The sequence below is a fragment of the Mytilus californianus genome, unplaced genomic scaffold (assembly GCF_021869535.1).
Source record: "Mytilus californianus isolate M0D057914Y unplaced genomic scaffold, xbMytCali1.0.p SCAF_5, whole genome shotgun sequence".
Lineage (NCBI taxonomy): Eukaryota > Metazoa > Mollusca > Bivalvia > Mytilida > Mytilidae > Mytilus > Mytilus californianus.
The window spans coordinates 69289572-69508220 of record NW_026262701.1 but is presented as its reverse complement, the minus strand read 5'-3'; the positions used below and the strand labels follow the sequence as shown (position 1 = coordinate 69508220).

Sequence of the window (218649 nt, the reverse complement as noted above, 5' to 3'; positions counted from 1 at the left end):
AACCCCAAAATTTTTTTGTTGTCGTATAAAAATGTGAACTAAGAGCTGATGCCTCTAAATAAATCAAAATCCCTAAACCAATTACCAACCTAACAAAACAAGATGTACTTTTACCTATTTATGACTAATTAAAACCAGATTCAACATGCTCAATAAAATATGTGACAAAAACTTAAAATATGTGCATAACATTTTAAAAGATGTTAATGTAAGCAACCAGGAAGTAGATCATAAAAGGACATTGAACATCTGTCACAAGGGAAGGCATTACCACAGGAAGCTTAGTGCCATATATCAAGAAGCTATGACTTGCTGAGAAAAATGTGACAGAAATGTGTTACAAACTTAAAGGCCCATAAAAGACAGACAGACAGGTAGCTCAGCAAGCCTTCTTTAGAGCTATAGTATAAAAATACCGGCATTTGGTTTTGGTATCTCAATCATGTTTTAACACAGTGTTGCTGAGAGCAGTATATACCTGCCTGACTCTTTAAATTTTAACAAGTAATGGCCCAGGGCATCACTGATGTTTCTGTAAAATTTTGACCTCACAACTCACACGGGAAAGTAGTTGATGGTACAAGTCAAAACTGATTGTTGAGCCACAAAACACGATATCTGGTCCAAGTGTCACCGAATCACCAATAACAATAAAGTCTATTGTCTTCCCTATTGCCACTGGTCAAATTGAATTAAGAGTAAAGTGGTGTATTTTACAGTGACAACCTTAATTTGCAACACAGTGTTTCTAACAAGTGAAGTACTAGTATATAGTTCATTGTGACCATCTTCTGTAATACATGTGCCTACAGAATATGTAGGTCACAGTGATCATATTGTGAAATAATTTGTCCTAAAAATATCTATCTACCTGTAGGTTAAAATAATCAAATTGTGATGTAGTATTACTACTACCTGAGGATTATCCTTATTTACAGTTACTATACAATGTCATGAATGAATAAAAAAAATGTAGTATAATAATTCTCAGGTCTAATGAAATAGGCAATTTCAAATGCAAGCTTGATATTTTTCTTAACATATAAAATTAAACATACTCACAATTGCCTTAGAGCCTGTCATTAACCAATCTCAACATTGTCGTAGAAAATTGGTTTGTCTTATACTATGATAATGACCTTGACATTAGGACCCACTGTGACATCATGATCGTTAGAATGATAGAGTAATAACCGCAGTTATGATGTTAACTAGTAAATTGCCCTGTGTTTATACTTCATAGGTTTCTAGCTTTCAGTGATGAAAAAAAATCAATATCCCCATGTTTGTAACACAAGCATCATTTGGACATCTGACAATGTAAGGAAGTTGATCAGATTTCTCTGAAAGGTTTCTTTGACGAACAAAACATCTTTATTTGAAAATTAATAAGATCATGCGGAGTATATGTTATTAGGTCAATTAGTCCGTTTGCTTGAAGTCTTATCAAATCTAACTAGGTCGTCTACAATTTCTGTAAAGATGTTGGATGAATATTAGTAAACTGTATGAATTTGATCTTGAAATATTTAGGTTCTTTTAATCTGAATTTCAGTCATCATATAAACAAATTACTGCCTGTCATGGTAGTAACATCTAATCAATGATTATAACATAGAACAATTAATTTAAGTTTGAAAAAAGTTATTAATCTCATTTCAAATTCATTGGTATTCTAACATTAAACTATCTTGTTAATATATTTTAACTTGAAAGAAAAAACCTCTTTGATTTTGACCTACTAGACACATAGATCAATATAGTTTTCATAAATTTGTTCAATGCATAATTTTATAAGTATAAGACGACCCGACCCTGTCAACTTTCTAAAAAATTATATCTACTTGTCCCTTGGGATTTACGGTAGATATTTGATAAAAAGGTTTTGTTTAAAGAAATCTGCAATAAGACCAGCAGCCGTCTTGACATTTTTCAAAGCATAGATACATGTGACTCTGAACCGCTATGGTACTCAGAGCCACGATGATCACGATGAAATGCACTGGACTACATAAACTATTTTTCATGTCAATGAAGAAGTCAATTTGTTTGTTGGAAGCAGTTTTTCAGGTTTTTAAGTTAATAAGGAGCTTACATTATAAACTTTTAATACTATGGGAAACTTTGAGTGGTTGATGGAGATGGGAAAGTTAACCTTCTGTAGCGGAATTTTTTTTTATATCTACAAAAGGTTCTTTTTTAAGTAAGATGGAGCCTGGCATTCTCTTAATACACATGGGTCCTGAGAGAGACTATTCGTATTATAATATCACGGTAAACAAGGAACTCATGAGAAGAACAAAGACAAGATAAAATGTTAATGCAGCATTATGCAGAAAATCAAAGAGGACGATCTCTCATTTAGTATGCAACTGTAACTAAGGACATACATAGACAATAACGAATGCAAATTTATCTACAGACTTTTAAAAAAATCTACATCTCATAATAATTGCACATCTGCAGATTTTAACTAACCATCACATTTTATATAGACCATCGCACATCAGCTAACAAAACAGACCACTACACTTCAGTGCAGACCATCGCATTTCAGCGTGACCATCGCACCTCCGAGTCATACACATGTATTCAACAAAATTACATGCAATATCTTTTTTTGCTAGCACTTGTAGGCAAAATCATATGATGGTTGAATAATAGACCCTGACATCCATAACTGGGCCAAACAGATTTCTTTCTGAACTAAAACAAAATGTTTCTGTATGGTTGTCTTAATTTTACTAGAAATTTGGTCCATAGAAAAATTCCTGGACCAAACCAATTTTGAGTGGACTTTTGCACTAACATCTCTGGGGGAAATCTAGTAAACGAAAACAAAAGAAAATTCACTCTTCTTATGAAAGAGTAGAGAAAGTCAATAATAAAACAATGCCGGTGACGATACTGATCAAAAATTATTTCTAAATAATAATTATAAATTTTAAAGAAGTTATTTGTTAAACGGTGTTATTTGAATATACATGCAAATACACAATGTTTTATGTTCAGTATTAATCGAGATAATTGCATTAGAAGCTTGTGAAACTGAAATCTAACAAGAATGTGTCCATAGTACACCCCATAGATGCCCCATTCGCACTATCATTTTCTATGTTCATTGGACCATGAAATTGGGGTCAAAACTCTAATTTGGCAATAAAATTAGAAAGATCATATCATAGGGAACATGTGTACTAAGTTTCAAGTTGACTGGACTTCAACTTCATCAAAAACTACCTTGACCAAAAACTTTAACCTGAAGTGTGACAGACGGACGGACGGACGAACGAACAGACGAACGAACATTCAATGTTTACATTGGGATAAGGTCCTTTGAAATTGCCTAGTGACTTAATTTAAAAAATGCAGCCTTAGATATGTACTATCTAATAGTAGTATCTACCTAACACAATTGATGGTTAATATATTTTCCAGATTAAAGGTGTATATTTGAACCAAAATTCAAAGAACCATTTCTGACCATGTACTTAGTGTAAAGGAAGAATACAATTAGAAAATTTCAAATTTCCATGGCTAGTTTCTAACATGGTTTAGTTCTTAGTTGAAATTACATTTTAAACAAGCTCTCAGAAACTGCAAGTATTCTTTCCGACATTTGTTTAACCCCACCACATTCTTCATGTGCCTGTCCTAAACCAGGAGGAGGAAATCCACTGGTTGTCTTGGTTGCTGTCTGCTATAATTGTCTTTGTTAATTTTTTTATCTTTTGAATCCTATGGCCATTTTATAGCTTATTATACAATATGGGTTTCGCTCATTTCCATTGCTGAAGGTCATACAGTGACCTGTAGTTGTTTAAATTTTTTTCCTTTGGTCTGGGGCATACACATTAGTACAGTAAAGTGTTTTATTTTAGCACAGTTTTAATTCCTTACAGATAAAATGTATATGACGGGTTATATTCACAATGTTTTCTTAATCAGGATACTAGCAAAAAATGAAACCCTAACAAAAATAACCCACTTTCCCGTACTTTATAGCGAAAGTGAAATAATGCGAAGATGTTTAAGATAGCATTGTGTAATATAAATTACGCAAAAGATTCTCTCAACTCCACTTGTTAATGTTGGAGAAGTTCAAGATCTTGTTACTAAATATTTGCTTCAATACTTGAAAAAAGACGAATAGCTACAAGTCCTTTTTTTTACAATAATTAAATCAAAAACAACTTCTACATCTCCGGTAAATTTGTGTATTTCGCTCACAATTTTTGTGAAGATTTAATTATCTTTATTATAGAAACACAGAATTTTTTATCAAGATAAGTAATGGGAATTAATGCACTGAATTCACAATTACATAAAAAGTTTGAACACAGATGTTATAGTTTTTTTTTAAACAAATAAGAATTAGGTTTTTAGTGTCAATCTTGGTCTGAAAATTGTTTCTCAATATAAACGATTTGTGTCTATGCAAAACAAAAATCAATGGGGGGCTTTAATTTAGATGTTTGATTGATTGATTGTTGTTGTTTAACGTCACTGCAGCCCCTTTTCCTTGGTGAAGGAAGCTGAGTGCCCTGAAATAACCATGACCTCTAGCAGGAAAATATACAATCGTAGTCAAATAATATTGGATTCAAGTGCACCTGCCACATGCGGGGTTGGAACTCACAATCTCATTGTTGACAGGTTAGTGGTACAGTAGATAAACTGCTTGGCCATCCAGACCCCTAATTTTGATGAAGTAGAACTACAATTGTCAGTCATGTGTTTATATAGGTATGATATGATTAATAGTCATTTTTTGGTCCCTGAAATTGCAAAAGTAGTCACATTATTCAACTCATTCAAAAATATGTTAATTCTATTGATAAATGAACAGGCTGATATAATGTGTGACACTTTAGTGCAGAAGGTCACTTACTTGTGATGTCGCTATGACATCAAAAACATGTCAAAATTGACATATTAATTTTGGTCGAAATAGATATGAGCAATACCCAAATAGATATTGTACACATATTTGAATCTTTGTAAAATAAATTTTGTGGCAAAATATCTTCTTGGGTTAAAAAACCTTGGCTCATATCTAAATAAGAAAGACACGATCAGAAAATGCTATTTTGGCAATTTTGGCAATTTTGCACAAAATGCAAGAACTTTGAAGCCCTAATTCACAGATGTAAGGAATATACACAACATAAATACTGATGATTGACAGTCTCGTGTCTGATGAACATTTGAAGTATGTTATTTGGCAGATTTATAATAAAATTTTCAAATTCAGTGGGCCAAAAAACTGGCCTATTATCATGTCAGTAACTGCTAGTAATCCTTTGTTAATTTATGTATCATTGTCATTTTCCTTAGTTTCTTTTGTTACCTATATATTCCGACATCGGACTCGGACTTCTTTTAAACTGAGTTTTACTGTGCGTATTGCTGTGGGTTTGTTTTTTCTACATTGGCTAGAGGTATAGGGGAGGGTTGAGATCTCACTAAACATGTTTAACCCCGCCGCATTTTTGCGCCTGTCCCAAGTCAGAAGCCTCTGGCCTTTGTTAGTCTTGCATGTTTTTTAATTTTAGTTCATTTATATGTTTTGGAGTTTAGTATGACGTCCATTTTCACTGAACTAGTACACATATTTGTTTAGGGGCCAGCTGAAGCCCGCCTCTGGGTGCAGGATTTTCTCCCTGTGTTGAAGACCTATTGGTGGCCTTCGGCTGTTTTCTGCTCTTTGGTCGGGCTGTTATCTCTTTGACATATTCCCCATTTCCATTCTCAATTTTATCCATACCTTTTTCCTTTAATGAAACATGGCTACATGAAGAATGCTCTATTTCTTTTTTTATTTTTGTCTTTCAACTACATGTATATGTGCAAAATCATCAAATAATTGCTGTTTTGAAAACCAAAATCCTACCTACCTTAGTTTCAAATAAGTAAATAAACTTTGATTTCACATCTGAATTGCATTTACTTCCGACATGGAAACTATATATTCTTAAATTGGAACATAGTAGAAAAGATGAGTTATCCTAATTCAGACCAAAAATAGATGGGGAAAACTCCACATCGAAAGTTCTGAAAAGTAACAGTTAACTGCAACTAGAACCAATATCTATATTAGGTAATGTCTAATTGAATATTCATGAGTATTAATTTTTGTCAATAGAAACTAGATCAGAATAGATTCATCCATAAAAGCATGAGTAAACCCTGAAGAGCCGGTCATAGACCTTTCATATAAGTAATCTTCAAGAAAACAGCATAATAAACGACTCAGAATTCAATCTTGATAAAGACCTTTATCTGCTGTATTTTCCTTAGATCCAAAAGATCAAAGTAAAAAATGTAATTTAACATTGAGGACAAATAGCCACATTAACTAAGTGTTCACCCTGACCGACAGCGTGTAAACTCATCTTTCCAAGAAATTAACTACAGACAAATTATCACCGGAAAGGAAATCGGTAAAGGTCTACATTATCACGATCCTAATAAGATCATCAAGTCAATAAAAATACAATGTTACAATGGTTAAGCATGATACCAAGATAATCATACTTAACTAATTCTTAATGTTTCCTATTACCAAAGTATGTTAATGTAGTTAATTCAAACTTGAGTCTCAAAGCAGCTTGTATGTATCCAATGCAGAGTGGTTATATTGATTCAATATCAGAAAAAAGTCATGTAAACCATGTCATGTATGTTTTAGATTGGATAGCTATATCATTTTGAAACAAAACACCTCTGTGATCATGATCATTCAAATTATATTTAAGATGGCCAATTTGTTTCAGAGAAAAATTTCTAGTGCACTATTTCAAATTATATTCTACAGTGGTTACCATATTGGATAAGGGGTAGGGGTCATCAGCCTTAAATTTGAGAATCTAAGCAACATTCCTGGAAAACACAATCCATTAGGTCAGACCAATTTTTAAAGAATTTATTTTTTCTTGCAATGTTTATTTATAGTATTACAGGAATTTTAATATAATGCCAGGATCATCTAATACAATTTTGAATGGGAATATAAAAGGACTAATAGATGGTAATTCCCATAAATTTTGTACTTGTACACAACAAAACTACAGAAAACTAGAACGGTAAAAGTGACGCCACCAAAATTCAAACTTGATCTGTGTTTTGTGGTAATGAGTATTGTGTATCAGTTTCATAACATTAGGTTGAGGCAAACTAAAGTTAGAGAACGGAAACGAAAAATTCATCAATTTTTCCATTTGTAAAGGGGCATAACTCTAGAATGGTAAAAGTGACACCACCAAAATTCAAACTTGATCTGTGTTTTGTGGTAATATGCATTGTGTATAAGTTTCATAACATTTGGTTGAGGCAAACTAGTTAGAGAACGGAAACTAATTTTGGGAAGTACGGACGGATGTATGGACAGATGGATAAGGGTAAAACTTTATGCCCCCTCCGCTACGGTGGGGGCATAAAAATGATAAATACCTTTGTTACTTCTATTTACTGTCTGTTGGTAGACCATATCATCAGATGATAAAATTTTGAAAAAATAAAACCTAGGGATGATTGTGATCAAGTTAAATTAAACTAGTACAATAACACTGTTTCAGCAAAAGACAATGTTTAAATAGTTTACAAATGGTGACAGATGGATACTGCACATCATATAAGGCAACAGCATACAATGGCTCTTTCAGTCAATTAATAAACAAATAAAAAATAATAAGCTAACTATGAAGTACACAACTTGTCTATCTCAACACCTTTCATATGAAATTTACCCATATCTTATAAATCTTATCTTTATGAATTAAAATTTTTACAAGAAAAAAAATATAAACATAATAAAAGCAAATCAAAATTCTGTGAATAGATTAGTAGTAAAAATCTCCATCTGTTCATGAACAAAAAAGTTATATCATATAATATATTTATCATTTAGGAAATTTGGTGTTGATTAAAAATTTGAGATAAAGTCTGTTAACATTTTTCTCAACTTTAATAGACTTAGAGTGATTTTTTAAGTATTGATTTTCAACTTTTATAGACTTAGGGTGATTTCGTACGTATTGATTAGTCACTTGCATTGTCAGTACATTCTTTGTTTTTTGTGTATCTTCAGTTGCTGACAAATTGAAATTGACACTTAACCCACATCTTCTTGTAGTCATTACAATAATACTTGAAAAATAAAGTGAAAAGACATTAAAAGAAAAAAGACTACAACTTTTCTCCATATGTGTTCTTTTGAGTATGAAACTATTTTTCTATAGAAATAGGAACACAAGAGATTTTCTGTAGTCTATAGAATATCTCTTACTTGTAATGTTTGAACTCCAATCAATTGTAACATGTATAAAATGTTTATCGGCTTAAAATGTTCTTAACTTTTAAAAAACTTCATTGAAAAAGCAAAGGACTGAACTTAAACGCTACAACTACATTGTTTACATTTACTCTTTTTTGAAACATTTTTGTTTACAATTACTATTTTTGAAAAATTTCTTTTTACATGTTGTATTTGTTTCCGTACAAAATATAATTTATATGTTAAAAAAATGTTGCATTACAGCATTTGACAACTTCTCTGTCCGTAAATCACAGTGAGAACTTGCTAATTCTATAGATATATTCAAAACGGAGAAGTCTCGCTGATGTTTGTTTATTGCTGTCACTACAGCATGCTAAGGTTGTCCAAGAAAATCAATCACAAATGTACTTTCCTCGACAACCTTACATCTTTGCACCATGTAAATTAGTTTGAATGAATATCTGATGTCTATTAAACTAGTTCTATATGATCTAAAACTCCAAGGACGTGTAAAATCCAATAATTAAGTCAAATGGAAACCCGTTTGGTTAAAAACACGTTTTAAAATAGTGAATTTTCAAGAGTTAAAATCCATCAAGTGCTTATAAAATTCAGTGACAATTATAGTAATAATAGTAAAATAATAAATTTAATTAACACTGGAACTAGATTTCCTGCTGAAATATAATTCCAGTTAAGATCATAGGGAGAATGTAACAGAATTTGGATTCTTGTAGCAAAATTTAATAATTTAATCATGGTTATGGACGGACTGTAGTAACTGGGTGGGGGGAGGGTTTATCCTTTGGAGGGTTCATTCAGTTCCAGTTTCATTTGCATAGCAATTTCTAGATCACTAAAAATTCACCTATATAGTGATGATCTATTAAGGAAGGGGATAATCATTTTACCGTAACGGACCCATCTAGGTTTATTTTGGTTAAAGGGTTTGCAAGGGAGCTTTATATACCTTATGTCTTATATCTTTACCTAAAGATATGGTAAGGCTGGGTTAAGTGCTTAAATTTAGTGAGAAATAAATACTAAGAAAGTAACTTAATACTCCCATTTCATGATTTGACCCAGGTCCCTTATAGTAAAAGAAAGCCTTTCCAATATGGATTCAGATCAGTAGTCCTCCAAAGGGATTTAACTCTTCCAACCACTTTTTTAGAAAGAAAAAAAATCTGCAAATTAAATCAAATAAGGTTTGGTCAATCAATTCAATGGACAATTAATATTTTTACAATTCATGATTGTAAAGGAGAGTAATTTATTGCAAAAGTGTTGGGTGTGCAGTTATTGAAATCTGCGTCTGACTGATGGATTCTGCAAGCAGCTGAAAATCCATAAAAAATATAATAAACAAATGACTCTACAGTTTCCTGACCCAAATCAGGAGCCTGTCATTCAGTGGTTGTTTTTTGTTGCTGTTTAGCATATTTTATTTATGATTATTGTTTTGTACAGTTTGTTCTTGTGTTGTGCTGTTGCACCACTGTCCAAGGTAAGGGGAGGGTTGGGGACCCTCTAGCATGTTAAACCCTGCCACATTCTGTGTGTGCCTGTACCAAGTCAGGAGCCTGTAATTCAGTGGGTTGCTGCTGTATATAATAATTGTATTTTGTTTGTTGTTTTGTACATATATCAGGTGGTTGATTTTCATGTTTGAATTGTATGAACTAATAAACGTCATTTCAGGGCCTTTCATAGCTTTATATGCAGTACAAGTTTTGCTCATTGAAAAAGGCCGTTCAGTGACTGATAGTTGCTTACTTCATTTTCTCTGGTGGAAAATTGTCTCATTGGCAATCATACCATACCTTCTTATCTTAAAATCAAAATGATAATATTTTAAATATTCGTTTTTTTCACAACTTTCAAATATCAAATATAACTTGGGTCTTTCAATCTCTATCAAGGAAATCTCTATCTTTCCTATCAAGGAAATGACCTTCTGCTCACAGACAACTTTAACCAGGAAGCAGACATACGGAACAATTTGCTGACTATATAACAATTTTTTATAGTGCAGGGAACTATTTTCACAGTTTGAAGACACAGAGCTCATCTCCACAAGTAATCTTTTAACAATATGATGGGGAGTAAATGCCAATTGCCAAAGACTAAAAATGCTATTATTTTTCAATGACCTTTTAAAGGACAGAAAAAAACAATATTCATTTTCTAATAAGACAAGATTCAACAAATATTTTCTCTGATCAATCTAATAGCTTCTTAAGAAGCAGGGTTATTTGCACTGCTACTACATTTTAGCATTCTTCCAATAAACCGTTTTCGGTCAATAAATTCCTCAATAATCTTGTAAATGATTGCCTGTAAGATTGAAAGTGCTGTCATAACCTTATTTTGTCTAGATTACTGTCGCTATAATGTACTTCTTACAATGATTTCCATAAATTTATTGGTAGTGTCTTTTGATTTTACAGTATTGAGATACTGAGTTAGTATTTTATAGTATTCCGCTACACAGTTACAATTTAAATGCATTCATTTACATATTTACAGCCTTACATAATTACATGAGATATATATACAGTTTTAGTGTAGTCATTTACATAATTACCATGATTACAGTTTTAAATATTAATAAAAAAAGAGGTTTGGGTGTGAAGGAACATTAGCTGTCAAATTAGTGTTCATTGATTTGACTCAAATTCTGATATTTGACTTATAACATACTAAAAACTTATTTTCACATTACAAAAAGTCCAAAAGAAACCATTATCAATGCATGGACTTGTAATGATGTATCAGCATTTTGCGTGTATTTCAGACTAGATGACATCTAAATCAACCATCGAAATGACCTCATTAGACTGACAATGGTCATATGACCATATACAAACATAAATATAAATACAAATAGACAGACAAGCACATGCAATTGTATAATGACAATTTTCCTAGGTCTGTTTGATCTCATTTCATAGAATAAGATTATAGATCAACAATTGTTAATCATCATTTTACTAGTATCATTATCAATATAATTTTTTTTGTGGGGTGAATCAGTAAAAAAAATAGTTCTTCTTGGTGGCTCCCTTGTTCCACTTTTCAATGTTGATATTCTTTATTTTTTAATAACTAAGCATCCTTACAACATGTTCAACCCATCTATACCCAAGGGGAAAATTAAAGGTGGACTGAATACAGATTCAAATGAGGTTATTCATTAACTTGCAAACCAATACATGTACTAAATCAGTGCTGTTTTGTAGCTTATTTTGATGAAATTGAACCAAACAGACTGCTAATAGCTTAATATCAATTCCATATTACACTTTTATAAATGTTTTAATCATAGCTAAAGCTCCTTTAAGGTTAATGAGGCAGTATATATGTACACTGTTCAAGTTTTACAGTATTCATGTTCACAGCTATTTCTACAGTATGGATGTACAAGTTCATTTACAGTACTAGTATTCATATATGAAGTAACAGTTATATATACACTTACAGTTCTTGAATGCTCTTTTAAGAAGCTGATATTAAAATGAATACATGCATGACAAGATTATTTTATGTTTCCTAATTAGAATTACATAAGTATAATCACTGAGGGTAGATTCCCAATTTCTGTCATTTAGAATTAATTTAAAAAACAAATGGTTAAAACCTTAATACAAATTGCATGTGACACTATTCGACAGATCAAAGCAGTTTCCAGTATGTAATACTTTCTTTATGGTGTGAAAATTTAGTCAGAAGTCATGGGAATACTTTATTTATCATCTGCATAACTATAAAGAATGATTAATTGATTGTTGTATGCTTAACTTCCAGTGGCAAATATGTCAATCATAGTCTGGATGAGAACAAATTAACAATAAGTCTGCCAGCAAGAGGCCACCTATGGACCCCTTAAAGAGTTCTTGAACATTTAGGAAACATGGTACTCTAAACCATACACTTGATAGAACTTCCCTCTTTCAACCAGAGGTGGCTGTGTATTTATAAAAGGCAAATGAACGTGTGGGTTTTACTGCTGGATTGGAGCAGTCCATAGATGACTATATTTCTATACCCCAGTCAAGCCTTGGGCTCATTATAAAGAAAATCATGCAAATGGGTGTAGCAATTAGTAAGGAATCATCAATAAAAAGGGACAGCATTAGGTAGCATGATAATTTCCTGGTCAATGGTGGATTAAGACTGAAAATGATTAATATTGTATACTACAACTTCCAGCCAATCATTTTGTTTAATAAACAGTTAAAGGGAAACAACTCTAACCAGTTACTGCAAAATCTTTACCATTTGATACTAAACAATCAATATCCATTTAACCTTACAGTCCAAAATAATTTTTACACTTAACAGTTCTCTGTACATTCCAGATACACTAATCTATTTTTGCCCATTCAGAATAGAAGATGAAGTCTGACACATGACACCTGTCTATTGTTGAAGATTGTGTGTTGTGGCTCACTCATTGATATACTGTAATAAGTAACTGTATATTTACTTTGTCGTTTGTAATTAATAGTTTTAAAAAAAATCAAAAAAACTTCAAATAAATCCAAATGTACCTACAACAACGCTTATTAGGTTCCAGACTTGGGATAAGCACATTAACATCTGGCAGGGTAGGTCTGAATGTATGCATAGATATTTAAGACAACAGAATCACTTACCTTTTGTCATTTCTTTACTTGTTTATACATATTTTATGTGTTATACTAGCTGCCAATGGATTTTAAATTCTTTTGTCAAACAACTCCTAATTAATCCTGCAATATAATAATTCTGACATTTCTAGCTATTTCCAATACTTTATTTTCTCTCTGGAAAATCCTATATAATAGATTTGTAACATAAAATGTAGATTTAAACTTTCAACTTATAGTACATTTGTGTGCAGTTATAAATACAGAACTTCTGCATATAGATATAAGAAGATGTGGTATGAGTGCCAATGAGACAACTCTCCATCCAAGTCAAAATTTATAAAAGTAATCCATTATAGGTCAAAGTACGGTCTTCAAAACGGAGCCTTGGCTCACACCGAATAGCAAGCTATAAAGGGCCCCAAAATTTACTAGTGTAAAACCATTCAAACGGGAAAACCAACAGTCTAATCTAAATAGAAAACGAGAAACGAGAAACACTTATGAGCCACATCAACAAACAACAACTACTGAACATCATGGACATATTTTATATTGATAAAAATTTACAGTCCACATCAATGGCTGTGACAGTATCCATATCTATCCGAGTCATAGCTGAAATTCTGTATCACACCCCTAGTAAATCACATAATCATATTATCATGTGATAACTATTTTTAGCCGTCACAGCTGTTAAATAGATGACTTTTGCTCTGATTGACCTACTTGTAACCAAATACTGGTCAACAGACTTGTGTGTGAAAGAAAAACAATTTTATACTAGGTATGGGCCAGGTCCGATCTACTTTTCAGATACCATGTGAGCAACTACAGGTTAATGAAGCCTCAAGTTTTTTTTCTCTGATATTATTTTGTTTCTCAATTGTCATGGAATAATACATTAATTTACATCAAACGAGTTCAAAGTAGTACCTTTCTGTTAACAAATTCCATAGTCACTGGACCAATATTGTACAGATTCCGAAAAAAATTAGGATATATTTTGAAATGAGTAGATTCTATTTTTGTCCCTAATAGTCTATTTGCTTTTATAGCTGACCTTATGATATGGTTTTTTTTTTGTCTTTGTTGAAGGCTGTAACCTATAATTGCATGTCATTTGGACTCAGGTGGATTGTACATGTTGTCTCATTAGCAATCATACCCCATCTACTAATTCTATATTGTTTGAATGTTTCATCATGCGGTTCTGTGATGAATTCAAGTACCTATGCCTTATTTTTAGCCTGGATTTTTGGTATTCTTGTTGTCGTCTGATAAAGTCGTGCTGATTGTCAGGTGCACAGTTTTCTTTTGCTATCAAAATCTTTCTGTTTGAACCTGCCCTGGTTTTCTTACTACAATAAACTTACTATAAAACTATAATTAACCAAAATTAATTTTGGTATTGAGGTTGAAGAAAACAGACTTGTTAAATAGTCATGATAGTGTACTATAGTGTAACATAGATATTAAACAACTACTGGAAGAATACCAGGTTCTCCTGATAGAGGAGGAAATTAAAGGTAACTGGTAACTACAACTGGGAACTACATGTGACATATACAATAAGTATGGGTATCGGATTCGACCTGGAACTTGTTAAGTATTGATAATATCAATTATGTGGAAAACAAAAGGGCATGGAATAGTGTAATTTCTAAACCACACCACTGTCCTATACTAGTTATATATAAAGTTGAATTCTTTCATTTGTTGTTTTTACGTTATGTCGGCTATCAAATTGGACCTCTTTGTTTTAATAGTATAGATACAACTTTTTTTTTGATACTGTAGATCTGTTTTAGTTTAATGTTTTTGTTCTTCCTTCCTAAAAATTGTAGGGCTTGTAGGACAGAAATATCTATATATATGTATACATATATTTTTCCAACATGGCTTTATCTTGTACATTTCCTCAATACTAACAAATTGTGGATATTTTATAGTGAAAATAAGTTTAAAATTAAATTTGTTGATGCTAACTAGTTTTTCAATAGGATTTTTGCGAATTGTGATTTAAAATAAATGGGGAATGTGTCCATAGGACACAGATGATGCCCCGCTTGCATATAACATTATAAAGGGACGTAACTCTAGAACTGTAAAAGTGACGCTACCCAAATTCTAACTTGATCTGTGTTTTGTGGTAATAAGCATTGTGTATAAGTTTCATAACATTTGGTTGAGGCAAACTAAAGTTAGAGAACGGAAACGAAAAATTCAGCAATTTTTCCATTTGTAAAGGGACGTAACTCTAGAACTGTAAAAGTGACGCTACCCAAATTCTAACTTGATCTGTGTTTTGTGGTAATAAGCATTGTGTATAAGTTTCATAACATTTGGTAGAGGCAAACTAAAGTTAGAGAACGGAAACGAAAAATTCAGCAATTTTTCCATTTGTAAAGGGGCATAACTCTAGAACAGTAAAAGTGACACCACCAAAATTCAAACTTGATCTGTGTTTTGTGGTAATAAGCATTGTGTATAAGTTTCATAACATTTGGTTGAGGCAAACTAAAGTTAGAGAATGGAAACCAATTTTGGGACGTACAGACGGACAAGGGTAAAACTTAATGCCCCCTCCGATACGGCGGGGGCATAAAAAAATCCCAGTTATTGACATCTTACTGCTATGCTGGTGAAGTTTTTGATGAAATCCTCATACCAATAGTAAGAGACGAGTTCAAAATTAGAGCAGATTGACAGGTTTTTGTTGAAAATTAAGTAGTAAATATAATATAAAATTCCTAAAACAGGACTAACATCAGATTCTTCTTCATATTTCATTTACCTTTTCAAAAGAAATCATGCTGCCAGGGAGAAGTGAAAAACAGTGTTCAAGTTCAACCATATGAACACTTTAAGAATAAGCTTATTACATTTACCTTGTATGCTGCAAGCCTATGTTAAAATAGTAATATAATTTTCTTTTCTTCAGTTTATTCATTTATTTATTTCATGATAATTTGTTACACACTTATTTTTTGGGGGTCCATTCTCCAGCATGTTACTATTCCCTTAGGTTTCTTTTTGATGTAATCAGTATTTATTTAGGTTTTGTTTCAAGCAGAAATGGAATTTCCTGAAGTTTTTTGTGTTTTCTTAGGTATGAAATTTCACAAATAAAATATATTCAGAGTAAAATTTATCAATTCAATTCAATTCAAATGTTATTGCCACGTACACTTTAAAAAATAAGTTTGTGACAAAGTACAAAATAAGTATACATGAACACAGGCACTTGTCTCTGAAAAAAAATTACCTATATACTTTAATATAATTTAACCTTGTGTTATATTCAAGTATATAGGCAACTTTTTTCTCAGAGACAAGTGCATGTGTACATGAACTAAAAATTCACATATATATATGATAAGATTTTCTCACTGTGTTTAAGACTCATTGGTGGCCTTTGGCTGTTTTCTGCTCTTTGGTCTGTTGTCTCTTTGACACATTCCCCATTTCCATTCTCAATTTCACAATCTTTTAATTACAGTTAATATTACAAAGTCTAGTCCCCTGTCCTCAGTTCGTATGACTTTTTAATGTAGGGCCCCAATTTATTTACTCGTAAAATCAGTTTTTCTTCAGCTCATGAATCTTGAATTGGAGCCTGTAATTCAGTGGTTGTTGTTTGTTGCTATGTTACATATTTGTTTTTCGTTCATTATTTTGTACATAAATTAGGCCGTTAGTTTTCTCGTTTGAATTGTCATGATTGTTTTACATTTGTCATTTCGGGGCCTTTTATAGCTGACTATGCGGTATAGGCTTTGCTCATTGTTGAAGGCCTTACAGTGACCTGCAGTTGTTAATTTTTGTGTCATTTGGTCTCTTGTGGAGAGTTGTCTCATTGGCAATCTTACCACATCTTCTTTTTTATATAACATTCTAAAAACATATACAGGTTTCCTTTAGTGTTTTGTTAATCATTTTGATGAAATCAATAATGAATATTGTCATGATGGTCAATGGCCATGTTCATTCATCTAAGACTTGTAAAAGTAAGGGGGAATATACCAAACGGTTATCAAACATGTCACGACATTGCCAAGACATTCAAAAAATTTATTTGTATTCATGAAAATATAAATATTTTGATGCATACATCTAATAATTCAACCTCTATTTGAATAAAAAATAGGGTACTTATGTGTATGGTGCAAACGTGAGGAATGCGAACATGTAGGGGGCCAAAGTGTTGTGGGAGAGAACGGACACAGTATTTTCTAGCGAGCCTTAGAGGGATACATCTCCCCTCAAAAATGATAAAATTGTCCCTTTTCAGATAAAAACAGTGCTTATGACGTTATGTGCCTTTCGCCTTAAATTAATAAAACTGTATCCATGGTCTCATAAATTGTATAAAAAACCTGATATGCACCCCTTTTTTCAATTCAGTGCTCAAATTTATTAGAGATGATATTGTCAACGTATATTTATTCCGCCTAACAGAAGTTCCCCAAGAAACTTTGTTATAAACAGTCATAATATCTGTTCCTGTTGGAACAAATATTCTATACCCTTTATTCCGTAAGGAACAAATACTGTAATATGTGTTCCAGTGGAAATAATATTACAGAATATTTCTTCTACTTGGAACTTATATTAAGGTTCATCTATACACTTTAACAAAAATGGCTGTGTTTACACTATGAAATTTTCTCTGAGTACAAACAAAACTATGTAATTTTAAAAGTTTTAATGCCTGGCAGCACCTAGATAAATTGAATCCGGGTCCGTTCGCGCCCATTCACGTTCGCCCCCTTTCACGTTCGCACTACGGGTCCGTTCGCACCCTACACGTTCGCACCCTTTTTATTGATTTTGTTTTAAATAATTTTTCAATCGTATTTTGGTTAGTGTATTGCTATAAATATTTTTTTTGTTCATTGTTTTAAAATGAAGTGACTTTCTAAAAACGATTTTTGTGTTGAATAATTTTTTAATCGTGTTTTGGTTATTGTATTGCTATAAATAAGTTTTTTTTCATTGTTTCAAAACATGCAAAATAAAGTGACGTTTTTTGTGTTGAATATCTTTTTAATCGTGTTTTGGTTAGTGTATTGCTATATTTTTTTTTTCATTGTTTCAAAATAAAGTGACTTTCTAATAAGGTTTTTTGTGTTGAATATTATTTAAATGTTAAGATACCAAACCGCTTTAAATTCAACAACAATAACATTTTGAATCTTAATTGTTTTTACTCATACCAAGTTAAATACATGCTAATATAACTACATGCAGAATTTACATCAAGTTTAGCTGTGTAAACACCATATATAATTAACAGTAATCATAAATAATTAATCATCAAATCGATTTAAAACAATATTTCATTTAAAAAATTCAAAAATTGCCGAATTTTTCTTTATTTTGAGATAAACATCTTTTAAAAAAAACATCTTATAATTCATCGGGTTTTTGAATAAAAAAAAGGGTGCGAACGGACCCAGGGGGCAAACGTGTGGGGTGCGAACGTGTATTGGGCGCGAACGGACCCGATACCAGATAAATTAATATTACATCCAATTTATGTTCTAAAAAGTTAAAACACTTTATGGATTTTGATGAACATTTTCTTTCCTTGCCACAGAAGATGGTGAAATAAACAAACACCTGGGTTTTCTTTGATACAGTCCACTCGTTTACACTATTTAAATCACCTTTGTTGTGAGTAGATTTCTATTGTCCCTCTATTGTCCATATCAATCAATATGATACAAGTCAATCATTACCTGAGGGGGACCATCTCAAAGATTTCACATGACTTTGTTTATTTTTACACCACCTGTGGCAAGGAAAGAAAATGTTTAGCAAAATCCACAAAAGGTTTTTTCTTTTTAAAACACAAAATGAATACAAGTTGTATATATCTAGGTGCTGCCAGGATTTAAAACTATTAGAATTACACAGTTTGGTCTGTATTCAGAGAAAATTTCATTGTGTAAACACAGCCATTTTTGTGGAAGTGTATAGATGAACCTTAAGTTCGTAAAAAGTACGAGTTGTCTTGGTACGAGTTGACATAGTACGAGTGAACAATGGTACGCGTTAACTTGTTAACGTATTTACTTAGGTATAAAAAGTGGAATTATGCTTTCATAAAAGGCATAGAATATAATGTCAAATCGTAAATTTAGTGACACGTTATTATTACATGTTTTTGTAAAGAATACAGATGTAGTTTTCAGAAATTTCCCGCAGGGCACTTCAATTTTACATGTTGCTTCCGGTTATATTTTTTGTTACAACATATCCAATTGGTGCAGATTTTGTAAAAATTTTGCAACGACCAATCAAAATAATCATTACAACTGCGTCCATTAACTTCACCGGTAGCCGTAGAAATTAAAGAAGGGGTTGTGGAAAATCAGTAATCATCCATCTTACTGTTTATAATCGTGAAAAAATTTACAATGAAAAGTTTTCTTGGAAAGTTTTTATTTCTTTTGTTGTTGGTTTTACCAACAACCCTGATGATATTTGAAACTGGTAAGTACTTTCTCTTTCAGGATACCAAACTACACTCCTGATACGTGGCACTTTTGTGCCACACAAATGTACATGAACCCCCACTTAAACTCACCAACATGATGCAGTCTTAAATTATATCATGTTGCAGAAATATTTTATTTACCTGTTTTGTAGGCTTTTTGTTTTACAATTGACTACCATGGGTTACAACTTGCAAGCAGTCCATACGTGGCAACTGAAAAACGCAAGCAGTTGTGTTTATCTATGCTCTTTGTGAGCCCATTTGATGGAAAATAACACATGCTCTTCCATAAATTTAAAGAGTAATTCCATAAGTTAACTTGTCAGATTTAATACATTTAAAGACAATATTGCTCAAAGGTTCATCATAACAAATGACAAAATGGTTGTTTACAGTCGGGTTAGACAACTGGTGCAGCTGGAAAAGTTGCAATATCTAGAAATTGCATATGTAAATTTGAATGCATTTTGTGTTGTAAAAATATAAAATCTTTTTTTGTTTGATATTTTTGCACAAGTTTCAAAAGATTATAAAGTATACAAACGTGTTCTGAATTCCAGTCATTCCCAAGGTCCGTCAGACATGTGGCAATGTCCAGTAATAAATGGTTTGGTCCAGTAAAATTTCATCAATTACTGGACCAAATGACCAGTGTAGATGTAAGAATTTTGTAAATAAAGTTTTGTCCACTCTCGGTGAAATTACGTTAGTTTTATTTTATAATACCAGAGACTAACCAAATTTTTTTAATTTACTTTTTAGAGATCACAGTAAAATAACGATGTCAAACACCAGCTCATTTTTTGGTGAAATTTATACTGGTAAAGGTTAAACTTTTTATTTAGCACAGAAAGATATGCATTGGATATTAATCTTACTATTTATTTATCAGCTAACTGGCAACTTCTATTATGTAACCGAAGTCTAGATGTACAAATGTATAACCAACTAATCAAGAAGGTTGTAAAATCCTGGCACGCACGACGTGATGCATCCAATTATCAGTCGGATGAGTTTAAAACACCTGTGGAGTGTTGTTACTTGTCACTTCACTTTCAAAATATCGATAATAAATATTTTACACAATTATAATTTTCACACATAGCGGGATGCATTGCGGCAATGATGAAAGCATGGCGGTCGAAATTTATGCGTAGCGGTACCGCAATGCTTGAATAGCCTAGGAAAAATACTGCTTCAGAAACACAAAATGCAATTAAATTTTGCATATCTTGCTGTTAGGCTTTAAAACTTTTCTGAAAACACCTTTGTCCATTTCTTGTATTTTTACTGAGATGTTAGTCATGGAAGGGAAGACATAGGTGTTGCTTGGCGGCAGCCACAACAGTGACAACAATTGTTAATTTTTCTACTTGCATTACTACCCAGTGTTCCAGCTTGAATCTCACGGCAGAAGGGTGCTAGTTGTCTGAAAGGGCACTATAGTGTTATAACCCAGATTTTAAGGGCAATGTTGGACAGTGTATAAATTACCTTGAATATTGCTAGGCTCAGCTGGAGAACATTAGTTGTATTTAAACCATATTCAGAAATTAATGTGTTCTTGATGTTAGTTCCAGTAAGAATTTTTTTATCAAATTATCATACCATGAAGCAAAGCATATCATTTTGATGTTAATATAAACAAACTTGTACTTTTACCAATTAAGTCTAAACTATGTATGCCTTTAAAATTGTTTAAGATTTTATTTTTTATGTTATGCCTACTGAAATAATTTTTTTATGGTGTACATGCTGTACATAAACATTACAAATGGATAACATGGACATTTCATTCTGTATTAAATATCTAGTATTTGTTCAATTATCTTAAATCCAGTAATAAGCAGTAAACAATCATTACTGCCAAAGCATTAGGTATTTAATTTAATCCCATTGTCAGTTAATTAGTGGTACACAATAAGGTAACAATTTGACCGGAAATTTCGGTAGGCATGAAATTTTGAAATTTTATTTTTTTGAAAAGGCAGAGGGGGGCATTCTTTTACTTTGGAGGGCAGAAGGGTGGGGGTAAGGGCACCAAGGGTGGGCCACCCTTCTATTTAGGGCAGGCGGGAACACTGCTACCAATAAATATCAGTTTGACAACTATTTCAAGGCCTTAGGTCATGGTCCAGCAATTTTCAATGTAAAGTTTTCTGCTTAAGTTTGATAGGAACAACTTGTGATAGCTGAATGATATTTTCTATAAAGTTGCATTACTACCGATAAGGCCTAAAAAAAAATCTGTGTTTCCGGTAACATCATTTTGAAAAATAGGGTCGGTAGGTCGGATTTTTTTTTTTTTTGACATTGTAAACGTAATCCGGAAAATTTTCATGGTTTTTCCAAGACCGGGTCCGTAATTAGTTTCAAATACCGGAAGTGCTGCCATTTGCAATGCAAATTTCTTGGATTTTAACCTATTTGGAATACCTTTTGACATAAATAAAATGTGTTACTGGCTTTCTGTGCCAGGAGAAGCAAGTTAGATAAATAATTATGTCGATTAACAGAAGCCTGTGTCAAAAACACGGTCGGTTGATACCAATTTTTTTTTTTTTTTTGAAGATGCAATAAAAAAATTAGGGTCGGGGCTAAAAAAACAGGGTCGGTCGGGTTACCGGAAACACAGATTTTTTTTTTCTCTGCCTAAATATCAGTTTGACAACTCAGGGCTCGACAATAACGCTTGTCCGATTGTCCGGTACCAGAGGGAAAAAGGGTCGGACAAGTAAAAACTATATCAAGCTTGTCCGACGGGACAAGTAAAATTATTCTGCAGAAAATAAATTTAATCCAACTTTGATGAACAAAGTAATTATAAACAAAAACAAGAAAAGATGATGAAAACAAGACATGTTTACTTGCAATCGATAATTTAAAACTAGTTCTTTGTCAGGTACTTTTTAACAGGTAAAATGCATACTATTCTCGGAAACCAGTCTTACTGATCCGAATCAGCGATGCGATGCGATGCGCTTTGTAGATAAGGTAACTTTTTAAGACAGTTCGTCACAAGCTCAGAAACGATTCGGCTCCAAGTTTAACATGTTTTATAGACAGTTTGGCACCATAGGAGACATATTTAATAGACATGATTAATAGACAGTTTGGCAACACAGGAGACATTTCGGGACCAAGACAAACCAGTACCTCGTTTCCCTACCTTATTCTGTTGCTTTATAATAAATAACATACCGGTAATTTTTTTAACAAAAATATTTTTTAGATAAAAATGAAAAATTATTTACCATTAAATTCACAAAATCATATTTGATCATATGTAGAAAAAACAATACTTGCAATACGGTGACCTATAGTTGTTAATTTCTGTGTCATTTGGTCTTTTGCAGAGAGTTGTCTCATTGGCAATCATACCAGGGCTTCCAAAATTTCCTGACGACAGCCGGACATTTTTCAAAGAAATATTTATGACGGTCAATGATCAGCTGGATACTTAAATGTAACTGAGAGGATGCATAAATTGATATATGTGTCTAAATAATTAGTAGTGTTATATGCAATAAAATTATTTATAACTGTTTTGTTTTCTTCATTCTAAAAATAAATAAAATATTATCCTCGGTATTGTGTCATTTTTCTGTGTATCGTAATACAGTAACCATCATTGCATCAATCAGCTTCAGTACCTGACTGTTCTCATGTTTTTGTTTCTGTTTATATAATCTATCTTCTCTCTGTGAGTACTTAACACTTTGTAAATTAAGGCCATCTTATTTGAAACTGTTGATGTTGGCTTTAATTGCAGTATAACTTGATCATCAATACACGTGATACTTTTCTTTTTGTGTATTGATTACCTGACCACGTGACTTTTACAACTGATGCGGTATTTATAGATAACATTGAGGAGGCCCGATGAAGGATATTGTTTTAAACCGTGTAAAATCTACTGAACAGTGATAACATTTTTCTTTGTACAATTTCCCAACCTGATTTAGAAAATAAGGAATAAATAAAAACATACTCAGTTGATAAATAATTTAATGAATAACAACATGATATTTTATGTAAGCATATAACAACAATAAAATGTCAGAAGAGCACAATGCTGAAAAACACACGCAATAAATATTACAATGAGCACATTGAAAAGAAGCACAGATCACAGCACAAGATTAGAGTTCATTTAGACTAATTAAAGATTTTACATTCATGAGCTTGCTAAATGCATTGTTCTGATAAACATGGCGGTTACGAACGGATTGCCATTTGCGGATAGCAGGAACAGGGTCAAAGTCTTTAACATCTACACCTTCTAAGCTTATCCTCATAAGTTGATCTAAAGCGTCAATACCTAGACTACACCTTAGTCGATCATAATTCCCACGGCGGGACTTAACTTTACGTCGGACATCAACTCTTTCTCTATAACATCGGAAATTGTCTGAATAAATTCGGAGCAGGCATTGTTCTCTTGATATAATTTAGAAGTGATCACGGCACCATTTAACTTAGTTGAATCATTTATTGACTGAAATTTGTCCATTGGTTTTTCCTATATGTTTTAGTAAATTTTCCCCTTGAGAGTACCCCAGTATTTAACACGATGTACAGTGTTAAATAAAATAATATATATCATACTTATTCATTTATAAATATCCTTATTTGAAGAATAACTTTTAAATATCAGGATACTTTTAAAACTGAATGCTCATTTAAAATAATATCTATAAAGCGTAATTAAATAGGATGTTGTTCCATACACGCTTACATGTTTGACCTCGTTTACCGGATTACCTTTATGTACATTGTTATGCATCATTAATTCTATTGATAAAGATAAGCTAAGGACACCTCATCAAAGGTAACAAACCTGTAATCAGTGAATGATTTATGGCTTCAATATAACTTATTCAAGGGATAATTGTTTGACAGCTTGTTGTTATTTAAATAAAAGAAAACGTGTTTTTTCTACTTTTTATTGATGTACACAAGCTAAAGACCAAGCCGTACATTTATGTACCCAGAGGATTAGACTAACTGAGACACTTCAAAGTATCTGAAATATGCTGCTTCTGTTTTATTAAACCCAATTATGACCGAAATATCTTTGTGAAATAGATTGCCACAATTATAAACTAAAATGCCCAAACGGACATGCCCAAAGCCCCAAACGGACATTTTTATCGATCGATAGTTGGTAAAAATTGAAATGACCGTTTCATGAAAATGCCTTGAATAACAAAATGTGGCACACCAATTCTATTTGACCGTTTGAGGCTGAGAGCAGCCGGTCTTTTTATGAAAGTTTCGGTCAAGTCCGGAATATATGACCGTTTTGGAAGCCCTGAATCATACCTCATCTTTTTTTTATTGATTGCATTTGAATAAACTTTTTTCAACTTTAAAAAACCAGGATACAAATCCAATTAGTGTACATTGACAGCCCTATCAGACGGTGCCTCATGTGCAGAATCTGATGAGACTTTAGCATTGATGAACTACATGTAGAACCTAAGTTCTGTGACATGATTAGATTCAGTTGTATTCGACTCATATTTTTGAATAGTATTTCAAAAGATATAAATCAAGTTCTGTTCTATTTTTTTAATTCATTTTGTTCCTTGAATCAACTTAAAATGCAAAAAAGGTTATTATTAAGATTTTTTTGGACAAGTTACAATTTCATTCGGACAAGTAAGTTTTGGTGTGTCTTGTCCTACTGGACAAGTTGAAAAAAAAGTTATTGTAGAGGCCTGCAACTATTTCAAGGCGCTGCCCCCTAGGTCATGGTTCAGCAATTTTCAATGTTAAGTTTTCTGCTTAAGTTGTTTTTGATAGCTATAGGAACTACTTGTAATAGAACAATGCTATTTTCTATAGAGTTGCATTACCATCAGTACATCTCAGTTCATCGACCATTTCAAGGCCCTGTCCCCATTTGCATGGTCCAGCAACTTTTAATTAATTAGCAGTGATGCTGTCAAACAGATTATCTTATTCTGGATTTTCTAGACGCTCAAAACATACATCTACAGGTATTTCTGTGTCAACAGTTTATATAATGAATAGAAAATGCAGGGAGAAAATTAGTCGTGTTGAGTACATGTATTATCGATAATCAGTAACAGTACATGGCAAATTAGGATTTTTGACCCTGATTTTGTGGTTCACTGATCTTGATAATATAATAGTTTGATTAATATGTCTTGTTTAATTCATATAATACATGATTATATGTTTTTCTTTTCAGGAAAGTCAATAGCTTTAGCTGCAGAAGATGGAGGGGGTGATGCTATGGAAGGTGAAGATGAAGATGTTAATGTAGAGACTGAGGATGGAGCCGAAGAACCTGAAGCTGCTGTAACAGAAACAGAAAAGGTATGGGCTCTTAAATATATATAGTTAGGAAGGTTTTCTAAGTTATAATGTACACAAGTACATGTATATTGCTTTATGGAAAACAAAATGAAACCTACCCTAGTGGAGGTTTTCATTATTTGTTCTCACTGCTCTAATTTGGCTATCAGATTAAAATTTTGTTATGATGGACTGCCTCTAAAAACTTTACCAAATATACAGCAAAAACTAGGAAAGGTTTGATTAAACTGGTTAAGACCACGTTTTGTGACAATAGAATACATTTGCATACTAATTATTGCCCCGGAAATGTAAATTTTGTACATGTACAAAGAATTGATTGATCACATGAAAGAACTACAGCAAATAATACATTATGGGTTAAATATGTTTACTACTTAATTCTGACAAACATTGATACGATTGATCTTCTCCCAGAATCTAAATAAACAATTTATTTGATTTACAGTAATGAGTGAATTTCAAAATCTATCCAATAATTTAAATTAATGCCAAAAATACTGTCAGTGGACCTCAGACTAAATATTTTTGTATCAGTGTTCCAGCTAGGATTTCAAAAGGGCAGGGTGCCAATCCTGAAAAGGGCATTTAATGCGTGATATGATAATATGAAAAGGGCATGTTTTAATAAAGATTATAATCAAACATTGTTTGTTCATTGAATCACTGGTTATATATATACAAGAACAACATCATTAGCCCAGAGAAAAACTATCTTTCGACTTTTTAGGCTGAAAACTTATCAAGCAGCTTGTCACACAAGTTTTAAATCATTGCTTGGCACAGTTAAGCTTTATATGCAGTATTTTTTGAAAAATGTCCTGCTTCATTCTGTTTCTATGGTCTGACACACTTTACAAGTTTCACCTTTCTACCTTTTCTGTGCTTAATGGCAATACCGCACAAAACAGCTGTAAATACACAATGTTAGGATATAGTGAACAGTGAAAATTTGGATTGAAAATAAAAAATACAGAAAAAGATGACCAAGGCACCCTACCAACCCTGCTACTAAGACCCTCTTTAACTTTTCCCATAACTCAAAACACCTAAACATGTAAATTCTAAAGCCAGAAGTATGAAGACATATTTTATAATATCTTAGTAGGTTACTCAATGCTAGGAAAAAATAAGATTGAGTTATCTTTCTTTATTTGGGTGTGCTCCTTCTTTGGAGGATAATAAACAGTACGTAGAAGATGTAAATATGATCAACAATATGGCGGCCGATTTTGTTATTTTCGTATAAAAAATGAAGGAAGTCAATGAAAAATACGTCTTAATTTGCTATTTATTTCACGGAAAACAAATGTTTTTAACGAGTTGATTATGGTTTTCGACTTTCTGTCAATTACGTTTTCTCCATAAAACTACGGTAAACATTGCTAATTGTGCCCAAGTTGTATGAACATTTCTTCAAGTTCAAAGACAAATGCCGACTGACCGATTCTATTTGAATGAATTAATGTTGATGATCATTAAATGACCCATCCGATAAACGGATTACCTATAACAACAGATTATGACACCTGTTGTAACCGTTGATTAGCTTGGGGTCGTAAACAAAGTCATATACTTGTCGCCAGGTAAATTTTCGTAATTGGCTGATCATATCAATACGAACAAAATAATATACCAATCGATCTTCAAAAAAGGCAGGGCGCCCTGCAAACTGTAAAAAGGGCACAGGGCGGCACTCGGGAAAGGGCAGGCGGACCGCCCTGTGAAAACGACCTAGCTGGAACACTGTATAACATGTAGACAAAATAAATTATAAACAAGCGTGTAAAGTTTATATCAATTATGCAATATTGAATGTGTTGTTAACAGGGAGAGGAAGAGGAAGAAGAGACACTACAATTAAAACCTTCAGAAGATGCAGATGTTATAACACTTTTTACCAAGCCCACTGGAACAACAGGTACTTAAAGTGGTATTTTATAATATGATATTATTTAGCCAAATTTATGTAAAATGACAAAAAAATGTATATTACAGTTACAGGGTGATCAAGAAATGAGGAATTCATAGTTTTCCTTAATTTTTTCCAAAGGACAACAATTGTGCTTCCAACTCTGCTTTGAAAATTGGAAAAAGCCTAAATTTTATGTTCCAGCTCTGAACTGCATCTGAATCTACACTTTACTATACTTTCTGCACAAGGAGGCTTTGTCCCTAATCACTAAGTCAAAAATACTGACACCATATTTGAAAAAAACCGAATGTCCTAGAGAAATTGTTAAAATATATTGTTGCAAAAAGAGTTTGAAACCTGTGTACCTTTTCTTGAACATTGAATACAAAATTGTAGGAAGTTTTCTTTTTACACAATTGAAGTTTGAATCAGTATGTAGTTGACTGTTTATCACAACTTTCGGTTTGCTTTATTTCAGATTTGCCAGCTGGTAAACTAGTGAGATTCCTGGTAGGATTTACAAACAAAGGAGACAAAAAGTTCACTCTAGAATCATTAGGAGCATCATTCCGTTATCCACAAGACTACAACTTCTTCATCCAAAATGTATGTCATCTGATATGTAAATAATGTTTATTGTTTGTAGAATGATTATTTCATAATTTACAGCAAACTATTAGTAAAAAAATGAACTGCATTCATAATTTGTGTCTCGGTGTTTTATCTGTTGTGCAATAGTTTGTGTGCTAAACCTTAGTATTGAGAGTAGTGTGTTGGGTCTTTTTGAGATCACAACAGTGGCTTTGGTATTGATTGCTTTTTCCCTATATAAAATGGAACTGAGTGTCTCGACAAACAACTATTCACTGATGCTAGATGTGATGTATCTGTAGAGTTTTACCTTCATCCTATCTTTGTCTTTAAAATGTTGTTTTGTGAGATACCAGATACTTCTGTTTTTAGTTTGTATAAAATGTACCTGTTTTGTTTGTCTTCTTGAAATTTAGATAACTGGTAAAAGGCATTTTTAAATGAACATAATGATAATGGTACTGTATCTGAACATTGCACATGAGAAATAGCTTTGAATTTGGAAAAGAAAGGTATTAAGGTTTCCTTTTTTCTTCTTTCAGTTCACTGCAGCCACTTACAACATGGAAGTTGAAGCCAAGCGTCAGGCTACTGTCGAATATGCATTCAGTCCACCAGAATCATTCGCTGCAAGACCATTTGGATTGACAATCCTTCTCGACTACAAAGATGAGGTAAGGATTTTATCATAAAAAAACAGAATGAAATGTCCCATGTCTACAATATGTTTCTTTAAAGAAAACAGTTTTCAATAAGTGCACTTACGACAAAAAATATAAATTGTTGGAGAGTTTAAAATACAAAATTTATTCTAATTAATTTATCACCAACTTTTAAGAACATCTTCATGAATATAAAAAGAAAGATTTTAAGGCTTTGTTCTTGAAAAAATTATTCTACAGAGTAATGTTTTGTCTTTTCGAAGATGCACAAATCAAAACAATCCTTGAATCTTCATTCAGCTTCATAGACACAATCAGTGCTAATATCCGATAAAAGAAATAACCTGCTTCAAGTTATAATTTTAGAATAAAATTCATGATTTCGGATTTATCTGTAAAATGCACTTGTCAATAATTACATTGAGATGTTAGATAATTTTGTGTGATATTTGTATGTTACTTTTTAGGATGGCAATGCATTCCAGAATGCTGTGTTTAACGAGACAGTGAATATAATAGAACCTGATGAAGGATTAGATGGTGAAACGTAAGTTTAAGCAGGTTTATCAAAACGCAGAAAAATTGATTTCAGTGATCAATATGGAAATTGAAAACCTTATTAAAGGCATACCAAATAAAATTAAACAAACACAGATGTTGGTATGATCACTGTCTTAGGCATAAACACAGCTTTCAACAGAAAATTTAACATAGTTACAATAATTTGTCAACTTTAAAAGGCTTTTTATCTTTGATTAATATGCAGCAATTTTGGACATTATTTGTAAAATTTATCAATTTTATTTTGTAAAATATTTAAATTTTTACATGCCTATAAGAGTGATCTGAATTTTCCATTCAAACAGCAAATAAATTGTTTCCACTTCTTGATGGTAAAATAACATTAAATTCAAATTCTACTCTGCTATGTATGTTTTAGTCTTGTTAACAAGCCTTCCTAAATAATAAATGGCTTTTTTCTTCAGATTTTTCCTGTATGTATTTTTGGCAGCATTAGCCGTATTACTTATGGTAGGAGCACAACAATTCCTTGGAACTTTCAGTGTAAGTAATGCATCTTTCTATAACCATATTGCACTTACATCCAGCTGCTTACATCATCATCCCAACATGTAATACATGTATATTCTTGAATTCAAATTACTTTTGTAATAGTATTATTTTTTTGTCATTGTCAGTAAGGACTGAACTGCTCAATTTACCTTGCAACAAACCCATAAAGGAGATTTTAAAGTGCCTTCCTTGGGTTCTTTGTATTTTTTTATGGAACAGCTCTTAAAAAATATTTGTTTATGTAAACCAACGCATGTAATTGTTAACAGTCCATTTCAGAGTGAATTTATATCTCCTGGTACAGAAATTTCTATCAATAAAACTTTATACTGATAAAGATGAGATGATGTTTTGAAAGTTTAAAGATAAAAAAGTCAAAATATGTATAAAATGTTACAACTTGTTTTCACAATTATGGAAAATAATTTTATGTACAGGTATATTATTTGGGGGAATGTGTAATCTCCTTCTGAATATAATTGTATTTGTTGTATTTTTCTTTTTTTAATTATAGAGAAAGCATCTATCAAAACCAAAACCAAAGGTAGAAATGGGAACACAGAACTCAGATATTGATTATGACTGGATCCCAAAGGAAGCCCTTCAAAGTAAGAATTAGTAATATGCATGCAATAAATGAGTTGATAATGTTGGGGTTTTTTTTAGCGTAAATGCAGACTGAATAAAAAATTACCTGTGTTATAACTCCGTTTTTTTCTAGGAATTTACACATTTAGGTAAACTGGAGTTGAAACACCTGTAAAGTTTAATTGGGTCTGATGTAATAGGCTCAGTCTTCATGCTTAATCACAGGCCCAACAACCCAGGCTTGTAAAATTGCTGTCAGGCCTGTTAAAATCAGGCCTACAGGTCCATAGAATCTAACTAAAATTATAGTAAAAAGTTAGCTTTTAGTCTGTGGATTTGAATGTTTGTCTTGAAGACTGTAAAGCTTAGTTGGATAATAATTAGTGACAAGTATAAAGCATTTAACTCAATTGTTTTTAAACAAAATTTGTCACTTTTCTCAGGTACTAATAAATAGAATGACTTCATATTTGGTCAGCAGCTTGACAGTGATGAGATGTAACTTGTGAGCATTTTTAACTGTCACACATCTACCTCCTGCTTGCTGATACTTTGAATTTTCAAATGGGTTGAATAATGTGTGAGCTCTTTTTTGAACTCAGAATTATGAGTTTGGGTTTGCTAAGCACAACAACACATGCTTTCTGGTTTTCAATTCATAACTATTGTAATACTAATATGAGAACAAATGCTTCCAGTGCAAGTTCCAGCAAGTGATAGATTTTACAATATCTTTCAACTTTCTTGAGACTTGCTAAAATAAGATCGAGGATGTTTGACCTTCATAATCTCTTGGTGGGTTATGGAGGGTTAGGAATTCTCTAACATGCTTAAAATTCTATTTCACAACTGATCAGATTGTACAGTGTTCATCTGAGTCTTTTTCATGAATCATTGATAATGTTAAGTTAATGCGATAACTGTAGTAGGCACTTTATCTTAAAGACTTTCAGCATAAAATTCATAATGATCAGGAAATCAAGAGAGCCATTTCAGTGTGTGTGCTCTTGTTACCCTTTATTACCTTTGGGTATGATGAGTTTTTCAAAAAAAATTGTCTTTCATACGCTTTTTCAAAAATCATTTCTGAAACTACTAAACCCAAACAAATTAAAAGTTAGATGATTTATCCTTAGAGTTTCTAGATTATAGCTTGTAGTTGAGGATTGAATTAAGGTCCATCAACAAACATGGCTCCACAGCTAAAAACAGAACATTGAGGGTATAATGCGAGCACATATATTTGTCTAATATCTTGAAAACCATAGCCGTTAGAGAAAATCTTACCTGGGGGAATATAGTCTGTCATTCCCAAGGTCACTGGACATTGGGGAAAAGCCAGTTAAAATTGGTTTGGTCCAGTTAAGTGATCTGCATTACTGGACCAAATGACCAGTGAAATTTTGAATTTTGTCCAAATCATGTGTAAATGTCCTGTAAAAAAAAGTCTGGTCCTGTTCAGAAGAATGGTTTACTGGACCAAATGTCCAGTTGATTTCTCAAAACCTAGCTAGGGAACCACTGAATTGTAGTATGTCAATGTTGATAGAAAAAAAAATTCTGAGCATTACAGAAGACTGAATACAAAAAGGTCAGAATGTACTTCTTTAAACATTTGATTGGTGGTGATTTTCAAAAAAAAAAGAAAGCCTGAAATGAAAAAATCAATTAAGATTTTATGCTTTGCAGATAGAATATAAAGTGCCTTCCCAGCCTTGGACACATTTATGTCTGGAACAGCCCTTGGTCAGAGTTAAAACATCTGCAAAGATTAATTTTGGTCTGCTGTAACAGGCATAAATAAATAATACTTTCCAAGCAAACATACCGAAATACTGACATGAAAAAAATTCTTTGGGTGCAAGTTCCAGCAAGTGATAGATTTTACAATATCTTTCAACTTTCTTGAGACTTGCTAAAATAAGATCGAGGATGTTTGACCTTCATAATCTCTTAGTGGGTTATGGAGGGTTAGGAATTCTCAAACAAAAGCTTGAAAATCTATTTCACAACTGATAATATTTTAAGGTGTTCATCTGGGTCTGCCAGGGTTTAACTGACCTTGACCTCTTTTTTCATGGATCATTGATAATGTTAAACGGATAGTAGCTACGATTTCATTTAAATTATTTTATTAATCTATATGCCGGATTTTGTACAAAAGGTTTATTTAGAATGAATAAAACCATCACTGTTTACTTTCCAATTAGCATTTAGAAGCCTTTTAACATTTTACACCTGAATTTAATTTTTGTCTATAGACAAAAATTCTATGTTAAGCCAACCCTTATTCATATGACCTATGTTGACCTTAACTCCGCAGTTCCCAATGCGCAATCGCAAGTTGTCCCTCTAAGGGAAAATGTCGAACAGAGGAATGTTATCGCAGAAATGGAACGTGTGCTTACAGTTTCTGCGAGAAAAAGAAACAGTAAAGAGGTGCAGACAAGTTATTGTAAATTGAAAATAAATAACTGCGATGAGATCGGTCATTAGAATCATTTAGAAACATCCGACACGCAGATAAAGTCATTATATAAGCAGTCAACATTACGACGGTTTGCGAAATGTAAAAAAACATTTCTGAACTTTTTGAATCCAGATCACATGAAAATAAATCGCGACGTGTTCAAATCATTATTGTCCAAAATATCTTTATAAATTTAAAAGCAGTGATCTCACAACTTAGAAGACATTCAAAATCAACTTCTTACAATTTAATATTATTCTTCCGGTGTACCCTGCATGAAGGCCCCAATTCAATTCACTAACACCTGTATACGTTATCGGCATTGTTTTGTCATACAAATATAAAACAAGTGTATAATATCGCCATTGTTGGAGAACCTTGGGTTCGAATAATATGCAGGCATTTGGTATATTTTGTTGTTTACATAATTTGATAAATGGTTTCAAATATGTACGTTTAATCTAAAGAAATTGTCAAATACGTAAGAAAACAAAAGCACATGTTCATATTTATTTATATCTTGGTCATCTCACTAGCTGTGTGGGCAAAGTTCGGGAAGTAAACCCCATGCATAATTAATGAGATGAAAAGGCACGATACACGATATTAATTATCAATAATTAACACTTCTGTACTTTATATAAACATTCCACCAATCTTATTGTTAATTTAAAGTACATATCTTTGATTTTAGCAGCTTTAAAACTTGGTCATAATTTTGTCAAAATCGTAGCTACTATCCCTTTAAGTTTCTGTGACAACTATAGGAGACACACTATCTTAAAGACTTTCAACATAAAATTCATTATGAATGATCAGTAAATCGGGAAAGACATTTCAGTGTGTTCACTCTTTTTACCTAAGGGCACGAGGAGTTTTTGCAAAAACTTGTTGGTCATACTCTTTTTCAAAAATTCTTTCTGAAACTACTGAACCCATATAAACCAAAGTTTGTTGCTTGATCCCCTTAGGTGTTCTAGATTGTAGCTTGTGGATTATATTAAGGCCCATCAACCAACATGGCCCCACAGCTAAAAAAAGAATATAGAGGTACAATGCGAGCACATATAGTTGTCTAATATCTTGAAAACCATAGCAGTTAAGAGAAAATCTGACCTGGGGGAATGTAGTATGTCAATGTTGATATTTTTTTCAAAGTATTACAGAAGACTTAATAAAAAAAATAACATGTTTAAACCTCCATTTTTCTAGTATTTATATATACATCTAGATAAGGGCTGTTCCAGAATTGATTGTATGCTGTCAGAAGGTTCTATTACGTTTGATGGATGGTGATTACTATAAAAGATAGCCTGAAATATATAGAAATAATCCATTAAAATTTTAAAATGGCAGATAAAATATAAATTGCCTTCCCGTTCCTTGATGTCTGGAACACCCCTTAGCTGTAGTTGAAACAGCACAAAGTTTAATTTTGGTCTGCTGTAATTTGCATAAATAAATTATGTTTTACAAGCATATCGAAATTCTGTAATGAACAAATGCTTGTGGTGCAAGTTCCAGCAAGTGATAGATTCTACTATATCTTTTAACTTTCTTGAGACTTGCTAAAATAAGATCGAGGATGTTTGACCTTCATAATCTCTTGGTGGGTTATGGAGGGTTAGGAATTCTCTAACATGCTTAAAATTCTATTTCACAACTGATCTGATTGTACAGTGTTCATCTGAGTCTTTTTCATGAATCATTGATAATGTTAAGTTAATGCGATAACTGTAGTAGGCACTTTATCTTAAAGACTTTCAGCATAAAATTCATAATGATCAGGAAATCAGGAGAGCCATTTCAGTGTGTGTGCTCTTGTTACCCTTTATTACCTTTGGGTATGATGAGTTTTTCAAAAAAAATTGTCTTTCATACGCTTTTTCAAAAATCATTTCTGAAACTACTAAACCCAAACAAATTAAAAGTTAGATGATTTATCCTTAGAGTTTCTAGATTATAGCTTGTAGTTGAGGATTGAATTAAGGTCCATCAACAAACATGGCCCCACAGCTAAAAACAGAACATTGAGGGTATAATGCGAGCACATATATTTGTCTAATATCTTGAAAACCATAGCCGTTAGAGAAAATCTTACCTGGGGGAATATAGTCTGTCATTCCCAAGGTCACTGGACATTGGGGAAAAGCCAGTTAAAATTGGTTTGGTCCAGTTAAGTGATCTGCATTACTGGACCAAATGACCAGTGAAATTTTGAATTTTGTCCAAATCATGTGTAAATGTCCTGTAAAAAAAAGTCTGGTCCTGTTCAGAAGAATGGTTTACTGGACCAAATGTCCAGTTGATTTCTCAAAACCTAGCTAGGGAACCACTGAATTGTAGTATGTCAATGTTGATAGAAAAAAAAATTTCTGAGCATTACAGAAGACTGAATACAAAATGGTCAGAATGTACTTCTTTCAACATTTGATTGGTGGTAATTTTCAAAAAAAAGAAAGCCTAAAATGAAAAAATCAATTAAAATTTTATGCTTTGCAGATTGAATATAAAGTGCCTTCCCAGCCCTAGACACATTTATGTCTGGAACAGCCCTTGGTCAGAGTTAAAACATCTGCAAAGATTAATTTTGGTCTGATGTAATAGGCATAAATAAATAATACTTTCCAAGCAATCATACCGAAATACTCACATGAACAAAAATTCTTTGGGTGCAAGTTCCAGCAAGTGATAGATTATACAATATCTTTCAACTTTCTTGAGACTTGCTAAAATAAGATCGAGGATGTTTGACCTTCATAATCTCTTGGTGGGTTATGGAGGGTTAGGAATTCTCAAACAAAAGCTTGAAAATCTATTTCACAACTGATTTTAAGGTGTTCATCGGGGTCTGCCAGGGTTTAACTGACCTTGACCTCTTTTTTCATGGATCATTGATGATGTTAAGTTTCTGTGACAGCTATAGTAGACACTTTATCTTAAAGACTTTCAACATAAAATTCATAATGAATGATCAGTAAATCAGGAAAGACATTTCAGTGTGTTCACTCTTTTTACCCGTTGTTACCTAAGTCACGAGGAGTTTTTGCAAAAACTTGTTGGTCATACTCTTTTTCAAAAGTTCTTTCTGAAACTACTGAGCCCATATAAACCAAAGTTTGTTGCTTGATCCTTAAGTGTTCTAGATTGTAGCTTGTGGATTATATTAAGGCCCATCAACCAACATGGCCCCACAGCTAAAAAAAGAACATAGAGGTACAATGCGAGCACATATAGTTGTCTAATATCTTGAAAACCATAGCAGTTAAGAGAAAATCTGACCTGGGGGAATGTAGTATGTCAATGTTGATATTTTTTTCAAAATATTACAAAAGACTTAATAAAAAAATAACCTGTTTAAACCTCCATTTTTCTAGTATTTATATATACATCTAGATAAGGGCTGTTCCAGAATTGATTGTATGCTGTCAGAAGGTTCTATTACGTTTGATGGATGGTGATTACTATAAAAGATAGCCTGAAATATATAGAAATAATCCATTAAAATTTTAAAATGGCAGATCAAATATAAATTGCCTTCCCGTCCCTTGATGTCTGGAACACCCCTTAGCTGTAGTTGAAACAGCACAAAGTTTAATTTTGGTCTGCTGTAATTTGCATAAATAAATTATGTTTTACAAGCATATCGAAATTCTGTAATGAACAAATGCTTGTGGTGCAAGTTCCAGCAAGTGATAGATTCTACTATATCTTTTAACTTTCTTGAGACTTGCTAAAATAAGATCGAGGATGTTTGACCTTCATAATATCCTGTCGAGTTGTGGAGGGTTAGGAATTCTCTAACATATGCTTAAAAATCAATTTTGCAACTGTTCAAATTTCAATTTATGAAACATCTCAACACAAAAGTTAACAATTTTAAGTATATACAATATATTGCTTGTTTATTTTCAGATTTTCTTTTAAATGAACTATAACAAACACAGGCAATAGATAGTTAATTATTGTCTTTCATTTATTTTCAGAAAACTCCCCTGGCCGCTCTCCGAAACAATCGCCGAGACAGAGGAGGAGCAAGAGAGCCACAAGTTCAGGCGAAGAATAATTCGAGAGTTGCTGTGTATCATAGAAATGTCACTTAAGCTCAAACTATTAATCCCTTTTCAGCGAAAGTATAGTAGTTACATAGACTGCAAGGCTATTATTAAATTGTTCACAAGAAATCATGTTATTCTCTAACTCGACTTGCTGTTATTAAGTTTGTTTTTAAATTATTCCGCAACTCAGAAAGATATTGTATATAAAAATATTTGTTTTGATAAAATAGGTTGTTTAAATCATTTTCATTTAAATTTTACAGCCAACTTATTGTATTACATTTTATTGTTGCATGTCATGATCAGAAAATTGACCAATCATATTATTAAGAAAATGCTAGCTTTACATGTTTTTAATTTTTGACACCTTTTAGATTTATGTCAGGAAAATGTTTTCTACATCAGGTCATAAGTTTGGCTATATTCAAAGAGCTAATCTATCATTAAACCATTGTTGGAAGATTGTATAAAAATTGTTGAAAGTTTTAAAATTTTATCAAAACAAGTACTTTGAGAGTGAGAGATTGATTGAAAGTATTATGCAATTGTGATTTTGTAAATTGTGATAGTTATTTTGAGCATGACAACATTTGACTTGGAAAAACCACCTTTTCTGTATGATGATATACTTATTGTGAATGTAGTCTATTTAGCGCCAGTATTAAGAAAGTAATTTTCCTGGGAGTTTCTGTGGGCAGTTCCAAAATAAAATGCATGGGAGGCACTTTTCTAGACCCCAACCACCCTTAAGATAAGATTTTTATATTACTTATAATTCTTACCAAATTATAAGGAAAATGCAACCACCCATAATTTATTTATTTGAGTACCTCCCATCACTCCCACCACAATTAATTTTGGAACAGCCCTGTAGGAAAATTTTTGTACCAAAAATTACCGAAGTAAAATAAAAATATATTATATCCTCTACAAAGCTTTTTTGCATTTATAAAGTGAGAATGTGAAAGACTTTCATATGTACATTAAAAAAAATCATGGACCCTTAATACCATTTACTAAGGGTTTAAGGAAGTTAAATCTGCATCTTAATTCCATGCATAATTTAAAAAGTGCTGTATTTCCTGAACTGTTAAGATTTATTCCATATATGGCAGCATAGAAATGAATAAATGATTTTAAGTGTTTAGAGTTAAATGTTCTTATTTACAGTAGAATACATCAACATTTCATACTTGTTGAACCAGTACAAGTTCCAAATGATGAAAATACATATTGTGTGGTCTAACATATCATGCATTAAATGAATTGATTACAGGTTATTGTATGAATGCTGTATGATTGAGTTGAGGTTGTGAATATGTTCTGGGTGATGGTACATTCCAAACTTCTTTTTTCTAGTCATGCCTTCCTGTTAAATAATTAGTTCTGGTATCTGTTTAATGAATGGTAGTAATAAAATTATTCTGTGCCAACTTCTGTTAAAGTTGAGCATTTACCGAAAAGGAATTATCAAAATGCACTAGCTTTAATTTAATTCTTGCTTATTTGTGTTTATATATAACTTGTCTTTTAGAAAATTTGCAGTTATGTGAATTTATGTATAGGTTGACCAATTTGAAATTTGTCTGAACCTAAAGTTATCTGAAGTGTGTCATATGAGACATTACAACCATTTCTTACAGTGCATGTATCTGAAATCTATATGACTTAAATGCTAGTTTATATCGTCAAACTTGAGAAAAGGGGTGCTTTTTGTTCATTAAATTTTCTTTCAAATTGATTACAATCATGCTACAAAATGTGTACCAACTTAGATTTCAACCAAACTAGCCTATGCAACATTTTTTTTTTAATTGGCATTGAAGATGTATATGATGACATGTATCAAATTTATTAGGACTGGAAAGGAGTCTTGTCCAACTAAGGATCTACTGTTTTAAACTGATATTTGGTGCTGAGCTTCACCAGTTAATCATGTGATATTTTACTGAAAGGAAGTTCAAAATGAATGCTCTGTAATCTTATGACTCTGCAAGTTTAATGACAGTTGTCAATTGTGAGATTGTTACACAGTATCATTTGTATACATGACGAGTTATTATGGTCTCAAAAAGAATTTTACATTAAAACAATAAAATTATCTGTACAAGATTTGATTGTGTTGGTTTTCATTCTGACAATATGTTTATTGCATTCAACTACTTATTTGTTTCTTGTCACTTTGTTCATATGTAAACTCATTGTGTGAGGTATTGGTGTCAATCCTTGTAAACCTTTTTATACGCCCGTTTACGGGACGTATTATGGTAAACCGTTGACGTCTGTCCGTCCGTCGTCAACATGTCAGACATTAACTCAAAAACGCTTTAACCAATATGCATGAAACTTTGGTGAATTGTTTATATCTATTGACGTGAGCTCCCTTTTGTTTTTTATAAATTTTGGAATTACCGTTTTCGAGTTTTTAGGGGTTTTATTCATTAAAAAAGGGGGGGATTTTCCAGTTTGTGGACAATAACTCGAAAACAATTTCACCAATTTGCAAGAAACTTTGGTGAATTGTTTATTTCTATCGACATGAGCTCCCTTTTGATTTTTATAAATTTTAGACCATACTTTTCCGATTTATGGGGTTTTATTCATTACAAAAAGGGGGATTTTCCAGTTTTCGGAAAATAACTCAAAAATGCTTTCAGCATTTTTTATGAAACTTTGGTAAATTGTTTATATCTATTGTTGTAATCTCCCTTTTGATTTTTATTAATTTAAGATTTTACATTTCCGAGTTATAAGATTTTATTCATAAAAAAGGGTTGATTTTCAAGTTTTTGGACAATATCCTTCAAGTGCTTAGAGCAGTTTTCATTAAACTTTGATGACTGATTTATATCTATTAAGATAACCTCCCTTTAGGTTTTTTATAAATTTCTGATATAACATTGAGAAGTTATTGTTTGTCTATAGTCTGACAACAGATTTACTAAGTTTTGCACAACAGCAAGAAATCTTTTAATTGAATATGAATTCAATTCATATAACCAATTTCAAGTTCTTTGACTACATTTATTCAGAAACCTATAATATGTCAAATATTTAATTACAATCCAAATTCAGACTTGTATCAAGCTTGAATATTGTGTCCATTTTTGCCCCAACTGTTCAGGGTTGGACCTCTGCGGGCATATCCAGCTGCGCTCAGCGAAGCAGTTTATTAAGTCAATAAGTAATAATTAATGGGTATCTAATATAAAGTTTGGTTTTTATTGATCCTGTCAATAAACCAACATGGATTTCATTGCTTCAATTTGGTACATAATGGTAAATTGCAAGTACTTGTATTATATCTTGAAAACCTTATAGGAGGGTCTGGATGGGGTTTACAGAAAAGAGAGAAAAAAATGGTAAAAACAGTGACGGTGAATAATTGGGTGCACAAAATATAAAGGGAAAAATGCCCTAAAAATTTAAAGAATACAGAAATGGCAACAACCCCTTCAAGACTCCATTTTAAAAGAGAAAATCAGAACTAAAATTCTTAGTTAAAAAATACTATTTCCACCAATAAAATTGAGAATGGAAATGGGGAATATGTCAAAGAGACAACGACCCGACCAAAGAGCAGACAACAGCCGAAGGCCACCAATGGGTTTTCAATGCAGTGAGTAAATCCCGCACCTGCAGGTGGTCCTCAGCTGGCCCCTAACTAAAATTGTGTGCTAGTTCAGTGAAAATGGACGTCACACTAAACTCCAAAACATATAAATGAACTAAAATTAAAAAACATACTAGACTAACAAAGGCCAGAGGCTCCTAACTTTGGACAGGCAGGCGCAAAAATGCGGCGGGGTTAAACGTGTTTTGTGAGATCTCAACCCTCCCCCTATACCTCTAGCCAGTGTAGAATAAACTTATTAAACTACATGTAGGAGTAATTGTCCTTATATAAAAATAAGATGTGGTATGATTGCAAATGAGACAACTACAGGTCACACTACAGCCTTCAACAATGAGTAAAACTCGTACTGCATACTTGGCTATAAAAGGCCCTTGAAATGACAAATGTTAAACAATTAACACGATAAAACCAACAACCTGATATACATGTACAAAACAACGAAAAACAAATATGATATACAGCAACAAATTAAAAACACATACAGTATGCTGTGGGATTAAACATGATTGCAGGCGCCAAATCCTCCTCTTACCTGGGACAGAGGTGTAACAGTACAACACAAGAACATGCTATAAAAATCCGTTGAAAAAGTCTAAATTTGTAAGATCAATACAAAGCACATAAAACCCTAACAAAGGCAATGTACAGATCTCAGAGTATTATTAGTTGCTGAAAGCTAGTTCAAAGCAAATAACAACTAATAATAAAAGAAGCTCAAGCTTCAAACAAACAAAAATGGGACTGACGGTCAAGGATATCACTCAATGTCCCTGTAGCCTATATTGGGGGCATAAAAAAAATCATGCATCTAAGACTAGGGGACTATTTTTGTGTTTTTGGAAACTAGAACGTAGAGAGAAACTGCAAACAATGAAAATTTTCAGCAAACCAAGATCTACAAATATTTCAACATGACTGAAAAGAAATAAAATTGTCAATCAATATCTTGTAGTAGTTCTAGCCCATTAACCATGACTTGTTTCTCAGCCAAACAAACAACATAGAATAAAATAAGAATGCCAATCCTGAAGCAAAAACATAAACTGTTTGACTAAAGCTTGATTCTCGCAGAAAAAAGTTAGATACTTCATATTTTTTATACAGATGTCTTATGTTGTGAAGTTTCTGTCTGTTGTCCCTGATCACGGTTCATCCACTGCTTTCAATAGATATAAGAAGATGTGGTATGAGTGCCAATGAGACAACTCTCCATCCAAATAAAAATTTATAAAAGTAAACCATTATAGGTCAAAGTACGGTCTTCAACACGGAGCCTTGGCTCACACCGAACAGCAAACTATAAAGGGCCCCAAAAATTACTAGTGTAAACCATTAAACGGGAAAACCAACGGTCTAATCTATAAAAAAAACGAGAAACCAGAAACACTTATGAACCACATCAACAAACGACAATTACTGAACATCAGATTCCTGATACAAAACTATTTTTAATCACATAATTTTCTCACTTTCATAAGTGATAGTACAATTATATTTGGTATATAGAATCGATACAAGGTCTACATGTCCTTCTGGCAGGGTCACCTGACCTTAACATCTTTTCGTGAATCTGATCACTATTGATTTTTTTTAAAGTTTTGTACCACCAGCAACTTTCAACCTGTTTCAGCTTGCAGATTTTTAAGTTTATTGTTTAGATAGTCTGGAATATTGTAGGATGAAACAGGGTGGGAGTTATTTGAAAGACGCAACCAACACAAAATGATCAAAGTTCATGAAATTTTTTATAGTAAAATTCTTTAATGCTTAAGCGATATCATCCCCCAGCAACTTATCCATGTTCATATTCATAACTATACGACAAGAACAAACAATTCACAATATTTATATAAAGACTACTGAAGAGCAAATATTAGGTCAGTACAGGACTTGTTAACAACATATCTTAATTCCATTTAATTTCTCTTTTGTAAGTGTATCTTCGATTCTAATATATCAGGGTTTGTTTCAATATATTGATTTCATTAAAAGGATGCATACAATTTTTAGATCTAACAATGGAATCCAAAACATTGTCCCCTCATAACTTATTACTATTTTATTTCCATGTAGTATGTTTAAATTTATGAAACATGAAATTTCAATTTTGATTTTTGTGGTGTTAGTATGTTTAACTTTATGAAACATGAAATTTCAATTTGATTTCTGTGGTGATAGTATGTTTAACTTTATTAAACATGAAATTTCAATTTTGATTTCTGTGGTGTTAGTATGTTTTTATTGAAGGGGGTTTCCACCTTGTGACTCTCCATGTGTAACATTTGGCTGGGTGGGAAGTCATTTGATATTTCACAACCATTCAGATCTTGTAGTTGTTACCTGTCCTCACTGCTTGGTGGATCTTTAGTATAGCAGGGAGTCATCTGCAAATTTTTGCACTTTTGCACGTCTGCGAAACTATTAGTTGACCCAACAGTATATACCCTGTTATTTAGTTCATTATGATAAAACAATTATGTCATTCGTCAATAGTAGATATCCAAAAATTATTAAATCTTATGGGAACTGAAATGAGGGAACAGCAAATGTTGTCACATTGAACAAGCTATATATTTATTTTAAATCCGTTTCAAAGAATAAGAAGTATTGGACGACCTATCTTGTTTGAAGCACCCCCACATGATGCCGATCCAGGTTCCCGAATGTGGCATTGGACACGATGTTCTTTTGGTGTGATGTACAATAAACTCATCATAGATACCAGGATTGAAATTTTATATGAACGCCAGACGCGCGTTTCGTCTACAAAAGACTGATCAGCGACGCTCGAAATAAAAAATATTCATTTATGACACCCTTACTGAGAAAATCCACATCCTGCAAAAAGCTACTGTAAATCTACAGCAATGCATCTGCAGCAATCTTGGAGTAAAGCAAAAAAAATAATTTGAAATAGAATCTATATATGTTGCATGTTTGCTGCAAATATTCTGCAAGTTTGGCAAACATATTTGATTTTGCAAACTTGCCGTAAGCTTGCAGCAAAAAGCTATTGTGTTTGCAGGAAGTTTGCGGCCAGATGCTAACATTATTTTCAAGTTTCCTGCAAGTTTCTGCAGCAAGCATTTCTGTTTGATAAGGGCACGTAGATATACAAAACAAACTGATTCGTTGTAAAATTCCTTAGGTATTTGCTGTGACATGTGAATACACAAGGACATGAAGTCTAAGATACTCCAATACTACAACAAACTTTATAGAAAACTACTAGTACATATACTTATAAGAACAATTTCCATTTTTACGAAGGTTTTTTATCCTTTCTTTGCACCTTAGATCAACTGAAAGTTGTGTAAAATTAAAAGAATAGACCATCAAAACTTGCTTAGAAATGTGTGCTTTTATTCATGAAAAAGTATGACCTAATTCAACGACTGTCAAATTTTCGTAAACTTGGTTTCATATCAAATGTGAAATAACAATAACTACAGATTTACATGAACCTGTAGCATTCTGTTGGATTGCAGATCTTAAGCTATATGTATTAGCAATTTAACACATTTTCAAAACATAAATCCTGACAGTTCGAGATTTTTTTTAATTTACCTGTCAATCAAAGACTCAATGTAGCAGCCATTCGTTTCAGCTCAATATGGACGGCATTCGAAAGATTATTCCTGCTAAATTTGAACAAAAAAAAACACTAGAGACTCATGGGAGCTCACATGACCTTTAGGAAAAAAATGATACAATGCACTAAAGTATTTGTTTTTAATGGAAACTGTGTGCGTATTTAGTAGACTCGCTTTCACTCATTTTTAGATATAATTTTGCTGATCAGTTTTGCTTTTTACAGTTTCTTTCAATCATATTTTCCGTAAAAAAATGCAACACAATGGGTAAAAATCACCATCCAAGGGCAACAACCCTTCTAAGGAATCCGAAGATGATTTTGGCTATGTTGACTCACTGTAGATTTTGTCTAGCTGATTATATTTGCTGTTCAAAATATATCTCTATTCATTATAGTTTTCAAGAGTATAGCCAAAACACAAAAACGTGTTAACATTCTCATTCAAGGGCAATAACTCATACAAGGAATCCCTCGGAACGTAGTAACAAGGAGCTCATAAGAGAGTTATCTAATGGTTTTGTATATTTGGCATTTTATAGATCTTGTATAGCTAATCATTTGTGCTATTCATAGTTTCTACTTATCTTTTATAGTTTTGAAGATAGAATTTTAAGGCAAAAACTCGTAAATTAGTCAAAAATCGTCATTTATTGGAATTTTTGAAGATCTTATATTGTTGATCATTTTTGCTGTTTGCAGTTTCTACCAATCTGTTATTGTTTTCACTGATTTAGGCAAAAAAAATTTAAAAAATAGTCAAAAATGGTAATTTAAGGGCAATTAGTCCTAAAAGGAGTCATCTAATCTATTTTGGTACAAAAAGGAAGAGGGAAGATCTTTTAGCATGTTTGTCAATGTCAGATTTTCTCTATTTTCAATAAAGGTTTTCAAGATATTTAATAGACGATATAAATGCAATTTACCCTGGTGTAGTATTTTTAGCCATGGAGGCCATGTTGATTGATTGGCAGGAACGAAAAACACATACCGTTAGGGTTATTCATTTAAAGTTTGGTTGATATTGGTTCAGTGATTTCAGAGAAGATTTTTGTAAAAGTTTACAATAACGACGGACGACAATTGATGACAATAACTCACTTGGCCCTTTACACTATTACATGGCCCTTTAGACTAGGTAAGCTGAAAGGACACCACAGATAAACATGCACATGTCGGCTTCATATTTTGACTTGCAGCTAGAAACTGACCATCATGGGCAACATTCCAAAAGCACATGTACATTGAGATTATATATCTCCCTGTTTATACTTTATAGGGCTTGCGTTTTCTATGTTGATTGCCTTGATAGAGGATTGAAGCTCACAAGGAAGCTATTGAACTAAGGGTTCCTAATGGTAAAGCTGTTGTTATCCCTTCAAACAAATTATTGACTCCATCATGATTTGCTTAATTGAATATCTGTTACAAATAGCCCAGGATATCACTATCAATTAATTTTGATCTGAAACAGACAGTTTGATCTGGACAGATCTTAAAAGACTAATTGAATAAATCATTATGTCATTTTCAGTCTTTCAGATAATTCTTAGATTTGTCCACTGCAGTAAATTCAGTACTGTTCAGACAATTCGCTTACAGTCCATTAAGATATGTTCAGACTGGTTAGTAGTTGCTATATTTATCTGCACACATGAATTGTCTGAAAAGCTACCGAACATTACTAAATTGACTGCAAGCGATTTGTTTGAACAGTACTGAATTAACCGGAGTAGACAAGTCTGAAAATTGACCGAAAGACTTAACATTACTTGAAAATTTGTTGTTCCGACATTTCAGATTATGTTAAGACTAAAATGACCGTTTCAGACTGAAAATCGTTTACTAGTGAATTTCCCCCTCAAGGTAGACATAAGCAACTGTTACACTAGATGTGTTGAAAGGGAACTCCTTATCTATCTGGAGCACTTTAATTCACTTCCTCTTTTGGTATGGTTTGTGTTGCTCAATCGCAAGTTTTCTATGTAGTGTTATTTTGACTGATGTTTGTTTTTTTGCCTTTTTGACGTTTTTCTTTTGGCCTTGGTGTTTTTCTTCAAATTAGTTAAGGTATAGTACTATTACGATGTCTACTTTAATGATTTAATGATGAAACTTTTTCTTAAATCTGCATGGATCGTACAGAAAATTCCTAAGGAATGAACCTTCAACACATACACACCCCAACACCATAGTCTAATGTCCTACAAAGTTTCAAGTAATTCCTGTAAATTATGTAGGAATTGCAGACAGACTGAGTAATTCCTATATAACCAAAACCCTTTGGGGATATGTTGAAAGCATTAGCTTCTCGGTGTTTTATTCAATGAATAATCAAGTGTACAGCGAGAAATGCGTTTACTTCTGGAGCACTTGAATTCACCCCTTCTTGATGTAATCTCAGGTTTTCTGAGACTCTGAGTATTATTTTGTGGAATGCATTTTGTCATCTTCTTTTGGCCTTGGTGTTATCTGTTTTTCTTCGACGTAGTGTTTTACGATGTCTACTTTTAGATAAAGCATAAAAAAAAACACGTAGTAAATCAGTGCCAACAGTTTGCCTTAGAAATGAGGATATTTTTCTGCCGAGATTTTAAAGAAGATTTCTATAAGGAACAAACCTTCAAAAAACATAAACATCCTAACTCGATAGTCTAATATCAAACAAAGTTTCAAGTAATTCGTGCCAATTATATAGGAGTCGTGGACAGACCGATTAACTCCCATATAACCAAAACCCATTGTTGATGGGGATGCGGTGAAAGCCATTAACTCTTCAATGTTTTAATCAATGAATAGTCAAATATAGAGCGAGAGCTACTTATCCTTCCGAGCACTCGAATTCACCCCCTCTTTAGGTGTGGTTTCTGTTGCTCGATCTCAATTTTTTTAAGTAATGTTTTGTGAACTGTATTGTTCGTCTTTTTTTTAGAATCAGAATTAATAAAATGTTATTCTCGCTGCATTGAAGACCCATTGGTGGCCTTCGGCTGTTGTCTGCTCTTTGGTCGGGTTGTTGTCTCTTTGACATATTCCCCATTTCCATTCTCAATTTTATTCGCTGAGCGCAGCCTGATACGACCACAGAGGTTGAACCTTGAACAGTTGGGGTAAGTTTGGACACAATATTCAAGCTTGATATACTGTCTGAAATTCAATTTGGATTGTGATCAAATTTTTGACGTAATATAGGTTTCCGACACAAAATAAATGTGGTCAAAGATCTTAAAAATTTGAAATGGGACATTTAATTTACCTAGTAGAATGGTCTGATATCCAAAATCTAACAACATGGTTAGATTCAGCATATAAAATAAAATACTCCGCTGGGCGCAGCTTGATACGACCGCAGAGGTCGAACCCTGAACAGTTGGGGCAAGTATGGACACAACATTCAAGCTTGATACAGCACTGAATTTGGATTGTGATTAAATATTTGACACAGCATAGGTTTCTGACACAGAATGAATGTGGTCTAAGAACTTAAAAAATTCTAATTTACCTATTCAAACCATATCATTATTATTTGCTTTTATATAAAAACCAGAAATAACCAATTTAAAATGGAAAATTTTAAAGAAAAAAAAATGAAATAAAAAATCCCCCCCCCCCCAATGTTTTGAACCCCCTTATGATTCATCACCCCCTAAACTCAATCCCAGTCAATTTTAGACCTTTCAAACCTTAATATGAACTAATTTGAAAACAGGGCTCGAAATAAAAAATCTTAATGCATAATAAGATTCAGCATATCATACAGCCGCAACAATCCAGTTTTATATGAAATCAAATAAAGTTTAATTTTGGACCCTTTTGACCTCAATGTAGACCAATTTTAAAAATACTCAAAAAAGTAATACAAGGTTAGAACCCCCAAAAATTAAAGACTTTAAATTAATCCCATTGAATTGGTTAAAAGATTTGTATTTATTTTCAATTGAAGATTTCTTGCTATTGTGCAATACTGTGCAATGAAGATTTCTTGCTATTGCGCAATACTGTGCTACTGCTCAATACTGTGCAATTGAAGATTTCTTACTATTGCGCAATACAGTGTTGTTGCACAATGCTGTGCAATACTGTGCAGTTGAAGATTTCTTGCTGTTGTGCAATACTGCTCAATTGAAGATTTCTTGCTGTTGCGCAATACTGTGCAATTGAAGATTTTTTGCTATTGCTCCATACTATGCATTTGTTCAATACTGTGCAATTGAAGATTTTTTGCTATTGCGCAATACTGTGCTATTGTGCAATACTGTAATATTGCTCAATACTGTGTAATTGAAGATTTCTTGCTATTGCGCAATACTATGCTATTGTGCAATACTGTAATATTGCTCAATACTGTGCAATTGAAGATTTCTTGCTATTGCGCAAAACTGTGCAATTGAAGATTTCTTTTTATTACGCAATACTGTGCAATTGAAGATTTCGTGCTATTGTGCAATACTGTGCAATTATTTGAAATTTCAAAAATTTCGAAGAAAAAAAATATGAACGCCCTAAAAAATTGGAAAAAAAATCCCCCCAAACTTTTTGAACCCCCTCTTGGAGTAATTACCCCCTAACTCAATCCTAGTCTGGAACCTTGTAGTACAATTTAAGAGAGGTTCATACACTTAAACACAAGTTATTGTCTGGAAACTAGAAAAATGCTTGTTTTTGGCCCCTTTTTTGCCCCTTAATTTCTGAACACTTGGGGCAATTGCCCCCTAACTCAAACCCAGCCTTTTATTTGTGATATGGAACATTGTGGTACAATTTCAGAGAGATCCATACATTTACACACCAGTTATTGTCCTGAAACTACAAAAATGCTTGTTTTTGGCCCCTAATTCCTAAACTGTTGGTACGATAACCCCCAAAATCAATCCCAACCTTTCTTTTGTGGTATTGAACCTTCTGGTAAAATTTCTTTGAGATGCATTCACTTAAACTAAAGTTAATGTCCGGAAACCAAATGTGTCTTCGGACGACGACGCCGACGACGACAACATCATAGCATTATACGACGCAAAATTTTTTTTGAGGTCGTATAAAAACTGAATGGGTCTATGAATACCCATGCTACATCTTTAAAGACCCAAATGTTGCAAAACACCTGTCTTACCTCCATGACAAATATATTGTTGTCCCCGCAGATAAATCCCCTAAAAAAATCGTTTTTGTGTGTAGACACATTACATAAAGTGCTTGATAAATGAATAAGGTACTGACAATTAATTTAACATAGACCCAATGATACTTACCAAGGAGGAAATCCTGGAAAATCATAGGTCTGTCTGTTTTTTGTTCCTTTGGAATTTCAACTAAAGACGAAGAACTGGATTTTCCTTCACTGTATTGGATATACCTAAACTACATAAGTGTCCTTACAAACAACGTTATATTGATGGGTCTTCCAAGTGCTCCACGAAACCTCTGTCTAAATTATTAAAATCAATTTTATCAGCAATCAAAGCCGGGCTTCAAAGTTATTGTGAAACTACCTATTCTAGAGGTGGCATGAATCAGATGTGGATACATGTACTAAAAAATTCCAAAGATCTTTTAGAGTACATACAATCTAAGACTCTTTCATCTTGCAATAGTATTAAAACACTTGACTTTTCTACTCTTTACACAAGTATATCCAATTCCAAAATAAAAGACAAATTAAAAGAGTTGGTCCTGCTTTGCTTCATAAAAAAGAATGGCCAACGTAGAAACAAATATCTTGTCATACAGAGGGATACATCGTACTTTGTAAAGAATCACACTGTTACAAACAAAAAATTCACTGAAACTGACATTATCAAGATGCTTGATTTCTTGATTGACAACATATTCGGTACGTGTATATAGAGGACGTATTTTTCACCAAACAATTGGCATTCCCATGGGAACCAACTGTGCCCTCTTCTTGTCGACTTTTTTCTTTATTCATATGAGGCTGACATCGTACAGGAACTTCTTAGGGAGAAAGAAAAGAAGTTAGCAGTATCCTTTAACTTCACTTGCTCTATATAGATGATGTTCTCTCACTAAATGGTTTAAAAATAAATGGGGAATGTGTCCATGGGACACAGGTGATGCCCCCGCTTGCATATCATATAAAGTTATAAAGGGACATAACTAAAGAATAGTAAAAGTGACGCTACCCAAATTTGAATTCATCCTAGTTTTGTGGTAATAAGTATTGTGTATAAGTTTCATAACATTTGGTGAGGCAAACTTAAGTTAGAGAACAAAAACGAAAAATTCAGCAATTGTTCTATTTATTAAGGGACATAACTCTAGAACGGTTCAAGTGACGCTACTGAAAAACAAACTTGATCTGTGTTTTGTGGTAATAAGTAATGTGTAAGAGTTTCATAACATTTGGTTGAGGCAAACTTAAGTAAGAGACAGAAACCAAAAATTCAGCAAATTTTCCATTCGTAAAGGGGCATAACTCTAAAACGGTTCGAGTGACGCTACTGAAATTAGAACTTAATCTGTGTTTTGTGGTAATAAGCATTGTGTTTAAGTTTCATAATAAAATGCTCCGCTGGGCGCAGCTTGATACGACCGCAGAGGTCGAACCCTGAACAGTTGGGGCAAGTATGGACACAATATTCAAGCTTGAACTTAAAATTTTTTAATTTACCTATTCAAACCATATCATTATTATTTGCTTTATATATAAATCAGAAATAACCAATTTAAAATGGAAAATTTTAAAGAAAAAAAAATTTAAAAAAAATCCCCCCAATTTTTTGAACCCCCTTATGATTCATCACCCCCAAACTCAATTCCAGCCTTCCCTTTGTGATATGGTACCTTGCAGTACAATTTCAGAGAGATCCATACACTTGAAAACAAGTTATTGTCTGGAAACTAGAAAAATGCTTGTTTTTTGGCCCCAAATTCCTAAACGTTTAAGGCAATTACCCCAAAACTCAAACCCAGCTTTCCCTTTGTAATATGGAACCTTGTAGTACAATTTCAGAAAGATCCATACACTTACACACAAGTTATTGTCCTGAAACTAGAAAAATGCTTGTTTTTTTGCCCCTTTTTGGCCCCTAATTCCTAAAATTTTGAGGCAATTACCCCCAAAATCAATCCCAGTATTCCCTTTGTGATATGGAACCTTGTGGTACAATGTCAGAGAGATCCATACACTAACACACAAGTTATGTCTGGAAGTTACAATAAAATGCTCCGCTGGGCACAGCTTGATACGACCGCAGAGGTAGAACCCTGTTCAGTTGGGGCAAGTATGGACACAACATTAAAGCTTGATACAGCACTGAATTTGGATTGTGATTAAATATTTGACACAGCATAGGTTTCTGACACAGAATGAATGTGGTCTAAGAACTTAAAAAATTTTAATTTACCTATTCAAACCATATCATTATTATTTGCTTTTATATATAAATCAGAAATAACAAATTTAAAATGGAAAATTTTAAAGAAAAAAAAAATCCCTCCCCCAAATTTTTGTGAACCCCCTTATGATTCATCACCCCCAAACTCAATCCCAGCCTTCCTTTTGTGGTATGGTACCTTGCAGTACAATTTCAGAGAGATCCATACACTTGAACAAAAGTAATTGTCTGGAAACTAGAAAAATGCTTGTTTTTTGGCCCCAAATTCCTAAACGTTTAGGGCAATTACCCCCAAACTCAAACCCAGCTTTCCATTTGTGATATGGAACCTTGTAGTACAATTTCATAAAGATCCATACACTTACACACAAGTTATTGTCCTGAAACTAGAAAAATGCTTGTTTTTTGCCCCTTTTTGGCCCCTAATTCCTAAAATTTTGATGCAATTACCCCCAAAATCAATCCCAACCTTCCCTTTGTGATATGGAACCTTGCAGTACAATTCAGAGAGATCCTTACACTTGAACACAAGTTATTGTCTGGAAACTAGAAAAATGCTTATTTTTGACCCCTTATACCTAAACGTTTTGGACAATTACCCCCAAACTCAATTCCAGCTTTCCCTTTGTGATATGGAACCTTGTAGTACAATTTCAGAAAGATCCATATGCTTACACACAAGTTATTATCATGAAACTAGAAAAATGCTTGTTTTTTGTCCCTTTTTTGTCCCCTAATTCCTAAAATTTTGAGGCAATTACCCCCAAAATCAATCCCAGCATTCCCTTTGTGATATGGAACCTTGTGGTACAATGTCAGAGAGATCCATACACTAACACACAAGTTATGTCTGGAAGTTACAAAAATGCTTATTTTGGCCCCTTTTTGGCCCCTAATTCCTTAACTGTTGGTACCATAACCCCCAAAATCAATCCCAACCTTCCTTTTGTGGTATTGAACCTTATGGTAAAATTTCTTAGAGATCCATTCACTTAAACTAAGGTTAGAGTGCGAAAACCAATGTGTCTTCGGACGACGCCAACGTCATACCAATATACGACCACAAAATTTTTTTGCAGTCGTATAAAAATGCTTATTTTTGGCCCCTAATTCCTTAACTGTTGGTACCATAACCCCCAAAGTCAATCCCAACCTTCCTTTTGTGGTATTGAACCTTATGGTAAAGTTTCATAGAGATCCATTCACTTAAACTAAAGTTAGAGTGCGAAAAACCAATGTGTCTTCAGACGACATCAATGATGCCAACGTAATACCAATATACGACCGCAAAATTTTTTTTGCAGCCGTATAACAATTATTTGAGGCAAACGAAAGTTAGAGAACGGAAACTAAAATTCAGCAGTTTTTCCATTTTTAAAGGGACATAACTCTAGAACAGTTAAAGTGACGCCACCAAAATTCTGCTTGATCTGTGTTTTGTGGTAATAAGTATTGTGTATAAGTTTCATAACATTGGTTGAGGCAAACTAAAGTTAGAGAACAGAAACTAAAAATTCAGCAATTTTTCCATTTATACAGGAGCATAACTCTAGAACAGTTAAAATGACGCCACCTAAATTCAAACTTGATCTGTGTTTTTTGGTAATAAGCATTGTGTATAAGTTTCATAATAATTGGTTGAAGCAAACTAAAGTTAAGAGAATGGAAACTAAAAATTCAGCAATTTTTCCATTTATAAAGGAGCATAACTCTAGAACAGTTAAAGTGACGTCACCATAATTCAAACTGGATCTGTGTTTTGTGGTAATAAGCATTGTGTATAAGTTTCATAATATTTGGTTAAGGCAAACTAACGTTAGAGAACGGAAACTAAAAAATTCAACAATTTTTCCACTTATAAAGGGGCATAACTCTAGAACGGTTTAAGTGACGCCACCAAAATTCAAACTTGATCTGTGTTATGTGGTAATTAGCATTGTGTATAAGTTTCATAACATCTCGTTGAGGCAAACTACCGGTAAAGTGAGAGAATGGAAACCAACTTTGGAACGTACGTACAGACGGACAAGGGTAAAACTTAATGCCCCCTCCGCTACGTCGTGGGCATAAAAATTGTTGACTATAGTGAATGCATCTATCCCATCGAACGTGGAGATAAAGGATACAACGGATACAGTTAAGTCTGTCTCATATCTTGACTTACAACTAGAAATTGACAATGAGGGTCGGTTGAAAACAAAACTTTACGACAAAAGGGATGCTTTTAGCTTCCCAATTGTGAACTTTCCATTTCTATGTAGCAACATTCCAGCAGCACCTGCATACAAAGTATATATATCCCAGTTGATATGATATTCAAGGACTTGTACTTCCTATCATGATTTCCTTGATAAAGGGTTGCTGCTCACAAGGAAACTATTAAACCAAGAGTTTCAAGTGGTGAAGTTGAAATCATCTTTTCATAAATTTTACGGACGCCATCACAAGTTGGTTGACCTTTACAGAATATCTGATTTACAGATGACAACGGATATGTTCAAATTGTGGTAACTACAATCCCATCTCCCTTTTCCCTGAATGTGACCTACCAAATTAGAATACCACCAGGTTTTTACATACATGACAAGGTGCCACATGCACAGCAGGATCTGCTTACCCTTCCTGAGCACCAGAGATCACTCCCAGTTTTTGGAGGGGTTCATGTTGCTCAGTCTCTAGTTTTCTATGTTGTGTTTTGGTTTTGTGTACTGTTGTTTGTCTGTTGATCTTTTTCTTTTTTAGCCATGGCATTGTCAGTTTATTTTCAAAGACTTATGAATTTGAATGTCCCTTTGATATCTTTCGCCTTGCTTTTGTCATTTTTCTTTTGGCCACGGTGTTAATCGTTTTTCTTCAAATGAAGTGTTGTTTACAATATCTACTTTTAGATAAAATACAAAAGCTAATTGTTATTGAATTTTATTGGACTTCAACATCCATTTTTTCTATCCTTTAACCTACTAGGATTATATATACATGTGATGGCAAGTTACAGTTAAAAATGTACAGCACTGTCTTACACATTAAAAAGAAGAAATAATATATTCCCTCATTATGTAGCTGATAAACATTTATGGAAGTTGATTTTATAAAGATGAAAAACTAATATTTAACTTCATTACTCACTTATTTTGTTGGAGTTTTTGTAAGTATATTGAAAATTATTTCTAAAATAATATTGACTTTTATAAGTTAAAAATTCAATGCTGATATCAATTCAAAATTCCATTAAATTTTTCAATTTTTTAAAATATATTGCAATCATTTGATTGGTGTAAAATGCATAATTACTCATAAAATTAGATTTTTTAGAGGGAAAAGAAAAAGAAAAATCTAAACACAATTTTAAGCAAGAAATCTTCATTCAGTGTACAAATCCGGTTTTTTTTTAATTCAAGTTGATCTTATTCACAAGTTTAATTATATTTTAATGGTATGCCAGAAATTAAGCATTATGAAATTAAATGAAATAAATTTGCAGTTTCATAAATTTACATTTACAGTATTATTGACTCATTTTAACTATTTCTGTTGTAATTAAATTTATGAATTTTTGCAATGATTTACAGTGTAATATACAATAATGTTTCGAAGAAATATTTCTCGGCCAATGAATTATGAAACGGTATATACAAGCAATAGGGTATGTATCATATATATAAAATATTAAACAGCTGAAAATATTAAAAATAAATACCAAAATATTAAACAAAATACAAATGTTTGAATACAAAAGATTACATATGTAAGATAAAAATGCAGATGACAGCTGCTGCAATATGTAATTAAGCAACTTTAAAAAAATACTTCCCCTTTGCTAAAAATTTCCTCCTTTCTTATGTTAAATGAGAGTGGTGTTTACCTTGTATACAACATCCTTTTAATAAATAGTAAATATTCCATCCTTTAGTTGAACTATAATAGTTTCTCAATCTTGTGTGCGATACTTTTTAACTAAACATTATCAAATTTGAGACTAAAATTGATGTTAATAGGAAAACTACTCTTGCCCTTATGTTGCATACAAGTATATACCAATCATTGTTTAATATAGATGAATATGATATACAAATAATGTTACAATCAAGCTTTGATGTTTGAGTAAAAGGTAAATTGGGGTATATGTCAATAGAACAGTATCCCAATTATACAAATAACCTAAAAAAAAAAGACATCTAGAGGTCAACATAGTCTCCAACAACAGACAAGTATACTCACTTGAAGTTACACTTTTTTTTAAAAAGTAAAAGCATTTTCAGCTAGTTATGTGTGAACTATGAATAGATGAAATACAAAAAAGTTAAAAACTTATAGTCATCTTCAGATAAAGAAATCTTTATGGAATTTGCATTTATATATTTTATTCCAAATAAAAAAAAAATCAAATGGAATCACTTAAAATACCCAAAAAAAAAAAACCAACAAAACAAATGGAAATAATTTAAATAAAAAAAAAACTGTGTTTGCCTGCAATTTTTTTTTACATAATGTAACAAAATAACAATACAAAATACAAAACACAAATCACGAAAAAACAATTGTTTGTCGGTAATTTTCTTTTAACATGATGTAACAACATAACAACACAAAACGAAACAAATTGAAACAAGTATGTAATTAAATGTATTTCTAGATATCTAAAATAGCTGTTCTAAAATATTTACAGATCATAACTAATCGGATAAAAAATCTAAGCTGTTATGAGATCACTGAAAATTGTATTTTAAAGGTCAATTGAAAAAAGAATTAAGTTTCTCAGATCATTTCAGAATAGTAGATGCAACATGCATTCTTTCTGTACATTAAAAGTAAAACTCAATCTCACAAATATCCCAACCAAAACAAATACCTTGAATATCTAGAGGCTCACTATTTGGAATTTAAAAAATACATTTCATCTGATGATATTTTTGATGGACATCAAATACAAACCTCAAAACACGCAAATTAATTAAGTTAAAACGAACTTCTCTATGTAGCCTGATGCTTTATTTGTATATTGAAAATCTGACCCCATTTACAAGTACTTTTTTTTAAGAAGCTTCAAATTATAAAATATCATAGAACATCATTTTCTGTACAAGAACAGGCCTCAAAGAACCTCAGTATCTTCAATGATCTAATGTTAATTCATTTTTCAAAAGCCTACTTTCTATACCCTTGACCTGTATCTACTGAATGCCGGCGATTCCCTTTATATGAAATCTCTTTTTAACCCGTAATTATTATGTATTAAAATAAACCCCAACTGAGCTAAAATCAGCTTTCACAACATACCAACACTGACTGGAGAATCAAATTACTGAATTAAAAAAAAACATTAACAGTTAACAAAATATTTATGAAATAACTTCTTCTTGAGTTTATAACTTGCTTAGCATTTCTGAATTATCAAGCAAAGTATATGAGCACATATTTCTATATTGCTGATGTTTATTTATTCTTTCAAGGTATTTAAGTTCATTTTGAAAAAAAAGACAAAAAGAAGAATTTATTTTGTAGCAAATTGGAAATCACATAACTTTTAGTTGATGTGATAAAATTAAAATATTGCAGGATTTCAATTTATTGCTCTTTTTATTATACCTGACTGGGTTTGTTTCAACAAGGTATAATTGACATTGAACACAGCTACAGAGTACAGGAATAAAGCCCAAAATTCCATTAATTGTGGGTCAATAAGAACAAAGAAAAGGTCTAGTAACAAATTTGGAACATGTAAGGTCAACCAAACCATAATTTTAGTCTTTAATTGAATCATCTGATTGTAATAACATACCAAAATCCTGTCAATTTCTTTATGTATGACAATAAATGTCTGAACAAATATCGACATTGTTTTAATAATTTTGAACTACCCAGATCCTACAAAATGGCATTAATTTATGTGGTATGTCATTTGTTTGTAACAATACTTTAGTTTTTTTTTTAAATTGACTTCAAAGAGAATCCCAACATTGATTCAAACTGGTGCATATGTACTTAAGTATTTTATATTTTACAAATTTCCCAAACAAGAAACTTATTATTCATGTTTTGTATACTTTCCTATATACATATAAAAAATTTAAAACTTAATAAGAGAATCCTATTGTCATTTTCATCTAAATATCTATAAAGATAATCTTAGATTAAATAAATATATACCAGTAATAAATAAATAAATAAATTTAATTTTATAATTACATGTATAATCTCAGTTACACAAGAGTAAAATATCAGTCAGTCTTGGTATGTTTTCCTATGAAATTTTTTTAAAATATCCTAAAAGTGTACCTAATTCATCATGACCATTATAAGTCGTAAATTAATGGTTCGACCAGCTAATAATTTATTACATTCTACAGAGTTAATGATTGGTAAATCATTGTATGCTGTTTCCACATTGTCTTGTACAAAGTCATGTGTGTAAATGAAGGGGTTGACCTTCATCTCACCGTATGGGCCTTTCAACACAATGAATGACAGACTAATTGGTGTTGTAAATTTAGATTTCAACACCAGTTGATAAGACAGTGTACGATCTGTTGTAAGAGCTGGATTTTTCTGATCATTGTTGATTCTTGCTTTGATGACCCATTGAAAATTAAATGCGGAGAAACGACTTGTTTCATAGAATAGCTTGGTGGTGAAGTCGTCTGTTCTGTAGGGTTTCATCTGTAAATCTGCAAGTAATATTATTTAACTATCAAATTTATACATAATCATCACTGAAATTAGTGGAATAACTATACAAACCTGGTTGTGGATAATACAATACACACAAGGTGATCTAATATAAAGTTAAAAGTCATGCTTCCTGGATTTGATAGTATCACTGTGAAACCGGACAATCACACGATTAACAGGAGCCTCAGAGGGTGAGTAGTCTTAGTTTTTCATCTATGATAGATCATCACAGATGTCAATTTTTCCTGATGAGGGTTGATGGTTCTCTTGGTGAATTCGGCTGCCTTTGTTTAAACACAATGGCCACCGGGGTAAAGCCAAGGTTTCTGAAAGCAGAGCTTAACAACAACAAACAAACACTGATTTACAACTCATTTAATGTCTAAGGCATATGCAGATATTTCACAGTAAAGCATGCATAATCACCAGCTTTCACTTACATTTATCACCTCAAAAGATAGATTTTAAACTGAAGCACCTTGTGTGTACTGTACATTCCATAGCTGAACAACGTAAGATCTGATCAATATTGGTTTCTTCAAATACAAATGTTAGAATTTCTTGAACTACATTTTTTTTTCAACCTCATCATAATTTTACCTATCACAATGGCTGTATTTTATATGAGGGGCAGAAAACCTTTTTGGGGACGTCACTGTTTAGCCTTTATTTTTGCAAGAATTCTGGATTTATACACGTCAGGACTCTGGAATTCATGATTATTTTTTTGTTATCTGGGAAAGAATGCTTTATTTTTTGGGGAATTTGAGATTCAGTGTTTGTTTTTCCAGGAATTTTGGGATGACACCTTCTCCTACCTACCCTTTTATATGTAAATTAAATGTCAATCTGTCTCATCTTAGGGACAAGAAGATATTATTTTCTTCAAAATGCTGAAATAATTTATCCGAATATATTCACCATGAAAATCACCATATGAGACTAAAAGGTGTGAATAAAATAAACAGTAACTATCAAAGATCTTATACATAGGGGGGCCTCCATGTCCATTTAGGGAGTTACCATTTGATTTTTAGGGGGGGGGGGGCTAGGATGAAAAATTGTGTCCTGCCTTTTTTTTTAGTAGTAATCTCTGTCCTGCCTTTTTATTTTTCACTCTATTCGGTCCTGCCTTTTTTTTATTAGTTTATCCTGTTTTTTTTTACATAAATTGTCATCCTGCCTTTTTTTTTTTGCAAAGTTGCTCATCCTGCCTTTTTTTTTTAACTCAAAACTCCTGTCCTGCCTTTTTTTGCAAATTTCATCCTAGCCCCCCCCCCCCCCCGACAAAAATCAAATGGTAGCTCCCTTATGCTGGTAACCTCACAGACTATAAAAAATTACCTATAGGATAAGGCCACAAAGCTTTATAAGACTTAACATTAAATAAATCTACTGATAATAATATGATACCAAAATTTCACACTAACCATTAAAAGTGACTTTTTCACATGAAAAAAGTGAGACAATGTCTTTGTACAATTTGAGTTGGGTTTCATTGTACTTGTCCACCTCTGCCAGAGATTCCATTATTTCTGCTCCTGGCTTCATGAGATGTCCACAGCCTATCTCATGTTCAGCCAGTTCATGAAATGGTCCACACCAACAACAACCAATGCGGGAATACTTGCATAACGAAGGCCTGAATATAGAAAAACAAAACACATTCTAACAATAAAAGATATTATAAGATTTCAGAGATTGCCTGAAAGGTCAATGGATCACTTACCTCCATTCTTCATCTTTGTAAGCTACAATACAATTAAATTAGCCATATGCCACAACAAAAATAAATGGGAAAATTTTTTGAATTTCTGTTCTTTTTTGTAGGCTCTAATTTTGAAAGCAAAATGTTCCCATTTATACTGTGTATGAAATAAAATATAAAAGTTAAAATCTCTGTAGTCCACTGTAAATCTGTTCATATTTCTGAAAGTAATTAAGAGTAATCCATTGTCATAACATAAATCCTTTTTTAAGTCACTCAGTATCTCTATCCATGTTATAATCTTGGTGAACATCCACATTTCATAAAATTTCCATTGTAATTCCACAAGATAAGGTAAAAAGTTTTCCACATAGTTCCAATCTTTAATGAATGTTGAATCCACCAGCTGATGTCTGCCATCCATGTTATCCACTTTTCACAATTTATTTTTACAAAATCAATGTCAGGAGTCCTACATTTTCACAATACTGACAATAAAGGTACAATTGTACATCCAAAAAAATTATTAAAAAAAAAGATAAATGAATAAATTAGAAAAAATAAACAAAGCAATCAACATATGAGAATATACATTGCAATTTTGTTTCATTTTTCATTGAGAAGCGATCATTCAAAAAGTTTTAAAGCTTAAATGTGTGTTTGTGTGTGTTTTATTGACCTTTTATTTAATTAACAATGAACTTTTTTTTAATTCAGGGAAGAGATCTGTAGTAATACGAACTATATTACCGCTATATTTAACTACTTAATTTTGATATGGAATAACACAAGTAAAATTACAATCCTTTTCACTCTTTCTGTTTCCTTTTCCCGAATCTCCTTAGTAAATTTGTGCTACATGTATATCTACTAATTTCCAAATGAGATTTTTATGAGTATTCAAATTTTGTCAAAATTAAGCACTTTACATTTTTGGATCAGCACAAAATCTTATTTTCATTGGAAAACCTCTAAATGTATTTTACTTTTACCAAAAGATACTGTTTACGGATGCATGTATGCAGGCATGTGAAGTACATATTTTTCCTAACAAAATCTAAAACGTTTATTAAAAAACGGGCGTATAAAAAAGAAAGAAAAACAAAATAGAACTCCGTGTTGACATTTCGATTCCAAAGCATGCTTGTTGCTGCCTTTATTTCATCTTTGAAAGATGTTTAAAATACTTGCCGCCTAATTTATGTTGATCTGTTGACAAACTTCTGGCACGTCCAAGTCACATGATAGGCACAGGGTCTCCATTTAATCCTGGTCAGGAACAAAAGATAAAAGTGTGTTTCCAATTATTAACAAGTATAAATACAAAGTGGAGAAGCACCCGAACGGATGATCCAGCATCCATGCGCGTGCTTGCTCCTAGAGCAATGATAGTTTCTTAACTAATAAACTTAATTAAGTTAACGATGACTATGCACCGTCTTACCTCTCCTCACATAGTTCACGTTCATGATAATCAACCTGGTTACGTGGTAGATGGCAGTAGCAGTACTGGCACTCTGTCGGCAGTTCTGACACTGCTTTCTCCACAGCCAAGTTTCTGGAACAAAGGTTTTTGCTGATTTCACATCTGCAGTTGGGACAGGTTGCTGTCTCATCTTTGAGTCTTGAGTCAGCGAGTACGTGATTAAAACAGCCAGCACACATCAAATGACCATTGGTACACTGAAATGAGAAATAATTTATCGGAATTCATAGCTAAATTTAATTAAATTCATCAATGACAATGCTGGAAATTTTCCTTTATTGACAACTTCATAAATGGATACATTTTATTACTTATGAAGATATTTCTTTTCTGATTTATCTGTTCATGAAAAACAGTAAAGCTTATGTGATACTAACTTAATTTTCAATCAATGCAAATAATATACATTTGTAAATGGATGCCGACTTCCAGTGTACAAGATTTTATGAGACAAGTTTTTGCATCAATCATGTCTTAACTTTTGGAAGATTTCTCTAACCATGAACAAAAAAAAAGTTAGCAAGATTTTTAACACATATATTTTATTACTATATGTTTTTAATATTGTGTATTAAACTTGCAATTTTTATCACACAGATACAACTGGGAACATTATATGCAGTTTCAAGAGTATTATCAGTGGTACATTGTAATATGTGTTATCTGACTTCACTGTCATGTTATGAGTGTGAACTTCATGCATCACTGAATTACATATGTATAATTTGCTCCCCTGTTATTTCATTCATATGATGTGAAACCATATGTAATAAACATGCATAATAAATGAGGTGGCAGTCTGCCAACTGGACAACTGATTATGTTGATCATGTGATCATGCTATCCGTCAATGTCAAAGATAATTTGGGTCAACATGAAGGTCACAGCTGGTTTTGACAGATGTGTTTGGGCAGATCCCCGATGAGATCCTCCCATATTGTATTCCATTCTTAAGCACTAAAACTATATTTCAATAAACCAGAATTTCTCTTCCATGCCATTGTTGCTAAGGTATAAAATGTTCCGTTCTAGGTAAATTGTATCTGCATTTGTTTGCAGACATTACCATATATGGCAATGATGCAATATCCGATCAGTGAAAGACATATTTCTTGAGTTGATAAATGTGATCCAAACCAAATTTAGCAAATTCAGACGAAAATTAACAATTCGAATAAAATAAAAAAATGCATACCTGGTAACAGGTTTTGGGCAGGTCCAAGCAAACTGCGCAACACAAGATTCCAGAAAGGCGATATTCCAGGGCATTTTTTTCTTTTTCTTTCTCCTCTACTTTTACTTTCTTCTTCTCTGGTTCATAAAATATGTCCATGTTTTCCTTATTTGAATTTTCATCCATTGTAGCAAGGGCTGATGGTCCTGGTATTTCAGACATTTCGTATCAGCTGTCACTGGGTCACTGGTTTGTTTACGATTGAGGTTTGTTGATGTTGACGTTTTCCTGTTTTGATCATGTGATTTAGATCCGTCAAAACATGACGTCAGCGCTAACCAATGAAACGAAATCTTGTTCATCGGGAAAATTCGTTACTTTCCGGTTATCATTATCAGATCAAAGCACTCGTACAATACCTTCAAGGTTTCACAACCTGTTACTTGACAACGGATTTGTATAGTGCTACAAGTACTAATCCTTGAGGTTTAACAAAACAAAAAAAAAAAAACAAAAATAAAAACAAACAAAGAAAGAAAAAACCAAACATCAAGAACCTAAACACTAATCTGTAAAAAAGTGTATCTTGTATTGCTGATCATTTTTGCCAGTACTGCCCATCATTTTAAGTTTTCAAGGAAAAGGGCAAACACTTGAAATTTAGCCAACAACTGTAATTTGAGAGAAGTTACTCCAATAAGGAGACATCCAATCGTTTTGGTCATATTACAATTACGTTACATGTATAGTGCGTGGCCAAAAGTATTCAGGTCACCTACATTTTTTTTGGCTATATATTTCATATAAAAACACATCATAGTTTCCCAAAATTATTGTTATGGCATCTTTTGTATGATTTTTACAAACTAGGTGTTAAAAGACACATAAGTGACTAAATTATATTTTTTATTTGGTCATAGTTTTGTCCTCTATTTTTTTTCTCTCCTGATATGAACACGTTTAATATTTTTTTTACAACTTAATTTGGTTGAAAGTCGATAGCAAATTTCTGAACGAAAAAATAATACCCAGTTTGTTTATATCAGGAAATAAAAACGCCCCACAACAACTTGAAAATAAAACCAAATAAACAAATAAGCCTGTGACGATTCTCTATTGGTACCACGTTTATTAAAATTCGACCTAAAATGACCACATAATGATTTTGTTTTTAGCAAATGATAGTTTTTTTAAAATAAATAGCGAAAAATCACAAGTGACGAATACTTATGCACTGTAGTTCTTGTATTGATGATATGTTTTTTTGCTGTTTACAATTTTTATTATTATAGTTTTCCAGATAATAAGCAAAAACTTTTTTGAAAAGTTATATTTCGCCGTTTTAGAGCAAACACTCCTGAAAGGATTCATCCAATACAAGGATATACATAGTGAAACTATATAAGTCCTTGTCCAATATTAACATTTTTTAGAACTTGCATAGCTGGTCACTTATGCTGTTTACGGTTTCTTTTTGTATATTATTATAGTTTTTGAGATGATAGGCAAAAACTGGAATGGTAATCAAAAATGTCATTTAAGGGCAATAATAACTCCTACATATAAGGTGTCATCCAATGGGTTGAGTATTATTCACATTTTTTTTATACATCTTATATTTCTATTGGCGATTTGCTTAATCATTTTTGTCGAGCCTGCGACTTTTGTCGCAAAAGCGAGACATAGCGATCCTACATTCCGTCGGCGTCGTCGTCGTTGTCGGCGGCGGTGTCCACAAACATTCACTCTATGGTTAAAGTTTTCAAATTTGAATAATTTTCTTAAACTATCCTGGATTTCTACCAAACTTGGACAGAAACTTGTTTATGATCATAAGATAGTATCCAGAAGTAAATTTTGTAAAAAAAAAATCCTGTTTATCCGTATTTTACTCATAAATGGACTTAGTTTTTCTGCCAGTTAACATTACATTCACTCTGTGGTTAAAGTTTTTCAAATTTTAATAACTTTCTTAAACTATCCTAGATTTGTACCAACCTTGGACAGAAGCTTGTTTATGATCATAAGATAGTATCCAGAAATAAATTTTGTAAAAAAAAAATCCTGTTTATCCGTATTTTACTCATAAATGGACTTAGTTTTTCTGCCAGTTAACATAACATTCACTCTGTGGTTAAAGTTTTTCAAATTTTAATAACTTTCTTAAATTATCCTGGATTTGTACCAAACTTGGACAGAAGCTTGTTTATGGTCAAAAGCTGGTATCTAGAGGGAAATTTTGTAAAAAAAAATTCTTGTTTTTTCGTATATTACTTATAAATGGACTTAGTTTTTCTTCCAGTTAACATTACATACAGTCTGCAGTTAAAGTTTTTAAAACATTTATTAGATTCATAAACCATCCTGGATTCTTACCAAACTTGAACAGAAGCTTCTTTCAATCAAAAGATAGTATCTAGAGGAAAATTTTTAATAATTATTTCCCAATTTTTGTTGAGCCTGCGGAACCCTTTCAAATTTTTCCTGTTAGTTTGAGCAATAACTTTGTAAATATTTTGTTAGATTTTGGAACACAAAACCAGATACAAAAAGTATAGTAAATTAGATACTTATTTCAAACTAATAACATGTTTTACTAAACAAATTTATCTATCGTTAAACAGTTTTCGACTGAGAAGTGCCATATGTAAACCGAGAATCAGTGTCCATAACTCCAAAATAGAATAGGTCTTCCAAATGCCAACATTTTTTCTAAATTATTGTCATCAATTTTATCAGAAATCAAAGCCTGGTCTCAAAGTTATTGTGAAACTACCTACTCTATGAGGGGCGTAAATCAGATGTGGATACTTAAAAATTGGAAAGATCTGTAAAAGTACATACAATCAAAGTCTCTTCCCTCTTGCAGTAGAATTAAACCATTGACTTTTCTACCCTTTTCACTGGTATTCGCCATTCCAAACTAAAAGTCAAATTGAAAGAATTGGTTCTGCTTTGTTTCATAAAAAAGAAGAACCAACCGGTAGTATCTTGTCTTACTATGATCATAGATATAATGGCTATTATATCTATGCTATGATGTAGGGATAAATCATACTTTGTAAAAAATTACTCTGATTCAAACAAAAAATTCTGTGAAACTGACATTATCAAGATGCTTGATTTCTTGATTGACAACATATTTGTTACGTTTGAAGCACGTGTTTTTCAACAAACAATCAGCATTCCCATGTGAACCAATTGTGCTTCTGTTCTTGTCGACTTGTTACTTTATTCATATGAGGCTGATTACATACAGGAGCTTCTTAGAAAGAATGGAAAGAAGATAGCATTTTCCTTTAACTTCACGTTCCGCTATATAGATGATGTCCTCTCACTAAATAATTCAAAGTTTGGTGACTGTTGAACGCATCTATCCAATCGAACTTGAAATAACGGATACAACAGATACAGTTGAGTCTGCCTCATATCTTGACTTACATCTAGAAATCATGAAAATGTAGCAACAATCTATCCCATCTCCCATGCAGTTGATACGATATTCCGAGCTTGCATTTCTTATCACGATTTCCTTGATAGAGGGTTGCAGCTTGCTGCTTACAAGAATGGTCCAAGAGTTTCAAGTGGTGGAGTTGAAATCACCCCTTCGATATTTTACGGACGCCATCACGTGTTGGCTGACCGATATGGAATCGGCATGCCTATGGAATATCTGTTTCACAGATGACGACGGGTATGTTCCAAAAGAGAGGCGAAAGATCGATACAAAAGGGACATTCAAGCTCAAGTCGAAAATAGACTGAAAACGACATGGCTACAACAGAAAAGGACCAACAGACAAACAACAGTACACAAAACACAACATAGAAAACTAAACTAAAAACTGAGCAACACGAACTCCACAAAAAAACTGGGGGTGATTTCTGGTGCTCAGGAAGGGTAAGCATGCAGATCCTGCTCCACATGCGTTGCTCATGTCGGTAGGTCACATTCGGGAAAAAGGGGACAGGATTGTAGTTACGACAATTGGAACATATCCGCTCTCATCCGTAAAACGTATATTCCATAACGGTCAACAAACTTGTGTTGGCGTCCATAAAATTTACGAAGGGATGATTTTAACTCCACCACTTGGAACTCTTGGTTTAATAGCTTCCTTATGAGCAGCAACCTTCTATCAAGGAAATCATGATAGGAAATACAAGCCCAGGACTATCGTATCTATTAGGAGATATATACTCCGTATGCAGGCGCTGTTGGAATTTTGCTACATAGAAATGGAAAGTTCACAATTGGGAAGCTGAAATCATCTCTTTTGTCGTATACAGGCGCTGCTGGAATGTTACTACATAGAAATTCCAATTGCTGTAGCCAGAATATCGTCCCCTTTTCCTAGAATGTGACCTACCGAATTAGACTTATCACCGGGTTTGTACTTACATGCATGAGCAAAATGATGCCGATACCAAATGTGGAGCAGGATCTGCTTACCCTTCCGGAGCATCTGCTATCACCCCCGGTTTTTCGTGGGGTTCGTCGGTTGCTCAGTCTTTAGTTTTCTATGTTGTGTTTTGTGTACGGTTGTTTGTCTTTTCGTCATTTTTCTTTGTTTGCCATATCATTGTCAGTTTGCTTTCTAATATGAGTTTGAAGATCCCTTTAATTGGTATAATCCGGCTCTTTTTATTCTGTTTGCAGTTTCTTCTAATCTATTAGCTTTTTTGAGATAAAAGCCAATAACACCAGTAATGATAATTTGGCAGATATGGGGAAAAGGTAGATCTGGACTTTCTGAGTATTCTTTATGTAGATTTTCTCTATCTATTGTGGTTTTCAAGATATTACACAAATCATGTTTTTACCCTTATTCTCTATTTTAATCTATGGCGGTCTTGTTTATAGATTAGCAGGAACCAAAAACACATTTTATAAAATTAGATACCATAAGGATCATGTTAAAATTTGGTTGAAATTGGTGAAGATGTTTCCGTGTCAGGAGATGATTTTTGAAAGCTGATGGTAACTGAACTTTATGACTATGACAAAAACGAAGACAGATGATGAATACAGACACCAAGTGATGGCAAAAGCTTACGTGGCTAGGTGACCCCCTGGCTTTATAAGTCTATGCTTACACTAACATGAATGTAAGTCACTTGAAATCAAATAGTCACATTGCTTCACTGCATTGAAGAGCATCATACAAAATATTGATGGATTCAGTCGAGGATTATGCCAGGCAATGGGTTAAACGCGAGAAAGAAGACACTTAGTGGTTTGACATTCAAAACTGTAGCACAGCAGAATGTGGTATTTTCGTTAAAACATAGATAGACTTGAACCACATCATATATTATATAACTATGTGTGCAAATAAAAACCTTCAAACTTGTCAATAGACCAAGTGCTCCCTCCTCTACCCTTGTATTAAAAGCAGAATAGGTATCTATATAATACGGTATAGATAGATACTCAAGAACATGTTTAATTGTTGTAGTAATTAAGTCTACAACTTTCCTCCCCAACATAAAAATCGTCAAGCCCAAACTGCAACAATCCACCATTTTCTACATAAGGACCAAGTCAGTAATATGACAGTTGTTGTCCTTTGCCATTTGATAAAGGACTTTCAGTTTTGAATTTTCCTTGGAGTTCGATATTTTTGTTATTTTACTTTTTGACTTTTCTGTCCTGAAATACCCAGTAAAATATCTTGCAGCAAAGGTTTCCACCTTTATTTCTTAAGTTGCTTTTTAAATAATAAAACTGTTTTGGTTTTTTAAAAGCCCATTAAAGGATTAAACATCTATTGTAACTTATTAAAAAGGACATGCAGTATAGTTATTTTAAATATACTTTATGAAAATATATACATCCTTGTGATTTATAAAATTAATAACTTTTGATTGATGTCTTTAATTTAATCCTAATTTTCTAGTGTCTTTAACTAGAAAATTAGCTTTCTATTTTCATTTATTTATTTGATATTGTCTCTGTTGTATTTTGTAAATGAATTAATTATGTGCTCATCATTTCAAAATAGAACAACAATTGTAAATTTGTTTGATAACTTGTTAAGGTGTCAGAACATGAATGGTAATTTTTCCTTTGATCTTCGAGTAAGTTAATAAAAATATTCTGTTATTTTAGAGGAGTTCGTCAACTATGAGGCGCCGTTTTACTATTTATTCCTTATTTTCTGATATCAAAAAGTATTTCTTGATATAAAAAAATTGAATTCCTGATATAAAAAATAGATTTTTTGATATCAAAAAATATTTCGTGATATCAGGAATTCAATTTTTTGATATCAAAAATTTCCTTTTTTGATATCAAGAATTCGATTTCTTGATATCAGAAAATTGTCTATATTTCTTGATATCAGAAATTTGAATTGTTTATATCAAAAAAACATTTTTTTATATCAAGAAATTCATTTTATGATATAAAAAAATAGATTTTCTGATATCAGAAAATAGGAAATGATGGCTCCCTGTGTGTCGATAAAGGCATCCATGAATTTTTGATTGATATCAGAAAATATTCTTTATTGATTTTTTTGATATCAAGAAATCGATTTCCTGATATCAAGAAATTGAATTTTTGATATCAGTTAATCATTTTTTGATATCAGAAAAAAAGGAATAAATAGTAAAACGGCGTCTCATAGTTAACTGAAAGATTTTTTTAGTTATTGCACTCTCCAATCCCGCCGTTGATCGCTTGTCATAGGAAAAGCAAAGATTAGGGGAGCTTAAACCAGTGCTCTAACTTCCATCTCAGAAGTTGTTATTTCACTGTCTAGCTCCGCCTCCTTGGCCTAATAAACAATGAAATCAATGACCATAAATTGTCCTAATAGATTTAAATAAATTATCAACAAAATGCTCCGCTGGGAGCAGCTTGATACGACAGCAGAGGTCGAACCCTGAACAGTTGGGGCAAGTATGGACACAACATTCAAGCTTGATACAGCACTGAATTTGAATTGTGATTAAATATTTGACACAGAATGAATGTGGTCTAAGAACTTAAAAATTTTTAATTTACCTATTCAAACCATATCATTATTATTTGCTTTTATATATAAATCAGAAATAACCAATTTAAAATGGAAAATTTTAAAGAACAAAAAAGGAAAAAAAAGGAAAAAGAAATCCCCCACCCCCAATTTTATGAACCCCCTTATGATTCATCACCCCCAAACTCAATCCCAGCCTTCCCTTTGTGATATGGTACCTTGTAGTACAATTTCATAAAGATCAATACACTTACACACAAGTTATTGTCCTGAAATTAGAAAAAGGCTTGTTTTTTCCCCTTTTTGGCCCCTAATTCCTAAAATTTTGAGGCAAATACCCCCAAAATCAAATCCCAGCCTTCCTTTTAAGGTATGGTACCTTGCAGTACAATTTCAGAGAGATCCATACACTTGAACACAAGGTATTGTCTGGAAACTAGAAAAATGTTTATTTTTGGCCCCTTTTTGGCCCTTTATTCCTAAACGTTCAGGGCAATTACCCCCAAACTCAATTCCAGCTTTCCCTTTGTGATATGGAACCTTGTAGTACAATTTCAGAAATATCCATACACTTACACACAAGTTATTGTCATGAAACTAGAAAAATGCTTGTTTTTCCCCCTTTTTTGGCCCCTAATTCCTAAAATTTTGAGGCAATTACCCCCAAAATCAATCCCTGCATTCCCTTTGTGATATGGAACCTTGTGGTACAATGTCAGAGAGATCCATACACTAACACACAAGTTATGTCTGGAAGTTAAAAAAATGCTTATTTTTGGCCCCTAATTCCTTAACTGTTGGTACCATAACCCCAAAAATCAATCCCAACCTTCTTTTTGTTGTATTGAACCTTATGGTAAAATTTCATAGAGATCTATTCACTTAAACTAAAGTTAGAGTGCGAAAACCAATGTGTCTTCGGACGACGACGACGGTGACGCCAACGTCATACCAAATTTTTTTGCGGTCGTATAAAAACTAAATTCGAGAAGAGGGAAGGGGGCGGGGTCTTACCCTAACATTAGCCAAACTTGAAAACCTAACCCTAATCAGCTAATTAAAAATGGTTCCATAAACTTGAAGCAAATAAACGCCAGAGGAGAGCTACAAAATGAGAAAAAGTGGTCTATAAACAAAGAGGCGATAATAAGTTTTAACAAGAGTGCACACGCTGAAATGTCTCACCTGCTTTATTAACCATTATTGATTTTATGTCGATAGTCCTAAAGATAAAGTTTTAGTACAATTATCACATAAAATTTAAATTATCAATGATCCATGAAAAGGAGGTCAAGGTCAGATAAACCAAGCCAGACAGACATGTACACCTTACAACAATTCCATGCATTAAATGTAGTCGACCTTATTGCTTATAGTATCTAAGAAGCAGACTTTAACAGGAAAACTTAACATTGACCACAGAACCATGAAAATGAGGTAAAGGTCAGATGAACCCTGCCAGACAGACATGTAAACCTTACAATCATTCCATACACCAAACATAGGTGACCTATTGCTTATAGTATACAAGAAACAGACCAAACCATGAAAACTTAACATTGACAAATGAACCATGAAAATGAGGTCAAGGTCAAACGACACAACCAGACAGACATGTACAACTTACAATTATTCCATACGCCTAATATAGTTGACCTATTGCTTATAAAATTAGAAAAACATACTAGTACCAAAACACAAAAACTTAACATTGACCAATGAACCATGAAAATGAGGTCAAGGACAAATGACACCTGCCAGACAGACATGTACACCTTACAATCATTCCATATACCAAATATAGTTGACCTATGGCTTTTAGTATTAGAAAAACAGACATAAACACAAAAACATAACACTGACCAATGAATCGTGAAAATGAGGTCAAGGTCAGATGAAATCTACCAGACTGATTTGTACCCATTACAATCATTCCATACACCACATATAGTTGACCTATTGCTTATAGTATCTGAGAAACTGACATAATCACGTAACTTTAACCTTGATCACTAATCCATGAAATGAGGTGGAGGTCAGGTGACCCCTTTCTGACGGACATGTAAACGTTGCAAGGAACCCATATACCAAATAAAGTTATCCTATTACTCATAATAAGTGAGAAATTCACATGACAAAAAAGATAAAATTTTTGCTTTTCGTGAATTAAATAAGGCGTGCTATATATATTATCAGATGTCCATTACTAGAGCTCTAGTAATAGACTTCTGATATTATATAATTTAGAACATATGTAAAAGTAGTCCTTCCATGACAAAAATAGTGCTGTTGATGTCATTGTTTACTTAAACTAACCAACAAATTTGCAGAACTGAAAATTTTGGTGAAAGAGAAATATATTTTGAGCTAAAATTTACTTGTTCATGATCACCATGACTGCATTAAAAATTGACGGTTAATGCACTCCATAGTATACTTATTTAAGATTTCCAGAAAACCAAGAGTTATTCTTAGAGGTAGTTGCCTTCCGAACAGTCTTTTTAGCTCACTGGGCCCGAAGGGCCCCATGTGAGCTTATGCCATCACTTGGCGTCCGTCGTCGTCCGTCGTCTGTCGTCGTAAACTATTTCAAAAATCTTCTCCTCTGAAACTACTGGGCCAATTACCTTCAAACTTTAACTATATGTTCCTTAGGGTATCTAGTTTATAAATTGTATCCGAAGTTTTGATCCATCGCCAAACATGGCCGCCATGGCTAAAAATAGAACATAGGGGTCAAATGCCGTTTTTGGCTTATATCTCAAAAACTAAAGCTTTTAGAGCAAATCTGACATGGGATAAAATTGTTAAATTGGTCAAGATCTATCAGCTCTGAAATTTTCAGATGAATCGAACAACCCATTGTTGGGTTGCTGCTTCCAAATTGGTAGTTTTAACAAAATTTTGCAGTTTTTTGTTATTATTTTGAATATTATTATAGATATATATAAACTGTAAGCAGCAATAATGTTCAGCAAAGTAAGATCTACAAAAAAGTTAATATGACCATAATTGTCAATTGACTCCTTAAGGAGTTATTGCCCTTTTAAAGACAATTTTACACAATTTGTTCATCAAGTTTGCTAACATTTAAAAATCTTCTCCTCTGAAACTACTGGACCAATTACCTTCAAACTTTAACTAAATGTTCCTTAGGGTATCTTGTTAATAAATTATATCCGAAGTTTGTATCCATCGACAAACATGGCCGCCATGGCTAAAAATAGAACATAAGGGTCAAATGCAGTTTTTGGCTTATATCTCAAAAACTAAATCTTTTAGAGCAAATGTGACATGGGGTAAAATTGTTTAATTGGTCAAGATCTATCGTTCCTGAAATTTTCAGACGAATCGAACAACCCATTGTTGGGTTGCTGCCACCGAATTGGTAGTTTTAACAAAATTTTGCAGTTTTTTTTTATATTATTTTGAATATTATTATAGATATATATAAACTGTAAGCAGCAATAATGTTCAGCAAAGTAAGATCTACAAAAAAGTTAATATGACCATAATTGTCAATTGACTCCTTAAGGAGTTATTGCCCTTTTAAAGACAATTTTACACAATTTGTTCATCAAGTTTGCTAACATTTAAAAATCTTCTCCTCTGAAACTACTGGACCAATTACCTTCAAACTTTAACTAAATGTTCCTTAGGGTATCTTGTTAATAAATTATATCCGAAGTTTGTATCCATCGACAAACATGGCCGCCATGGCTAAAAATAGAACATAAGGGTCAAATGCAGTTTTTGGCTTATATCTCAAAAACTAAATCTTTTAGAGCAAATGTGACATGGGGTAAAATTGTTTAATTGGTCAAGATCTATCGTTCCTGAAATTTTCAGACGAATCGAACAACCCATTGTTGGGTTGCTGCCACCGAATTGGTAGTTTTAACAAAATTTTGCAGTTTTTTTTTATATTATTTTGAATATTATTATAGATATATATAAACTGTAAGCAGCAATAATGTTCAGCAAAGTAAGATCTACAAAAAAGTTAATATGACCATAATTGTCAATTGACTCCTTAAGGAGTTATTGCCCTTTTAAAGACAATTTTACACAATTTGTTCATCAAGTTTGCTAACATTTAAAAATCTTCTCCTCTGAAACTACTGGACCAATTACCTTCAAACTTTAACTAAATGTTCCTTAGGGTATCTTGTTAATAAATTATATCCGAAGTTTGTATCCATCGACAAACATGGCCGCCATGGCTAAAAATAGAACATAAGGGTCAAATGCAGTTTTTGGCTTATATCTCAAAAACTAAATCTTTTAGAGCAAATGTGACATGGGGTAAAATTGTTTAATTGGTCAAGATCTATCGTTCCTGAAATTTTCAGACGAATCGAACAACCCATTGTTGGGTTGCTGCCACCGAATTGGTAGTTTTAACAAAATTTTGCAGTTTTTTTTTATATTATTTTGAATATTATTATAGATATATATAAACTGTAAGCAGCAATAATGTTCAGCAAAGTAAGATCTACAAAAAAGTTAATATGACCATAATTGTCAATTGACTCCTTAAGGAGTTATTGCCCTTTTAAAGACAATTTTACACAATTTGTTCATCAAGTTTGCTAACATTTAAAAATCTTCTCCTCTGAAACTACTGGGCCAATTACCTTCAAACTTTAACTAAATGTTCCTTAGGGTATCTTGTTTATAAATTGTATCCGAAGTTTGTTTCCATCGACAAACATGGCCGCCATGGCTAAAAATAGAACATAAGGGTCAAATGCAGTTTTTGGCTTATATCTCAAAAACTAAATCTTTTAGAGCAAATGTGACATGGGGTAAAATTGTTTAATTGGTCAAGATCTATCGGCCCTGAAATTATCAGACGAATCTAACAACCCATTGCTGGGTTGCTGCCACCGAATTGGTAGTTTTAACAAAATTTTGCAGTTTTTTGTTATTATTTTGAATATAATTATAGATATACATAAACTGTAAGCAGCAATAATGTTCAGCAAAGTAAGATCTACAAAAAAGTTAATATGACCAAAATTGTCAATTGACCCCTTAAGGAGTTATTGCCCTTTAAAGACAATTTTACACAATTTGTTCATCAAGTTTGCTAACATTTAAAAATCTTCTCTGAAATACAGGTGAGCGATTCAGGCTCTTGAGAGCCTCTTGTTTTTATTACAAGACCTTAAACATAAGTTGAAAATTGGCATGTAGAAAGGTGATACATGAACAATTCAGGCTATACCTGTTTCTATGAAGTTACACTTAAGGTAAAATATTTAGAAAGCTATGGAAATTGAAAAAAAAAAATGGTTGAATAGATAGGGATTTTGAATTGATGGTTAATAATTCAATAGAAAATTACTGCAAATCAGCAAATAGCAAGAAAATTAGATTCAGTATCCACATTTTTACTATAGAACCTCCGGTAAAAAATTATTTTTGCCAGAAAAATAATCATAGCATTGTTCAGGGTTAATATCAATTCACTTAATATTTCCATTTTAAAAGAGACCAAAATGTTTCCTTTATTTTCTTTTCTGCATCGATTTTCTGTACACAACTTTACTCTGAACATTATACATAAGATCGTGTTCTTCAGCACTGTTACTTACTGTATTATATCTATACTAAATCTACTACCAGTCTTGAAGTACAGGCACTAATATCAGAGTGTAAATCGGGGTTTACACAGCATGTAACCCCCCCCCCCCCCTCTTAAGAAGTTGAGATGCATATATCCAGATTAAATACTTTGAGCTAACTTCAGTAACTGTGAGCTTTCCTTGATGTACAATTTAGTACTGCTTCTTCTGTCTTCCGTAAGACATTGTTTATGAGACAGAGTAAAGTGCTGTTTCTAGACTGATTTTTATTGTACAAACTTCTGTTATTTTTGTCTTTTCTTATTTTCACTGATTGAAATTGAATAAAATGCTTCGCTGAGCGCAGCTTGATACGACCGCAGAGGTCGAACCCTGAACAGTTGGGGCAAATTTGGACACAGTATTCAAGCTTGATGTTTATACTGTTTGAATTTGGATTGTGATCAAATTTTTGACATAATATAGGTTTCTGACACAAAATAAATGTGGTCAAAGATCTTACAAATCTATTGCGCAATACTGTGCAATTGAAGATTTCTTCTTGAAACTTTTAAAAAAATAGAAATTTGAAAAATTTTGAAAAAAAAATATGAATCCTTTAAAAAAATTGTAAACAAAAAATCCACCCCCCCCCCTCCCAACTTATTGAAATCCCCCTTGGAGCAATAACCCCAAAACTCAATCCCAGCCTTTCCTTTGTAGTATGGAATCTTGTAGTATAATTTCAGAGAGATCCATACACTTAAACACAAGTTATTGTCTCGAAACTAGAAAAATGCCTCTTTTTGGCCCCTAATTCCTACATGTTTAGGACAATTAACCCCAAATTCAATCCCAGCCTTCCCTTTGTTATATGAAACCTTGTGGTACAATGTCTGAGAGATCCATACACTTACACACAAGTTATTGTCCGGAAACTAGCAAAATGCTTGTTTTTGGCCCTTAATTCCTAAACTGTTTTCCCCATAACCCTTAAAATAAATCCCAACCTTCTACTTGTGGTATTAAACATTGTGGTACAATTTCAGAGCAATTGAAATACTTATACACAAGTTATTGTCCTGAAACTAGATAAATGCTTGTTTTGGGCCCCTTTTGGGTCCCTAATTCCTAAACAGGTGGGACCATCATCCCTAAAATCAATCCCAACCTTCCTTTTGTGGTATTGAACCTCCTAAAAAAAAATTTCATAGAGATCCATAAATGTGTCTTTGGATGACGACGCAGACGATGCAGATGACGAAGATAACGCAGACAACGACATCATACCATTATACGATCCCAAAATTTTTTTTGTGGTCGTATGAAAATGAAGGGGTTGAAAAATGGTTTAACACTGCCACCTGTCAATGTATTAGTCCGGAGTCAGGAACATTGTCAGAGGTTGTCTTATATATAATATTTAAGGTTTTTTCTTGGTCCTTGAAGATAACAAAAATTGTAAAAAGCAGTTATCAAGTAGTCTGTTAAATTCATTCCCAACTTTCTAGACTTTGTAATGAAGAGCATGAGACATGGAATAGAACTGTATACCCTACTGCATTCACCCCAAATTTTTGGTGGAGAGCTTAAGACATGGAATAGAACTGTATAACATGCTGCATTCACCCCAAGATTTTGGTGGAGAGCTTGATACATAGAATAGAACTGAACACCCTGCTGCATTCACCCCAAGTTTTTGGTGGAGAGCTTAAGACATGGAATAGAACTGTATAACCTGCTGCATTCACCCCAAGATTTTGGTGGAGAGCTTGATACATGGAATAGAACTGTACACCCTACTGCATTCACCCCAAATTTTTGGTGGAGAGCTTAAGACATGGAATAGAACTGTATAACCTGTTGCATTCACCCCAAGATTTTGGTGGAGAGATTGATACATGGAATACAACTGTACACCCTGCTGCATTCACCCCAAGGTTTTGATGGAGAGCTTGAGACATGGAATAGAACTGTATAACCTGCTGCATTCACCACAAGTTTTTGGTGGAGAGCTTGAGACATGGAATAGAACTGTATAACCTGCTGCATTCATCACAAGTTTTTGGTGTAGAGCTTGAGACATGAATAGAACTGTATACCCTAATGCATTCACCCCAATTTTTTGGTGGAGAGCTTAAGACATGGAATAGAACTGTATAACCTGCTGCATTCACCCCAAGATTTTGGTGGAGAGCTTGATACATGGAATAGAACTGTACACCCTGCTGCATTCACCCCAAGTTTTTGGTGGAGAGCTTAAGACATCGAATAGAACTGTATAACCTGCTGCATTCACCCCAAGATTTTGGTGGAGAGCTTGAGACATGGAATAGAACTGTATAACCTGCTGCATTCACCACATGTTTTTGGTGGAGAGCTTGAGACATGGAATAGAACTGTATAACCTGCTGCATTCACCACAAGTTTTTGGTGGAGAGCTTGAGACATGGAATAGAACTGTATAACCTGCTGCATTCACCCCAAGATTTTGGTGGAGAGTTTGATACATGGAATAGAACTGTATAACCTGCTGCATTCACCCCAAGCTTTTGGTGGAGAGCTTGAGACATGGAATAGAACTGTATAACCTGCTGCATTCACCACAAGTTTTTGGTGGGGTTCATGTTGCTCAATCTTAAATGTATGTCCTTAATAATATAATGTCCTGTTGAGTTTGATTTCTCATGGCATTACAGATAACAGGAAGTTGATAATAAGAGACCACAAAGACAATCTACTAATGTTGACCTTTTATCAGTTACATTTTCAAGGGTATATTTATACTGCATGTAAGGCTTAATTATTAGGTCTGTTGCACAAACTTTTACCAATCTTTGCCTTTCAATGACTAATACTGTGTCTGGATCTTGGAACGTGGTTGTACCATCCTGTTTTGAAAAACAATTTTCAGTGATAAAGATTGAAAATTCTCAAATGTAAGATTTCATCAATTGTAATACTGTAGATGTACCGGTAACCAATTCATGAAATTGTGGTACACGTAGTTCCAATGGTAATATATAAGCCTACGAATGGTTTTCTTTATAGATTTTCAGCCAGATATAACTAATAATTGCGAGGTTGTATGGTGTGTACGGTTTTTTGCAAATTGATTTGCATAAAGTTTATATATACCTCTAACTTAATAAAAAATAAATGGAGAATGTGTCCCTATGGACACAGATGATGCCCCCGCTTGCATACAACATTATAAAGGGACATAACTCAAGAACGATAAAAGTGACACTTCCCAAATTTGTACTTGATCTGAGTTTTAAGGTAATAAGTATTGTGTATAGGTTTCATAATGTTTGGTTGGGGCAAACTTAAGTTACAGAACAGAAACTAAAAATTTTGCAATTTTTCAATTTATAAAGGGGCATAGCTCGATAATGATTAAAGTGATGCCACCAAAATTCAAATTTGATCTGTGTTTTATGGTAATAAGCATTGTGTATAAGTTTCATAACATTTGGTTGAGTCAAACTTAAGTTAGAGAACAGAAACTAAAAATTTGTAATTTTTCCATTTATAAAGGGGCATAACTCTAGAACGGTTAGAGCGACCCTACCAAAATTCAGTAATGATCTGTATTTGGTGGTAATAAGCATTGTGTATAAGTTTCATAACATTTGGTTGAGGCAAACTCAAGTTAGAGAACAGAAACTAATAAAATGCTCCGCTGGGCGCAGCTTGATACGACCGCAGAGGTCGAACCCTGAACAGTTGGGGCAAGTATGGACACAACATTCAAGCTTGATACAGCTCTGAATTTGGATTGTGATTAAATATTTGACACAGCATAGGTTTCTGACACAGAATGAATGTGGTCTAAGAACTTTAATTTTTTTAATTTACCTATAATGGTCCAATATCCAAAATCTAAATACATGGTAAGATTCAGCATCTCAAAGAATCCAAAGCATTCAATTTTTGATGAAATCAAACAAAGTTTAATTTTGGACCCTTTTGACCTCAATGTGGACAGATTTGATAACGGGGCCCAAAAATCAAAATACATAAAATTGAGAATGGAAATGGGGAATGTGTCAAAGAGACAACAACCTGACCATAGTACAGACAACAGCAGAAGGTCACCAATAGGTCTTCAATGCAGCGATAAATTCCCGCACCCGGAGGCGTCCTTCAGCTGGCCCCTAAACAAATATATATACTAGTTCAGTGATAATGAACGCCATACTTAACTCCAAATTGTACACAAGAAACTAAAATTAAAAATAATACAAGACTAACAAAGGCTAGACGCTCCTGACTTGGGACAGGCGCAAAAATGCGGCAGGGTTAAACATGTTTATGAGATCTCAACCCTCCCCCTATACCTCTAGCCAATGTAGAAAATTAAACGCATAACAATACGCACATTAAAATTCAGTTCAAGAGAAGTCCGAGTCTGATGTCAGAAGTTGTAACCAAAGAAAATAAACAAAATGACAATAATACATAAATAACAACAGACTACTAGCAGTTAACTGACATGCCAGCTCCAGACTTCAATTAAACTGATTGAAAGATTATGTCTTCATCATATGAATATCAGGCACAATCCTTCCCGTTAGGGGTTTAGTATCATACCATCATAACATATATGAGAAGAACATAACCCGTGTCATGCCAACAACTGGTTTTTAAATAAATGTGTTTAGTGCCGATGCAAAGACCCTATAAGTGAATCAATATTAACGCCAAAATATGCAATCTTTAATGACCTGACAACAGTATTGTAACTATATCCCTTCTTAATAAGTCTATTTAAAGGTTTTTTTAGCTTCAGAGGTGAATACTGACATTTTTGTGCTTTATAAAGAATATTTCCATAAAAAATTGGATGTGAAATACCTGAACGTATAAGAAGTCTGCATGTTGAGCTATATTTACGAATGATGTCCTTATACCGATGATAAAATTTAGTAAATGTTTTGACTAGTTTGTGATATCGAAAACCCTGGTGTAATAATTTTTCCGTAATACATAAATTTCTCTCGTTAAAATCTAAAACATTGTTATATACACGAGCGAATCGTACAAGTTGAGATATATAAACACCGTAAGATGGTGACAAGGGAACGTCACCATCTAAAAATGGATAATTAACGATAGGAAATGAAAAATCATCTCTTTTATCATATATTTTAGTATTAAGCTAACATGGTTAGATTCAGCATATCAAAGAACCCCATATATTCAATTTTTGTTGAAATCAAACAAAGTTTAATTTTGGACCCCAATTTGGACCAACTTGAAAACTGGGCCCATAAACAAAAATCTAAACACATGTTTAGATTCAGCATATCAAAGAACCCAAAGAATTCAATTTTTGTTAAAATCAAACTAAGTTTAATTTTGGACCCTTTGGACCTTAATGTAGACCAATTTAAAAAACTGGACCCAAAATTAAAAATCTATATACACGGTTAGATTTGGCATATCAAAGAACCCCAATAATTCAATGTTTGATGAAATAAAACAAAGTTTAATTTTGGACCCTTTTGACCTCAATGTGGACCAATTTGATAAAGGGGCCCAAAAATCAAAATACATGGTTAGATTCAGCATATCAAAGAACCCCATATATTCAATTTTTGTTGAAATCAAACAAAGTTTAATTTTGGACCCCAATTTGGACCAACTTGAAAACTGGGCCCGAAATCAAAAATCTAAATCTATATACACGGTTAGATTTGGCATATCAAAGAACCCCAATAATTCAATGTTTGATGAAATAAAACAAAGTTTAATTTTGGACCCTTTTGACCTCAATGTGGACCAATTTGATAAAGGGGCCCAAAAATCAAAATACATGGTTAGATTCAGCATATCAAAGAACCCCATATATTCAATTTTTGTTAAAATCAAACTAAGTTTAATTTTGGACCCTTTGGACCTTAATGTAGACCAATTTGAAAACTGGACCCAAAATGAAAAATCTAAATACATGGTTAGATTCAGCATATCAAAGAACCCCATATATTCAATTTATGTTGAAATCAAACAAAGTTTAATTTTGGACCCCAATTTGGACCAACTTGAAAACTGGGCCTGAAATCAAAAATGTAAATACATGTTTAGATTCAGCATATCAAAGAACCCCAAGAATTCAATTTTTGTTAAAATCAAACTAAGTTTAATTTTGGACCCTTTGGACCTTAATGTAGACCAATTTGAAAACTGGACCACTGGACCCCAAAATTAAAAATCTAAATACACAGTCAGATTTAGCATAACAAATAAATAAATGTGGTCAAAGATTTTACAAATCTAATGCGCCGTACTGTGCAATTAAAGATTACTTCTTGAAATTTTTCAATATTTGAAATTTGAAAAAAAAATAATATTTGAAGAATAATTCTTTTTAATTTCTGAAATCTGAAATGAGAAAAAAATAACCCCCCACAATTTCTTTTTACCCCCCCCCCCCCCTCGCCTTTTCCCCCCAAAAATTCTTTCCCTCAAGATATGGTCATAATCTCAATTAAAATTTCCAATGGAATTTGCAACCATAATTACCCATTTAAATTTACCATAGTGCTATCTTAATCTATTTTATAATAGAATTTAAAATATGGTGTCAAATCTTTCATATGGTTTTTTTTGTAAAAAAAAAAAGATGCAACATTTGCAGATATTTTTACTGGTCTTCCTTTATAAATATGCATTTCTTTAAACATAATTTAAAAGCAGTGTAAGGGAAGTAATCAAAATGTTGTACATGGATTTCCTCCTTTACACTGTTTTAAATTGTCTTAATTGTTCATTAACCATTACTTTATACATAATTTAAAAGCAGTGTAAGGGAGGTAATTCTAATGAATTTGATTTATCTCCCTTACACTGCTTTAAATTATGTTTTGTACTAAAGTATTTGTCCATATAAAAATGCTTGTTTTTTTGCCCTTTTTTGGCCCCTAATTCCTAAAATTTTGAGGCAATTACCCCCAAAATCAATCACAGCATTCCCTTTGTGATATGGAACCTTGTGGTACAATGTCAGAGAGATCCATACACTAACACACAAGTTATGTCTGGAAGTTACAAAAATGCTTATTTTTGGCCCCTTTTGGCCCCTAATTCCTTAACTGTTGGTACCATTACCCCCAAAATCATTCCCCACCTTCCTTTTGTGGTATTGAACCTTATGGTAAAATTTCATTGAGATCCATTCACTTAAACAAAAGTTAGAGTGCGAAAACTAATGTGTCTTCGGACGACGACGCCAATGTCATACCAATATACGACCACAAAAATTTTTTTGCGGTCGTATAAAAATTTTGCAATTTTTCCATTTATAAAGGGGCATAACTCTAGATTGGTTAAAGTGACGCCACCAAAATTCAAATTTGATCTGTGTTTTGTGGTAATTAGCATTGTGTATAAGTTTCATAACATTTGGTTGAGGCAAACTCAAGTTAGAGAACGGAAACCAATTTTGGGATGTACGTACATACAGACGGACAAGGGTAAAACTTAATAACCCCTCCGCTACAGCGGGGGCATAAAAAAGTGACTCAATAGGAAGACTAGCAGACCTCCATCACTTTTCACTTAATAAGTTTTAGTGCAATTAATTATCCAATAAGTCTTAAACTATTCTGAAGGTTCTGAATAAAAATTATCATTTTGGTCCCTTGCACAAAGTTATAAAAAATGTTGCTGGAAAACTATTGGACACATGCCACAAACTGGGTACCCACTATATTATTTAATAATTAAACAAAGATTAAGTTCCACAAAACGGAAAACCTTAGAAATTATAATTTAAGTCTGTCCAAATTAGAAGGAAACATATTCAATATGCATGCAATCACAGTGGAAAGTTTGAATAATGTTCATTGAAATCTGTTGAGTTAGGTATTACACAAAAACTAGGTGCCCTCTGACAAAAATGACATTGTTCCACTCATGAGGAACCTGAGAGAAATTAATTCAAATCTGTCCAAAAATTGAATTAGAGGTACACATCAGGTGCAGATGCAGGAATTTAAAAAATGGGGACCCCCTGACAAGGCAACATTTGGAGTGATACAATGTACGGGTACAGGAAAAATTCTAGGCATTTATCATTTATGAAGCTCCATTAGGGGGCTGAACCCCTGGGTTCTCCCCCCATCTCTGCCACTGCACATATTCAATATGTGTTCAATCACTGTGCAAAAGTTTGAATAATGTTTATTGAAATCTATTGAGTTAGCCATTACATAAAAAAAGGTGCCCTCTATAGTATTCAATGACAAAAAAAGTTCCGCCCATGGAAAACCTGAGAAAAATATATTCAAAATTGGAGATACACATCTTCAATATGTTTGCAAGAACTGAGCAAAGTTGAATAAAATTGAAGGAAAACTGTTTTGAGTTGGGCATGACACAAACTATATCTTTGATCAGACGGATATACTGATGAGGGTCTGGATGGGGCTTATTTTGTAAAATTCTCATGAAAATGATTGTATTATTAAATTTTCATGTAAGTTGATGAATTCTTTATTCTGTTCATTGTTCATTTCTGTAATCAGTATTGTTTTCCTAATTCTTTTATTTTCCAAAGTTATTCTTTATACTTTTGCACCCATTATTTTCTATTATTATATTTTTTACTCATTTTCTCTATTCATTATTTTTTTTTGCTATTATTCTCTATTTGGTAAACCCCATCCAGACACTCACTGATGGATTTGAGTGGTTACTTAAAGAAGCAGAGCTTGAGCAGGAAAATATCCAATCTAAAAAGTTTACATGTTCATCTAATAACAATCTAAATAAAAAAGAAGCACAAAATATCTCTCACTACATTTATTTGCCACAATAATTGGATTTGGTTGTGTCAAGGTCATACTCTGAGATCTGAGAGGTTAATGATCTGACACAACTATATCCCTTCAATTTGTTCACTACATTCAAAAATAACAAAATATCAACATATTATATATCAAAATTATGAGTGCCACAAATGCCATTTTACAAATTATAAAAAAAAAATGATATGAGGCATAAACAAATGATTTATAATGAATATGAAAATGACACTTAATAAAATTTTATGAGTTAGAAACACCTATTCTGGATTTACCTTCATCAGGAACGCTTAAAGCCAAAAATTTGTAGCAAAGGATTTATAAGACCAGAAAAAGGGTATCGGTAATAACAAAGCATTTGCCTATTAAATATAAAATCTGCATTGGTTTTATCTGCTTTCAGTGCATCTAACTGGGAAGAACCTGTAGGAAAAAATAATTCCCCATGCATTTTTGTGGTCAGCAAATTCATAATTTTGGAATGTGTTTTCTTAGCAGGCTGTTTGTGAACAACTGTTGTAGGTACTATGGCAGTGACATTTGACCATGCAGAAAATAGTTAAGAATTTTTTTCATTAAATATTGATTTTTCGGATACATTAAGACTAAAGTATGATATTCTTTGAACAATATACAAAATATACCTGGATAATGGTTGTACAAAATAAAAATTATAAGGGAGGCACCTCATATTACATGAAAATTTCCAGTGCATATTGAAAACTATATGATCAAATCTAAAAGGTATCATTGGCATGAATCATTTCATTAGTCTAGTTAAACATTTCAACTTTTTTGCAAACATTACAAAAAAGATGGTTGAGGAAAGTCAGATAATCTATTGCTTATAGTATCTTAGGAAATGACCACACCATAAAAACAACATTTACCAATGAACCATGAAAATGAAGTTGAGATCAGATGAACCCTGCCAGACAGACATGTCTACACCATACGATTATATTTATTCCAGACACCACATATAGCTGACCTTTTGCTTATAGTATCAGAGAAGCTGTCGGATTTAACTACCAGAGTAGAAAATCTATAGATAATTAAAATGAGTTCCTTGGTTTAAATTAGAGAAACTTATGACAATATATAATAACAAGGGCATGAATTAAATCACACATTCACTTTGCAGAGTTGAGCGGTAAAAAAAAGATGTTGATGATGAAACTCTGACGAAGAATGTATTTGTGATATGACATACATGTATTTTTGTGTTTCAAATGAGTAAAAAATTCTATTGCAATTTGATGACTAGAATAAATCTCATGTATATATGTCTTATTTAGACTTGAAAATTTACTTAACATGCAAGTAAAACTTCAATTCATCAACCAGATTGTCAAAGACAGTGAGCATTAACTTTAACAGAACAAAACTTTAGATGCTGAATTATTTTCTTTTCTTTATAGATCTAATTTGTAATCATTTTTTTTAACAATTGCATTTTTATGGATATTTGTAAAAAAAATCATATTCTTAAGTTTTGTTCTTGTAAAATCTGGGGCTGAGAATTTTAGATACCTCTATTATAAACTGGCAAATACTGATTCTACAACAATTCATATAGGGTTCCATGTAACCCTGTTTCTTGCCTGTGATTGCTGCTGTCAGTTTAAAAGTATTATTTTGCATGCCACAAACTAAATTCATCTGTTAAAAAGAGAAAAAATTGCTACATGTGTATTTTTAGATCTTGGAAGCTTCTGGTTTAGTTTCATAACATTCAATGAAAGTTTCATAAAGTTTTGATGTAAAAAATACTTAATCCTAGACTGAAAGTAAATGTTAATTGCAAAACATATATCCATTTATTAGTAAAATACTGAAAAATGAAAAAAAAAATATTTCAAAAACTTAGATTCAGACATTATCTCTTAGTCATAAAAAAAGCTTCTGCCAAAGTTTCATTGATTGTTTGACAAAATAATTGATATCTTAAATACTTAAATCCACACTTATTTAAATGTCAACTGCCAACTACATGTATAAAGTCCTTTCATCAGTAAAATTCAAAAAAATCCAAATTTTGCTGTGGATACAGTATTTTGATCATAAAAAAGCTTCTGTCCATATTTTGTAAAATTTCATTGAGTTTTGACAAAGTTATTGATGTCTTAAAAAACATTAACAAACGACCAGAACCTAAATGTTGGATCGACAAATACTGAATAAAATACCTTTCACTCTAAATCCTTTTTTCAATCACATGCAAATCTATTGGAAAAAGTATAGTCACATCCTGAATTACAAAATTGTAGAAAAAATAGTTTATATAAAATTCATTTTTAAATCTTATAATTGAACTCAGCATAAGTATCCATGATATATCTGAAAAAAAAAATACTTATATTTTTCATTGGATTAAGTATCAATACAATGCATACCATTCTCAATTAGTATATAAAAGCTTGAATAACAAAATTAATGGTAAAAAAAAAATCAAAAACAATTGGAAATAAGGCTGTAAAATTATAGTATGAACTTCAAAAATTTTGCAAATAATGTTTTGTATTGCTACTGGGTGGTGGATCTACTGTTGGAAATGAGTACCAAAACATAAAATTTCCAATAACAAGACCATAGTGAAGGATATCTACTTTGTAACATGGTCCTATCTGTCCTTCTGAACCGCCAATCAATCCAGAAACAACATACAATACTGCAGCACCGAGACCATACCAATTTCTATACATAAAACACAGCAGGAGGATTGTCAACATTGCGAATCCACTGACGGCTTGAGTTGTAAGCTGTCTCATATTTGTTGGTAGGAAGAAGGAAGATACTGCAACAATGGCAACAAATATTATTATCTTGTTTGCTAGGACAGCTGATCCGTAAATGCCACAAAATCCTAAAGCTATTGCCGGAATGCCAAATGTGGCTGCTAACCATGAAAAGAATTTGTGACCCTTGAAAATTAGTGATCCCTCTGGGTTCTCCATACTGAATCTAAGGATGCCTATGGACGCTGCTATTCCTTGGATAATTAGTCCAACAGATGGCTTAAGATGGTGGCGATATAACTGGTTTGCAACATAAAATGCTGAAATTGCTAGGATGAGATCACTCAGTGAGGTACTAAGTTGCCGAGGCATTATCAATTCTACAAAAGAAAAAAGTAAACTCATTATTTACATTTTCTCATAGGTACTTGAGGACAGGAAATTTTTTTTAGCCCTCCCCCTTTTTACCAAAATCTGTTATTTTTTTGTTTTCTATTAGTTTCAATTATTTTCATGTTTTACTGTATTATATAAACATAAATATACTAGAAATAACTTGTATTTGCTATTTACTATCACATACCTGCAAACTTTTGAAAATCCCCATGGAGGATTTTAGTGCACGACAACAATTTCAAAGGTTACAATTCTTTGTAGCATTTTTTTGCGCGTGCTGTTTTGTGGTATAGAAAAAGTGTCATATTTGTATTATGAGCTTACAAGCCTTTTTCTTCTGTTTATCTGCATGATTCTAGTTATTATATCAGTAGAAAAGATGAACATGTAGCTAGAATAACAGGATTTATTTTCTTGTGTAAGAATATTAAATGATTGTTCACTTTTCCAATATAAAATTTTGTACAAAGAAGGACATTTATTTGGTCCTTGTGAAAAATAAAGAATAGTACATTGTACTTTAAATGATTTGGAAATTTAATTTAATACAAAAATGACAACTGTAGTGTATGATATTTTACAGCAAGTGTAATGTCAATAAGTTAGTGAATAAACTACTATTTATTATCTTTATGGTAGTACTGCATCATTGAATTTTGTCAATCAGCCATGCTTTTATTCTTAAGCTGTGTAAGAACCTCCTTGCAGATGAAAATTCACCTGCCATGTTCACGATTTTACAATTCTAACTAACACACAGAGGAATACAACACAAGTTCAAAATTTAGCATGTCCCAATAATCATGAGAGAAAACGTTTTTGATTGGCTTATTAATTTGATCATGAGAAACACAGACTTTGATTGGCTGATCACGATTGTCTTCCCATGGGAACAGTTCAAAATCAGGAACAATCTTTTTTTTTCGTGTAGATTTTTCACAAAATTGTGTTTTAGAGCTTTTTTCAGGATCAAGATCGTGCAATCGTGACAAGGTGTCAAAATCGTGTAGTAAACGCCTAAATCGTAAAAGTTGGCAGGTATGCTATCAATTCTACGTTTACTATCCACAGCGGTCACTGATATATTATTATATAGAGAGAAGGTATCTCACTTCGTACATAATATTTCCTATTTTACTACGTGAATTCTAGGAGGAATCCCAAGTCTAATTCATAAAAATATTTAATTTCCTTCTGGTCGGTGGGCATGATTTGTTTCTGCTATTATTTCTCTTTTGAAGCAGTCAGCACTTTTAATGAAATTCGACGTCTGTCGTCAGAATGAATCAATTTTTCTCATCTTGTCGTTGTATTTCGATTCTTAAATGACGGAAGAATTGTATGGAAGAGAACTCTAATTCCACGCCAAATCCTACAAATTCGCAAGTAGGAGAGATCGATTACAGGGAGGGACTGAATTATTCGGGTTAGGCCATCCCTAGCTAAATTATCAGCAGTTAGTGGATCTGTCTCAAGCAGGTTTCGGTTTATTTATACTTTATACTGTTATGATGAACTTTGGTATCTTATCATGCTGTACATTTGTTTCAGGAACCAGATTTCGTGCGGAATTTAAAGTTGTCGCCCATACAATACTTCCGTCATTTAAGAATCAAAATACGACAAGTTAAAGGTTAACTGTCCCTATTGTTGTTTTCATGTGTTCAGATAGGTACACAATAGATTGCAAGTTCTGTCACTTCAGCAGAAAACTGGGCATCCCAACTTTTAGTAAAGTGCAGTAATTAATACATATAATGCTATTGATTATAGCCTGTATAACTAGAAAATGCACTTTCACGTCTTTTGCCATCTTCCTACTTTAAATCCAGTCTAAACAAATATTTCTCTCTCTACAAAGGGATAATGTTATCCCTCTATAGAAGGGTGATCACTCTATGCAGGTATTATCAACATATACCTGATATAGGGTGTTTGGTCCCAACCTGATAATGAGGAGAGTTTTTCGAAATAAGTAATTGGTTTTGGTAGCTGTACTAATGCGACCAGAAATGTTGGACTTGATTCTTCTTAAAAGATGAACTTTTTTGATGTGTCATTACCTTTAAATGTGCAAATTTGAACCTAAATTTTTAATGTTTAACAGGATCTGCAGTTTGGAATATCCGGAAATGTAAACAATCATTCGTTTCCGGTGGAATAAGAGTCTTGATGATAACAGAGGGCGCTCACGTGAGCATCTGTCATGCTGATGATGTGAGCATTGTGGCGTTAAAACAGACGCTTCTTATTCATGACAAAAAGATTGCAACCCAGGTGAAAAAGGTAAAATATTAATGCTTTATCTCAAAGTAATTCTTTATCGTCAATGAATAATATTGTCAACGTATAATGCATTTTTGTTCTGCTATGTCAACAATGTGCTTTGCACAGATTCATTTTCAATTTCATATGAATCACAGTTACTATATTCTATAGAAGTATGTTTTCATTTATTTTTTTAGATAAACAATATTTTCGACGTTTACGTACATTTATTGTTTAATGTTTACAGCAATGAACAGGTCCCAGTAAATAACATATGTAGATATTTTACATGTAATAATAAACGTGATAAAACACGAGTTTCCTTCTAAAATATAACATATTTACAAATGTACCATTGGGGATTGAACTTGGGACCCCAGGCAGGTACAGTTAGTCAACTTTATACCAAATGACATAAATTAATACCCCACTGGCACAGATAATGTAGGGTCCTTAAAGACATATTAGACCAAAGTAAACAAAGGCTGTTCTAAACTTCCTAAATCTTAACCAATTTCTTTTTCCAGTTAGGGTGCTATTTTAAATTGTTATTGTCCTTTGGCTTAGTTATTACTTGGTTAGTATAGTAATGTCTTACTCTGTCAGGGTAAATATGGCACATTGGAAAGGGAAATAATGCTCTACTATGTTATGAATGAAAGAGGGTGACACAGTATATTTGATTATTACTCATTAACACAAAGATTTTAAAACATGTTTTAAAATTGTTATGGATGCACTGTCTTTGATCATGGCTTTGGGAGCTTCAGCTCAATTACTATTTTATAACAATTTAATCAATACATTCTTGAATAAGCACATTGTAAGTTAATTAAATTCAATTTACTCAAATGCTGAAATAATTAGTTTTATAGCTAAAACAAGATTAATATGAAACTTGCATGACACTTGTCAATTTATGTGTTTTGTTCATTTGTTTTATTTGTCTATGTATATATTTGTGTGCATCCTATTTGGGATTTCTACATTTATCTTTTGGTCCCACATCATATTGATATAAAAATACATAAATGAAAATAAAAAATGGACATTTGACCAATTTTCTGATTTTGACATTTTTCTTTTTGTATACATTTGTGCTCCTCTTGGCAGGTAGAATATTTTTAAATTTAAGTTTAAGGAAATTTTTGAAGAAAGCTGCAACTGCATTACCAAAACAACATTAAACTGAAACAGGCTGGTTTAAATGACACAAACTGTCCTTGTACATTGGAAATTTTTTAAAATCTTGTCTTTTGACAAAAATGGATTAAAACCAGTCAAAACAGAAAAATTAAGGCACTTCCATTTCAAGCTATTTAGTTTTTCCTGTAGATCATATAAGCTGACATGAAGTCATAATAGAGAATAGGTAGACTTGGATTATTCATACACCCACATGGTGCAAAAAATAAGACAGTCTAATAAAAGCATATACGCTTGTGAAATGATCCTATGGCGGTTTTCTGATGGATTCATAACATGTTATATAACCAACGTGTCAGCTGAGTACTCCCTCACTTTTCAAAAAAGTCAAAAGTTGTGTCTTTTTCCTGATGATCTAGCATGTAATCACTCATAGGCCTCATAAACGTTCCTATATATGATATTCACAAAAAAAAAAGATTTGTTTTTATGTTAAACTTGCTGATACCGGTACATGTCTAATTCCATTTTATGAACTACATGTACATGTGCATTTTATTATGCACCTCAAATTTGGAATGTAAGTTTTGAAAAGGATCTAAATATTCTGAAAGTAGCAGCTATTTATATCTTTTGAACAATACATGTATGTCCAACATTTATCAGGCTTATTTTGAGGGTAACCCTTGGAAAGAAAAAAAACTCTTTTGGTCAGTAGGTCCAATATCAATGTATTGCCTCTTTTTAACGTAAATTGTCAGCAGACGAGTTTTCATCACCAATATAAAAAAATATATAGTTTTTGATTCAAAATTCTGTTTCATCCATCTACTTTAAATCAATAATGATTGCAACTCAGCTCATGGTGCGTCTGGAATTTTATTAATTGCTAATTTGTTCTGGTCCTGAATATGCATGAAATATTTACCACTAGCAACAATCAATTTAATTCTAGTTTAAGATTTAGATCTTTTGATTTGAATACCAAATTATTGACAGGTGATATTCATGAATGTTTTTGATGTAAAGGCATTTAAACCAAAAATTCAAACCAAAAATTCAAAACATGTCAGAAAGTGATGGTGTTCAACATTCTTGACAGACAGTTACAGTTGTACCTGTTAAAAAGTACAATAATATAATTGCTCTACCTCTAATGTACAGTGTACATGTACATCACATGTATTTTTTGGTGATCACAGTTTTTTGTATTATTACATCACTTCTTTTTCAAAAATATTTGGTACTTTAAATGCCAAACAATTGTGATGTACATCACACATTATCTATCGCTATCGCATCCCCATCTCTATGTAAATGTAATTCATTGTTGTTTTTGTTTAATCAGAATCAAATCATTGGAATGGGTTGACACATTGTAAACAGATTATACATTTCCCTGAAGTATTACCTACAACATACAGTTATGAAATCTGTATAAAATTTGTGTTTATTAAAAGGATTTAATTTGAAGTTCCCAGTGATTGTCTAGTATTGATTGTTTTTTTTTTGTAGTGAATTAGAAAAATGGTTTTGAGTGGGTGAAAAAGATAGAAAATGACAACACGAGTGAAGAGTTTGGTATGCTGGTCATTATTCAGGGTACTGGTACCTCTGATCCTGTTAGCAGGTAAATATTTATAATCATTATATATTTAGCAACATTGAATAGTACTATAAGTATTTATATTATTTTAATTATAACAGCATATTCATAGTTTTATTGTCCCAAGGGATATGGAAATGCAGGGCTTCATAGTCAGTCCTTCAAATAGTGTAAGAAATGATTACATGCTATTTATTTTTGAGGCATCCAGTTTTCAAGATTTAATTTGGATTTTTGAGGCAATCAGTTCTCACATTGTCAAACCGATTAATAGGGTGAATATATATACATGTATATATGAAGAGCTTCAGTCCTTCCTTCTATCATTCGTAAACCCTCTATTGCTAACAATTATTGAGTTAATTGATTTTCATTACCAAAATCTGGAAGTGAGTATTGCATAATAATTTTCAAAGGTGTAACAAGTGTTTTGCCCTTGGAAGTAGAAAAAAAGAATAACTTGTATGCATTCTCATAATAACATTTCTTATGCATAATGGATTTCAATGAAATTTGTATCAAAGATTTATATAACCAATTGTTGTAGGAATTGTGCCATTTCGTAATGAAAATCAAACATTGCAAGCACTACCATGATTTTTCTGTTTTCCAATGACAATTAGATTTTGTATATCATGTATATGAAAGTTTGATATCACCAATAGTTGCAGTTTAAATTGAAATTGAGTGCTGCTCAATAATTTTCCTATGAGTTAATGGTCTTTGTAAATATAAAATACAGGAAAAATATTCTTTTAAGCATTCACTTTACTCACATTTGATGATGGATTTAGCTGACATTTACATGAAAGATTTGCATTTACGAATATCTGAGTCCAGTTCAAAAGAAGTGCTGATGAAAATTTTGTTCGTATGAGTTATAAATGAAAGGTAATGTGGGATAAAGGTCAATGAGACAGCAACTTAACAACAAAAAACATTTATGACTTAACTTGCAATAATAGCTCTAGAGTCCATACCATACATTGTATGTCAAGCTCTGATATTAAACAGATAGTAGCTACGATTTTCATTAAAATTATTTTTCTAATCTACAAAAATGTATATGCCGGATTTTGTACAAAAGGTTTATTTAGAATGAATAAAACCATCACTGTTTACTTTCCAATTAGCATTTAGAAGCTTTTTAACGTTTTACACCTAAATTTAATTCTTGTCTATAGACAAAAATTCGATGTTAAGCCAACCCTTATTCATATGACCTATGTTGACCTTAACTCCGCAGTTCCCAATGCACAATCGCAAGTTGTCCCTCGAAGGGAAAATGTCGAACAGAGGAATGTTATCGCGGAAATGGAACGTGTGTTTACAGTTTTTGCGAGAAAAAGAAACAGTAAAGAGGTGCAGACAAGTTATTGTAAATTGAAAATAAATAACGGCGATGAGATTGGTCATTAGAATCATTTACAAACACCCGTCACACAGATAAAGTCATTATATAAGCAGTCGACATTACAACGGTTTGCGAAATGTAAAAAACATTTCTGAACTTTTTGAATCCAGATCACATGAAAATAAATCGCGACGTGTTCAAATCATTATTGTCCAAAATATTTTTATAAATTTAAGAGCAGTGATCTCACAACTTAGAAGACATTAAAAATCAACTTCTTACAATTTAATATTATTCTTTCGGTGTACCCTGCATGAAGGCCCCAATTCAATTCACAAACACGTGTATACGTTATCGGCATTGTTTTGTCATACAAATATAAAACAAGTGTATAATATCGCCATTGTTGGAGAACCTTGGGTTCGAATAATATGCAGGCATTTGGTATATTTTGTTGTTTACATAATTTGATAAATGGTTTCAAATATGTACGTTTAATCTAAAGAAATTGTCAAATACGTAAGAAAACAAAAGCACATGTTCATATTTATTTATATCTTGGTCATCTCACTTGCTGTGTCGGCAAAGTTCGGGAAGTAAACCCAATGCATAATTTATGAGATGAAAATGCACGCTACACGATATTAATTATCAATTATTAACACTTCTGTACTTTATATAAACATTCAGCGATCTTATTGTTAATTTAAAGTACATATCTTTGATTTTAGCAGCTTTAAAACTTGGTCATAATTTTGTCAAAATCGTAGCTACTATCCCTTTAACCAAGTGTGGACAACTTGTATACATGCAATGCTACATTGTACTTATGTACAGAATAAATTGGTATCTTTGTACTACATGTATAACATCAATGGCTTGTACACATACCACTCCTTTCAATATATCAGTCTTATTAGTCTAGAGGACAAGATACATTGCAAATGACTACCCAGTAATGTAAGACATATTCTATTTTTAAAGAATTTTTGGGGGTTGGGGATTCCCTGAACTAATAGACTATATTCTAAAGTTCAAACATACAACAATTTTTGCTTTAGATATGGTTTTTCATGAAGGTGGTGGATTTCAGAAGTTTGTTCAAGTACAAAAATTATTTTCATATTTGTTATAATAAATTTCTCTTGTCCTTGAAAATTAATATCCTTACGTTTACCTTGCTTGACTTGAATACTTTAAGTTACAAATTCAAAAGAATTTAGAAAATGGCTAGCTGCCGCAAATTTATTTGACACATTTGAGTAGTTGCACTACTTATTGATGATGAATGGGGCTGTACATGTATATGATTTCTACATAGGTGTATTTAATGGTATGTTTAAGATGCCAATGTGTCACCATTCCATTTGGCTCCTAAGACCATGGCGTTGACCAGATGTTATCATTATCTGCTTCTTTTTAAATGAAAATGTGTATTTAATGGTATGTTTAAGATACCAATGTGCCTCCTAAGACCATGGCGTTGACCAGATGTTTTCATTTTCTGCTTTTCTACACATGAGAAGATTATAAGACTGGGATTTTATATATGAATGAAAGTTTATAACATGGATCAATGATAAACATGATATTGGATTTTAATTATTATTGGACTATCAAGCAGATTCATAAGATTTACCTAAATTGCTTTTTCCTTAGTATGATTGATACTTAATATATGTACATAGTCAAAAAAAGGAATTCAAAATATTTTAGTATTTTGATATATAATGTGATTTATTCTAACTTAAGTAATTTAATGTAAACCACCAACAAGGTATTCCACAGGGGGCTTTAAGAATGATTTTTTATTTTTATATATAGACATGATAGACAGTCTTATATTTATGTAGAATAATATAGTTAAATACCAAATATTGTTTTTATTCAATGTTTGTACAATATATTACATTTATTTGGTATTAACACTTGTGTAAATAGCACCTAGTAAAAGTACTATCCATATGATTGCTAGGGGGAGTGTATTTTTACTTGTATGTCCTTCACATTTAGTGAATTTAAAATTTCGTATGACATACTGGACGTCTAAATAAACTAATTTCAGCAGGGATTGGATGAAAGGGATGTGAAATATGTGACATTGTCCATTTCAAAATATTTCAACTAACAAAAAATTTGAAATCAGTTTCAATACATGCACAATAGTAATATATATACAAGTATGTACATAGACTTTATTAATTTCTTGGGGAGGGGGGAGGGAATTATTTTTTTTTCAGAAGGGAGGTGAAAAATTGTTTGTTTCTATTGAAATTAGTTTAAAAAAAATTTTGACTTAAAAAATTCTTGTTCATGTATGTTATAGAAAAAAAAGAAGTTTTTTACTAAACCTGAAATATTGTTATTTCAAGAAAGTACCCATGCCTCTGTTCACTTAGAGGTGAAGGGCCGTTGATAACATATTTAGATGATTGAAAGCCACTGTAAAATTATTTTTTTAACTGGTAATGACAGTGCTTAATAAGCTATTCAACTTATTTAATTCAAATATTTCTGACTTTATTACCTATGGTGTCAAGTGTGTAGATCTAGAATATAAATTAAAATTCATGTGCCAGAAACATCAATGTTATAATAACGTCAACAGAATGGAGTGGGAGTTATATTATTCTATACCTGTGTAAATATTGCATACTTGCTGTAGGGCCAATGTACTAGTTAGCATCTGTGTGTGTTATGCATGACTGAATATGTTGTATAGGAAAAATATGCAGTTGTAAAGTATTAATGTTGTAACATTTACCGAAGAAATGTTACATTTGTCCAGGGCTTCCAAAATTTCCTGACGACAGCCGGACATTTTTCAAAGAAATATTTTTGACGGTCAATGATCAGCTGGATACTTAAATGTAACTGAGAGGATGCATAAATTGATATAAGTGTCTAAATAATTAGTAGTGTTATATGCAATAAAATTATTTATAACTGTTTTGTTTTCTTCATTCTAAAAATAAATAAAATATTATCCTCGGTATTGTGTCATTTTTCTGTGTATCGTAATACAGTAACCATCATTGCATCAATCAGCTTCAGTACCTGACTGTTCTAATGTTTTTGTTTCTGTTTATATAATCTATCTTCTCTCTGTGAGTACTTAACACTTTGTAAATTAAGGCCATCTTATTTGAAACTGTTGATGTTGGCTTTAATTGCAGTACAACTTGATCATCAATACACGTGATACTTTTCTTTTTGTGTATTGATTACCTGACCACGTGACTTTTACAACTGATGCGGTATTTATAGATAACATTGAGGAGGCCCAATGAAGGATATTGTTTTAAACCGTGTAAAATCTACCGAACAGTGATAACATTTTTCTTTGTACAATTTCCCAACCTCCATGCTTTCCTATCATAACCGACGCACCGTCAGACCCCATGCCGAATTTTTTAGACAAGTCTACACCAAATGACTTTAAATAGGCAATTAAATGTGCAGTAATTGACACGGCGGTACCAGAAGACAAGTTCAAAAGTTTTGTAAAACTAATTTTCAGTTCACCAGCTTTGAGGTATGATAAGTACAAAATTAAATGTTTTTGCGTAGCCAGATCAGTTGACTCGTCGATCATATTTCCCACGGCGGGACTTAACTTTACGTCGGACATCACCTCTTTCTCTATAACATCGGAAATTGTCTGAATAAATTCGGAGCAGGCATTGTTCTCTTGATATAATTTAGAAGTGATCACGGCACCATTTAACTTAGTTAAATCATTTATTGACTGAAATTGTCCATTGGTAAGTTTTCTTTAGCAATAAAGTAAGCATTACGGAACAAGGTGCACATTGCGTTGTCAGTCTTTTCATGAACTTTCTCAAATACTGATACAATTGGATTACTTTTGGAAGCTGTCTCTAATTTAAGAGCTTGAATGTGGTCATTGCTATTAGCATGCTCTACAACGGCTGACTTTCGAAAATTTGTCGAACCAGGCTTTACAAAGTTATTTTTAAGTTTATGTTTTTGACAAATGTCACAAAACATGGCATTTAGCATACTGTCAAATCTTAACCATAAAAACAGTTGTAACCATTTATGAATAAAGCTTCTAGCATTTTTAGCAGATTTCGAATTTTGATCGGAATCGTCACGTTTACGTTTGCCCATGATGGCAGATTTGTAAAGTTCAATTTGAGACAAAGTCTTTATAACAGTCGGAGATTGTCATGATTGGATATTATTCTTTATGATTTTAATTATAAAAACAGTTTTTAATATGAAAACAAGAATAGAGAACGCCCCCTTATTTATTGGACAACTCAGCTTGGTATACCCAAGCGAAGCTATTCTCGGTGTTTTTCCTATATATTTTTGTAAATTTTCCCCTTGGGAGTACCCCAGTATTTAACACGATGTACAGTGTTAAATAAAATAATATATATCATACTTATTCATTTATAAATATCCTTATTTGAAGAATAACTTTTAAATATCAGGATACTTTTTTAAACTGAATGCTCATTTAAAATAATATCTATAAAGCGTAATTAAATAGGATGTTGTTCCATACACGCTTACATGTTTGACCTCGTTTACCTGATTACCTTTATGTCCATTGTTATGCATCATTAATTCTATTGATAAAGACAAGCTAAGGACACCTCATCAAAGGTAACAAACCTGTAATCAGTGAATGATTTATGGCTTCAATATAACTTATTGAAGGGATAATTGTTTGACAGCTTGTTGTTATTTAAATAAAGAAAACGTGTTTTTTCTACTTTTTATTGATGTACACAAGCTAAAGACCAATTAAGCCATACATTTATGTACCCAGAGGATTAGACTAACTGAGACACTTCAAAGTATCTGAAATATGCTGCTTCTGTTTTATTAAACCCAATTATGACCGAAATATCTTTGTGAAATAGATTGCCACAATTATAAACTAAAATGCCCAAACGGACATGCCCAAAGCCCCAAACGGACATTTTTATCGATCGATAGTTGGTAAAAATTAAAATGACCGTTTCATGAAAATGCCTTGAATAACAAAATGTGGCACACCAATTCTATTTGACCGTTTGAGGCTGAGAGCAGCCGGTCTTTTTATGAAAGTTTCGGTCAAGTCCGGAATATATGACCGTTTTGGAAGCCCTGCATTTGTCACATTTTTGAAAGCAAACTCCTAATATTTGAAAAAAATTCATTCAGTGCATATATATATATATATATATATATATATATATATATACTAGTATACACAATGTATATAATTTTGGAGTGTTCTTAAGTTACAGAAACTGATTCGGAAATTACAGAATGAACCATTTCGTTTTTTGGTTTGGTTTAGATTAATACTGAGATTAAGTTTAAGTTAAAGGTATGGCTAGGGTAAGAGTAAAGATGGACTCATGTTAGGAACTAATACAGTGTAATAACATGTGTTCAAAACATTTACAGTGTAGTAACAATAGTATACCCATACACAGACAAGAATTTTAAAGTAAATAAAAGCATCAACTATGTTATAAAGGTCTGCTTAAAATGCACAGGAAATATATTTCAAGAAGAAATTGGTTTTATAACTCTTTATGAGTGATTGTATCTGTCTTTTTGCAAATTTAGCATTACAGATAATTAGGGTGACTAAGAAAAAATTTCTTAATTATAAAAATTGAGATGTGATCATCCATTCAGGCATTCTATGATCTCTGAACCAACATTAAGAGTTGACAGCCACACTATGTGTAATTATCACTTACAGTAACTGGCAAGATGAAGAATAAAAAAATGGTGTTGTTCCTCTCATATATATATAGTATGTTGTTTTCCCAAGATATCCTGGAAATAACTAAAAATCAAGAGGAACTACTTTCCCAAAGAGGGGCGAAAGATACCAGAGGGACAGTGAAAATCATAGATCGAAAACAAACCGACAACGCCATGGCTAAAAAGACAAAACAGACAAATAATAGTACACAAGACACAACATAGAAAACTAAAAACTAAGCAATACGAACCCCACCAAAAACTGGGGATGATCTCAGGTGCTCCGGAAGGGTAAGCAGATCCTGCTCCCAAGATATCCTGGAAATGGCCATATATCAGAGAAAAAATTTACCTAAGATATCATGAAAATAACCGTGCTAGGGGCCGTCTTAAACTTGCAGTGAGGTGAGAGTTTTTTTGCTACGTGTTGAAGGCCTCACTGTGACTTTGAGATGAAGAACAGCAATGAAAGTGTTGTTCCTTTGCTTTTTGTGTGTTTTTTTGCTGTGCATGAACTGATTTTGTGTCATAGATGGATACCCCATATCCTTTGTTTTTCCATTATACCAGAGAAACAACTCTCCCAAGATACTCTAGTATCATGGGGATGACCATATGTTCGAGGAATAACTTTTCCAAGATATTCTGAAACAAACATATATATATCAGAGAAAAAAGTTTCCCAAATCCCAAGATATCCTTGAAATAACCATATATATCAGAGAAACAAGTTTCCCAGATAACTTACTACCAGTTTAAAAGAAACAGATGTAGGACAGTGATTTCATCAGCTAGAAAATTTCTTAAGCATTTTGCTCCTTGCTACCTACATTGTATGAATAAAGGAACGTCTTGCTAGGCTTATATATTGCTATGATTTGTTTCTTAACTTAGAAAAGTGATACTGATATATTCTTTATTTTCAGCATGTGTGGTGAGGTACAATGCCTTGTCCTTCCTGTATGTGATATTTCTGTTAGTATGTCCTCTGCTCAGGTCACCAACAGAGCTCACCATAAAAGGTAAGATGTGACCTCAAATAGGATTTTAGATAAAAGTCAGTATAAAAGGTAAGGTTTGACCTTAAATAGGGTTGCAATCAAAGATCACTTTAAAAGGTCAAGTTTTGCAAACAGAGTCCTATATAAAAGGTATATGTCCTTGAATAAGGTTACTTAGAACCTTACAGAAGATCAACAACTTCTCTATAGAGATATTGAGCATATGACACAAGTAAGTAATGCATACATTGATATACCTATCCACCCCAGGCTTCTCTATAGAGATATATAAATTGAGCATATCAAACAAGTAAGTAATGCATACATTGATATACCTATCTACCCTAGGCTTCTCTATAGAGATATTGAGCATATCACACAAGTAAGTAATGCATACATTGATATACCTATCTACCCTAGGCTTCTCTGTAGAGATATTGAGCATATGACACAAGTAAGTAATGCATACATTGATATACCTATCCACCCTAGGCTTCTCTATAGAGATATATATATTGAGCATATCAAACAAGTAAGTAATGCATACATTGATATACCTATCTACCCTAGGCTTCTCTGTAGAGATATTGAGCATATCACACAAGTAAGTAATGCATACATTGATATACCTATCTACCCTAGGCTTCTTTATAGAGATATTGAGCATATCACACAAGTAAGTAATGTATACATTGATATACCTATCTACCCTAGGCTTCTCTCTAGGGATATTGAGCATATGACACAAGTAAGCAATGCATACATTGATATACCTAACTACCCTAGGTTTCTCTATAGAGATTTTGAGCATATGACACAAGTAAGCAATGCATACATTGATATACCAATCTACCCTAGGCTTCTCTCTAGAGATATTGAGCATATGACACAAGTAAGTTATGCATAAATTGATATATCTATCTACCCTAGGCAAAGTTAGTAGCAGTGCTAGCTAGCATTATTCTCATGTCTCAAATCTACAATTCAAACTAAACAAGGAAATGGTTAGAAAATCCTTGATTGCCAAATGGCATTATGTACCTGCCATTTTATTTTTTGTTCGTCATATATCACTGTTTGAGCACTACTAACAGTCTGCACCAAAATCTTTTCCAATTACTAGTCTGAAGACCAATATTCCAACAACTTTCTTATGTGTCTAAACAAATATTTGCAAATAGTTACTAGTTTAAATAAAATTCTACTAGTTTGGGGCATCGGACTAGTGGCTAATGGTGCAGACTATGCTTACAGTACATCAGTCTAGAAAAAGATTTAGCTTGATTCAAATTTGCTACAACATCGTGGCTAAATATACCAGTCAGAATACAGATTGTCTAGTAGTATTGCATTCCATAGTATTCAAATAGGATAAGAATTGGAATGATTTGCTAATAAGCATAATAGGATTTGAGTTAAATTACTGTTAAACGTTTGTGTCGCCAGTAATATATCTTCTAATCTTTTACGTTAGTTATCATATACATGTATTTATGACCATTTACAAAAATTGGTATACAATAGTATTCCGTGGTTAAATTTGTGTACAATACAAGATATTTTTATGTAGGAAAATAGCATGATTTTCTTTTCTAGCTCCCTTGACACATGAAAAATGTATATGTATTTATATGTTTTATGATGTTAATAATTGGAAGAAAGGCGTAACATCTGCAGATATTTTACACACTATATTTACAGTACAATTATTGACTGCTATTTGATGTCATTTTTATTGTTAGATGGGATTAAGCTCTATAGATCTATGATACAATGGTATTCAAAATAAAAAAAATATTTTAAATCGTTTTGCTGGTTTTCTTTAAAAACAATTTTGGTGTGCTGTCTCATTGACATTAACTTGACATCTCCTTTATTCATGTTTGAAATCTGTACGCTTTGTCCTATGGACATTTATCTGTTCATATTGCTACAAATAATAAGATAAAAAAAAAGTTAACTTTAACTAAAAGGAAATATATTGATTTCTACAAAGTGAAAAGAAGAATTAGATATGTTATGATCCACTCTCAGAGATCAAAGAGATAATTTCCTATGAATCAAGTACAGGATGAATAATAATTTTATTATTAGTCTTTTATTGGGATAAAATTGAAGGACTTAGCAATTAACTTATTGATTGTTACACATTTTTGAAACTCATTGTTAGCTTTTAAAGTGATCTTTATAAATGATTTAATTAAATAGATTTTTTTTGTATGAAGACCTTGTATAACATTAAATATGTCCTTTGGAGGAGCTCCCTTTTGAAGTACAATTTTTTTAACCATCATTTAAGAATTATCGATACTTCCTTGATATTTTGCATTGAAATTTAACATAGGTGATCTGTTTGTAGCTTTTCAGACACATCTTTTACTTCTTTTTTTTTAAACACCAGTTTCCATGAGTAGATGCATAAAAATCCATGTAACAATTAATTTTTGTGGCAGGCTTCTTTTTGACAATTTTCATACATTTTGTGGTACAAGCAAATTGTGAAATTTAGAACCTAATGATATACACATTTTCCATCGTGGTTCATCTGTACACCTTAAACCAGCTCTACAGGCAATTACTTTCAACCTCTTCTTGCTTTTATACAAGAACAGCAAACATGTAAAATAGCATTATTCCATCAGCAAAAGATTGGCATAGAAATGTTTCTCAAAATTAGTGATTTATTAAACAAAACCTAATTTTTACCACAAATTCTCCCCACATTATCACTGTGAATTAAATGAACATCTAACATAACAACTGTTCAAATTGTTTTCCAGTCCTACTCATAATATATTTTTGGAGATTTGGAATAAAAAGAATTTTTTTAAATTTCTGATTTAAAAACAAATTTATTGTTTACACCGAAATTAATTTTCCAATTTCAAGAAAAAAATTATTTGAATATCAACAACTTAACATATTTTTATCTGTGTCCTAACCATACTTTTGAAGTCTTTGTGGTTACAAAAATTGTTGATGTACGACAAACGTACAAAGTATGCTGATGGAATAATGCTATTTTACATGTTTGCTGTTCTTGTATAAAAGCAAGAAGAGGTTGAAAGTAATTGCCTGTAGAGCTGGTTTAAGGTGTACAGATGAACCTTGATGGAAAATGTGTATATCGTTAGGTTCTAAATTTCACGATTTGCATGTACCACAAAATGTGTGAAAATTGACACCCCATAAATGTTTATACCCTGTTTGGATCAGTATGAATTATTTATTTCTTTGCCATAGATGAAAATGTACAAGCGTGTCTCTTGCTGACACTTCAGTTTTCTAGTTATCGCAAAGGCATCAAATAAACACTTGACCACCAGATGGCAGTATATTTCAAGCTTAAAATCATCCCAAGAATATGTCAGCTGCAATGATTATGTAAGGAGTAGAGATTGTAGTAATATTAACTTGTATTGAAATTTTTTTTTCAGGGGGAACAGGACTGTATTTGAAGCTTCTTATTGTGCTTGGAGCTCTTGGTACTCTGGCTCACATTATCTTCCACATCACGTTAGCAGCTCTGGATAAACCATATGGATTTGATTTTGCTAACTGTAAGTAATGCCATTTGATAAACTTTTATGTTTCATCACTAATGGAGGACCCATGTTATGGACCCATGGTATTCAATGTAATGTGTTTAGTAGAAATAGTTCTAGTTTCTAAATTATTGAAAAAGTAATGTTTTTCAACTCAAATAGATCAATCTAGAGTTCTTTTTTTTTATGAACTACATTGGTTCACCAAATGTCAAATGACGTAAACGACTTCAATGATTAATTGTTCTCACTGTGACGTAATAACATAAGCATTGTGCAATTGTAAGGGAAAATGCGTGAATTTGAAATACACAATTTTATATATTTATAAAATGTTTGATTGTGTTCTTTAATTCCCAAACAAAACATGAACCAAAATTTACTTTTTAAAATTATACAAGTTCATGTATACGACTAGATTTTCTATGATACACTTTTCTCACTTTGGAACTTTAACAAGGATTATCTTTGATTAGCACAGAATGACTTACTGATGCCTTAAAAGTATCACTTTTAATCCTCAACTTGAAATATTGTCTATTATAATTGAAAAGTTTGTAAGAAAGCACTTTGTTTCTTGTTCATGTTGTTATAGCAATCTAGAAATTCAATATGATATTGATATTACCAATTCAAACTGTGGCAATAAAAACAAGTTAGAAAACGTGGCTTTGTTTTTGCATTACATTGAAATAGCAACCTATGAAAGATTTTTTTTATTTCATTTGAATCTCTCAACATTTTAATTTTTTGCTGTCGGGTATCCAAAGTTTTTGAATATGTTTATCTCAATGCATTTGTTTCAAGTCAGTCAATCAGAAGATATTCTTCCAGTATTTTTGTCTTCCTGTTATTATTTCCTAGTCAAGGTGGTTCCATGGGGGCTGTTTTTCTGCCCTACTTAAAGTCTTGGCACACAAACTCAAAGTGTGCATATTTGTTTTTGAAATAGAAACGTTTGTCTCGCTTAATGTGACTTATTTTGAATTATTCATTATGGTGTTTATTGATGAATAATGTCCATGATATTTCACATCATTGCCAGCTACAGTCGTCTTTAAAAAGCAAACATTTGAAATAGTTCAAATTCAGACATTCCTGCAAGAAGCATAACAGGAACCATTTTAGTATGTATTGTAGTAGTACATATTCTTCTTTTCGTCTCCAGATGTTGGTTATCTTCATTTTTCTAAGCCGTCCATAACTTGTCTGACAGGAGGTGTCTCTACAAGTTCAGCAATTTCCTCTCGTTTAGGAAATTTTTCAAATAGTGGTAAGGTGCATGATAATCTTTGGCATGAATAGTTGCTGTGATTTTGAATGCATGTATTCATAGAACTGAAGAGTATTCACTGATTACAAGTGTACTCAGACTTTTAAAATGTGTAAATACATTAAAGATGACTGTACACAAATGTTGAGAGATTGTATGTTGCAGACTGTATGCTGGCCTGTAGATAGGAAATTTTTGTTAACCAATGTTACTGGGTTGCTGTTTTATTAATATTTATGCACATTTCTTGTTTTCTTTTAATGAATTTAGAAAAATGAAATTTTAGAAGTGAATTACCTCAAAAAATGATTTTATGCTTTTTAAGGAGTTTTTTAGGGTGTTTTCAGAATACAAAAATATGAATTACTACTCACTTGCTTGCCTATTATTTAAGAAAAAGTTTACATGTGCTAAATTGGCCTGGGGAAGCACACTGCTTTGTACATGATTTATAGCAGGTGATTTTATCTTGGTCTCTGTGTCAGACATATGTAAATTTGTAAAAGTCAATGGATCAAGAGAGTAAAACTTAATTTGAATCCCTTCCAGGTCATTATTCTATGGAACACTTTAAATATATAGATGCTTAAAACTTTTGTGTCAATTGTTTGTGAATAAATAAACACACATGTCATGTTAGTGTCAATTAAAGCTTAATACATGGAATGAGCTTTGCTTATTGTTGAAGGTCGTACAGTGCACTATAGTTGTTTATTTCCTCATCCTTTGGTCTCTGGTGGATAACTATTTGTCTCATAGCAATCAAACCATGTCTCCTTATTTTAAACACAAACATATTTTATCCGATTCTTGATTCTGTAGAAATTGAAAACCAATTTAGTAACATAGTGAGGGGATTTCAATTCTTGAGGATTAAATCTGAAGCATTGGCAAGAAGGTAGTATGAAACATGGTTAAACCAGTTTCATCCAGAATATAGTTGAGAGTTACATGCTGTACCCTTGAGACTTCCATTTGTTATATTTCATTACATCTAGGCACATCAATATATTGCAAGAACCTCAGTCACTAACAATAATAGTACTATACTGATTACATTTTTTATGTCCCAGCCATAGCGGAGGGGGCATTAAGTTTTACCGTTGTCAGTCTGTACATCCTTCCGTACATCCATACGTCCCGAAATTGGTTTCCATTCTCTAACTTTAGTTTGCCTCAACCAAATGTTATGAAACTTATACACAATGCTTGTTATCACAGGACACAGTTCAAGTTTGAATTTGGGTGGTGTCACTTTTACCTTTCTAGAGTTATGCTCCTTTACAAATGGAAAAAATTGCTGAATTTTTCGTTACCATTTTATAACTTAAGTTTGCCTGAACCAAATATACACAATGCTTATTACCACAAAACAAAGATCAAATTTATATTTTGGTGGCGTCACTTTTACCGTTCTAGAGTTATGCCCCTTTACAAATGGAAAAATTGTTGAATTTTTCGTTTCCGTTCTCTAACTGAAGTTTGCCTCCACCAAATGTTATGCAACTTTACTTATACACAATGCTTATTTCACAAAACTCAGATTAAGTATGAATTTGGCTATACACTTTTACTGTTCTTGAGTTATGTCCCTTTATAACGTTATATGCAAGTGGTGGGGGGCATCATCTGTGTCCCATGGACACATTCCCCATTTATTTTTATATAATGAGTATTAGTCATTAGCCTACATGCAAAATTTTCAATTGGACACAGACATTAATTAAATGTATTTTGGATGTTTAACATTGAACAGAGCATTTTGTTAAATGCATGCTTTTTGGTTGCTTGCAAGCAGTTTTTACGGTTTAACTGTCTTTACTTAAAAATATTGAGCACATGTTATTAAAATATTAATGCACATTTCCATGGTTTCATTTGCTTGTAATACCATGAAATGCTGCTGATTTTGAAAATATATCAATACAAGTGGTGCTAAAAATGATAGCATTTATAGTGCTTTTTGGTGTTTTGAATGCTGTAAAAGAAAATTGGGAATGAAGTTATGTGTCATTCAGTCAGCTAAGTTTTTCTTTGTTGAATGAAAATCATGGTTTGGTGTTGAAATTATTGTCAGAACTAGTGCATTTGTTAGTTGCTGTTCATTGGGGTTTTATTGTCAGAACTTGTGCATTTGTTAGTCTCTGCTCATTGGGATTTTATTGTCAGAACTTGTGCATTTGTTAGTCTCTGCTCATTGGGGTTTTATTGTCAAAAGCATAAATTTTTGTGGTACTTTTCTCAATGTTCTCCTTTGATAGATTACCTTTTAAGTTTTTGGAATTACTGAAAGAGAAAATGGTTGTTATGAAGGCATGAAGATTCTTCAATTCATGTCATCTTTGTGTTAAAGTAAAATATGAAAAAAATATCCTGTGCAATAGTTGACAGAACTATGTACTTGAAATAGTAAAGAAATTGTTAGCCAAAACATGATTTAAGCTTCTATTTTGCTGTACCTAATAAAGGTTATTTTCTGAACATGGATAAATGTTATCCCTTGACAATTATAAAGGGCACATATAATTTTTGTTTTCCTCAAAACAAAATTGTTTTTTGCAATATCGCTGTATTACTAAACTATTTCTTAGTTCCTAGTACATAATTGATATTTGAACAAATGTTATGTGGTTAATTGACTTTTGCAAAAACCTGGCAGTAAAGTGCATTCTTTCCATGGACCATTAAAGAGATTATAAAATTTTATCTCCAAATTATAGCCCAAACTTGGTTAATAAAAGTATTTAAGTAGTTATGTGAAATTCATTTGTTTGCTCTAGGTCACAGAACTCTGTTTTTTTAGTATTTAGTAGCACATGTAACTTAAAGGAAAGTTCAGGAAAGGAACTGGGAAGTTTTACATGTATTTCATTTTTTCTTCGGAAAATGAATTTAGCTAACACGAAGTATTACAAAACATTGTGATGATGAAAATATTTTAAAAATATTTTATTGTTTATTTTCTTTAGGTTCAACAAATGATAATATTTCAAGACAGATTGCTGTAGAAAGGTAAAATTTACAGTCTGGTATGATTAGGTTCTACTGTAAATTCAGAAATTATTGCGTGCATTTATTATTGTGATTTTGTCATTTTAGACTAAAATGCAATTTTAATTTTTGCGATATTGAGAAAAATCCTGTTTAATTCATATAAAAAAATTTCAAAATACGAGTTTAAATTATTGCCATTATAACCCTGTCGCATTTTTCGCAATAATAAAAACATCGCAATAATTTCTGAATTTACAGTATATTGCAATCACCTTGTTCTTCAGTCTGTCCCTGTCCGTCTGTCCATCTGTCTATCCAAAAAATATTTTGTAATTTTTCTGAGAAACTGCTGAATAAAAGGACATCATATTAGGTCAGCTGCTGGACGGTGATGAGTTGTAAGTTATGAGGACTTCTTGGAACTTTCAAAGACCTGCTTCATATTTGGCCCCGCCACCTCAGTCATGGTCTATTGACTTTGAAACTTTTGCTTAGTTTACATGTATTAGTTTATGATTAGGTCAGTTTATAGGGAACCACTAGTGGTAGGTCAATGATATTTGGTATTAAATTGTATTAGCATTGGCACATCTCATTTCCATGGAGATTGTATGGCCTCACCCCCCTCAGTCGTGGTTTATTGACTTTGAAACTTTTGCTTAGTTTACATATATTAGTTTGTGGTAGGTCAATGATATTTGGTATGCATATGTATAAGCATAAGCACATCTCATTTCCATAGATATTTTTGCCCTGGACCTTCAGTCATGGTTCATTGACTTTGAATATTTTGCATAATTAACTTACATGTTAAAAGTATTGCTATTTTAATTTCAACCTTTGCATTTTAATATCAAAATAACAAAAAGGCAAGACATATCTCTGTTAACAGTTTATTTAAATTAAGAATGGTGATATGCCTGGCACGACAACACATGCATTCTTGTTCACTATTATATAAAGTGCTATTTGAATTAATAGGACACAACTCTTTGACTATATTCAGTAAGAAAAAATCAGGTGTCAGAAAGAGATTATTTTTGCTGCAAACTAACATTGATTGATTGATTGGTGTTTAACACCACTATCAGCACTATTGGCTATTTCGTGGCAATAATTTTTATTAGTGGATGAAGCCAGAGTGCTCTGAGAGTACCAAGACCTTCAGCAGGAAAACTGACAATCCTAAGTCAATTAGGCAAAGTTACATAGAACACTTAGTGCTAATTCATTACAACCTGCATACTTAGATATGGTGTTTGTTGACCTCTTGATGTTGTTTGGTTATATGTGTAGTTTGGGAGTTGTCTCCCTTTATTCATATCAATGAAAAAGTGCTTTCTTGATCTTACTGTGAGGTACTTGGACTTGAATACATGATTGAAGACCTTCACATAAGTGCACTTCTCAAAATATTATTATCCTTTTGATAAATCCTTTTGTAATATTTCATAAGAGTGTAATCTCGTGTACATCTAACCCATATCCCTTGAAGATAAGTAAATTAGCAGACAGAGGATGCTTAAAAGGCTTTTAGAAAACTTGTAACTGTGATGATTTTGAGGTCACCATGGTACATTATTATAAAAACTAATTTTAGAAAATGATCGTTAGCATTTTAGGTGGAGCTTATGTCTTACTTCAGGTGGAGCTAATGTCTTACTTCAAGGCCGTTGAATATGATATTTTACACAATAATTACCTTACCACACATTGCTATGAATTATTCAACAAGCAAATATATTTCCAGGCAAACTAAACAATAATGAAACACACTTTCTGATTAAGTGAGAGAAAAAGCAATTATCAGGATACCAAAAAATTGTGATTAGCTTCCATGCATAAGAAGATGATTAAATTTATTATTGATAATGTTGAACTATGCTTGGTGTGACTAAAAGTTGATTACTTTGATATTGCAAAATCTGATAAGTACTTTTTGATACTTAAATTTAACCTTGATTTTATAAGTGTACATTACAGTACTAATTTCAAATAAATAGCTGAATTCATCATCCATGAGATCATTTTGACTCCCACTTGCAAACTTGCATCAGTTGAAGTATCTGAAAAAGAAGAAAAATGTTTAAGAATGAATTTGCTTTCATATATTTTAGGCCTTAATAAATGAATTCAATGAAGCTTATTGTTTAAAGGGATATATTGGAAAACTCTTGATGTTTGTTGTGCCTCTCTCTAATTTTTTATGCAGCTTTCCCTCTTCCCTTGTCAAGCTGTTAACCCTTCTGCCTTTATTTTTTAATGAATGGTCATAAAGATTTAATTAAGAAAGCATGAAAGTTTTAGTAGGAGTATAAAATCTTTAGTGCAACTTCGTAGCCCTGCTGTGATTTGTAATTATACCATTAATTTGAACCAGACTTGCAGAATTCTTTATGTGGTCTAACATGTTTTGTTATTAAGTTCTATGCAGTCAAAAGTATATATCTTTGTACTACCGGTTTATACACTTGACATTAATAAAATTGGAAATGTTGACAAAGAAGAAAGAATGTAGTAGTATACTTAGATAGAAAAACATTTTCTTCTGTCACAATCATACATCAAGTATTGCATAATCTCTTACTTTCATAGACAGTAAGTGTTCGGAAATTTGCCATAACTTTTTTGTATTTAATCTTTTTACAATACCAGGCCAGAGGGTGATTTTATTTTCTACTGACACGTCATTGTATATGATATTGATGACTATATTGATTTGTGAGAATTTTTTGTCCTCCTGTCTTCCACTTTAAACACATTTTATAGCTTACTATGTTGTATGAGTTTTGCTCATTGTTGAAGGCTGTACAGTGACCTATAGTTGTTGAATTATACGTCATTTGGTCTCTGGTGGAGATTTGTCTCATTTGCACTCATACCACATCTTATTATTATTATATTATCAATACTGTTGTCAAACATGAATGTTACCAGTACCTGAAATAAAAAATCCACAAAACTCGGATGAAATTTATGTTTCCATAGTCTAGATATTTATATCTTTTGAAAATTTATTGATTTGTATAAAATTTTACCTTGCCAGATAAAAAGTCTTAATTAAGTCTTATGCCCAGAGGTTTTATTGACAAACATTCTGCAGTACAGATTTTGATTGATCAAATAAGCCATGATATTGTAGAAATATCATAAACATATCTATTACTGCTCGTCCTATTTTTACCTTTGATTTTCTGCTTTGAAGTTTTTGATGCAGCCACCTTCAAATGATTCACCAAATTAAAAAAAGTTTTTTAAAAATTAATTACTGGTACAAGGTTTTTTTTTTAGATAAACCTTATACAGTACTTGGAAAGGAACAAAAAGAACAGTACTGAGGATTCATTATTACTGTAAACCAACTTATTTTCGTGTTTATCCCTTTCTAGACCACTTCGTGACGATTTAATTTCGCGATTTTCAAATTTACTTGATGTATTTTAATCAGGGTAGATCCAAGTTTTTCATATTCGCGACGATTTATATTCGCGTTATTTTTCTACTTGCGAAAGTCGCGAAAATAAGTTGGTTTACAGTATTTGTGGGGTACCAATTTTCATGGGTAAAGGAACAAAAAGAACAGTACTGTGGATTCATTATTATTTGTTGGGTACCAATTTTCATGGATAAAAGTGAACCATGAATTTCAATGTTCAAGGAAGTATACATTTTCAATAGGCTTGTATGCGAGAATTTGGCAAAACCATGAAATGAAATATCAGCAGAAATACAATTATTCCTGATGCCACGAAAACTGGTACCCACAAACATCTTTATTGCTGTGTTTAAAATTTAGCAAAAAGTTCTTTAAAAATCTTCTCTCCAGGGCTCTCAGTCATAAAACCTTACTCAGTACTTGGAGTACAAAATTTGTGCTCGAAACAACAAATCCAGAGTTTTGATTGGTTGATTTCTGAGTCTGAGTACAATTATCGTACTCATAAGTTTTATGACCGCAAGGCCAGTAGGCCATTTTGTAATATTGATACAAAGAGATATCCTTGTGTACCCAGTGCTACCCACTTACTTACTTGCAAATATATTCAGGTTTTGTGTTCCATTGAAATGAACAAAAAAATCATCATGTTTTCAAACACATCTTTGTAACTCAGTGAATGTTTTTAATTCTATTTCAGGTTGGATGGTGTACCAGTGATTAATATAATTCGACTAGTAGTTCCTGACCTTGCTGTTCTGATAACGGCCATCTTGGTCTTTGTGATCTGTTACGTACTTCTCAAGGTTCCTGAAGGACAAGACACAGAATTACCAACCACAGCCAGCAGAACCCGCAGAAAACGAACTGAAAGATTTTTACATTTCTTTGGGACATTCTTGGTGTTATTATTTTTGGCAGCTAGCGGTATTATAGTGCCTTCAATTTTGGGAGCTTTTTACTTCCTGTCGTTCCTGTACATATCAACATGGTGGGCTTTTTATAACTCTCTCGGATATAAATTTGCAGTGTATAGATTTGTCGTACTTGTGTGGAGTGGTCTTCACCTATGTGTCTTACATTTGTACCAGTTCCCGTTTTTCCAGGAATTGGTTGATCCTCAATCTCTCGAAGCAAGGTAGGTAACATTAGAACATGTATATAATGTAGGATAAGCCTTATGTTCAGAAAGGGCTGTTTTTGGACCCAGCCATGTAGGTCTATTTCTCTTAAAATTAAGTTGAACAGAGGAAGCATTTTATTAGTATCCTGCTTGATTACAGTGAAAAGAGCAATTTGATGATTTTAACAGAATTTTACATGACATGATAGGAAAACATGATTTTGCAATTACATATAAATAAAGAAGATGTTGGTTTCTCTAATTTTTGTGCTATTTTCACATTTCTTGAGCAGTGTGAGAAACATGTTTCTCCTCACTAGTGAAATATCTGTTCTCGGCAAATGATTGGTCGAAATTCAGTTATGACGTCAAACTTTCTTGGTTTCTTCTGAATTTTCCTATAATTATGTCATGAAAAAAGGCGACCATGCCTGATGACGTCTTATAAAGAGAACACAACTTTCTGCAAATCTTTGAAAAGGAAGGATAAAAATCATTAGAGAAACAGATTCCACCACTATAACTCGTGTATTACGATATTTCTCCACTGTCAACAGTTAAATTTTAATTATTTACAAAGCTCGGCAAGCCTCACGCTTTAAATATTAAAATTTAACTGTCTGGAGTGGAGAAATATCTTAACACACTTATTGCAGTGGTGGAATACACAACTGAGAAAGCAACATCTAGGGGTTAAACATAGACAAGTGTCTTTATAATATATCAAGCACTAGATTGCACCGACTCTAGAAAAGTTGTATATGAATATAAAAGAGATGATCAAAGATCTGCTATCAATACCAGATACCTTAAATGACAAAAATGTTAAGATTGAATACAAGACGATCAGTGACATGGTTTCCTGACTTGGAGCAGGCACTTGATCATAGTTTGGTTGCTAGAGAAATCATGTACACCTCTCATTTTGAAACATTTCACATCATCAAGAAGACATTAGTCAGTGCTTGAATTGCAAAAATAAAAAGTTTTGTCTAAGGTTTGATATTATAAAAAGAAATCAACTAGTTTTGGGGTATCAAAACCTCCCCATACCTTTATAGACTACATGTTGTAAATGGAAAATACTCAATTGAAGCCTGCACAGTATAGAGCTGTCTTGTGTTACTGCACACCTAAGCCTTTACTTAAAGAGGTCAAAATTAAAAAGTGATGAAAAAAAGTTGTACGTTTATTGAAATTGAATATTTCCTTTTTAAAATGCATTCTGAATGTTTTATTTTTGTTTGGGCTCATTTCGTCGAATTTGTTAAATAAAAGTGACCTACCTCCCTTTTTTATGGAATGGTTTGGTGTCCCCTGTATCTATGCACCTGAATTTTATATTCATGAATAATGGCTTTAACATACTCAAAGTCTAGTATTTTTTGTTTTCATACAAAATGGATCTAAACTAATATGAAAATTCAAAAATCAGTTATTTTCGACAAAGGAGGAATAAGTATCCCCAATTCTTGCTATAGTGGGGTAGGTGGCCTTATACAATTCTTCTGATTTAGGGAAAAATAGGTCAAAAGTTACATTAAATATATTTTTTATGCCCCCGCCGTAACTTGAGTTTGCCTCAGCAAAATGTTATGAAACTTATACACAATGCCTATTACCACAAAACACAGATCAAGATTGAATTTTGGTGGCGTCACTTTTACTGTTCTAAAGTTATGCCCTTTTACAAATGGAAAAATGGCTGAAATATTTGTTTCTGTTCTCTAACTTTAGTTGGCCTCAACCAAATGTTATGAAACTTTAAATAAATGCATATTACCACAAAACTCAGATCAAGTACAAATTTGGGTAGCGTCACTTTTACAGTTCTTGAGTTATGTCCCTTTATAATGTTATATGCAAGTGGGGGCATCATCTGTGTCCTATGGACAGATTCCCCATTTATTTATTAATAACTCACCAAATATCATATATTTTTTAACTGAAAATAATTTTTATTTCTATTGGATTTTTGCACAACAAAAAGGACTGAATTGCCTGGCATGTGCGCAGTTTCACAGGCCACTCAGATAGAGGTGCACAGTTTCACAGTTACAGGGGACTCTGCTGTATACAATCTAACAAAATGACTTCTTACTTGAACAAAAAAGTAGAGAGACAGCATTTGCTTTGCTTGATAGATTAATATTTATCAAGAAGATGTTAGGTATACATCAATGAGAGTCTTGTATAATGTCCAGGGACAAATAGTTCATACTTATTCAGTGTACACATCATATGGTTGATTGATTTGTGCTTACCTAAAAACATCAGAACAAAAATCAATAGTTCATAGACATTATTAACAGAACACTCAGTATAATAAAGTAGATAATACATAGCTGAGAGAGTAATGGAGCATATTACCACCCCCGTTTCAGTTGACAATGTTTTCTCTGAGTAACAATCTGCTCTACCACCCATGGCTATTATGTTATTCATATAATATCATTAATGTATTTGACCTGCCCTCATGCGATTGAGATAATTGAAAAATAAGGTTTTCATAATTTGACGACAATTCCCTAGTATTGTTTCAAATTGGTTAGTCATGTCTATTCTATAAGTTTTACTCTTGCTTTATGTGATAAATATTTTTCAACCACCTCATTTTTGTATTAAATTTCAGAATAATAGGACTAACCGGTATTATCAAGACAGATTGTGAAAGAACTTGGTATGTTGAATTTCATGATGCTAGTCAGTGGCCTTGGTTTGTCAATCCAGGAATCTTATTGCTGTTGTACTTCACACTGGCTATAGAAAGCAGGCAGTGGTTACATCGTAAGGTAATGTATGGTTTACATCGGTGAGTTACTTCCCTTAACCTCTTATTATTTATCCAGATAAAAAGCTTTGTAAGAATATTCCATAATGAATAACTATTTTGATCAAATTACATAAAGTAGTAAAAAATCTCCATTTGAATTTTTTGTATTTTGTCAACTTCCAAACTGTTAAGCGCGAGAAAAACTTTTTTTTTTAATTTGACAATCTTTTTAATGACTTAAGGAGGCTCGTGGGTACAAAAATTTCATCAAAAATTTAAACATTATTTTTTTCATTACAAATTTTATTTATTACACTATTAGTTGTTACTTTATGATATGGTACAAAAATCAACCACAAAAATCAATTCGTTTTGGCCCCAGATGACTTTTAAAATGTTTATATCATTGAAAAAGCTCCAAATTATCTCCCTTTGATGCAAAAATACCATTTTTTGGCATTAAAACTGAAATATCTTTTTAAACTCATCAGTGACCTTTTTTTTTTATTATTTTTTTCAAATAGGCTGTACTTAAACTAAACAATTGTAAAATTTAAGCGATTTCTGTAATTTAGTTCTTTTTTTATTTTGATATTACCTCTATTTCTCCTATTAGTTCAACAGAAAAAAAGCGCCTTAACAAAAATGCATGCTTCTTTCAAAGGTTGATTGTGAGCTTAAATGAATGGTGACCCCATTTTTTTATTTTATTTTTCTATTAAGTATATGATAAAGTTAATTTATAGAAAAAAATGGGGAAATCCTATATTTAAAAAAAAATGCATTTATACCCGTGAGCCCCCTTAAGTTAGAAGTTTGTGGTATTTCCACCATCTACAATGAGATGCTGGCTTACTTTAACAATTTCAAATAACTACATCTATCAGTTAATACACATAAGTGGGGTATAGACCTATATAGATGATGTCTCAGCGACATGCACCTCATATCTTTAAATCATATATGAATAACATGTTTCTATTTTATGGTTGAATTTTTTTGTTACATTTTAACTGCATTGTGCACCATTTATCCAAATATTTTTTACTTTCTCGTATGGACTTTGTTAATCTACAAACATGCAAAAGGAAATTATCATCTTGTATCCTCAAATTTTCCCTATAAACTGCTGAATGGATGCATTGGAATCAGAAGTTTCTGATGCCATTATCCACCTGCTTTTGAATTTTAGTTCAAGGGATTTTAGCTTTGGTTTTTTTTTAGTATAACATATTCTTTCCATGACAAAACAAGGGAAAAGTGTATAAATTTATAGATTCTGCTAATAGTTTTTCATGTTTTCTTTGAAATACTTTTTTTTTACAATTTGACTCTTTCCTTTTGTAATTAATATGTACAATATATAAATAATCTATTGTAATGAAATAGCATGTTGTTTTTTTTCCTAAGATTTGATTTTGTGATTTTTCTCCTAAATGCATTTGGTTTATTCTGTAAAGCATTTTATATTTGCAGTTTTCATTTTCACTGCAGTCAATTTTCTTGTTAGAGAAAATTAGTTCAACAAAAACCAACATACTTTTACACAATGACTCAATATAGCGGCCAATGTTTTGATATCATAAAATAAAAGGAAAATTGAATTATAAATTCAATTTTGAAAACTTAAAATTTTAAATCATATTCTGGAAATTATATAAATATGGTGACAGATGATGTTTTAATTTAACCACTGTGATTTAAACATTAGGACTTTCAAAAAATAATTCAGAAGTTTAAAAGCATTTGCAATTTTTCAGAACATTGGTTGCATTTAGTCTTTAATTGAGAAAGTAGCTCCTATGGCTGTGAAATAACAAATGCTATACAGAAATGTTTGAACCAGTAAATTTTACATGTTTTTTGCATTTTGCATGTTGGCGTGTTTTACAGGAACTCATAATCATAGAGGAACCAAAAGCAAGAACTCGTAAAAAATCAAGAAAATCGTCAGAACGGCAGGTAGCCTTACAGGATCTTAGCCAAAGAGAGGTTGGGTGGAATTTCCAATTTTACCCGTTTTTATCAATATCGCTTTAGTTCCATGTATTTATTACAAGCGCATGTTTCTGTTGTATTGTATTATAGTTTTAACATTTTAATTTCTTGATTTTGTTGCATTTTTATTTCTGGGGGAATGAGGGACTGCTTAAATCATTATATGTTCTTAAACTTTTTAACAGTTTAATTGTTTTATAAAGTGGATAGATACTATTTTTGGACCCTTAAGCTTCTTGAATGAAACTTTAAGTTTGAAATTAATATTTCTGTTTTACTAATTTACACTTTAAGAATTGTTTTGAACCATAAAATTCTTTAGTTGTTACAAAACTTTTAAATAAATAAATATTTACAATACTTCATTTTTATACGACCGCAAAAAAATTTTGCAGTCGTATATTGGTATGACGTTGGCGTTGTCGTCGTCCGAAGACACATTGGTTTTCGCACTCTAACTTTAGTTTAAGTGAATGGATCTCTATGAAATTTTACCATAAGGTTCAATACCACAAAAGGAAGGTGGGTATTGACTTTGGGGGTTATGGAACCAACAGTTAAGGAATTAGGGGCCAAAAAGGGGCCACAAATAAGCATTTTTGTAACTTCCAGACATAACTTGTGTGTTAGTGTATGGATCTCTCTGACATTGTACCACAAGGTTCCATATAACAAAGGGAATGCTGGGATTGATTTTGGGGGTAATTGCCTCCAAGTTTTAGGAATGAGGGCCGAAAAGGGGCAAAAAACAAGCATTTTTCTAGTTTCATGACAATAACTTGTGTGTAAGTGTATGGATCTCTCTGACATTGTACCACAAGGTTCCATATTACAAAGTGAATGCTGGGATTGATTTTGGGGGTAACTGCCTCCAAATTTTAGGAATTAGGGGCCAAAAAGGGGCAAAAAACAAGCATTTTTCTAGTTTCATGACAATAACTTGTGTGTTAGTGTATGGATCTTTATGAAATTGTACTACAAGGTTCCATATCACAAAACGAAAGCTGGAATTGAGTTTGGGGGTAATTGCCCAAAACGTTTAGGAATAAGGGGCAAAAAATAAGCATTTTTCTAGTTTCCAGACAATAACTTGTGTCAAGTGTATGGATCTCTCTGAAATTGTACTGCAAGATACCATACCACAAAGGGAATGCTGGGATTGATTTTGGGGGTAATTGCCTCCAAATTTTAGGAATTAGGGGCCAAAAAGGGGCAAAAAACAAGCATTTTTCTAATTTCATGACAATAACTTGTGTGTAAGTGTATGGATCTTTATGAAATTGTACTTCAAGGTCCATATCACAAAAGGAAAGCTGGAATTGAGTTTGGGGGTAATTGCCTCAAAATTTTTGAAATTGGGGGCCATAAAGGGCCAAAAAAACAAGCATTTTTCTAGTTTCAGGACAATAACTTGTGTGTAAGTGTATGGATCTCTCTGACATTGTACCACAAGGTTCCATATTACAAAGTGAATGCTGGGATTGATTTTGGGGGTAACTGCCTCCAAATTTTAGGAATTAGGGGCCAAAAAGGGGCAAAAAACAAGCATTTTTCTAGTTTCATGACAATAACTTGTGTGTTAGTGTATGGATCTTTATGAAATTGTACTACAAGGTTCCATATCACATAAGGAAAGCTGGAATTGAGTTTGGGGGTAATTGCCCAAAACGTTTAGGAATAAGGGGCAAAAAATAAGCATTTTTCTAGTTTCCAGACAATAACTTGTGTCAAGTGTATGGATCTCTCTGAAATTGTACTGCAAGATACCATACCACAAAGGGAATGCTGGGATTGATTTTGGGGGTAATTGCCTCCAAATTTTAGGAATTAGGGGCCAAAAAGGGGCAAAAAACAAGCATTTTTCTAATTTCATGACAATATATATAACTTGTGTGTAAGTGTATGGATCTTTATGAAATTGTACTACAAGGTCCATATCACAAAAGGAAAGCTGGAATTGAGTTTGGGGGTAATTGCCCAAAACGTTTAGGAATAAGGGGCCAAAAAGGGGCCAAAAATAAGCATTTTTCTAGTTTCCAGACAATAACTTGTGTTCAAGTGTATGGATCTCTCTGAAATTGTACTGCAAGGTACCATACCACAAAGGGAAGGCTGGGATTGATTTTGGGGGTAATTGCCTCAAAATTTTTGAAATTGGGGGCCATAAAGGGGCAAAAAAACAAGCATTTTTCTAGTTTCAGGACAATAACTTGTGTGTAAGTGTATGGATCTTTATGAAATTGAACTACAAGGTTCCATATCACAAAGGGAAAGCTGGGTTTGAGTTTGGGGGTAATTGCCCTAAACGTTTAGGAATTCGAGGCCAAAAAGGGGCCAAAAAACAAGCAATTTTTCTAGTTTCCAGACAATAACTTGTGTTCAAGTGTATGGATCTCTCTGTAATTGTACTGCAAGGTACCATACCACAAAGGGAAGGCTGGAATTGATTTTGGGGGTAATTGCCTCAAAATTTTAGGAATTGGGGGCCATAAAGGGGCAAAAAAACAAGCATTTTTCTAGTTTCAGGACAATAACTTGTGTGTAAGTGTATGGATCTTTATGAAATTGAACTACAAGGTTCCATATCACAAAGGGAAAGCTGGGTTTGAGTTTGGGGGTAATTGCCCTAAACGTTTAGGAATTTGGAGCCAAAAAGGGGCCAAAAACAAACAAGCATTTTTCTAGTTTCCAGACAATAACTTGTGTTCAAGTGTATGGATCTCTGAAATTGTACTGCAAGGTACAATACAACAAAGGGAAGGCTGGGATTGAGTTTGGGGGTGATGAATCATAAGGGGGTTCAAAAATTTGGGGGGGGGGGGGGGGGGGTTCCTTTTTTTTCTTTAAAATTTTCCATTTTAAATTGGTTATTTCTAATTTATATATAAAAGCAAATAATAATGATATGGTTTGAATATGTAAATTAAAAATTTTCAAGTTCTTAGACCACATTCATTCTGTGTCAGAAACCTATGCTGTGTCAATTATTTAATTACAATCCAAATTCAGTGCTGTATCAAGTTTGAATGTTGTGTCCATACTTGCCCCAACTGTTCAGGGTTTGACATCTGCATTCGTATCAAGCTGCGCCCCAGGGGAGCATTTTATTATAATTTATACTCATAGCGTTAGGTATAATATAACTTATCAAATAAAAATAAATCTTTTTTTTTCACTTTTTTCAGAGAAAAGAAAGGGTAAAGGTCTATTTGAAAAATGCATACATGCTAAGCAACTGTCTCAAAATATTAGCAGAATAAAGTTTTATTTTTCTATGCAAAGCTTCTCGCCCCTGAAAATAAATGCAACCTTGCATTTTTTTTTTTTAAATATTAGTGGCAGCTTACAATACTATATCCATTAACAATTTATATTATTGATATATATTGTATGTGGGGGGGATTTTCTTTTTCAGCCTTTTGGTTTTGATGTTCTTATTATTTTTCTATCATAAAAAAATACAGAATACTGTGCACAGCAGGGGTGACATCTCTTTTTGTAAAACATTACCTAATGAGCTAACATGTCAAAAATTTGGCTCAATGTTCCAGTCTAGTACAAAATGGGGGTCCATATTCATATCACATCAACATGTTTTTGACCAGAATATAGTTGAGAGATTACCTGCTGGGAGATAAACATCCCTCCATCAAGAAAACCACTTATAAATATGAAAAGTTGTTTATTTGATATTTCTACAAGACCATCATGCAGTGGAGAAATTAGTTTCAATGTGTACTGTCTTGGCATCTTGGAAATCTTAAATCTTAATTAGAAAACTGAGGAAAACCCTGAAAAGCATGACCAGCCAAGCATAGATCTTTCCTGAAAGATGCATATAAATAAAGTCATTGCTTATATGAAAATTTCAGTGGTTCACTTGTGGGATATTCATTAAAAATGTTGTAATTTGTAGTGATTTTTTTTAGCTATTTGTCTAATTGCATTTTTCAAACTGAGATGTTATTTTTATTGTTGAAAACTGTTACCTTCGATCATGATCAGTTCATGATTATGTTAAATGTTATATAATTTTGACAATTCTCAGCTGAAAAGGTTGCAAAGTTCATCAGATAAAGTAATTTTGTATGATTTTAGCTATTCTGTTAAGTTTCAATAACTCCCTGTGTATTTACACATATTTTGGGTGCAACAAATGTAGTATGTTTCACTTCTGTTCAAGTAATATTGTGGTGTGGTTGTCAAGGGTGGTCAATGTGGTAAACATTATGGTTTTCTACATGCATTCTGGTTTTACTCAATTAATACCACACACTGTCCTGATATGTTCAAATGTATAAAAAAAAATATCATAAATCTCACCTAATGAACAAACCGTCAAATCATATTTCTTCGTCTTTTTATGATTATGGTGATAGAAAAGTCTTTTAGTGATTTTTCTTTTTTTTTTCAAACATTGTTGTAAAAAGACCCTGATGACAGTAAGTGCCATTTTGAAAAACTGCAATATTTTGAGATAGTACCTTGAAATATAAAGAAAACACAAAAGCATGAACAGCTTGCCTTGTATGCTCTGGTTAGTAGGGTTAGAAAGTTCATAAAAGTGTTTAAAAAAAAAAGAATGGACGGTCTAGTTAACATAAATCTCATGATTTTTGGTGTAAAAAAAGAATAGACTGTCTAGTTAACATAAATCTCATGATTTTGGAGTAAAAATAGAAATTGTTATTTAAGGAATGCTCCATTGTTTATGTTTATTTAAGGAATCAGTTCATGATAGTACAGGAGGTATTTCTTAAAAAGCAGATTTATACTGAAATTCACATTTTTTCTGTCAGTTTGAATGGAAAGCATTTTGGTTGTTTCAGAAAATTTACAGTCCAGTCAATTTGAACATGAAAGGCATCCTTGAGAGAAGAGAATATGTATCCCTATGACACTGAGATATCTAGATTTCTATTTTTGTAAACTTTTGTATTGGTCTTTTATGGTTGTTTACCCCACAACTATAATTCACAGTGAATAGGAACCTTTTATAAACTGGTTCCAATTGTAGACTTAAGATTAGATAATTGGATGTCCTTTTAGCATGCATTCATTAGAGTGCATTTACTATAACAGTGATATTGTTTGCCTCAAATTACATCCCAAATTCGGCTTTTTCCCCTAGAGAAAATTCCCAATTACTAAAAAAATTGTTTAAAATTCCTCCCAGTAAGTTTTACGTTTTTCCCAAAAGTGATGGCAATGGTAGTAATAAATGTAAATTTGATATTCCTGTTATTATTTTGATCTTATGAAAGCACTTTTGAGATCCAGGTTTCTGATCAGAATGTGGTTTCCAATGCATTAAGTATCATCATTGTTTCCGTCTCTTTTCCCTCCCCAAAAAGTACCTTTCAGGTTGAAATGTCTGACAATTAAATTATATGTGATAAAACTGTACAAAAAAGACAGTCAAGTTTAGCAAAAATCGGAGATGGGTTTAAAAAAAAAAAAAAAAAATTTCCCAATTTCAATAAAAATTATGCATTATGCATTCCCCCCCCCCCCCCCAAAAAAAAACAAAAAAAACAGTAGAGGTAGTTTTGAAAAAAAACAACAATATCACTGTATAAAGGAGTGTTGTCGATTGGATTTGAATTTACCTATACTTTTTTCAAATGTGGATAAATATGTACATGAATTAAAAATTAGTTAAGTTGTTGCAAAATCAAGAAATTAAAATAAATTAGGAATGAAGACAAAAGTTTTGAAGGAAGGAAGGAAGCAAGGAAATTCCACCAAATCTTTCATTGGTTAAAAAACAAATGTCTAACACTTTTTTTACAGTTGTCTCTATCAATTGATATTTTGGAGGAGGGTATTTTAATAACAATTTTTTTTTTTTTAAATATAATTAATGCTGTTTAATATTGAATTAGAAAATAACATACATTTAAGATAATTTGAAATTAACTTTACATTACATTTAACCACAGTTTTTCCTTTTGAAATTTTCAGAATGAAAACATTGCTTTTGATTTTGATTCTAAAATGGTAAATTTGAAAAAAATAATTACAGTTATTTCGTACCTTTTTGCACAAAAACCATTACATACCCTGACCATTTCGTACCTTGACCATTTCTTACCTCATGGAAGATCTTTAGTACTATATGAAGGATTTATATGTATGCTATTTCATACCATAAGGAAGAATAGTATGCATATTATTTTGAACCATATGAAAGATTTGTATGTGTGTCATTTCATGGTGAACCTTTCTAATTGATCATGATGTATACTCCACATGACAATAATGTCCTTTGATTTATATTTTGTATAATCAAATACTCAATTGATTGGTTGATTGTTGCTTGGTTAACATCCAGTGGCAACATTTTCATGCTTATTCAGTACAAAATATGGTATTGAATCGTTTATTGGTCTTAAGAAATTATATACTGCTGGAAGCATTTTACTACTTATATTATACTAAATTTATATTTTGTTAAAAATCAGAACCATTTTAAAAATATTCAGTAACATAATTTACTTTGTTGAACGGAACAGTAAAACATTAGAAATAAAACATTTTTAAAACTTATATGAGGCAGTATGAAGAATATTTTCTTGTTTGAATTATAAATCTGTGTTTTACACCAAAATATCAACTATTTATTAATATTTGATATGAAAAAGTAAACATGTATTTAGTCTTTATGGTACAAAATGGTATATGCAGTCAGCCCATATGGTACGAAATGGCAAATTTTGGGTATGGAATGACTAGCTTTCGTAAATTTATTGCTTTTTTATTTTTATTAATTTTTATTTATTTACTAATGTACTAATATTAACAGTGTATGTTTTAGCTTGTTACATTTTTTATAATTTATTTGTATTGAATTGCTTTAAGCTTGATATTGCACAAGATATACACATATTTAATATATTAACCATAACTAAAAACTAATTCAGTGTAAATATATGTTGGAAGAGGTATTTATATGGTAGTTTGTGTTTACTTCTACAAAAATAATTGTAATAAAAAGTTCATTATTTATTTTATTTGTTCAAGGCAAATGTGTTTCAAAAAGTAACGAAGTTGATGGGATAAAGTATTTTGGGGTTAGAATTTTATGAACTGCAAAAGTCAAAGTCAAGACGCAGTTAAAATATACTTGTCACTTAATATCATAACAATTCATTGTCAGTAAGTTTCATATGCTGTACTTTTCAGCGATTGGTTGAAAATGAGAACGCATCTTATAGTACCTTTGACGAGGAAGGTTCTCCAGCTATGTCTGCAGCTTTTGAGTCTGATGAAGATGAAGCTGATGGTGACACTAAACCAGCCAAGAAGAAGAAACAAATGAAAGAAGATGTCAAACGTCCTTATGCGGTGTCCATTTTTGTTTATGCAATGAAACAGAGTTATGTTTTAGCTCTGATTGCAATGATGGTAGGTCAACAATCACATTAACAGGGAAATGTAGAATTCATTAGTATGTAAAAACAGGGAAATGTAGAATTCCTAAGTATGTAAAAACAGGGAAATGTAGAATTCCTAAGCATGTAAAAGCAGGGAAATGTAGAATTCATTAGCATGTAAAAACAGGGAAATTTAGAATTCATTAGCAAGTAAAAACAGGGAAATGTAGAATTCACAAAAAATGAGAAGATGTTGTATGATTGCCAATGAGACATCTTTCCAAAAGAAACCAAATCACATAGAAGTTAGCAATTATAGGTCACCATACTGCCTTCAATTTTGGGAAAAACCCCATACTGCATAGCAAGCTATAAATGTAAAACTATTCAAACGAGAAAACTAATGGGCAGATTTGAGAAAAAACAATGACCCAAAACAAATATGATATACAGCAACAAAAACAACCACTGAATTCATGCTCCTGAATCGGGACAAGCACATACAGAATGCGGCAGGGTTAAGCTTGTCTGTTGGCACCCAATCATCTGCCTTACTTGGATAGTGGTGTAACTGCACAGCTTAACAATAAATTATAACAACCAGTTTAGGAAGGTTTGACTCATCAGATGGGCACAAAGCAAACATAAAAAACAACTTACAAAAAAACTTAAGACACAAAGTAGCATTCTGAGAGAACTCGCTGTTACTGAAAGCTAGTTCAAAAATGATAACTTAAAATAAAAAAAAATCAGCATGTAAAAACATGGAAATGTATAACTTATTAACATGTAAAAACAAGGAAATGTAGAATTCATAAGCTTGTAAAAACATGGAAATGTAAAATGAATTAGTTTGTAAACACAGTAAAATGAAAAATTTATTAGCATGTAAAAAAAGAGAAAAATAGAATTCATTAGCATGTGAAAACAGGGAAATGTAGAATTCATAAGCATTTAAAAAAAGAAAAAATGTAGTATTCATAAGCATGTGAATACAGGGATATGTAGTATTCATTAGCATGTTATTTTGTAAAAACAGGGAAATATAGAATTCATCGTCATGTAAAAACAGGAAAATGTAGATTTCATTAGCATGTAAACACAGGGAAATGTTGCAATGTTGAAGTCTAGCTATGGGGACAGCTCTAGTTTTATTTGCAGCATATGAATATTTAGAAAGTGGTGTTTAAATCAATCAACCAAACTAAAATATTGAAATAAGCATGATAAGGGTAAAAGAATATGATAAGAAAAAACTAATACCATCTTACGATAATATTTGCCTGAAGGAGGTACACATTCATTTTTGTGTTGCCTGACAATGTTGTGCATTGCGACACATAAGATTGGCTTCTGTCCTGTTTGTCTTAGTTGTCATCAGTGTCACACTTTGTTAATCCACAACTCCTTGAAAACCATTTGAAATAATTCAACCAAACATCACAGATTCTCCTACTGACTATGATATTGTGTACCTGTGTGATATTTGGGGTTTCCCTGACCAAAAAACGTACACTGCCATTTTTGCCTATATTATTTGGAGACAGTAGTCATCATAACATGTTTTCATTGGAAGACTCAAATGATAAGGTTTTTTTAATTTTCAGGCCTGGAGTATCACTTTCCACAGTTGGCTGACTTTTGTATTACTGTTGGGAGCCTGTATAATTTGGATGATTCCAAAGTCTCGTCAGCTGACCTTATGTATATCACCATTGCTGGTAGTCTATGGAGAATGTCTACTGATAATTCAGTATGTCTTTGGAATGAATTTGAAAACTGAGCTACCAGAAGTAGTGAATGGAGTGAAATTGTATGAGGTTGGACTGAAGACCTTTCCTTACCCATGTTTACAACTAGCTGTACAGGTATACAAAAAAAGCATATTGTAAATATACAGAGAAGCCAATCTATATCAAACCTGCATAAACTTGAATCCTGTGTAAAGTAACATACAGGGAATAGTCTTTAGTAGCTTACGGATTTAAACTAAAACTGTTAAAGGATGTTTGCGAATCTTGTTTTTGAATTTTTGTCAAGGTATTCAAAATCCTCTGGTTTTATCCATGTCGTGTCATTAAAAATTTTCCACGCTATAAAGTCCTATTTTTCTTTTTTATTACGTATAGTTTAAACAGCCATTTTTGAAAATCCTATGAAATCCTTATTATTTTTCAGTTTTTGAAAGAAAAAAAGTCCAAATGTTGAAATCTAGAGAAAATCATTTCCCGGCAAATGTTCATAGCTTATATATCGAAAACAAGGACACATACCCTTCTTTTTTTTCTTCTTTTTTTTCACTTCAAAGGCTTTAAGAAGTATATCTGATGGAAAGTAATTTATGAATTATAGATGTTGCAAGCATTTTAAAGTCTCACAATTTTTTGTTGAACATCCTTTGTACGGAGAAAAAGTACTTTTAACAAAAGAATTGTTTAAAGTAAAGATTTTTGTTTGTAGATCCTGTTTACAGCTATGTTTTGGTTGACACTACGGCAGTTTATGAGAGAAAGAAAAGAAAGAAAGTACCAGAGTGGATATCAATTGGAAGATGTGTCTACTACTCATGAATCCCAATCACCGTCTGCTCGGTCATTCTTTAGTATGTACAAACCCAAACATCTCTTTTTAATCAGCAATGTAAATAAACTTTATTTTTTATGTTGAAATATTATGCATTTATGCTGATAGTCTACTAGTCATTGTTGTAAGTGTATTATGCACGATTGTCTTCAGATAATTCTTAGATAACATTCAAATATCTTGGATTCATTTATTTTTGTGAATATCAATTTTCGTCTCTAAAAATTAACTTGAGTTATATTATACATTCATTTTCAGCTTCCAAACCCTTAGGAAACCTACTGTTATACTATTCAATGCAATATTTTTTATATATTAAACATTGAAATTTGATAGCTTGCTTTGACCCATAAAAACCGTAAAATTGGTATACCACGAATAAAATGAATTCATGGTTTTTAGGATGTTATATATATTTAGAGTTACTAGTAATTATAAAAAAAGCCAAAGTTACAAGTCTTGACATTTGAATTCTATTTTCAAGTAAGTTCTGCTATATAATAATCAGTACAGAAGTATTTTTTTCTTTTTGATGACATCGTTAGACTCTCAATTGTTAGACACTGAATCAACAGGTACTTGCACACAAGTAGTATACAAGAATTAATATACCAATATATATATTAGAAAAATGAATAGGTTGTAACATGCATCGTTCATGATTTAGAGCATGCAAATAGTATTAGTCAGAAAACATAGTAAAACAATATTCTTGGGATGCAGTTGTTGACAAAATTATAAATTAGTATAAGCAGCCATGACTCGATAGTTTTGTATCAATAACAAATTCATATTAAGTAAATAAATGGCTGATCCTATCTGTAAAGCTAAATGCCTATTTGTGTTTCCCAAACCTGTTTTTAGTCATAGGATTTACATAAATTACACAATTTAATTCTTTCATAGAACTTTTCTACAATAGCAAGCTCAACAAAAATTAAGTAATTTGCGTTCTAAGATTGTTTAGAAATTTTGCTCAAGCATTACAACATTGGCAGAATTTGTGTCTAGCTATTAAAAAACAGAAATTTGATTTGACAAATTATATAATTCATATGTAAATTTTGATTGCAGTACATGAATAAACTTTATAATAAACTTGACAATCAAACTTATTAACCTTTTGTTGTTGAACATGCTATTGGTACAAGAGATTTAGAAATGGGTGTAAATACAATCGAACCTCTATAAGTTGAAGTCGAAGGGACACAACAGAACTTTTTGAGTCTCAAAGGTTAAAGGTATCTGAAGTCGTGATTAACAACATGTTTTCCCCGTTTCAATATTTTACCTTGTATTGTCAGCCTGGTTTGTTAGGGTTTGTAATTTTTCTATCTCTATTACCTGTGTAGGGAGAGCACCAGGCTCTCAGCAAGGTAAAAATTTGTTGCAACAACTCATTGATGGGTCTGTAGTTGGCCTGTTGTAAGGCAAAATTTCTATCCAACATATTGTTATTTTCCAGTGGCAGTCCTATTTTCCAGCCCTTCATCCCAGTTGACCCAATTTCTTACTGTATTAATTGTTGAATTATTTTTGTCCTGAATATGCATGACATTTTTGCCACTGGATGTGAAACAAGCAAAAATCAATCTGTTATCCATCTTTTTATCTAATTAACTTTGGCTTTACTTGTTGGATGTTTGGGTAACTCTCCCAATTGAGTTTGAGTATGGAATTTTTTTTTATAATTACAATTATAATTGGTTAAGTTTTTAAATGCAAAACAAAATTTGATTTATTTGATGAAAGACAGAAAATAAACATTACAAGTAATTTTATCTGTACATGCAAACTCTTAGGTGGTTGGATGCAGCTGCAGAATTTAGATTATAAACGTAAGACTAACAAACTTAACTTTTTCTTCTTAAGAATATTGATAATTTTCATTTCAAAGGTTTTAAATTCATAAGGATTTGTTTACCCTTTTCCAGACAGATTTAAATTTTCTAAAGATGTTGCCAAATATTTGATTTTATTCCCTGCTTAAGATATGCGTTCCGGTCTGTCCATCCATCCGTCTGTCTGTTAGTCAATTCATCTGTCCACAAAGTTATCAGGTTAAAGGTTTTGTTAAAAGAATATTAAAGTTTTTGTTTAAGGTAATTTCTGTTTTGGTCACAGAAATTTAAACTTGAAATTTAGTTCACAAAATAATGAACATGTGAACTAAATTTCGCTTTTTAATACATGCCAAGTAAGGATTTGGACCCAGATTTTATGGTTTATTGAACATAAAAATGTGATAGTGCGAGCGAGGCATGGTGTCATTTAAACACATATTCTTGTTTTTATATAAGTATCTTAAGAAGAAATGAATTAGAGGGAAAAGTTTTCTCTTCTGCAATGCTACCTCATTTCATATTTTTTTCTCTGTTAAAATTTTTTTATAGAAAATATTCTGTGTGTTCTTAAAGCTCACAAGATTCTTTTAAATATGATGTTATGAGGAAGCACCTGCACAAATAAAACTTTTGCTTTCCATTTAAAAATATGAAATGTTTATGAATTGATTAGCATACAAAGAAAAAAATCCATTTTTCCCTGGAAATGAATCAGTTTTATCTTCAGCAAACATTTTTAAATGTATAGCATAATTTTATCTGCATGTAAAAAGAGAAAACTGCTACTAGCTTGAGGTGAAGGACTATTAATAACTTTTACAATGGCTAATGGGATCAAATTGCTAGAATATATTGACACAGTTTTGTATTGAAATGATAGAAAATTAGAGGTTAAAGATAAAAATGTAAAAAAAAGTGTTTAGGTAGAAATGGCTCAGTTTAGAGGTTATTTGGAATTGTTTTTAAATACTTTCTGGTATGGTTCATGTGATTTTAGTATGCCTTGGTGTAGTGGAAAGTGTTTGCTCTGCATAATATGTTTTTTTTTATAGGTCAAACTTTTATAGATTTAAACAAATATTATCATCAGATATGCATGCAAACTTTTATAAATGATAATCATAGGATACTTGATAGATTGAAAAATTTAAGTATATATAAAAAATCAATTGGCAATTTATTCACTTTTGTTTATCTTTTACTTTTTAAAACAGATCTAGTTTTATTCATTAATTAGATATAGTTTAATTGTTTTAATGTAAAAATAATTCGGATTTCTTATTTTATTATAAGTTTTGATGCAAATAATTGGAAGAAGAAAAAAAACATTTACAAGTTTTTGGTAACTGAATAAAAATTTCTGTACTAGCATGCCAAATCTATTTTAAAGAGATATTTGTTACAGCATGTGATCTTCGGCTAAACAGTCATCTGAAAACTGGCATGGGAAAGATTCTCTTAAGTGTTTTTAAAATGAGCATTCTTGATTGTATGTTTCTAAGCAATATGTCTTGAACTTTCAAATTAATTAATGTCATTTAAATTTCATTTGAAGTTTACGATTTTTCAAAGAAATTTTGTAAGAATTTCAAGATCGATCTTCTGCATCAGACCTCTTTTTAACATTAAACATTCTTTTATCCTTTTGTAGCTAGCAATAGGTACTTTATGTTCAAAGTTTTGTCTGCAGTTGAACTACCAATAGAAATTAGTTTGTGATTTGTATTCTCAAAGAATTCTAAATGTTATGCATTTTTGTAGGGTGGGGGTTGGGGATCAACATTGTTTTAAAATATTTATGCATTCAATTATAAAATTCAAGATCTTAATGGAATAAGATATCCTTAATTTTTATATGAAAATAAAAATAAGGAGATGTGGTATTATTGCCATTGAGACAACTTTCCATCAGAGACCAAATGACGAGGAAGTAAACAACTATAGGTCAACGTATGGTCTTCAACAATGAGCAAAACACATACCATATAGTCAGCTATAAAAGGCCACAGCATGACAAAATGTGAAACCATTCAAAAGAGAAAACCAATGTTTCTGATTAATGATGAAAAAAAACAATGAATGAAAAACGAATATGCCAGACAGGAACTGAAAAACCAGTAAATTACTGGCTCCTGACTGGGGATGGACAGGTAAAGAATGAGACAGGGTTAAACAATTTTGTCAGTGCTCACAGTGATGAAACAGCACAACATTTAAGCAATCTTGTAAAATTCAATTGGAAAGTCTTGACTCATCAGATCGACACGAAACACAATGTAAACATCAAAAACACAATTTACTGATCTAAGATTACTCACAGCCTCAGAAAGTTAGTTCAAAGTTAATTTCAACTTATAAATAAATGATTTTTTCTCAAACTAAAACATCTTTTATAACACTTCCAACATATTTAGTGTAAAGATGTCATAAAGTAAATTCAATCTGAGAAAAACATGACCTTTTGCAATGCCTAAATAAAAGTATCAACAGGATGTCGGACCATAATTCTGCATAATTGTATAACAAATGTTTTGACTTATAAAAAAAATCTATGTTAGTGCTGATAAAGACAATGTTCAAAGATCTTACTACAATATTAGATAGATGACCTCTAAGAATAAGTTTATTTAAAGGATCAATAAGTTTACATGGATAGTATCTAAGATTTACAGGTTCTATAAACAACATTACCATAAAAAACTTATTTGAAAGTTATTGAAAGCTTAGATAAATCATTAAATTGAATGCATAAAGTAGAATTTTTGGGAAAATTAATTCTTTGAGAATAGAAAACTTTTTTTGTGTCAGTATATTAATAATGCATGTTCCTACAGGTTTTCCTTCCAGAGTGGATAGCATTGATGGTTATGACAGTAGTACTATGAAAAAAATAGGTATGAGTTCTTCATGTCAGTTGTGTCTATGAAATCTCAAGATTCTCTATTGTTTTGTTTACAAATGAAAAAAAAAACCAACATGTTTTTGTCGTATTTGTCTTTTTAAAAATACATATCAGACTGAAGCCAAAAAGCTTGGCTAGATTTTGAGTTGTTTTCACGCTTATGTTATACTAATATTTAATATTACAAGATCATGAATGATTTTAATGAAGAAAGGGTTTTGTTTTAGTTGAAAATATTCCTAATTTCTGAAATTTATGTTGGAAAATTCTGTTTATAAAGTATGAATTTTGTATTTTTGTTTTGAAGAACACTGAATATTTTATTTCAGATTGACATTAAAGATTCAGTGGTAGAAAAATACAATTGTTTCAGTATATACTAAACCTTTTTTTTCTACTTCCCAAATTAAAATTACATATCTGTGGTCATTTTCCATTAAGTTTAAATGTACTTATATTGTCTTTTGTTCACAGTTTAGCATGTTATATTGGGCTTTTCCAGAAATCATTGTGAAGGAGTTGAAATATCAGTTCCAAATTTTAAGTTTTTTTTCTTCGGACAGCATGTCCTGCCTAATTTGGTACATAAAGAGTTCAAATTAGGTCGGGGTTGATTTTTCTGGGAAGGAACAAATCTGCCTATTTGAAATATTTCTTTTGACAACCCCCACATATTATTCTGGAAAAGTCCTGATGCTCACTTTTTTGTTCTTTGTACATGCTTCTTTTAAACTTTAAGTTTGAAAACTGATTGTCTAATTAACATTCACACATTCATATTTTTTCAAATTTCTTGCTTTTTAACTCAACTATTTTAACTGAATAATATTCATTTCTTGAATAAATGCTTTTTCTATACTTAGTCCGCCTCATTCTGGCAGGTGCTTAGTACATGGTACTGACCAACTTCAAACCATGTGAAATTGCTGACTGATTTATTTGGAGAATGTGCTAGCAAACCTGCTTACCATTAAAAAAAGTTCTAAAAATCTGAAACCATTATTAATAAAAACATTATTGAATATTGTCGGTGAATAAGGAAACTTGAGGGAATATTGAAAAATAGTACCGTTACTCATCACCTTACAGTTTTCGAAGACTTTTTCAGTATTGTAAATTTAACTGGTATATTTTACAGGGAAATACTTGTGGAGTGTGCTAGCTAAGTACTGGATATTTGTATGTGCTGTGATGATGTTACTGATCTCCATACAGGAAGTGGTTATTTATAGAATCATTTATATGATCCTTTTCCTCTTCTTTGTACTGACCTTCCAGGTAAGATTGTCTCCCTTACTAGACGAGATGTCAGATTTGGAATCATATGTTGATTCTACGATATTTTTTAGGGGGATGAGGAGGGCTCGGATTGGTTATTTTGGATTGAGCCTGCATTCAGATATTGATCCCTTGATAAAAGAATTTACACAGACTATGTTTTTCGTTTTTGTCTCGCCTTGACAGAGTCAAAAAGCAAGACATAGGTATGCTGTTTCCGGCGTCGGCGGCGACAACAATGTATTAGTTTGTGATTAGGTCTAGTTCATGGTGAACCACAAGTGGTAGGTCAATGATATTTGGTATGCAGTTGTATTAGCATTGGCACATCTCATTACCGTGGAGATTGTTTGGCCCTGCCCCCTCAGTCAAGGTCTATTGACTTTGAAACTTTTCATAGTTAACATGTATTAGTTTGTGATTAGGTCAATTTATAGGGAACCACTAGTGGTAGGTCAATGATATTTGGTATGCAGTTGTATAAGCATGGGCATATCTCATTTCCATGGAGATTATTTGGCTCCGCCCCCTTAGTCATGGTCTATAGACTTTGAAAATTTTGCTTAGTTTACATGTATTAGTTTGTGATTAGGTCAGTTTAAGATGAACTGCTAATGTTAAGTCATTGATATTTGGTATGCAAATTTATTGGCATTTGCAAGTATCGTTTTCATGGAGATTATATAGCCCCACCCCTGATCATGGTTCATTGACTTTGAAACTTTTACATAGTTTACATGTTAATGTTTGTGTTTAGGTTTGATTAAAGGGAACGACTTATAATAAGTCAATGGTATTTGGTATGCAGTTGTATTAGCATTGGCACATCTCATTCCATGGAGATTGTTTAGCCATGTACCTTCAGTCATGGTTCATCGACTTTGAATATTTGCATTACTTACATGTTAAAGTATTGCAATTTTAATTTCAACATTTGCATTATCAAAATTACAAAAAGGCGAGACATATTATTGTGATAACAGTTTATTTTATATAGATTAGACCATTGGTTTTCCTGTTTGAATTGATTTACACTAGTCTTTTTGGGACCCTTTATAGCTTGCTGTTCGGTGTGAGTTAAGGCTCCATGTTGAAAGCCGTAATTTGACCTATAATTGTTTACTTTTTACACTTTTTTTATGACTTGGATGGATAGTTGTCTCATTGGCACTCATACCACATCTTCTTATTTATATTATAATTTAAAGTTAAATTTAAAATTTAGATTTATATCTTGAAAAAACATGTCTTCGCAGTACTTATTTGGTTAAGATAGTAAGTGCATTTCAAAAATGTAACATAATGTGTATCATACATTTGTGACAGTGTCATTTAGTATCTATTTAAACCAGAGATACTTTAAACAACGATGATTATACTGATTACATGATTTTATTTTCACAGTTGAGTTACAGGCTATGGAGGCTAACCATGTTTTTATTCTGGTGGATAGTTATCATCTATTCTATGGCTGTACTCATTATCCTGTATACCTATCAGTTTAGTGACTTCCCAATGTACTGGAAAAATGGAACACATCTGTCAGATGAAGTGTAAGTTATATTTAGAAATAAATCAAAAGCAAAAACCAGGGTTCTCGGTCATAAAACTTTACTCAGTACTCGGGAGTACAAAATTTGTGCTCCAAATACAAAATCCATTATTTTGATTGGTTGAATTATAGTACTCAGAACTTTCATGACCGCAAGGCCTGATATTTTAATATGACAGTTAAAAGTATGCAAGAACTACATTATTGTTTTAAGATTTATTTTTGTCTAAGACATGAAGATCTGTTTATATTATCTCAAATGTCATTTATGACATGCTATGATATGCTGTATAGTATGATTTGAATAAAACTTGTTCTGCTGGTCAATTTTCTACTTTTGTTACCACTATTCTGTCAAAACTAGACAGAAAAAGGACAGGTTGACCAGTCATATGCCCCAAAATAGACTCTATTTTAAGTAAATACAATCTACTAATATATCTTGTCTGTTAAAGCCGGATGAAGAAGCTTGATAATTTTTCTCATTTAAAAAGTTCTATATAGAATTGTAAATTGAAATACATGTACTGCTTTGGCGTGAATCTTCTTGAGAGATGTAGGTAGAATGTTCATGAGAATCACATGGTTAAATCAAGCTCATAAAAATAGGCTCATCATGGTCATCATTAGGTCTTCAGACAATTTAAATAAAAATCTAATCAAGTTATTGATCTTTATTATGGCCTTGAAATTGAATACTGATATATTCCTGAAGTTCCTTTGATAACATTTTTAATCTTTTATGTACCAGGAATTACATATTTGAAGATTTGAATTTTTTATATGTTTACAGGCTGAAAGATATAGGACTAGAACAGTTCAACACAGCCACCCTGTTTGTAAAGCTACTGACACCAACAAGTTTCCTGATTGTTATCATATTGCAGGTCCATTATTTCCACAAGGAATTCCTTACAATCAGTGACTTAAATAGATATGCGTAAGTCTTTTATCATAAATGATAAGTTTAGTTGAAGAAAAAATAATTTATTCAGAAGTGTTAGATACAAAATGCTGTCCTTAAGTGCCAGTTTTCTTGTCAAACTTCCATGTTAAAGTTTAAGGACAATGAGTAATTATATTGGTTGAACATCAAAATGAAAGTTTTGTTACCACATCTGTTTGCAAATACATTGTTTTGAACCTTATTAACCAAGCAAGAAGGTTTTTGTGTAGGCTTCTAAAAATATTACCTATAATGCTTTTGATTTTGAAATGGTTTTTCATCTCCTTAACTTTATAAATATCAAGCAAAAAAAGCATTTTAAGTGAAAAAGCGTGTGGATACTAAAGAAGGGATGCTTAATGCAAGTGAACTTCTCAGATTTTGACAGTTTAGTGCAGAAATACATTTTACTGTTTAAAATTTATAAGGAAACACAAATGATTGCACCATAACAATAATATCACTAATGGAATAACGAAAAATTCTATAAGTTAGTAGGTAACAAATGCCATGCTAAAAATCTTTGATTTGAAATAGTATATGATATATTGCTAGAAATATTTGGACAAAAATGAAATTCATTATTGTAGGAAAGACTCAGAGGAAGTAGAAACTCCTGGTCCTGCAATCTCTGATACAGAAGGGGGTACTACAACGGATACTGATCATGTGGTCTATACCAAGACTAAAAGTAAGTTATGATCAACTCTGACAATGATATATGATTCATTGCACATCACATATACTTATAGTGGGGGTATCATTAGTGAGCAACAGCTCATCTTGTTATAATTCATAGTTAAAGATTGCACACAGAAATCTGGGAACACTAGACCTTGTTTAGTATTAAATTCTTCAAAGTTTAGTGAAAATTGGTGCCTCTCAAGTGATAATAAATTAAGACTTTTACCTCACCAGCAGTGATAATCTCCAATGTGTTCTGGTTTTAGGATGGAGAAGGAAGCTAACAGACTGTTGGAACAAACTATGGCAGCTGTGTAGTGACTGGTGGAAGATTTTGTCTGAAAATTTCTGGAGACTGATGGAAATTCACATCTTTAAAATCGTTGTCTTTGTCATTATTATGGTGGCTGTTCATGAGGTTTGTGACAGTACACAAAATTTTCAAGGGTTCATTATTATTTGTGGAATACAAATTTTTGTGGATTTCGTAGGTACATATGAAGCACGAATTTAAATGTTTAACGAAGTACAATTTTTCTATAGACTTGTATGCAGACTTTTGTAAAACGAAGAAATCAAATAATTACGAAACTACAATTTTTCCTTAATCCACGAAAATTGGTACCCACGAAAATAACGAATCTACAGTACCTAATATTATTTGCAGAATAAATTTTTCATTTCATTGGAAATAAACACATTTATTCTAAAACCAGTTGTTGGCATGATACGGGTTATGTTCTTCTCGTATAATTAATGATGGCATGATACTAAACCCCTAATGGGAGGGATTGTGCTTGATTTTCATATGATGAAAACATAATCTTTCGATCAGTTAAATTGAGGTCTGGAGCTGGCATGTCAGTAACTGCTAGTAGTCTTTTGTTAATTTATGTTGATCATTGTTATTTTGCTTAGTTTCTTCTGTTACCTATTCTAACATCGGACTCAGACTTCTTTTAAACTGAATTTTACTGTGCATATTGCTGTGTGTTTGTTTATTCCATATTGGCTCGAGGTATAGGAGAGGGTTGAGATCTCATAAAACATGTTTAACCCCGCCGCATATATGCACCTGTCTCATGTCAGGAACCTCTACCCTTCGTTAGTCTTGTGTATTTTTTAATTTTGGTTCAGTTATATGTTTTGCAATTTAGAGTGGTCTCCATTTCGCTGAACTAGTATACATTTTTGTTTAGGGGCCAGCTGAAGACCGCCTCCGGGTGCGGGATTTTCTCACTGTATTGAAGACCCATTGGTGGCCTTGGGCTGTTTTCTGCTCTTTGGTCAGGTTTTTGTCTCTTTCAGATTGCATATCACACTTTCCCAAAATAGCTGATCGTTCTCTGATGTCATTTGGAGGTCAGCAGTGTTGAACAAAACAGTTAACCTTTGACTCTGCGTGACCCTCATGGGTAGTCAAGGTTGTTGTAGTTGTAGAAGCAGTTAATTATTAGAAATGTTCTTGTCTTTAATATTTACTGTGGATTCATTATTATTCTTTGGATACCAATTTTCGTGGATTTCGTGGTTACCAGTTAACCCATAAATTAAATGTTCAACGAATAACAAAATGTCTATAGGCTTGTTAGCAGACTTCGGTAAAACCACGAAATTAAATTTCCACAAACATGTAAGTTTTCCTTAATCCACGAAAATCATCTGTGTCCCATGGACACATTCTCCATTTATTTCTTTGACTTCTGTAACTTTGTCACACCTTGGAATTTTAGGAAAGGTGGACAGAAGCTTCTTCATAATCAAGAGATAGCATCCAGAGCCAAATTTTTATAAATTTCATTTTCCTGTTTCTGTATTTTACTGATGAGTGGACTTGGTTATATCCCCCCCTCCCTAAACATTAAGATGAAGTCTGGGGTTAAATAGTAAGTAGATAAATAAGTAGGTATGACTTTATTTCTAGAGGGTTACACAGTTAGCATAAAACTAATATTGCCTGTGTGTATATATATATAAAGAATGTCTAGATTGTAGTCAACAATCATTCTTACGAGGGAAGGGGCCTCGGTGGCCGAGTGGTCTAAGTAGTTACTACTGTTATCACTAGCCAGTCAACACTGAGGTTGTGAGTTCGAACCCCGCTCGTGCGGGTGCACTCGACTCCAATCTTAATTGACTAGGATTGTCAGTTTTCCTATCGAAGGTCGGTGGTTTTCTCCGGGCACTCCGGCTTCCTCCACCAATAAAAACTGGCCGCCACGAAATAGCCCAAAAGCGGTGCTTAAAAGTGGCGTTAAAACACCAAAAATCAAATCAATCATTCTTACGAGGGTGTCGGATCGCGATGGAGAACGTTACTGTACAAAGTAAATAAATTAAATATACATCTTAAAAAGTGTACAACAACACCTAAACAATGATAAAAAAATATGAAACAAAAACTACAAAATATTTCGGATAACAAATATCCTTCATCAGTATGAGCAGCCTTATATGTGTCTACAAAGCAGAAGAAGAGAGTCATGTTATGTTAGAACATTTTTTTTTACATCATTTATATACAGATATGAATTATCTTACTTACAATACAGTTTGAGTTTTGATTATAGATGATGGCTGTTCTTTAGAGATAAGTTGTCTCATTGCCAATTTTACCTCAGTTCCTTTCTTATATTAGGTTTAAATTTTTTTAAATCTTTATCATTAATACTAATTCAAATATAACAGTTAAATGGACTATTTTATATTTCTTTTCAGTTTTATTTTAACAGGTCTTCAATAGTTGTATTTGAAAAATAACTATTGAAAAAATCTGTTTCATTGCCAATTTACTGTTCCTTGACCCATAATATTTTTTATTAAATATTTCAACTTTTCTGACAAAAAATTAAGTAAGTGCATATTGTATAAGTTCAAATGGAAAATTAATGGAGTCCAAGATAATGGTTCAATGATACATTAGTAAATAACTAGAATGAAAATGGAATGATACTAATTTTTTCTGTTCTTCGTATTGGAAATGGCTGGACAGTCGTCAAAACAGGGAATTAATCAAAATAGGAATAATTTTTGAAAAATAGAAAGTCATTCAAGGCTCAGGGTATAAATAAAAAGTAAATATAAAACTAACTAACCCCTTAGCCATGGAGGCCTTCCCAAAAAATATTTGAACCAGCCAGACATTTTTTCGTATCCCATTTTGAATCCCTTTAGATTTACAAAAGGCAATCAAGGTAATAGTTTGGGCATTATAACAATGATTGATATTAAACTCCAGACTTCTGATATAAATTGGATGTTTTGACACGACTGTTACATTGGCAGTGCATTATTCAAAATGTGCGACATAAACATGCTAACATCTGCCTTAGACTCTTTATTTATGCAAAAACATGCAGTCAGAAACTACTTTTGTTTTTGAAAAGCACATTTTCCTATTACCTGTACCAGATGTTGACTTGACAATGGTAAAACACGGACAAGAAATGAATACGTAAAAGTATGTGTAAGTTTATCAAGCACAATTGAGTTTAAGTAGTTCTTTCCATGTTATTTCTTCAAGAAACTACTTGAAATGAATGTAAGATACAAGTAACATTGATATTTTTAACATTTTGGAAGAATTTGACTGCATAATTAAATCTCTCACATGCTTACATGTCCTCTTTTGTATTAGTTCAAACAAGGTAGTTCTGTCGATTCTTCTCTAAAAAAAATTTTACTCACTTTTAAGATTTAACTATTCATATTTTAATAGATATCTCTGATAGACTGTTATCATTTTATTAAAATGCAAACCAGTGAAATTTCAGAAAAGAACTTTTAAAAGACGGATCAATGTCCAGTACAATATAATTTACCTGTCATTGCCTGAACAGGTAAATTTCAGCTGTCAGACAAGACTTAGGGATTACAATCTTACGATGACATAAACTATTCCTATAAAGCTTTATATTTCAGAGGGTGGAAGACTCTGATGCTACACTTTGTATACAGATGCCTGATGTTATAAAGTTTCCGTATTGTCTGGTTCAACTGCTTACAAAATGTTTTTTTTTTTGTCATGTGAATTTCTCACTTATTATGAGAAATGAGATAACTATATTTGGTATAATGGTTCCTTGCAAGGCGTATATGCGAGGTCAGACAGGGTTAACCTGGCCTTGACCTAATTTCTTGGATCAGTTTTCAAGGTTTAATTTATGTATCTATTGCTCAGATGCTATAAGCAGTAGGTCAACTAAATATGGTGTATGGAATGATTTTAAGATGTACATGTCAGTCTGTCGAGGCTCATCTACTTTGACTCAATAAGCTCATTTTCATAGTTCATCGGTCAATGTTAATCTTTTGTGTTTTGATCAGTTTTTGAAAAACTATAAGCAAACTTATGTGATGTATGGAATGATTTTACAGTGTACATGTCTAGCTGGCATGTATCATTTGACCTTGACCTCATTTCCAATGTTCATTTTTCAAAATGTTATGTTTTCATGGTTTGGTCTGTTTCTTGGATACTAATAGCAAAAGATAAACTATATTTAATTTATGGAAAGATTGTAAGGCGCACATGTCTGTCTGGAAGGGTTTATCTGACATTGACCTCATTATCATGGATCATTGATAGTGTTTATTTTATGTGATACTTGTAGTAAAAACTTTATTATTAAGACTTTCAACATAAAATCAACGCAAAATGTCAGGTCAAAGAGATTGCATAAACCTCAAATTTTTTTCCTGAATTATGTTATCTAGTTCAGGTTTGAAAAATAAAATTTCCCAGACTTTTTGGGACAATACATCCATTTTGGAAGCCATGGGATAGACCCCCCTTAGTCAGATTAGTTTCAGAAATAAATTATTCAAGATTTCCAATTTTTTCAAGCGTCAAATGATTTCTTGTTTTAATGATGAATCAAACAGCTCATACATTTCAGACATATTATGTCTTTTACCTTAATGGAATACTAAAATTGATAATGGTTGCATATGTCAGGGAAACTCTTTAACTGGTAGCATTTTTGCATCAAGTGATGGGTTTGTTGGATTGCACCACAGTTTGATTAAACCAAAGACTAAAAAGTTGTAATTTGCTTCTTGGAACAAAATTGCACGAAAATTATCACTTAAGTGCTTATAGATTGGTAAAGTCTTTCTTCAAATTTTGACCAACAAAGGACTTGGTTAAAAGTATTAGAATTAAAGTAAATTCAATTGCCAAATGAAGGAACTAATAAATGAATAAATCTTGAGCCCTCTTATGACATTACCAACCACAGATATCTACAGAGTAAACTGAGGTTTTACAGTAGTGCTCAATAGCATGACATGCAATATATAAGTGACTAGTGCCACTAATACATAATGCATCAGGACTTTCAGCGATTAACTGGTCAGTAAGAAAGGTTGTGATTGCCTGACCTTTATTGTTAATTATATGCAATGACTTGTTCTGTTTATCTAATACTATAAAGTTATCTAAGGCTGTACAGACTATATCATATGGTTTAAATTCAATCCCTTGAAATTTAAATGCAGAATGCCCTGTGTAAACAGTGACAGAGTTGCTATCTAGACATATTATAAGAACGCGTCCAATACCACCTTCACAAGTTATATCTATTATGCCAATGCTATTCCTTTGATTACTTGTAATACAGATCACTTCCGTAAACAGCAGTTTCTTGTTATTGTCAAACTGGTATTCTTTCTTTACCTCTGCTGTTGGATTCATAACTACAAGTTTAGTTGCTTGATCAAGAAAACCTGCTACTATAATGTCCTTATTGTATGATACATGGACAGCTGTCATTTTCATTTGAGAAATGTTAAATCCTGTTGGTAAAATTTGCTTGGTATCTTTACATAAAAGTTCTAATGTTGAAGAACCATTAGACAGCAGAATATCTCCAGAAGAATCTACTGCCATGCAGTTGCTTCTGGCTTTTATTTCGGATATGATAGATACAGGGTCTGTTGTTATATCAAGGTTCAGTATTGTTTGTAGGTCAGAAATCAGCATGGTACCATCAGGACTAAACATCATTTTGTAGTTGTTCAGTTCTAAGAGAAGATCAAAATTCGGTAGAACCAGTTGTTTTATGTTATACTTAAGGTTTGGTTTCAAATCATTTTCTTGAATTGATCCAAACACTTTAGAAATGTTTTTAATTTGTCCCCTGATAACTGTTGGAAGACAGTCAAAGTTATTTTTTATTGCAGCTTTAGGTATTGCTATATTTTCCAAAAGTTTTGATGCAGCAAAAACTTCTTGCATATCTTTAGACTGAATTACCTCGTTAACCTCGTTGACCTTTTTCTTTTGTTCCATAAGTCTCTCTCTTGTTCTTTTTGTTTGTTTTCTTTCTTCTTCTAAAGATAGAAACAGACTGTTGGATTTCTGCCTTAGGTCAGTCAAAAGCTTGTCTTTATATGTTTCAACAGCTTTTAGCAATTCTTCAGCTTGACTTTCAATTTCCTTGGTTGCCCTAGCATTGTTAATTTGCCCTACAAACTTGGCTGCATTTATTTTTTCTTCATTAATGCTGGAAGTGTCAAACTGTTGATCAATTGTTTTATCAACATCTTTCAGTTTGTCTACAATTTTATTATAACCTTGTTTTACTTCTATCAAATTATGCGCTTTATGTCGCTTGGTAAAGCAAGTGGGACAAACAATTTCATGACAGGTATTACAAAAAAGACTGCAGATTTGACTTTTATGCAATTTACATTTCAGATTTGTGAAAATCAGTTCTGCTACTTGATCATCTTCATCTTTCCCGATATCCTTTATGTCTACGACATCATGATAAATAGCAGATGGAAATTTAGGATGGATTTTGTCCTTACATCTTTGGCACATTAACAGGTTGCATTCCCTACATTTCCATTTGAGATTGGGTTCTATTTCACAAAGATGGCATACTGCTGTAGTTTGTTCTATACTGTCAGTTTTAAATGCTGATGAAAATGCCATCAACCTAAAACAGTTTAACACATAGCTTATTATAAAATTAAGTTTAGGTAGAAAATGTTTATTATCAGTACTGTATTTTCTTAAATACAATGATGTGTACATTGTGAGTTTCAGATGCAGAACAATATTTGTAATTTTTCCAAATTAGACAAGGTCTCGTCATGATCTACATGTTGTACTTAAATACACTTTTTTTCTCCATGAAAGTAGGGAGATTACTTGCAAATTGACACCTAAGATTCACCTTCTGCAACTTTCATTGAAGGCAATACAAAAAATAAGGATTCAAATATTTGCAATAATGTTGACATAAGTTTAGTTATAGAAGATTGATAAAAATATCTTAGTTTTATCATTTCCCTGTAAATAAAATAAAACAGAAGTTATTTGAAATGATTTTGGTCTGATCATCCCTGTAAATATATGTACAGAAAAAAATCTTTCAGTTATTTGTGTGTGGATTGATGCCTCTTTGAGCTTTTTTACCATCACTTGGTGTCCATCATCTGTTAACTTTTACAAAAAATCTTCTCCTCTGATCTACATTCATTCTAAGGGTATCTAGTTTAAAAAATATGTCATGATCCCGTCTGCCTATTAACATGGCTGCCAAGGCTATAGAACATAGGTGTAAAATGCAAGTATTGTGCATAACTGAAAACGGCTGAAAAAACCTCATTGTAATAAAGATCTTATAATTTATATTCAAATATGAACAAAAGCTTTACCCAAAAAGATATTTTGCTGCAAACTGTATTTTTGTCGAGCCTGCGACTTCTGTCGCAGAAAGCTCGACATAGGGATAGTGATTCCGGCGGCGGCGGACTAACTACTTTAAAGCTTTATATTTTAGAAGGTGGAACACCTGGATGCTTCATACTTTGTATATAGATGCCTTATGTTATGAAGTTTCCGTCTGTCATATGTCCATTGTCCTTGACCTCATTTTCATGGTTCAGTGACTACTTGAAAAAAAAGTTAAGATTTTTTGTAATGTTAATTTCTCTCTTATTATGAATAATAGGATAACTATATTTAGTATGTGGGTACCTTGCATGGTCCTCATGCCTGTCAGACAGTTTTCATCTAACCTCCACCTCATTTCATGGATCAGTGAACAAGGTTAAGTTTTCGTGGTCAAGTCCATATCTCAGATACTATAAGCAATAGTTCTACTATATTTGGTGTATGGAATGATTGTAAGGTGTACATATCCAACTGGCAGGTGCCATCTGACCTTGACTTCATTTTCATGGTTCAGTGGTTAAAGTTAAGTTTTTGTGTTTTGGTCTTTTTTTTTAATACTATAAGCAATAGGTCAACTATATTTGGTGTATGGAAATATTTTACGATGTACATGTAAGTCTGGCAGGTTTTATTTGACCTTGACTTCATTTTCATGGTTCATTGCTCAGTGTTAATTTTTATACGACCGCAAAAAAATTTTGAGGTCGTATATTGGTATGACGTTGGCGTCGTCGTCGTCGTCCGAATACACAATGGTTTTCGCACTCTAACTTTAGTTTAAGTGAATGGATCTCTATGAAATTTTACCATAAGGTTCAATACCACAATAGGAAGGTGGGGATTGATTTTGGGGGTTATGGTACCAACAGTTAAGGAATTAGGGGCCAAAAAGGGGCCGAAAATAAGCATTTTTGTAACTTCCAGACATAACTTGTGTGTTAGCATATGGATCTCTTTGACATTGTACCACAAGATTCCATATCACAAAGGGTCAATGCTGGGATTGATTTTGGGGTTTATTGCCTCAAAATTTTAGGAATAAGGGGCCAAAAGGGGGCAAAAAACAAGCATTTTTCTAGTTTCATGACAATAACTTGTGTGTAAGTGTATGGATCTTTCTGAAATTTTACTACAATGTTTCATTTCACAAAGGGAAAGATATTACTGTTAAATGATGCTGATTACGGGTTTTTTGCTATGTTTAGCCATGGCTATGATGTCATTTTCTATTTTAATATCTTTATGATGTATTTAAATGGGCTTTTATGGTTACAAAGGAATTTTATTTTTAGATATTACTTTAAATGTTGCTGATTAAGGATTTTTGTTTATTTTTAGCCATGACTATGATGTCACTTTCTATTTTAATACCTTTATGATGTATTTAAATGGGCTTTTATGGTTACAAAGGAATTTTATTTTTAGATATTACTTTAAATGTTGCTGATTAAGGATTTTTGTTTATTTTTAGCCATGACTATGATGTCACTTTCTATTTTAATTTAGATTTTTGATTATTTATACATGTTACCAAATTGGTCCACATTGAACAAAAACGGTCCAAATTTCAACTTTATTACATTACATCAAACATTGAATTCTACATATTCTTTGATATATTGAAATTAACAAACAATTTAGTTTATGGATATTCCACCATAATAGGTAAATTAAATTTTTTCCAGTTCTTACACCACATTCATCCTGTGTCAGAAACCTATGCTGTGTCAAATATTTAATGACAATCCAAAGTCATAGCTGTATCAAGCTTGAATTTTGTGTCCATACTTGCCCCAACTGTTCAGGGTTCGACCTCTGCGGTCGTATCAAGCTGCGCCCCAGCGAAGCATTTTATTTATGTTTTGGTCTGTTTTTCTTAAACTGTAAGCAATAGGTCAACTATATTTGGTGTATGGAATGATTGTAAGCTGTACATGTCTGTCTGGCAGGTATCATCTGACCTTGACCTCATTTCCATGATTCATTGGTCAATGTTAAGTTTTCATGGTTAAGTTTGTTTCTTAGATACTATAAGCAATATGTCAACTATATTTAATGCATAGATTGATTGTAAGGTGTACATGTCTGTCTGACATGGTTCATCTGACCTTGACCTCATTTTCTTGGTTCATTGATCAATATTAAGTTTTCCTGGTTAAGTTCGTTTCTTAGAAACTATAAGCAATAGGTCAACTATATTTGGTGTATGGAATGATTGTAAGGTGTACATGTATTTCTGGTTTGGTTTATCTGACCTTGACCTCATTTTCTTGGATCATGCTAAGTTTATGTGAAACTTGTAGTAAAGCTTTATATTTAGGACTATCAACATAAAAGCAATGGTCAGTAAAGCAGGCGAGACATTTCAGCGTGTGCACACTTGTATTAACATGTCAACGTGTTTAAAATATCTTTTTGGGTAAAGCCTTTGGCCTATGTTTTGTCTGAAAACTATGTGTAAAATTTCCCTTTTTGGTCAAACATGTCAATTTAAACATGGTTAAGACATCATGGTAAGATCACAAGTGACCTGTTATATTAACCTACTATATTTATCAATAAAATTAACATAATTTTGAAAGTCTTGAAAAAGTTTGATATTTTTGCAATTTCATGGGCCAAATAAAAAGGGCTCTTCTTTAATCTATACAACACATAGTTAATAAGATGATGCTCTTCGAAATTACTAAATGGTACAAGATATGTTGTAATTGTATAAAAAGTAAAAGAAAAACTGTAAAAGAAATGTGACAAAAAAAATAAATGCTGTATGCCTTTGTTGTGCAAAGATTATAGATGTTAGTTTTTTTAGTAATAACTTCATTCATTCATTTCAATTGAACTACTCAAATACTTTTACCATGAAACTAGGTCATTCTTTTTTGTTCTTTTGTACAGTAGTTTGTTATGTGTTGTGACTATGGCTACAACATAATTACCTTATTCAGATGTTATAACTGCATAATCAAATTCCTGCCTGTCTTAAATAGAAAGCCTATTGGTTTACTTTCACTTTGGGTACTGTCATGCTTACGATTTCTGAAAATATAGTCAGTTTCAAAGTTGAAGTCTGAGTGAACATCTGGTTTTGATAGTTGAGAAATATTGTTATTGAGGTATTTTGCACACTCAAAAAATTATTTAGCACACACATTGCAATTTATATTAAAAAACTGTTGATAATCCTATTAGCTTTTTTTTTAGCTCACCTGGCCCAAAGGGCCATGTCAGCTTTTCTCATCACTTGGCGTCGGTCGTCCATCGTTGTCTGTCGTCGTTAACGTCTCCTCTGAAACTACTGGGCCAAATTTAACCAAATTTGATTACAATCATTATTGGGGTATCTAGTTTAAAAAATGTGTCCGATTTTGAAAACTGCTATAAATAGAGAAAATCTGACAGGGGCAAAAATTTCAGAATCTTGAGCTCTACCGATTGTTCATTGGCATCAAAACTGTCAGGCGACTTTTTTAAGAGTAATTGCCCTTACATGACAAATTTGAGCATTTTTTAAAATTTTTGCCTTTTATCTTGAAAACTATAATAGATGGAGAGAAACTTGAAGTTGCAAAAATGATCAGCAAGACAAGATCTACGAATAAGTATGGCATGGTTGAAAAACTTGAGTTATTGCCCTTTGATGACATTTTTTACCAATTTTTTTGTGTTTTTGCCTTATACCTTATAAATTTTGATAGATTGATAGAAACTTAAATAAGCAAAATGATCATGAAGACAAGATCTACATTTAAGATCATATGGAGGAAATTTTCCAACAACTCCTTATTGGAGTTATTGCCCTTTAATGACAATTTTTTTCAATTTTTTTTTGCATTTTACCTTTTATGATAAAAATTATAATAAGAAAGAACTTTTTGTCATGAACTATTCTTGTCTACAAATTTGGAGAGAGTCCATTGTTGATTATGCACATAGACTTAGGTGAGCGACACAGGCTCTTTAGAGCCTCTAGTTATTTTTTTTTTACAGATCTTGTTTCTATTATACAAAGTTTGGACTTGTAACACAGTTAAAAAATAAGCATCAAAAGATTCATATACAATAAAAAACTTAATTCACTTGAAAGGCAAAATCAAATACTAACAGTTGAAGAAAATTAAAAACAGAAAATTTTGAAAAGTGAAGTGTATCATGGTACCTAAAAAAAAGTAAAACAACAAAAATACCAATCTAATTAAAATTAAATCTCCGCACTTGCTCCTCGTTGTTTATATGTCGCGCGACATATAAACAACGAGGAGCAAGTGCGGAGATTTAATTTTAATTAGATTGCAAAAATACCAACCTCCAAGGAAAATTCAAAACAGAAAGTCCTTTATCAAATGGCAAAATCAAAAGCTCAAACACATGAAACAAATGGAAAACAACTGTCATATTCCTGACTTGGTACAGGCATTTCGTTTAGAAAATGGTGGATAAAACGTGGTTTTAAAGCTAGCTAAAACTCTGACTTGTATGACAGTTGCATAGAATTCCATTATATTGACAACAATGTGTGAGCAAAACAAACAGACATAATACGTAAAAATGAGGTAAATTATTGACATGCAAGCCAATAATACACCAGTTTTTGTTCAGCTGATTTCAATGAATTTGAACCTGAAGTATTGACTGCTAAAAGGAAAATATTATTTCTTTATTCTGCTTTTATAAATGTTTGAAACGAAACAAATCATTATGTATATTTTTGTAGAATTCGTAGCTTATGCCCTTTTAATTAACTGTAATTCACCTTGAAGTAGAATGAACATGAATATATCTATTATTGTGTGTTCATTGAAATGTTGAAAGAATGAAAGACATTTCTGATTCTGATAATTATTGTTTGATTACAATTGTGTTTCTATTATTTTATAAAATTATGTTGAAATTCTAGCATGCATTTATATTTTATTTCAATTTTGCAGATAAAATTTCTTTTTTATGACAAGACACAGTGTTGTGAAAAGATTATACATCATAACTTTTATAACTTCATTCGTTCATTTAGTCATACTTCCCAAATAATTTTACCATGAAACAAGGTCATACCTTTTTAACATTTTTGCATAGTAGTTTGTTACGCATAATGACTATGGCTAAAACATTATTACCTTATTCAGATGTTATAACTGCATCATATTTAATCCATATCTTTCCTTTTATTAAATTGACCAAAAATCCTGCCTGTCACCTAGAAGGCCCTATTGCTTTACTTTAAAATTTGTGTACACAAGCACTATTTTTAAAAAATGGGTTTACCTTGCTATGCTAGTGTTTTCAGAATATATAGTCCGTTTCACTTCAGCCATTTGAACTCACATACCAAAAAACAAAAATGCAGTACAAGAATTGCACAAATTGGTCTAAACCTTTAATTTTGGAAGGGAAATTTCAAAAGGATTGATAAAATAGAACAAAAGTAATTGTAATTAAACAAAGTCTATAGATAATATATACAATTACATTTCCTTGCAGTTATATCATCGAAAAAATATATAGAATTAAGCATTTCAATTTAACTCTTCTATAGAACTGCAGATCAAATGCACAGTTTGAAAAATAAATGGACATATACAGACACAGTGTCTCTGTTTTTAGTTTTCTATGTTGTGTTTTTTAAACTGTTGCTTGTCTTTTGGAGGTTTTTTATACGACCGCAAAAAAATTTTGTGGTCGTATATTGGTATGATGTTGGTGTTGTCGTTGTCGGTGTCGTCGTCGGTGTCGTCGTCCGAAGACACATTGGTTTTGGCACTCTAACTTTAGTTTAAGTAAATGGATCTCTATGAAATTTTACCATAAGGTTCAATACCACAAAAGGAAGGTGGGGATTGATTTTGGGGGTTATGGTACCAATAGTTAAGGAATTAGGGCCAAAAAGGGGCCAAAAATAAGCATTTTTGTAACTTTCAGACATAACTTGTGTGTTAGTGTATGGATCTCTCTGACATTGTACCACAAGGTTCCATATCACAAAGGGAATGCTGGGATTGATTTTGGGGGTAATTGCCTCCAAATTTTAGGAATTAGGGGCCAAAAAGGGGCAAAAAACAAGCATTTTTCTAGTTTCATTACAATAACTTGTGTGTAAGTGTATGGATCTTTATGAAATTGTACTACAAGGTTCCATATCACAAAGGGAAAGCTGGAATTGAGTTTGGGGGTAATTGCCCAAAACGTTTAGAAATAAGGGGCCAAAAAGGGGCAAAAAAACTAGCATTTTTCTAGTTTCCAGACAATTACTTGTGTTCAAGTGTATGGATCTCTCTGAAATTGTACTGCAAGGTACCATACCACAAAGGGAATGCTGGGATTGATTTTGAGGGTAATTGCCTCAAAATTTTAGGAATTAGGGGCAATAAAGGGGCAAAAAAACAAGCATTTTTCTAGTTTCAGGACAATAACTTGTGTGTAAGTGTATTGATTTTTATGAAATTGTACTACAAGGTTCCATATCACAAAGGGAAAGCTGGGTTTGAGTTTGGGGGTAGTTGCCCTAAACGTTTAGGAATTTGGGGCCAAAAAGGGGCTAAAAAAACTAGCATTTTTCTAGTTTCCAGACAATAACTTGTGTTCAAGTGTATGGATCTCTCTGAAATTGTACTGCAAGGTACCATACCACAAAGGGAAGGCTGGGATTGAGTTTTGGGGGTGATGAATCATAAGGGGGTTCAAAAAATTTGGGGGGGGGGGGGGTTTTCTTTAAAATTTTCCATTTTAAGTTGGTTAATTCTGATTTATATACAAAAGCAAACAATAATGATATGGTTTGAATAGGTAAATTAAAAATTTTCAAGTTCTTAGACCACATTCATTCTGTGTCAGAAACCTATGCTGTGTCAAATATTTAATTACAATCCAAATTCAGTGCTGTATCAAGCTTGAATGTTGTGTCCATACTTGCCCCAACTGTTCAGGGTCGTATCAAGCTGCGCCCCATTTTATTGCTTTTTACAGTGGCGTAGTCAGTTTGGCCTAAACTTTAGAGTTTGAATATCCCTTTGATATTGTCTGCCTCTCTTTCTAAAATTCTTCACTTAAATGAAATTTGGAAGTGCAATATCACCCTGTTTTACCATCCTACAAATAAATGTTTGTCACACTTTTCTCAGGAAATACTTGACAGTGAAGAGTTGTAATGTGCGATCACATTTAGAATCTTTCAGACACCTACTTCTTGTTTGCTGATATCTGAATTTAATGTGAAGAGTTGTACAATATAAGAGTCAATTATTCCAATAGTGAGGGTTGGCGCCTTCAAACATGTTTAACCTGCCACATGCTTTAAGTGCCTGTCCCAAGTTAGGAGCCTGTAGTTCAATGGTTGTCATTGGTTCATGTCTGTCATATTTGTTTGTCGTAAATTGTTTTATTATAAATTAGGCCGTTATTTTTCTCAACCGAATTGTTTCATATTTATCACATCAGGGCCTTTTATAGCCAACTATACGGTAGGTTTTTCTCATTGTTGAAGGCCGTACAGTTGCCTTTAATTGCTTACATCCACTTCTTTGGTGGATAGTTGTCTCATTTGCAATCATACAGCATCTTCTTGTTTTATATTAAAATGATTTCCTCCCAAATTGGCCCCCATTAGGGGATTGAATGTATCCTCAAGTTTGCTGTTTAAATATACCATGGATAAAGTAAGTAGATGTTGTATGTTTGCAAATGGCATGACTTTCCACCAAATACCCAAAGGGACAAGGATGTGACCAACTTCAGGTCATCATATGGCCTTCAACATTGAACCAAAACTTATGCTGCAACTAATGCTTTCAAAATCAGAAATGTTAGTTTTTATTTGCAATACCAAGTTAGAGTACTCACATTTCATGAAAGCTGGTTAAAAGTCCAATTTCAACTAATAAATCAACCATGTTTCCCAGACCAAAAGAAAAGAAAAGAGTTTACTTTTTGATATTAGTACATTGTTATTCCCTATTCCTACCTTGAATCAATTTTTATTCTAAACACATGTATTGTCTCTTTTACAGGTGTCTGCTGTGAGTGCTGTATATGTAATTTTCCTAGCAATATTCCTTCCAATCACTGGAGCATGGCCATGTATGGCAGTGATCTGTCAGTTCTGGACTGCCATAGTATTGCTGGCAAAGACCATCTACCAGCTGAATCTTGTCGAGAAAGATTACTGGATCACAAATTGCACTGTAAGTTCCCAGTCAAAATTTGAGAATTCATTGCTTTTTAAAACAAAATTCCAAGATTGCAACAGGTCATATATTTTTGTGTTTCAACTCTTTTTGAGTTGTGTGTAGCTCAAACATATCTTTTCTGTAAGTTCAGAAATGTATGCATGCATCCATTTATTCCATCAAAAGTAGATTGAAGTGAAATTAATGAATGTGTCACAGATCTGTTATGCAAAGATAGGAATTAAATAAGATGGGGATAAACATCAATAACACAAATAAAAACACAAAATACACAAATGATTTAAATAAAATTGCAATCTTTGAATATGACCTAGAACCTTACACAATTTTGCATGAAAAAATATTATGCCTTAATTTTTATACCAACCCAAAAAATTTTGGGGTCGTATATTGGTATGACGTTGGCGTCGGTGTCGTCGTCCGAAGACACATTGGTTTTCGCACTCTTTAGTTTAAGTGAATGGATCTCTATGAAATTTTACCATAAGGTTCAATACCACAAAAGGAAGGTTGGGATTGATTTTGGGGGTTATGGTACCAACAGTTAAGGAATTAGGGGCCTAAAAGGGGCCAAAAATAAGCATTTTCTAGTTTCCAGACAATAACTTGTGGAACGGTGTATGGATCTCTCTGAAATTATACCACAAGTTTCCATACCACAAAGGGATGGTTAGGATTTGCTTTGGGGGGTTATGGCTCAAACCGTTTAGGAATTGGGGGCAAAAAAGGGGGAAAAACAAGGTTGTCCTGGTTAATGGACAAATACTTTAGTACAAAACATAATTTAAAGCAGTGTAAGGGAGATAAATCAAATTCAATATTTGAATTACCTCCCTTACACTGCTTTTAAATTATGTATAAAGTAATGGTTAATGAATAATTAAGACAATTTAAAACAGTGTAAGGGAGGTAATCCAAATACAATGTTTTGATTACTTCCCTTGCACTGCTTTTTAATTATGTTTAAAGAAATGCATATTTATAAAGGAAGACCAGTAAAAATATCTGCAAATGTTGCATCATTTTTTTTTTACAAAAAAATCCATATGAAAGATTTGACACCATATTTTAAATTCTATTATAAAATAGATTAAGTTAGCACTATGGTAAATTTAAATGGGTAATTGGAAATTTGAATTGCAATTATGACCATATCTGGAGAGAAAGAATTTTTTTTGAGGATAAAAGGGGGGGGGGGGGGGTAAAAAGAAATTGTGGGGGTCAATTTTTTCTCATTTCAGATTTCAGAAATTAAAAAGAATTATTCTTCAAATATTTTTTATGCCCCCGCTGTAGCGGAGGGGGCATTAAGTTTTACCCTTGTCTGTACATACGTACGTCCCAAAATTGGTTTCCGTTCTCTAACTTTAGTTTGCCTCAACCAAATGTTATGAAACTTAAACACAATGCTTATTATCACAAAACACAGATCAAGTTTGAATTTTGGTGGCGTCACTTTTACCGTTCTAGAGTTATGCCCCTTTACCAATGGAAAATTGCCGAATTTTTCGTTTCCGTTCTCTAATTTTAGTTTGCCTGAACCAAATGTTATGAAACTTATACACAATGCTTATTACCACAAAACACAGATCAAGTTTGAATTTTGGTGGCGTCACTTTAACGGTTCTAGAGTTATGCCTCTTTATAAATGGAAAAATTGCAAAATTTTTATTTTCTTCTAAATATCAAGTAATTTTTGTCGAGCCTGCGACTTTTGTCGCAGAAAGCTCGACATAGGGATAGCAATCCGGCGGCGGCGGCGGCGTTAGCTAACTTCTTAAAAGCTTTATATTTTAGAAGATGGAAGACCTGGATGCTTCATACTTTGTATATGGATGCCTCATGTTACGAAGTTTCCGTCAGTCACATGTCCAATGTCCTTGACCTCATTTTCATGGTTCAGTGACTACTTGAAAAAAAAGTTCAGATTTTTTGTAATGTTAAATTTTCTCTTATTATAAGTAATAGGATAACTATATTTGGTATGTGCGTACCTTGCAAGGTCCTCATGCCCGTCAGACAGTTTTCACTTGACCTCGACCTCATTTTATGGATCAGTGAACAAGGTTAAGTTTTCGTGGTCAAGTCCATATCTCAGATACTATAAGCAATAGGTCTAGTATATTCAGTGTATGGAAGGACTGTAAGGTGTACATGTCCAACTGGCAGGTGTCATCTGACCTTGACCTCATTTTCATGGTTCAGTGGTTATAGTTAAGTTTTTGTGTTTTGGTCTGTTTTTCTTATACTGTATGCAATAGGTCTACTATATTTGGTGTATGGAATGATTGTAGGGTGTACATGTCTAGCTGGCAGGTGTCATCTGACCTTGACCTCATTTTCATGGTTCAGTGGTCAAAGTTAAGTTTTTGTGTTTTGGTCTTTTTTTCTAATACTATATGCAATAGTTCAACTATATTTGGTGTATGGAAATATTTTATGATCTATATGTCAGTCACGCAGGTTTTATTTGACCTTGACCTCATTTTCAAGGTTCATTGCTCAGTGTTAAGTTTTTGTGTTTTCGTCTGTTTTTCTTAAACTATAAGCAATAGGTCAACTATATTTGTTGTATGGAAGAATTGTTAGCTGTACATGCCTGCCTAGCATGGTTCATCTGACCTTGACCTCATTTTCATGGTTCATTGGTCAATGTTTAGTTTACTTGGTTAATGTTAAGTTTATGTGACAGTTGTAATAAAGCTTTATATTTAGGACTATCAACATAATATCAATGATTAGTAAAGAAGGCGAGACATTTCAGCGTGTGCACTCTTGTTATTAAATTGGAGTTATCTTCCTTTGTCCATGATTATAATTGAATCAACTACATTCAATGCTTTATACAATGCAATGTTTAATTTTGACTTCCACTGATAAAACACAGATCAAGTTGAATTTGGATAGTGTCACTTTAACTATTATTGAGTTATGCCCCTTTATAACTCGAAAGATGGCAAAATTTTTAGTTTCCATTCTGTAACTCAAGTTTGCCCCAACCAAACATTATGAAACCTATACACAATATTCATTACCACAAAACTAAGATCAAGTACAATTTTTTTGTTTCCGTTTTCTAACTTTAGTACCTCAACCAAATAATATGAAACTTATACACAATGCTTATTACTACATAATACAGATTAAGTACGAAATTTGGTGGCAACACTTTTACCATTCTTGAGTTGTGTCCCTTTATAAACATAAAAATTGCTGAATTTTTCATTTCTGTTTTCTAACTTTAGTTTGTCTCAACCAAATGTTATAAAACTTATACACAACCGTTTTAGAGTTATGCGTGTTTACAAATAGAAAAATTGCTGAATTATAAGTTTCTGTTCTCTACTTAAGTTAGCCTCAACCAAATGTTATGAGACTTACACACAATGCTTATTACCACAAAACTCAGATCAAGTTCAAATTTGGGTAGCTTTACTTTTACCGTTCTTCAGTTATGTCCCTTTATAACTATATGATATGCAAGCGGGGGCATCATCTGTGTCCACATGTGGACACTATCCACATTTATTTTTTTTCAAATTTCAAATATTGAAAAATTTCGAGAAGTAGTCTTTAATTGCACAGTATTGCGCATTACATTTGTAAAATCTTTGACCACATTTATTTATTTGTTATGCCGAATCTAACCGTGTATTTAGATTTTTAATTTTGGGTCCAGTTTTCAAATTGGTCTACATTAAGGTCCAAAGGGTCCAAAATTAAACTTAGTTTGATTTTAACAAAAATGGAATATATGGGGTTCTTTGATATGCTGAATCTAAACATGTATTTAGATTTTTGATTTTGGGTCCAGTTTTCAAGTTGGTCCAAATTGGGGTCCAAAATTAAACTTTGTTTGATTTCAACAAAAATTGAATATAATGGGTTCTTTGGTATGCTGAATCTAACCTTGTATTTAGATTTTTTATTTGTGGGCCCAGCTATCAAATTGGTTCATATTGAGGTCAAAAGGGTCCGAAATGAAACTTTGTTTGATTTCATCAAAAATTGAATTATTGGGGTTCTTTGATATGCCAAATCTAACCAAGCATTTAGATTTTTAATTTTTGGTCCTGTTTTTATACGACCGCAAAAAAATTTTTGTGGTCGTATATTGGTATGACGTTGGCGTCGTCTTCGTCGTCTGGCGTCGTCCGGCGTCGTCCGAAGACACATTGGTTTTCGCACTCTAACTTCAGTTTAAGTAAATGGATCTCTATGAAATTTTACCACAAGGTTCAATACCACAAAAGGAAGGTTGGGATTGATTTTGGGGGTTATGGTACCAACAGTAAAGGAATTAGGGGCCAAAAAGGGGCCAAATATAAGCATTTTTGTAACTTCCAGACATAACTTGTGTGTTAGTGTATGGATCTCTCTGACATTGTACCACAAGGTTCCATATCACAAAAGGAATGCTGGGATTGATTTTGGGGGTAATTGCCTCAAAATTTTAGGAATAAGGGGCCAAAAAAGGGGCAAAAAACAAGCATTTTTCTAGTTTTATGACAATAACTTGTGTGTAAGTGTATGGATCTTTCTGAAATTGTACTACAAGGTTCCATATCACAAAGGGAAAGCTGGAATTGAGTTTGGGGGTAATTGCCGAAACGTTTAGGAATTGGGGGCCAAAAAGGGGCCAAAAATAAGCATTTTTCTAGTTTCCAGACAATAACTTGTGTTCAAGTGTATGGATCTCTCTGAAATTGTACTGCAAGGTACCATACCACAAAGGGAAGGCTGGGATTGATTTTGGGGGTAATTGCCTCAATATTGTAGGAATTAGGGGCCAAAAAGGGGCCTAAAAACAAACATTTTTCTAGTTTCCAGACAATAACTTGTGTTCAAGTGTATGGATCTCTCTGAAATTGTACTGCAAGGTACCATACCACAAAGGGAAGGCTGGGATTGAGTTTGGGGGTGATGAATCATAAGGGGGTTCAAAAAATTTGGGGGGGGGGATTTTTTTTTTTTCTTTTAAATTTTTCCATTTTAAGTTGGTTATTTCTGATTTATATTTAAAAGCAAATAATAATGATATGGTAGGAGATACACACCAAACAGGATGTGTAAATTATTATATAATAAGTATTGTGCAATAGCAAGAAATTTTCAATTGCACAATATTGCACAATAGCAAGAAATCTTCAATTGCACAGTATTGCGCAATAGCAAGAAATCTTCAATTGCACAGTATTGCGCAATAGCAAGAAATATCCAATAGCACAATATTGCGCAATAGCAAGAAATTGTCATTTGTACAGTATTGCGCAATAGCAAGAAATATTTAATTGCACAGTATTGTGCAAAAGAAGATACTTCGTATAAATTGCTTATTTCTTGACCAATTTCAATGGGGTTTTATTCTTGAATTCTTGGGGTTCTTTAATATGCTGAATCTAACCGTGTATTTAGTTTTTGGATTTTGGGCCCCGTTTTTAAATTGGTCCACATTGAGGTCCAAAGGGTCCAAAATTAAACTTTGTTTGATTTCATCAAAAATTGAATTATTGGGGTTCTTTGATATGCCGAATCTAACCGTGTATTTAGATTCTTAATTTTTGGTTCCGTTTTCAAATTGGTCTACATTAAGGTCCAAAGGGTCCAAAATTAAACTTAGTTTGATTTTAACAAAAATTGAATTCTTAGGGTTCTTTGATATGCTGAATCTAAACATGTATTTAGATTTTTGATAGGGCCCAGTTTTCAAGTTGGTCCAAATCGGGGTCCAGAATTAAACTTTGTTTGATTTTAACAAAAATTGAATATATGGGGTTCTTTTTTATGCTGAATCTAACCATGTATTTAGATTTTTGATTTTTTGGCCCCGTTATCAACTTTGTCCACATTGAGGTCAAAAGGGTCCAAAATTAAACTTTGTTTGATTTCATCAAAAATTGAATTCTTGGGGTTCTTTGATATGCTGAATCTAACCATGTATTTAGATTTTGGATATTGGACCATAATAGGTGAATGTCCAATTTAAAATTTTTAAGTTCTTAGACCACATTCATTCTGTGTCAGAAACCTATGCTGTGTCAAATATTTAATCACAATCCAAATGCAAAGCTGTATCAAGCTTGAATGTTGTGTCCATACTTGCCCCAACTGTTCAGGGTTCGACCTCTGCGGTCGTATCAAGCTGCGCCCTGCGGAGCATTTTATTTAAATTGGTCTACATTAAGGTCCAAAGGGTCTAAAATTAAACTTAGTTTGATTTTAACAAAAATGGAATTCTTGGGGTTCTTTGATATGCTGAATCTAAACATGTGTTTAGATTTTTGATTATGGGCCCAGTTTTCAAGTTGGTCCAAGTTGAGGTCCAAAATTAAACTTTGTTTGATTTATACAAAAATTGAATATATGGGGTTCTTTGATATGCTGAATCTAACCATGTATTTTGATTTTTGGGCCCCGTTATCAAATTGGTCCACATTGAGGTCAAAAGGGTCCAAAATTAAACTTTGTTTGATTTCATCAAAAATTGAATTCTTTGGATTCTTTGATGTGCTGAAAGTTACCATGTACTTAGATTTTGGATATTGGACCATAATAGGTAAATAAAAAAATTTTAAGTTCTAAGACCACATTCATTCTGTGTCAGAAACCTATGCTGTGTCAAATATTTAATCACAATCCAAATTCAGAGCTGTATCAAGCTTGAATGTTGTGTCCATACTTGCCCCAACTGTTCAGGGTTCGACCTCTGCGGTCGTATCAAGCTGCGCCCAGCGGAGCATTTTATTTAATTTAATTTTGCATTATTAAATGTCATTGTTGATAATGTACTGGGTATATGAGACGAAAATCCATATTATATCTATTGTGTGGAATTGATGACAACGGTATGGTCTTAAGCAGTCACTATATATGTCAAAGAACCAGTAAAGGAGAATCACTCCAATTGTGCTACACCATTAAGCTGTTCAGTATGAAAAAAAAGATTTAACATGATTCTTAACTTTGAATTCTAACATGAATAAGCCAAAATAGCAGTTATGAGGTTGCCAGGCCCATTCAAAGTTCTTGAAATCTTTTTTTCCCTGGTTTTTCCTTGAAGAAAATCTGCTGGTCCTCACTATTATTTCTATTGCAAAATACAAAAATTGTGTTGATCCTTGAAAAATTTTGGTGGTCACAACCTTCGGACCATCACTTTTTCGAGAACTCTTACAATTTTGATTTCATGGTTCAATGAGTTAGATCCAGTAATCATTTTAAAATATGAGATATTATTTATTCAGCATTTAAAATACGAATAATGAAGCAATTTATCAGATTTTAGTAAAAACAGTTCTAATTTTAACTAATTTTCTTGTTTCTGGTCAGCTCAATTTATATTTTTAAAAAATGTTATGTTTTCCTATCAGCATTGCTCAGACCATCAGCTTGATACAGAGTTCTGGGGAAAGTGGTGGTCAGAATCTCCTGACCACCAAAAATTTGCAAATGGCCAACACTATTTTGGTATAGAAATGATGATGAGGACCATCAGATTTTCTTCAAAGACCACTAGGGAAAAAAAAAGATTTCAAGAACTCTGTGATTAAGTGGGGAAAATGTGGAGAATTTAGGTTTCAAAAGTTATTTTTTAAAAGAAGTAAAATGGAATTGACCAGTTGCAAGAAAATAATGTGAATGGTATCTGGTGTCAATATTTGATGGAAAATAATAAATAATAAATTATAATGATACTGTTTAATATACTATATGAAAACTTATATTATGTTTCATGACTTAATTGAATGTTTTTTTTTTTTAACAGGCAAATTTCAGTATGGAACCAACTATCATACCTTTAGTCCCTACAGTGAATTCATCCAGTGTTGTAAATACAACTGGTTCCCCGGTATTAGCCAATTCATCCGGATATAACAGTATAAGCGGAAGAACAGGTTTTTCTGCTTCGAGTGGTTTAAAACCAGATACTAATGGAACAATCAACCAAGCATTGTGGGTAGGATTTGATAAGACAAGCCACCTGTCTCATTATCTCAGTGTAAGTTGAAATAAGTAAATAAAGTACACTATAGTGTGTTGCAGTAAGAACCATTTTATTACCAGTAGGTTATAGATATGACAATAGTTATATTGGGAAAAAAGTCAGTTCCTTTTATCTTTTTATAATTGAGAAAAAAGACTAATAAAAAAGGGGGGAGCTGATTCTAGGAGGCAGACATCACCACGATCAAAAGACAAACAGACAAACAAACAAACAGCAATCAACAAGCCACAACAAAAAATAAAAGACTGAGCTACATTAACGCAGGTGCTATGGTAGGGCCAATGTTCCTGTTACTTAATGTGATATATGAAAGATAGCAAATGTGCTTAATTTGAAATTTTTTTTAAATCACACTTCATAAAGAATAGTTAGGAAAATCTCAAGTTTGTTATAAATTCTACTATATTGTAACCTATTTAACAAAAACATACCTTAAACAATAGCCTTTAATGTCAAGGGTTAACTATACTGGAAATAGTAAAAAAATGGCAAAAGCAGAAAAGAAAAGAAAACTGTTGTTATCACATTAAGAAAAAAAATATATTAGCTTGCTTAAATCCTATGGATAATTCATACTGAAATGAGTTAATGACTAAAAAGATATACTCAACACTGAAAATTTTACTTTCTATTTTCTATAAAAGTGATTACAATTATTTAAACTTTTAATTGTTTTGATAACATACATAAAGTCTTTTTTTTGGAATTTTTTCTTTCTTTGTACAGAACTATATAGGAATTCTGTTGATACTTGTTCTGTACAAGCTAATAAAATGTCATCAGTCACAACATTATAAGAGACCTAGTGAAAAAAGACCACCACCAGGAGTTATCTTTCCTGATATCAAAAGACCAGAGGCAGACAGAGGCTTACTTCGTTGCTCTAAATACTTTGCCAACTTCTTCTTCTATAAGTTTGGACTGCAGGTAAGTTATTTTTACATCACAAGTTAGTAGTTAGAAAATTTGAAAGTTTAATTTTGAAGTTCGTATCTGTTATAACTGAATATATGCTTTATTTTTTGCCCATGTTTAAAGAAGCAGTGGTTTATAATGATTCTTGAGTCCCTTCGTTTATTGGTTTGTTGATTTGCTCCTTTGTCTGTCTGCACTTTCTATTCTCATTTCTTAATGAACTAGAAACTAGATTTCAATTAAACTTTAACAGAAATTTTAGTATAAAATGGCATTTTGCACCTATTTTATTTTTGATTCTATCAATTTTTGAGGGTGACCCAAAGCAATTCATGGACTTTGCCATATCTACAGAAGAGTTAGACAACTTTCATTTGCAGCTATTACTAGGAGCAAGGACTATAGTGCATTCACCTTGTCTGTCTATTCATCCATTCATTTGGGCAACAAATATTTCTCAATCATACTTTTCTCGGGTATGACAACATATTTGGTTTGGATCTTGACAGTCATTACAGTGAAGAGTTGTAACGTGTGAGCACTTTTAGGATCTGTCCAACACCTACTTCCTGTTTGCCTATACTTTTAATTTTTTTTCCAATATGATGCAGTCCGGTAAATCCGCCCACATAAGGCTTTAATCATAAGTATTTCTGCTTAATTAAATACAAATTGTATCAAATTTAATTTAATTGATTCACTGACAAATCAACTTTAAGTAGTTTATCTCATTTCCCCAAAAATATCTTATATAAATTTTAAAATCAACAAAACATGTGGGTCATCCATGTTTTTATCGGAAATGTGTTTGTCCGGTAAATCCGCCCATGCGCAGTAAATATGTATGGAGGGTCAGTTTATCACAAATTTATGAAAGGAAAAGGTGATATATTTTTTAATAGACCACTTATAAAGGGATTCCAGATAATCCAAAAAAAATTTCAAGTTAGAACTGAGTTTTGTAAGCAATAATATGATTATTGTTAGCTTTAGGAACTGTATTATATATATCACTAGATATTTTCGTAATAAAGGATTTTTCTTTAAAATTTGACATGCAGTGGTGATTAGTACAGTTTCTATGAACAAAATAGCAGACAAAATATTCACGGAAGTGACAATTACAGAAGTAAATGGGAGTGGGCGGGTTTACCGGACAGGCGGAATTACCGGACACTATGTATGTTGAATGAATTTAAATTTTTCAGCAACTTTTTCTCAAGTACTACTGAACAGAATGACTTCATTTTTTGTCTTCAGCTTGGCAGGGATCGCGTTTGTGATCTATCTGTCAGACACCTACTTCCTGTTTTCTGATTCTTTGAATTACGAGTGGGGTAATGCTTAGCACAACAACCTATGCATTCTTGTTTAAATTAATTGGGGTTATTTTGTGTTGTTAGATTGCTGTCCCTTTGAAATTTACCTCACATCTCATCTTATTTATACCATGACAAATTAAAGAATCATTAATATATATAATTACCTGCTTTATGTTTCAGTTGTGTTACATCATGTTAGCAGTAACCATTTGTATAAGGGTGGATGTCTACAGTGTCATCTATGCCGTCATTCTGGGGATACTTCTGGTCCTCAGTAGGAGAGGGAATGCTTTGATATGGCCATTGATTACCATCATTCTAGCTGTTATGTTACCTGTGGAGTTCCTCATTTGTCTGGGGCTACCTAAAGGATTGTGTATTGGTATGAAAATACTTATATTAATTTCAGCATATATGTTCATTAATTATAAAAGTATAACTTGTGGAATAAAACATGCTCAAAGTGACTCTGATTAAAAATGTTAGTTGTGATTTAAATAAAAAAGTTTCAGTAATGACAATATATTTTATGCATTTAAGAGTGAAGGTTAGATGTTATCTATGAAGCTGTGTAAATGTCTGTCATGTAAGAATCTATGAAAGATGTGAAAGTGAAGCAATATCATTAATACGCTATGATTGTAGATGAATGCAAAATAATTTGCATGGTGCAGAGTTCCTCGTATATAATATACAAAAAATAGTTTTTAAATGAATTTAACCAAGTATGCTTTGGGTTAACAAAAAGAAAATGTTTAGATACTAAAGGGTGCAATAAGAATATTGAAAGTAAAAATATAAATGAACATCACAATAACCAGTTGCAACAAAGCAATCAGTGATCCATGAAAATATTGCATGAAAAACTTCTTGATTTAGGTTCAAACAAAGTTACAAAACCTTGTAGCTATAGTGTTTTGTTTCCTGCATGACTAATTACATACTCCTGGAAGTCTGTATACATTACATTTCTGTTTCAGAATATCCTTGGTCTTACATTGAGATCTTTGAGAGAAACTTAGAGAAATGGCTGTATCTGCCTGACTATAACTTCCCACCAAGAGCTATCAAACTTATCGGTAAGTACAATCTCTTAACTGTCTAAAGGTGTAATACCGCTGAATTATAGTTCGTCAAATCAGGTTTCATACGAAAAAGGCTCGAAAAGAAATATTCCCTTGAATTTGACATTTGTAGGAAATTAACTATGCATTTGATTGCAGAAAAAAAATTGTAAACCATAAACATATATCTTGTTTCAAAGCACCATTTTTTATGCCCCCGCCGTAGCGGTGGGGGCATTAAGTTTTACCCTTGTCCGTCTGTACGTACGTATGTCCCAAAATTGGTTTCCGTTCTCTAACTTGAGTTTGCCTCAACCAAATGTTATGAAACTTATACACAATGCTTATTACCACAAAACACAGATCAAGTTTGAATTTTGGTGGCTTCACTTTTACTGTTCTAGAGTTATGCCCCTTTATAAATGGAAAAATTGCAAATATTTTATTTGCTTCTAAATATCAATTTATTTTTAAAATTGGAGTTATCTTCCTTTGTCCATGATTATAGTTGAATCAACTACAATCAATGCTTTATACAATGCAATGTTTAATTTTGACTTCCACTGATAAAACACAGATCAAGTTGAATTTGGGTAGTGTCACTTTAACCATTATTGAGTTATGCCCCTTTATAAATCGAAAGATTGCAAAATTTTTAGTTTCCATTCTGTAACTTAAGGTGCCCCAACCAAACATTATGAAACCTATACACAATATTCATTACCACAAAACTAAGATCAAATACAAATTTATTGTTTCCGTTTTCTAACTTTAGTACCTCAACCAAATGATATGAAACTTATACACAATGCTTATTACTACATAATACAGATTAAGTACGAAATTTGGTGGCAACACTTTTGCCATTCTTGAGTTGTGTCCCTTTATAAACATAAAAATTGCTGAATTTTTCATTTCTGTTCTCTAACTTTAGTTTGTCTCAACCAAATGTTATAAAACTTATACACAACCGTTTTAGAGTTATGCGTGTTTACAAATAGAAAAAAACTGCTGAATTTTAAGTTTCTGTTCTCTACCTAAGTTAGCCTCAACCAAATGTTATGAGACTTACACACAATGCTTATTACCACAAAACTCAGATCAAGTTCAAATTTGGGTAGCGTTACTTTTACCGTTCTTCAGTTATGTCCCTTTATAACTATATGATATGCAAGCGGGGGCATCATCTGTGTCCACATGTGGATGCTATCCACATTTAATTTTTTTTTGGTGTTCCTGTTAAATATTTTGGGAACTTGAGATGACATGGTTACTAAAGCTTGTAAACAGAAAAGAAAGGGGTGAAAATTTGATTGGTTTACTTCCGGTGATGGTTAATATCTTATATGCAATGAAATGTCCTTTGAAATTTTCACTGTAGTAATGGGCAGGATAAAACTTTACTCATGCCAAGTATTTCTCTATTTGAAACAGAGATAAATTCTGCATGATTTTTTTAAAAGTCCCAATTTAACAAAGACTAATAGGGGAAAAACAAGGGTGGTATTACTCCTTTAAAAACCTATCATTTTTGATAAATCTAGATTGTCCAGATAGAGATTTTTTATTGCTCTTCTAAAACTTTCAGACTTTATAAACATCTTACTATAGTTACTATCCTACAGCTAACAGACTTCTAGGTAACAGCACAACAATTACTGCTTGAAAGATGTAGATAGGAAAGTTTCTACTGGAAGTGGAGCTGTTGAATATGCTGATAACATTAGCCCTAATCATACATTATTAACTGTCTAATTATTATACGGCCGCAAAAAAATTTTTGTGGTAGTATATTGGTATGACGTTGGCGTCGTCGTTGTCCGAAGACACATTAGTTTTCGCACTCTAACTTTAGTTTATAAGGTTCAATACCACAAAAGGAAGGTGGGGATTGATTTTGGGGGTTATGGTACCCACAGTTAAGGAATTAGGGGCCAAAAAGGGGCCAAAAATAAGCATTTTTGTAACTTCCAGACATAACTTGTGTGTAAGTGTATGGATCTCTCTGACATTGTACCACAAGGTTCCATATCATAAAGGGAATGCTGGGTTTGAGTTTGGGGGTAATTGCCCTAAACATTTAGGAATTTGGGGCCAAAAAGGGGCCAAAAAACAAGCATTTTTCTAGTTTCATGACAATAACTTGTGTGTAAGTGTATGGATCTCTCTGACATTGTATCACAAGTTTACATATCACAAAGGGAATGCTGGGATTGATTTTGGGGGTAATTGCCTCCAAAATTTTAGGAATTAGGGGCCAAAAAGGGGCAAAAAACAAGCATTTTTCTAGTTTCATGACAATAACTTGTGTGTTAGTGTATGGATCTTTATGAAATTGTACTACAAGGTTCCATATCACAAAAGGAAAGCTAGAATTGAGTTTGGGGGTAATTGCCCTAAATGTTTAGGAATAAGCGGCCAAAAAGAGGTCAAAAACAAGCATTTTTCTAGTTTCCAGACAATAACTTGTGTTCAAGTGTACGGATCTCTCTGAAATTGTACTGCAAGGTACCATACCACAAAGGGAAGGCTGGGATTGATTTTGGGGGTAATTCCCTCAAAATTTTAGTAATTAGGGGCCATAAAAGGGCAAAAAAACAAGCATTTTTCTAGTTTCAGGACAATAACTTGTGTGTAAGTGTATGGATCTTTATGAAATTGTACTGTAAGGTTCCATATCACAAAGGGAAAGCTGGGTTTGAGTTTGGGGGTAACTGCCCTAAACATTTAGGAATTTGGGGCCAAAAAGGGGCCAAAAAACAAGCATTTTTCTAGTTTCCAGACAATAACTTGTGTTAAAGTGTATGGATCTCTCTGAAATTGTACTGCAAGGTACCATACCACAAAGGGAAAGCTGGGATTGAGTTTGGGGTTGATGAATCATAAGGGGGTTCAAAAAATTGGGGGGGGGGATTTTTTTTTTTCCTTTTTTTTCTTTAAAGTTTTCCATTTTAAATTGGTCATTTCTGATTTATATATAAAAGCAAATAATAATGATATGGTTTGAATAGGTAAATTAAAAATTTTCAAGTTCTTAGACCACATTCATTCTGTGTCAGAAACCTATGCTGTGTCAAATATTTAATTACAATCCAAATTCAGTGCTGTATCAAGCTTGAATGTTGTGTCCATACTTGCCCCAACTGTTCAGGGTTCAACCTCTGCGATCGTATCAAGCTGCGCCCCAGCGGAGCATTTTATCTACAGATACATTAATGTACCCAGTGGTCTTTTAAATTTGTATTGATTTTTTTTTTTTTTTACATTCTCAGGCAAATTATGACTGCATTTGTTAGATTTCTTTGCCAGTCATTTTCTTTAATTTTTGAAATTACCAAGCATTTAGTTCAGTCTTTAACGCACAGATGTAATATAATCAAATTTCAATAGAGAATTGAAACTGGTGCTAGGGCTGTAATGAGCTTTGCTGTGAAATGAAGGCCTAATAATGATTTTGAAATGATAAACGGCAATAAGTGTTGTTCCTATGTTTAGAGTGTTGTTGAGTGCCTATATGGATTCTTGCATATTTAACCGGCTTTTCGAAAGAAAAATCGGTTATTGATTTTGGGATGTACGGCGGGCGGCTGCCAAACAGTGTCTGTTCATTAACATGAAAACACTTTGACGAAATTTTTTTTAAATTTAGATATGTTGTTTCCTGTGACTAAATGAAGGTCAAGTACAATTTTCACGATTTTAGCTTTTCTCGTTGTTGAGTTATAGCCCTTTCCCAAGAACTCAATTTTTGATGAAATTTTTATTAATTACTTCATTCTGTTCAAAGGGAAATATCTCAGTTTTTAAAAGATTTTTAAAAGACATGGTATGAATGATAAATGACATTTTGGATTATTTTTTTTCTTTTCTTTGGTAAATTGTTTGAAGAATTTTGTGGTAGGTTTGTTTGTTATTCTGTATAAACTAATTTTCTGAATGCTATATATAAAAAAAATTTTGATGAAGTGAACTCCTTTAATTAGATAATAATCTATTTTTATTGAAGGATATATTTCATTACATTACGTTGTGTAGATAAAGTTGTTGACATTGATAGATAATTTGCAAATTTATATTAGTTTGTGACAAATGAAAGAACAAATATTTGGATCAGTTTGAGTTATTTCCCTTTGAACAGAAAATTATATGGATAAAATTAAACTGTGTTTCATTTCAACATAGATTAAATATATATATAGGATTCTTTCAAATGCTGAATCTAAACCTGTATTTAAATATTAGATTTTTGGGCCCAGTTTTCAAGTTGGTCCAAAATTAAACTTTGTTTGATTCAACAAAAATTGAATTTATGGGGTTCTTTGAAATGCTGAATCTAACGATGTATTTAGAGATTTTGGATTGTGGGCTCCTTTATTAAATTGGTTCACATTGATGTCCAAAGGGTCCCAAATTAAACTTTTATTTGATTTCATCAAAAAATGAATTCTTGGGGTTCTTTGATATGTTGATTCTAACAATGAACTTAGATTTTGGATATTGGACCACAGTAGGTAAATGTCCAATTTCAAATTTTTCAGTTCTTTGACTACATTCATTTTGTGTCACAAACCTATGCTGTATCAAATATTCAATCACAATCCAATTTCAGAGCTGTTTTAAGCTTAAATGTAGTGTCCATACTTGCTCAACTGTTCAGGGTTCGACCTCTGCAGGAAATCCAGTTTGCTGTCACTCTGACAGCCTCTTCTTACATATTTAATTAATTACACATAATTATGATTTGAAAAAATTGAGTAATTAAGGTGGTACCCAACACCTTGACTAATATTAATTTGGCTCGTTTAATTTTCATAAAATTTTGACAAAATGTTTACTTTGACCCTTTGACAAAAATATAAAAATTTCAAAAATTTGAACCAACCACTTTATCAGAAAAATTTCATTGGTTATATAGCAGTTTGACAAACACTAATTTTGATCATTGAGAAGCTTAATATTTCCTTAACAATACAACATAATTAAAACGTTTAGCTGATTTTTACAGAGTTATCTCCCTGTAGTGTTAGGTACCACCTTAACTGAATATATTTTAATTTTTCAGCTGATACAATTCAACTGTTGTTGATTTGTCTACAGTGGCAAGTATTCAGACGTGAATCAAGTGAAGGAGATTTACACCCAGGAGGTTCCAATAAGGATATCCTAGAAGAAGTTGAGGCCAGTACTCCAATACTAGTGCCTGACTTTACCGGCCATGCCAAGTAAGAACAGTCTGCTTATCAGTTGTCATTTCTTGTCAGAAAGTTACAGTTAAAGTTTAGGAGCATATATTCATGCTGAAAGAAATGGTTTTCGGATATTGACCTGAGTATCTCTAAAACATAGATGGAAGCAATATTATTGGACACTTGCTCCACAGACATGTATTTAAACTATAATATAAAAATGTGTAGAGGACCACCAAAAAAACATTTGCATCTTTTTGCTGCAGATAAACTTGTCTTTGAAATTCAAATTTTTGTATCAACATATTTATATTTTTTGATACATGTATATAATTGTTTCTCTAATTCTTCGTCAATTTATCCCTTTCTGCAACCATTGTATAAAAAAAATTTAATCAACGTGTGGTTCGTTTGATCTCAGTTCTTCATTGGTTAAAATCCGATTATGACGTCAAATTTTCTTGTTTTCCTCTGAATTTCCTATTGTGACGGCATGAAAAAAGGCGACCATGCCTGATGACGTCACATAGAAAGAACACATCTTTTTGCAGATCATTCAAAAAGAAGGAATAAGTTTGCCTGCATATTGTTTGCAAATCATTAGAGAAACAGATTCCACCACCAAATCTCGTGTGATACGATATTTATCCACTCTCGACAGTTAAATTTTAAATATTTAAAACGCTCGGCGAGCCTCGCGTTTTAAATTTGAAAATTTAACTGTCTCAAGTGGATAAATATCGTATCACACTCGATGCAGTGGTAGAATCTATATATAACAGTTTTGCAGTAAAAAAATAATGTATTTTCAGGTCATATCTTGATGTGTTGAAAATAGGATTCTTCACCTATATGTACTGGGTAACATTGTTTATTATGTTTATTACTGGTGCTACAAGGATAAACCTGTTCAGTATGGGTTATGTGATAGCTGTGTTTGTGTTTATGTGGTATGGACAGGAGTTCTTACTTCTACCTCTGAGAATTATCAGAAGAAGGTAAGGATATTTTTTTTCTGAGAAAGGCTATGTAGTATTAGTGTAATAGAAAAACAAAGGATATGGGGTATCCATCCATGACACAAAAAGCAAAGAAACAGTGTTTTTATTGCTGTTCATCAAGTCACAATGAGGCCTTCAACACGAAGGTATGTTTGAGTTAATGTGTTAACTTACTTCAACATTTTAAAATTGTAAGAACTAATGTTTAAAATGAGTAATTGATTGTTGCTTGCTTAAAGTCAAGTGGCAAATATTTCATGCATATTCAGGATGAGGAATGTATTAAGAAGATATTTCTGTTGCCAAGTGGTCAAGACAAATCCATATTTTTAGCTGAGTTTAGTCAAACATTTTGGTTTCTGGACAAAATCTTTTGAGCCATAAAAAATTTCCTACCAAACTTGATGAAGAAGGCTGCTACTATTTTGTGGTCACTAGATCAAAGGTCAAGGAAACAGCAGTTATTGATACACTGAAATATGGATACAACTTTGGTTAAAGATGATATCTTTGACCAAATTTTGTTTGACAATTTTTCATTCAATGAAGAAAAGACTTCTGTTGATTTCGAGATTACTAAGTTTGAGGGCAAGGTCACAGCACCAATTTATAGACTGAAATTGGACCATACATGTAGGTGAAAACTTCTCCAAACTTAAAATACTATTTGGAAAGAAAAAGACCTCTGTTGATTTTCATGTCAGTAGATCAAAGATCAAGGTCACTGTGCCTATGAATAGACTGGAATTATACACTTTTCATCACTAAAAAGAACCCAATTAAAAAGAAAAATTCTCAGATGACAGTGACCATTATAGGAATTTCAACTACCAAAGTAAGATCCTAACTTTGTATTGTATAAAATCTGATTGCTAAACATTTGATGAATTTACTTCCAGGTGGAACATGCTGATTGGTTACACATTCTTTGTACTGTTTATGAAAGCATATTACATTTTACTTGCTACATTTGATGAATTTTACTTCCAGGTGGAACATGCTGATTGGTTACACGTTTTTTGTACTGTTTATGAAAGCAGTGTTACAGCTTCTGGGTTGTGTGTATATAGACAAGCTATATACAGACCAATGTTGGCTGATACAGCTCTTAGGCCTGACTTGCCTAAATCCATCACACATCTTTAATACAGGTTAGTATTGACTGAGTACAGCTCTTAGACCTGACTTGTCTAAATCCACCACACATATTTAATACAGGTTAGTATTGACTGAGTACAGCTTTTATGCCTGACTTGTTTAAATCTATCACCCATATTTAATACAGGTTAGTCTTGACTTGGTATAAAAGTTCTCTGTGAAAAGGAAAGATCATCTGCCGTAATCTGTAAAAACACAATTGTATATTATATAGATTAAAGATAATTCTAAAATGAGAATGTTTTTTGGATGAAATATATTTTTAAGTTTTAACAATAATATGGGGCATATGCACAGCTTTTTCTCAATAAAGGTGCAGTTTGGGGAACATCTGTTGTCAGTGTCAATTTTTTACTTGTTTATTCAATGCAAGTCATGACCTCAAATTTGACTCAAGAGGTTGACAGGTTAGGTATGAATTTGTTTTTAATTAATTATTTATGTTTGATATTTTAGGTGATTGTAAGGTTGAAGAAGATGACACTGGGCTAGCTTGGGATGTAATTTGTTTCACATTCCTTCTGCTACAAATGAGGATATATAACAGTCATTATTTCAGACATGTTGTAGTTATGAATCAGGCCCAACACAATCTTGCTTCTAGGTAAGAATTAGCAAAGGAAAATTGTAAGATTTGATTTGATTTAAGCATGATGTCATTTGTAGGCCAAATGCTCTTACGCAACACATACAAAATGTGTTTTGTCAACAAAAACATTTTTTGGGATAAATTTTGTTCGTCAAGTTAACAAACTTTAATTTTAAAGTGTGATTTATTATAATTATTTTTTCATTATGTAATAATAAAAGCTGTGTTTACAAATTTTGATGCAAATTTCTTTTCACTGTTTTTCTTCTGCTTTCATAATTATATGTATGAAATTAATAAACAGGAGATTTGAATCAATAAGACAGCAATCCAACACACCTATTAAAATCAAATGATGTCATGTATTTTATCATGATGATTTAATTTGCTTTCAATTTTTATTTTTTTGAAAACCTCATTTTTATAAAGTTTGAAAACAGTTTCTTGTCATGTTTACCTAAGACACATATATATATATATATATTTATATGTAAGACAGATCTATTAGAATTACTTTACACCAATACATTTTACTTCATTAGAGGAGCAGAACTGATTAACCAAACATTGATAGAGAGTGTTCTAAAACAAAAAGAAGAGGAACGTCAAGTGTTAGACAACATTAAGAAAAAAATGGATGCCATCAAAGAAAAACAGAAACATGTCAAGAAAGACTTTGTTGTGCCTGATGAACATTTTCAGAGTAAGTGTACAAAATATATTTTTCTTTGGTAAAAAATATTATCTGAAATATCATACCACTTCAGAATCATAGGGAGAAGTGACTTCTATTTTTTAAACTGATAAGAAGAAGTGTTGAGACTTGAAAGAGAAGTGCTAGTTCGCTTGTGGGGCGGCAATATTTGCTATGTTTTGGTTTTTATACGACCGCAAAAATTGAAATTTTTTGGTCGTATATTGGTATGACGTTGGCGTCGTCGTCGTCGTCGTCCGAAGACACATTGGTTTTCGCACTCTAACTTTAGTTTAACTGAATGGATCTCCATGAAATTTTACCATAAGGTTCAATACCACGAAAGGAAGGTTGGGATTCATTTTGGTGGTTATAGTACCAACAGTTAAGGAATTAGGGGCCAAAAAGGGGCCAAAAATAAGCATTTTTGTAACTTCCAGACAATAACTTGTGTGTAAGTGTATGGATCTCTCTGACATTGTACCACAAGGTTCCATATCACAAAGGGAAGGCTGTAATTGATTTTGGGGGTAATTGCCTCAAAATTTTAGGAATTAGGGGCCAAAAAAAGGGGCAAAAAACAAGCATTTTTCTAGTTTCATGACAATAACTTGTGTGTAAGTGTTTGGATATTTTCTGAAATTGTACTACAAGGTTCCATATCACAAAGGGAAAGCTGGAATTGAGTTTGGGGGTAATTGCCCGAAACGTTTAGGAATTGGGGGCCAAAAAGGGGCCAAAAATAAGCATTTTTCTAGTTTCCAGACAATAACTTGTGTTCAAGTGTATGGATCTCTCTGAAATTGTACTGCAAGGTACCATACTACAAAGAAAAGGCTGGGATTGAGTTTGGGGGTGATGAATCATAAGGGGGTTCAAAAAATTTGGGGGGGAGATTTTTTTTTTTTTCTTTTTTTTTCTTTTTTTCCTTTTTTTATACGACCGCAAAAAAATTTTTGTGGTCGTATATTGGTATGACGTTGGCGTCGTCGTCGTCGTCTTCGTCGTCGTCCGAAGACACATTGGTTTTCGCACTCTAACTTTAGTTTAAGTGAATGGATCTCTATGAAATTTTACCACAAGTTTCAATACCACAAAAGGAAGGTTGGGATTGATTTTGGGGGTTATGGTACCAATCGTAAAGGAATTAGGGGCCAAAAAGGGGCCAAAAATAAGCATTTTTGTAACTTCCAGACATAACTTGTGTGTTAGTGTATGGATCTCTCTGACATTGTACCACAAGGTTCCATATCACAAAAGGAATGCTGGGATTGATTTTGGGGGTAATTGCCTCAAAATTTTAGGAATTAGGGGCCAAAAAAGGGGCAAAAAACAAGCATTTTTCTAGTTTCATGACAATAACTTGTGTGTAAGTGTATGGATCTTTCTGAAATTGTACTACAAGGTTCCATATCACAATGGGAAAGCTGGAATTGAGTTTGGGGGTATTTGCCGAAATGTTTAGGAATTGGGGGCCAAAAATAAGCATTTTTCTAGTGTCCAGACAATAACTTGTGTTCAAGTGTATGGATCTCTCTGAAATTGTACTGCAAGGTACCATACCTCAAAGGGAAGGCTGGGATTGATGATGGGGGTAATTGCCTCAATATTTTAGGAATTAAGGGCCAAAAAGGGTAAAAAAACAAGCATTTTTCTAGTTTCAGGACAATAATTTGTGTGTAAGTGTATGGATCTTTCTGAAATTGTACTACAAGGTTCCATATCACAAAGGAAAAGCTGGGTTTGAGTTTGGGGGTAATTGCCCTAAACGTTAAGGAATTGGGGCCAAAAAGGGGCCAAAAAAACATATTTTTAGCTCACCTGGCCCGAAGGGCCAAGTGAGCTTTTCTCATCACTTGGCGTCCGTCGTCCGGCGTCGGCGTAAACTTTTTACATTTTGAACTTCTTCTAGAGAACCACTGAATGGAATGAAACCAAATATGGCATGAATGTTCCTTATGAGGTGCTGACCAAGTGTTGTTACTTTGTAGCCGATCCATCATCCAAGATGGCCGCCAGCGGGGGACTTAGTTTAACATAGGACCCTATGGGAAATGCATACAAATGACTTCTTTTAGAGAACCACTGAATGGAATGAAACCAAACATGGCATGAATGTTCCTTATGAGGTGCTGACCAAGTGTTGTTACTTTGTAGCCAATCCATCATCCAAGATGGCCGCCAGCGGGGGACTTAGTTTAACATAGGACCCTATGGGAAATGCATACAAATGACTTCTTTTAGAGAACCACTGAATGGAATAAAACCAAACATGGCATGAATGTTCCTTATGAGGTGCTGACCAAGTGTTGTTACTTTGTAGCCGATCCATCATCCAAGATGGCCGCCAGCGGGGGACTTAGTTTAACATAGGACCCTATGGGAAATGCATACAAATGTCTTCTTTTAGAGAACCACTGAATGGAATGAAACCAAACATGGCATGAATGTTCCTTATGATGTGCTTACCAAGTGTTGTTACTTTGCAGTCGATCCATCATCCAAGATGGCCGCCAGCGGGGGACTTAGTTTAACATAGGACCCTATGGGAAATACATACAAATGTTTTCTTTTAGAGAACCACTGAATGGAATGAAACCAAACATGGCATGAATGTTCCTTATGAGGTGCTGACCAAGTGTTGTTACTTTGCAGTCGGTCCATCATCCAAGATGGCCGACAGCAGGGGATTTAGTTTAACAAAGGACCTATGGGAAATACATACAAATGTCTTCTTTTAGAGAACCACTGAATGGAATGAAACCAAACATGGCATGAATGTTCCTTATGAGATGCTGACCAAGTGTTGTTACTTTGTAGCCGATCCATCATCCAAGATGGCCGCCAGCGGGGGGACTTAGTTTTACATAGGACCCTTTGGGAAATACATAAAAATGTCCTCTTTTAGAGAACCAATAAATGGAATGGAACCAAACATGGCATGAATGTTCCTTATGAGATGTTGACCAAGTGTTGTTACTTTGCAGCCGATCCATCATCCAAGATGGCCGACAGCGGGGGACTTAGTTTAACATAGGACCCTATGGGAAATACATACAATTGTCTTCTTTTAGAGAACCACTGAATGGAATTGAACCAAACATGGCATGAATGTTCCTTATGAGTTGCTGACCAAGTGTTGTTACTTTGCAGTCGATCCATCATCCAAGATGGCCGCTAGGGGGGGGGGGGGGGGGGGCTTAGTTTAACATAGGACCCTATGGGAAATACATACAAATGTCTTCTTTTAGAGTACCACTGAATGGAATGAAACCAAACATGGCATGAATGTTCCTTATGAAGTGCTGACCAAGTGTTGCTACTTTGTTGCCGATTTACTGTTCAAGATGGCCACCATGATATTTTATTAAATAACGGGACCAATATTAATCAAAATTTGGCCTCAATCATTATTTGGGTATCTGTTATGATTTTTATCTATCTTTACATGATTTCTAAAACCAAAGTAGAGTCAGGTGAGCGACACAGGCTCTTGAGAGCCTCTAGTTCTAGTTTCCAGACAATAACTTGTGTTCAAGTGTATGGATCTCTCTGAAATTGTACTGCAAGGTACCATACCACAAAGGGAAGGCTGGGATTGAGTTTGGGGGTGATGAATCATAAGGGGGTTCAAAAAATTTGGGGGGGGGGGGTTTCCTTTTTTTTCTTTTTTTCCTTTTTTTTTTCTTTTAAAATTTTCCATTTTAAGTTGGTTATTTCTGATTTATATTTAAAAGCAAATAATAATGATATGGTAGGAGATACACACCAAACAGGATGTGTAAATTATTATATAATAAGTATTGTGCAATAGCAAGAAATTTTCAATTGCACAGTATTGCGCAATAGCAAGAAATCTTCAATTGCACAGTATTGTGCAATAGCAAGAAATCTTCAATTGCACAGTATTGCGCAATAGCAAGAAATATCCAGTAGCACAATATTGCGCAATAGCAAGAAATTGTCAATTGTACAGTATTGCGCAATAGCAAGAAATATTTAATTGCACAGTATTGTGCAAAAGAAGATACTTCGTATAAATTGCTTATTTCTTGACCAATTTCAATGGGGTTTTATTCTTGAATTCTTCGGGTTCTTTAATATGCTGAATCTAACTGTGTATTTAGTTTTTGGATTTTGGGTCCCGTTTTTAAATTGGTCCACATTGAGGTCCAAAGGGTCCAAAATTAAACTTTGTTTGATTTCATCAAAAATTGAATTATTGGGGTTCTTTGTTATGCCGAATCTAACCATGTAGTTAGATTCTTAATTTTTGGTTCCGTTTTCAAATTGGTCTACATTAAGGTCCAAAGGGTCCAATTTTGGAAACTTAGTTTGATTTTAACAAAAATTGAATTCTTAGGGTTCTTTGATATGCTGAATCTAAACATGTATTTAGATTTTTGATTATGGGCCCAGTTTTCAAGTTGGTCCAAATCGGGGTCCAAAATTAAACTTTGTTTGATTTCAACAAAAATTGAATACATGGGTTTCTTTGATATGCTGAATCTAACCATGTATTTAGATTTTTGATTTTTGGGCCCCGTTATCAAATTTGTCCACATTGCGGTCAAAAGGGTCCAAAATTAAACTTTGTTTGATTTCATCAAAAATTGAATTCTAGGGGTTCTTTGATATGCTGAATCTAACCATGTATTTAGATTTTGGATATTGGACCATAATAGGTGAATGTCCAATTTAAAATTTTTAAGTTCTTAGACCACATTCATTCTGTGTCAGAAACCTATGCTGTGTCAAATATTTAATCACAATCAAAATGCAAAGCTGTATCAAGCTTGAATGTTGTGTCCATACTTGCCCCAACTGTTCAGGGTTCGACCTCTGCGGTCGTATCAAGCTGCGCCCTGCGGAGCATTTTATTTTCTTTTAAAATTTTCCATTTTAAGTTGGTTATTTCTGATTATTTATATTTAAAAGCAAATAATAATGATATGGTAGGAGATACACACCAAACAGGATGTGTAAATTATTATATAATAAGTATTGTGCAATAGCAAGAAATTTTCAATTGCACAGTATTGCACAATAGCAAGAAATCTTCAATTGCACAGAATTGCGCAATAGCAAGAAATCTTCAATTGCACAGTATTGCGCAATAGCAAGAAATATCCAATAGCACAATATTGCGCAATAGCAAGAAATTGTCAATTGTACAGTATTGCGCAATAGCAAGATATATTCAATTGCACAGTATTGTGCAAAAGAAGATACTTCCTATAAATTGCTTATTTCTTGATCAATTTCAATGGGGTTTTATTCTTGAATTCTTGGGGTTCTTTAATATGCTGAATCTAACCGTGTATTAAGTTTTTGGATTTTGGGCCCCATTTTTAAATTGGTCCACATTGAGGTCCAAAGGACCAAAATTTAACTTTGTTTGATTTCATCAAAAATTGAATTATTGGGGTTCTTTGATATGCCGAATCTAACCGTGTATTTAGATTCTTAATTTTTGGTTCCGTTTTCAAATTGGCCTACATAAACGTCCAAAGGGTCCAAAATTAAACTTAGTTTGATTTTAACAAAAATTGAATTTTTAGGGTTCTTTGATATGCTGAATCTAAACATGTATTTAGATTTTTGATTATGGGCCCAGTTTTCAAGTTGGTCCAAATCGGGGTCCAAAATTAAACTTTGTTTGATTTCAACAAAAATTGAATATATGGGGTTCTTTGATATGCTGAATCTAACAATGTATTTAGATTTTTGATTTTTGGGCCCCGTTATCAACTTTGTCCACATTGAGATCAAAAGGGTCCAAAATTAAACTTTGTTTGATTTCATCAAAAATTGAATTCTTGGGGTTCTTTGATATGCTGAATCTAACCATGTATTTAGATTTTGGATATTGGACCATAATAGGTGAATGTCCAATTTAAAATTTTTAAGTTCTTAGACCACATTCATTCTGTGTCAGAAACCTATGCTGTGTCAAATATTTAATCACAATCCAAATTCAGAGCTGTATCAAGCTTGAATGTTGTGTCCATACTTGCCCCAACTGTTCAGGGTTCGACCTCTGCGGTCGTATCAAGCTGCGCCCTGCGGAGCATTTTATTACTATGATAATGGGCCATATGTATCCTATTTATTGAATTTTGTTCAATTGATACTGAGTATAGATTTTAAATAACAGTTCGTTCAGTTTATGGTTTGAATAATCACTGATTTATAGTAACACAATTATATTTTTCCTTTTTAAGAAACTACCAACTAAATATCTAGCACTAAAAAGAACTTTTTTTTTTTCAAAAAGGAAAAAAGGTATCATATATCATTTAAAATTCAATTAAATAACTAATCTGCTTATCATGTTTATGAAATTCATTGTTTCTCATTAGAAAGATATATAAATTTTTCAGAATTAAGCAACTTTAATAAATAAATTGAAACAATGAATTTACATGGAAATATATACATTTAGCAAGGAGATAAGTAAGTAAATTGTATTTAAAGTCGGCATATATGTACACAATAACAGAGAAAACATGACACCTGCTGTTCGGTGTGAGCCAAGGCTCCGTGTTGAAGGCTGTACTTTGACCTGTAATGGTTTACTTTTACAAATTGTGACTTGGATGGAGAGTTGTCTCATTGGCACTCATACCACATCTTCTTATATCTATGACACCGACTATCATATAAAAATCATGCAGCTTCATGCAAATACTAATAAATAAAAATTTTAAAAAGCATGCAAATATAATGAAAGCAAATTATTTTTGATTTCTGAACCTCCGGGGCCAATGCTCATGTAGCAAACATCTCTATGTGCATTGAATGGGGGAACCAGCTATCACTGAAATCTCATAAAATACTAACAAACTAAAACGAATAAATAAATAAATTAATTAAGCACTGGCATTTAATAGCAGCTATATATAATAATGCATAATATAGCAAAAGGCCAGAAATAAAAAGGAAGACATTTAGTTATTATCATAAGAATACGGATTTTGGTCATAGCTGATCCTCTTCCAATGAATCACGCCCCTGATCTGTAGTTCGAACAAATATTTCAATGGCGGACAATGAAAAATTTACAAAAATAAACAATGTTTTACAAGCTATTTGGAAAAGAATATGATGCTTTTAATGCAATAAATGGATGAAACATTAACTAAAGACAATTTTCATCACGTTCTAATGAAGTAAAACTTTATTTTGCGGGAAATTCAGAATGTTTTGATGTACGCTCTCGAGTAACAAGTACTGGAAGTGAAAGAAAATATTTCATTTAAAGTTGTCTGATTGAAATAACATACAACCTATCTACAGTCAATGCTTTCACCTCTTTTCGAAAGAAATAAATTGTTTTTGAATTTCTTTACTTAAAAATGAAAAATTGCTTTTTCATTGACTTAGTAAAAATTGAAAATCGAAAGGGACTGAAAGCAACTATTGTGAACACCAGGGGGACTAAATATTGCTTTTGAAGGTCGGTCAAAGCTAAGTAAAGGATGGGAAAACGACTTCTTTGCCCCAGTTGCCTGCTAGCGTGAGCCCTGAAAATATTACATATTTTCTGTTTGGTTCTTACAATGCTTTTACAGAGACATTTCATGGTTTCTGTTTTATTAAAGGCATCATTTTGGCAGACATGTAGCTATATATATATATATACTGGGAGTTTTATCAAGACACCCATACATCTAGTTCATCTATTATTGCCCCAAAAAAGAAATCTTGTCTGGTTGTCTCGATACAGGTATTTTATCATCATGCAGATTATTAAGCCCTTCTTCCTTATTACTTTTAGTCCATAGATTTGGGAAGTATTTTACTACTTATGTATATATGATGTGTTTTATGATGTCAGTTTAATGAGATCAAATTGAAGTAGTACATACAAAGTATAACAGGAATTACCTAAAACTTCCCATGATTCAACAGACCATTATTACCACCAACACCTGACGAACCTGAAAATAGACTTACCAAAAAAGAAAAAAAAACAACAACAAGCAGCAATTTTTAATGTGTGATGGCAATTTCAGGCCATTTTGGAGCTAAGAACCATAATCATATAGCATGTACAGGATTTTTAAGCTCACCTGGACCAGATGATTCATTTTGGTAGCTTTCTTTTAACGTCTGAATAAAAGTTTTCAAAACATGTTTTAGCTGTTATTTGAAGACATAGATAGGCTTATCAGATTTGGTTAAAGTAGGCCTTTTTTAGGAAACATTCTGACTAAATTACATCTAGCAGTATGATTATTACATCTAGCAGTATAAGAGTCACTCAAAAGTTTTTTTGAGGCCTTGTCGGTCAAGTGATCAAAGTAGTTCATCAATTGTATCACTAGCCTGTCAGCACTAAGGTTGTGAGTTCAAACTGCACACACTATGCAGGTGTGTTTGACTACAATCTTAATTGACTATGATTGCCATTTCCCTGTGGAAGGTCAAGGTTCTCTTTAGGCACTCTCGATTCCTCCACCAATGAAAACTGACTGCCACTTTTATATTCATTAGTGTTGAAAGTGGTGTTCAACACCAACTATTAATCAATCTATGATACTTTAAGGCAAGGGTTGTGTCATTTCTACTGTGTAAGTCAAACTTTATAATATGTACAACTTTGTGATTTTATTTTATTTGTTCATATTTAATAACACTATAATCTTTTTAAAAAAAAAGGTGATTTAAAAACAGAAGTATTAATCTTTTAAATGAATAAAATAGATTCAATAATTTATTCTGCATATTGAAGACAATATGAAAATCAATATTTGAGGTCACGCCTAAGATTTTACTTTTGGCTATATGATTTCAGCAATCAGATCTGGTGATTACTATTTGTTTGATGAGGAAAGTGAATCAGAAGAGGAAACTGGAGGCAAAAAGGTCAAAGACAGTATAACTATAGGTCAAGATGAAGAAGAAGATGATACACCAAATCCGTTACAGGTAAATAATTTAAAAAAGAAAATAGAGTAAAAGTTTGAAAATGGACATATTTTTTGCTGTTTTCAACTTACTAAATAGGGGACAAATAGTTCTTTGCAACGTCTACATGTCCATCAGACAGAGTTCACCTGACCTCAACCTCATTTCATGGATCAGTTGTCAAGGTTAAAGTTATGTTTATGTAAAGATTAGGTCCGTTTCTCGGATACTATGAGCAGTAGGTCAACTATATGTGGTGTATGAAATCATTGAAAGAGGTGAATGTCAGTCTGGCAGGTTTCATCTAACCTTGACCTTATTTTCATGGTACATTGGTTAATGTTAAGTTTTTGTGTTTTGGTCTGTTTTTCAAGTACTAATTGCAATATGTCATTTATATTTGGTGTATGGAATGATTGTCAGGTGTACATGTCTGGCTGGCTGGTATCATCTGACCTTGACCTCATTTTCATGGTTCATTGGTCAATGTTAAGTTTTTGTGTTAAACTTAAGGTAGATTAACTGTATACTGCCATCTTGGATTGTAAAGTAGCAGTTCACATTAGGTGTACTACTACTAGGTTTTTTTTTTTAACGACCTTGACTACCCATGAGGGTTTTGGACGGTCAGTAATAGTTCTTTGCTTAAATCTGCAAATTTTGAGACCGATTGGCAATTAATGGGTTAGACTGTTCATTGGAACTAAGAAAAATAAGTCATTTATTGAATTATTCAGACTGATTTATCAAACATCTAACATTTGTGTTTGTTCGAATCAAATTATCAACTTAGCCATTCAAGGGAAAATAACTCAAATAGTAAAATTTTTATAAAGGAATGATAGAGAAATTTTCAAATTTTTACTTGTAGCAAGAATACAAGGTCGGTGACACTATTTTTTCTTTTTATTTTCTCAAAGCATATTTTGAAACCTATCTTCTCATGTTTTATTTTAAAATTCTATCTCATAGATTTCTTTTTACTCCCAAAAAAGTGTTTTTCCAAGATCAATCTATGCAAATTTGAGCAATTTTGCATGACCTGTAGCTTGAAAAATAGCACGGTGACCCATACTTTTTATATATTTTTGAAAAAAGCATGGAAAATCTACATTTTAGCAAAGTATAAGAAAATTCTATCTGTGGAAATATATACCAATGATCCACCTTAAAACAATGCAAGTGAATGTCAGAGGAAATTAATGTAAGGTATATTTTCCCCACAGTATGTTCATAAATAGTTGTTTGTCATGATAAAAACAACTTTTTTTTATAAAAATTGATGGAGACATTCTTACAAAAAGATGCATTGAGAAATCGAGTAAAAAGTGCTTGAGAGACATTGAAATGGACATATTTGTGTTAAAATATAGCCAAACTTTTCACGTATTATACTATGATTAGATTATGTAAAAATTCAAATGTTTAATGTGGAAAAATGGATTTTTGTTGCAGCTGATATCAACCGCAATACATTCTGGACCTGATGCAGCTATAGATCAAGCTGAAGATGCTGCAGATAAGGTCAGTTTAATGAGATGGAATTATTATCTGTTATAGCAAGCTTAGATGCATCATATGATATTTATGCCCCACAACTTAGCGGTGGGGGCAAAAAGTGTTACAGATGTCTCTCCTGTCATTTTGAAATAAAACAATTTTCTCTTTTTTCCTGTATCAGTGACATATTAATCTGATTTTGGTACAATATTGTATAATGATATCTTATGGATCAAGTTTGCATTTAGTTCTGTCTGGCAAGCAATAAGGGCATAGGTGTTTTTCTAACATTTTTGTTTGTTTTGGAGAAAAGTGGAAAGTGGATGTAAGGAAGGATATAATAAGTTGAGAGGAAGATTCTAGCAATTGGGGATGAAAATGAAAATAAATTTACCGAAATTCCTTCGTTTCAAGTCACCTTCCATCAATAAAGTGCCTTGAAAGACAGTATTTCTCCTTATTTTTTATACTGATGAATGCTATAACACAAAACCTCTCTTTATGTACTACTTTTGTAAAATCAATTGTCTGAGAACTAGTACAAAAATAAGGAGACGAGGTATGATTGCCAATGAGACAACTATCCACCAAAGTTCAAATAAAGTAGGCATTTTTAGATGGCCTTAGTTAAAAGAAAGTAGTAATAGATTTGACTGTATGTAATAACTAACTTGACTTTTGATATTTTATCAATATTTCATCAGAAACAATAGTAAATGTACATGGATTAGTGTATACTTTTGTTAGTAATTTTTATTTAAACTTCAATTTAGGACAAAGATAAAGAGACCAAGGATAAGGAGCAAGGGGTTGAAGATGAAGAAGAAGGTTTGTAATGTTGGGAGTTTTGCAAGTGCAATGATCTGGTGGGAAATTTATAAATTTTATGGGTCTGAAGTGTTTTTCTGGATTTACTTTCATCAGCAATGCTCAGAGCCAAGGGTCTTAAGTACAGAAACAGGTGAAAAGAAGGTGTTTCTTCGGAAATTCCATCGTTAGGAGAGCCATAAAATCTGTGTAAACATTTTCTGTTTAATTAATGAGAAATGTATTATGATGAGGCCACTTTTTATGGTAAAATTAGTATTCTTGCAAAGTATATTAAATCTATTCAATTAAATACTTCCGAGGTCTCTCAGGTGGCACCAATAATAATATATTTGAATTTACCTTGCATTTATATAAGGAAAAACGGACATAAGTTTGGCTTAATTTTATGTTTTCCAATTGATAGTTAAATGGACAACAGCCTTACAAGAGAAGTTGTTTTCCCACAAGATGTCTTGTACTTAGAATTAGATGTTAGATATATTTTTGAATAAAGTCGTTGCTAAAATTTTTACAAAAAAATTATAGATAAAATCCATTTTTTGTCAAATATGTTGATTATTTCATGTTTATGACGTCAAACTGATAATGCACACAAATGGCATTTCTGTACAGAAGTGACCAGTGATCTGATCCATTATCAATAAAATTGATATAATTTTGAAAGGTTTGAAATTCTTTTATAATACTCTTTTTGCAGTCTCAGAGAGTAAGTAATGGATCTTTTGATACCTCCTTTTTAACAATGAATTTATCTTGATAAGATTTGAAGCAGTAGGTTGGATAAGAATCAATAAGCCCCTATTTCTAGCTGAAATTTTATATTAGGATGTAATGGCCAGTATCACGATGATTCATAGCTAATATAATGACTAGATAGGAATTAAGTATTTTGACTATATCAGCGATATATTAATGATGTCAAATTTCGCATAAATTTCAATATTCCACAAAATTCAAGCAAAATAGGCCATTTTCAATTGTTTCATTTGACAGTAAGCATACAAACATGTGTCAACAAAACAAGATGATTTGACATTATGTTAGCTTTATAAATGTATTTACTAACATGAATATTAAGTTTGTTAAATCCTGCTCTCTGTTTCTTAGGCCTTAATGTAGTTGAAATCCAAAGAATTTTATAAATCACTGTAATCCCTCTTTTTCACCAATTTTTGATGTAAATATCAAAGCTTTGAAAGAAAATCTTGACAAAACAATCATTCTTTTTCACTTTATCACTTATATATGTATCAGCTTGACACTCTTCACCTTTAAATAATGGATTTAATGTTGGGGGGACCATATAGGATCCTAACTACCTACTCCTTTAAATGTAATCACAACTAGTCATGCAAGCACCACAATTACTGCACATCCAAAGTTTTCTAATTCTTTTTATGCCCCTGCTGGAGCGGTTGGGGCATTAAGTTTTACCCTTCTCCGTCTGTACGTACGTACGTACGTCCCAACATTGGTTTCCGTTCTCTAACTTGAGTTTGCCTCAACCAAATGTTATGACACTTATACACAATGCTTATTACCACAAAACACAGATGCAGTTTGAATTTTTAACCGTTCTAGACTTATGCCCTTTATAAATGGAAAAATTGCTAAATTTTTAGTTTCCGTTCTCTAACTTAAGTTTGCCTCAACCAAATGTTATGAAACTTATCCACATTGCTTGTTACCACAAAACACAGGTCAAGTTTGAACTTTGGTGGCGTCACTTTAACCGTTCTAGAGTTATGCCCCTTTATAAATGGAAAAATTGCAGCATTTTTATTTTCTTCTAAATATCAAGTAATTTTTAAAATTGGAGTTGTCTTCCTTTTTCCATGACTATAGTTGAATCATCTACAGTCAATGCTTTATACAATGCAATGTTTAATTTTGACTTCCACTGATAAAACACAGATCAAGTTGAATTTGGGTAGTGTCACTTTAACCATTATTGAGTTATGCCCCTTTATAAATCGAAAGATTGCAAAATTTTTCCCTTATGGTCATTGAATCTGCTTGTCCTGAATATTGTTTCTATTGCAAAATACCAAAATTGGATCACTCCTTGGCAACATTTTGGTGGTCAAAACTTGACTACAACTTTTTGAGAACTCTGCACATCCTAGTCTTACTGCCTTGTTTGATAAGATTTAGAGTGTAATTTGTTTTGTCATCAATCGGTTATTTACAGATCAGTTTGCTACACAATTGTAATTGTAATTGTTCTATAGATAACCACTTTTTAATAGTTTTGTTGAGAATAACAATGGAAAGAGACTACCAGTACATGCTATGCAATCTGTGACATGCACTTGAATGTTCCTTTTTAGAAATTCATTTGAACCTCTTCAATCTGGAAGCACAATCTTAGTTGCCAGATGAAATTAAGAACATTTTTAGCTGAAAAACTTAAAGTGTTAACTAAAATTTGCAATTCTCTAGTTATTGGTTTAGAATTCACATATATGTTTGGTGTAATCTTAAATTGACTGATTTTATTTTAGATATCATTGACAAAACTGGAACAGTTCTGAAGTTCATACAAAAGCTATTGGAAAGTCTGTTTGATTCAATCATAGAAGTGTGTAATGGTATTTCTAAGAACTACAGAATGGTTGCTGACCAGTTGGAAGATGAGATGAACAAGGAAAGACAAGGAATAAGAGTAAGATGGGAAATTTATTTTTATCTTCTTTAAGATTTGGAGAAAGAAAGAATTTAACATTTTCTGTTTTTTACGCTTGTAACTATTTTAACAAAAAGGGTATTATATGGAAATTATATATTACAATTTATCCCTTGGAGCTTATTTAATATAGATTTAATGTTTGAACAGAAATAAAGATTAACAAATCATATTTGATCGCTTTCTCTGATAGTGTAGTTTCATTTATTGAAAAAATTGCGTAATATACAGCACTGGATATATAAGACTTGTCATAGTATTAATGTTTTGAAGAATAAAATGGGCAGTTAAGTTGCCTACCAAGTTGTTTTAATCAAATGCAAAATGTACCAGAATTTTTATCAAGTACAAGGTCATTATTAATGGAATGTTAAGTCTCGATCACTAAATTGTTTTAATTGCACATTTTGTTACAGCGATCTCTAAAGTTACATCATGAGGTAAAGTTTGCCATTTCAAATTTTGTGTTCTTTTCTAAGTTTGCTTTAATGTTTGATGTCATTGTAGTTAAAATGCCGTCTGCTCACTAAACTAATAATGATGATCACAATTTAAAAATATGGTATCTGGTTTGTTTGTCAGACTGTAGGAAGGAAGAAAGCAGAACATTTACTGAAAAAAAAAGAAAAATTTTTGGGCATTGAAATTTGCTAGTACTAGAATTATCAACATGATAGTCCATTAAAGCCATTCTCTGTGACTAAAATTCTATTTTTGTAAGAAAAAAATATAGGATGAAATTTTCTGCTTTTCTGAATTCAAATTTTTAAGTAAAGTCTCCCTTGACCTTCTCATGGAAGAAAAGAAAAGACCAATTACTATGGATTCACTATTATTTGTTGGATACCAATTTTTGTGTGTATATGTTAACCATAAATATAAATGTTCAATGAGGTACTGATTTTCTCTATGCTTATTAGCAGACTTTGGCAAAACCACAAAATCAAATATCCATGAAAATTTGGTATTCACAAAAAAAAATTAATCCACAGTAATACTCCTCTGGTGGATTAGTACCTTATTTAACCTCAAAGAAAATATTATATACCTGTAAAATGCTATTTTAGACAAAACTGATATCCTTGATAAAATGGTCATGCACAATAGGGAATAGAGGACTTTTAGAGGTGTGTCCTGTTCGTGGAAATAGAAGCAATGTCTTTTTTTTTTTGCACCATCAGTATTTTTTTATGCAAATTAACCAACAACAAGGATGTCTTATGAAAATGAATATGCCACTAACATTGTATACATAATGAAAATGAATATGTCTAGGATAGCTATACCTTGTGTAAGGGACTTGTTGTGGCTGTGGACATCAGAGGGCAGTGCATATAGAAAAACATGGAAATGACAGGCCCAGACTTGGCATTGCAAAACTTTGTTTGGAAATCATTATATATCTGTTTTCAAGTAGATAACTAATACTTGATTCAAACTACAGTTTTAGTGACTTACTCTTAACAAGCTTTATTTTACTGCTATACTGTGAACTCATTATTATTCGTGGGATATCAATTTCGTGGGTATAAGTGAACCAAGAATTTTAATGTTCAGCGAAGTACAAATTTTCTATAGGCTAATATGAAAACTTTGACAAAACCGCAAAATCAAATATACATAAAAATACATTTTTCCCTCAATCCACGAAAAATTGGTACCCATGAAAATAAATAAAACCACAGTAGGTAATTGATGAATAAAGCAATAATTATGGAGAAAAAATTCATAAGAAATGGAATGTTATATGGTTTATCTGCTTCACAATTGATCAGTGGAGGCAGAAATTTATGACCCCAAGGATAAGTTGTCAATTTCCATGTCATCGAACTGGACTGTCCTCTTAAGATCCCATGCCCCATACAAGTCCCCAAAACAGGCCATCAGACATTAGAGCAATATCAGAGTAGGTCTTGGATAACACATAAATTGTGAGTAGCTATGTGCTGTAGAAATTTATGGAATGACATGTCATGATGCATAATGAAAAGGTGAAGACGACAAAAAACTCTGCTTTTTAGCAAATCAAATTTCTTTTTTTTTTCTCTTTTTTTTTTGCTAATTTTTTCGATGTGTTTATCTTACTTGCAAAGAGAGAAGTTATTGAAATATATTTTATGATTTTACAGATGCTGTATAAATAGTATTTTTCTTGAGTATATGAATAGGGTGGGAAAAGTATATTGGTAACTATAGAAAAAGAATAAGAATTTTGTAAAATTATTGTTGGTAGGGAAATAAAAATATTGATGAAATAAGTGAGTGATTTTTGTTCAGTAGTTTGACCCCTTGAATAATACTACTTATACAGTTTCATTAAATTGAATCATCTGAAGTTACCTTTAGAAATGGCTTTAATTAATACTTTTAATGCTGATGCAATTTAGGATCTTTTGCAGCAATTCATGGCACCAAAATGGTTGTATGGCTTTCTAGTGATATTTTTTTTATGCCCCTGCCACCAAACAGCCTTAAAGTGTTACCCATGTCAATCCTGTCGTTCCTTTATTCTGTCCATTCCTGCTTCCATTGAAATCAAGCAGATTTTATTTCTTTTGTTTTCCTACAGGTATTTATCTGATTATTGGTATATAAGTGTATAAATATGACTTACCATACAAGTTTGCGATTCATTCCTGTTGACTGACCTGGAAGAATTACAGCCCATTGATTTTGAAACTTCTATGAAAATTGTCCTACCTGAGACTATTTTTGGTTATGTCTGTAGAACTAGAGCTGAGTTATTGGGTCACACTAACATTGTTTTAGTTGACCAATGCTTTTTGCGACAAGGCTGCTGGCGGGGGCATTAGAAACATATAGACACATCTAGTTCTATATCAAATTTTGCACTTTGAAATATTTGAAAACAAAACAAATGTGAAAAACTGGTTACAAGGGAGTAGGGACATTTTTTATTTCTTTAAGCTTTTTTCTTTATGTTGAACTTAACTTTAACGCTGACTTTTTGCCATAATATGTGAGTTTTTTTCATTCTTTGCTTACCGGTATACCATTTTGAATTCTATGAACACAACTGCATGTTTTAAAATATATTCAGATTGATTTATGCAAAGTAAGATTGTAATAGGTAAATGTGAAGATTTAAAGTTTGAAATGTATTCTGTATTTAAAAGTACATAACTTGATTTTTTAGAATTTGTGAAAAGTGGTAAACAATGAGTTTCTTTTGTTTTTTGACAGTCAGAACACAAAGCTTTAGATATGAAGGACCAGTCTATTGAATTAGAAGGTCCAATCGAGGGATCAGCTGAGGATGGACAACCTACGTAAGATACATGATAAGCAAAACCATTGTTATTTTTTGTTCATACACAGACTGTTGCTAATTTTATCTCCCAAGTTTTAGTATTTATTTAGTTGCGCTGGGACATTGAAATGCCTGGCATCCGTCCGGTCTTATTAGCACTCTCACATGTACAATTCTTGGCAGATTTTTATAAAACTTATATGATAGGTTTATATCAGCCATGTTTTGGGACAAGTTCGAAAATCAGTGCTGATGAACTATTTTTAAAAGAGTTATGCCCCTTGGAAACATTAATTATATGGAAAATTGCATCATTAGCGCTCTCATGTGTACAATTCTTGCCAGATTTTTATGAAACTTATATTGTAGGTTTATATCAGGTTTATATATATGTTCGAAAATCTGTGCTGATCAATTATTTTTAAAAAAAGAGTTATGACTCTCGGAAATATTAATTCTATGGAAAATTGCCTTGTGAGTGCTCTCATGTGTACAATTCTTGCCAGATTTTTATGAAATTTATGTTATAGGTTTATATCATCAATGTCTTGGATAGTTTTGAAAATCTTTGCAGATCAATTATTTTAAAAAGAGCTGAAATCACATTGAATTTGCTCTGAAGCATTCATTTCTCTTAGATATTTATAAACATCTTAAAGGAAAAAAAAAGTGTATTTTTTAATTATTGCCCTTGTACTTTGGATAGATAAAATATGTGCAATGCGGGGGACATTGGAACTCTGTTCTTTTATTAAGTAACAAATGCTACTTTGAGAGAGATTATCAGTTGTATGCTGCACAAAAAAGATATTTTAATATTTCATCAATAACTCAAAATATTTTTCCTGTAAGTGCTCAAGTGAAAATTGCCTTTTTAGAATTCTGTAGATATTATTGTAGACTTGCATGCGTTAGAATTAATCATTGGAATTTCGAGGCCTGATTCTTTGTTTATTGAAAGATGTAAGAAATCAAAGTCCATAATAAAGTATTACTTTCCATATCATAAAAGTTCTCATGAATATGCATGAAATAAATGCCTGTGGATGTTAAGCAAACAACAATTGATCAATGGTAACATTACAGCCAGTTTTAAACATGGAGAATCATGATTTTACTGTATTTTTCCCCCATGACAAAGTATTGAGGGTATATAAGAATCACTCTGTCTCATAATGTCTTCTGTTCAATAAGAGTGTTTTTTTGTTGTTGTTCGTTTCCCCTAATTTTAATGAGCACCCAACAGCAACTTTACTTACTGCTGTTTTACTATGGTAACGGTGAACAATTTTCAATTATATTTTAGAAATGCTTTCAAGGAGACAACTTCAAGTCATACAGCTAATATTATGAATACCTGAAACCATGAACGTATTTCCAAAACGTGGCTTTTTGTCCTTGCACATGTTAAATTAATTTAGGTCAGGCAAACTGTGCATAGAAATTTGAACAGGCCACACAAAGTCAGGGGGTAACAGTCCAGTAAGGAAAGTGATAATGCTACCTAATATCAGTTTGTTTTAACAGAGAATGGGTCTTATGGAAAATAAGGATCTTATACAACTTGAAAATTATTACAATGTACTATTTTCCTTTTTTCCTTTGACTGCACATACAGGAATTTGATTTTATTGTCTGATCTTTTATATTTATAGAAGTACTGATCTTGTAGAAATACAGATCTCATCTGCTGATGAAGATGTCAAGAAGATACCCAGGTAATCTAAATAATCTTTACTGTTTATACCTAACATGAGTATGACCTAGAATTAGAATTGTTGTAACTGTCATGTTTATATGATAGATAATAGTCTGACATTTAAACTTTCATTTTCAAGAGAGAATTTCAATGTTATTAGAGTTTATAATATTAATTGTTCAATATTATTACAAACTTTTGAATGAATTTTGAAAGAAACAAGATAAAAAAGTTTAACCAATAGAAAATTTATTGCAGTTTTTATAATATTTATTTATCCTAAGTCTTTCTTTCAGTCATACTATGTAATTTGAATTTCATCATTTCCTTGTAATTTCAGTGATGATTCTCTGGATGGAAAGAAACAGGATAAGTTTGAACAGAGTAAATCCAAGGTTTACCTCCTCCTGGAAGCTTTGTATTACCTCCTCATCTCACGAACAGAACTTATCTGTTATTTCCTGATGATACTGGACCAGATTGTCTATGCCAGCTTGTTGTCTTTGCCACTTCCATTGATGGTCTTCCTCTGGGGCATGCTGTCAGTGCCACGCCCATCGAAGAGCTTTTGGATTACTGCAATAACTTACACAGAGGTATTGTTATGTTCAGGAAAAATTACACTAAAATCAAAGAAATATGATTCGTTTTGTTGTTTACTGCCTTAAAAAAAGGGGGGAATTTTACATTAAGTGCTAACACCCGTATTTGCTGTATTTTTAAGAAAAATCCTACATTGACATTGGAAAAATTTTCACACCCATTCAACTATTTAGTTAAAACTGTTTATTTCTTTCATTCACTTTTGCTTGTATTAATATCGTAGATGTTAGATATGAAAAAAGATGAATAATTTAGTAATGAAAACTGCTGGCAATTTATCAAATAGTGATTCCCATGTTTGCTGATAAGAGCTAACTTATAACTAAGACTGCAATTAGTTTTTTAATAACATCTAGATATTTTTAGTGAACATTTGGTCTAATATCATGAATATAATAGCAGTGGGGATACATTTTCAACAACGCTGATGCGGCATAGATCAAACATCAATCAATCATTTTTAACAAACAACCATATTATTTCAGGCTATAATTGTGGTGAAGTATCTGTTCCAATTTGGTTTCTGGCCTTGGAACAAAGACCAGACCAATTTAGAACCATTTTATCCACCGAGGATTATTGGAATAGAGCAGATTGATGGATACGCTACTGTGGATCTTATACTGCTGTTAGCCTTGTTTATACATAGATCTATACTCAAGGTATGCATTTCAAGTAGCCATTATTTTATATCCTTCTTTTGCAGGGAGTAAGTTGAGGCAGTAACTTTTTCCATTTGTTTGTTTTTTTATGCCACACCTAGGGGCATTACAATTTTTGGTCTGTGCGTCCATTTGTTCGTCTGTCCATCTGTCCCGCTTCAGGTTAAAGTTTTTGGTCAAGGTAGTTTTTGATGAAGTTGAAGTCCAATCAACTTGAAACTTAGTACACATGTTCCCTTTGATATGATCTTTCTAATTTTAATGTCAAATTAGAGTTTTGACCCCAATTTCACGGTCCACTGAACATAGAAAATGATAATGTGAGTTGGGCATCCGTGTACTATTGTCACATTCTTGTTTTGCATGTTCTTTCATCAAACATCTCGATGAATTGATTTCAGAAGAACTTTCAAAGTCTTGATAGCATTACATTTTATTTATTTTCTTGCTGAAAGGGGTTTCATATGCACCCCTAGAATTTTTGGGTATTATGTTTTCTTGTATGTGTCCATCCATAAGTCCATCCTGTACCAGGGTTCAAGCTTTTGGTTAAGGTAGTATTAAATGAAATTGTGGTCAAATCAACTTGAAACTGTGTACCCATGTTCATTATGACATGAACTTTTTAAATTAAGTACAGTTATGATCCTGCTTTCATGGTTCACTGAACATAGGACATATACTGTAAGTGGGGCATGGTGTCCTATGGACACATATTCTTATTTTACCAATGTGTAAGAGAGGCAAAAGATACCAATGGGACATTCAAACTCATAAGTCGCAAACAAACTGTCAACGCCATGGCAAATAATGAATAACGACCAAAAGACAAACAACATTATACAAAACACAACATAGAAAATTTGAAGACTGAGCAACACGAACCCCACCAAAAACTCAGTGTCATCTCAGATGGACAGTGGATTTGACCATTTGATCAGTTATGATATATTGAAGGTATGGTTGGCGAAGCTGTATACAGATCTAAGAGGTATTGGGAAGCAATAATTAATGTCTAATGTTTTCCTTCACAATTCTTGATTTAATACAGAGATATATTAGTAGAGAATTGATATGTAGGAAAGATGTTCAAATTGTTTGAGGAGATTGTAATGTCTTACAGAATAATAACTACCATACTAATTATTAAGTACATTGTTTTCAGAGCAATTATAGGAGTGGAAAACTTAAGATATATATTTAGTTAGGCCTTTTCAAAAAGGTGAACAACTATAATACTGTACTACTAAAATCAGGCAATTGGTTTATATATGATTTCTGGTAGACAAAATCTTAATTTTACATTTTCCACCCTATTAACAGAGATATGGCTTATGGAAGGATGCAGAGGAGATAAATTCTGACTTTGATAAAGTGGAGAAAGAGATATCACCACATGGGTCTCCTGTACCTAAAAGGGAGGTAAGCCTAAAATAATTATTAAACTTAATTTGAAATAATAGACACATTGGTGGCCTTAGGCTGTTGTCTGCTCTTTGGTCGGGTTGTTGTCTCTTTGACATATTCCCCATTTCCATTCTCAATTTTGTACATGATACCTGTATGATACTTTATATGTTTTAAACCTTTTATAGATAGAACAGTTTGTTTTAAGGAGTAAACATGTAAATCTTTACATATTCCTATCAAATGCCAGTTTTAACTTTTGCTTCAATTTTAATAATCAATTTAATTGTAAGAGACCTTATTTCGGTAGCATTGTTATGGCATAGCCTTTAGAAATCATTTACTAAGGCTCGACTTTGAAAATGCATTGACAGTTTAGTAAATTCTTTGATATAATCCAACCTTAGAATCTTTATTGGATTGCTGTTGTCCATTCAAGCTATTAAACACAGTATTTGTTTATTTTATATATGAAATTTATCTACATATATTTGTTTCTTATGGTTTGATATAATGTGACGTTTTCAGTTTTTCTCTAGCTGTCCTGTTTATGAGAAAAACTGGAATTTTTCTACTTTTTTACGTGGTATATTTGTCATTATGATTCTTGTACAACCACAAATATGATTTATTTTACTGGTTTATCTTTATTAGGATACTGACTTAGTTGTGTCTGGTAGTACTGTACAGAGCTCTGGAGCACACAGTAGTATAGAGGAGAGTCTAGAGGATCCAAACACCAAGAAGAAAAAGGCAGAAATGTCTATGTATGTATATTATCAAACACAAATAAATTTTTAAAAAATCGACCTTTTTTTTCGTATCAATTAAAACATCAAAATTTATTAAGTATATACAAATAAAGACAAATATTCTGTATTCTACCAGAAATAAAACAAAATTTGGCCATGAGGGCCTCTGAAGGATACTGCTAGATCATCAACAAAACTGTATTCATTTAATTTCATGGAAAAAATCTGTGTTTTCGTTGATACTTGATTTTGTGTTTTTAACAAATTCTTTCAACAGAAACTTTAGCTATGTAATATGTGGTTCACCATTTGTGGAGTGATATTACTGTAAATTCAGAAATTATTGGGAGATTTTTATTAATGCGAATAATGTGACCTGCTGATTATCGCAATAACAAGAACTCGCATTCTGATATCTGTTACATATATCTGTATGCAGAAGTTCCTGAAATCGCAATAATTAATCTTGCATTTATGTCTTTTCTTCAAAAATTGCAATAATAAATGCACGCAATAATTTCTGAGTTTACAGTACTTGAAAAATATTGAAAATCTCATATAATGTCCAGTATATATAGATACTGTATATTTTTATTGCAATAATAATATGAATATTTAATTTTTATAGGTTAGGCAAGTTGGTGAACCCTTTCAAGGATTTTTATAACCAGGTGACCAATCCAGATTACAATGCTACAACAGATGTATATGCCTCCATGTTTTTCTGTGATTTTATTAACTTCTTCATAGTAGTGTTTGGTTACACAGCATTTGGACCTCAGGTTAGTATTGTATTATATTAGAGATTAATTCAGAATTTTCTCAGACTACCACAGATTCTCTAGAGAAGCAGCATATTTTGTAAGCCTTATCCAATTTGCCGTTTTAGAATCTAATGCATTCTGGGAAATATTTTCAAAAGTGTACACCAAAGCGTCGTGATTGGTTAAAAACGTCCTAAACAATTGAAATGCAACCAATGACGTGACGTTATTTTCATTTTGGAGTATGAACAATAAAAATTACCCATAGTCCTTTAGGTTTTGAAACGGCCAATTAAATCGGACTTGGAAGTGTAGGAAGAGACTTCCAAAATTCCCCCGCAACCAGCATACTTTTCTTTGATTAATTATAACCCTGCCCCAAAATGTGATGGTATTCTGGTTTACATGAGTCTATTCTTCTGTCTGTATGTCCAATAAAATTTTGGTAGTGCCATTTTATTTTTCAATGTGCATTCCTATAACCGTAAAAAAACAGTTCTTAGATACTGTGGATTTTTTTTTTTTAACTTTTTTTGAATCTATTATGGTTTTAGAAAATTTTGCTGCTTTTAGAATGGTTCATTTTATAGTTTGCTTATAGAAAGAAATTAAAAAGATGCATTTCATTGAAGAATTTAATTTCAGCTTTCCTTTTGCTTATGAAAAACCGTGAAAAGTAAAATTTGTGGTGTCAGAATCAAAAGCATTGTGTGTGATGATATCCAAAGAATACACCATAACCCTGTAATTGGTTAACAACATAAAAAATTGCTATGCCACAAATCACATTACATTATTCACATTTTGGTTATACAAACAATAAACTCTTTTTAAATGGGGTATTGTGCAATGATCATTATACAAATACAAAAATACAATCTGATTAAGAAATGTACATGATGATAGAATATAATAGTACTGGCATAAGTATTGAATTTCTTTAACGGTCGAATTTTTGCCTTTTATTTTCAGCAATCAGTTGGAACTGGAGATGTCTCATCCTACATTCAAGAAGACAAAGTAAGTATACGTTGGTTGTAATAAACATGTGATACTATTAATAGATATGTAGGTTCTATTCACCTGAAAGATTTTCAGTTAATATCAAACAATAGGCCACCAGAAGATGCTAAATTGCAAAATCAGTAAAACATGAGAAGCAATATAAAAAGATAGGTTAGTATCAGGTTACATACAGATTACCAGTATTTTCTAATAAATTGGTAAGCATCACCTGTTTGCCATCCAATTGACAACTGCTTTGTAGACAGGATATCTAATTTGAAAAGATTTTATTAACAGTAGCTACAAATGTGCATGTGTGGGTAAAAATAGTGCAGCCAAAAGACTTTTGTAGACATCGATTTCTTTACTTAATTGCATAAAAAAAAACATTACAGTCAAGATCAGTAACATTCAAGACAGTCATTCTTAGGCCTGAGAACACAGTTATTTCGTAGTGCATTTCTGCTTGACAATAAATGAAAAAACTTTAAATCGCACCTGCACTTTCTCAATAATATTTTTACATTGTGGTGTACTACTTATGGGACAAATTATATCAAAATTATAGAAAACTTCATCAGCTCTAACTCAAAATATGGACAATTTTATGTTAAGGGGTCTTGAATTCTTTGTACAGCTTCTGGCATACTAATTAGTCCCCTACTGACGAAGTCGAAGGGGACTTTAGGTTTGCACTCTGTCTGTCTGTCTGTCTGTCCATCCGTTAGTCCGGCAAATCAGTTTTCCACACTTTTTTTCTTTATGCTTGGAGATATTGATTTGATATTTGGTATATATTTTTATCATGACAAGTTACAGATCAAGTTCAAATTTTGTTCTGGTATGATGATTCTGTGCAGAGTTATGGTCCATGGACTTAGTAAATTCACTCAAATATTCAGTTTTCCACACTTTTTTTCTTCATGCTTGAAGATATTGATTTGATTATTGGTATATAGTGTTATCATGACAAGTTACAGATCAAATTTGAATTTTGTTCTGGTATGATGATTTTGTGCAGCGTTATGGTCCTTGGACTTAGAAAATTCACCTAATTAATCAGTTTTCCACCCTTTTTTGGTCATGCTGGAAGATATTGATTTGATAATTGGTATGTAGTTTTATAATGACAATTAACAGATCAAGTACAAATTATTTTCTGGTCTGATGATTTTGTGCAGAGTTATGGTCCTTGGACTTTGAAAATTCACTCAAATAATCAGTTTCCACACATTTTTTCATCATGCTTGAAGATATTGACTTGATATTTGTTATATAGTTTACACCATGACAAGTTATAGATCAAGTTAGCATTTTGTTCCAGTATAATGAAATTTTAACTGGTAGGGGACTCTCAGAATGCTTGTTTTTAACCTTATTCAACTGGACCAAATCACTACTTTACTTAAAAATTCATTACCCAAATTATTTTACAGTGTAATTTCATCCCCCTATACTTACTATTTGAGGCATAAAACATGAAGAAATGAATTTGGAAGGGGTATGAAAAAAAAAGTAATACACTGTCCACACTAGGGACTGTATTTGTAGACAACCAAAATCAAAGGACGATAACTGTGATCCCATGACCATTTATAAATCAGACTTTTCCAGACGGTTTTTGAAACTGTGGTCCTGAATTAAAGGATTGACTATATTTCAAGACTTTGCCTTATGTCCCAAACACAGGTTCCAACTGTTCAGTCACATTGGTTACTTGTTGATAAATTTGAACTGTTTTTGCCCCAGATGACTTGCTAAATCAGGTATTTTTAGGCAGACTGCTATGAAATTTCAGAACTGCTTCCTGAATTTTATATCTTAAGTGTAGATAAGGAACCAGTTTCAGTGGTTGTCGTTTGTTGATGTGGTTCTTAAGTGTTTCTCGTTTCTTGTTTTTTATATAGATTAGACCGTTGGTTTTCCTGTTTGAATTGCTTTACACTTATCATTTTGGGGCCCTTTATAGCTTGCTGTTCGATGTAGGCCAAGGCTCCGTGTTGAAGGCTGTACTTTGACCTATAATTATTTACTTTTTACACATTGTGACTTGGATGGAGAGTTGTCTCATTGGCACTCATACCACATCTTCTTATTTCTATTTACCATGATATGATATCTTTGCAGGTTCCTATACCCTTCCTGATCATGTTGGTAGTACAGTTTATCCTGATCATTATAGACCGAGCCCTGTATCTAAGGAAGAATGTCCTAGGAAAGTTTATCTTCCAAATTGTACTGGTTATACTGTTACATGTATGGATGTTCTTTGTTTTACCTGAAGTCACTAAAAGGTAAGTTTTCTACTGAATTCACTTAAACGAGGAAAACGAATGGTTTTAACTGAATTTACCAAAATCCTCAAAAGAAGTGGGTTGGTTGAATTTATATAAAGTCACAAAAAAAAGGTTTGAACTGAGTTTACAAAAACGTAACGCGTTGCGGGGGACATGGAAATACTGGGCGTCCGTCCATCCGTGTGTCTGTCCGTCCGGTCTTGTTAGCGCTCTCACAGGTACAATTCTTGCCAGATTTTTATAAAACTTACACTATGGGTTAATATCAGCAATATCTTGGACAAGTTCTAAAATAATGGCTGATTGACTTTTTTAAAAGAGTTATGCCCCTTGGAAATATTAAATTTATGGAAAATGGTCTCATTATCACTCTCACGGGTACAATTCATGCCAGATTTTTATAAAACTTATACCATAGGTTAATATCAGCAATATCTAGGACAAGTTTTATAATGGTGGACGATCGACTTTTTTAAAAAGAGTTATGCCCCTTGGAAATATAAAATATGTGCAATGCGAAGGACATTGAAACTCTGTTTTTTTATTCATTTCTTGACTGAGGTGATTTTTCATCAATATAAAGAATTTTAATGTAATTAATTGACCGCTGTTCAATGATAAAAATCCATCGTGACATATACATTTTTTCCTTTTCAGTCTCTATAACTTTAAAAATGTTTAAGACTGTGTCAATGTGAACTAACTAACCACAAATATAAGTTGAAATTATTCACGTAATGATTGCAACTCATTAAAATCACAAGTAAATATACTGTTTTATTAGTTATGTGAGGTCATAATTGATATAATTGAAATTGTAGCTGAACATATTTATTTCAGCAATAAATCATAGTTTCCAGCTTAGGCAGATTTTTTAGTAGTCTCAACTTGTTCCATGATATATAAATATTAGTAAATGAAAGGCTTTTCATATAACTGTATTTTTGTCTTCAGAATTTAAAGATATCTCTTTAGCAACAGTGTAAATGAATAAAGGCTATCATCAGAAATATTATATAATTTATCAAAGAAATCTGTTGCTGCATTTTTCCTGGATTATTTATAAATAAGAATGTATTTGTAATGTTTGATTATCTCCCCTACAGCATTGAAGCCTTTTTTTCTAAAAAGTGGTTGAAATGGATAGAGAGGATACACATCAAGTATAAGTCTTGTTGCCCTTTTCTTTAGATTAACAATTCTATAATGATCACCAGCACATTAGTTACACCAAATTGCACACGATGAATTTGTAAAGTAGAAAGTTAGGGGAAAAGGGGGTTATAGAGTATAGGAACCACTGTCTGTACATCTGTCTGTCTGCAAATGTTGTCTGGTTCTGAACTTTAAAATGCTTTGAAGGATTTAAATGATGCTTGATACTATTGTTGCCCACCACCAAGGGGTGTGACCAGAATAAAAAAAGGAGAGTGTCGGTCTGCAAGGTCACAAACTTTCCTGGTAGTTCAAATTGACATCTCAATATTAGAAAATACAAAGCCATATCCAACTCAGTACTGGTGAATGTCTTGAATGATATCGCTACCCAGTCAGTGTGGGATTTTCTCACTGTGTTGAAGACCCATTGGTGGCCTTGGGCTGTTTTCTGCTCTTTAGTCGGGTTGTGTTGTCTCCTTGACACATTCTCATTTCCATTCTCAATTTTAATACTTTGCATATAAAGATGAATACAAGGGTGGAGGTATCTTTTTGTAAGATTTTCACACAGAACCTCTATTACTTACATAATTCAAAAAGTTTTATTTTTCGGAGAAACAGATCAATCCTGTGAGCACCCTTGATCAATTCTATTTGTGCATGATTTACAAGGACTCCTTAAATTTCTTAAAAGATTACTATACAACTGTTTCATTTATCATTATAAATGAATTTCACCTTGTATGGACTATTTTCATGTTCCTATTGTCATCCATCTTGTTTAATCACAGTCATTACCTATGACAAAACCAGTGCACCTATCTTGATTTTTATGAGAACAATTATTGATTTAACAGAAATTTGTATGAAAGAATTATCAGCATACAAATCAGTTTGACTGGCTAAGAAAATTCATGGAAATATAAATATAATAGATGAAAAAAAAATCCTGTATAAGACCACTGCACATATATGTATGCTGTTGTCTTCTGTTGTTGAATTTTTTAAGAAGGCATAAATTTAAAGATTTCAAAGCATTATTGTGGTCAGCAACATCTAATTTCATTTATAAATCAAATTGATATTCCTCCTATGAATTTAAATTATTTGAGCTACTTATCAATGTTTTATGTGCAATTTAATGCAAAGGATGTGGAAATTGACTTGGAAGTGTGGCTAGTGATGTAACATAACATGTCTGTACAAAAAATGAAAACAACACATATAACATACAAACCTATGATAAATTTTTAGGAAGTTTTCTGAGAACAGACCAGCACAGTTATGGTATTTTGTGAAGTGTATTTACTTTGGATTGTCGGCCTATCAGATCAGATCAAGCTATCCCACAAGAATTCTGGGTAATTTCCTCACCAAGAAATACAACTACCTAAACTTGTTCTTGTACAAAGGGTAAGTATGGCTTTCGTAAGATATTTTTCATAAAAGTTTTCTTGTAAACGCATATTGTATTTAAGAAATAGTAGTACATAAAAAAAAATGTACTGCATTGAAGTGTTGTCATCATTGTATCCCTAGATATTACTAATTTAATAAACATATTTACACTTTTGGTATTTAGCTGAATTTGGTCTCCGAATGACCTTAGATCTGCTCTGAATAACCTTCTGACGTCAAGCAACAGTCAATTTTTAGTCCCCTACCGACGGAGTCTAAGGGTTTAGGTTAGCACTCCGTATGTCTGTCTGTTGGTTTGTCTGTCCATGTTTTAGTCCGGCAAATCAGTTTTCCACATTAATTTTCTTTGTGCATGAAGATATTAATTTGAAATATGGTATATACTTTTATCATGACAAGTTACAGATCAAGTTCAAATTATGTTCTGGTCTGATGATTTTGTGCAGAGTTATGGTCCTTGGACTTTGAAAATTCACTCAAATAATCAGTTTTCCGCACTTTTTTTTGTCGTGCTTGAAGATATTGATTTAATAATTGGTATATAGTTTTATCATGACAAGTTGCAGATTAATTTCGAATTTTGTTCCGGTCTGATGATTTTGTGCAGAGTTATGGTCCTTGGACTTTGAAAATTCACTCAAATAATCAGTTTTCCACACTTTTTTTCGTCATGCTTGAAGATATTGACTTGATATTTGTTATATAGTTTACACCATGCAAAGTTATAGATCAAGTTAGAATTTTGTTCCAGTACAATGAATTCTTAACCGGTAGGGGACTATGTATTGCCATGCAATACTCTCAGAATGCTTGTTATTTGTGACGTCAAATTTTACGGGAACTTGTGTGATTTTACGTAATGGCGGACAAATTTGCATACAAGTGTAAATACATCTATGCAATACTCATAAATGTTGAAAACAAATATTGAAGTATCCCAGAAATGTTGAGGTTCAAGGTCTTTGTTAATGACTCCAACCATCAAACATGGAATTGGTAGCAGATGTCATCCAATCAAAGAGCTGTTGCATGTCATATTGCATTTGAATTAAGATTTGATTGAAAATATTCAAGTGGTGTTCATATTATCATGTATTAATTTTTTCTATCAAATTCAATTTTGGGGAAAGATAAGGTTGCAATAACAGCTATAAAAAACAAACTTTGAAACGAACATATATAAATATATTTAGTATATTGTACCCCGATTATAATTCTGTTTGACTAAATTTATTATTGATACTCAGGTTCTTGGCCATCCCATTCCTGTTGGAATTAAGAGTTTTAATGGACTGGATATGGACAGATACTACAATGGCAATAGGAAGCTGGCTACAAATGGAAGATATCTATGCTAATGTGTATCAGCTAAAATGTTGGAGGGACATTGAAAGGGTATGTTTACCATAAATCTGGTATTTGATCTCATTAAACAAAGGAGAAGGTCTGGTAAGGGCTGATTTTGGCCTAAAATTTGAAGTACATCTGATGAAAGATTTTTGACATTTTTTAAACACTTAAATGTCTACTTTAGTCGATTCAACTAGTTTATGTAAAAGATTTGTACTGATTTGGTCATTAAAGACGTGAAAATTCTAGCTAAGATATGAAAAATCTATCAAATATGACAGAAAAAAACATCTGTGAGTGTATTTAGAAAAAAAATGTTTTAGACATATGTTAATGGTGTTTTTATGTCATTACATTTATGCATTTTCTAAATGTTATATTCTAAGATTGCTTTTTTCACTTTAAAGTATTACTACAAGTGATTTGATAATTTTCAGAATTATCCCACTCCACGTGGATTTAAGAAGAAATCCCTGATAAAGTATGGAGTAGGAGGATTGCTGTTGGTTATTATCATCTTTATAATCTGGTTCCCACTTGTCATCTTCTCATTTGCCAATACAGTCTTCAAGGTCAACCCACCTACAGAATGTACAGTTACCATGACAATCAATGGATTCCAGGTATAAATTAATTGCGAACTTTGCCATCTGTTTTCATGTTTTATGGATAAAATACTTTTAATTTTTTCGTTTGATTTCTCATATTCGCTTGATTTGACAGCTCATTTTGGCATTATTCAAAACTACTTTGTAGTTTTTTACATCAAATGTGTGAGTTTGGTTTACAATCTAGAAGTGGTGGCTATATTACAATTACCAAGACCATTTGCCTGTCAGTCCAACAGATATTTTTGTCGCACATTTTTCAGGTACTTCTAAACAGAATAACTTCATAGTTGGTCAGCAGCTTGACTGTGATAAGTTGCAATGTGTGATCACTTTTCAGATCTGACAGATGCCTACTTCCTGTATGCCAATACTTTGAATGTTTCAATATGTTGAATGAACTTGATATTTTCCTCACACAATTTCTCCAGAATATTTGAACAGAATGACTTCATATTTAATCAGAAGCTTGTCACTGAGGCTGAGTTTTATTGTGTGAGCACTTTTTTAACTTTTTGTTTTTTGTCAAAGTGGTTGTATTTGCATCATTGGATTACATTTTTTTATTTTGTTTACAGCCGATTTATAAGATGACAGTACAGACAGAAGGAATTAGAGCTTTATCTTCAGCTGAGTATAAGACCCTTAAAGAGACATTCAATGGAAATCTGGTAATTTCATTGTTTAATTTTTGTGTTTTTCTATAAACTTGAAATGTTTTTACATTGCAAATTCATTTATATATCTGGGAAGGATTATACTGACGGCCTTTGATTATAAAGTAAAATCTGTATAAACTGGCCGGCTATGGGACTTTGAAAAATGCCGGTTTTGACAGTGGGTTGCTTTATTCAGGTTTCTGTTTTGACAGGAAGTTCTAGACTTGTGACGTCAGATTTATGCATGTAAAGGTTAAGTCTCTTTGTAAACTGTAAACAAATCAAAACAAATACCGTAATTATCTGTGTATTAAACGGTATGTCATGAATTGTGTGAAAATATTAAGACATGAACATTACAAGTATTTTCTGCCTTTTTACCATTTTATTATGCACGATCATGTTTTCAGTCATTGTTTTCATTGGCTTTAGAAATTTCAGAAATCGGTTGTCCCCCGAATTAAAAAGAAAATAATATCTGTCTCCGACTCTTTAGCTTCACTTTCAATTTCAATTCATTGTTTTCAGTTTCATCAGAATCCTTGCGTAGTTTAAATTGTTCAATGAGAGTTTCTTTTTACTTCCATCCTTCATTTCCTATGTTAGTAAAGCCAATTAAAAAGCAAGAATTTTATCAAACGTTATTTTATCATGATCGAAACATTATCATACAATGTACCAAACCCATAAACTCAATAACGGAATGTCTTCGTCAGGGTCTTATCCATTATCGGGGTCATTGGTTTCAGGGTTACAACAGGGAACCCAGCATTTCAATAACACAATATACTTTCTCACTCCGCCATTAAAAAATTGTATATATGTTTATACAACATAAGTTCTATCTGAGCTATATTCAGCGAGGATGTATTTAAATTGTTTTTTTAGAATATCTTAATGAAAACTTAATATGGTTTCAATAAAAACAAGTTTAACACTAATTGATTATCCTAAAAAAAACTCTTGTTTAAACAATTTTGTTTTGATTGCATATAGGTCAATACTGTTATCATGTGAAATTAATTAAACAAACCGGTTTTAACAGGTATTAATTAATGTAATTAAGGGTATTGGGACTGCATAATTAGAACGGAATTTTGGAATACACAGGGTCCGGTTTACAGAGGGTATTTTTACAAAGGACTTCCATTTTCAGCCGAAATGGACAGGAAACTAGTTTGTTCAGGGTCTGATTTACCCAGGTTTTACTGTATAGAATTGTAATATAAATGTCATGATGTACTATGACCATTTTCAATTCATAAATATCATTTATGATGACACAGTGATGTCTGAAAAGTCTATAAAAGCTTAAATTGCAAATAAGTGCAGTTTTTAATAATTTCAGTTTATTTAAATAAATTAAGAAACAAAATACATATAAATTTAGATTAAATATACAGCAATTTTTTTTCAAAGACCAATAGAATAAAAAGTAGAAGTAACTTCAGTTAAAGAGTTCCTTGTGGTGACATTGAAATGATCTTTTTGAAAATTTTACTGACACCATTATGACAGATATGTTCCAATTGTCCTTGAATGTGAGCTTCCGAAATACACTAATCATCAGGTTTGTACTTGCATGAGCAACACAACAAGTGCTACATGTGGAGCAGGATCTGCTTACCCTTCCGTAGCACATGAGATCACCCCTGGTTTTTGGTGGGGTTTCTGGTTGCTCAATCTTTAGTTTTTTGAGTTTTTATGTTGTATTTTATATACTGTTGTTTGTCTTTTGTTTTTGTTTTTTTCATTATTTTGCCATGGCGTTGTCAGTTTATTTTCAAATTATGAGTTTGAATGTCCCTTAGGTATCTTTCGGCTCTTTTTTCGGGCAGATCTGAATGCCTAAATGCCTAAATGGTTGCTATATGCTCTTCTTCCTGAATCACATAAATGAAAAAGAAAACATTCTAAGTTTATGAGTTCTAAGCAATGCCGTACTACTTTACAGAATGCCATAGCCTTCTTGACAGCATATGAACCAGAAGATGTAACAGAGATAGTATTGAATGGACAGTCCACATCATTGTGGGGAATTAGTCCTCCGAGTAAAGATGAACTTATCAAACAGTTATCCAGTTCAACTAAAGCTAGATTGGAATTCCATGCTACTTTCTTGAGGTACCAGTATATTATTGATAAACTAGATGTGTCTGAACGACACCAATGGCCCCGCTCACAAAAAAAGCTTGAAGCCGTTTTTAGGAGTGGAAATTTGAGAATGAACATCTGTATAACTGTTATTTTTATTAAATTTTCAAACTCCAAAGCCAGTAATTTTGATACAAATCAGTGGAGTGGTACCAGATGTAAACTCAATCTGTAACTCATCATAGTAGACTCACATACTAAAAATCAGCTCAATATGTGAAGGGCGTTTAGAAAAAAGTCTGTATAACTGTTCTTTGCGAAATGACCAAATGACGGATAAGGGTAAACCTATATGGCCCCAACAACTTTGTTGCAGGGCCATAAAAAAAGAATTTATTTGCAGATTAGCATACATTTTTGGGGGAAATTTGTAACTTACATTTTATCATGCTATAATCCTACTGTTATTCGTTGATTTTGAAAAAAAAATTCACATTTAATGAGAGAATCAACAATGTAGGAAGTTATGTCAAAATGAGCATGTATTTGTTTTCTAGATAATATTTGTTTTTCCAAGATTATTGATTTCTTAAAATCATAAAAATAATTTATGATGATATCAGAATTTCAGAGAGCTGTTTAAGGAGGGATGAAAGTAAAAAAGTTTAATAAAATGCATAATGTAGTTTGAGGCTTCTTATAATTGTGTAAATTTTTCATTTGACAGAACTCCTGCATCAGCATCAGCGGGAGATACATTATCCTTTCAGATAGTTAGAACTTTAGACAGTCACGAGCAAACAATGTTAAGAGATATACTTACCAATGCAACACAGTCACCATTGTAAGTATTTTATTAATAATGTATTTGTCAGATTGAAAGTTGGTTGTTAACTTTAATTCACCTTAATCACTAAAATTTACAGTACTGTATATGTACTTTTTTCGCGGTGTATTTATTTTCACGGATTTCGCGGTAGGTTACTATTCGCAAAGATAAATACATGCGAATACAAATGTAACTTACATGCATATAAAATACATTGAATAAATATCACCGTAATTTACAACCACCTGCACATGCAAGTTAACCTTGTATACTTTAATAACCTCATTTGAACTGTGGAACTGTTAAAACAACACCAGTGATCCAAACATAAAACCAATTAAGGATTAAAGGATAAAAGTTTTTTTTAAACAATGCCCCAAGCCAAATATGACAGTTTTATTGTGTAACTAACAACTTAATCGGATAATAACTTCTATCAAACAGACCATCTTATTTGATGATGGAATAATCTTTGTTTATTGTGTTTTATACAATTTTTAAACAAATAAATATTAAATTAATCGTGTTAATGAGCATTTTAATATATTAAATCCGTTATTTATGTTTCATTATTTTAGGAAATACCGCGAAATTAAATACACACGAATTTATCAGCAATGCTCTATTCGCGAAAATAAGTACATGCAAAAAAACATACATATACAATAATTAGTATCCCTGTAAACACCATGCAATTGTATTTGATAGTTCAAAGATGTTTTATTGTAGGTTGAAACCCTAATTGCCATCCTCAAGCAATGAGAAGTCATGTCATGGCAGCACATAACATGCCAAAATACTTGTAAAAATGTGTTCCATGCTTTTTTGTCCCGCTTTTTAAAATCATACAATTTATTTCAATTTAACTATGGCAAAAGTATATTCCACAATGGCTTGTTTGGCTTATTTTAAAATAGACAAAATCCTCACAGTAGAATATATCTCTGTTTTGTATTAAAATCATCACAGTAGAATATATGTCTGTTTTGTATTAAAATCATCACAGTAGAATATATGTCTAGTACACATTTTTGTTTAGGGGCCAGCTGAAGCCCGCCTCCGGGTGCAGGATTTTCTAGCTGTGTTGAAGACCCATTGGTGGACTTCGGCTATTTTCTGCTCTTTTGTCGGGTTGTTGTCTCTTTGATACATTCCCCATTTCCATTCTCAATTTTATCTGTTTTGTATTAAAATCATCACAGTAGAATATATGTCTGTTTTGTATTAAATCATCACAGTAGAATATATGTCTGTTATGTAATTCTTTTACAGGAATATAACGAAATTGTTCCCCAGGTTTTTGAAGATACCAAGCAAGGGTGCAGCAACTGGAATCAAGACTTTAAATGATGGTAATGTTGTATTTCTCCATATGCACTCAAATAATACTCATCGTTACATTTATTCTGAATCTGTTTATGTTTTTGTTTGTTTATATTTCCTAGAAACCATGCTTTATCAGGTATGGATGATGGATGTTATATTATTATTTGTGACATCTTTGTTGTTCAAGGAAAAGAAAATGATTGATTGATTGGTGTTTAATGCCACTTTCTGGACTTTTGTGTTATTTTATGTCGGTCAGTTTTTATCGGTGGAGGAAGCCAGGGAGAATCACAACATTTGGTAGGAAAATTGACTATCCTAGTCATTCAAGATTGGAGTCAAGCCCACCTGCCTTATGCTGGAATATGTGAAAAATTACCTTAATATAAATGGATATAGTCCTTTTACTCTGGAACAACAGAGCCAAAAATTTCAAATTCAAAAGGGAGCTTTTTTCTGTCAATTCTAATGTTGTGTTAAAATAACATGAGAATTGGTTAAAGCAAATTTGAGTAATCTTACAAAGTGTTGGTGGATTGACAGACGTTTAATCTACCGTCTTTATACTGTCTTTGATGGGCGAATAAAAATGGTATGAAATTATTATATTTTAAAATCTGGCTTGTCTTTTGTTTACATAGGTTTCCATTTTATTATCGGTTTCAAAATATTTATTACAATCATGTAGATCAGATACTTCTTGTGGTGGTCTCAGTTATAAATGTTTTCCCATAGTTTTGGTAACGAGTAGTGGTTTTGTAGGTTTCAGAAGCATTTTATATATTTTTCAGGTATTGGTCTCAGTAAAGTACAGATGAACTTACAAGGAAATGATCCTGTGGTTGAGTGGTGGAAAGTTGACGAGTTAATGACTGGTACAGTTATATCTCCCAGTCCTGGGAAATCAGATAAAATTGTCTCCCATATTTCCCTCATAACCTTTAATGCCAGAGTGGCGCCATCTGGATTTAGTTTCATAACGAATTATGGGTAAGAATTTTGAAAAAATACTATGAAGAACTATTAAACAAATCAAAGTACAATACTGAAAATGAATAAAAAGTAGATTGTAGGCATACCATAGTGAGGCAGCAGTCTGTAACAGCGCTATAAAAGAAACGTATCTAGAAGTCAAAATACGATGTTGAACACAAAAGAGCCAGAAGATACCAAAGGGACAAACAAAAAACAGAAGACAAACAACAGTCTACCCAACACTACATGTAAGAATTACAGAGTATCATGTAAACCCACCAACAAGTTGGGGATGATCTCAGGTTCTCCAGAGGGTAAGCATATCCTGCTACACAAATGGCACCCCTTGTGTTGCTTGTGACAATTATTGTCTTTGCCGAATCAAACTCTAATTCAACCAAAGTGCTGACATGTTTGTGATTAATTCAACAGAGACTGTGAAATTTTTTAATGAAAGGCTTTTGTACCTGAAAAATAAACTGTCTATGTGCATATGTAAATACTCTATTTGTTTATTTTGTCTGAATTGTGAGTTAGATGCTGTTACAGTTCACACTGAATGAATATTTTAAAATAATCTTATTTAACATTCTGGTTGGAGAACTTTTAAAATTGCAGGACATCAAATTCATGGTTGATAATACTTGGTTTTTTTTCGTCTCATTTCTAAATAAAAAATTAAAAAATACCGGTGATTATTTATAGATACAAGAGAATGGATTGTTATATATTTATAGCCACCTAGGATTTGATAGTTCTAGATAACCATTTATTGACTGGGATTTTGCTTGAGAAACAATTTAAAACCATAAAATCTTGGATTGATACTGGCAAATATTAAATGAAAACTGTCATTAAAACCAGGAGATTCTAATTTAGATTGACTGATTTATATATGATATTTGAAAGTTTTATTTAGAGGGACTGATTTATATATATTATATAATATTTGATAGTTTTATTTTTCCTTATTTAAGCTTAAATTTTGTGTGATTAAATTCATTTGGAATGATATGCATGTGCTTGTATATATATTGCAAAAAAGTGCTTTGTGAAATATATGTATATACCATGGTTGATATTGTTTACTTTGTATTATGTGTAAACACTTATGGATGCCATGTTTATCAAATTATGAAAATGTTTTTATTTTCATATCACATTTGGTCTTTCTTTTTGGGACTCTTTCAATAGAAAGTTGAAAAGAACTTGAGATGAGTTGCAAAATAAAAACAATTATATAGTTACACTATACTGTAAATTCAGAAATTGACGTGTGTATTTATTAGAGGAAATCACTAATTTCTGGTAGAAATGTGATATCTAATTAATGCGATTTTAAAAATGTTATGAAGAAAAATCACTACTGAAATTATGAAGCGAGTTTTGATTATTGCTAACCTGATACTGTCCCATTTTTTACATTAAAAACACCAATAATTTCAGAATTTACAAGATATGTGTGCTATCTGAATTTGAAATGATCAAAATAGAGAGATTATCATTACACCTTTCAAATTCTGCCTCATATTTTGAGACTATGAAAGGTATTCTTCTCACATTTTATATGGTAAACCATTGGTGTCATATCATATAAGGCTATAATTATAGATACATTGGAATCAAAATTTAATGGATAGCAATTGTTTACAGCTTTCTTATTCGGGGTAAACTTTGATAAAATCTGTGCTGTGTATAGCAAAATTAAAAAAATATATGAAGTACTGATGATGTTGGATTGTTATCTCTTCATGATATCATATTCCAATATTCATACATCCTTGGCTTTTAAGGAAGTTTGCTACTCAGTTTCATTGATAGAGGATTAATAAAGCAACCGAAAGAGCAAAAAAAAAAAATATAGGTCAATGTGCTTGTTTTCGAGATATTAGCCATTGAAATTTTAGAGGGAAAATGTTCTCTCTTGATTTTTCATAGCTTTATCATTGACAAGTAAAAACCTTCAAAAAATAACAAAGATTTTATAAGACTTTTACAGATGGCTTATAATTATACATGAAAAAGATTTATAAAAAGTAAATTTGGGGGTTAGTCGGCAAAATTTTTTAAGGCATTCAAATGGATAAAACCAGAGGATTCGGAAAATCTGACAAAAATTCCAAAACTTGACAAGCGAACATCCTTAACTTTTTGTGTTTGAGTGTTACTGATGAAGGTTATATCTAGAAAAGCACATTGGACGCACACAGTTTAAGAATACTTATTTTCACAATAAAAGCTATTAACTATACATTCAATATACTTCATAAAAGTATAAAAGAGGATCAATTTTATGTTCAGGAAGTCACTTTTATATGATTAAGTGATATAAGCCTTTTTGGGGAACATATTTTTATAGTTTATTCAAATTCAATTATTAAAGTTACTGAAATTTGAAATGTCATTGAATACTTTTTTAAATGCTGTGCTTGTAGTGAAAGAAGTAGTTTGCCACAAACATTATTGTTTCTAAAGTACTAACCAATTTTCTGCTTTACACATTACGAGATATCAGCATCAGAAACACTTTCAGACTTCATGTTTATTTCTATTCTATAATTACAGACAATTATAGCCTTAAGTGGTACTTTATATTGTATTTATTTTCTATAATACTATATTAACACCTCAGCAGCTGGAAATGAAAACAACGAACAATTCAAGCAACACAAATCCTCATGGCCTTAGAATATAAGAATAGTAATTTCACTCCAAAAAATTTTGGATTAGCAAATACATGTAGTCTGCCTATTTCAAATAATAAATGATAAACTGATACTTTTTATTTAAACAAATGAATATTTATTGGAGAATTTGTATGTACATGTATATATTAGAAATCTGATTGCAATTGTATGTCTTGGAGCATACATGTACATGTATTTACTTTTTAAAGTAATATCAAACTTTAATTTTTGTTTATTTCCTATTATGGTCAATGATCAGTTGATTGTCATTTTTAAGATCTTTTCATTTTATAAAGTTTGTGTCCCAGTGAAATTCTTATCCACATTTAAAGGCATCTATCTCCATATTTGGTGAAGAGTTGTTTGAATTGGGGAAAAAAATAAAATGATACACACCCATTTGATTCTACACTAGATAAGTTTCCAATGAAGTAATTTGAGTTTAAGTTATTTCCCTTGGCTGCCATTTTGGAGGGATATATGATTTGATTTACCAAATACACACAAGTCAGATAATAATAAGAGATCCTTACTAGATACTTACAAGGCTAAAATAAATGAAAATTGTTCAGAAAAACATGTTTTCCTAAGCTTAGGGGTCAGTATAACAATTTGAATTTGACTGATTTATGAAGGAATTTGTGCACTTAGACTTCCAGCATGGCCTCAAAAGGGAAATAACTCTTGCTCAAAAGTTGTTAATGGAAACCTATCTATATCTAATTAATTATGTATTGCCCTTATGATTATCTTTAATAAGTTCCAGCTGCTGACATTTTGATTGCTTTTATTGTACACCCTTCCTCAAAAAAAATTTGTGTGATGAATATTTTATATATGTGTTTACAACCGTGTATATTGTATTATGTTCAAAGTTTAAGTCACAGCACTGCGATACCCAATGCTTTGTACACAGATTTGAGTTTTTATTGTGCATTTCATATAATCATTTAATTATATATACACTTGTAAGTTCTAGCTTTTTGAATGCTTTTTTGTATACATTTGTATTTTATATTTATGCATGTAGATGTAAATGAGCTTTGGTCTGCAAGTTCTCAGAGTCAACAAAGTGAGAGAATCTCAAAACATTATATGGGGGTGGGGGCACTTAAATCCTTTTATGGTTGGTTTGAGGAGCTGAGACTTCCAGTACCCCACCCTTTTCATATTTTGAATTGTAATAATACATTCCCTATCAGATATTTTTTTAATTTTATTTATTTAAACAGCTCTGTATTGTTGAGACATTTGATTCATGAAACAAAAAATTATCTCTGGTTTCTAATCAATTTATGAATATCCCTATACAAATGTACCTGAAAATAACAAGAATTGACACACAGATTGCCTTTAACCTTGCCCTTTGAGGCCAATTTTGAAAATTGTGTTTCTTGTTTCCAATCTTTTGTTAAAACAACATTTAAGGAATAGACCTAAATATCCTTTGTTAGCACATTAAAATTCTTGTTTTATTAAGAACATGCCAATTAATCAGCAGAGGCCTATAATACAGTAATAAGCTTTTTATTGTGCATTTCATATAATCCTTTAATTATATATACAGTTGTAAGTTCTAGTTTTCTGTATACATTTGTATTTTATATTTATGCATGTAGATGTTCGCATGTCACTAATCATTTCAGCTCCCTAGTCTTTACATCTAGGACTTCAGTTATGAAATTTTGGTCTGATTATTCACCACTAGTGGAAAGTGTTTCACTGCAAGCAAGAAAACTATATATTGAAAGTCATAGTAAAAAAAATAAGTTCCTGTGCATATGTATAAAAATCTTTTCTGATCTCTGATTTGAAAATCCCCTAGATTTTGGTGATGACACTAAGCATGATTATATTTACCGATACTGGAAGATGTATACATTGAAAGTCATGTTCAATAACTTAGTTAAACTTAGCCACTCCTGTGCATATGTACTTAATTGCTTCTGCTCTATAACTTTAAAATCCTTTGAGTTAGATGATAAAACTTGGCATCTTTCAGGTAGGTCATGTACAGGGATAAAAACTATGAGTCATAGTCAATGACTTTAGTTCAATATAGCCTCTATATATATTTTACAAAAATTGCTTCTGCTGTCTGCTTCATAACATGTTGAAGTTTGGTAATGAAACTTTGCAGGATGTTTCACAACTGCTAGAAGGTGTGTTCAAAACACAAGAAAACTACATTGAAATTTATTGTCAAAAACTTTGTTCAGCTAAGCCACCCCTGTACATGTGTACAAAAATCATTTTTAATATCAAAATTTAAAAAACCCTTCGAAATTTTGGGGATGAAACTTGGGATTATTATTCCCCCGGACAAGGAGGGCCAGATTCTAGAAAGAAAACCATAGCTTGATGATTATATTTAAAAAGTAAATTGATCTAAGACACCCCATGAATTATACATGTAGGAAATGGGGTACTTTGAAGGTCAAGGTGAAAAATGACACAAATCTTTTCAATTCTGTACTAGTGGATATTTCAATTGTAGCATAAATCTAAATGTTGAATATCACTTACATTATTAGTGCCTAAGTGAAATCTATGCTGTCAATCAGTATAAGCTATGTTTTAATGAATTAACCCTGATTACTTCTAGAATTGCATTACCATTTACTTATTTACATGCAGTGGGGCCCTCTGTGGTGGCTCCGATCACTATCCTTGGGTTTTTGTAGATCTAGAACATAAAAATGATGATATCCATTCCATAAACATTACTCATGGTTCTGGATTAACCATAAGGTTCACCAAAGTTTTGAAAGCAAAGAAAACATTACAGATCTAACAAACTAAAAAGGCTTCAACATGGCACGAGTCTGATATATATTACACAGTAACAAGTTTATGTCATCAAAATAGTTGACCCTAAACATTTATTCATCCTTGTTTACTACTTTCAGATTATACCTTTACTGGTACATAAGAGGAGGTTATATTCTTTATTTATTTTGTACATATAGTCATTAATTGTAAAAAAACACATTCTCTAATTTGTCTTTGCTTTTCAGCATAATTGGACTGTATATTTCCTTCATATTGTTGATTGGAAGAATCTTACGACTGAGTACATCAGGATTGATAGGGAATATCACCTACAATGAACTACCTTACATCGATAATGCATTGCAGCTTTGTTTAGATTTGTACCTTGTAAGAGAAATGGGAGAATTCCGTCTAGAAGAAGATCTCTACGCCAAACTTATATTCTTCTACCGATCAGCAGAGACTCGTGTCAAATGGACAAGACTTCCAAATCATCTCGTCATCACCGATGCTAAAAAGAATGATTAATGTTTGAGATGGAACTGAAAGATATTGAATTAGAAGTTAAAGTATATTTGTTAATGCAATAATAACCTGCAGTGGCCATACACCTTATTTGATATTTGAAAGCTTATCAAATATGAAAAAATTCAAATGATGTATAAATTTGAGTACTGCTTAAACCATAATTTTTTCTGCCATTCTTGCTGACATATTGTATATTCATCAATTACACTCTATTTTGTATACTTATATATTTTTTTTTAGTCATTTTACATTCATGCTTATATTTAAAGATTTGCAGCAAATTTAATGGCAATTTTGTGTTTGTCTCTTTGCATTCATTTTATGGTAAAATGATTTTATCAGTTGTATATTTTGGAATTTTTTGGTTTTGTCTGAAAAGACTGTAAATTCTTTCCATTTTGATCTACAGGGTATGTTTTCATGAAAGAACTATTACCTCTTACATGTCTTATGAAGATATTGGTTTTTCATTGTTTTTTATTTATTTAAGTATATTTTTGTCATGTTTTTATACTTTGTGAAAAGCATATGAAGAAATTTGGGATTTTTTTTTTTTTAAATGAAGGCTACATTTAAATTTTTTTTTGTGGAATCAGGAATGTACCATTTATATAGATTAAGAAAAAATTATCAATTAAAAGTAAGTATGAAAGAAGACAATTTGAATTGTCTCCCCTAGATTGTATGATTTTCATTTCTGTATGTCACAATGGTCTTTCGAAGAACAATTTGTAAGTGAATTTCTTTAATGACCTTGGTCTTCATTACTGATAATTATATGCAACTTATATACTAAAATCCTTGTGGAAGCATCAGTTATTTTATGTTTACTTTTTTCTTTATTGGGAAATAATTACATTACATGTATGTTTCACGAGAATCCGTTAGTTTGATTGGCTAAAAACAATCATGCATCATTCAAAAATTGACCTTCATATCGAAATGAAATGTTACATTCGTGATGACACGTGCAACCACAAAAAAAATGCACAGGTAAATAAAAGAAAAACTTGATCAAACTTTTTTTTCATGGTCTTATTAGCATAAAAATGTAATAATAAGAAATGAATGCTTCTTTTTGTAATTTTATTGGGGTGTAAAAGTGTTGCACACATTTTTAGAATGAAGCGCTTCATACAAAATGTGCTTCAGTCAACGCTTTTACACCCCAATAAAATTACAAAAGGAAGCATTCATTTCTTAATTGATAAAAGATAGTGGGAATCCCAAACTTGCAGGTTCATACATAATAATTGTAAAATAAATAATCTTGTATATGTTGATGTGTTATATTGCATAGGAAAAAAAATGATTTAAAATGGCAGTTTATTGTTAGAGTGTTTTTGTTAAAAAAATGTTTTGAAAATATAATTTTACATGCAAGCTAATATAACTTTTAGCATTAACCAGCTTTTTAAGATGTTTTATACTGTGCAATTTTATATATATCAGTGTTATGTAATACAAATGCAGGTGATTTTTGTATAAGCTTTTACATATTAAAAAACTACCATTTTGTGAGTAGAATTGTTATATTAGTAGCTAAGAGTATGTATCATTAGTTTAGTCGTGTAGTTTTGGGATGTTTAGTAAGAAATATATATTTAGCTTCATATAGTTTCATGATCATGTGCAATATGTATGTCTATAAAGTGTAACATATGAATTTTTAAGCTAATTTGAAATTATATTTCATATTTTATGTTCACATAAATACTTGTATAAAAAGAAAATGGCCTTTTAAAATTGTTATTTTTTTTAATGAAATTGCCATTGTCGGCCTTTAAATTTTGATATACTAGTTAAAAAAGTTCTTTAATTCTTTTATAAATTCTTACAATTTGTCTTTAGTGAAATGGTATCACATTGAAAGCATGAAAGAATGTCAGGAAAATAGTAAATGTGAGCTACTGTTTTATTATTTTTTTAAGACCATATAAAATAAGTATTTTCATTGTAAATTATTGTGACTTACCTCATGATATTTTGTTTAAGATGCAGATTTTGGGTAAGACATTTAAAGTTATGCTGTTAAGAAACATGAAAGTGTATGTACAAATACAAGTTTAATGATGCATAGAAAACACTGAGTTAGAAATTTCTTTTGTGACTTGTTGATTATACTGTATTGTCAAGTTATCAGCTTTATAATTCCTTATTTACTAACAAAAACTCACTAATTTCTTCATTTCAGGATTATTGGACTATATATTTCTGCTGTACTTGTGATAGGCAGATTTGTACGAGTGTTTTTTAGTGGTTCGTCAGAAGTTATTATGTTCTTAGAACTGCCAAACGTAGACTATGTCCTCAATCTGTGTCTGGATGTATATATGGCCAGAGAATGTCATCAGTTCAGATTAGAAGAGGATTTATTTGCCAAACTCATATTTGTATACAGATCTCCAGCAACTATGATTAAAGTGACGAAGTTGAAACTGGATTAAAAAAAACTTGTAATTTTGTGTTAAATGATTAGTAACTTGGTTAGTGGAAATGTAAGTAATGCATACCTTGAGTATGTCACTGTTTCATGTAGGAATTTTTTGCTTTGTCTTACTTTTGGAGGGATTTTTTTTTTAAATGAACAAGCCCTCAGCCTGATTTTTATCAGCCCTTTAAATTACTAATAGGAGTTAAAGTCATGGCTACAGGGAAAGAAAACAGAAATCATTAACCGTCTATATAAATAAGAAGATTTGGTATGAGTGCCAATGAGACAACTCTCCATCCAAGTTACAAGGTGTAAAAAGTAAACAATTATAGGTCAAAGTACGGCCTTCAACACGGAGCCTTGGCTCACACCAAGCAGCAAGCTATAAAGGGCCCCAAAATGACTATTGTAAAACATTTCAAACAGGAAAACCAACGGTCTAATCTATGTAAAAAACGAGAAACATTTATGAACTATATCTATGCCTGTTTTCGGTGCTCATTTATTTATGTGAACTAAAAAATGCTATGCAAAATTAACGTAGAGAAAATGGGGTTAAACCAGTTTTATATGCACCCAAACCTCCCCATTTACATATGTCTAAAACATAATTATGTCTTAAAAGTAAAATACACTATAAGAACAGTGCATCTAAAACAGGATGAGCATTATCTTTAACATGGGAATTAAAGGTTACCCGCTTGAGCAGAAGTAAGTGGCTGATAAAACCAATTCTACCTGTTATACAAAAACAGTATTTGTACATACAAACTCAAGGTATGCATTCTCCACTATATTGGTTAAGTGCAATAATAGTCTTCTATGAAGTAAACTTGTTAAAAACGGTTATTTGTTATTGATTTTCAAATGATAAAAATGTTCGATAAATATTATGTCTCTAAAATTTCAAAACCATTTACATGTACATGTTTTTCCTCATCATTGATCTCGGTGAATCAAT

At 32.3% G+C, this 218649-nt stretch overlaps 6 protein-coding genes and 1 long non-coding RNA gene across 13 annotated transcripts in view; 2 read left to right on the top strand and 5 right to left on the bottom strand.

Moving 5' to 3' along the window:
• LOC127701300 (uncharacterized) overlaps positions 1-19139 on the bottom strand; it is an 83039-nt gene extending 63900 nt beyond the window's left edge. The window contains exons 1-2 of one of the 3 annotated variants that reach the window (XM_052205176.1): positions 19076-19139; positions 12937-13032 (exon numbers count right to left, since the gene is read on the bottom strand). In XM_052205176.1, the coding sequence (XP_052061136.1) occupies positions 12937-12946 (10 nt within the window). In that variant the 5' untranslated portion in view covers positions 12947-13032; positions 19076-19139. Of the gene's footprint in view, positions 1-1062; positions 1122-12936; positions 13033-13845; positions 13888-19075 lie in introns of those variants that run through there. The other 2 variants (XM_052205177.1, XM_052205183.1) reach the window with 2 other exon arrangements.
• LOC127701374 (uncharacterized) overlaps positions 1-52948 on the bottom strand; it is a 189643-nt gene extending 136695 nt beyond the window's left edge. Inside the window, exons 1-3 of one of the 2 annotated variants that reach the window (XR_007981988.1) lie at positions 52879-52948; positions 52344-52664; positions 51585-52033 (exon numbers count right to left, since the gene is read on the bottom strand). This is a non-coding gene — a long non-coding RNA (uncharacterized LOC127701374). Of the gene's footprint in view, positions 1-51584; positions 52034-52282; positions 52665-52878 lie in introns of those variants that run through there. The other variant, XR_007981987.1, reaches the window with a different exon arrangement.
• On the top strand, positions 19230-39232 carry LOC127701339 (translocon-associated protein subunit alpha-like). Its single transcript, XM_052205229.1, has 9 exons — positions 19230-19410; positions 25635-25762; positions 27593-27683; positions 28156-28283; positions 28811-28942; positions 29398-29477; positions 29917-29995; positions 30519-30612; positions 37049-39232. Exons 1-9 carry the CDS (start codon positions 19335-19337, stop codon positions 37126-37128), a joined length of 888 nt encoding a protein of 295 aa, XP_052061189.1. The 5' UTR covers positions 19230-19334; the 3' UTR covers positions 37129-39232.
• Positions 52949-54607: 1659 nt separating the features above from the next.
• Positions 54608-63054, bottom strand: LOC127701331 (zinc finger TRAF-type-containing protein 1-like). The gene is made up of 4 exons (XM_052205222.1): positions 62763-63054; positions 61526-61764; positions 59804-60015; positions 54608-58369 (listed from the first exon to the last, which is right to left on the bottom strand). Exons 1-4 carry the CDS (start codon positions 62961-62963, stop codon positions 57981-57983), a joined length of 1041 nt encoding a protein of 346 aa, XP_052061182.1. The 5' UTR covers positions 62964-63054; the 3' UTR covers positions 54608-57980.
• A 22728-nt stretch (positions 63055-85782) lies between these two features.
• LOC127701355 (uncharacterized) lies at positions 85783-89395 on the bottom strand. Its single transcript, XM_052205249.1, has 2 exons — positions 89301-89395; positions 85783-87221 (listed from the first exon to the last, which is right to left on the bottom strand). The coding sequence occupies exon 2, from the start codon at positions 87211-87213 to the stop codon at positions 86599-86601; it is 615 nt and encodes a 204-aa protein (XP_052061209.1). The 5' UTR covers positions 87214-87221; positions 89301-89395; the 3' UTR covers positions 85783-86598.
• Positions 89396-89408: 13 nt separating this feature from the next.
• LOC127701257 (piezo-type mechanosensitive ion channel component 1-like) lies at positions 89409-217588 on the top strand. 3 transcript variants are annotated; one of them, XM_052205075.1, is made up of 52 exons: positions 89409-89523; positions 92167-92281; positions 100277-100372; positions 103789-103911; positions 105065-105169; positions 108139-108181; positions 112300-112737; positions 115355-115514; positions 117389-117487; positions 124679-124900; positions 126477-126737; positions 127330-127471; positions 129255-129290; positions 132131-132190; positions 133337-133476; positions 134881-135029; positions 135822-135968; positions 136565-136665; positions 136925-137076; positions 152346-152519; positions 160291-160524; positions 161257-161457; positions 162948-163149; positions 163748-163846; positions 168894-169053; positions 169830-170015; positions 171009-171169; positions 171633-171780; positions 172308-172468; positions 181260-181393; positions 182828-182896; positions 183646-183700; positions 186208-186368; positions 186806-186829; positions 189594-189679; positions 191316-191378; positions 191700-191955; positions 192448-192624; positions 193948-194046; positions 194686-194798; positions 195412-195565; positions 196520-196567; positions 198680-198846; positions 201262-201420; positions 202674-202821; positions 203214-203399; positions 203963-204055; positions 205998-206167; positions 206865-206981; positions 208239-208318; positions 209084-209282; positions 214972-217588. In XM_052205075.1, exons 2-52 carry the CDS (start codon positions 92209-92211, stop codon positions 215252-215254), a joined length of 7314 nt encoding a protein of 2437 aa, XP_052061035.1. In that variant the 5' UTR covers positions 89409-89523; positions 92167-92208; the 3' UTR covers positions 215255-217588. The 3 variants fall into 3 exon arrangements, with proteins under 3 accessions (XP_052061035.1, XP_052061036.1, XP_052061037.1); XM_052205076.1 differs by lacking the exon at positions 129255-129290; XM_052205077.1 differs by lacking the exons at positions 129255-129290; positions 132131-132190.
• Positions 141862-149568, bottom strand: LOC127701294 (uncharacterized). 2 transcript variants are annotated; one of them, XM_052205165.1, is made up of 3 exons: positions 149460-149568; positions 147285-147384; positions 141862-143602 (listed from the first exon to the last, which is right to left on the bottom strand). In XM_052205165.1, the coding sequence occupies exon 3, from the start codon at positions 143596-143598 to the stop codon at positions 141886-141888; it is 1713 nt and encodes a 570-aa protein (XP_052061125.1). In that variant the 5' UTR covers positions 143599-143602; positions 147285-147384; positions 149460-149568; the 3' UTR covers positions 141862-141885. The 2 variants fall into 2 exon arrangements, with proteins under 2 accessions (XP_052061125.1, XP_052061126.1); XM_052205166.1 differs by lacking the exon at positions 147285-147384.
• Positions 217589-218649: the final 1061 nt, after the last annotated feature.

Bases quoted from the DNA above. Each gene is read 5' to 3' on its own strand.
- LOC127701339 (XM_052205229.1), top strand. From the start codon at position 19,335: ATGAAAAGTTTTCTTGGAAAGTTTTTATTTCTTTTGTTGTTGGTTTTA. The intron at 19,411-25,634 runs GTAAGTACTTTC...TTTTCTTTTCAG, and splicing joins CCTGATGATATTTGAAACTG to GAAAGTCAATAGCTTTAGCT. The intron at 25,763-27,592 runs GTATGGGCTCTT...TGTTGTTAACAG, and splicing joins CTGTAACAGAAACAGAAAAG to GGAGAGGAAGAGGAAGAAGA.
- LOC127701331 (XM_052205222.1), bottom strand. From the start codon at position 62,963: ATGTCTGAAATACCAGGACCATCAGCCCTTGCTACAATGGATGAAAAT. The intron at 61,765-62,762 runs GTATGCATTTTT...TTCTCATTTCAG, and splicing joins TGCCCAAAACCTGTTACCAG to TGTACCAATGGTCATTTGAT. The intron at 58,370-59,803 runs GTTAGTGTGAAA...TATTACTTGCAG, and splicing joins TGAAAAAGTCACTTTTAATG to ATTTACAGATGAAACCCTAC.
- LOC127701355 (XM_052205249.1), bottom strand. From the start codon at position 87,213: ATGCCTCGGCAACTTAGTACCTCACTGAGTGATCTCATCCTAGCAATT.
- LOC127701257 (XM_052205075.1), top strand. From the start codon at position 92,209: ATGACAACACGAGTGAAGAGTTTGGTATGCTGGTCATTATTCAGGGTA. The intron at 108,182-112,299 runs GTAAAATTTACA...ATTCTATTTCAG, and splicing joins AGACAGATTGCTGTAGAAAG to GTTGGATGGTGTACCAGTGA. The intron at 186,369-186,805 runs GTAAGATGGGAA...ATTTTGTTACAG, and splicing joins AGGAAAGACAAGGAATAAGA to CGATCTCTAAAGTTACATCA.
- LOC127701294 (XM_052205165.1), bottom strand. From the start codon at position 143,598: ATGGCATTTTCATCAGCATTTAAAACTGACAGTATAGAACAAACTACA.